Source organism: Sphaerodactylus townsendi, linkage group LG03, assembly GCF_021028975.2.
Source record: "Sphaerodactylus townsendi isolate TG3544 linkage group LG03, MPM_Stown_v2.3, whole genome shotgun sequence".
NCBI lineage: Eukaryota > Metazoa > Chordata > Lepidosauria > Squamata > Sphaerodactylidae > Sphaerodactylus > Sphaerodactylus townsendi.
Genome location: NC_059427.1, coordinates 53,743,060 through 53,972,654, shown reverse-complemented (window position 1 = coordinate 53,972,654; position 229,595 = coordinate 53,743,060). Strand labels below are relative to the sequence as shown.

Below are 229,595 nucleotides of genomic sequence, written 5' to 3'. Positions count from 1 at the left end.
CTAAACAGTGCTGGAGAGCATCAGAGGCAGAGGCTGGTCGGCCCTCCATCAGCATATTGATGACAACCCAGCCCAAAGCTCTGTACCAACTAGGCCAAGGACCACATATAGATATTAAACAGCATTGGGGAAAGGATGGCCACCTGTGGCACCCCTTATAAAATGGAACATAGCTCAAAAACCTCTCCCCCATATTACCTGCAAGCTATGGCCCTGAAGGTATGAGGTCATCCAACTTAAGGCTGTCCCTTGTACTCCAGCATCAGTGAGGTGGTGGACCAGCAGATCATGGTCCACCCTATCAAACACTGCAGTTAGATCTAATAACACCAACAGCGCCAACCCACTTTGATCCAGCTGAAGATGGAGCTCATCCATGATGGCGGCCAACACAGTCTCCGTCTCATGACCAGCACGAACGTTGGACTGGAAGGGATCCAACATTTTAGCTTCATCCAGGAAAGACTGAAGCTGCTTCCCAACTGCTCTCTCAATTACCTTACCCAGAAACGAAAGATTTGAGATTGGGCGGTAATTGGCCAGATCAAGTTGATCTAAGGATGGTCTTTTCAAGAGCGGGTGGACCACCGTCTCTTTCAGCTGCCCTGAATCATTATGTTGATAATCAAAGTAGTTGTTGTTACAGTACAAAGGAGGAGCTGTGGCTCAGTGGTAGACCACATGCTCAGTGTACTGAAAGTATTGGATTCTTTCTCTACCATCTGTAATGCAAGGAGCAGGTATTTAGAAAGGCTGTCTCAGACCCTAGAAACACGTTACCTGTCACAGTCGATTATACTGACCTTCATGGACAAATGGTCTGACTTGCTGATAAGGCAGCTAGTCACATTTTTCACTTCAGGAAGAGAAGGTCAGGAACATTCTGTCCTCCTTGTATGGTTCCATTAGAGACCTTTAGCTAGTCATTTGTGAAAATAATTCTCCAGGCTTCTATCACATTAGTGTTTGAGGAGTGGATTACTAAAAACATTAAGCATTTCTTCCAAATATATCAGGAGCAAGAAACTAGCAAGAGAGGCATTTGAGATTTTGGATGACAAAGAAACAAAAGAATTGATTAAAGAAGATAGGGAAATAGCAGAGATAGTGAGTGAATTACTTGTCTCTATTTTCACTGTAGAAAATGTGGACTGGAGCCACTGTGGGAAAGGTGGTCTGAATAACTGAGTCTAATAGAGTGTACAAGAGATGACGTTCAAAGGCTACTGGGCAAACTGAAAACCAGTGAGTCTCCCGGTCCCGATGGCGTACATGTAACTTGCTGCTAAAATTGGTATCTGTCCCAAGTAACTGGAAAATAGCAAATGTCACCCCAACTTTTTCTAAAAAGAGGGGATCCAGGAAATTAGAGGGTAGTTAGCCTAACAGGTAGAGGGTAGTTAGCCTAACAGGTAAAGTAATAGAATTATTTATTAAAGAGAATTATTAAGCATGTCAAGGAACAAAGTCTGGGTGAGGGAAGTCCTGATTCATCAACTTTCTGGAATTTTATGAGCAGGTTGACAAGCATAAAAAGATGATCCAGTGGACATCATATACTTGGATGTCCAAAAATCTTTTGACAAGGTGTCTCACCAAAGATTCCTGAGTAATCTTAGCAATAATGGGATAAGAGGACTGACTGGTCCTTGTATGAATTGAAAGTTGGTTAAATGGCAGGAAGCACAGAGTGGGAATAAATGGACAGTTATGACAGTGGAATAAAACGAGCAGCGGGGTTCCATAAGGATTGGTGGTAATTAATTTGTTTATAAGTGTTTTGGAATTGGGGCTGAGCAATGTAGTAGCCATGTTTGCTGGTGATAATAACTTATTCAGGATGGTGAAAACTAGGGGTTTTTTTAGGAACTACAGGAGGATCTCTTTATATTGGGTAAATGGGAATTACATAGTAAATGAGGCTCACCATGGGTAAGTGTAAAGGGATTCATACTGGAACAAAAAAGTCATAATTTTAAATATATGGTGATTGGGTCTGAACTAGCTGAGAATGAGATTGAAAGAGATCTTGGGGTTGTTCTGGAAAACTCAATGAAAAATTCTATCCAGTGTGTAACAGCAGTGAAAAATGCAAACCATGCTAGGAACTATTAAGAAAGGGATTGAAAATAAAGGTCAGTATTGTAATACCCTTGTATAAAGCTGTGGTGTGGCCTCATTTGGAAGAGTGTGTGGAATTCTGGTTGCCATATTTCAAAAAGGACACCTCAGAACTGGAGAAAGTACAAATAAAGACAACCAAGATGATTAAGGTTTGGAACACCTTTCTTAAGAATAGCTGAAGAGTCTGGGACTTTTCAGTCTAGAAAAAAGGCAGCTAACAGAAGACATGATAGAGGTTTTTAAATTATGCACATAGGGTTAAGAGAACAGATAGGAGCTTTCCCCCCTCGCCTATCATATGAAAATTTGAGGGGCACCCAGTGAAATTATTTAGAAATAGATTCAAAATAGATACAAGGAAATACCTATTTACTCCATGAGTAATTAAACTGTGGAATTCACTGCTGGAGAAGTAGTGGTAGCCACAGTCATAACTTTAAAAGGGGGGTCACAGGGGTTATATTAGATTCATGGAGAAGTTCATCAATGGCTAGTAGCCATTGTGAATGGAGACTGTTTTTGTGATCTTACTTACATCCACTTTAGCTCTCTCCCCTTCCTTTGGACCCACCGTTAGTTTTTTCTTGCTGTGAATTACAGGTGTGTAGAATTGTTGACATCAGGCACATGATAGGATTTCATTATTTGTGTAAGTCAGATAAATCTCTAGTTTGTTTACTTTGGATCACTGTTTTAGTATAGAACATATTGCACTAAGATAAAATGGCAGTGAGGATGACTGAGCAAAAATAGACTCGTAGTGGTGCTCTCTGGCTATTCTTGTTATAGGAAGCAGTTGCCAAATGGAGGAAAGGTTGCTAGTGAGCATCCTGCTATGAAAGCACAAGTCAGACATGTCACTTTGTCAGGTGTTTTTTTCTTCTCCTGCTGAACCCACGTGAAGGTTCTCATTAATACCGTTTAGTGTGTTGAATATGTTTACTTTGATGCAGTGCTTTATTTGATGTTTTAGAAAAATCAACAATCATTTAAAAATAGGTATTGTGTGTGTTGTCAACCACAGCAAATAGTAATGAAGATCTGGAGGGATGCCTGTGCTAGTTATTTATTGCAGGTATGCCAAGAATCCTGCTGATCCAAGCACATGCTATTACAATGCATGCAGAACTGTAGGTCTTTTTTTTAAAAAAATTAAAACATAGCCTGCACTGTTTGACTTTTTTTGCACACATTTCATACTTAATTAGAGCTATGAATCCTCTAACAGTATCCTCCTTCCTGGCTGTTGACCACTTTTGAACTGTTCCTTTAACTCGCACCTACCTCATTTTACCCATGTACCCATTTCTGACCACATGCAAGTTTACTAAAGCTTCTTTAATAGAAGGTACACCTAATTCATAAACCCAAAGTCCTGTTACTTATGATCCCGTTTTCCTTCCTCTCATAAAAGTCAATTTGGAAGATGTAAGAGTTCAATAACAGGAGGCTAAAGCATGTTTGACGAATGCACTAATCTCAGAACAGTGAATAGTAAAATTGAAGTGAAATGTGGTATGACTACTGATTTGGATGTACCCTTAAGCAAAACAATTAACACTCTCCTTGACCTTTAAACATAAGTGTCTCAATTTCCTTTAGGGTGGGGAAGTATATTTCTTCCTGGATGATGCTTTCACACAACTAACACTGACTGCTTGGGCACTGTTGCTTTCAGTGTGTGCAAATACATAGTCTTGCCTTAACAATATGGTGCTCAAATAAAGCAAGAGGGGTCAGGCTGAGTTAGGGAAGTGTTACCAGAATAGTGGCAGCTGCTCTGAAAATTAGCGCAAAGCTACTCAGGAATGTCTTAATGAATCCAATGGGGCCTTCTTCTATGTACCTGTGCACAAAATTTCAGCCACAGTGCCTTTTTCTTTTTGAGTAAATATTAAGCAAGAACAAACACCTGTAAAGGTACTGAACCCTTTAAAATATTCCTTTAGGGCTAATCTGTTGCCATTTATTCAACAACCACAAATAAAGCTTTTTCTGCAAAAGTGGTGTTTATTTTCTTTAAAAATACATCTTGAAAATAAGCTAATGTAGCCAGTTCCAACATACTATGTAATGCTTCAGTTAATGAAGATAATTGTGTTAGTGGCCATATTTAAAAATGCTACGTATCAGTTGTGCAAAACAAACTGTATGATAAATGAAATAAGTGGCATAATTGTCTAGCTGGATTTTACACAATCCAATGTCATCTTCTTGTTTGGAATTCCTACAAATGAATATTAAAATATATATCTTCTTACAGTACAGAGGGCAGTTTATACATAAAATGAAAGATTTGAAATAACAATACCAAAAAATCACACAAAGGAAGTTTTCAGTTACAGACTTGCTGTATCATGGCCTCTTCTTATCCAAACATATCACTACCCAATGCAATTTTGCCTTCACTTCCTAGCAGTGATGTACACACATCCATACTGCTGTAACATTCTTGGAAGAATTCCTCCCAGTCCCATTTCACACAGAGTGCTGCTGACATTTTTATGTTCTTAGGAAATTAATAGATTTATGTTTAGCAAAAATTTATTGCCAATCCGAAATGGCTCATTATGCATATTTATAGTATGCATGCTATTAGTTGTGGTTTACACTCTTTAGAAAAAGATAAGAAATACCAGTTAGGACTGCTTCCTCCTCCCTACTCTACTATTTATAAAAACAGTTCAGATCTATCCTGTCATGATACAAATCACCAAATAAGTGGACAGTGATTTGGTTTTTCCTACAGAAAATTTCTACCCAAGGACTATCAGTATGTCTCTGCATGAGTTTTTAGATCAGCCTAAAGTGCACAAAATGGTGACATGGAAGGGGGAAATCCCTTAGACCTACCACACAGGAGTGATGAGGTTAGCTTGATTTGAATATTATTGTGATACTCCTATTTGAGAGCAAGCTGTTTGCAAGTCACTCTTATTTTCCGCTCCCCAGCAACGGACTGATTAGAGGACACAGCCCCTAATCATCCACTTAGCAGGACATGTTTCACCACAGCAGTTTTTCTCTGTGTGTGATGATCTGGTATTGGGTATGGCATGCATTTTCTGAAAGGAACATCATATATAAGTTTGAGTTAATTTTTCACCTTTTAATTTTAGTACTGTTCGAAATTAGATACCACGATGGGAAATGTCTAAGACATTTAATGAGAAGTACCCTTTAATAAAACTCAATTAAAAAACATATAAATCATAGGGAAATTAAATGGATTACTTCATTCTTCAGCTGCTCCCCGTGCACTGCAGAACAGACTGTGATCAAATAAGGAAAACCTTAAATCACCACTTTAGTTCCAAGATCATGGACTCATTGCAATTGGAAGCACACCCAGGGTTTCATTCCCCATTTCAGGGTTTGAAGATAATCACAGTTTGTCATGTGGCTCAAATCAGTCAAACCACAGTTTGCTCTGAACCTGAGTCTGAAGCCTATTCCAACCCCTGATATGGAAGCAAGCTATGATTAGTAGTAATCATTCAGACTACATGAAAAAAACTGCCCTGTCTCCAGCCATGGGAGGAGGAGAGTGCACAAGCCCAGAGGAGGAGTGTGGACCGTGCTCTCAATTGCTGCTAAATTCAGAAGTCACAAAGCTGCTATGTTTTGGCAATGTTTTTGGCTGGTAATGGGAATTAAAAACAATCTAAGGAAAAGTGCTCAGTAAAGACTACCAGTTATCACTTTAAGCAAGATCGTTTTTGAAACCAAAATATTGCTTCCCCTGAGTTTTATGGGATTGGGCAGAGCAGCACCAACTCATAAGTTCAGCAATGCCTGTTCTTTACTTTAGTCCCACACGGTAGAAATGTAAGATGCAAGCTGATTTACCATTAAGAGCACTTAATTTTTACACATTAGTGACAATAAAATGTTTCACTTCCTTCAGTATTCAGGATGAATTTGTCAAGGTCTGCTTTAAAACTTTTTGAAGCAGCAAAGTTTGTTTTTATTACAAAACGTTCTGCACATCTGCAGTTCTCCAAACAAATCTTGTCTGCACCTTTGAAATGTGTGTCACGGGATATGCGGCTGCATAACATTCAGTTTGTCACGTTTTGCCAGTTTTGATCAGGATACCCTGCAAATCTTCTGGTAACGCCAGTATAATTGAATCAATGTGCATCTGTAACTTTTCCATTATCCCAGGTTTCACCGGTAAGTTTTCTCCATCAGTCTGTAATCGCATAAATTGCAATTAAAATCTATGTTAACACTAAAGATTCCATGAGAATTCAAGAAAGTAATCAAAGTTGAATGTTTTGGAAATTCAAGTCCAAGTTCAATATGCAATTATTTTACTTAAAACATTTTTATGTCGCCTTTCCGCCTGGAAAAGGCAATCCACAAGGCAACCAAACATGTAGCTTCTGGAGTGCTCCTGGCTCTTTTATCATTTTTATATTTTATTTCTCTTTTATCTTACTTATATATTTTATATTTCACCTGGGGTGCTCCGGACTCTTTTATCCTTCTTTTTCTTGAGCTTCAGGTCTTGATGGTGCATTATGCTCAGCTTTTATAATATTTAAAAAGCAGCACAATACAGTATTTTCTCAGTGTGTTCCTATGCGGAATTACTAGAGTCCAGGGCTCACTGAAATGGATCAGGTTTAGACTGAATTAACTCTGCACAGGATTTCACTGTTAATTACTCACCAGTTTATCCTTTAATTTTAAGACAAGGTCCACTGTTTCTACTTCAGTATGTTTTTGACTCCAGAACAGCAAGTCCTACCAAAGAGACATGGTTATTACATTAATACATTTTCACTAAAGGCAAGTTAGTAGAGAGGTGTTATTGGAGCTTTATAAAATTCCTTAAATGCCTTCCTTATTAAGTTCCTTTAAGCTAGAACTAGAAAAATGCAGTAAACTAAGTTTCATATGCAACAGGCATACTGACGTGGCTGTTATTTTTATTTATTTATATTTCAAACTTTTAGACTGCCCCCCCCAAGGGCTCAAAGTGGTGAACAATAATCATAAAACAATAAAATCACAATAAATATACAATATAAAAACAGATATACAATATATACAGATTATCTCAGATGGCGACATTTATCCACCCCCTTTCTGTACCCATGGGAGGCCTAGATGTTACACGGATCCACCAGTCAACCTGGCTGGCCAAACGCCTGGCAGAACAGGTCCTTTTACAGGCCCTGTGGAAACCTTGTAGGTTCCGCAGGGTCCTGGTCTCTCTAGGGAGCCTGTTCCACCACCTAGGGGCCAGGGCCGTAAAACCCCTGGCCCTCATAGAGGCCAGCCAGATATCCTTCTGGCTAGGGACTTCCAGTAGGTTCTCCTTCGAGGAGCGGAGGGACCTGATGAAGCAGTATGGGGAGATGCGGTCCCTCAGATATGTAGGTGCAAGGCCACTAATGGCCTTGAAGGTTAGAACCAACAATTTGAACATGACCCGGAACTCAATGGGCAGCCAGTGAAGTTGGCGCAGGACTGGTGTTATCCGGTCCCAACTAGATGTACCTGAAAGGAGCCTGGCTGCCACATGCTGAATGAGCTTATTTTTTGGATCACAGCCAAAGGCAGGCCAGCATAAAGTGTATGACAGTTGCCAGGTCAGAGTGGGAGAGATATGGGGCCAGTTGCCGTGCCTGTCGCAAATGGTAAAACGCTGTCCGAGCCATCTGAGGAGCAGCAATGGTGTAGTGGTTAAGAGCAGGTGTACTCTAATCTGGAGGATCCGGGTTTGATTCCTCACTCTGCTGCCTGAGCTGTGGAGGCTTATCTGGGGAATTCAGATTAGCCTGTACACTCCAACACACACCAGCTGGGTAATCTTGGGCTAGTCACAGTTCTTCAGAGCTCTCTCAGCCCCACCTACCTCACAGGGTGTTTGTTGTGAGCCCCTTTGAATCTCCTATAGGAGAGAAAGGGGAGATATAAATCCAACTCTTCTTCTTCTGAGTGACCTGGATCTGCAGCTATAGTGCCGGGTCCAGTGTTACTCCCAGGCTTCAGGCAGATGAGGCCAAATGTAGAGCCTCGCCATCTAGTGAAGGTGGGCAAAAGTCCACTGGTCACTCCCCCCAACCTAGCCACAGAACCTCCGTCTTCATAGGATTTTTCAGCCGACTCACTCTCAACCAACCAGCAACAGCCTCCAAACAGCACTGGAGAGTTCCAGGAGGCAAAGACGGGCCGCACGAGCTGGGTGTCATCAGCATATTGGTGACACCACAGTCCGAAACTCCGGACCAAACTTGCCAGGGGATGCATGTAGATGTTGAAAAGCATCAGGGAGAGGATCGCCCCCTGCAGCACCCCATAGACTATGGGGTAGTGCCTGGAGTTCCCTTCCTCTGATGTCACCTGCAGTCCCCGGTCTCGAAGAGACGAGGTCAGCCATTTCAAGGCTGATCCCTGAACTCTGATATCGGCAAGGGGGTGGAGCAAAAGGTCATGATCTACTATTCTGAACGCTGCAGTTAGATCTAGCAACACCAGCAGCGCTGAACCGCTTCTATTTAAATGAAGCTGGAGTTCGTGCACGACGGCGACCAGAACTGTCTCGGTTCCATGGCCAGCGTGGAAGCCGGACTGAAAGGGATCCAATACGTGTTCGTCATCCAGAAACCTCTGGAGCTGATCACTCAATTACCTTGCCCAGGAATGGCAAATGCAAAACCTGGTAGTAATTGGTCGGATCCCCTAGATCTAATTGCGATGTTTTTAGGAGCGGGCGGACCACTGCCTCTTTAAGCTGACACGGAAAAGCCTCTTGCTCAAGGGAGCTATTGATGACTTTCAACAGGTGGCGCCGAAGCTCCTCCCTGCTGACTTTCACCAGCCAGGAAGGGGATGGGTCAACAGGACAAGTGGTAGCTCGAACAGCTGCCAGTGTCCTGTCCACATCCGTCGAGTCGAGTAAGCTGAAGTGGTTCAAACCTGGACCCAAAGATGGCTAAGGGGCCTCCAGTTCATGTACTGTATCAACTGTTGCAGAGCATCCTGGAACCGCTCTGGGTCCATTAGTCTCCATGGGCGGGCTAAAATATGTTTGTTGCTAGACGGGGGAGCGGCAGCTTCTATCTGACCCTTAAGGATGTAGTGGTCAGACCCACATACACGCCTGCCGTCAAGATCAGGTCCAGAGTGTGGCAGTGCTAGTGCTTGGGACTCCTGGTGTTTACCAAGGAGAGACCTAGCGTCACCAGGGTTGACATTAGATCAATGGCTACCAAGGAGGAGGTTGAATCAACATAGATGTTGAAATCACCCAACACTAATAAGTTAGGGTATAGCAACGCCCACTCAGAGACGACCTCCAAAAGCTGTGACAGACTGTCTGCCGGTGTGCTAGGTGATCGGTACACCAGCAAGACAGCCAGTCTCTCCAGGGAGTCCCAGCAAAGGCCCAGACACTCCAATTCAATGATCGACGGGACAGGGGATGTCCAAAAGGAGATGGAATCTCGAACAAGCATTGCCACGCCACCTCCCCAGCCCTGTGTCCGAAGTTGCTGAACAAACGTGAAACCATCTGGGGTGAGGTCATTGAGGGTGACTATCTCCCCCTCCCTCACCCAGGTTTCCGCAAGGTCCAAGCCTTATGATTAACATAATCCTGAAGGACAGCAGATTTATTGTTTATGGACCTTGCATTCAACAACAGCAACCTTGGAGCAGAGTCTACACCCCTATCCACACAACCTGCATCTCTTGGGATAGGCCATAGGTCTGACAGAGAGTAAGCATAGCTCTGTCTTACAGGCCCTACATAATTCTGATAATTCCCACAGGGTCCTGATCTCATTTGACATATCTCCCTCGTTGTCTCTCATATGGCCTAGGTCTACCGCCATATCTCCCACGCATCAAAATCACTGGGATCCCTGGCCCTCCCTCCAGCCCCCCATGGACACAGACAAAAAATATAAGAGCAAAAAAATTTAGATCTCAGTAAGTTACAAACTTATAATTGATTGATGTTAGGAAAAAGATTTTACTCTAGTGAGTTGCTTTACTAGAATAATTTCTGATTTCTTGTGAATGACCTTCCAAGCCTTATATAACTATGGGTACTTTGAGGTCTAGTTCTTACAAGCAGCAGAAGCAGTAGTAATTTTGGTTCTGGATTGCAACTGTCAGTTGGTATTAGCCCTGCTAAAAAGAGAGAGGTGGCTGCTAGGTAAATTGTAATCATGTGGAGGGAGATTTCTCTGGGGAAACAACATGGGGGATTCAAAGGTTAACACCATCCTGGCACAGCACAATTGTCAGACAGAAATCCCATATACACACAGCTGCTTAAAAAAAACAAACCCTAAAAGCCACCTGGGGATCTAATAACGGATCTCCAGCATCCCATCTAGTTGCATGTTAAATTAAACCAATGGTTCTCAACCTTCCTAATGCCACAACCCTTTAATACAGTTCCTCATGTTGTGGTGACCCCCAACCATAAAATCGGTATATATAAAATATAAAAATACCGTTTCCTGATGGTCTTAGGTGATCCCTGTGAAAGGGTCACTCGACCCCCAGGTAGAGAACCACTTACAAACATTCTGAGAGTTTTAACTGTACTTTTTATTTTGACACCGCTAGAGAGGACAAGGAAGAAAAGTGTAATGGCAAATTGCTTTCCTAACCTCATTGCATAGTGCTTCTAAATGTAGCGCTTCCAACTTCTGGGTCATTTCCTTCCGTCGTGTCCTGAACCAACCATCAAAGTTAGGAGACTTCAAGAAATGTCTTTAAGCCAAAAAGAAAATTAATTTAATTAATGGGATAAAGTGGCATTCTGGAATCAATCCTATAGCAACTCTCCCTTTCAAGCCACAAACATTTGAAGTGTAAGAACTGGGCCAGTTCCAAAGTATTACAGAGCATCTTTTAGGCATAAATAAATGGGAGAAATCACATTTAATGTGGAGAATGCTGGACAACTTTCTTATCGATGATTCTCTCTTGGTAGAAACTGCTATACATCCTCATGGCAACAGTTTGTAAGAATCTATCATCCACAAAAAACAAACGGTGATTTCATTGTTTCCAACATTAAAATGACTTCTTTTGCCAGAGGAAGAATGGTGTGATCAATTTCAACTGGATAATCAGCTAGATTCTCTTCTGGGGGTTTTGGTCTTTTGCAAGATGAAGCATTCAAGGAGAATGGGAGCTTGATATGTGCCAACTGATGTAAAATGCATTTTGAAGTTGCAACTCCAGATGTCTCAATATGAAATTATGTACCAATATAGAGACTGTTGTGCTTGGATCTAAACATCTGTGTTTCAAATCCCAAGCCAGTTATGGACTCACTGGGCTTGTGCTCCCTTATATGCAGCATTTAAAAAAAATAAAATGGGAATAGTAATAACCTGCTTCAGAAGAACTACCTGGGTGAGGGGATTTCACTCAGCAGCAGTAAAGCATTTTATTGAACAATAAAAATAGTGTCATTGTCAATATATATTATTTGGCTTAGAAAACAAGCCTTTTGGTTTATATTCCAATGTACTATCAATCCCCTACATATTTATTTAGTGACAGAAGTATGCTAAGCATTATACAGAGCACAGAAATGAAGCAAATCATCTTTAAAGTAGCGGTGTCATTTCTAAAATTTTGTATATATGTGACTCACAAAGTTTTCCTCCCGAATATCTTCACTAGTTTTCCTATTTCATTTTCATGCGTTTCTCCCTTTACCTTATAGCATTTACTTTTGCATTGAATATTCCAATTTTACTAATTTTTGTTTCTTATCTGGAAAAAGACAACCTCAGTTTCATTCCAATCCTTCAAAATAATTTAAAAACTTCACCTTTCTAATTGAGTAACATTAGCGCCCTCCCCCCAAATTCTGTAACTTACAAAACAGAGTGAGAAAGATGTTTCTTCATATGCATAACTACACCTACAGAGGAATACACTGATTTTATACAGTAGAACCTAATGCAACTAATCCCTTTGGACACAATCCAGAAATAAATTCTGCTATGCAAGCTTCTTATGTATTTTCCATTAATTTCAAAGAGATTTGTGCATGGGAACCTCTTTCTAGAGGATGGATCTTTCAGAAAGTACCACTGATGGACAAATACAGAATAGAGATTTAGGAAAAGTACAGTATGCATAGCCTCTTTGCTGAAAGCAAAATTTTTATGCAGATCAAGAAATGAGGGAGAACATAGGTCATGCTACATTTTGTAATACTCTGAAGAGAGGTTAAACAAATTTGTGAACCTTTATAAGCTAAAAATGGGAGTCACCTGATGCAAAGTAACAGTACCAAAGTTTTATCTGCTTCAATTTTTTTAATGCAACACATTACTTGGTATTTATATGTAATCTATTTAGGCTGTAATCTATGTATATTTTAGCATTGGTAGATGAACAAAGTTACCTATACATTCCTATCCAGTCTCCTTTTAATCTAGAGGTAAGCTGTGGCCCTGCTTTCTCTAGAGTTTTCATAAATTCCTCTTGATTGAATGGTTTCAACTGCGGTGGACTCTACAAGGGAAACACAGCTGTAAACATACAGAATGAACTTGTGACAATTCACAGAACCTGTTCTTTGTTTATGAAAATATTCTCACCTTCCAAGGTGATATGCTCTTCTGAAGAGGCATCAAACTTGCTACATATCTTTCCTGAAAAAAAAAAACAAATATTCTGAAGAATATCCTGACATCTACATCACTATATTTTACAAGGGGTATTCTATTTTGCTCCCTGCATCCAAAATAAGCTGACTAGATAAGCAGTTTTGAAATTTGATACATTGCCATCATATTATTCTGATAACCGAATATCACACAAGACCTCACTGGTTTGGACAACAAGCAAAGATATCAGTAAATGAGAGTTCTCAGAATTCAGATCTTACCCCTTGATACTATGATCTAGACCAGGGGTAGGGAACCTGTGGCTCTCCAGATGTTCAGGAACTACAATTCCCATCAGCCTCTGTCAGAATGGCCAATTGGCCATGCTGGTAGGGGCTGATGGGAATTGTAGTTCCTGAACATCTGGAGAGCCGCAGGTTCCCTACCCCTGATCTAGACCAGTCGTCAGCAACCCGCGGCTCTGGAGCTGTATGTGGCTCTTTCAGCCTTATACTGCGACTCCGCATGGCCTGGAGGTTGGAGGGTAGCATGGGCATGTACCTCCAGAGCAGCTGCCATCCCCCCCCCCCACTTTCCCACAGAGCAGGCGGCTGCCTGCTCCGTCGGGCAGAGGGGGTTTCCCTGCCTGGTGCAGCTGCCTCCGGCAGAGTGAGAGGCGGTGGCACTGGGCAGACTACAGCCGTCATCCCCCTTCTTCCCCACGGAGCAAGCGACTGCCTGCTCCTTTGGGCAGAGGGGGTTTCTCTATAGAGAACAGAGGCAGCGTGAGAGGCAGCGGCACTGGGCAGGCCCTACAGAGCAGCACTGGACGGAAAGGTGTGGGGGGGCCGAACCGGAGGCGGCTCCATGCAGAGCTGCCTCTCCGGCTCTGTAGATCTTCGGGGTCGTAGAAAACGGGTCCAAATGGCTCTTTGGGTGGTAAAGGTTGCCGACCCCTGATCTAGACAGAACCAGGTATATACAGTGTGTGAGGTGTATATGTGTATGTCAGCCCCTCATGTATCATGGGCTGCTGCCTTGCAGGGAACCTGCTCTCCCAAAAAACTCCATGTTCATACGGACATTGCATTTGAACCCCATTCCATGTGTGTGGAGAGATGCATACGGTAACTTTTATCTTTCTCTACTTTGCAATCTGCATTGAGTCTCTGTGAGAAAGACATGGGGGGGGGGGGGGGGGGATTCATTGACAAACACACACCCTCCCTGCAAAAAACAAACTTTGGATTCAAACCATTGGGTTCATATCCACAGAGAAAGGTCAGCTTTATAATTTGTATGACATTTGGGAAATATTTAAAATAATTACTTTTTAAAAATTGGGAAATGTGTTTTTGCCTCAGTAGTATGTAAAATCCACGTTCAAATCAATAAGGGAATAATTCTTCACAGCGCTGGACTGAGAATGGACAAAGGCAGGCCTTTATTTGCGGGTGGCATTGTTGGCTGTGAAGAGGGGTTCCATCAAATTTCCCTTTAAAAAGAATTGCTATAACTTTTTCCAGAAAAATGTTAAATACGCTGAACCTTAATTAGTCTATATTCTGTCTCTGGGGTCTGTATACAGGGTGAGATCAGGTGTGAATGTTACTTGTTTTATGTCTTTATTTAGCTTATTTATAGTCCCCTTTTCTCACAGAGACTCAATGCAGATTGCAAAGTAGAGAAAGATAAAAGTTACCGTATGCATCTCTCCACACACATGGAATTATTCCCTTATTGATTTGAACGTGGATTTTACATACTACTGAGGCAAAAACACATTTCCCAATTTTTAAAAAGTAATTATTTTAAATATTTCCCAAATGTCATACAAATTATAAAGCTGACATTTCTCTGTGGATACGAACCCAATGGTTTGAATCCAAAGTTTGTTTTTTGCAGGGAGGTTGTGTGTTTGTCAATGAATTCCCCCCACCCCCTTGTCTTTCTCCATTGTACCCAGTGATGTTCCTGGAAGCTCCAGGATTGGGGGCTGCTGCAGGAATCTGGAGGCAAAGAAGTTCTGTTCTGAAAGCTCTGCTCATGGTACTTTGCATACAACCCATTGTGTCTGTCTTCACATTTAACAAATTTCAATTAAAATATTTGCCATTTTATTTGTCAGCTGATCTGTTCTATATGTATGATAGCTTACTAGAGGAATAATGAAGCTTTGGGTCAGTTCCAAGAAATAACGTCGAAGGATTACGCTTTGGGCTTCTGCAGGACGCTTCTGTTGCACTCCCTATAAAGGCAAGCACAGTAAGTTTTCGATAAGTTCAAAATTGTAAAGACTTCAGTCCATAATTGTACTCCATTACATTACACATTTGAAAATCATTTATAAACATAAAACTAATAAAAATCCACAACGTTTAAATCCATGTTAACTGGAGGTTCCAACACTTGAGAGAGAGATTGAAAATATATAACATGGTAAAAATACTGAACTACAATAATTATCTCAAGAATGACTAGAATAGAATTTAAACAGGTTTTATATAAACTATGTAAATATTTCCCTACTTATGAAGGTAAAAATTTCATCGAAAAGTTTTGGCTACCAAAAGGCTGTGACACTAACTTTATGGGTTTCAGATTCCCCCTCGCTCCTCTTATTTTCCCCCATAGCCTGTCTTTGCCACTTAAACTGTGCATAAATATAGGGAAAGTTTCAAATGAGATCTCCCTTGAACATGGAAGTCAAACGTCCTCAAGTCCCTTTTGTGGACGTAAAGGTCATCTTGGGATCATCACCCTTTCATTATATTGGTCCCCTTTCAAGGACCAAGAATATAATTCATGGATGTCAATAATGTCTGGGTCACTAGATTGCATTTTCCATTCTGAAAATGTCCATTGCAATCATTATTCTTAGTTAAAAATACCTATTCCAGGTTTAAGTTTCCAAGTGTGATTGGAAAGCACAGTGAAGATGTAAGGAAAAGGTAGACAAAAACATTTTCCCAAAAAGGGATATGTGGGGGGAGGGGCCCTCTGGGGGGAGGTTTTTATACCCCACTTTACCCTAAGGAGTCTCTGCACAAGACTCTTAAAAATGCTAATAGTTTAATTAACAAATATTACCTTTTGCAACTGTTTTATGATTTCTTCATCTCTGTTCAAGTATGGCTTATAAGATGTATAAACACCTGGGGAAAGAATAACAGGATTTTCCTCAGGTTTTGGTGTACAAGGTTATAAAATACTGCAATATTTCAGTTCACTGTGATGACACTTATTACCAGGTTTAGAATCCAAGGTCTTTAAGTTTTTCAGCTTTTTCACTTTCACTTGCTTCGGGACTTCACCTGCCAAAATGATGAAAGGTACAGCACATGATCAGTCAAATGCCAGGATCTGAAGAGGCCAAATACATGCTTCAAGAGTTTCCACACACAGACAGGTCTTGCACTGACTTTTTATTTCTGAATGTGACAGTTCACAGTAGCACCTGTCCTCAGCAGTAAGCAAACATTCCATGACTCTTGCTCCTCCTGTGATAGTGGCACCAGTGTCAAAATTTGACAAACTACCATTAAATTGCAGAAAAAGCAAAGGAAAAAGTGGCAGCTTTCGACACTGAGAAAATGGTGGATATTGCTGTGGAGATTCAACATATTTTGTTCATCTGCTCTGCACAGCCTTGACCATTTTGGATGTGATCAAGAAGATAACAGGCTTTTAAAGGATATGAATAAAGCAAATCAAGGTAGCTTTGCTCTAAATTGCTGAAAAGAGCAATCATTCTTTTCTGCTGGAGGAAGAACTTTGCAGGTTCTAAATATGCATTATTCTTAGTTAAAAAGAAGTTGATTCAACTGTTGACATCGCTTTTCACATAGTTTCATAGGGTACCCATGCTGGTCTGCAATGGAACACCTAGCTTCAAGTCCAGTAGCACCTTAGAGACCAACAAGATTTTGGAGTGTAAACATTCGAGGATCAAACTCCCTTCATCAGATAAATGACTCTCATCAGAAGCTTCTCATATTTTCCATTATTTTAATCTACTAATTTGTGTTCAGTTTTCTTTAGAATTCCTACTAAGCTCAAAACAAATAGCAACAAATGGATTACGCTGATTCAATCCATTACTTCAGTTTCAACCCTGGTTCAGTTCTTTTTTTTACTGTATATTTTCAGGGTAGTCCTATGCAGTGTTTTGCCAGTTGAATACCACTGAAATGGTTTAAGAAATGAGAACAGTAATTCTGTACAGGGCTACATTGTAAGTCTACATAGAAATTCAATTAAATTGCAGATGCTAAGTCAAGTTGTTGCTTTATGTTCCTGTATTAAAATTCAGTACCTGTTTTAGTTTAATCATTTTTTCCTATTGGTTCCTATTCTGTTGACATTTAATTAAAGAATGTAAAACAGTGTAATTCAGAACAAAACTACAGCCAACAATACTTTTACCTGACAATTTGATGTCTCCTATTCGGATGATGTGTGGCCAATGCTGCAGTGTTTTAGCAAAAAATGGATTTGTCACTCCTAATATGACAGAAGGCCTGAAAAATGGATGACATTTAAATGAGATCATTGCACTCTCTGTGGAATGAAAGTTTATATTCATCATGGAATTAAAATATATTAAAAGATTCTCTTCTGTCTTCTGAACTAAAACATATTCATTTTCCTTGTTTACCAGTACAGTTGATAATGTTATGAATATGAGAAACAAAGAACCAGAGAAGATGGAATTACAACATGAATCAAAAGAATCAAAAAAATACTGTCTGTATCTTATCTGAAAATCAGATTTAAAAAAGAATGCAAGCTAGAACAAGTGCAAAGAACATGCATTATATTTCTCTTCTTCAGTAAGTATAGGTTATCAAAACCAATCTCAAAAGAAGATGAAAGACCACATTTATGGTTATTGAACACTAACTGCTAAAAATGACTATTTGGCGATCTATGACGATGGTTTACTGTTTTGTAATTCTGAAATAAGCAAGCACACACATGCCACTGAACTACATTTGTACCAAAAGCTAAACTGCTCTTCATAAAACCATAGAAATGCTTCCACCCCCAGAGTTGCCCAGCTTCGGCTAGTGCATCAGCTATCCTGTTCCTGGATCCATGCCTTAGTGGCCAATAGATACTACACATTAAATAAATAAAAGCAACTGAAAAATGTCTGAGAACACCTGTGCATTTCTAAGCCAATTTATATGTATTTTAATTGTTATGTGACAAGCCAAACTGTTAAATGATCATATAATAAGTTAGTACTGGAATGTTAACAATATACTATCTATACACACATTATATAGCAAGACATAGCCTAATTCTATTTTTACCTAAGAATATTAAATTTAGTTACAGCAGTTAATTATGGTCTGCAGTTATATAATTGAATGAGTGTGATTTCTGTTAGGCTTCCTAACTGAGGCCTCAAGTCCACAGATATTCCTTTAAAATCAAAATTACAACCAAAAATTACAATTATATACCACAACTGTAAATCTGTTTTACTTACGGGGCCTGTGTACGGGTCGTATATTCTTTGAATTCACTGTCATGTATTGTAAAGTAAGGCCTGAAATCACTATAGTACTTCAAAGGCGAGATACAGCTGTGAAACAAACATATAGAAAATGAATATCAGTATTTTGTTGTTGCAACCAAGTGAGGTTGAAAATTAAAAGATACAAATGAGGAGTTTTTTAAAGATATTTTGATTTGGATGCATTAAAGGTGACAGGACATGCTAAGGCAATCTTTTTTTCTTTCCAATGACATATACAGTGTGATCAAATATACATGGAACCTAATTCATGCTACAATTCCTCAATTCTGTGACTAAATATTGGTCTTTAAAATATTTTCAGCCCACCTTATTCCACAAGAGACCCAAGTTGGGTTAAAAATAAAGAGTACAGATCTATGTAAACAGCCTAGCATACTTCTACAATTCCTAAATATTTGCTAAATTTTGCACAGTTTCTCATTTTCTTGTGATGAGGAAAAAGAAAAAGGACCTTTCCTTAGAATCCTGCAAGGCTACATGGCAGTGTAGAAATTTGAACTCTTGTCTCTTACATCCCAACATGATACTAGTGATTCACATGCTGGATCTGAATGCTTAAGCTTTTCTTCATGTGAAGAAATGTGTATATATCCAATGTAAGGTAATACAGCTTTCCCATTCTGTGACTCATCGTGAGATCACAGTTATGTAGATTTTTAGACTCCTCTATGTTTACCTTACAAGAGCCAACACAGTTTCTGAAGACTCAGATGGAGAGGGTGCCATGACAACAAGCGGTTCCCCTAACAACACTAGCTCCCACAGCATCTGGATGTGAAAGAACACTGGCGAGAAACATCTGAAACAAATTTACAAAAATAGGGTTTTTTTTTTTTAAAAATCTTCCTTTCTTTACATAGCAGAAGCAAAGAAAAGAAAAGCACAGCAGAAGGGGAAAAAACTGAAAACATGACCCTGACTCACACCAGCTTGAGATGTTAAGCGTTAAGTTGTCATGATGCTTAGGTCTTCCTGAAGAGTGAAAGGGCAGTGACATTAAGGCTTTGGAGATAAAATGGAGACTGGGCTGCACCCAGGGGCACAGTACCACACATCTATCAGTTTTGCTCAGGTCAGTGAATGCTAGCACCATGGTTCATTGTGTTGATGTCCACTTTGAGGAGAGTATAAATAATCAGGTCAGTAAGATTTCTGTGATTGTTCATGCCTCAACTAGAGGCAACCATATGCTCTGTGATTGCCTTTGTTCTCACAAATTCTGAACCTTTACATTATTTTTGCTCACTAAGGCAGCAACAGAACATAGAAACACAGAGCTGGAAGGGACCTCAAGGATACCCAACCCCTGCACAAAACAGGAAATTCACAACTTCCTCCCCCTCCTTCCCCCAGTGATTCTGCTCTATGACCAGAGAAAGGCAAAAATCGGCTGGCGTCCCTGGCTGATCTAGCCTGGAGGAAAAATTTCTTCCTGACCCCATAGCGGCGATCAGCTTTGCCCTGGGCATGTAAGAAAGGGCCATGAGAGCCAAGCACTGACTCATCCCTTCCTGCCCACCCACTCATGCTCTTCTTAAGTTCACAGAGTCAGCATTGCTGTCAGATGGCCATCTTGCCTCTGCTTAAAAACCTCCACAGAAGGAGAGATCACCACCTCCTAAGGAAGCCTGTTGAGGGTTAACATATACTTGGCTTACAGAGATGCTACTTTTCCAGTTCATTAGAATCAAATATACAGCTATTAAAAGGTTATATTCTGCTGCTCTTGGAGACATCTTTACCGTTCCAACTTGTTCAACAGTAAGGCTGATCCTCTTGCCTTAAAATAATATTTTGAGATGATTATTAAATTGTTGCCATAAGCAAAAATTTCATTGGATTAACTGTTAAATGTGAGTCTGTCTTATGTTCCTTACCAATTTGCTGCACTCACACGATTAAATCTTGGACCTGGTGTGTGATCGAGACCTGGGTGAAGGAGATCGAAACTGTCACCCTGAAAGAACTAGCCTTCCCAGGATTCTCGGTCCTTCATCAGTTGCAGACAAAGAGTTTGTGTGTGTGTCGTCGTCTTCTTCTTCCTCTTATTATTATTTAATCTTATATACCGTCCTCTCCCGGCAGTCTTCCTTGGCTGTCTTCTGGTCCAGTTTTAGTACGCTTCAGTCACTGCTCCCAGGCTGATGTTGATAGAACAGTGGCAGCTGCAAAGCCTACCATGCCCTCTGGATCCACATCCGTCATGGTTGGTGAAAGCCAGTGATGATGGCATGCAGGCTCCCCTGAGATATCTTATAAATCTATCCCTGCATACAGGGATCTTTCCAGTAGAGCTGAAAGAGGTGGTGGTATGTCCATTTTAGGGGGAAAAAAACCCCCACTAGATCTAGCCAAGTACTGCCCAGTCTTGCATTTGCTGTTTCTGGATAAGATGACTGAGAGAGCAGCAGCAGCGCAGTTCCAGGCATTCCTAGATGATTCATCAGCATTTGATTCATCAGACTTCAGTCTGCTTTTGACCTGGTCATGGGATGGAGATGGCATTGGTCGCTCTCACAGATGATCTCCAGATTCAGCTTGATCAGAATGGAGACTGCATTGGTCGCTCTTACAGATGATGTCCAGATACAGCTGGATCAGGGCAAGTCAGCGCTGCTGATTCTCCTTGATCTAACAGCAGCATCTGATTTGGTTGATTATAATCTTTTGGCCCACTGCCTTGCCAACACTGGAATAAGAAGAATTGCCTTGCAGCCTGGTTTCCCTCCTCCAAGGTTGGGGACAGAGGATGGCATTGGAAGAAAGGATCTTGTCATGACACTCATTGGGGTGCAGGGTCCCTCAAGAAACACCTTTCCCCAATGCTATTTAACATCTATATGCACCCTCCAGCCCAGCTGGTATGGAGTTTCAGACTGGGCTGTCATCAATAGGCTGATGACAGCTAGTTATATCTGTTGATGAGCAGTTGATCAACTGTCACTCAAGACAACTTGATCAGCTGTTTGGACACCATGATGAGGTGGATGAAACAGCTGGCTGAAGCTAAATCTAATGAAGACAGAGGTCCTGTGGCTGACACAGGGAGGGTCTGAGATTGGGTGCCAGTTCCCAACTCTTGATGGTGTGGAATTAACACCTAAGCCATATGTCAAGAATCTTAGTGTGCTTCTGGATATCTTCCTTTTAATTGAGGCCCAGGTCAGAAATGTGGCCCAACTGGCATTTTCCATCTTCATCAGGTTAGGCAACTGGTGCGTTATCTGGGCTGCCCTGAGTAGGCTACAGCAGGGGTCTGCAACCTGCAGCTCTCCAGATGTTCATGGACTACAAATCCCATCAGCCCCTGCCAGCATGGCCAATTGGCCATGCTGGCAGGGGCTGATGGGATTTGTAGTTCATGAACATTTGGAGAGCCACAGTGACCCACATAATAGTCACCTCCAGATGTGGCTACAGTGACCCACATAATAGTCACCTCCAGATTTGATTAATGTAACTTGCCCTATGCAGGGCTGCCATTGATCCTGATTTGGAAGCTCCAGCTGGCCCAAGATATGGCCGTGAGGGTCCTTACTGGGACACCTTGGGGAGTCCATATGTGACTGGTGCTCTGTGAGATGCACTGGCTCCAGGTGGAACACCGAATCCATTTCAAGGTCCCAGTTTTAGCATTTAAAGCCCTTCATGGTCATGGTTCAGTGTATCTATGGGACGACCTCTCCCAATATGTTACCCAGAGTTCTTCTCTCTGCCAGTAACAACTTGTTGGGGGTTCCTGGCCGAAGAAGTGTCTGGCTGTCCTCAACTAGGGACAGGGCTTTCTCGGCTCTGCCCTTGCCTTGTGGAACGCTCTGTCAAATGAGACCAGGGCCCTGCGGGAATTATCAGAATTATGTAGGGCCTGTAAGACAGAGCTATTCCTCCAGGTCTATAGTTGAGGACAGAAACTGAGTTGAGATGTCTAGCTGGTGGTCTCCCTCCCTCTTGCTGCCTTCCTTTTTCCATCTTTAAATTAGGTGGTGTTGTATTAGCCTACCCTGATTTGTTTTAGTACCATCTCTATACATGTTTTATAACTGTATTTTATGATTTTTATAATTGTATTTTATCTATATTGTTAGCCTCTCTGAGCCTGCTTTGGCAGGAAGAATGGGATATTATCATCATCACCCCCACCGCCACCATGTTGTTTTAAATGTTCTTACCTGAACAGATCCACTTCATGGACAGTAGGCAAAGCAATGGAGATCTGTGTGGCTGGCTAAAAGCAAGATCAGAAAAAAACAACAAGTTTTCAGTCAGAATAACTCATGCAGCAAAACAAAATCTGTGCTACCTTTCTAATAAATGATAACCATACATACTAAATGTACCACAGACACACAGACCAATACTCAGCTGGCCTCCTACAGCAAATGACTTTTGCATTTCTCATTCCCATTCATTTACTCTTTAAATGCTTGTTGAGATTCTACACAGAAGGTGCTGCTCTTTCTACCCTGCACATATCAGAGCATATGAGATTCCCTTCTCCTTTCCAACAGCCAAAGCCTGTTTATCCCAAGCGCAAATACCAACTGAGCGATTAACCAACGAATATGGACTTTAACTGCTAGAAAAACTGTCTAAGGTGGTGAAAGAACAACAGGAAAAGTCAGTTGTCGAGAGAGACAGAAAGAGAAAAGCAGGAACTTAAATTTTTAAAAAGTTAAAAAGGTAAAAGTAATAAGGTGCTGTATGTAACATGAGGAAAAGATTATTTGAGATCTCAGAAAGTCATAAAGAGAAACTCCTGAAAACAGAAGAACACATAAAGAAAACGCAGATGACAACATGGGGACAAAAGCAGTGGGAGCTATGTGAGTGGTGTGAGATGTTCACCAAGAAGCAGTGCTTTTCCTGGAAGAGTAACATATTCATACATTAACTGACTGGATAGCAAGTCTTACAAAATTTAATGGACTCTTGGGAATTTGTTAACTTTGGAGCCTTTAAAAATGTTTCTCACAGTGTTTTCTGTATTGTTTGTCATTGGAGGGGGGGATAGGGAAATTTTCCATTACGCTTGTGGCTGCTATTCTCGAAATATCTTGGGGAGCAATCTCAAGCAAGTCTAATCAGATGTAAGCCCTATTTTATTGAGTGAGTTTACTCTCAGGAAAGTGTTTTAAGGATTGCTGCTCAGTTACCAAATAAATCTAAAAAGTTGTTTTTGTTGATATTACGGCATTCACTATGATTTATTTAAGCACAAAGTGTTCATATGGGCTTCAACTTCTAGTTATCATAGTTTTGTACTTCAGTTACCTCTGTTTTCGTTTTCTTTTTACAAAACTCCATACATAACTACACATATGGAAATGAACCTTAGAAAATTAGTCCTTTGTTTTAAGGTGTTATCTAAATGTGAGTTATTCACTACCTTGTGTGCAGTCTGCAATGCTTCAGTTGTTCCAGGCTTGTCATGACATGTAGGAATCCGTACCTAGGAAAGAGATGGAATGTATTATTCATACTTTTCCCCAGAATACTGTCACCCAGAAAAATGAAAGGTCACTATTTACCTCTTCTTGAAAACTGTGAAAATACTACACCATTATTAAGCAATGGTGGATCATTTTTAAAAACTGTTTGTCACTGCTTACACCAATAAATCTAACAGTCCTCTGAGCAACGAATTCAACACAAAAGCCAACAAAAATCAAATACTGAGGAAGGCATACTGAAAGAGCTATAATTGTCCAGTGAAGAAGGCAATAGGCATACCTCCTTTTTAATTTGAGTGAAATAAAGGATTACTAGCTTACCATTATCTGAGTAACGGTGCCACTTGGTGTCACCACTAAAAGATGGAGAGAGCAAGAATGTACAAAAAATCCTTCCACTGAGATCAATAAGATTTAAAAAGGGTTCTCTCTAAGAGACAAAGGTAACATAGAGTAACAAAAAATAATACATTCAGCTGACCAGTATAAATATAATTTCACCAGCTGAATATGGCAGCTACTGAGAAGCTGATAATTTGAAACTGTTTAAGACCAAGGCTGTTGCAACTGGTAGAAAATTTATCTGACTAAAAAAAAAGGCTGGATCATGTCTACACCTTAAGAGGTGCTTTTTGATTCATACTTATATTGGGACATTCAGGTGGTATCTCTGAATTGTGATATCTTGGGAAGGAATTACTATATATTGGGAAGGAATTACTGTGCTATGGTTATTCATGTGCTGATCATGTTAAAAGTCAGATTGCCATACACCAGGGCAGCCTCAGAAAACTACTCAGAAATGACAACAGGTTTAAAATGCTGCAGCAAGATGGTCAGTTGAAACATGCTCAATGGACCTATTATACCTATTTTTCAATATCTACTTTAGCTCCCTCTTTATTTCTGAGAGCAATTAAAACAGCTAGTTTTAGCCTCTGAAGATCTAAGCCAGGGGTGGCCAAACTGTGGCTTGGGAACCGCAGTGTGGCTTTTCGTTACATAATGTGTGGCCGTTGGGTCTCCCCCTCTCAGCTTACTCCAAAGTCTGCATGCCTGTTTTCCAGTTCTTTCCCTTCTTTCTTTTCTTATTAAATACACATTTCTTTCTGGAGGGGACACCTTGACGAGCTTGACAGCCGAGGGACTGTCTGTGGAATGTGTGTCTATGTATAGGTCTCTTTTAGGGATGTGGTCCAGTTTCTTGAGGAGTGCAGCAGGCTCTAGTGGGGGGAGAAGGCAAAGAAAGGGAGAAGGGAAGAGTAGGAAAGTGGGATGCTGTCTGGGTGGGGAGTTCCAACCAAGCAGCTGTGGTGACAGCTCCAGGCCAGACTGCACAGGAAACTGATGTTCATACCTTGCCTCCCCGGCAAATGCTTCCAAGATGAACAAAGGGAAGGTGGCGAGGCAGCCCCGGCTGAGGCACTGGGAAGGTGATGGATCAGAATTGGTTCTGCTCGACCTCATTGGTCACTGCCACTCCAGTCTGTGAGGGTGGAGGAGGTGACCTCTCTTAGTGAACTCTTAGTGGCAAAAAGTGGGGGATAGTTTTAATGGATCCTTTGAGGGAGGCATAAGGAATTTCGCAGCAGTGTTCTTGAGAGAAGGCTTACAGGGGCAGCCACAGCCACTGTTTCTCTCTCTGCTCTTGCTGCTTCCCTCCTCAAGCCTGTTTTGGCCTGGAAAAGAAGTCTCCCTTGGCTCTTTGCCACACTAGGAACTGACTGCAGAATTCTCACAATATGTAAAATTGGGAAAGGGGTGCTGCTGTCCTTGCAGAGTCCCACATTCAGTTTTCAGCCTCCTAAATTTACTCAGAGTGACCCTTGATTTCCTTCTCCACGTTTTTTTCTTTCCGCATGGTCTACCAGATTTCCTCTCTGATGGTGGTGATGAAGAGTAGGGAGTGCCCTATGGAGGTAGCTGTTCTCTTCTTGTGATTGTGTCACTGGGTGTTTATCCCAGTTCAGGGATAAAATCTCAGAAACTGAAGGTCTTTAGAGACCTTCCTGAAACTTCTGTTTTTGCACAGCATGTGGGTTACAACATACTGCGGTGATAATGAAGTTTGTGAAATTGAAGTCAAAACATCACATAATCCTTACAAATCAGCACCTTACAAATCACAACATATTAGTCAGATTTTTAATGATTTACAGGAAAGATGGAGATTCACAATATTTCTACTAGCAGTAACAGCCAGGTACATTCACACATTTTTCTCCATGTTTGACAAGATATTTAGAGTCTCGGACAAATAAAAGTATCATTAGCAAAATCTGTTTTTACCCCTTTTGTTATTATTTTTGGCAGTCTCATTTAATGTTAATGGAAACTGAATACATGAATACTAATAATTATTATTATGTTTATTTCTTAATATTTATATAAAGGTCTGTAACAAAATGCGCATGTAACAATAAAACTGTGTAATATTGATTCATGTCTTGTGGCTCTCAAACATTGGAAGTTTATTCTATGTGGCTTTAGTTTGAGCAAGTGTGGCCATCTCTAAGAGGTAAGATTTATGAAGGCTTTATTTTCTCCGATATGAACCTCTCAATTCAGATTTTAGGTCATTCCGTCTTCAGAGAGCGGGTGAGTACTGAAAGGACTTCCACTGTTGGGAAACTATGCCTCTGGAACTCCATCCTTTCAACATCAACTTTGCATCTTCACTGACAGCATTCAGAGCACTAGGCAAAGACCTGTTCTTGTGCAACTTTCGCCAGCACCACTGTTTAGCTTTCATCCACTATCAACAGCTGTGTTGCTTTCTTTTAGCATGTTCATGATAATTCTCTTTTCTTTTGTGCTGCTACAAACATGAATTCCACGGAAACATGGAGGAGCTATGGCTTTTAAAAGATTCCAACAGCTTTTAGCTTTTAATAGTTACTTCTAGAATGTCTTGAGAGAATTATTTTTATCTGCGGTTCAATGAGTTCAATTTTCAGTACCATAGATGAATTACTGAAGGACTGACAAGCTCTGTATGCATATTTCTAAATTTTGCTCAGTATATCAGGACAACCCAAATTGACTTAATTGGCTAAAATATTCATTTTTAGTTTTTAATACAATATGCACTGTCACATTATGGCTAAGGACTGGCAGGCTGTTTTATCCTTTGCTCTTAACAGACACAAACACAAAACAGTCGGTTGAATTCACATGGCATACAAGAATAGATTATGCTTAAAATTACCTTAATTACAATACCCATAATAGGAAGATGTAGAGTTTTCCCTGGGACTGGTGATGGCCACCGATCAATATCACTACAAGCTGGAAAACATAAGTATGTAAATAAACACAGCCAACTCAATTATAATAATATTTCCCCAGATTTGTAACTAAGGAGCCCCACTAACCAAATTCAGCCTATTTAGGTTCTATCTGGTAGCAGTATTCATTATCTCTCTTTTGTGCCATATGAGTCTTCATTTGGCAAACTGGAATCCCAACACAAGCCCATTATAGTTTATGATATGCTTTAATAAACCCATTCAGAACTCACTAACCACATACTTTTATTTAACAGAGTTCCAAAGGTTCAATTAACACCTTGTTTTATCTTTGCTAAAGCTATACATTTTCCAGACTAGTATTACTAACCTGCTTCCAAGAAAGGGTCATTCTTCTCAAAATACTCCGGGGCAATGTGTCCAAGCACAATGTGGAAAAAGTGGATATAAGGCAGCTTGCTAACCAGAACCAAGGACTTGTGAAGGAATAACAACATAATTCATTGTTAAGTCTTTTCCAAAACCACTAGAGTATGTCAAGTAAATGACACATTAGTTCTTCATAATATGTATAAAAAAACAGTTTACAATGTCAACAGTTAGACATTTTAATGTGTTAGAAGAGATACATTCCTGACTCACTCCTATGCAGCTACATCACATGTAATTAAGGGGAAAGCTATAAGTTACACAGAAATGAACATTACCAATGCCTAGCTTCCTTTTTTTTTTTTTACAGAGTTTGGGGAGGCTGAGATCTTGGGTAGAGAAGCTTTAGGGGTGGGGTGGGAACCTAACCTTTTTCCCTTTCACCTTTTTCCAAATCATCCCTCTCCAACTGCTTCTCTCCTTGTGGCCTTCGAGATGCATTTTTGTGCTAATATACATCTGAAATCCATCTGACCATACATTTGGAGTAGGAAATAGTGTGTTTGAACATCATGCAGGCAAGTTGAATATACGGTGCTGCTTCTCCACTCAAAACTGCAGCCTCCAAAAGCTACTTTTGGAACAAAACAGGTTCCTTAGGCCACAATTACAATCTGTTTTCTCACATCATCAAATTCAGTCATCATGCATCACAGGTATTATTGTGGTTTATACATTTGGCCATAGCCTAAGAATTAAGAATCACCCTAATTTAATACACTTGTAAAACAGCATTCACAGGTCAATGCTAAGAATTAGATGAAATGCATCCCACTGATTTAAATGGCTAGATTCCTTCAGATTCAAAAAACTCAATTTTGTGTCACTGAGTTAATTGTACTAGGTTTTACAGGGTGTTATTTTTTAATTTGATAATATTGTATTGATGATATATGTGTTGTATGCCATTCCAGGAGCCTTACAGCTGAAAGGAAGCATGTAAATTTCCTAAAATGCAAAAACTCATATACTCACAACCAATAACTAGCTATGGTTGGTTATCATGGGCTTCAGAAATCATCAGGCTCATACATTCACCTTCTCTTTTCCTCCTGTAAAGTTCAGAAATTAGTGCTTCTGATAAAGTGTCGAAAAAACAAGCTATGACTTCCCACATCTTAATCACACATTATTGTTTGCTTTCTGCCCTCAAACTTTGGGCTTTGATGGAATAATCCATGGTTTGAATGGCAGAAGACAAACCAGTTTTTGAAACAACGAACTATGGATTGCTGAAGGAGATTTTAATTTCTTAGCCATGAACAAGAGGAGAATGAATGCAAAGAGAATGTTCAAGCCAAGCCTAAGGATTCCCCACTTTTGTAGCCTGATGATTTCCCATGCTTTTTCCCATGATGGCAATCTATGGTGTGTTGTTACCCATGAGGCATCCCTATGTAAAAACACTTACATACTAGACTTTTCTCTCTATGTAAGTACATTTTGCATTTGAACTTCAAATTCAATTACCTTCTGGAAGTAGCCTCTTTTTAACGTTTTGTCTTGGACTTGCCTAAAATATACATAACCATAATAATATGCAGGATCCTTCTGTAAAGAAAACAAAATTCACAATTTTCAACAGCAAAACTACATAACACTTCAAATTTTACAGACAAGGTAGAAAGTTTAAAGAATCACTGATTCATCCTTGGGATGACACAATTATATATAAAAATTAAGAAACATTAAAAACCTGTCTAGGGTCAGACCTCCTGCCTGCAAACATACAGGTGCCAAAGAAGCAGCTGGCAGCAGGGTCGGTGGCAACTCTTAGGCCTGACAGACCTCTGGGGCTGACAAAGGGGGTGCCATCAGCAGGCAGGCTTGGCAGTGGCTGCAGTTCTGAGAGGTGGGGTTGAGGAAGAGGCTGACAAGGAATACACAGCCAGTCCAGTCGGACCAGCAGTACAGTTTCCCCAGAGGACAGGGCTTGGCTAGCAAGCTGTTCACACACAACACCACATCATTCTTTCATAGCTCCCAGAAAATCAAGGAAGAGGCCCAGTAGGAAACTCCATGGGTAAGTGGGCCTTGCCACTCCCTAAAACTCTACCTCAGATACATGGGGATTGTAGGAGTCCAGAAACACCCCACCCACAGGGAGTCCTTTTACAGACCAGCTTCAGAAGGGCTGGGAAAAAAGAAAGGCATGAGCCAGGAAAGAGAGAGCCCCGGGTGAGAAAAACCCATCTTCTCTATGAACTGCAGTCTGACTAAAGCCTGGCTCAGAAAGGGAGCTGGACTTCAACCCATCAGAGAAGAAGTTTAACAAACCAAATTCCAAAGGTGCAACATTAAATTACAACTGTAATCATTTGAACATTTTGTAGTTTTGTTAGTTACATTATAGGCTACAATACAGCAATTTGGTAAGCAACACCTTCATTAAGAGCTGATTTTAGAGTGAAACTCATATTTTAATTATGAATACATCAGCCCAATAATAATTACTTGCTTAAATACAACATAAGCATACTGGAAATAGAAAAATGATGCCATGAGCACAAATAAGAGAAGACAGGCCTCTTTTCCAACCTTTAAATAAATAGGAAGATCTCTGTCAAACTGGTCCAGAAAACAATGCCATGAGAGCTTTCTGACAGAAGACTGTCGGAATCTAAAACAAAATTGTGTGTCTCCAAGGCAACCTAAACCAAAAAGGAAAAAAATATTGGTTTTTGAAAAATGTCTAATGAAATTCTGTAGGTAAGAACTTGTAAGCAAACAAGAATAGCCTGGCTGCCTCTAGCAAGTAAAAAATGCCTCTAAAAGACCAAGCACAGCTCTACGACTTCTGTGTTTGTGGCTGAGTGGTCCATCTGGGGAAAGACATGTGCACTATACTGCATCTGTGCTCTATTTTCTGCCAGAGGATAAGAGACAGAGCATCCATACTGGAGCAGCCATAGCCGATTTGTTTTCCTACCAGAAGAACATGGCAACACATTATGGCTGATGCAAATGAAATCCTTTCCTCTCTCTGAGCACAAACAGAAAATGCATGAACACAATATGTACAGAGAAAGAGAACGTGTATGTATGAGACACCGAATAATCCAGTCTATCTCAGCTTCTTCCCTGTCCCCTGCTTTAAATGTTAAAGCAAAATGGGAACAAGCAGCTGGTATCAGGGAATGGCAGGGGTAAGAGAGCTGCTATTCCTGGCTTAAAAGTGAGCCATGAGGGTGGCTGCCATAGTTTTGCCGCTTCAAAGGAACAGTGTTAATATAGCACGACTGTCTCTCGCATCTCCATACTTACCTTCTAGATTCAGGAAACGATCACCAAGAGCTATCACAGTTAGCGTTGCCTGTTAAATTTCAACTGCAATCTGTGTAACAAAAGCTTTCACACAAGTGATTTTGCAGCTATCATCATCTTTAATTTGCTGAGTTTCAGCTTAAATGGAGTGAGGGTGAGAGCAGGCAGCAGTAGCCGTTTTTTCAGGACAAGGGTCAAAAACATCAAATGTATGTCCGACAAGCCTTATTCTAGTATTCATTAGCTACAACAAATCAAACAGAAAAGCAGCCATGTGTATGTTTTTTACAAATGACAATATGAACAACCTGTCTATTTCTGCTGCGCCTTGCAAGCTGTTTAATTTAATAATCATGCCTATTCTACATTTTCCATTACTATTCAGAAGCAAAGCATATATTCAGCAAGTTCAATCATATGTAACAACTACACTTAGTAAAACAGTAAGCCTCTAGTTTTTTTACTTGCAATGGTATAAAGGAAAGCATGCAGGCATCTCATTTCTAAATGCTCACTAAGAATAAAACCTGTCCCAAGCTTTTGGTATTCTGATAAAAGAGTGCAAAGATGACTGCTAAGCATTTGGCACTTATTTAATTAAAATATTCATTTTATTAAACATGTTAAATATAAATGATTTAAAACTCTCCAGCTATATGCATATTATTCTATAAAAATGGAAACCGAAAGGCAAAGCAGTGAAGGTATATCAGGAGACAATGTGGAAAAAAATGTTGATTCCAAAAGAGTGAGAATTTTGGTAGCAGTGATTTGTAGATACTCAGTATCAATAAAGGAAATATATTTGTGACAGGTTGAAAATCTGCTACCAGTATGTGATGATAAAAATGGCCAGTGCATTTTTCAGCATAACCACTTTGAAACCTCCTAAAAACTTATACAGCATTATTTATTTTGGACAGTACTTTTTCTGACCAGCTAAAATACCCTGGTCAGAAGGCAATGCAACTGTCACGTCTGATAAAGCACCTATGCAGGCAACCTATTATATGGAAAATTTGCAGTTGCCCAGAAACAACCTTGACAACATTCAAGAAATACTGAAAATATTGCAGAGGTCTGTGAAATAACATGGTGAGGAAAATGCAGTTTTATGGAAATGCTGTGTTGCAAACAATCTACAAATTTTTCATTTTAATGGTGCTTTCAGTGATTTTTGCTCATGAGGTTTTTAAGAGTGATCAAGGGTTTAGTATACGTATGCAGATATATTGTATATAACATATATATTAAGTTTTTAACAGTGACCTAGGGCTAAAGATGTATCCATGAAAAGATCCATAGCTGGAAAGCACTTTAAAGCCTGCAAAGAAATATTGGTCACAATCCAGCCAAACACTTCAGTCTCATTAACTTCAATGAGATAGTTAAACATGTGCATAAATTGCATACATCAAAGCCCAAAGCCAATAGGAGCTGAAAGTGCTTAACTTATTATTGCTTCTGACAGCAATGGAGAAGTTAATGATGCTTTCTTAGAATTTCCAAATCCACAATCAGTAATTTCCAAATCCACAGTCAGAAGTAGGAAAACTACACGTTCATTAGATTTTGTCCGGCCATTTCCGCACGGGCAGAAAATGACGGCCTGGAGACGGTAAAAACACCGTCTCCAGGCCTCTGACCACGCACCGAGGGGCGCATAGCTGCAAGCTGCTTAGCCGGCGCCGCCCTCGACCTGGAGAGGCGTTTCCCCAGAGGCGCTTCTCCTAGCACTCTTTTTGGGGAAACGCCGCAGTGAAGCCGCTGCCGAGCGAACAGCAGCGGCTTCACTCCGACTCCCCCACCCGGCACTCACCTTGTCCCTGGGCCTCCGGCGCGTCGCGAGGAGCCTGGGACCAGGGCCCCCATGCCCTGTGCCGCTTTCCGAAAGTATGCGAAGGCGGCGCGCCCAGCAGAGATAAGGGGCGTGTCCAGACCTCGGCTGACGCCGGAGGCCCATCATTGGGACAAACGCCAGTTAGGTGCAAGCACCAGTGCTGCGAAAGCGCCGGCTGCCCACGCCTCTTCGGGAAGGACCCGTCCGATGCCGAGGGTTGATCCCAAGCGTCTTGAGTCGGCCGGTAGAGAAGCGCCGACTATTTATTGCTCAGCACCGTCGCGGAAAGCGGTACTCCTAACATCAGCCTTCAACAGATTTAAGGTATGTATTGTTGAAGACTTTCATTGGCCAGAATCATCTGAAGAGTTGTGGTTGTTGTGGGGACACTACAGATATTGTAGCCATGGTCTAATAGTTTATGCTCTGTACATTTCATCTGTATCTATGGCTGGCATCTTCAGAGGCATATCAGGAGAAAAACTCATATTACCATGACATGCCTCTGAAGATATCATAGATGCAGGCGAAACATTAGGAGAAAAACTACCAGACCGCAGCCACTTAGCCTAGAAAACCCACAACAGCCACATGTAAGTATCACTGCATATGTTTTCAGTGCATGTCTTCCCTTATTTCTGTACAAATGAGCGATAAAGAATTTGAATACCGGTATGTTCCTTATTATTTGATTCTCATGTTCAATTGACCTTTTACATCTACCCATGATTCAAGCACAATAAATTTAGTTTCATTTTATTCTGAAATTGGTCCTGTGTATGTTAATGGTATGCTGGTACAATTTTTCCAAAACAACAACAGAAAAATATGTGCTGCTTTTAAGTAGGCAGAGGCATCAGCATTTTAATTAACAATTGGGAATCCTATTCTGAAGATATCACAAAAGCGGTAGAAGCTTCCTTAACTCTCCAGAGTGCAGCAGTCATGGATTTCAATCGCCTACAAGTGTTCGGATAAAAACGTAGGCACATTTTTAGAAATACTTAACAGTTATTAATATTGATAATTAATTCTAAATCAAGTAATTAAAAGATTGCAGAAAATATTTTCTAACTTTTATATTAAAATAATATTTCTTATTCCAAATTGTTTTTTAAAATTCCTTCAGCGTCATGGATAATTAATGCAGATCCATCTTTTATATGTTGTATATTATTATTCTCTTTTCTATACTCTTTCTCTTTTTTCTGCTGTTTTGTTGTTATATTTTATAAAAAATAATAAATTATTTTTAAAGCATTTTAATTGACAGACTCCTGAACTGATGTGTTGGCAAAACATAACCAAGTCACATAAAAAGGAAAAAGTATGGACATGTGTTTTTCATCCATATAAGCAGTTGGGAGTAGGCTGGGGTTTGCATGATCAAGTCTTGAAGCCAACTCGAAGTAACAAAGGAAACTAGAGCATAAAGTTACCTGATGATAAATCCTGGTGTAAGACTGACCTAGAAAAGAGTTATTTGGTATTATTTGCCATGAAGTGGGTATTACTTAAGTTTACATCAAGGATGACAGATGGAATTAAAACTGAGGTAGTTGGAGGTGATCATCCCATTGAGTCAGAGTCAAGATCCAGTTTTGATTTTGTCTAAACAATGAAGGACACCATTATCAAGAGGGATACAATTATCACCACACACACACACACACACCAGTAACCCACAATAGTCTGGAAGTACATTCTTATTATTAGACATGAACTCAGTATGTATATCTGGGAAATAATTACCTGAATTGGAATCTGGGAAAGACAAATAGCAAATATTGGTTTTCTACGGGAGAAAAACAGAAGTTATATTTTAGTATGAAATGGGCACCTTTTAGAAAGGTTATTTAAAAATAGAGATTATTTAAAAATACATTTATAAATATCTACTCACCTCTTTATCTGTGAGCTTTGCATGTTGAGGGTATACTACCTGCAAAGGATAAAATTCCCAATTGTTATCCAAAAAATACCAATTTTACAAAGCAATCTGCTAGGATTTCAAGTAGCAAAAGAGTATGTTAATAGTGCTCCCAAACAACCGAGGGGTGTGTGTGTATGTGTATGAATTTTTAGTCAGTAACCCAAATCCAGGGAAGACTGGATTAATTTACAACAATTTTATGAGATCTGCCTGCCTGCAATAGTGCTTTTTTCCCTTGATCCACAACCTCACCTTACATCACAGGCAACTTTTTGAATAGAGTTCAAAATATAATGTGGTGCAGAGAGGCAGAAACCAGGTAATGTGAACACCAGGAACAAGCTCCATGGATCACTCTGTAAGCATATGGCTTCCATGACACCTTTTGTTTAGGATTGTTATTAATTCAAAGACTGATCAATCATAATATGCTGCCTTCAGCCATGTTATATTATTTTAGGAAATGTAAGGAACACTAGGGCCGTTATCTGCATTACCTGTTTATTGCGACCTGAAATGAAACGCCGGTCCTTCTGCACAGGCATACGTTGCATGCTGCAGCGCCCGCTGCTGCAGCAGCAGCAGCGGCTGACCTGGCATCTTCCCTCTAAGGCGTCAAGCCGCGCCCTAATAACAACCCTTTAAAGGGTTATTTGTTCGGAGGATGGGTAATGGTCTTCGAGGAGAGGCAGCTTTCTCCCTCCAACCCCTCTTTTCAATGTCTTCCTGCATTAAGCCTGTTGCCGAGCGTGTATTATACCTTTGTCCTCCAGACCTCCAGAGTCCGGAGGGGCGAAGCGATGAAGCCGAGGAACTCTGTTTCTCCATACCATAACGAAACACATTGGCGAGGAAACAGAAAGCGGCTCCGATCTTGAGGGCAACCATCTACCCGACTTACTACGTTGCTCCTACCCGGCGTGGGAAGCCCGAGGGAGCCAGTCTGAAGAAGCGGCATAGGAAACTATTTAAAGCCGTATCAATGAGTTTAATGTGTATTTGTCGAAGGGGCTTTCATGGCCAGTCCCACTGGGGTGTTGTGTGGTTTCCGGGCTGTATGGCTGTGTTCTAGTAGCATTTTCTCCTGATGTTTCACCTGCATCTGTGGCTGGCATTTTCAGAGGATCCTCAGAGCCCAGAAACCACACAACACCCCATATCAGTTTACATTTTGTTAATTATTTTAGTATGATAGTATGGCTCAGTTCGGATAATCTTCCAAACCACAATTGGTCAAGACATTAAAATCAGGTCATAATGATTATCTTGTCCTACAAACTATACTATCCAACTATGCAAAACACTCCCTGAAGCTATGGCTTGGAGTTAAGCCCTAGGTCGGAAGTACTGCCATGATATTGGTTTGGCAAAGTACAATTACAGGAATTTGCAGCGGTGAAAGAAATCAGCATACAAAATGGGAAGAGGAACAGATGTCCTCCATGCTACATCACCTCAAGGTGAAACTGCTGAGAGTTATTGTCCAGGAACATGAAGTGAATTTATTCAGGTGATACCCAGCTCTATTTGTCATCAATACTGTGTTCCACAGGTCTGGGGATGTCCTACACAAATGCATGGAGAAGTAATGGGATGGATGCAGGTCAATACACCATAACTGAATCCAGACAAGAATGAAATGTTACTGGTCAGAGACAAAACCACTTTAGGACTGGACACTCAGTGTGCCATGAGAGGGTTTTTTTCTGCAGGGGGACGTCTAAATGCTGATTCCTTCCTGTTCTTACCAAAATAACTTGGGGCTGGGTAGCTGAAGGACCAACTGTATTGCCCAGACCATCAGTTTAAATCTTCTCAAGCTCTGCTTTCAAATGCCTCACCACAGGAGGTGAGGCAGGTGGCAACCAGACAGGGCTTTTTCAGTAGTGGTACAATATCTTAGGAATACTCTCCCTTTGAGGCTTACCTACCGCCTACTATACTGCCTCTTAGAAGGCAGTCTAGAATTGATTCTTTTTTATCCTGCTTTTTAACCAATCAGTTCCATCTTTTCATTGCTGTTTTTGTAGCTAGTTTCTAACCTGAGGGCTGTTTCAGAAATATTATTTGTGCAGTGCACAGGGATCATCTGACTCAACCTGAGAGCTCAGAGTAGCAGATGTCAAGTTACCTTATTATACCTCCACAATAAGTCATAAAGATAAGCCATGTTACTATCTAAAATTTATTATTTCAAGATTTATTACTTTAATAAATGATAATAGTATTGTGAGCCTGCTACAGGGACACTTTACATTTAAGGCCGAGCAGAAATTTTAATCCTACTTTCAAATGCAACACTTTAACCACCACACCACACTGGTTCTCTTAAGAAGAGGTAAACAGCTGCTATTTGAGATTTTAAAACCAAACATACAGACATCTAGAATCAATCATTATCATTTTGAAAAGGAAAAAACAACAATGTGCTTCCTTCCCTATAGGAGCCTACAGAAAAACACCTGTTGCATGGATACATTCAGCACTCTGAACTCCAGTCTCATTAATCACTGCTTTATCATATTTAGCACAGTTGCAACAGAATCATATCTACTAGCAATAACATTTAAGAACCCTGAAATATTGTTTATAGTTTCTTTTTCTAGATATTTTCTCCCCTGACTTAAGTGCTTGGGCTAATTAAGAATGTCCTACGGTGCAGTTCTAGGAATTTTGTACGCAGAAACAAAATCAAAGTGCGGTGCTATTATAGCTTGGAAAGCTCTGTACACTAGCATGATAGACCAAGTTATAAAGATCGTATGTTCCACAACTGCCCATATGAATAGAGGCCAGAAAATTCTGAAGATCTAGATACATACTTATGGATGTACACTGGTTATGAATTTAACAGTACCACCTTCAGCAGAGTCTCGTTATACTAATTACATCCTCTGAAATCATGAGCATAGAGGGGTCTAGCTTTGCTCAAGATTGCACTATAACGCCATAAAAAAATTCTGGGCAGAAGAGACTTCACCTTGGTCTCTGTTTATTGATAAACAGAGACCATGGATTGAGATTACCATGGATTGAGATGACCACAACTAGCCTTAGGTCTAGTTCAAGCCTTGCTTTCTCCTGATTCACACTGCTTAGTACTTTCTCATTTGACCTACACAGGACAGGTACAAGAGAACCACAACCAGCTGCAGGCTATTTTTCAGTGAGTGTCCATTGCCTTTAGCCTGTCCAGTTGTTTGGGAGGCATGCATTTTCCATTCACTCTTTTAATGCTTACTGCAGTAAACACTACTCAAATGCTGGCGACTCCACAATGCTATATAAATTGGGGAATGGAGCTCAACACTGAATCGCACTGAGTGACCTTAGTGGTTTAACCTATCTTGCAGGAATGTTGTAAAGATAAAATCAGATAATTTGAAGCAAGCTCTTCCTCAAAGGAAGAATGAGAAAAGTAGTAAATGATAAATGAGTAAATGATAAATGAAATATGATGCATTTTGAAATCCTTTACTAGTCACTTATAACGGTGGATAAAAAGATGAGGGGTGGACGGAACTGCTACGTGCCCTTGAACAATAAAACATTTTCATAACTAGTAAATGGCTACTTTTACAATGAAGTGCCTCCCATTGTTACTATCCCCCTTCCGTTTCCAAAGCAGCAAACACTCTTTTAAGTAGCAACACAGTCGCCTTGAAGCACTAGGAAAAGCTCCAATAAGCCCTTGCTATCATGTAAGATTCATCGCTTTTGTTTACATGCGGAGAGGTCAGTCCTTCTCCTAAAACAATGTCAGCAGGGGCAGTACAATGGAGCACAAATGAGAATGCAGCATCTACTAAGGAACAGAAGTCCGGCTGTGTCTGAGCAGCTCGGTCCGGCTATTAATCTGTGTGTTTCAATAGGAAAAAAACTGGAGAGATAACATTTCTTCGGGACATTTCCCAAGCCCTGTCTACTTCGCGCCACTTACGCCCTCCAAAGAAATGTGATGTTGCTCGCAAGGAGATCTCGGGTGCAAAGCCAGCTCAAGGAGCTGCAGCTCATCCCACCCACTCACCTCCACGGCTTAGCCAAGCTCAGGTCAGAAACCACCCACACCCCTGCACTGCAGTGTGTGGGCCGAGCGGTCCCAAGGCAGCAGGGACAAGCAGCCACCCGGCCCTTGCCTTGCTCCTCCGGAGGCACGCCCTCCCTGCTGGGAACCCAGCCCTCGCGCTTCCCGCCCGCACCGTCCCTTCCCTCGTCCCGCTTCCCGCAGGACCATGGTGGGGGGGCAATGCAACCCCCGGCAAATGCACCTCCCTCCTTGAGTCGCTCGAGAGCCGGGTTGCTCTCCCCTAACCCGAAAGGAAGGAGAACCTCATGACGCACGTCTCAGGGGCCGCTCCTGCCGCTTCCCGCCCCCTCTCCTTTCTGTATGGGAGAGTCCACAGCAGCCCTGGAGGAGGGAGATGGGAGAATCCAAATGGTCAATGTAGGGGGTGGGGGAAAGTCAGGGCATGAAAATCATGACTTTTGGTCCTGAGGCGTGCTTTTCTCCCTCGACTCGGTTCTAATACTTTTTTATAAAGGCAAATACCCTCCATTTTAAATAATCCCGAATAACTATTGTCGTTTTATTTAGTTTTGTATTTCAAGCTACTAATATTAATCATATTTAATTTAGGTTTGTCAACTTGGTGTGTTAAAAATTTCTGGAAATTTTGGAGGTTGGGCTATGGGAGGGATTAGAGTTTGGGGGGGGCAGGTGTGTCTCCAGCCGATGTATAGAAACTGAGGTGGAGCCAACCTCCAAGTAAACCAAAAATTAATGTTAACTTAACAGAACTCAATTGCTGTGGAAAGGTTCAGTGCAAAGGAGCTCTGATCCCCCTCATGAAGATTATAGGAGCTTTGCATGACACCTGCCATCATGTGTCCTCGTTTTGTTTCCTGGCAGGTTGCATCCGTTATTTTCCTGGCAGGTTGCATCCGTTATTTTCACCCTCCAAAGGGGCCATTTTCTCCAGAGAACTGATTTTTGTTGTCTGGAAATCAGCTGTATGTCTAGGAGATCTTCAGGCTTGGCAGCCCTAAATATTTTAATCCACTATTTTTCCAGGATCAGCCCTCCAAGAGGCTTACAATGAAATATCAAATGGAAAATATTTTTAAAACACCAGTGGACATCAATGTATTAAACCACTCATAAAGGATTAATCATAAAAATGCAGAATAAAAAATTCAGCCAGCAACAACAATCAATATTTCAGAATTCAGATGCCTACTAAAACAGTATTGTTTTGAATAATGTCTCGAATGAAGAATGAAACAAGTTGAGTCTCATATGTAAATCAAAGTTGGGCAGCCCAATTGGTGGGGGGAAGGAGTGATGGGAGATACATGGACTTTGTGCTGGCATGCTTGCCCACCCTGCTGGTGTAAGTTACAAACCAGGAGAGAGACCAAAGATGCCAGTCGGTGGGCACTACAAAGCTCCATGGTGTCCAAATCCAGAAGAGCCTGCTGCTCTGAAGCTATGCTGGCACAGGAGAACTCACTGGTACAGCAGGGGATGTGCTGGGGGTGGGGGAAATGGAGCCAACTTTAGTCATCTTCCACTGGGTTTCCAGCTGGGGAACACCCCCCTCCCCAGCTGCAGACTTAAACCACTGGAAAGTGTAGTGTAAGCCTTTTTGGTCTATGGGGCTATTTGGGCAGCAGGAGGGTTTTTAAATTTCCCTCCTTTCTGCACCATTCAAACCCCTGTGGAGGGGGTTACACTTTCTTCACTGTACAATCCCTGACTGCTACAGAGCTCCTCCCCACCTCCTGTCTGGATTAGGCTGATAACCTTGGGGCCACTTCCACACTTTTCTTGCTAGATTTAGGAACTGCCACCGTTAATGTTCAATACATATTAGTTGCAGTCTAAACATAATTAGCTAGATAATAGATGTGTTGTACGTTCAACTTTCATTGTTACGTACTTTCAACCACCCTTACAGTGCAAACCTATGCAGAGTTACTCCAGTCTAAGCTCATTTATTTCAGTGTACTTAGATTGGAGTAACTTCGTATAGAACCGTGGCGGTGAACCTTTGGCACTCCAGATGTTATGGACTACAATTCCCATCAGCCCCTGCCCGAATTGTACTGGCGGGCGGTGGGGTGCGTCCTGTATCTGGAGTCTCAAGAGTTACTGCCACCACTGGTATAGAATATACTGTCAGAGAGACAGGCAGCCTTTGACTTGCTCAGGACAGCCCTGGATCCACTGGACATGGCCAGGCCAAAGGGGAGTATCTGGGGTCAGCATCCCTGCAGTCACTTCAGAAGGGTGGGGATCCTAAGGAGAAGCAGCCCTAACAGGCCCCAACACCATGGGAGCAGCAAACTCAATCACTTCAAGCTGCACCAACAGGGACCGCCAGCCAGGAGACTCTCATCTGGCTGGTAGGGACAAATTGTCCTGCAGGACCCATGGCAAAGTCTGTGTGATGGCTTGGCCTAGGGGGAAGAGGATCCAAAGGCAGGCTGACTCATGTTGTGCCACAGCAGTAGCCACCTCAAGAAGTGAGAATGACGGGAGAAAAAGTCATCACCAGAGCTGACACAGGTAATGGAGACTCAAAGAGGCCCTAATGGATGGGGAAGCAGCTGGCTTTAGACCTCTTAGGGTGGCCTGTGCCAGACTGCTGACCCTTTAAGGAAGGTTAGGGGAATGGAAGGTCAGACATTGGCTAGGAAATGTATCACTATCCAGGCTCTCGTATAGGGGGAGGAAGAAATGGTGGAGTCCATGATTGTCCCTCCACCTGGGAATCATTTAAATGGCTCACCCTGAAGCAATCAGGGAAGAAGGGCCTGACCTGTTCCCAAGCAGTAGGGAATAGGTAGAGTGAGGGAAGCCCAGGAAGAGTGAGGGAACTGTGACTCTCAAGTTTCCTTCCTAAGTTCCTGTAACTAGATACATGAAGCCCATATCTTAGTGACAGAACACTTATTACGCAGGTATAAAAATCCAAAATCCAATCCCAAGCATGACACTTGCATTCTAATCTGGAGGAACCGGTTTGATTCCCAGCTCTGCCGCTTGAGCTGTAGAGGCTTATCTGGGGAATTCAGATTAGCCTGTGCACTCCCACACACGCCAGCTGGGTGACCTTGGGCTAGTCACAGCTTTTCGGAGCTCTCTCAGCCCCACCCAACTCTCAGGGTGTTTGTTGTGAGGAGGGAAGGGCAAGGAGATTATAAACCCCTTTGAGTCTCCTACAGGAGAGAAAGGGGGGATATAAATCCAAACTCTTCTTCTTCTTCTCTTCTTATTCAAAAGTGGGGTTATACTATCATCCACCTGATCAAACTTCTGAGGCTGATCTTGAGATGCAGGAAGAAATAAGGAAGGTAACTAAACCAGATAATGTTCTGACATAGGGTAACTTCAACTCCCTTCAAACTGACGGGGATTGTGGATTGAGTAGCAGCCATAATCCTGTCAATATCAGTGTGGTCAAGCAGTCCGAATGGGTCTAAACAAGGACCAGAAGATGGGCAAGGGGGACTCTCATGAGCGCGGGGGGGTGGGGGGAGGGTTTTGCGCCATCTGTTGTAGAAATGCTCCTATTTTATGATATTTCTGAGTATTGTTTTTATCCTGAACTGGTTTTAACATTGTTGATTTTATTACTGAATTGCTGCTTATTTGTTGTTCACCTCCCTGAACCCTCCATGGGAGGGTGGTTTCTAAATCTAATTTATAAATAGATGATAGATGAATGGATGGATGGATGGATAGATGGATAAAGTCTATCTAACAAAGGGAAAAACCAAAACAGTCTGTGGCCACACCTGAAGCAGAAGTTTGAATTCCAGCCAATATGGAGATCTTGGCATTTTGCACAAACAGAATATTTTAAAATAAACAACCTAGGAAATAAATATTCCTATAATGTAGTTAAGGAACAACAATAAATTTGGATTTAAGCTTTATAATAACTACCAAATTATTCAGTAGTAAATCTTCATTATAATAATTCATCTGTAGTAAATTCAAATACTGTGCACTGATTAAGCCTGCATTTTATTGGTCTGCATCATAAAATCTTGCTCATTTTACCTTTTTCAGTCTGCTAATTACTTCAAATATTCATATTCATTTAATAAAACTTAAACTCTGCCTTTCTGCCTTCATAAGAGCCACTAATGTGACAAATTAAAGCATGCACAATGAAATCATATCTTATTAGCCTCTAAAGCCAACAAAACACATTGATTATGTACAAAGTGTTTGTTGTATGGTGGACGCTAATGTCCTCCACAGCAAGATTTCTTGTATTTCCACTAGTCCCACTTTCACTTTCCTCTTTCTCCGCAAGTGAATCCACTTATAGCACAATTTTAAGTTTGCTTTGCCACCAGAGTGAGACGGATTTGTCAGTGGGCACAGCTTTGCCCAGACCCTTCCTTTACACCTCAGCCAGCCAGCCTAGTCTCACCCTCCTTCCTGTTGCTGACTCCTTCCCATGTCCTGCTGTATCATTTCTATTGCCCGTGGCCTCCCTGCTGCTGCATATCTTTAGATTTTTAAAGTTGTTAATAACCATATTGATAGATCGAAGAATCAATAATAACCCTAAAAAAAGTAAAGATAATAAGAATAGTCAATCACTCCAAACACGCGATTTGCCCGTGCACTTGATCAACAAACTAGGATGCCTGCATACACAAGCAATCAGTGATTCCAAACAACACTGGAAAAATCCAATCAGTCTTGACACTTTGGCTTACAGCACATTGGAAGATGGATGATCACGAACCTGGGGAGCTTAGCAAATGGCGGTTCATGTTGTCCTTTTGTGGTTTTGCACTTTGCACCATTAGTCCCCCCTCACCTCTCTCCATAAAAGACAATCAGTGTTTGGGCAAAATGTACAGATGTCGTATTCAATAGTTTTCTTTAATAGTTCACCCTTTCTATATTGATATATCACTATATCAATAAAGAGAATTTAAAAATTAAAAATTAAAGCATGAAAAATCCCCGCCCCCCCAGACACAAATGAAAAACCAGCCGATAGTAATGCCTGCCTCGCTGCAAACAGAGTGGTGGGGAATAATGCCGAACATGCCCTGAAACAAAGACTCGAAAGCCAATTCTCCTGAAAGTCGTAGGCACCTCGCTGTGCATAACTGGCCATTAAGACCAGTGCTAAAATACATACAAAAACATAAAACCAGCAGTTAGTTATATAACTTCCTATTAAATCTTTGTAATTTCATCAAGTATAAAGTTTTACATTTTGCCTAACAATCATTGGGAGTGTCTCACACCTACGCAAGCGAGCTGACTAATTTTAAGATTAGATCTTGTTTTGCATGCGCCTGTCTTTGCAACTTCCTCACCTTCTATAGTATCTACAAACTGGCCTGATGGGCTTATATCCCAGTGCATCTGATGAAGTTTGCTGTGATTCACAACAGTTTATGGTGGAGTAAATGTGTTAGTCCTTAAGGTACTAATGAACTGTTTTATTTCATAATCCACACTGTAAATCTAAAATTATTTATGTCTACTCAGTAACTAATATTTTGTTAAAAATATCAGCATTACACCTATTTATGTCTCTCATCTGAATCTGTCTCAGAGATCCATGTATTCCAAATTTTGAATTTTGACTTATGGCTTCATAAATTTGAGAAAATTTAAAAGTTTGCACAAATTGCAACAGATTTCGCAACTCTTTAAAAAGTTAGTTTGCTCTTTGATTATGTGTGTTTTCAAATAAGTTTATCATTTAGTACGAAAGAATCTGAGGTAAGTGAGCAAGAAGAGGCATCACAGTCAAAATGCTTTTTAGATTCCCAGATCAGACCAAATATCTTTAGGTATTCTGTAGTGTTTGAAAGAGTTGCTCATATCATAATAATTCATTTTATAACTACACTTATACTATAATTATAAACATTGCTGCTTTCAATATTGGTAATTATAACCAATTATAAACATTGCTACTTTCAATATTGGTAATTATAACCAAACTACATATGACATGGAAAAAGGTTTCCATATTTTGCCTGTCTTTTACTGTATCTAAACTAAAGGAAACTCAGGTGAATTCCACATGGGCCAAAAAACAGTGGTGTGAAAACGGTGTAAACCCTTTAAAATCATTTTACCCTGTTTTCACATGGCTGTTTTTGGCCCATTGGAATCCGCCCCAGATGTAACCCCCTCCCCCCTCTCCCTGCCGCACTGTATCCCTGATCTAGATTGGGGACCCCTGCAGCAGTTTTATGCAGCAAAATTACACATCAAGGAATTAGAGATCCATAGCATCTCATGTGGTTTGGCTCTAAGACATCTCCAGAAGAGTGAGCTGTAACACACTGGTGCTGTGGATTTGCTTTTTGATTACTGTAAATGCATTTGTTTGCATATTATTTGGCTTGTAGTGACACATGCATCTGATGAATTCAGGGGCTGTGACGAAAGCATATTTATGTTCGTTATGTTACATTCCAGTTTTAAGTTGAACTGATCTTTCCTGGTTATCATAAATTTGATTTTTATCAGTGCTTTTAAAATTACCTTACCCTTTCTGTGTGCCAGTGTAACATGACATCTGCTCACATTTTGTAAGTCTGAATGGCTTTGACTCCTTGCTAAAGTATTTCTAAGCATGCCTTTCTGCTAGTGTTTTTAATGAAAGGCTGACGGGAGGCTTGACTGGCAAAAAATGCTGATAATCAGGGGCAACATGCCAGGCAGCAGCAAAGTCTAAGTAGATTAGTTCAGTCAGAATCAGTTGTCTGTATTGCGTAACTTTCCATGAATTATTGCCTAAATTCAGCATTCCATTCTGGGTTATTGATTTGCCTCAAGTCATATGCAAGATAATTCTGCATCTCAAACAACATGATTTATAACTATTCATATGTAGGCTTTTAAAATATTCCCACAACTTTATAATGGGAGCACTACTCTATGCAAATAATGGATTCATGTTCCAAGTGTTTTTAAACTGACACTATGAGCAAAAGCATGTTTCTGTGCAATTTCCATTCTTTGCCATTCCATTCTTAGATCTACCAGGAGATTAATTTTATATTCTCAAGTGTATTTGCAAATCTTTGTTGTTGTTTAGGAATATGGTTGCCAGCTATGGGTTGGGAAATACCTGGAGGTTTGGGGGGTGGAGCCCAGTGAGAATGGGATTTGGAGAGGGGAGGGCCCTCAGCAAGGTGTAATGCAATGGAATCCATCCTCCAAAGCAGCCATTTTCTCCAGGGAAACTGGCACTGGCAAACTGCAGATCTGATGTAATAGCGGGAGATCTACATGATCCTTACTAGTTAGCCCCTCCACCCCTCTCTTCCAAAAATTCCAGTCTTTTAAAAGAAAGATTGGCAATATCTGTTTTGAATTTCCATCAATCACTCTAGCCCATTCCTTCCTCCAACCAGCATCTCTTTCCCTCTCTCTCCCCTCCATCTGCAATCCTAAAACCTCCTCCCCGATCGTAACACATCCTATCTTTTAGTCTCTATCTCCTTCCTCATCTGTTTTCTTTTTCTAATCCTCGCTCTTAGTCTTCCAAGCACTTTCAGACCTCTCCCTGAAACAAACTAACTCCTCGCCCCTCAGCAAGTATCACACTTTTTTCAACTCTTAAGTTCTATCTTCTTCATTTCCTTCACCTCTGAGCTTCCAGATATATCCCTTACGAACGGGAACCTGCAAGGACTTCTGGGAGGCATTTCATTTCCCCCTTTCCTGCTATTCTTCCCTTCCTTTCTTGAAAGCACCCAAAACGTCTCCCATTTTCCTGCTTCTTTCTCTCCTTCTATGGCTGCCAACCTCCAGGGTGGAGCTTGGATAAGGTGACCAGATGGTCACCTTTGTGACCCAGGATGGGGAAGCAGCCATGCGTCTCGATCTTGACCGCTTGGAGCCTTGCACGGGCTTCTGGCTGCTTACCGTTTTGCCACCCTTGGACAGGGCGACGGGAACAGCAAGCCCCAGAAACCGTTTCATGCGTCCGACAGGAGCACTGAAGCTTCTAGGGCCTACCCGTTTGCAGCCCTGTGACAGAGCGGCAAACGGCAAGCCCCAGAAGGCCATGCGCTCCTGCGGCCACGCGCACGGGAGGCTGCCACACTGCCTTGCACCCCCAAGGCAGTGCAGCAGCCTCCCAAAAATTGGGACAATTTGTAGAACCCGCGGGACGCGGGACAAATTGTCCAAAGGCATGACGGTCCTGCCAAAAGTGGGACGGCTGGTCAGCCTAAGCTTGGAGAGTTTCTGGAATTACAATGGATTTCCCAACTACAGTGGTCAGTTGCCCTTAGGGTTGTCAGCTCCAGGTTGGGAAATTTCTGGAGATTTGAAAGTGAGGCATTGGGAGGACAAAGTTTGGGAAGGGAAGCAACCTCAGCAGGGTACAGTGCCACAGAGTCGACCCTCCAAACAGCCACTTTCTCTAGGGAAATTGTGCTCTGTCATTTGGAGATCAATTGTAATTCTGTATGATCTGCAGCTCTCATCTAGAAGTTGGCAACCCTAGTTCCACTGGAAGAAATGACTGCTTTCAAGGGTGGAGTCTGTAACATTGTACCCCTCTGAGGCACCTCTTCTCAAACCCCACCCTTTCCAATCTTCACTTCCCAAATATCTAGGAATTTTCTAATCTGAAGTTGGCAACTCTGACCGATTTCATGCAACACGAACAAATCATCTTGAGCCTGGAATATAAAATGTTTCCTGCAGGAATTCTGCACAACTTTTTGCTCAGAACACTGGATAACATTTTATCTTTCCACAAAACATTTCATTTTGAAAATGCTAAACCAGCGTCCCCCCTGAAATGTTTTCAAAACGTTTCCTACTTGCCTTGCGGAGAACAGAAAACATTTTATTTTTCCAAGCTCTCATTTTCATTTCGTTGCGCCCACCATTTTGTGCCACTTGTGATTTTCCACGCCGCCTGTAGTTTGCAGTTTTTCCCAGGGACGTTTAGTCTATTGGCATCGCTGCTGGGCAACGTTTCGCTGATTTAAGTACATGAATCAACTCAGCTTTGCTGTCAATGTGTTGCTTCCCTCCCCCCCCCCTTTTTGTTTTCACTTGAGGCAACTTCGAAGCTGAGGAGACTCAAAATATACGCATATTGCCCATTCTCATATCGTGTCTGTAGCTTCGAAGCTGCCTCACAGAAAACAAAAAAAGTGTGTGTTGGGAGGATGGAAGTGACACATTACTGAGTTGATTCAGGCACTTAAATCAGTGAAACGTTGCCCAGCAGCAATGCCAGCAGAAAAAAAGTCCCTGGGAAAAACTCTGCAAATGGTGGGTGACATGGAGAATTACAAGTGACACAAGATGGCGGGCGCAACAAAATGAAGTGACAAGCTTTGCAATTGGGCAGCAGGTGGGAAAAAATAATTGTTTTCACCTGAAATGCTTTATTTTTCCACACTGTACAGGATAAAAAGCCAAAACTGTTCTTTGTAAAACATTTGCAAGACATTTTAAACATTCTGCACAGAATCAGCCTCTATCTCCTTCCCTCCCAACAGCCAACCTACCTTTATCTGCCCCGCTATCATAAGCTTTCACTCTTTTCCCTCACAGGCAGCCTCTGCCAAGGGAAACTATGGCCTCATTGTACGGTGCTGGCCACTTTCCCCTCCTCATATTATTATAGCCTCTTTCCCTCGCCCAGTAACTCCCATATCATCTCCCTTCCCTTTCAAACTGTTTTCAATTGGAATTTTTTAAGCCTTTGATACTATTGATCACATCACATTCAGCAATCCCAAGGTACAATTCAGATGGAGAGCTTGCCATTACTGAAGTCACATAAATTAATCTGCTGGATGTATCAGTGTTCCTAGATTTATGTAAAAAACGGAGGTACTGAGACGATACATTTTTAGAACAAAGTCAAATTAATTTCAAACTAGCAAGGCCCGACCACGCGTTGCTGTGGCAATTGTCCTTCTCATCACAGTCCACAACCCACACAGATGTCCGTGAAGGTCCAATGAACCGCAGCACAGCCTTTTGGGATGGTCAAACGGAATCCCTCTTTCCCTTTTCAATTCACATTGTTATATGGTGGTGTCTTTTTTTTAGTATAAGGTAACCCTTTCCATTCCACAACGGAACTGTCCAGAGTGCGATTCCCGCTGTCCATGAGGCTGGTTGACACGCACAGTCCCGGCTTGGGTAAGGCAGAACTGGGGCAAGGAGGCTATCCCAGTCAGGCAGCAGAGGCAGGGTGGTGAGGCACTCAGATCGAGGCCAGCTCCCTGGGTTCTTAAAGGGCCATGTGCAAAAGAAGCGGATCCAGTAGTGCTGGTTTGCCCCCACCCCACAGATTTTCTTAGAAGAAAAAGGCAAACTCCAGCTCGCTTTTAGTAAAAGAGAGCTGTGGTGAACATGGGTGAGGAAGTGGGTAAGTGGTGGTTATATGTGAGGGAGGGCAGAATGAGGTGTGTGAGGATGAGCTGGATGTGTATGAGAGTATGTTAGTGTTTATTGTGGTGAGTGTAGTGTGGGTGAGGACACAGAGAGTGAAAGTTACCTGTGGTGTGGGGGGGGGACCCCACCTGACGACTCACACGGCAAAGTGTGTATGCGTTTCACTTCCACTCGTATTACCTAACAGTGTTACCTATTCACTGCTCATCTCTGGCCATCTGCGCGAACATTCTAAGGGCATACCAACCCCTCAGGCCACAGACATGCTGCACGAACATTCTAAGGGTGACAGTTAAACACAGCCAGCTTCATGGCCTAGTGCGCCAGGAAAAAGATGTTTTACCTGGCTCAGATATGGACTTTCGGCGATTTGAAGGTCCGATTACCTGCCCGCAACTGGGAGGGACGTCATGTGAAAATTTGGGGGTGATCCGTCCAGCCGTTTCAGCGTTAGGGCATGACTAACAAAGTCACTGTTAGATTTTTATATGTATAGATTAAAATCTTCCCTATTTTGAAAACAGAACCTGTAGCAAGGGAGTTGCAAGTACAGACAGAAGAGTTTGCAGCATGCCTTAAAAGTGTAGGTAGGCTTTGCTGTGGTATACTCCTGCTTATATGTGGCTGCTTGCTACCAGCTCAGCAAACAGATGGCAAAACTACCTCTAGGGTATTTATTATACTTCAGGGCACATTATAAAGGCACTTCATAATTCATTAGCTTTGACCTGTTGTGGCATGCATGGCTCAAATAATTGGTCAATACTGCTCTGGATGGAGAACATACAGAGAGCCAGCACAGTGTAGTAGATTATTGCTCTAGGATCTTGGAAATTTAGATTTGAATCTACATCCTGCCATGGAAGCTCTTTGTATGTCGTTGAGCCTAACCTGATGGGAGGATACAAGAACAATGTTGTAAGCTGCTTTGAGTACCCATTGGGGACTTAACAGGGAATAAATATTTAAGTGAATAAATATTTCCAAGACAAGTAAAGTAGTACTCATTGAGACCTACAACATGACTACAACTCAAGAGTACATTTGTATAGCGATAAGGTTCCTTGCACTCCTCATTGGGTGGAATTTCACTGTCCACTTAAAAGATTAATTTATCAAAGAGGCAAATGATTCTGACTTTGAGGAACACTTTCTACCATCAAGTCTTCTGCTATTCTCAATACTGAGCAGAGCTCTCTAATTTTGCAATGCTGTGTATAGCGTTCTCAAATAATAAAAATAACAGAAGAAAAAATATTTCTCTCACCTTCTCTTCCAAATTTGTTTAAAACATCTCTAGCATGCCTTTTACATGGTTTTGCAATGCTTGTTTATTAGTGTGGAATGTCTTCCCAAACCAAAATGTTCAATTAAAAGCCTTCTGATCTTGCAAATATGATTACTTATGGAGATGTGTGACAACTTCCCCTAAGCTCCCACCAGCCATCTAACCATGGAAAGCAACTATGGGTGATGCAAAAGATAACATCTGTTAAACAATATTCACCTCTTTCCTTCCCAAGAACAAAAACAGACATTTTCCATGAATGGAATCCTATATATGGATACTTACATAGATACATAGTAATGTACATAAATCAATCTTTGATATTTTTCCTTAAATATACAATATAGACATAGTGGTAAAGGTAGTCCCCCGCGCAAGCACTGGATCATTAGTGATCCATGGGATGATGTCACATCACATTTACTAGGCAAACTATGTTTATAGGGTAGTTTGCTATTCTCTTCCCCAGTCATCTACATTGTACCCCAGCAAGCCGGGTACTCAGTGTACTGACCTTGAAAGGCTGATTCAACCTTGAGCTGACTACCTGAAAGTGACTTCAGTCAGGATCAAATCCAGATCATGGGCAGAGTTTTGTCTGGAGTACTACAGCTTTCCACTCTGTGCCGCTTGGCTCAATGGATAGACACAGAATGTAGACATCCCAATTCTTTTGAATTCCCTGATTTTTCATAAAGCTATAATGATGTTCTGTCTGTTTTAGTTTGCTTAAAATAATGACATTAGTAAATTTCTACTTAAATAATGATGGTTGCAATCCTAAATCTATTTAATAGGGAGTGAGTCTCATTGAGCTCAAAAAGATTTCCTTCTGAGTATACATATTTAGGGAAACGTTTGAGTAGCTTTACTTTTGAACATTAATCAGGGGGATTGACTTGCAGGAATAGTTACGCAATTAACACACAAACAGTCACAGGACAGGACTCTCTGTTTCTCACAAATGCAAGCACACCTATGTTTACTTGTGATAGCATCTCTAACCAAGCCAGAAATGTTTGCATAATGAGAAAAATGTATAATACAAAATATACCACTACAATGTCTCTAGTAAATGGATGAGATGAATGACAAATCCTGATCATTATGTAAATATTAGGAAATTGCAACCAATATGCATACAATAAACTTGATTGGAAATGTTTTATTAAAAGGCAGAGTTGCTGCTTGGTAATTTTTCACCTTAGAGCCACAGCTATGTGTACTGGATAGCTAAGCTCATATCAGAATACAGAAGGAGTAGAATGGTGATCCTAAATAAGTCTGTAAGGAAACATTTTCATGGCTGACCTTGGGAAACACCTCATTGCCTCTCCACCTATGAACACCTCTCCTGGACTAGAGATTTATCGATGAGCTTCCTGTGAAGTATGTTAGGCTGAGTGTCTGGCTCAAACTTCTGTGGAAGAGTGGGAATTTGATCCTGGGTCTCCTGCATCATGGTCTGAATCCAACTAGTATATTTCTTTGGCCATGCCTAGACTAGGCTTGCAACCTCCAGGTGGGGCCTGGAGATCTTCCAAAAATACAAGTTATCTCCAGATTACAGAAAGCAGTTTCCCTGGAGGAAATAGCATCTTCAGAGGGTGGACTTTATGGCATCACATCAAGTCTTTAAAGCCCCTGGTGGGGGTAGGGGATTATCTTGTAGTGTTGCCAGCAGCCTGTCTCACACAGTGGCCAACCAGTTGTCCTGGAGGTCCAACAACAAGGAATAGAAACTTTGCAGTTGGCTCTGGCATTTGTACACTGGTATGGGTACTCAGAAAGGTACTGCCTCTGATACTGGTGCTGTTTACTGCCTCCGAATGTGAAGACTCTCTTTAGTCACCATGGCTAGTAGCCATTGATAAGACCTCATCTCTTTTAAACCCTGTGGCCATTACTATATCCTCTGGCAGGGAATTCCTCATTTGAAGTATTCTGCATTTAAAGAAGTATTTAAATTACTACTTAATTATTATTTTAAAACATTTTTATGCTGCCTTTTCATCTTAAAAGGTCTACAAGGTCTATACAAAAGGCAACTCATATTGGCAACTACTCGCTTTTTAATGAGTTTTTAAAAGAGCTGCACAAGCATGCAAGCAGAGGGGATAGGCTGAAATGACACAAGCACGCCTGTGCAGCTCTTTCAAAGGTGAGTAGGCATATTGGCAATGACTCACTTTTAAAGAACTACGCAGGTGTACAAGTGGAACGGTTACAATTTTGTAGAGCCCGTTGTATTTTTTCACACAACAGTCTTTATTGCTAGTTAGTTACAATACAATATAACACATTATTATTTTTCAATCATGAATCTACTGTTCATCAACTTAATTGGGACCCCATGAGTTCTAGTATTTTGGAAGAAGAGAAAAAGTTCCCTCTATCCATTCTATCCCATGCATAATTTCACAAATCACTATCATGTACCGCCTCAATCATTTCTCAAGTGAAAAGTCCCAGATTCTCTAATCCCATAATTTTTTTGGTTGCCCATTTCTGTACTTTTCCCCCCAGCATTGCAATGTCCCCTTTGAAATGCAATGACAAGAACTGCACAGTATTCCAAATGAGGCCACACCACAGATCTATACAGGGGCATTATAATAGTAGCTATACAGTATATAAGTGCCTCAAGATTGTCTTTCAATGTCTCTGCTGTTTTGGGTAAGCAAAATTTCTCAGCCCCATACCAATCTGTTCGGTCAGAGGCTGCAATCCTAGGTACATTTACTATGTGAGTGTTTCTTTCTTAAATTAGATTCTGGGGACCCCTGGAATTCCACAAGGATACTCCAAATAAGTCCTTTGGACAAGGACAGAGGGCAAGCTCTTCTGGTTAAAGTGACAACCAGAAGCTCTTCTGGTTAAAGAGACAACTTTCATTGTCTCTAAATGAGGACAGGCAGATTGAGCCTCAGGGTGAATGGGGCTGTATCAATTTCACCCTCTCACAAATGGTGAGAGCTCACAGAGCTGTCAACATTCACCTAGATTCCAAATCATTAACCAGAAAATCATTAACCAGAAAATTTTCTTACTGATCTGTAGGAATCAAAAACTAAAACAAAGTGGAATTATAGTCTTAATGCAGCCATTTTAGTTACTTCAGAATAAAATTGAAATGGGTAATCCACTCTACTTTCCAGTTTAATGGGTTTCACCATGGAGAAATGCCATTCTGCATTCAGATACAATAGCCAACTGTGATTTTAGTTAACTATAAGAAGTTCCAATTTTCTATGAAGCTGACATTTCCATGAGCAGCTCCACATTTTCCCCACAGCCCTTCCTACCACCTCTTCAGTTAGAAGTGATTAACCTGCTATCTTCTGTGCATCATGTACCAGAAGAAGAAGAAGAAGAAGAGTTTGGATTTATATCCCCCCTTTCTCTCCTGTAGGAGACTCAAAGGGGCTTACAATCTCCTTGCCCTTCCCCCCTCACAACAAATACCCTCTGAGGTGGGTGGGGCTGAGAGAGCTCCGAGAAGCTGTGACTAGCCCAAGGTCACCCAGCTGGCGTGTGTGGGAGTGTACAGGCTAATCTGAATTCCCCAGATAAGCCTCCACAGCTCAAGCGGCAGAGTTGGGAATCAAACCTGGTTCCTCCAGATCAGAGTGCACCTGCTCTTAGCCACTGCTCTTAGCCACTACGCCACTGCTACCTGAGAACTTGGGAAGAGCCGCTGCTAGTCTGAATAGACAGTACTGACTTGATGGACCAATGGTTTCATTCAGTGTAAGGCAGCTTTATATGTCCCCATTTCTGCTGTCAAGTCACAGCTCTGTAGGATTTTCCAGGCAAGAGACATTAGGAGGTGGTTTGCAATTGCCTTCCTCCATGTTATAACCTTGTATTTCTTGGAAGTCTCCCATCCAAATCCTAGCCAGGACCAACTCTGCTTAGCTTCTGAGATCTGATGAGATCAGGCTAGCCTGGGGCTATCCATGTCAGGGCATGTGTTCCTTAAGTCCCTTCAAATCAAGGGGTGATAATGATGAGAATTTGGGTCTTTTGAGTTGCAGCCCTGTAGAACAACTACCTTCTGAGGCCTGACCTCATAGGCTAGGTATAGATATAAATGTAAATACTTATAGTCACAAGCCTTGACAACATAACATAAAGTTAACTAAAGAAAAGAGATACAGTAAAATAAAAATATACAATACATACAACAATCAATTCCATAGACAAAAACAGGATTGACAGATCTATTTTTGAGGGTTGGCAAGAACAAATTAATTAAATTGATAAATACATAAAAAGGCAACCCTATATGTAATCGGGTTTACATCCACCAAAAGAAAACAGATGTGATCCTCATCTGACTCCATAGACTGTGGAATAACTTGGCTTGGTCTAGATTGAATACTGTTGTATAATGGACAATAGAAAAAAATAGTGGGCAAGGTCTACACAGTTAGAGGTACATGGGCAGAAATGAAGATCAGGAAAGATTTTACTATATTTGCCAGGAATGTAAGCCAAGATTGCAATTTTAATGCATTTATACATACAGGGTCTGAAAACGCATTATTTTGCGTGTGCGGAAGGGGCCTTTGAATTTTGAGCAAATTGACATGCTTCCTTATCATTTACCCATTCCTGAATTTTCTTATAGTCCCAGATTTTATTAGTCTTGAGGAGAGGTAAATCAATAAAAGAATGATGGCAAAGGAAGGTCTTTGCTTGGCATATCAAATCTCCAGTGAGAGAGGATGATAATACAGAAGTCCTGCTCCTAATGAATGCCAATTTGGCAACTGCATGATGGTATTCTAGAAACAGGCCACATTTCCAGGGATTAAACAGCAGGAGCTTCTGAATGGGAGTCCATTTGTTTGGGTACTTTGGGCAAAGACTCCTTAGGGTTTTAACAGTTAAGACTCACTAGCACCCTGAGTATTACCAAGAAACAAACTGGTACCCAACAGAATTGTTTGAGCACAGGTGCAACGTGCTTTCTTGTGTCTACAGTGTCATCATACGAACAACAGCAGTTCAACTAATTGAAATTTAAGTATTTATGGGCAGACCCCAAACAGTGCATTAAAAAAGTCTAATTTGGAAGCTCCCAAGGCCCAGATAACAGTAGCCATGTTTCCCTGTTCCAGTAGCTAACTGAACAGGCCAATCAATAGAAGGCAGTCCCAATCTTGGGTTCAGGTTCTGGAAGCAGATGCAAGAGCTGTCTGGAACCTCTGGGGACTATTCTCTGGGAAAGGTCAAAATCACTTTAAAACGACACACTCCAGACTTAATTCTGAATGTCCCAGAAGGACACCAAAGTCAAGGATAAATGTCAAGAAAAGATCTAAGAGAACTGGCAGGGTCCCACTCCCTCTACCCTTGTTCCATTAGGCAATCAAGAGTGTTCAGTCTCAAAGGCAGACCTGATCCTGGATTGATCTAGAATGAAATGTGTGTTCCTGCATGGCAGAGGGTTGGACTTGATGGCCCTTGTGGTCTCTTCCAACTCTATGATTCTATAAGTGTTGCTTTCTAGGCACTAACCCTCCATCCTTGGATATCTGTAGTTTTTTGTAACTGCCTGCATTTGGTCTTGCTATTTTTTTTGTTCTTCTAGGGGTACTTTAAAATTTTAGTCTAGTCTGTAGAATGTTTTCTTTTAAGTTTCAATTTCAGAGCATTTGAAAACAAGGTGCAGTTTTGCATTGACCTTCAAATGGCTAAAACAAGGACTGTATTCTTACCCACACTTTACTTGGGAGCAAGTGCCATGGAACTAGGTATGCCTTACTTCTAAGTAAACACATGCTGGTTGGGGTGGCCGTTCTACAGCTATGACGATATGAAATAAGGTTTTCCCAAACGTTCTACGCGACAATTCCCCCCCCCCCCCCCCCGAGATATTCTTTTTCGTATTAATGACTTCGGATACTCTTTTCGGGAAAGTTTAATTTCATCCCAGATCACCACTCCTGGTCAGGGTTAATCCCCACTCTCTTACTCCTTTTCCTTTTCCCTGGAGAACTTCTCCCCTGGAGAAACTCTTTAGGTCAACGGGCACCACTTTCAGTACCGGAAGGAGAGCCACCAGGCCAGACTCACGTTAAGGACGGCACCTACAGCCAAGCAAAGGAAAAAAACCCCTCACTCCTTTTTCTGCGCATGTCCCACCTTTGCGTGTTATGGAAGCGGCCGGGCAGGCGCCTGCGCAGAAGCGGATGGGCGGCCTTCTGCCTTTCTCTTGGTCAGGCCCATCGCGAGGCGGCTCCTCCCCCCATTCCCTTCCCTTCCCCCCCTCCCCGGCAGCACGGCTGCTGCCGCCGCAGCTACACCGGGTAGGTTAGCAGGCGCTACTATGGCGGCTCCTGCTGGGAAGGTAAGAGAGAGAGTGGGTGGGTGGGTGGCGCGGGGGGGGGGGGGGACGGTGGTTGGTCCCGCCCGGCTTCCCTTTCGCCCTACGCGCTTCTGCTCAAGCGAGGAGCCCCGCCGCCGCTGCCGGGAAGGGTCGACGCGGGGCCCCGCCTGAGCCAGGAGACTGACCGGGTTTGTTTTGATTTCACAGGTCGGGGGAAAGTTTTCGTTGTCGGCGACCCATTGAGAGGTGGGAGACCCGGTCGGAAAGCGCCCGGCCTCCAGGCCTCTCCCTCGGCGGGAACTGGGCTAAGCTTCTGCAGACGGCTGTGCTAAAGAGAGGAAGGAGGGAGCGAGGTCCTCGGTCGCGGCCACCTGCAGAGTCACGGAGCCTGCGGCGCCGGAGCCTTCATCGGGCAGCCCTCTTGTACTTCCCCGGCATTGCAGGGGAGAGAGAGCCCCCCAGTCCCTGCGCCAAGACCCTCCTCAACGGATCCTGCCAGACAGACTCCCAGCCTCCGACAAGAAGTCATCTGCAGCGCCTGAGACCATCAGTAGAGACACCGCAGCACCTCAACTTCCCTCGGCAGTCCTCATCTGGCCCAACTTGCTGTCAGTTCGTCTGAGAAAACCGCCTTTTATTCCATGACTTGGATATGTTTTCGGGTTGATTCAGGTCTTGGGGACGACGACAAGACAGTTCTGTTCCCTTCATGATCGGATTGGTTATTCAGTTGACTCCTTTGACAATTCTAGGCAGACCGAGTTTGCATTGATGTCTGATGAAGATGAACCCTGGATTTACTGGTGGATCAGCTAGACTGTCCTTGTGGCAAAAGCTTCCTGGTCATTCTTCAGTTTGTACTTCGCTCTTGTAAATCTCCTGCCTTTGGTTTCCCGTTCCCTGAATCTTTCATTGTTTTTCGTTATTAAGGAAGAATCTTGGGCAGTGTTTACGGAACAGAACAGAATCAATTATGTCCCAAACAAGTATTTGCGCGTGAGTCACCCTCTTGGATTTATAGCTGTTCCCACCCCACCTTAATTTAACAAATTCTCTTTCTCCTGTGAGGCGTCCGATGCGTGTTCATATTCTTGAGAAATATGGATTAAAGTGGAGCTTCTTAGATTTACTACAGGCCTTATTAAAGGAAACAATGGAGCTTTTTTACTGGATTATTGCCAAGATTAGTTCATATACTGCAGCTATAAGTTGTTAGATCTCACGTACAGGTAATACTTGGCCTGTTTTAATGTGAAGCGTTGTGGGATTTTTGCTGATCAACTGTGGAGGGTGGCTTGGATCAAGAAGAGCTTCTCTTCTTTCCTGATTGGTGTGGCATCACATATATGTCCTCAATGCCTTCAGCCTTGGCTATCTTTACTTGCCGCCCGAACTCTCACCCATTTCAAGAACGCCATGTCTACCTGGATGAGCCTGTCAAAATTGGCCGATCAGTGGCTCGATGTCGACCAGCTCAGAACAATGCTACCTTTGATTGTAAGGTTCTGTCTAGGAACCATGCTCTTGTCTGGTTTGACCACAAGACAGGAAAGGTAAGGCATTTTACATTTCCCCGAAGAGGTGCATGTTATATGTGTTCTGTATCAATTCGATCAGTGCTTGCTTTTGTGTTCAGTCTTTGTAAAGTAGAACTAGTGTGAGGGTGCCCAGTAAAATTATGCTTGTGATTGCCTAGGAAGTATACTAGTCTTTGCTTTTAATTCAGTTGATAGAATTTTGCAAAGGAGGTTGGATCTTTAGAGCTATTTATCAGCTTGTGATGCTTTTATGAGAAAATTGTATTATAATAATTGCATTTATCCAGCTTCCTTTTGAATGCCAGTGTGGCATAGTGCCTAGAATGGGTGGGAATGTCAAGATCTATGTTCCAGACCCCACTTATCTGTGAAACTAAACTGGATAAACTTGTGACCAGTCTTAGCCTAACCAGCCTCAGAAGGTTGTAGTATGGTTAAAGGAAGAAAGAATTACATATATTACCATAAGCTGATGGTAAAAGTGAGGCATGTATGTCACTGTTTCCATGTTACTGACTGGCAGCCAAAACTGGTGGGTGTCTTTAATAAGGGGGCCCACAATCTGATCCCAACTATTAGCTCTGCCAGCACTGCTCTAACATCATGCTTAGTTCACAAGCCTTATTGCACCATCCAAATATTTGGGATATGACACAACCCAGGTAGAAATCACCTCTAAGTCCAAACTGCCCAGTTGGTAATAATAGTCTGAAACTGGATACTGTTCTAGTTGTGCAAAATAAAATGTTGAAGTAGTCTGCGATTGCTAGGTGTTGGTTGTTAAACCAAGAAATGCAGCACTTAAAGTGAATAGGTTTTCTAAGCAACTGAAACAACAATAATTTAAGCCTTATTTTTGTGTGGCAAAACTAATGGTTTACAGACAATTGTTCAACCCAGCATGAATGCAGCTAAATAGTCTCCTCCCCACCCGGTTTCCTCTGAGATATAGTTAACTGGATCTAAAGTAATGTGCCTGTCTTTGGTTCATGTGGCTTATTTGGTATTTATATATTCTGGCAAAAATATTTCAGCTTTGACAACAGAACACTTAATTTTAAGCAGCTGACACATACATATGGATAAAACTGTCTGATCTGTTACGGTTTATTTTGGTAAAGTGTTGAATGGAGTAAAATATTTTATGAAAGATAGTTAAAATATAAGATGGAATGAGATTTTTTACATACACTTTTTTTTTACAAGTGGGATAGAGTTAGTACATAATATATGCCTTCCTAGCCTGCACTGGGCCTCTCAAGTTAGAACAGCTGTTGTTGAATGTTGAGAGGCTTTGTAGTGCTGTCCAGTAGGGTCTGAATTGGTGCAGTCAAATCAGTTTTGCCTGAGCAATCCAAATTTTCCTGATAAATAAAACATTTGAATTAAATGTCTGAGTTAAATGTTTCAGTAACCACATTAAAGCAATGAGCTTCCTTATGCCTACTTCAGAAGCCTTTATCACCTGTTGATTGTTTTCTGTACTTGATTGGTAAATATTTTCTGTTCTGGTAAGTGCTACTCTGAAGTATTAGCAAAACTACTATGTGGTTCTCATGCTGTGTCAGATTAATTTTGAAGTCCTGCAGTATGTTGTGGAACAACTAACCACAATGGGACAAGCGGAAAAGTATTCCCTCAACAGTGTAAAGGTTTTGTTTGGTTCTCAATAGAAATTTCTATAAATGTAGAAAGCATACATTTTAATTTGACCTGGCTGGCTGAAGTAGTTAATGTTCAATCTAGTATTCGATCTAGTACATGGTACATGTCATATCAATATTGGCATGCCTGTTGTCATTTCTCCATATTTTAAAGAATAATTATAGGTGAAGACTTTGTAAGTTGTCCGTTCAGATTTACTCATATGTTAGGCTACCTAGATGACAGAATTTTAAAATCAAGGCCACAACTTGTTTTTATAATTATTAGCTTTCAGCAACAGGTTTTAAAAATAGGTTTGCTGTGTTTGGGTATGAATGATTACTTGTACCTTTCAATACAGGTTTAAGATAGTGACTATTAAGAAAGTGTTCATCCACTTGATCTGCTTGCCTGAGCTAGTGTTTCCTTTACTTCATTCCTCTACAGTGGCTGTCACTCAAGCTGCTTTCCTCTGCTGGCTTTCCCAGGTGCCTGTTCTAGCATAACTTTTATTAGTTGGGGTAGTACTGCACATGGATTCTCCACAGTTCTTCCCTGTTTTAACACAGTGTAATGTAATGGTACTTATATACCTTTCAGCCTAAGAACCAGTAGCTTTTTAAGGTTAGAAGGGAGAGCCAGAGAGCCATGTGTACGGGATGTGTTAAAACGGAGCTGGCAGGCTGGAGGCGAACTGGTAGGTAAACCAGGAGGCAGACAGGTAGTCAATCCGGTATGTGGAGATGGGCAGTGAGGGAGCAGCTCAGCCTGTGCAACAGGCTTGTCAGCCTGAAGAGCTAGGCCAATAGCAGGAGTTTCATATGACCAATTAAAATTCTATTGGCTCCTTCTGCCACATGACCCTTGCTGAGCTGGTGGATTTAGATCTGGCTGGCATGGCCTGAGCACTTTCAATGACAGCACTGAAGAGCAATAAAGCATTTTCTTTTTCTAGGAAGCTGCCATGATAGCATAAGGTGCCTGGTTTCCATTGCCAGAATAGTCAGTTAATGACCCTGGCAATTTACAAGTGGAGAAAACAAAATTTTTGAATTTTTAAAAAATCAGTGTTTAAAAATTAAAAATTCAGTTTGAAAAATAAGCTGGGTTAAAATGAGTTCTGAAGTCATACACGCATGTGAAATGTCTTCAAAATGGATTTTCCACCCTCTTATGAATTTAGCAAAATGTGCTTTTCTTTGTAAAGGACTGTGGAGAAAATATCTTTGTCAATCATCAAGTAAGTGCATGTGATATGGTTCTCTGGGCTTGCAAACTGTCACAAGTGTCACCCACTGATAACATCTTGGTGCCATTACTCCAGATTCACTCAGTAACTACTAGCAGTCTGTCCTTCTAGCTGAGATTATGTTTGAGGAGTGGGGTGAAGTAGGACAGGACAGCTACATGCTGAAATAGAAGAAGCAAACTAAAGCTGAATGAAAGTCTGAAAAGAAGCATCCTGTGTTAATGCCAGTGAGCACGTATTTACCTGCAATGGTGGCACAGTATGGAAGGTCTGCAGTAAATATATATATTCTATGCATATAATTTTCTTAAAACAATAAGGTAAATATTGATTGATTGAATACATTTATAGTGTATCCTCTGAGGATGTATGAAAATTATATTAAATTTTAAATCAGTATATCAAAATGTTTGATTTTAGCTTGCTGAAGGACAGCTGCAAAGGTGTGAGTCTTTCTATTTTTGCAGCCACACTTGCAGGTTAGAAAATGCCCAAGCAGCAGTTTCTTACCTCTGAGAGGTGCTGCAACTGAGAGAAACAATCCAAACTTTGCATCTGCGCTTGTGGCTAAGTTCTGGAAGCCTCACTGCCAGCAATGGCTTCCTCATGGGAACTTGGGGAAGGGAGAAGTCATTCCCTGTCTTCATCTTTTCTTCCTCGGGCTCTGTTCCCCTCCCATTCTGGTTCCCTAGCCCCTTCGCACAGTGTTTCTTCTCTGTGGCACCCAACTCCCGCTCACTTATGCTTTCCCCCTTCAACCCTGACTATTTCCCTTTCCTATTGGCTGGCTGTTCATCCCACCTGCTCTTTTCCCCTCTTACACCTACCATTTTGATAGCAACCTCAAATTCTTCCCAAAGTTTTTTTTTTACAACATCTGCACAGGTGTAGAGATCATGTGTGTGTGGAGGGAGGGAGTTTGCGTATGTGTCTGAAAGGGTATTTCCCACTTCTTGCGTTTCTCACCATCCAATCAGGGAAGCAGGAAATGACTTTTTTCACCTTCCAGTTGTGATGAGACTGACCATTTTCTTCAGTTCTTTTCCTGCCTAGCCAGGGGAGAGCAGTTCTTAGGTTGTCTTCAATTCTCTTGTTCCTTTTTTATGGGAGATTTCTCCATCTTTTTGCCTTCTTTCAACTATTCTTTGCCTTCTATCCACAGTTTCCTCTTCTTCAGACCTTTCTGTCTTTTGACATCCCCCTCACCTTTCTTTTCCTTTCCTCTCCCTTGGGGCGAGAAGTTGAAGAGATCAAAGACTTGCTCATTTACCACTCATTTATCGCTTGTAAGACCCTCTCAGCGGGCACCTGTCCATGCAGAGCTCTGACAGTGAAATATTCCTGTCTGAAATGACATGCATGCGCCTTTAATGGCTGAAGAAGGTTATGACCCAAAGAGCAAGTCTTCATAGACTGCTCTATTTACGGTCTCTTCAAAGCGTGACATGAGGACTCAGGGTTGTGGAGCCAGCTGAAAAGTGCTCCCCAACTTTGTGTGCTGAGAAAATGGCTGCTGCTGAATTCAGAACTCAATTGGAATTCGCCATGGACTTCAGCAACAGCTGGGCAGCTACTTCCCTGTTCGGTGTCAGCATGAGAGCCCCCAGTTTCTTGGGAGTAAATGCAGCTGATAACGGAGGGGAGCAGAACAGAGCTCCTTCCCCTGTGGTCCCCAGGGATCCTGATCCTAACATAGGGGGGAACAGACAATGGCTGACTAAGGCTGTCCTTAAAAGATCCCTTCCTAGCCCTGATAGATGTGCACCCAGGAAACCTAATAGCAACTCAAGACTCTATGGAGGACGGCTAATTCCTATCTGAGGACAAGGAGGAGGGTGAAGAGGTGCAGGTACCTGAGCAGGCATGTGCTTCTTCAAATCAGAGGATTATGAATACCCCCTCAACAAGACCCTAGCAGCTCTAACGATTAAAAGCACAGAAGGAGAAGGGGGAAAGCCCAATGCTGACTTACAATCCACTCATACTGGTTGCAAGGAATTCCTCCTCGACATAGGGTCAGGCAAGAAGGTCTTTCCTCTTCCTCAATCTTTTGAACTCCACATGAACGTTGAGTGGAAGAAACATATGTCTAAGAGAGAAATCCCAACTCAGAAATTCAGAAATATACAACTTACCTGCTTATGCCAATAATATCATAAAGGTGCCATTGGTAGATGCTCTACTGGCAGCTCTCCAGTCTTCAAGCCTCTTCTCTGAGGATGATGAGGGCAACATCAGAAACAGCCTGGACCGGAGAATGGACTTGATCTTGCACAAGGCTCATGAACCCACGGCAATGTTAATCTGCATTACTGTCACAGCTTCTCTGTTGTCCAGAGCAGCTATAGTGTAATCCTGCAAAATGCTTGAATTGCTTTGCAAGAGAAATTGTTGCCTCCATGAAGGGGCATCTTGATACGTAAAGGCCTCAGTCTTTTTTTCAGATGCCACCTTAGATGCAGTCACTTTCTTCTAGATGACATTGGTAGCTGCTGCCTGCCGCTTTCTGTGGCTCAGAGCCTGGCCTGCAGATTATTGCTCAAAAACTGTAGTGGCAGCCTATCCCGTCAAGGGGAACAAGCTGTTTGGTGACCCTCTCAACAAAATCCTCATAGAGGGGAAAAACAAGGTCTAGCCACTACCCCACGATCTTAGATGAGAAGACAAGCACTCCAGTTCATCATTGTCCACACACTTTCCAGGTTTAAACAGGAACCTCGATGTGGAAGATGAAGCAACAAGGGACAGTTTTGCAAGGGCCCTTTTGGAAGAAAGCCCCCCACCCCAGTAATGTTAGGAACAACCAGGACGGCAAGTCTAAGCAAGCTTGATTAAGCCCCCCCAGTACTGAGGCAGAAGGAGATCCCGGTAGGGGAGAAATGGTTTGATTTCCAGGAAGCTTGGATTCAGGCTAATCACTGGCCCATAGAAATAGACTCTACACACTACACCATAGAGTTCACCAACCTGCCTCCATATTGACTAATCTTTTCTCCACTGTCCTCAAACCGGAGAAGAGAGACAGGACTCTGACATCTATCCAACACCTGATGGACATCCATGTGATAGAATCAGTTTCAGAGTCAGAAATAGACTCCAGTGTCTATTTAATATTCTGCACTGTGCTCAAGAGAAATGGGGATTGAAGGCCATCCTTGATTTGAAGTTCATCAGTCGGTTCGTAAAATTGTGGCATTTCTGCATGGAGACTCTGAGAATGATCATGGAGTCTCTGCAACTAGATGAATTCCTAATATTGATAGGCTTGACTGAAGCCTACCTCCACATCCCCATCTTTCAAGGGCACAGGAAGTTCCTCCGTTTTTGTGTGAATTGAGCTCATTACTGATTCAGAGTCCTGCCATTCGCTCTATCTTCTGCCCCAAGGATCTTTTCCTAATGGAGGAGAACATTCGCATTTACCCATATCTGGATGACCTGTTAGTGAGGTCCCGGTCATTCCATCAGGCTCAGAGGAACATTCAGCGAGTACTTCAGTGCCTTCAATCCCACAGATTCCGAGTGAACACCAAAAAGAGCTCACTGACACTAGTTCAAAGGCTAGAGCACCTAAGTGCCATCAGACATCAAGCTGAACAAATTATTCATTCCTGATCAGAAGGTCTCAAAGATCAAGAGACAGGTCATAGCAGTCATTCCCACAAGGTCCTCCCAGCTGATGGAACTCTCATCCCTCCTGGACCTATTGATGTCCAGTGAAGAAACCATTAAGTGAGGGAGACGTCATTGCAGACCTCTGCAACTGTTCCTAAGACCCACTAGGAAGAGATTTCTCAAAAACACACCATGTCACTAATTGTACCACTTCATGTCAAGCGGAGCCTGTCATGGTGGACCAAGTCATCAGATGTCCTTCAGGGCAAATCCTAGTGGACATCGATCTCCTATGAGATATTCACAGATGCCGCCCTGGGGAGGCTGGGGAGCGATGTTGGAAAGGACTCCAGCACGGGGACGATGCCCTCCCCCCCAGAGTCCACTCTGCCCATCAACTGGAGATGAAAGCTGTTCATTGAGCCCTGCTAGCATTCAGTCAATCCACCCTGCTTGCAACAGTAGTGAATGTGCCTCATCACTGCTGCTGAATTGATAAGGTGGAGGAGGAGGGGGAGGATGGTGATGATGACGATGACAGCATTGTAGTTTTTATGAGAACCTGCTTGCTTGGAAGCAGTTGCAGCTTACTTTGGGTGAGTGCCAAATTGTAAAGCAAGATTGGTAGGCCTAATGTGTGAGAAATCTGTTTTGGTTCAGTTGTTCAGAAAAGTTGCATGCATTGATAATGCAGGAATCAGTGTACAGAAGCCAGCTGACTTTAAGTGTAAAATTTATGCAAGATATAAGTGTGATTTCTAGATCAAAGTCTTTAAAAGGCCTGCCCAGACTAATCTCATTTCATGGTTGGTGTTTCAGCCCACATTCTTTTCTGTCAGCTTTTTGTGGCTGGTGGACCTAGTATGAGCTATGCGCTGCGGTCAGCTGGTGACTGTGGAGTGGTGGCAGCTGGGGAGATCCTTGCTTCTGTTGCTTTTGCTGTGCCTCTATTTGCATGTTAGACTGCCCATCAAGAAATGGAGCGGGTGAGGCTGCTTTATCAGCGTGCTGTGCTGTGCGCTTAATCACACCTCTACAGTTAATTATGTGATTGAAATGATGTTGTAATACCACTGATAAACTGTTATACTTTATACTCTCCATTTTTGGTAACCGCAGTAAATCTGGGTCACTTTTTTTGTAATAATATATATGAAGGCTGTGAAGTTAATACCTTTGTAATCAAAAGTTATATGGTATAGACATTTATAACTTTAAAAAGTAAGAGACATTGAAGATTTCACTTGAGTGTTCAGTGTTAAAGGAATCAGTTAGCATGTAATGTAGTAAAAGCATGAACAGCAATAGATGACTTTATAGCCTGTTACTTTTTTTTTTGGGGGGGGGGGGATAATGAAGCAACTTGGAGCAAAAAGTTAGAAAATCATGAGTTATTGTACTTCAGTTAGTAATTCTTTGGGAGGGGGAGGGAGGGAGAAAGCGGTTAAGCAGCAGCATTTAAAGCTGATACAGTTTTGTATGTAATAAAGTTCAGAGGTCTGATAATATCAGTTCCATCAATTGAGGCACTATAAGGCAATTCCCTCTCCAGATGGTGAACGTGTTGAACACTGAAGCAGAAAACAAGGATCTTGTTCATAATTCATTGAGGCCAGTCAACTTGGAAGAATGCAACCTGACTTTTCTCACTTGCCCAGTTTCTTTCTGTGAGGCTCGTGTTTATGATGATGCATTCAAATATACTTTACTGCTTATTGTAACCTTGTTTTATTTTGGAATTTAGAAGGATGGGATACCAGCCATTAGCAGCTAAAATATTATTTCCTACTGATGAGGAAGATTTTCCTGCAGGGTGACCAAATGTGGCCATCTCTGCAGAGCTAATACTGTAATTGTTGGAGCTGATCCAACATAATTTTTTAAATAGGATTGCTTTGGTACTTACTGTGCAGTTTAACAAAAATCTTAAAAGTGTACCTTGCCACAGTTGTTTCATTCTGCTTCCAGTGAACAAAAAGAACATATTTCATTGAATTAAGCTGAATAAATATTTACATTTAAATAGTTTATAATTGTTTTAAAACAATGTGGTACCAATGTGTCACAGTTTGAGCATTCAAGACAGCTTACTTGACATAAAAACACAAAATATATTATAGCGTGGCAATACAGAGCATCAGAAGTAAAAAGCAACAGCAGCAAAATGAAGACTGAAAAATGCTGTAGTGCCAAGAAAAAGAAAGTCTTGGAAACAGGACAGATTTTGACCAGCACCTAAACAATGTCAACACTACTAGTTGAACAACTGTTGCAAGTCAGTAAATAAACACGGAAAAAGCCCCTTTCTGATAGACAAAACACCAAGCTTCTGAAGATTAGAGCGCTCTTGTAAGGGCCCCAAAAAAACTGTTGGGGACCTATAGTGATGGGCAAGGTCAGATAGGAAAAAATAGCTCTTAAGACCTGAGAAAATCTTCAGGAATTACAGCAATACCTGGAGTAGTACCTGAAAATAAACAAAGCAGGTCTGAGTACATGTAAAATGTGCTTTCTTTGATGAAATGTTGTTAACACCTTGCTGTTTTCTGGACATTTGAAATTTCTCCCAGACTGTTGAAAAAAGGCCTAGAGTAAAGGCAAATGTAAGAAATTTTATTCACATATTGCTTACCAGGTATCTCACTGTGGATAACCCTGAGTTCACAATGATAGTTTTGAGAGACTACCACCTTTTTCTCACAACCAAGAGAACATCTCTGGAAGGTACTGCACAAATGCAGTGCTGGCAGAAAATCAATTTTCCTTTAACTTTTCCAGCAGAAAGTAGGCTTTCATATGGGCTGAGGCCTGTGCTTTAATCTTATCTAAGATTCCCTACTCTTGTAGTCTATGTGCTGACCAAATTATTTTGTCATCTCCAGATTTCACTGTAATCAGTAGGAACAGGTGTTGGGGAACAATTGTGGCTATTGCTGAGGATATTTCTGTATTTTGGAGAGCAATCAAAGTGTTGGCAGAACTGATGGCCACATCATCCAGAAACTCCCCCAGATTCTCTGAAAACCATGTGGATTTACGTGCCTTGAATGGATCAACTAGTCTCCCAACCCTGCACTGATTCAGAGTTATTGATTGTGCTAAAAGTATATTGCTGACATCTCTTCCACTATCTGATCACTACCTACCAGTCCAACCTAGAAGTCTAAATCCACAGTGTGATTGTTTGCGCCATCCCTGGGGAAGTGTTCGCACAGGAGGACATCCTGGCTGCCCCGGAGTGGCGTGAAGCCGATGAGCAAGGTTTTTGGAAAGCGTTGTCTTTCCACTGGCGTGGTGCGAACCGCACTGCTGGGAAGACGCCGTTTTCCCCCTTCCTTCCACTCACCTTCCCATCCAGCATCGCTCTGGAAGGCTGGGGAACATGCCCAAGCTGCCCTCCGACCTCCAGGGGTCAGAGGCAGCGTGGGCATATCCCTCCAGCCCTTCAGAGCAGCGCTGGATGGGACAGTGAGTGGAGGAGGCCAACGGAGAGGCAGCTCCATGTGGAGCCACTCTCCGTCTGGGGAGAAAGTCGGGGCTGCTTGCACCTTCTGTGCGAGCAGTCCTTGAGCCTCCACCGGCACAATTCATGTCGGTGGAGGGGCATTTCCATGTGTATGCGGAAACAGCCGAAGTTTACAGTAGTATTTGAAAGCAATCATTTGGAGGTCATCACACTGACTCATGAAGCTATAGTAACCATAGTACCTATGTTCTTTTGCTGAAATCTTCTGTTTTGAATGCTAGTGTTTGGTTGTCTTCATTTAATTGTAGAAAAAGTCAAGTTTCAAGATATGATTGCAATTCAAACATCTTTAATCAGGGCAGGTGGCTAAATTGTGACTTTTTAAAATATGTCTACAGTTCGAGCTAATCAAGCCTGAAGAAGCTGAGATATTCTTAGAGGTGTAGCAAATAGCACCTAGCAATAACTACTGAAATTCACTGTAATAGTAACAATAATTGTTTAGAGGGAAAGTTCCAGCACTGATAAGTTGTTGGATGTATTGATTCACTTTTCAGTAAGGAAGTTGGATTCCACAACCAGATGCTGAATCTTACAATACTGCCTGCTGATACCTTATTTTTCAACCTGGTTAATTCTGTTGACTTCATTTGCATGACCACTTCTTCCGATATAACCCCCAGCGGACATTTAGATCAGGAGCAAATGGGCTCTTAGTAATTCCTGGCTGTCATGAGGTCCGTTTGGCCTCAATGTGGACAGGGCCTTTTCAGCCTTGGCCCCTACCGGGTGGAACAGCTTCCCAGAGGAGATCAGGTCCCTGTGGGACTTCATGGAGTTTCGCCAGGCCCTTTGCTGGGGCCCGGCCATTTTCCATCTATTCCCATGTATGTGTGCTGCTGCACTGCAGTTGTGAAGTTCTGTGGTTGTCACCATCTTTTATTTGGTCTGCCTTCTGAGTCAGTCACAGTGGTTGGTTCAGTTTTGAGTATTTATTAAATTTTTAAAAAATTAATTAGATTAATTATAATTTGAATGAGCTATATCATGAATTTTAGATCTCTTCTCAGCTTTTAATTTTACGGGTTTTTAAGCACTCCGGGATAGTTTTATTATATTTCTGTTCATTCTGTAAATCGCCCCAAGCCAGTTCTGGGAGGAGTGATTAAGAAATTTGAGAAAATAAATACATAAATAATAACATTTATATTTATACAGGGTTTTTGATGTACAGACTACTTTACAGTCTTTTTATGTTGCCTATTCTTACAACCATCCAATGGGGATTTCTAGTTTATCATTGGATTCAGTTAAGTTTTCACACTGAATCAAGGTTCGTGCTTCTAAACATCAGGTAAACCACAGTTAATAGCTATTTGTCTGACTTCATTTTCTGCTTGTCCAGTGCTCCTTCTCTGTAGGTGCATACGTCTCTAAATGCAGTTAAACTATGTCATCTAACAATAGTTAGCAACAAACCATAGTTTGAAAGCCCACTTTAGGCTACATTGCCCAAGGTAATAATTATATTTTTCATATTGACTGGCTAACTTCTTTGATAAAACAACCGCCAAACCTTTCAACAGAACAAATGTATAACTGAGGAAAAACTGTAAAAGCTGTAACTAGTGGAGTCCTTTGGAGTAAAGTATTTCCATTTATTAATTTTATGAGCAGAGTTCTTAGAAGGAAAAGTGTTTGATCCAACGGAGTGTAAGAAGCAGCTATGTAATTACATAGAGACTGATTTTTAAAAACTAAAATCTTGTTGATTGGCATTTTGAGGAAGGAGGAGACTGAATGCTGTCCTCCTTTGGAAGGTGGATTTCTGAGATTTTAATTTTTAAAGAGCTTTGTACTTTCAGCCCTAGATGTTGGGCTGGAGAAGGGAATTGCATGTGTAGTGTTTTGTTGAACATCTGGTTCCAGCTATTGTTATGTACATGGAAACCTGAATCTGTGTGTATTGTGTTTCTAATGGTCTTGAGGCATTTGTGTGATATTACAAACACTCAGATGCAAGACTTTTGGGATCATAGTCAGAAACGGCATAAGAGAAATATCAATCCACCCTATAGACAAAAAGTGCTCTAGAACAAGAAGCCAAAATAAGATGCAGAAGTTAAAGGAGAAAAATAAATTAAACATTTATTTGCGTAGGTACACACAGGCAGCAATTTCACATGCAGCTCACTTAACATAGTATTTATTATTATGGTCAACTAGTACCAGGAGTTCTAGTTCAAACTGTACTTGTCTACTAACATTACAGTAACAGTTCATTTAAATTTTCAAATACCATGTTATACATTACTAATTATAATTGTACATAGGCTTATATGATGTGAAAAGACATGGTCAGATTTCCAACTGCAGACTTCCTGGTTGTTATGTGTGGATTCCCTGTTTAATGTTGCACTGAAAATACTTCAGGATAATGTTTATTTGCAGTCATTGTCAGGCCACCCACATTGGGCAAGAATTGCCCAAGTATCTCAGTTAGCAGAAGGAGAATGAAATGGACCAACGGTTGTCTCCTAGCAGCTCCCTGTGCGGCTGTAATTCCATAGCAGAGAAAACTCATTATTTAACAACGTATTTGGAAAATTATATACAGCACCTGGTGAGTACCTGGCAGAGAGATAATAAACTATTTACAGAAAACAGAAATACTTTTGTGAGGTAGCACCCCAACTTTGCTAAATCCAGGTTGCCTTCTTTTAATTTTTGACACAGGTAAGCTAAACGGTTTAGGGTGCAAAGAGATTTCATTTTACTTCCTGCCCATTTTATTTCCTGCCCTTGTAAATATGGGTATCCTTGTGCTGGGGTGTTGTGTGGTTTCTGGACTGCAGGCGAAACATCAGGAGAAAATGCTACTAGAACATGTCCATACAGCCCAGAAACCACACAACATCTCAGTGATTTCAGCTGTGAACACCTTCGACAATATATTATCCTTGTGCTGTTTGTATCGGCAAGACTGTCATGTTTGTTTGTCCACTTGTACATTCAAAATTCTTTTCAGATCACTATAACAGATGAGATTCCTTACTATGCCCTTCCTTAGTCTGGTCATGGACTGGAGATTCAAGTGACAAAGGAAAGTATAGCCATAAAGTGAAATGTTAAAAAGCAGGTTGAGCTTGCCAGGTTGAGCTGTGGTCCCATCTGTTGAATATCATCAATCATTCCCTTGAGCAAGGAGTGTTTCCGGATGGGTTGGAGGAGGCGGTGGTCCACCCACTCTTAAAAAGACCATCTTTAGATCTTTGTGATCTGGCTAATTACTGCCCATTTCGAATCTTTCGTTCCTGGGGAACGTAATTGAGAGAGTGGTGTTGGAGCAGCTTCAGGATTTTCTGGAGGATGCAGTGGCTTTCAATTCCTTCTAGTCTGGCTTCCATGCTGGGCACAGGACAGAGACCGTCCTGACTGCCCTCACAGACATACTCCGCATGCAGCTTGACCTGGGCGGATCGGTTTCTGGTATTGTTAGATCTCACTGCAGCATTTGATATGGTCGATCACAATCTTTTGACCCACCACCTGGCTGTTTCTGGGGTCTAAGGCATGGCCTTGCAATGGATTGCCTCAGTAAGTTTTAATGTATTGTGTACACCGCCCAGAGCCCTTCGGGGGTTGGCGGTATAATAAATTTAAATACTAACTAGATAGATATTTGGATACAATTAGTATAAGCAGGGAGATTCATGGGAGCCAGGAATCCCATCCTTCTCTTCCAACCCCTTGTTGGTCCTCCCATCCTCCTACTGTGAGATTGTCTCCCATGTCTGCAGAAGAATATCCCCCAATCTGAACCTGGCCTCATTCTCTGGTTCTAGTGATCCACTTGGGGGCCAGGCTCAGAATTAAATATAGGCTATGCTCTAAGGTCTTATGACCAAATTCTGATGATTGAATTTGCTTGCTTGAAGAAACATGCATGCATGCACACCCTCACACAACATTGGGATTTAATTACAGGATGGCTAAACTGTCACATTGCCCCATCATGTTATTAGACATTGGAATTTTATGAATGTTTACAGGTTGATTGCTATGGTACAGTAGGGTAATCACAGAATATAAAAGAGACATAATTAATAAGATTTGAAACTCAGTGCAGTATATGTAGGAGTGGTGTTTCGGGAGCAGCAGTTTACAAACTAGGTCAGATAGGGCACAACTTTGTAGGAAACATGGGATGGGCCAAGGGGTCATTCAGTGCTAAAAATAAATCTTTGGGTTGAGTAATAAGATTGTGGCTTGAAAATGGTCTTTTTGAATTATTTTTTCATTCATTTTATTTATAGACCTCCTTTCTCACAGACACTCAAAGTGGCTGAAACAGTGTAAGTCAGTGCAATCAATCTATTGGGACCATTGAAATTAAATTATTGGGAATTTTAAAGCTAAAAATATTTTGCTACAAATCTATTTCTGGTAATGTGAGTAACAGATGTGAAGAGTAAATCATGGCTTATGTTCAGAAAGCCTGTTTTGTTTATGCCATGCTTACTTAGGTGCCTTTAAGGTTTTTTCTGAAATACCAGTGGGCTGTGGTGGGTTAGACATCCTGGAATAGTGAGGTGGGAATGAAAGGAAGGATACACACTTCTAACTAAGAAGGAATACCTGGATTGCATTCACCTGAGGGAACTGCAACAACTTGCCCCTTCTTCTGTGACTCTTCATCCCTCTTAACTTGCTTTGAAAGCAAAATTAACAAAAATAAAATTTACCTAGGAATGACAATTAAAATGCAGTACAGTTGTTCCTAGGGGAAGACTTGGATCCTGGCATGATAGAGGGCTACCAGGTCAAAATTAATGACTCCCCTGACAGCAGCTGGAGGCCAGAGAGAGGGAAGGAGTCCTCAGCTGTTGCTGGGTCAAAACTTCTTCCTTCCCGTCTGAGGCGCTTGGAACCTAGAGGCCGAGTGTTCCAGCTGGATCCAGGCGTCCTGGACTAGCTGCTGCCTCCTCTTGCTCCAATGGTCTGGTCAGTGGACCTTTCCTGAGTTTTCAGCTTTCATTTAAATAATGAGAAGAATTTCTTGCCCTGTTACTTGTAGCCATATAAGGATACATAAATATTGGGCAAGATTTATTTATCCTTATAAATAAACTGGTCACTCACTTGTTCATATGCAGAGTCTTAAAGATTTCTCAACTGTCTTACCAAAATAACATATTAAAACTTCCAGATCCAGGAGTTCTTCCTATTTGGATCTGTGCAAGGTATCTAAGATAGTAGCATATGGCATTGGCTTGAAGTTATTTATTTTTATTAAAATTAATCAGCTCTATTAACACCAAGTAATTCTGAAGATGCTCAGTATTCAGTAAAAATTAGAGGGAACCCATGTGGGCTCATGTTTTTTGGGGGGGTGGGGGCAGGATAATCCTATCCATTGCCAGTTCCTCCCCAGATATTCACCCTCCAATCTTCTTGCCACAATGTTCTCTTCTCACTCCAAATCTCCCCTCTGCTCGTTCTGCCCTATACTCCATCTCACCAAAAGGAAAAAACCAATTGTAACTTAATTCGCCACATGCTGGACTGCCTTTGTTTTAGAATGCTCCATTTGACCCAAATGAATCATTTTAAAACATAGGTGGTCCTGCATATGGCGAATTAAGTTACAATTTTGGTTTTTTTTCTTTTGATGAGACGGAGTATATCAGTGTCATTTTCTCCCCTATGCTGTTCCTTATGTTTTCGAGGGCGGGGAATTCCTTATGTGTGAGATTCGTAGGCACCTCCAGAATTCTGATCTTGCATGACCTCAGTTGGTATATTTCTTGAAGTTGCAATGTGCCAGGGTGGATTTGATTTAAATCAAGTAAGACTTAATTTTAAATCTACATAAAAACTCATTCTTGCTGGTATAATTTTAATATTTACTACCAGATAAAAATTTCATTTTTAGAATAATAACTTCAGATTAGTTTTACAGTTATATACAAAATTACTGTTTTGGTTATTCTTTTAGAAATTTAGTTCACCTCACAATAATTTCATAATTATGTATCTACAATTTCATTCAGGCTACCAGTCCTTTCATTTCTTTATTACAGTGTTTGTGTTTTGCATTCATGTCTGCCTTACCCATAGGTAGAGGAACTTCATTAAAAATGTTCTCAAACTGAATCTGTTTTACATTATAGATTACACCTCCAGGGAGAGAATAATATAATCAACCTCAGGCTATACATACAAAGATCCTAAGAGTTGTGGAGTCAAAAGGTACCCGCAGATAGGAGCCACATGTTTCTAGACTGTTGTCAACAACCTACCAAAAAGGCTACTGAAAGGGCATTTGTTTCTTTTTCTTGTGTTTCTTTTTATATTTATATTTTATATTGGCAGAGTGGGGCCATTTTGTCCCTCCTTTCTCCTTCTCAAAAGCAGTACCCTCTCTGTGTGGCTTTTAATCCATGCTGGTTCCATGATCACAGGAGTCAAACTCCCCAGCATTTGGAAGGGTCTGCTGGGAAGAGGGGAACATGGGGACGATCCACAGTCACAGCTGTCTTTTGCTGGCAGATCAGTGGATCCAACCCACTGCCTTTTCCTTAAATTTTACACTTAGATAAATATTACTTCATCCAAACCATTTGCTGGCAGATAAGTGAAAGACAAGCCTTCTCAAGAGACAGTAGATTTACTAAATAGATTTTGTTGGCACTTCAACAAATGCTGATACTTTAAAAAGCTTTGAAGCTCTGTCTGTTGACATTTGTAGCTTGCCTTCATAGATTCTAGTTTTCATTTTGTAGCGCTGTAAGCTAGCTACTTTGAACAGATTATTGATGCTAAAGAAAATAGCACACCAAGCCTTTACCAGTTTTCTTTTGCTGTTGGAGTCAGCTCAAAAATTTAGGCACCAAACTGACTTTTTAAGCCTTCGGGGTTTTGTATATTAAAGCCATTTTGCAGTCATTGCCATCACAAAACCTACTCTTAGAAACTTCACAGTTTCTCAACAATGTTGAGGTATAGGTGCTGCAAATGAAATTGCTAGATACCATGACTACCTGGCTCCTGGGATTTGTTGAGCCCTGCAGTACACTATACTTAAGGGTTTTTAGTTTTAATTTGTTTCGCAAGCTAGCCAGCACAGTAGTGAAGAGAGGGTTATTATCTAAAATAATTGATTGCAAAGTGTAAAAATTTGAATATGTGCGTTTGGTGTGGGGAGAGAAGTAGTGGTGATAAATCATCAGGGGATAGAGAGGGGAAGAGAATTTGATTATTTTTTGACATCATTATAGATTGGTTTGTTAAGCCACTGAGGTTTCAGTTAGACATTATTCTCTCCAATACAGCAGAGTTTGCTTCAAACTGGGAATCGTTAATCATGCCCTATAAAATGGGGCGTAATTAGGCTGTTCATGCTCATTACAGCAAATTGTTAACTTAACATGATGTCTGAATGCAGCCTATTTATTGCACATACCATGGTTAGTCTTGCAGATGTAAGCAGTAGACTTTCCTGCCCCTAAGCAGCCTTCTTGGATGCTATCCTGGATTTGCTGGAATTGTTTTTTTTTTTTGCATCCCACTCAGTGTGGGTCATCTGCAATAACTGGAAGGAGAACTCGGATTGGGAAGCTTAAGGCAAGGGAGGTCACTGCCTCCTCCTTGATTTAATTAAGAATCATCATTCCTCATTTCTACAGAGATTCTTCATTAAATTCCTAACTTTTTATAAGTTTAAAACAATGTGTTTTTACAGACTTTGTGGTCTTTTTTTCTTGCTGATTGTAAAGCCACCTTTCTCTTTTTTGATCTCCCCCTAAATATACTCTGAAACAAAACAGATTTTATAGCCCTTAATCATCTTCCCCCTCCCTCTTTGTTGTTGCCTTTTAGCCATATTTGCCAACCTTGTTTCTTTGAAAAGAGAAGATAGAAGTTTGAGGGGGGAAAAACACATTATTATGTTGACCAAGACCCCCCAAACATTTTGAGCCTGGAGGCACATTTGGAATTCTGACATGGCATGGTGGGTGCAGCAATGCAGTGGCTGTCAAAAAATGGCTGCCACAGAAGGCTGAGCCAGCCACAAAGTGATCACACAGCTTAACTTCAGTAACACAGTGTAGGTCCTTGTACTGTGGTGGCAGCTGCTGCTGGAGCAACATTTTAAAAAAATCTGCACAGCCAATCATACCTCTGATAGTCACTCAGAAATCTTCTGGGCTCTATGTGACTCCACCCACTGCCTAAAAACACTTGGTGGACACCATATTGGGAACCTGTGATGTTGACAGTTGCATGTGGTTTTCTATAGTCAAAATTATGGAATACAGCGGAACCCGCCCCCCCGCCCCCCAATCTGGACATTTATTTTCTCAACAAGCTCTATAGTACCAATACCATTTTCTTAACAGTAGCTCTATTTTATTTAGTTTTTTTTAATTTTTACTTGATTTGATTTATACCCTACCCTTTCAGGACAGCTAAAAATAAAATAATTATACACAGTAATCAATACAAACCAAGTATAAAATGTTATGTATTCAATTTTAAAAACTACAGCAGTGGTGCCCTAACTACAATTCCCGCTCAACATACAACTTAAAATCAACACAAAGTAGGGTATAATAATACCCTAATTTACCATTAATATACAGTGACATTGGTCTCAGGATGCAATGCAGGAGAGACCCAAACATAGAAGAGAGATGTAAGGATCTGATCAGGTCTAGCAGGAAGCAGAAAATTTTTTCAGTATTTCATTCTGCTGTATGCTTCATCTTCTTCACTGCCATATAACTGACTTTCTTCTGAATATGGAAAATGTAAAATCACTTTGAGAAAGGTGTGTGAGGGGGAGGCGGCACCAAAGAGTTGTAGGTGGGGATTTGGGCTGCTTCCTGACCCCTTCCCCATTGTGTGCCTTGGGAATGACTTAGCAAGCAGAGCTTCTACTATCAGAAATTCTTGTAATAATGAGGGTCAGCCCTCATTTTCTTTTATTCTTACCTCTCTGCTCTCCTGTTCACATGAAAGAATTTTATGAAAACTTGGAGCTCTGTTTCCTTTCTTTTTTCTTTTTATTTGCTTGACAGATATTGGCTATGAGTGCTACCAAGGGAACTTCAGTTTGGGCTTGCCTTAAAAAGGGTTCAGTGGTGTTTAACTTTTGTTTACAGAAGCCCTGTACTGGGAATCTGCTTTACACAAGCAAGTGGTTGCACATTCTAGATTGCAGAGCTTTTAAAAAAGTGCGCCATCACTTCCTTATTTCATCGAAGACATTTACAAATCTCTTACAGAAATGAGGTATCCAAATAGCAGAGTTGGTTGGTTTGGAGAATAGGAGCAAAAAATTAAATTTGGAGTGCCAGTATTCTGAAGCAGAACATTTAGAAGATATGTATATGTGCTGGGGAAGGAATTCTTTGTTGTATGATTCAGAGGTGAGTGATAACGCAGGAGGTCAAAGTACTATTTGTAAGAACCATTGGGAGAGATTGGACTAAGTGACTCTGGGTGAGTAGTATAGATGCCAGGTTGGATCTGCGTTAAACTAGCAAATTTCTACAGATTCCTCCTCCCCCCACTTCCAATTTGATCATGCCTCAGCATCCCTTGTCCTTCAGGAGCAACATTTTGTGGAGATCAATGGATTGCAATGGAAAGGGGCGGAGAGGAAAGTACCATTCTCCTGTTGAAAATTTTAGTCTGGATCCAACCTTGTGTCTCAATATGGGGCCAGAAACATGCAGTATCCTACAATGTTTATTCTTGGGGATTTCTGACATGCATTTTTATTTTCTCTGTGTGTGGCTTAGTTCAGTAGTACTAATACTGTTTTCAGTAAAAATGTTAAAAATTATGTGTTTGTGAAAGGAATATGAACAGTGGGCTCTAGACTAGTTCTATAATGTAATCAACTTTTCAGTTACAATCAAGTTTGAATCAAATTGCATATTTTAAATAGCATTTCTGACTGCTTTGTTTGTTTCACTTATGAATTCTGTAACTATCTCCACTTTGGTGCCAGGTGTAGTTTGCATACATTTTAAGAATTTGCTTGAAACATGTATACTATATAGCATTGGAAAAGTAGTAGCATGATCTAGTGTAGTGAACCTAGAAAGAGAAAGCTTGAGGATGCTTGTATTATGAAGGCTAGTCTTGATGAAGATCGTGTGAATTGTATAATGTACTAATACAGCTACCTGATGAGGAGCGACATTGGAAAGAAATTCTGCTGGACTGAAGTCTTCCAATTTATTACCACTTTTACTTTTTAAAGGGTTTTACTAAGTCTTTCACTAAAATGTATCACAGAATCATGTTCCATGATGTAGAGATCTTTTTGGTAACATTTGGATCCTGAAAGCTGAAATTATATTTTGAAGTCCTCAGTTTGTAAGATGTTTGTAGTTATTAGTTTCTAGAGATTACATGTATATTCAGGAACTTTTTAGTTTACCTTTCAGTGGTGTCTCCATATGAAACCTAAGGGGCTGTTATCAGAAGGAAAATGCAGCACCCAGGCCCTGTCTTCATCTGCTTGTGGGCCTGAAATATGCTTGGCATGCTCAAATAGGCCTCGCTAAATCTCAGATCTTTTTAAAGTGTAGCCTTTGTGTTGCAGCATATATATACCACTTGGAATCCTGGGTAGAAATTATATTTTTGAGTTTAAAATTTAGCATATAATGTCAGACTGTGTTGGCTACAGTCAAGTCTAAGTTAAGCATGTGGAGAAAATTTAGTAGAGTTCCACTGTTTAAAAGGTAAAGGTAGCCCTTTGAACAGGCACGAAGTGATGACTGATCCATGGGATGACATCACATCACGGCATTCACAAGGCAGACTATGTTTATGGGGTGGTTTGCTGTTGCCTTCCCCAGCGACTACAGTTCACGCCTAGAAAGCTGGGTACTCATTTTACCAACCTTGGAAGGTTGGAAGACTGAGTCAACCTTGGGTTGGCTACCTGAAACCAACTTCTGTTGAGATCGAGTTCAGGTTGTGAGCAGAGCTTTGACTGCAGCACTGGAGCTTACCACTTTGTACCGTAGGGCTCTCCATTATTTAAGATAATGTTTAATGTGCTCCAGTTTAAAATCTGGGATTTAAAAATGTTTAATTTTGGATAACTCACTCTCATTATGCAATGGATGGGTACCCTTTTTACTAATGATGAGCTATAATGTGCTATATAGTTATGTCTGGACCAGGCCAGGGCTTTAATGTTAGCTGCATGATTGTATTGAACAAATTCAGGCTGGCAGCATATAAACTAGTTGCATATTGCAAATTTCTGACGGATTTTCTTAAGAGCTTAGATATCAAATAAATTAGAATAATGTCATTGTTAATTTTTGAAGCATTTTATAACGTTTCTACTAAGTTGTATACTATAATAGTCAACCAGGCAAGGGTGCTATATGGGGTACTGTGACTAGCCCAAAGTCACCCAGCAGACCTCATGTGGAGGAGTGGGGAAACAAATCTAGTTCACCATATAAGACTCTGCTGCTCATGTGGAGGAATAAAGAATCAAGCCTGGTTCTCTGGATTAGAGTCCACCTGCTCTTAACCACAACACCATACTGGCTCTCAGCTCAGAAAGGTTGAGGGTCTTGATGTAATATAAAGTCTGGTGGTAACCTTAGTTTTTTTAGGTTAGAAAATTTCCAAACTGGGGGTAATGCTAACCATACTTAGTCCTGCTCTAAGAACGAATATCTCACAATAGTTAGACTAGGGAAGGAATAGGAAATTCTGCACAGGTGAGGGAAGGAGGAACAGAAAGGAACTGTACCATACTCTTGATCTTCTTACTCTGATTAGGAAATCACTAAAGGGCGCATCTGCAGGCAGACCCATCATCTATTGATGTAAGTCCAGATAAAGCAATATTTTTTATTATTATTTGTACAACACTTACAGTGCAAGCCTAAGGACAGCTTCAGCCTCCTAAATCCATTGAAGTCTGGATTTAATAGGGGTACAACTCTGTATAGGATTGCACATTGGAAATTTATGCTGCTTTGCAGAAAATAGCCGCCTCAGACGCTGATATAGGCTAGGGAAATGAAACATACATTCTCATATCCCTGTGATATATTTGCATCCTCGGCATCTGGATACATAGATTGATGGAATTCATTTGATTTTGACTAGGTTATAGGATTTTTATAGCAGGGACCAAGAAATATGTCACAGTGAACTGTACATCCAAATAAATGGGCTAAAGGAGCCCATTTGTTAGATATTAAAATGTGTTCATTTTCAGAATATCTAACTCCATTAAAAAGGAATATGGAATAATAGCTTATATTGTGGATGAAGGAAATGAGAGGAAATATGATGATTATGTCAATCTTGCATTCTGTGCAGATTAATTATAGTGAATTTGATGTACTTTCTAAACAGCAAAACACAGATTAAGCCAACTTGTCTACTTACCTATGGTGGCCTGAAAATACCTGGATTTCCAGTGCAGAACAAGACATTCAAATGTGACTGTGGAAATACTTAATTGTTCCTGCTATTATAAATTTAACTTCAAAAAGAAGCTGTAGCCAGAAATTATATCCAAGTGTAAGGAAAATGTGAAGCAAAATTATTAAAAGATGTTACATTTTAAAAGGACAGATAAACATAAAGCTGCTTATTTAAAGACTACTGGGGATGGCATTAACAGATTATATACTGAGCTGGGTAAAGTACAAGCAGATGAGATGCTATACTGCATTTGGTTCATAAGAGCAGATAGTTAAGTCAGCCACCTAGTTACCTGGCATAACATAGTTGTTGTCTTTTGGCATTGATCTGGGAGGCATATGCCTCTTGCTTTTTGCTTTTCAAAGAAATCATTACTTGTGCTTTCTTGCTCTGGCTTAAAACCCCAGTGCCAGGCAGATCCTTAGCCTGTTCATCAGATCTAATTGCTGATCTAGGAAGAGGTGAATCAAGTAGCACCATAAAATAAGTGCAGAAATCCTTTCAGCTCCTCATGCATGATGTCATTGTAATAGCTGGGGTTACTTAATAGCATTTTGATAGTTCTTGGTATTGGAAATGTTCTTGAATAGTCTCTGCGTTAAATTAGGAACTAAAACAAAAACATAGTTGCTTGTCTTTACTCCACTGTGTGCTGATTTGTCTATTTATAGCAAAGCCTTGGTGAAATAAAGAACTATTTTTAAGAGCTATACTTTCTGTGGCAAAGGTTACTTGCTGCCATTCTATTTATAAACCTATCAGCTTCTCAAACATTTGCTGTATTTTTTTGAGAAAATTTTGAATATTTCATGAAGTGTTGATAGCTGACCTCGTTAAAAGCAGTTAACCATCTATATAGTGTTGAATGTTTCACTAAGAGACAAATGTTAGCCTATATGATAGCCATATAATTATGTAACAGCAAACTACACCAGCTAGCAACACATTTCCAGATTTACCTGCTTCAAGCAAAATAAGATTTTTTTAAAAAACAGCCTTTTTTGTATGAATGTAAGGCAAAACATGGTGGTGTGGAACAGTATGGTTTTGAATATTCAAATTTGTGTGATGACATTCAAAATCTGCAGTTCCCAAACTGGCTATCCCAGGAAGAGCTGAAGGTGTGCTTTATACAATTAAGTTCAGATTGGAAACATTGGTTTTGTTCCTGTTGGACTGTAGAAGGTCTTCTGTCCATTGCCTTTATATTGGTAGTCAGTTGATTACTTAGTGCAGCCCCTGATACTGAAGAGGAGTAGTAGTAGTAGTAGTAGTAGTAGTAGTAGTAGTAGTAGTAGTAGTAGTAGTAGTAGTAGAAGAAGAAGAAGACGAAGAAGAAGAAGACGAAGAAGATGAAGAAGATGAAGAAGAAGAGTTGGATTTATATCCCCCCTTTCTCTCCTATAGGAGATTCAAAGGGGCTTACAATCTCCTTGACCTTCCCCGCTCACAACAAACACCCTGTGAGGTAGGTGGGGCTGAGAGAGCTCAGAAGAACTGTGACTAGCCCAAGATCACCCAGCTGGCGTGTGTTGGAGTGTACAGGCTAATCTGAATTCCCCAGATAAGCCTTCACAGTTTAGGCAGTAGAGCTGGGAATCAAACCCAGTTCCTCCTCCTGCTCTTAACCACTACACCACTGCTGCTCTTTAGTGGGGAACTTTACTGCCAACTGTAGTGGGGAAATCCCAGAAGTATCACTGTTAGCCAGACAGCAGAGTAATCAAGGAGGTTAGTTATAGCATCTTGGTAGTATTTGCTTTGTTTACAGATATATGAGGAAATGTGCTTCTATAAGAAGGCAGTACAGCTACTGATCCTGGATCATGTCACCAAAGAGAGCAGCAGCATCTCAAGGATTCTTCAGCCAACACTGAGCCCTCTGACTTTTCCATTTCCCCCCTCTAAACTTACTTCAGACACTTTCTTTGTTGCCTTTCATTCGCTAGAAGTGTGTTACTCTTCAAACTCTGATGGATATTTCAAATGATAGAGATTTCCACTTATCTAGAGAACTTTTTCTGCCATTAGCTCCTGTTTCTAAAGTATCGACCAGTCATCTGGTCTACCATCTGAGAAAAACCTTCTGAAGGTGCCATGCTGCAAATGGGTAAAACCAGCAACAACTTGTTTGTGCACATTCTCTGTGGTAACTTCTACCTTGTGGAACAGCTTGCCTCAGGTGGTGAGGAAGGTCCCGCACTTTTGTTATTTTGCAGAAATGTTCGCAGTCTGCAAAACAGCAAGGAGGGCATTTTTACTAAGGGATTTGTACAGTAGTATAATGGAACGTCATAGAAGTCTGCTTCTATAAGGTAGTGCATTGTAGTCCATCACTGTTTGTTTTATATATCACCTCTCCTCTTAACTGCAGTGTCTTCTACTTTTGTAATCCCCGTTCTTCATTATGGTATGTCATGCCTTAGACTAGTTTTTGTTGAATTGTTTTCATGTTCTGTAAGCCTAGTTTTACTGCATCGTTTGTTGGGGATGTTTTACTGTCTGATTGAGTTGCTTTTCATATTTTGTAATCTATTGTGAGTCTCTGGGAGAAAGGCACGCGATAAATGAAGATGTTATTTGTTGTCGTTGCCTCCATTTCCTCTAGGCCAGTACTGTTTACTCTGGCTGGCAGAAGCTATCCAAGGTCACAAGCAGAATCTGTTTCCCAGACACCCTAATTTGAATATCTTTTTAAAATGAAGATATCAGGAATAGACCGGACATTCTGCCTTCAGTACATGTGCTCGGCTACTGACATATGGATGCTCCTCTGAAGCTTGCCTTGAAAATAAATGTGCCGTGCAAAAGGATGCCTGCCTCTCTTGGGAGCTGATTGGGAAAAATCTTACACATGAAGAATGCCTACAGTTTCAAACTGTAAAAATCTCTCAGATGTGAAAATTTGGAAACCTGTCATATGATCCGATCATAAACTTTTGGGTTGATTTACGGTTCCTATAATGGTACACACTCAGTCTAAATACTACTTTAAATCCTTCTCTATTTTCAAGGAGTTACAAGTGGGCATATAATTAACACAGAGCATTCTAACTAATGCCCATGTTCATATAGTTAATAATTTGAGAATAATTTAAGAAGTTCTTCCCACAATTATACTATTCCCTTCCCAATAATGGACTCTTCTTCTTCCATATTCCCTATTTCCCCGCTACCCATTTACCATGTATCACTGTGGTTGTTGACAGAGGCCAGTAGCCTTTGTTGGAAATCCAGTGTTCTTTTTTGGGAGTGGGGGATTATACTGACCAGCCATCTTCTAGACCAGCGGTTCTCAACCTGTGGGTCGCGACCCCTTTAGGGGTCGAACAACCCTTTCACAGGGGTCGCTTAAGACTCTCTGCATCAGTGTTCTCCACCTGTAAAATGGATAAATGTTAGGGTTGGGGGTCACCACAACACGAGGACCTCTGTTAAAGGGTTGCGGCATTAGGAAGGTTGAGAACCACTGTTCTGGACCATTTCTATGGTACTGTTAAGCTTCAGGTGTGGGCTTCTTTTCAGAGTTTGAGATTGAGGTATTATTGTGCAGGAGAGAAGTCTTCCGGGACCCAGCCCCCCATCCATTTTGGTTGCAGGCTGCAGGGAAGCTGGTAACAGTCTGCTTCTTCCATTTTAATTTTAAGCTCTGCATCAGTTGATGGCTAATGACTGCATACTACGTTCACTTGCCAGGAGTCCAGGTGAACACCGGGGAGTTGCATGAGTTGCACTGTCTGAGTTGCTCTGGAGTTTGGCATTTTTCCGTGGCTGCTTTTAAACCCAGTTGTGACAGACAAATTAATTTCTGCCTCTCTCTAAGAGTGACCAGTGGGAGCTGAAGGAATGTTAAGTGAGCCACACAGTTAAAAACAGCAGTTCAGATAGGGGTAGACAACAGTTGAGCAGTTAGACAGTTGGGGAGTTGACCGAGTGCCTGGCTGAGCGAAACTGTGGGGCAGAGCTGCTTAAAACTTACTCACCAGAAAGTCAGTTTTTAACAAAAAAATCCCGAATGTTGGAATAGGGGAACAGGTCAAAAGTTCAGTGGAAAAGAAACTTACTTTTTTCAGTGTTGTGCTCAAACCATAAGTAAAAGTTAGCTTGTTCGTCTAACCTTGTGGATTGGTTGTCTCAGGCAAAGAAGCATGCACATTCCCATATATTTTAGGATATGAATAAATGGTAGCAGCAGGCAAATGAAACTGTTTGAATCCCTAACCCCAATAACTCCGTGTAGTGTTTGAGTGAGGGGCAATTATTAAAGGGGGCTGGGCTACCCAATCTACTTATGTCATGAGTGAGAGAGCACCTGAATTGGTTCTGGCTTCTGTAGATTTTAAAAGGCAAGAAGGGTAATGATGTGTGACGCCCAAACCTACTGAGAACCCTGAACCTGGGTGGGCAGGGTTGTGGAGTGTGGTATGCATGCTATGTGAGTGACAAGGAGGCATCACACCAACATTTTCATCAATAATTCAGAGGAGCAAAAATGACGAATACATCTTGTGTTTGAGTGAGGGGCAATTATTAAAGGGGGCTGGGCTACCCAATCTACTTATGTCATGAGTGAGAGAGCACCTGAATTGGTTCTGGCTTCTGTAGATTTTAAAAGGCAAGAAGGGTAATGATGTGTGACGCCCTAACCTACTGAGAACCCTGAACCTGGGTGGGCAGGGTTGTGGAGTGTAGTATGCATGCTATGTGAGTGACAAGGAGGCATCACACCAACATTTTCATCAATAATTCAGAGGAGCAAAAATGAAGAATACATCTTGTGTTTTCTTCTTAGTCTTGTTTTGGTTCATGCCCAGTTTTCAGAGTACACCCACTTTCCTATTATAAAGTATGACAAATTATTAAACCAGTTTATTTGAATATAAGATATAAATGGAATACTGGCTTTAGAACTCACCAAACATATAGTTGAAAGTGAGGCAGAGGATGGGGAGACTTTAAGTTCCAGATTTTTGCTTAGTTTATTAAGCATCAAAATCCCAGTCGTATTTCCTTGGATACAGAAGATACATAGGCTTAGGTAAAGTGGAAATTTGTAAGATTTGGCTTAGGGTATTTATCTTTGTACAGGGATAGATTTCCAAATACTTATTTGCATATTGCTGTTGTCCAAATCTGGAAGTGTGGAACTATTGCAATCACCTTTTTCATAAGTATCTATACAAGAGAGATTGGGCAGCCAATGTGAATGTTGGGCTTTATTTTGATTTGGTTGATTTTTTAAAAAAATTGGTGACTCTCCTCTGTCCTGTGACCTGATACAGTAACGAATGGCCAGCACCTTTTCGCTGTTTTCAAATCTCAAGTTTGATAATATGGAGAAAAAAATTGAAAATTATTAGGCACAGAAACAAACCTATACTTTTGAAAGTGTATCTGTTGTTAGGTTGGATGTTTGAAAAAGAAAGCAGGAGATGACGAAATAGAGTTTTGGGCACTTGATTGACTGGATATTGTTACTTTTTTAAAAAAAATACAAATTAACAGATTATTGGATTGAATGGGCCAAATTTTCTGGGATTTCTCATCACTAGAAAGATGTAAACAGACCATCTAATTTATTTTTAAGAGCTTAGTGGTTGAGCAACTGCGTTACACATCGAAGGCCCTGGTTTCAATCTAGCATCTCCTGCTAAAAGGTAGCAACTGATGTAAAAGACTTTTGCTTAGGGTACTAGAAAGCTACTGTCAGTCAAGAGTGTACAGTACTGACCATTATAGACTAAGCTTCTGACTCAGTATAAGGTAGCTTCTTGTCTTCAACCCTTTTTGGTAATTTTGATTTTCTTCTTATAAATACACGATAGATCAAATTTTCTCTCTCTCTCCACATTAAAAAAATACTTATATGACAAATACGTTAGAAGTGTTCCAATTTGTAGTATTCAAGAAATTCTACAAGAAAAATGATTTAAATGTACCTTTAACAGTGTTTTATTGCTGACTCCCAGGAGTCACCATAAGTCAACTTATGTTTTATTGTGGGTTTGTTGATTTGTTGTTATTGATTTGTACACCGCCCAGAGCCCCTAGGGGATGTGGCGGTATATTAAGTATGAGAAATAAATAAATAAATAAATAAATATTATGTGACTTGATGGCATGTGCACACGCATACACACACAGAGTAGCCTAGTGGTTGGATATTGTGTGGATTCTTGGAGCCTGTGGACAGTCTAGATGGACTGTGCTACATTTTGTAATGTAAACCACTTTGGGCCCTGTCTTCAGAGAAAAGGTATAAATATTTATGTGTATAAACATTTTAAATAAATAAAATCTGCAAAGAATGCTTTACACATTCTCTAAGACAAAATACGATTTTCAGAAAACTTTGCTGGAACATAGTTTATCTTAATTATACAAGAATCTCTTCTACATTGGACCTCTGTTTTCAGTCTCAATAATTCAGATAGTTTTTAATTTTGAAGGCCGTTCTGTTTCTTAAAATGAATCCAAATCTGTATCTGTTCAGTCTACAGCTAGTAGGAGTAATTCTAGCTGGAAAATTCTGGATATTCTTTGCATTTGGAAAGGCTTAAAAAACTCTCGTCTTCTCTTTTGCTTTAAAGATTGATCCTTGGTAGTTTCAGCCTTCATACTTTCTCTGTATTGCTTGTTTCCTGTCTTTTTTCTTTGGATGCTGTGCAAATCAGATGACAAGTCATAGCAAAGCACTATCTGTCAAACAAAGTTCATCTGGAGAAAGCAAAGGAAAAGCTGATGGTATTGTATGTGGTGTCAGCTAGAGGGATGGAATACTGATGACTTATGTATTCATTTGCTACTATCTGGGGAAGATTGTTTCCTTTTTGGTTTTAATTTCATTTTTGGTTTTCTTTGATAATAACTTTTTGGGAGCTTTTACAAAAGTTCTGTGAGCACTTCCGGGCATTTGTTGTAGGATACTCTCCTATATATAATTATTTTTATAATTAAAAATATGGGCCCCAGGAGCAGGGAACATGTTAATGCAGACGTTGTATGGCTTGGAGGTTTAAAACTGTATTTGCTTATCAGTAAGGCCTTGCTACATAATAATTAGTTCCATTGGTCAATGCCTGCTCACTTTTAACTGGGCAGAAGATAATATCATGCTACAAGAAGTGTAGAAAATGAAATCCAGAGGTGAATGTCTAGTATCTTTCATGGGCACTGATCAGGGTTTTAAAGTTTCCCAGAAGTTATTTTTTAACTCTTAGGTCATGTGTTGCCCTCTGAAAATATAGTACATTCTTCTACTAGAAACAAGTTACCTTGGAAACAAAAAGTATAAACCAAAACCTTGGCAGCTGCTCCACTTTTCATTTTATAAACCAAGTTGCTAAATAGGAAATTGATGGGGGCATGCAGAGGTCAAAAAGATGAAAGGTTTTTGTTTATAGCATGAATTTCTCACCAGAACTTCATCCTCATTTAAAATGAATGTTAGGGAAACAATTCAGGTTTCCCATAGTACGTAGTACAACTGATTTCTTGGTTAATGCATTGTTAGCGCTGCCCAAGCAATAGAGTCTTGGGGCAGGGAGACATTTTTTTCTGATGTTTTTCCATTAGCTGAAACATCAGAAAGTGCCAGTATGTGAGGTGGGATAGATGATGATAGTAGAAGAATTTTCTCATAAAGGTCATGTTGGAGTGCTGTCGGATGTAATGGAATTTTCTTCCAAGTATGCTGACACTGTACAAAGACAGAACAACTTTAAATTCTTCTGCCTGCCCAATGCCCATTATTATAATCAAGGGAAATCTCTAGACCCAGCATGGTGTAGTATGAGCGATGAACTCTAATTTGGAGAACTGGATTTGATTCCCCACTCCTCCACATGAGTGGTAAACTCTTATCTGGTGAACTATATTTCCTCCCCATCTACACTTGAAGCCTGCTTGGTGACTTTGGGCTAGTTACAGTTCTCTGAGAACTTTCTCAACTCTACCTACCTCACAAGGTATCTGTTGTGGGCAGAGGAAGGGAAGGAGTTTGTGAGCCACTTTGAGACTCCTTTCAGAAGAGAAAGATGGAGTAGAATTCCAAAATAATCTTCTTCTAGATCAGGGGTCTGCAACCTGCAGCTCTCCAGATGTTCATGGACTACAAATCCCATCAGCCCATGCTGGCAGGGACTGATGGGAATTGTAGTCCATTGACATCTGGAGAGCCATAGGTTGCAGACCCCTGTTCTAGATAACCCTCTGCTAAATATGATCCCTGTCTTGAAGAATTACAGCACGTCCCTCCATATGTAGAATTAAAAAGCAACCATTCTAGGGCAAATGACATCTTCCTAAATGGAAATGCACTTCAGTGGTACAACTTCCTAAATTTAAACACTACCATTTTGTTTTCCTATTTGTTCATGTGGCAGAAGCTGCTTATCCTCGCCTGCTGGCACTGTGTGTAGACTATGGATGCTTGTTAGAGGTTTTTGGGGTAGTTTTCAGTTACTGAGGAAATATATTGTTTGAGGTTACAATTGTTGTTATTTAAGATGGTGGACCACTCTTGGGACTAAGAAATTTAAACCATTTGAAACTAGTAAATGAGGGTAATATCTGTCTGGTAGCAAAGATTTTGATTTAGTATCTGCTGCCAGTTGTCCCAGTCCTGATCAGGGCATGGAAGCCACCAAACTTGAAGGCAGCCACACAGTTGCTAAAGAATTCATTGCAGTGGAATCCCTGGCCTTGATAAAGTTCAGCATCTTCTTCCTTAGAGAAGGGAAGGAGATAGCCCAGAGCCAGGGCAGATTCAGCCTTCCTTAGTAAGCCAAATGGGTACAGAGAGATCCCAGAATTCTATAGTGGAAAAGACCAGAAGAACACTATGACCTTGAGGAAAGGAGGGAGAACCCCATCTTAAAAATGATAATTGGAGGGTTCCTGCAAGCAGTTCCATCCCTGAAGGGAACTTACTGCAGTTACGGACAATTGGGCTACTTCATTTGTGAGTATTCTCTTATGGAGTGTGATTTGGTTGAGGAAGCTCAATGAGGAGGGAATGGTCTCCTTATAATTAAATTTATTGATTAGGGCAGGGATGAATTTTAACCATTTTATTAGATTCGGAGTGTGCCGTGTCCACTGACTTCAATTTGGCCAATGAAATGGGCAGTGTCAAGTCTTTCCAAAGGCCAGCAGGCCTTTTTCTGATTTTTTAGATATGATTAAGAAGTATTTTATTTATGTAACAAGATTTGTACCCCACCTTTCTGCCTACATAAGCCTCCAAGGAAGCTATCAAATTAAAACCAATAAGCTCACATCTTCAACACCATTAAAACTAACAAAAGCATAGCATTAAACAATTAAAATTAGAGCTAAAAAACGTACAAAACATTAACTTTGGGCAAGAAGGAGGGATGGGGAATGCCAAATGAAATCTGAGGCAAGATGTCAAATGAAGGAAACAGACCAAGTCTTCATGGAGAGACCGTTCTCGATGTCTTGTGTCATGACCATGGAAGCTCTCTTTGAGGTTACCACCTGCCTAATCTCAGAAGGCAGGGGCACCCTTTAAAGATGACCATGGTTATCAGGTAGATTCATACGGAAGTGGTTCATCTTTCATGTATGTCCAAACCATATAGGGCTTTAAAGTTCAGCACCAGCATCTTGAATTGCATTTGGAAACTGATTGGACTCCAGATGGGCCTAGACTGGAGTGATATGGTGCCTACTACAGGTTATGCATACTCAGAATTTGTAAAATGTAGATCTGTTTTATTGACTAAGGGTGTATTTGAAGATTCTACATGTTAATGCCGTTTAATTGCTGTGATGGTTAGGAGAATCATGACTCAAAATGGTGATCAGAGGGAATGGAGGAAGAGCAGAAACCCTGTGGATAATCACTGGCAGGAAGGATCAGCAGGAAGTGGCGCATCAAAGACACTTGCTGTTGGAGATGGGGTAGGGGACTAAGAGTGTGTTTGAGTTTACTTCTGGCACATGAAAAGGTAGTGGATAATTCGTGGCAGGTAGTGTTGGTAAAATATGGTGTAATGCAAGCAGGTCAAGATGGGTAAATAATAAATTCTTAGCAGTTATTATGAAAACTCTGCATCTTGACCTGGAGTACACCTGCATTCCACCAGTGGTACCTGTGCATTGTGTTTAGATGGGGGTCAGGTACCATTAGAGTCCCAGAGGACAAGTTTTCAGCATGGGAAACCATGATCTAACCAAAGGCAAATAAGCTATTGGTCGGTTGTGGAACTGTCTAGGTACTACCATTAATTCCTCGTTCATTTTACTAATGTCAGACCTCCAGATAGATTTGTTGAAGAAAACAAGACTGTACCCAATACAGTGGCCACTTTGCTGCAGTAATGGTTTCCAGTGGGTTATGTGGGCATTGACTACAGCCATGGAATCTCCCAGGAGTTTGAGAGTCTTTGTTTCAGACACATGCCTTGGGATTTATCCTGAAGGTCGTTCTGTCCTGAGAGTATGAAGTGGTCAAAGGAACTCAGGAAATGGCGAAGTCTACCTCAGAAAAATGAACTATTGGCCATATAGTAGATATGGGAGCCCTATAATTTTTTCTGGTCAGTGATCTGCTCATTCTAGTGACCAGCTACACCCCCTTGAAATGAATACAGTCAGTAAAAATTTGTGATGATTGTTTATTATGATGGTAGCTCACTTCATTACATTACAGCTTCAAAGTCTGTCATTGCAACAGCCTCATGAATGTCAGTACCAATTTCTTGCCTAACTCACCAAAGACCCTCTGATAGGCTGGCTCTTAAACCCAAATGAAATATGACACTTGGATTATGGTTTCCTGCACTTATCTGACATATTCCTGTGGTCTAATGCAGCCTACTTCGTTCCCATCTGGGCTTGTATCACACTTTGGATATGACCAATTAGGTTACTGTATTAAGAGTTTCATGTGCAGAGCTTTCTTGATTCAAGGGCATTTGGTGCAAGGGTAGTATCCCTAAGGCTCTACAGGCCATACAGTCCTATTAATATCTGATTTATTGTATACTGAGGAACCCGTTCTTTTTTGCTTCCTCCTCCTTCCCCTGATATATATTTAACCTTTCTCTAGTGATTGTGCCATTTTTAGACTTGCAGAGCAAGCAAGGTGATACCTCATTTAATCTTTGCCAGTTAATCTTCAGAGTGCTGGAAGCGACCTTTTGAGTTAGAGAACTCTTCAAATAAAGTTCTTTTAAGCAATTTCATTTAAAAATAGATAATAGGCTAATATTAACTGGGTATAGTTGAATATTCTTAAATGAGCAGCAAGAGCTATAACAGTCTTGTTGCATGATGCATTTTGATTTAGCTACCATAAGGAAAGGGTTTTGAGGCTTTGTAGAACTACTGTAAGAAACCATCTGTATTTTCTATTGCTGATAGTTTAGAAGGCAGGAATCAAATGGCAATTTAGAAACTGACAATTTATTTGAGCATGAGGTTCCATGAGTCAAACTTAGTCAGATGCACGGAGTGTACATTCTTTAGGCTGATGCTTTACATTAACAAAAGAAAGGGGGGAAGTAATGTTTTTTAACAACCTCCAAGGTGAAGCATTGGAGAATAAGGCAACCTGAAAGAAACTGATGAAAGCCATAGCTTGCACAAACTTCTCTCCATGGAGTGATACAGTGAATTAACTTGATAAAAGTAGTACAGTTCTGTGAAGATGGAACGTTCTTGTGTTTACCACAGGTTTGCCTGCATGGAACATTACATGGCAGTCTTAGAACATACATACAATAAGAAGGTACTACCCATTTTTTTTCTTTTGAAGCTGAACAGAAAAAAATACGCTGGGGAAATTGCAGTACAGTGACCAGCTTAACCCAATAATTGTTCAGTTTATAACAAATAGGTATCTATTTGCATTGCTGTACTGGTTTGGCGTGTTGTTAGTTTTGGAAGAGATCGGTAGGCAGACAGTGAATTCTAAAGGTGTAATGTGACAAAGCTGAAAGTTAATTGGAATGTTTAAAATTAGTTACCTCACCTATCTATGTTGGGTGTGTACATTACGGAACATCCTCCTTGGTTTCACAATAGTCAACCATATGTTTAGCCTAAATTTGTTGATTCCAAGGGAAGCATAATAGTATCTTGCCTGAGTATCAAGGAAATGTAAATGCTGTTGTTTGACGCGTGAAGAGAGGCTTGTAGAAGATTTACCAGACTGTTTTGCTCTTGGTTATTACATGAGTTATTCTGCCAAGGCAGAAAGTCATACTTTCAGGATCAGGAGAAAACTGTATATTTGCCTTGAAAACTGAAGTATGTGTAGCTAGGGAAGCCGCACCCTTCTTTTGGCTCTGTTTCCAATTAATTACTCATATGCTCAATGGAATGCTCAAGTTTAAAACACAGGCTGGGAAGAGATCATCTAAAAGGTGCAGTTTTACAGAATATTTTCTTCAAAAAAAGTGACCATTTATAACAAAACAAGACAGAAATGTAATCTGAAAGATTTGGCTCTGGATTTGCCACTGCAGTTTAATGGCTTGCTAAAGACTGTTAAGAAACATTTGTATTAGGTTTATCATGTGTAGAGAAACGTTCCAAAGGAAAAATATAAGTTAAAGATAGATAAATAATCTAAGAATATCCCCCTGATTACTGGTATTATACTTATGTTCCATGTGGTTAGAGACTGGATCTATCAGTAAGATTGAACTGGTGATGTTTTTTTTCTTTCTTTAAAAAAAAAAGAAAGAAAAATAACAAGTGGAAAATTTTTAAAAGGCCATCAACTGAATAGAATGTTTGAAAGAAGAAAGACAAAACTATAACAGCAGCTGTGGCAGGTCTACATATAAATTTCTATAAAAAGGTTTCCGAATATTTAATATAAATCCTTATGTAGATGTCACTGTATGCCCTTTCTAATATTGATTGAGTTCTAAGTTCCTCAATTCATTGATTTACTGGAGGAAAGCATTTATCTTTCCAGTGTTTTTATGCAAGTCTTTTAGTTGTAGTAAGGACATGGAGGGTCCATTTTCATTGATCATCAGCCTGCAAGAGATGGGCAGATAGTTTAAAAGTTATGGTTATTTAAGAAAAAGTGAACTGTACTTAGTGAACTTTTGGCACCAAAAATGTGTTTGTTTTTAACAAGCTGGTTCTTAGAAAACTTGTCAGTCCTTTTCATTTTTGTAATTTCTTTTGAGTAGGAATGTGAACATTGTGATGGCCCTTTTCACAGCAAAACCAGACTGTTAAGCAACTTCTTAAAACTACTTTCTTATATATTTTGCCCTAAATTTATACCTAATATCTAGGAGTATTCACTGTACAATATAGCCGTTGATGTTGAAAGTTGCTCTGCTCAAAATATTATCAGTAGTAGTGTGGAACAGGTGGGATAACTCACAGCGTGACTGTTCTCTGTGACATGGCCAATACTCCCAGGATGAAAGAGAAATCACTTCAGAGATGCCAATTTGTGTGTCATCTCCATGGTGGGTAGAATGCACATATGCCCATCTTTTGTAATATGAATAGGGCCAACTATCCACATGTAGAGGTCCTGTATCCATATGCAAAGGTATTAGTAGACCATACAGTAAGTTTCATTCTCAGGAATTACAGTAGCTTGTACTCAACAACTACTTTTGTTTAATTGTGGGATTTTGATTCCAAATAGTGAACAGGTTCAGTGCATACTAACAGAATCAAGAATTACTTTCACAAAATCTGAAACCAAAAGGTTGGTTCATCAAAAAAGACCTCTCCCACTGGTTGATTGGTTAATGGTTTTTGGAGCTAAAGTTTTTGGAGCTGAAACAAATAACTGACCCTGTGCCTACCAGATACCTCATGTGCCTCACTTTTTATGTTTCATGCAAATGATTAAGGATTAAGGCTGGAGGAGGGGACATCTATCTGGGTATTTCCCAACCGGATCTCAGGGAGGCAGAACTTAACAAACTTGTCACTTCCTGTGGTGTGCGTGGGCATCACCCTTAATCTCCAATATTTTTCCTGCTCAGGGCAGCTTACAAACATTTAAAATCAATAAATAATACTACAATACAAAATCTCTATGATAAAAATTAATAACAGTACTAAAACGTAAATATATCTACAAATATATTTATATCTATAATTATAAAGTACCAGTATTCCAACAACAAATATCAGTGGTCAATCAAATGTCCTTCTATCACCAGGCAGAATACATAGCCTCCTTTGAAGGCTGGCAGCAGCCAAAAACAAACACACACCAACCTGCAAAAAATTTCAGTAGTCAATGGATTAATACTGGAGATTAATTTCAGGGGGTGTGCAACATAGAAGGACAAAAGTATCTACAATGGTCCCATTATGTACTTTGAGTACTGTTGCAGTCATTCAATGGAACTATCCTACAACCCTTTCTAATTGCAGCTTACTGAACTCTCTAAAATCCAGGGAGCCCCATGAATAAGGTAGATGATCTGTAGAGGACCAGACAGGGTACAAGAGAATAAGTTAAATTTTCATCCAAGACAGCAATCAGAACAAACTGTAGCATCCAGCCGGAGGGATTATTTGCTTCAGGTAGTAAATTAATCTTTGTTGTCACAAGCCCACCCCTCTACATCACCACTAAGTGTTAGAGATTGTCTCCATCTAAATTTTTCCAAAATTGCTGATGAGTTGCAGTAGGTTTTCTACTATATATGAATAGAAATCAAAATATAGACTATAAGAAACGATGGATTTTAATACCATCAAGTTGCAATATATTAGTATTTCAACTACAATTTAAATTCTCCTTTTACAAATGCAGTAATTTTTCTATCATCTATTTCTTTGGGGAAAAATAACCAATTAGCTTCTTCTACAAGAAGTGAATGTTATAGTCATTATCAGATGAGTCATTGTGAACAAGTCTTTAAGGCACATTTGTTCTACCCGTACTTACCTTAAGGATCTTTACTTACTTTTTACTTTTATTGGATTTATATCTTGCCCTACCCAGAATTTTAAGGGGAGGGAGTGCAAAAGATCCCTGCAGGACAGCTCCCCCCCACACGAGAGGTCAAAGCTTGGGAAAAAGAATGCAGTGCAAGGCCAGGCAGCCCCAGCCCCAATCTCTCCCTCCCTTCTCACCCTTCAGCAGATTCTTCATGAGGAGTAGGAGCAGCCAGCCACAGAAGCAGAAGTGACTCAGCGGAAGAGGATGATAGACAAGTAGCCACCCCTGCACAGCCTCTCCACCCTTCTCCTCCTGTACGTTCTGGCCTCGCCTGGTGTTCCCCATCCACCTGCAGGCTCCCAACTGATCTCATGCTTTCCCCACAGCTGCTGCTTGAAGCTGTCTGCTGCATCTGTACCCACTGTCCTCTCCTCTGCACCTGCTCCCAACAGAAGCCCAAGCAGAGAGCAGGCAACTGGTAATGGAAGAGGCAGGCAGTCGGCTAGCCCGAGCGATGAGTGGTGTAGGTGGGGTGCAAGAGGAGGTAGTGGGTGGGCTTTGGCAGCAGAGCGAGTGACAGGAAAGGCAGAGACTAGTGAGCTTCCAGGGAGAGAGGGGGGAGCTGCCAGATGTGCCTCCATGTGATCAGTTTGAGTGATGCCCAGGTCTTAAGCCCCCTTGTGCCCCAGGGTAGTGACACCCATGAAAGCAGAGGCAAGCTTTCCTCGCTGCAGTTGTTAACTGATCCAAAATTGTCTCACTCTTGTTTAAGATATTCATCTTCTCAAGTGAGATCAGGTTCATCATTGCATGTTGCTCTGATTCTGCAAGGCTTTTCTTAGGTTCTCATGCTCCCCAAAAAAATCCAAGCTGCTTCTAATAATTTGACAAGATCCTCCCCCAATTAACTGGGACTTCTTGACATTCAGCAGTATGGAGAGCAGTGCAGTTGGAGACTTTGAAAACAGCTTGTTCTGTTTGAGGAGAATGTCCAGTTCAATGCAAATGGGAGGATTTTGGAATGTGCTTCTTTTTGAAGATGTAAATAACATTTCCTGCAGATAGTTAATTTGAAGGGGTGATTTAATTCTAAAGTTTCATGCTAACTGCACTAATGATATTATTGCAAGAAACCATTGATGTCAAAAATCCTTGTGAAGCCCCATTGTAAAAATTCTTCCTTTGTGTGACTGTTTTGTTTCCTAAAGCCATTATATTTATGTCTGTGGCTATAACTGTTTTATCTCCCTCTCCCCAGTTTAAGGCTGTATCTTGTGCCTCTGAGGTCGCAGTTAAATTCAGAGCAGGCCAAAGCCTGTCCAGAGATCATTAAAGAACAAGTAATGAGTATCAGAGCTTTAGCGGTAGCCCTGCTGGCCACCTCACCACTCTGCAGTGAAGAAGGAACCTTCTGCCTGTTAAACCATCTTTTGCTGGGTCTTTTCCCCTCCTGTTTTCTGGTAGTCCTGTTATAGGGGCATTCCTATTCTCACTTTAGTATGGTAGCACGGTGGGAAAAAATTTCATCCAATAGGGACATCCACAGTATGAGGGAGATGGGGAATCTTGAATGTTCATTGCCACATAAACCCTCAGTACTGATGATGATAATGATACTAATAACAGATGTAGTGAATAACTTAATTTATTAGAACTGTTACCATTCTTCCCCAAGGCACAATTATTCCTCTGGGTGCAATAGCTTCCAGGGTAAAAACCCAGGTTATATACAAAGGGGACAGTCTGAAAAATGAGCAAGGGGAGAACTTGTAGAGTGACTAGAAGCTGAGGGGGGAGCTTCATGTAATAGGCTTGTAACCATAGTAAAGAAGCCAAGGAGGATTAATCTTGGGCTGATCTTTAGACCCAGATTTCTGATGTTTGATTCTAACATATTTCTGACTTGCTAAAAAGTCATTTGCTGCATTAACTGTTTGTTGACTTTGCCATTTAATTGTAAGCCTCAAGAATTCTTTGGCCGTGTGGTCATTCAGTTGGTGTCCTTGTTTTGCTAGTAAAACACTACATGGTTTGATATGTTTACCTGCACTATCAAGATGGGCTGGGCTATGGCTCAATGGCAGAGCAACTGCTGCTCATGCTAAAGGTCCTGTATTCAATGCCCGGCATCTCCAGTAAGGACCAGGTGGTAGGTGATGTGAAAAATCTCTGCCTGAGACCCCGAGGAGCCACTCTGAGTAGATCATATTCATTCTGATGGACCAGGGATCTGTTTCTGTGTAAGGCAGCTTCATGTGTTCAGGATGATTGAAAATTAAAAAAAAAACATATTATCCATTTTCAATGACTGTTTCTGTAGTGTTGATACAAGTAAATGAGACTTGTGTGTCTCAGTTTAGGTTTCTTGAATGCACAATTAGCTGTGTATATGTCTTTAATGTGAGTCCTTTAATGTGAGTCCTTTAATGTGAGTTCCCCTCCATTCTTTGTTGCTCTTTGATGGAATTATAGCCATCATTTAAGTCTGTTTGAGCTATGTGGGTATTCTTTCATTACTGCTGTTACTTTTAATTTATAAATAAAACTGTGACATATTTGAAGTGAGAGATATTGTCTATTTGAAGTGAGAGATATTATCTGTTTGAAGTGAGAGATGTTGTCTTTAAAATGCCATGCAGAAAATTCTACAAGTTATAATACTACTATGCTGTTTCAGAATTCATAGCATAAGAGTGCTTGCCAGTTTGATGAAGACAATAGTGACAAACTTTAGAAACAGAAAAGTGCCTAAGTGGTAGTTAGTAGCTATGGTGACATATCTTGCAGCAAGTCTGTCAGCTATATATAAAGTACATGATTTGAAAATTAGAACTTTTATCTGATTTTTTTTTGAAAAATCAGTATTCTGTAGCAAAATTAGTGACAGTAATAGAATCTATTTTTGTGTAGTCTTCATGTGTCATAAGGAAAAATGCTCTGCTCTTTCAAAGCTGCCTTTCATATTGTTCTTTTTATGACTAGTTGTAGTAGTGCACTGCCGACCCAGCAGTGCCGTAGTAGAACGTATTGAGATTTGATTACGAACTGACCACTCCGATCTTGCCGCCCATAACGCACTCCCCACTCCTCATCCCCCCATGAGTCACGGGTCATGAACTGTCTGGCTCAATCACCGGGCGCAGGGACAATGGTCTTGCCCCCAGGTGATTAGCTCAGACGCCGCACGCCCTTCCTCAAGACGAGCTGTGATGAGATCATGCATCACATGATGATCTCTCGCCTCCCGCCTCTGAACTCCCCGCAGTCCTCCTCCCTCCTACACCATAGAGTAACAATAAAAGGTGCCAGGAACCGCAGACGGAGACTCGCTTAGGAACATCGGACCTCCGTCTCCCCGCTTGCTGGCGATCTCCACCAGATGTTATCTGCCTCGCTCTTCGCTTCCTTTACGCTTGACCGCTGCGGTCGACTACGTTGGTGCCGTAAAACCCGGAATCCGAACCTCCACCCTGCTCGCTCACCGTCGCTTCGGGGAAGGGTCAAAGGTACCGGTCTGGATCGGGCGCGATCCAGGGACCACCGCTTTCGTATCGGCCTTCGTCCCTTCTGATCGGGCGCGATTCAGAGACACGCTGGCCCTAGGACACTCTCTCGTCCGGACGGAACACCGGTGAGTATGGGAGCTTGCAAAAGCAGGGCTTTATGACAAGCACGCTGGGATCTAACTGGAAAGCTGCTAACGGAAACGCTGTAGGTCCCCTGTAGCAGGCTGGGAGCCGCGCAAATTGGTTGAGGAGATTGAAGCCCAGTGTCCATGGTACCCAGAGGGGGGGACATTGGAACGCAAGGACTGGGAAAACATCACGCATCTCCCTTCGCGACAGAGCCTCGCTGGCCGATGCTCGCCATACTGACGTGGAGAGACAATGTTTATCGCCATCAGCCTGTGTAGACCCAGTTTTGGCTCCCCTTTGCTGTAGGTCACTCTCCTTTCGATCTTTCACCTTCAATTTCAACCCCGAATTTTTTCTCTATCCACTAAATTGGACGCTTCTGTCCTCCTTCTGCCCCCTCGCCCTTCACCCAATTCAAGCAAATCCTCCGCTGCTCGCCTCCCCTTGTTCGCCTTCATTTTCCGGAAGCCACTCGGCAGACCTCCGGCCAGCTTGGGCCACGTGAATCGGCGCTGTTTCGAAAACTCTTGCAGAACGATAGCCACGACCAGTAGAAGAAAGAAACCCTGACGGAAGACGCATCGGTTCGACATTCTTGGGCATTGTGCCCCATCCACTTCACAGATACCTCGAGGGGGAGGATGATGGCGCTATCCGCTGGTTGTCGAAAGCATCGCCCCTTAAGCTATAACATCCTTACCGTATTCCGCAAAAGAAAGTACGGACGATCGGAGTCACTAGCCCCACGCGGAGAGAGGCATGCTGGAAGCCATCGCAAGGGAACCAACCTAATGGTTCCAGATGACTGGAAGACCACTTCCTTCGCATGCTCCTGAGCCCCAGCTAACTTGTGGTCTGGGAAAGTGAGTTCCGCCAGCAATGCTTCAACAGAGCAGCTGACTCACTGGCGGCGCCTACAATCACTGGGCCAGCTTTACGGCTTCGATGCTTTTGCCAATCCCAACGCATCAGATTGTCCTGCCTGAGGCTACCCCTTACGGTCAGCTTCTGAGTGCTCTCTATAAGGCATTTGTCAAAAGTCCCCAATGCCGCCAGCTAACCCAGAAGTTTTCCCTCCATCCCGCAAAACCCTAAGAGCCCTATGTCAATTTGTGAACAGGCTCCAGGAAGCCAAGAGGCAGGTAGATAGCTAGGGAGGCTCAAACGAAGCTCAGCCTCATGCTACTTAAAGAGAGAACGCTTCATCGGAGTGCCGCAGAGCACCACCGGGCCTGGGCAAAAATCCTGAACTGGCCGACATGCTTAAGGCTTGCCAGGACATCGGGTCCTCCGGGCTTCCACCAAGCTGGGGCCTTCCTCGGGCCAAGCAGCACTCCTCCACCGGGGTGGGAGACAGTCCTTGTGGATGACTGTTTTAATCCGCGTGCAGACCCGACATCTTCCGCCAAGGGGAGTGTAGGCAGCCCGTGGGGGGGCTTCTCTACAACCCCCGATGGAGGAGGGTCCTCCCCCAGGAGGAGAAGGCCACCTAAAACCCGGTGCCCACGCTAAGCTGTGAAGGGCTTCCATTGGAGAAACGACCGCCTCGGCCGGGAAACTCCCCGCCTCGGCTGCCTCCCCAGCCCAGGACCAAGTGAGGAGAGTACTAGAGCAGACCCAAAACGCCAAGGCTCCCCTACCAAAACCACCCCCCTCTCGTGGGTATCTCGGCCGCGATGCACCTGTAGCCCATTTCCTCTTTAAGTTCCCCTAACGCAGGTTCTTGTCACCCCAACTCAGTATGATTTGTGCCCATCCCTACCGGGACAATTGGGCTAGTGTTGCCAGTTGCCTTCTGCCGCTGAACAGGGACTGTTCATCGCCCCGGAGTGATCGACTCCACGCACTGTAAGCGACCCATCCACTTCCAGGTCTGGACAAACATCCCACAGGAGCTGCTCCCCGCTGAGCCAGCTATGCCAGTTGATTCTCTTGCCCCATGCGCTGCCCGCTGCCGCACTCCAATAAAGTGCTACGAGCTCCCAGTAGCCAACATGGCGCAGCTTACACCACCGCCGCAGAGCATGGTGGAGACGCTCTCATCGGGAGCTCCCGGCCCATATCTGGAGCTCGCCATAGAAGGGATGTAAGTTCAAGGGCTCTGGTGGACACCGGGCGCTGATGTTACTGCCATCAGAGTAGCCGAAAGTGGGTCTCACTCAGTGGGTCAATCGGTGTTTGCCCGCGACATCTGGGTGGGGATAAAACCGCTGCAGACGGAGCATCCGCCTGGGCCACGTCAACAGCCCAGGGACTCGAAGGGTAGCTGCAGCTCACAGTCCCACTTCCCATCATTTTGGACATCCAAGGTCAATCTCTGGGGAAGGGACCTCATGAGTCAGGTCAAACGACTCTGGTTTGGGACGGTAGAGCCGGCCACAGGTCGTGCTGGATCCCAATCTGCCCCTCTGAAATTATTTTCTAATTCCGCAGGAAATCTGTTTCCTCTCCCTCCTCTCTTTTCCCCTTCTGTTTTTTCGCCACTAAAGGTATGGAGCGGGCCACTGGCTGACTGGACTATTCTCCTCTGGATTAGGTCTGGGCACCGCCCTGATAATACCGTAGAGGCACTGCTCTGTGACAGGCCCTGCTTAAAAGGCTGCCCATTATGCCCCTAATACCCCACAAGGGGTTGCTGCAAACACAGATCCTCACAGATTTTGGTGTGGTGGTGTTTAAGCACGCCAGTCGGCCGTCACTTTAAGTGAGCGGTCTCATGGGCTGCAACCCCCCCAGGATAATTCGGATCACAAAATTTAGCACCATCCAGCTTCCTGCATTAGCCACCAAGGTCACGGTAAGTGCAACTCCTTTGCAAAGAACCCCCCCCCTTTCTCCTTTTTCCCTTTGTGTGTGCGAGGAATTTTGCCTCTAATTGCTGGATTGCTTCATCCCCCTCGATGCACCCATCCCCCCAAAAGGCAAGCTTCCAAAGCCCCCCTTTGTGTTGGGCTGATTACATGCATACCCACAATCCCCCCCCAGGACCCGCTTCAGCCCCTTCCTCTCCTCAAGGCTCGACCCCGCCTGACGCGACCCCTGATGACGCCTGAAGCCAATTCCCACCAGTGGGTCAGCCTACCTCCTGCCCCTCCCTGTCAAACAACTACCAAAGAAAGAGGAGTGTAGGCGGCCCCCAGTGAGGGCCAGGGGCATTGCGCAACCTTCACAGGCTTGCAAAACAAGCCTTCTTCCCTTCCATATTTAAATCTTAAACACTAACTCTCGATCCCACCTCCCACCCGCTTTATCCGGGCTTAGAACTGAGCTTCTCTGGCGGGACCTCTGCCCCCCCCTCAGAACCTGCTGGGAAAGGTGTGTGTTTCAGTCCCTCTTCCTACAGGTTCCTGCGTGGACTCGAGCCTCATTCGCCATGACAGGTGGCCAACCCATGGAATGGCGCCAGGAGGAAACCAACCCCATCCCGGAGATGGAACGCGATCTCTCTAGAGGATCCCGCCCAGCGATCCCAACAGGAACGCTGCCAGCCAACGCCCAAAGACCCGAATGACCTGGGAGACGCCAAGGCACCACACCAGCCAGGCTCCCTTAGCGCTGCTGGGCGCCAGCAAGACCACCCCGAGACACCCGGGAGAACCCTCTGTGCCAGCTTCTCTTGGCGTATCATCACCACCAACTCAGCTGGAAGGACTCACCATCCTTTGCCTGCTCTGTTGCCTCCCAACGATGGCGACCGGGCCACCCCTGGCGAAGCCACCAGACCAACATCTGGGAGCAGTTTGCTGTCATGCCAACGCCTTCATCTTTTTCTGCCTGGGCCAGTACCTAGGGAGTCGGAGCCTGCTAAGCTCCTGGCTCGCTCCCCCCCGCCTGCAAGCACTCCGGAGACTTCCTTAGCGGAGTTCAAGCCTGAGCCTCCTTCATGAATGCCTCCTCTATCCATCAGATACCTATGAGCCGACTGGGGACCTCGCTTCGTCCAAACCCCGGCTGGCGCCTTCCTTTGTCATCACCACAAGACTGTCGCTAACCACGAAAGTCTAACACCTGCGCCAGACCACCGGGCGCGAGTCGAACGGGGAACCACTCCGCCCATTCGTCTGCTCGGCCAGTTGGAACTGCACACACATGGGAGGACATTCCCCGCACGTGTTCGAAACATCCTGCTCCCCCCCTAGGCTGGTTCTGGACCTGCGGGAGAGGGACGCGGACCACATTCCCCGCCTCGGACTTCCCCTGCCGGAACTCTTTGCTGCCTCAGTCAGCCTCACCATTAGCGTCCTACTCCCAGGCTCCACCCCGGGAGCTCCTCGACGCTGGCCGGCCGGGCTGCCTCCGGCTTCTGCCTCAACCCTCCTGTCGGAGCTAATGCTGTCGCTCTCTCCCAAGCCGGGAGTTCGCCTCCCTCGCAACTTCCTAGTGGGGAGTCCCCGGACTCGGGCTCCTACAATGCTAAGACCATTGGCCGGCTGGCCTGTGCCCCTTGCCAAGTCCATCAACTCTCTACCTCCACCAGCTTCTGGATGCCCTGGCCTCCCGAAAGCAGCAGGAACTGGCACAAGCGACCCTAGACACCCGTGTCGCTTATTGATTACTTGTTGTTGTTACACTACCAAGTTGTGAGAGAATGTACATACATGTGTTGTTTTAATCTTTCTGATAATTCCCAGCTGATTCACAATGGCGAAAGCGTGGAGCTGCAAGAAGTTGTATCTAATCTGAAGTATGATACTTTGCCCTGATTGGTGGTCAGCCCTCTGAGCTGGCTGTCGGGAGGATGGTTGAGTGCTATTGTACAGCTCTGCATTGGTTTAATTGTGTGCCTTATTATCGGATCTGTTTCGCTCAATGCGGTTCTATCATTGCCTGTAACGTGTGTAAGAAGCCCCCTCGAATTTCCTTTACCCCAAGCAACCAAGTTCTCCTAATGTTACACAAGCAGCTTGGTTAACCTGACCAAACGGGCGGAGGAGAGACAAGCGCCCCTTTAAATCGCCCCTTAGCGCTTCGCCCCTTTCGCTTTCAAAATGTAAAAAGTGAGGAGATGTAGGTGCACCACCGCACTCCAGCAGTGCCGTAGGTAGAACGCTAGACGACTAACGGATCTAAGGGCCTTGCCGTCGCGACGCACTTCTACTCCTCATCCCCCCCCATGAGTCACGGGTCATGAACTGAGCTGGTGCTCAATCATCAAGGCGCAGGGACAATGGTCTTGCCCTAGGTGAGGATTAGGCTCAGACGCCAGACGCCTCTCTCCTCAAGACGTAGGGCCAGATGAGAGATCATGCATCACATGATGATCTCTCCCTGCCTCCCCGCCTCCGAACTCCCCGCAGTTCTCCCTCCTCTACACCATAGAGTAACAATAAAAGGTGCCAGGAACTGCAGACGGGAGACTCATGAAACACCGGACCTCCGGTCTCCCCGGGCTGCTGGGCGCATCTCCACCAGATGTTATCTCCTCCTCCTCTCGTCTTCGTTTCTTTACGCTTGGACCGGGCAGGTCGACTACACTAGTTTATTAGTTTTATTTTCTGAATGATTGCTGAAAAGTTCAGTGACTATATGTCTATACTTATTCTAGTTCAGCACTGCTTAATAATGAAAGAAGCAAAGGTGTTCAGTGTGCAAAATGAATAAATCTGTGCCTCATATCTATTTATTTCTTGTTCTCCTTCCATGAACATGATTGCAAAACTAGTGGGGAACTTCCCCTCCATTTCTGTCACCTGTTTTTCATGAAGAAAAAAGTGATGCTTTTTCTCCTGGAAAGCAGGGTTCTTATTGAGGCTCCTGATGAATCACCAAGGGAATTTAGGGAGCTCTGATTCCCAACCTTTCTAATTAAGAGGACTTTGTCGGAGGCTGGTTCTTTAGATACGCAGTACAGGGTTGGATGGACCAGTGGTCTCACAGTGCAAGGCTATTGAATATGTTCTTCCTTCTCGGTTTGGAGGATGATAGTGCTAATTGAAGGAACAGCAAAGCTAAGGGAAGGATTAGGAGCAGCATAATCAAGTAAAGCAAAGGATTGGTAGTTTTTTAATACTGTAATCAGAATATCTTATTTCATAAGCTTTTGTGATACAGAGCCCTCTTTGTCAGATGCTTGAAATGGCTAAAATCACTATATGGGACTGCAACTAATCTAATCCCAGGATGACTGGATTGTTTAGTCTTTTGACTGTTTTTTAAATCATCTGTGCTCTTCATAATAAGTTAGTACCCCTAACTTATTTGTTTGTTTAAAGTATTTAGTAGCCACTTTTCTTCCTTGTAGAACTCAAGGTGGCTTACAATTTAAATAAAACAATTATAGAAACACAATAAAAACACTTAGTAAAATAAATTATAAAAACACATCAGTCACAATTTAAAAACATCAGTAAGGACTGCCAATAGATAAAAACTAAATCAGTCAAATGTCTTTAGCTTCCCCTGATGATCGAAAGTGAGGGGTTCAGCACACCTTCCTGAGGGGGTTGCTCCAACATTGTGGGGCTGCCAATGAAAAGGACTTATCTTCTGTGCCCACTAGATGATCATATTTGATTGGTGGGACAGTCAGGAGGACCTCTCCCTGTAATTTTAATTCCCGGGCAGGAGCATATTGGAGTGTTTTGGGCACATTCTGTGTTGGTGTCCCTAAGGCTGCTCCAGTGTCTTCTATGTCAGCCATTTCCCTGAGAAGGTTCAAGCGTTTATGCAGTTCCAAGGCAAAGGTGGTGGCAATGGCAGGGTCCTTGAGCTTCTCTATTGCAAATGGTTTCTTCGGTATAGTCTTTCTTATGTTTCGAAGCTTGCACTTGATTTCTTCTCTGACTAGATAATGGTCTGATCCAACATCTGCCTTTCTATACCCCTTGCATCCTGCATTTCTAACCTCCACTTCTGGCTGATACAGATGAAGTCGATTTCATTTAAGGTTTGCCCATCTGGCTTGCATTTCTACCAACTCAGAGATCTCTTTCTCAACAGGATTTTCAGCTTGTTCACCCTCATCCAGCCCATTACAGACTCCTAGCACAGGTTCAGATAATCAACAGCATCCTAAATTGGAATTTGGTGTAAAAGAGAGATAGAGCTAGGTATCATTGGCTCATAGCTGACATTTCATCCCATACCACCTGATAACCTCTCCCATGGGGAAAAAGTTGGAACACTCAGGCACCCCATGGGCCAGAGCAGGAATCCCCCAACTCTACCTCCTGAGACTGACTCCCCAGATAGCATTCAAACCACCATAATCCCAGTGCTGAAAGGACACTCAGTATGATATTGTAGCTGATAGTATTAAAAGCTGCTGAGAGATCTAGCAAAAGTATCAGGGCCATATTTCCCTCGGTAGTTCATCATAGAGATTATCACTCAAAGTGATTACTGGGTTCTTTTGGTCTTACTTGTAATGTCTGTTCTCCTAGTCTGATATTTCTTCTTTTGATACTGGTGTGTGTGTTTGGGGTGGCAGTGGTGATGTATTTGCCAGCTAACACTTCATGTTTCTGACAAAGGGAGATTTGGCTCACAAATGTTTATGGTGCAGCAAGTGTGTTAATCTTTTAAGATGCTGCAAAACTTTTCTTCTGTTATTGGAAATTTACAGTACTACCCCTTTGGTGTTTGTCTCTAAATAATAAAGTTAGTACTAGCAGTTGTTTTGATAGATGAGAATACCCCATAAAGCTGTGTTGCTGAATAACCTTGAGTAGGATAAAACTTTTAAGAGCTTTATCTGCTTGACCTCAGCATTTCACAACACGTCTGTCATGAGCGAGCGTCATTTTATAAATGTGTTAGTCATTCAAAAACATGTGTGTCTGCTTCTAAGCTGTTGAATGAGTTTAATGTAATGAGCTGAAAATCAGTTCCTGATAAGCCTTCATATGAGTTGAATGAGCAAATACAAAGTTTAATGCAGATATGAATTTGCCAGAAGCGTCATTCACTTGCAGTGTTGATTGTGCTTAATGAAATAGGAATTTTTAATTTTAGATGGATGACATGTTGCTCCACCCACATACAAAGATCTAATTGAGTACAAAGAATAGAATTCTGATAGTGCTTCAGATTTTCAGATTGAGGTAGCTACTGTGGCGATTGATGTGGCTAAAATTCGTGTTGCTCAAGCCAAACAGGATTTTAATTCTGTGTTCCAAAACATGTTTTATGTTTCAGTGGCATGACGCATCGTTGGTACACCAATTGTCACAGTGGAGTGATGACTTTCAAGGCTTTCTACTTATATACAGTAGAAAACATGTATTTGTTATACCTCATGGCAAATGATCAATTATATAATGATGCTTTATTTTCCCTCCTTTTTTTGTTGTGAAGTTGCAGCCAACTTATGGTGACCCTGTAGGGTTTCCAAGAGATGTAAGAGATGGTCGGAGGTGGTTTGTCGTTACCTGCCTTTGCATAGCAACCCTGATAGTCCTTGGTGGTCTTCCATCCAAATACTGACCTGAATCTACCCTGCTTAGCTACCAAGATCTGATGGAATTTGTCTATCACAGGCTATCCAGACTTCTTTATACTCAGGATTCTCAGAGTTCAATATAGCAGCCACAGGGCTTGGTTTTTTGGGGAGACCTGAGAGTTTTTGGAGATATTTGTCTGCTTGGCACAACAGTATATTCTGGTTCCTTTCTACTGGCGGCGGGGGGTATCTTGATTGGGTGTCTTCTTCATTACTTGCAAGGAGGCAGGAACCACTTAATAGAGTTGAAACTCCCCTTCCTGTGACGTGCTCCGGGGTTATTCCCCTCAGTATTCTTTCCTGCCTGCAAGGACTGCAAGGCTTCGCGCGCAGCTCCCCAGGAAAAAGTTTCTAAAGTGTATTTTGTGTGTGCCTGTGTCTCCCGTCTGTCTCCCCCCTGACTTATGTAAGTAAGTGGGAAGGGGGAGGATTAGCCATATTGAGGGGGAAGCTAGGAGAGAGCTCTCGCTCGACGATTAGAGGCTTCCCGCCATTTTTACCGGACCCCGCCTCAAGATGGCGACCGGGTCCTTCACTCCTCCCAGGGAGGACTTCGCTCGTTCCGCAGCCGAGGGAACGAGAGCCGCCAGGAGTAAAACAGCGGAGATTCAACCTCCCGCTCAGAAAGCACCGTCCAAAAAGAAAGGAAAAAAGACGGCCGGCGAAACAGCTGACGGCGCGCCCGCGCAAAAGCGCCCGCGCCAAAATGAAGCGGCTGGGAGCTCGGCGCCTTCCGAGGGCGCTGCCTTTGCAGGCGGCTCCACGGCCGGGTCCTCCTACCCCATGCGGGATTCGGAGTCCCCGGCTTCCCCCAGTAACGAGGAACAGGGAATCCAGGGGGAGGGGGCGGAGTCGCGCGAAAGCGCAAACCTCCAGCCAGACCCCGCGGCAGCAGCCGTTGCGGCCTGGCAAGCAGCCCCACCAGCAGCATTCGCCCGCTTCCTGTCGGATCAGATCGAAAAGGCCCTAGATGCCAGAGAGGCCCGCCAGACTTCTTCGCGCAGAGCAGCCAACAGCGCGCCTGGAGCTCCTCATAGAGAAGGGGTAGACCTGGCCTACAGGAACCCCATAGAGTTCCCAGATGAGGAGGAGGACTCCTCCCCAGAGGAGGAGGGGGCGGAGGGGGCCAGATTCTCTGACACAGAGGAACCCCTGGTAGAGACCACAGAACAAGCCCCCAAGTTCTTTAAGCTAGAGAATCTGCAAATGCTGATCACGAAGGCAATATCAGCCCTGGACCTACAGGACCAGGAGGGGGCAGAAGACCCCCCACCAGACCCAGACCTCCCCCCCACACCAGGAAAGCCTGTTAAGGGGTACCCCAAGGGAAATATGGACTATTTCCCGAAGGATCAGGAGGGAGAGAAATTCTTCCCCGTTCCTGAGTACTTCGTCACTAGGATTAGGAAGGAGTGGATAAAACTGGCTGCCCACAAGACCCTCCCCCCCTCCTTCAAGAAAACATATCTTATGCCACCACAATTCCACACCTTGCTACAGGCGCCCCCAGTCGACGCCCCGGTTGCCGCTCTTCACTCAGCAGACCTGGTAGTTAAGGAAGGGGAGGGCAACATCAGGGACCCCCTAGACAGAAGGTCCGAAGCAGCGCTGAGGAAGACACACGAATGGTTAGCGGCCGCGACCAAGACCCTCACCCCGGCCTCTACGATCGCAAGGGCGAGTATGGTGTGGCTCAAAAGGGTACTGGAGCGCATTCCGGAGCTTGACACCGCCACCAGAGAAGGAGTGGAGCGCGTCCTCATGGCCAGCGCATTCATGGCGGATGCCACCCTAGACGCCATCGCCCTGGTGGCTAGAGCCATGGCGACCAGCATGATTGCCAGACGAAATGCATGGCTACGTCCCTGGCAGGCCGATGCTCGTTCCAAAAATGTAGTTGCTGCGTACTCATACCATGGGACAGCCCTATTCGGCACCGAACTAGACAGAGTCCTAGTTGAAACTAAGGACAAAAAGAAAACCTTGCCCAAAGTGATCAAACATGAAAAGGGCAACACCTCCACCAGCAGACCCACTTTTAGGTCCAACAGAACACTCCCCAGGTTCTCCAGAGAGCCCGCCAAACAGGGATGGCAACAGCGGAACTCCTTTCGTGACAAACCATTCGCCAAGACCAACAACAAGCAGGGAAAGCCCTTCAAGCCAGACTTTAAGAAACAGTGACTATGCGGACCTACCAGTGGGGGGACGCCTAACCAGGTTCACAGCGGCTTGGCAGGGTACCCACGTGGACAGATGGTCCAGAGAGGTCATTCAGGAGGGCTACGTAATAGAATTCCTACAGTTTCCAAGGCTGACGAATTCCGTCCCATCACCAATTCGCGGCAAACTCTCTCCCAAAACAAAGCGAAGACTCCTTCAGGCAGTGGCCCACCTGCTGGAAATGCAAGCCATAGAGCGGGTCCCGACGCTTGGGGAGAGGAGTTCTGGGAACGATATTAGCGACTTCTTTACAGTCCCCAAAGCGCCAGCAGGGGACTGCAGGGCAGTGCTGGAATCTTCGAGCAGGTCAACAAATGCAGCTCTGCGCCTGCCAAAGAGTTTCGGCAGATGGAAACTCTAAGAACTATATCCCGGTAGCCCTTGAAAGGGCCCAGCGATTTCCCTCACCTCTTTAGACCCTAAAGGGAGGCCTACCTCCCACATCATGATCCACCGGCCCACCAGAAAGTTCCTAAGGTTCCCAGTGGGGCAGCAGCATTTTCAGTACAGAGGCGTTACCCTTGACCCTGTGGCCACACGCCTCCAAGAACGTTCCTCAAAGAGATCCTGCTGGGACCCATCATCCAGCTGAGGGAACAGGGGATCCCACATACATCCCTACCTAGGCGACCTACTCATCAGAGTCTCCGGTCCAAAGCACTGCAGGCAAGGGAGGGATGTGGCCCAAGGTCCAGGAGGTGCTGCTGGCCCACGGATTCCTGGTCAACCTAGAAAAAAGCTGCTTGTCCCCAAGCAAGAGAACTGGAACACCTCGGAGCAATAGTGGACACGACAAAAAACGCGTTATTCATCCCTCCAGAAAAGGCACTAAAAAATCCCAGCTCGCTACCAAGGCACTACTGTCGGCTCAGCGCTACTTCATCACTGCTCAAGGCAGCCAGCTTGCTGGGACTCTTTATCTCAGTCATGGACCTGAACCAGTGAAGTGGCGCGGTTCCATCGCGAGGCCTCTGCAACAGTTCTCTACGCGAGATTTCAATGGGATATCATCCGGAAGAGGGACAAACCCATCTCCATCCCCACCTCGGTACGAGCCAGCCTCAGGTGGTGGCTAAGCAAGCTCAATCTAGCACAAGGCAAATGCTTCCTCCATGCAGCCAGACCGCAGTTTTTTACAGATTCCAGCCTGCAGGGCTGGGGAGCAACCCTCAACCAACAATTCACACAGGGTCCAATGGTCAGAGGAGGAGTCCCTCCTCCAAATCAATGTGCTGGAGACAAGGGCCATACTCCTAGCACTAGAAGCATTTTCGCCCCTCAGATACAAGGGCAACAGCATACTAGATGCTTGCACGGACAACGTGGCAGCAAAGATCTATATAAACAATCAGGGATCAAGATCCCCGAACCTTCACAAAGAGGCGGCCAAGATCCTCGCTTGGGCAGAAAAACACCTACAGTCTCTGGAAGCCCAATACATCAAGGGCAAGCTAAACAGCCAGGCAGACTGGCTCAGCAGGAAGCAAATCATGGAGAGCGAATGGCAGCTCAATCCAAGAGAGTTCCGCAGAATCTGCAAAACCCTTGGCACGCCTCTCATAGACCTATTTGCAACGCAGGGCAATGCCCAATTGTCAACATTCATGACAAGACATTTTCACAAGGCGGCGTTAGCAACAGACGCCCTAGCGGCAGAATGGCCAAAAGCCCTACTCTACGCCTTCCCGCCGTTTCCGATGATTCCGCGACTCCTGAGAAGGATCCAATCGGACAGGGCGGAGGTGATCCTAGTGGCCCCCAGGTGGCCGAGGAGGCCGTGGTTTTCAGCCATCCAGGAGATGGCCATCAGAGAACCAGTGGCCCTAACCCCATCGGCGGACCTCCTCTTACAGGGCCCCATATACCACCCGGATCCCAGCTGGTTAAACTTGACCGCGTGGCGTGTGAAAGGAGGAGATTAGCAGCCAAAGGTTACTCACCCAAGGTCACCAGCACTATTCTGTCCGCACGCAAGAACTCCACAATCAATATTTACAATGCGTCATGGAGGACTTTCGTGCGCTGGGCCCAAACCAAGCACATCAACCCAGAAAAGCCAAGAGTCAGAGACATCCTAGACTTCCTACAGAGAGGGTTCGAGATGGGCCTATGAGTTTCTACACTTAAAAGACAGCTCTCGGCATTGATCACTGTTTGCCCCGCCATCAAGGGCAGGCCACTCTCCAGACATCCCGACATAGTAGGGTTTCTCCGAGGGGTCAGACTGTCCCAGCCACCGAGAGTCCACAGATTCCCGTCGTGGCGACTCCACGCGGTCCTGACGGCTCTCACCTTACCACCGTTTGAACCTATTCAATCAATCCCGTTAAGGTGGGTTCGCATGAAAACCCTGTTCTTAGTTGCCTTAACATCGGCAAGGCGAGTTTCGGAACTACAGGCCCTCTCGGCAGACAGAAAATTCTGCACCTTCCATCCGGATAGAGTGACCCTGCGGCTGGACCCCACCTTCAGCCCCAAGATCCACTCCGCGTTCCACATGAAGCAAGAAATAGTGATACCTAACTTCATGCCTAACCCTGCACACCCCAAAGAGAGACTCTGGCACAACCTTGATGTGCGCAGGGCGCTCAAGGCGTTCTTAATAAGATCGGAATCCATAAGAAGATCGGTGTCGATCTTTATTAACGTCTCCCCACCCAATGTGGGGATGCCCATGTCAAAAGCAGCCATTAGTACGACTCTCAAGGCTACCATATTAGAGGCCTACAAGGCTCAAGCTTTGCCGATACCCACGGGAGTGACGGCTCACTCCATCAGAAGTGCAGCGACCAACGCGGCCTTTAGGAACTGCGCCTCAGTGGAGGACATATGCAAGGCTGCGACGTGGGCATCGGCCTCTTCGTTTGTAAGACACTACAGACTAAACTCCCTCGCCGCCTCTGAGGCAGCGTTTGGAAAGAGAGTCCTGGAAAATATCATTGGGGACTGATACAACCCACCCATTTTTGTGGGGACCGCTCTGGGAGGCCCCAATCAAGATACCCCCCGCCGCCAGTAGAAGGGTCCATTGAATACTTACTGTGAAGGGCCTTTCTACTGGACGGCTAGGGAAGTATCTTAACCCTCTGGTTGTCATCAAATCCCAATGTTAGTTCTTTAGCCAGTTTCTTAGTTCAGTTAGTTCACGGGGAGCAGTTAGTTTACTGTTAGCGTGTGTTATCCTTCCTGTGTCCAGTTTGTTTGTGAGCACTACTTTGTCAGTCGAATACTGAGGGGAATAACCCCGGAGCACGTCACAGGAAGGGGAGTTTCAACTCTATTAAGTGGTTCCTGCCTCCTTGCAAGTAATGAAGAAGACACCCAATCAAGATACCCCCCTAGCCGTCCAGTAGAAAGGCCCTTCACAGTAAGTATTCAATGGACCCTTTCCAGTGATCACAAGACCTTCCTGTCTTTGGGAATCAAGAGTTGCTTATTTTCCCAAGGGTAGAGTAGGAATGTTTTACAGTCTCTCAGCCTGTTTTTGCTGTAACTGAAATATTAAGCTTTAGTGTTTTGGGTATGTCTACATTCTTAAAATTAAGTTTCTTCCTTCACCTAGAACTACCAAAGGATTCTATTGGGCAAGATTAATATGCCTAGTTTGGAGTGAGGGTATGTTATCTTCAGCTGTGTCTTTTCAGAATGGATTATTCAATTTATAACTTCAATTTCCAGAAATCTAATAAAAATAAAGCATACTGCCTGTCAACTAGAATAGAAAGTGGGAGAATGTAAAATAAAATCTGAATGTCATCTAAAGTGACATTGAATTCATTCTTTGTTCATTTCAAGGGAGATTCTGCATAGTGTGTAGTTTAAAAATAAAATATCTACAGAAGGGAACTGGAAATTCTGTACAACAAATGCTGAATTGTGTGTTTGAACCAATTGTGCATATGTATGTTTTGTTTTGTGTTCTTTATTCTGCTCATGATGGTATGTTTTTGGAGTTTGGCCTCTATAAATTAGGAGTTAATGGTTTCATCAGACTTTATCCACATATTTTCAGGCCTGTATCTACATATGTCAGTAAAATGAAATATACACAATCCTGGTCAATGGCTTCTCATAAGGTTAGAACTACCAGTTATTTTTCTTAAAGCTATATTGGGGAGAAAGGAAGTTTTGCATGGGATAGGTTAATACATCAAATCCTGAAAATATCTAGGAATACTCAGCTGAGATGGAATTTGCTATCTAGCCAAGTCTCAATAAGAAGGGGTGCTGACTGTTACTGACCTGGCATTCAGGGACAGCCATGAGACCAACATGTCCTGTTATGGCTTTTAAAGAAGAAAATGGAGTGCATGTAGTCTTCTGTTGTGAACCCTAGAGAGCTCATCCAGTTGTTTAGGGGAAAAAAATCTCTCTTGTTTGTAGGTAAAATGTATATTGAAAGTACATAACTTTTAGAAAGCTGTCATTTGACAAATTTAGCGTTTGATGGCCAATCGATCGATCGATTAATTAATGCTTTGCATAGCACAAGTCTGCTCATAAAACTTCCAAATAGATAGACAATGAGTAGCTAATATACATTTTTGAAAAAATGATTTTCATAGAGTACAAATAGCCATTTGTAGTCATTTTAGCCATTTTAACACTGGTGAATTTATATGAAAGAATGCTTTGCTATCAGGAGTTGTTGGATTGTAGGAGAAGAGTTGATTTTTATACCCTGCTTTTTTCTACTGTAAGATGTCTCAAAGCTGCTTACAATCACCTTCCCTTTGCTCTCCCAACAACAGGCACCTTGTGTAGCAGGTGGGGCTGAGAGAGTTCTGAGAGAACTGTGACTAGCCCAAGGTCACCCAGTAGGCTTCGTGTGGAGGAGGGTAGAAACAAATCCGACTCTTTAGATTAGAGTCCACCACTGTTAACCACTTCACCATGCTGGCTCTCAGCTATTGGAGATTAATTGTAAGTGCTGAAGGTTGTAAAGGAGGTTAACTATGCAGCTGTATGTGTGAAGAGAGGCACATGGATGTTGAAAGATAGGAAGCTGGTTGGATGGTTCTTCATATAGGACTACAGAGGTTCACTTAAATGTTGTTGTCTCTGTTGCAGTTTATTCTTGTTGTGAAATCCAGCCTTGGCTCATATGCTGTGGGAATGTTCAACTGCAATGCTAAACATAGACAAGTTAAATTCAGAATACTTGGCTTACAGTTTGCAGCAGACTGAGGATTGGTTAGAAGACTTAAAAAGGCAAGGAGCCCAAAATATGTGGATTTAATTGAATGGAAACTTGAAATATTAGTATATTAGAGTGAAACTCAGTTCACTCCTATTGTTAGAATTACCACAGTCTGAGCCCATTCATGTGAATAAGCTTAGACAAGAGTAACTGCATAGCAGTTTAAGTGGTACAGTGTAGAGCACCTGATTGTCTTAAAACCATATTAGATGAAATATATAGCTGTATAATAATAACTGTAGGAATTAGTTGCTGAGACTGCTGGATCTAATTTAATATGAACTGGGAGAAACTTCCGAAGGGGTAGTTGTATTGTACAGGAAAGTACAATGGAAACCAAGAAAGCAGCTTTAAAACTAAAAAAGTTTACTCTGACATAAGTTTTCATGAGTCAAACCTCATATCTTCAGATGCCTAGGAAGTTGATAGTAATTTTATAGACTTTTCTGACCTGAATAAGGGGTGAAGGGAGAAGGAATTGGATCAGGAAGAGACTTGTAATAAATATTTCGGGTGTGAGTCCACATGTAAGGGACTGAAACAAATGTGGTTGATATTCTCAGTGAACGAGAGAAGTCAGAAGTTGGCCCAACAGGGCTGTTGCATTGATCGTGCCCCCAAGAGGATTAGTGATGGGTAGAAATAGCAGTTTCCACTGCTTCCAGCCTTCTTCCCTCAGTTACCACAACAAGCAGGTTAAAGAAGGAGGTGACAGCAGTTGGGCTGTCAACTGCATTTGTTGTCTTCAGCTTGTGCTATGCCAAGACCCGAGGACTAAAGTTGTGGCCTGATTCTTCCCAGCACAGTGTCGGTGTTGTGCTTGTTCCTTTCCTCTTGCCGTAGGCTAGTCCCCACCACTCAGCAGAGGAGTGTTCCGTACTTTTATGGAAATTCACAGTACAATATAAAACGGCCTTTGGTCTCAAAACATTTTCTTAGGTTCTGTCAGAGGGAAAACGTTGAGAAAGCTTCTGTTCATTACAGCCTTATATAATCCGCTCACCATCTCTTGTGATTCACTGTTTTGGAAAGAATGAAGGAACTAGGTTTGCCTTGGAATTGGCCAGCTAAAGGCTTTCTGTCAGCCTTACTGAAATCACCCCTTTATCTTTGTGATCTTTGCTTTTCTGTATTTGCCTCAACCTTTTAATGTACAAGTAGACATGATAAATGTTACGCATTGGTAATTTTAACTCTCAGGCCTCTTGTCGTTATCTTTGGGACTCCAGGACCAAACAAGGCCTGATTCTGGACCTTTTGGGAACGGAGCTTTCAGTCTTTTTTGTTAAAGGCAGGAAAGAGGCGTGAGGAAGGGCAGGTTTGCTTCTCCCTATAATCCTAATCTGCCTCCCTCCCAAGCCATTATTTGGTTTGCTTGGGTCAAAAATTATAGGTACCTCTACCTGTAGCTGTAGATTTCCCAAGTAAGACAAAAAATAGCTCAGCTATCCCAGAGTTTCCTTTCCTCTCCAATTAAATTGCCTGTTTTCCTTGATTCCTCTATACCAGGAAGCCCCATCACATCCTTGATTCCTCTATACCAGGAAGCCCCATCACCTTCCTCTTTCTCCATTTCTTTCATAAACCCTTTGGCTTTACTCCCTGAAGTACATGTCACAATAAACAGGGATTATTTACGTTTATTTCTGTTTGTTCTTGCATTGCTTTATCCTTTGCTCTCTTCCCTTCTTTTCTCTTTTCCCTCCTTGTATTTCCTCCCACTGGTTAATTCAGGGATTGGGGGTAGGGATGGAAAATTACTACGACATTCTGTCAGTATTTGAACTGTAAGCTCCTTGAAGGAGAATTGTATCAATTCATGGTGCTGTATTTAAAACCCACAATAGAATCAATCTACTTGAGTAATAGATTGTATACTCAAGAAAAAAGGGGTTTCTCTTGCACATTTTGTGGACTGGGTGCCATTTTTATGTACTAGGTTAGAATTTAACTTCCAACCTTCATTGTAATTTCCCCGCCTTGCATATAACTGACAGTGTTGTATTTGTCTCTTACAGTTTTATCTTCAAGACACTAAGAGTAGTAATGGTACCTTTATAAATAGTCAGAGATTGAGCAGAGGATCTGAGGAAAGCCCACCATGTGAGATTCTGTCCGGTGATATCATCCAGTTTGGCGTAGATGTGACTGAGAACACGCGGAAAGGTAGGGGTACGGATCAGTTTTTCCCACTATTAATAGATTCTTAAAGTAGAGCTCCAAGAAATACAAACATGTAGTTTGAATTTGACATTGTTATCTGCTTTAAAATATTTATTAATGGAATCTGGTAGAAACACCTTTCTGTCTTTAAACAGTGCATATTGCTTTACCATCTGGGAATATGTCTGTTTTTTCTAGGTAATAGCACACTAGTACTACTCTGCTGGAGGCAGAACCAGCCACATAAGGATGCTTCCGATATGCTAAAGTTTAAATGCTTTGTTATGAGTTAGAATGCAAGATGGAGGCCTTTTCGGCTCTGGCCCCGGCCTGGTGGAACACCCTTCCTCCGGCTGTTCGGGCCCTGCGGGACCTTAATGAGTTCCGCAGGGCCTGTAAAACGGAGTTGTTCCGCCGGGCCTTTGGAGGGACCAGCCGCTGTGTGCCCCCCACCCCCAGCTGGCTTCTCATCATGGCCTATCATCCAACGGGACTCTGCCTTCCCTCTCTCCCGGGGAGAAATATTTTTAAAAAGTGGGGTGGCGGACGCCTCTTTTACTGTTATCGCTGTTTTAAAGGTTTTTAGTAATTTATTTATAATTATGTTTTATGTTGTACACAGCCCAGAGCCCTTAGGGGATTGGGCGGTATAAAAGTTCAAATAATAAATAAATAAATAAAATAAAAATGGATGCTGTCAGTCAAGTTTTGTTCAAAAACCATCTGTTATTTTTTTTTTCATTTTCCATCCTGTATTCTTATAGCATAACTGTAGTAGGCTGCTATGCTGATGATGACAAGTTAGTTGTCGTTATTGTACTGAGTTGGCTTTGCTATTGCTAAATGTGCCTTATGTTTTTCTGCATGCTCATATGACTACTTTTTCAGTTATTTTTTTACATTCACAGTGGTGCCAAAGCATTGCTAAATCCTTCCATGTGAGAAAAATAAAAAACACAGTAAAATATACAAGTATTTACATAATTCTTGCGTTTAATCTAATATTAAAGAAAGCAGTACACTAGGAACTTAGTCCCCCCCCCCTTTTTAAAAAGTGTTCAACTATCTAAACATGATGGGTACTGGTGGTAAAATGGTTTAATGAGCATGTTCATTAAAAGCCATTCATGCAGAGATAGAATACTTGTCTCTAAATCGCTTTTCTTGTTTGTTTACTTTGAAGGAAACATTGTGTGCAAGAAAGAGTGAATGCAATAGATCAGCTTCACAATATTTCATTTACTACTCCTTGCACTGTATATTCCATTCCCTTTTCCAAAGAGGATTACAGTAGTAATTGAGCCTTACAGCAGCCGTGAAAATTAGAAAATGGTGCTTGTCCCAGGCAACTTTCTTGGCTTCCACGAAGAAGCTCATGTTCTCCCTTTTCTTTATCTGACCCTTACAACAGCCCCTATGAAGTAGGTTAGACTGATGAGTTACCCAGCGAGAATCATGGCTGAACCCCCATCTCTGTCAGCACATTGACAAAAAAGTGTTGATACTATTCAACACTTTTTCTTTTATATTATTAACTCATTTTTACTCCCCAGTGGAGACCCAAAGTAGATTACAAAAGCGAGTTGAAATAAGCAAATAGGACAAACAGAGCACAATAACGTAATCATCAGTTGGTCCTGGAACCACTGGGCCAGGTAACTTAAGGCCACAGATTGTGTGCTCTGGGCTTAAAAGTAAATGGCCAAGAGCCCTTTGGCTTCTGCCAAAAAGGTTCATACTTTTTGGCATGCCCACACTTAAATACTTGTACCAGGAAGGGAAACAGAAGCTCAGCCTCAATATTATGTGTTTTATACCAACTGCAGCTTCCAAGTACACTTCAGAGGCAGCCTCACGTAGAGTGCATTACAATAATCCATATGGGATTAAGAGCAGTCCTTATGTGATACTAAACTGTTCATCTCTTGTTAACCATCTTTGTGAAAGATCCTCAGTAGCACCTGTTTGTGCATGAAGTGTTTCTGTGCATGCTTTCATGGGCATGTGTTCCCCTCCACCCTTTATTGATTTACTTCTCAGGTTGTTTCTGCTAGAAAAGGGGAACTGCTAGGTCCTGCTTTCACAGAACAGTGCATGGGGCATTTTGGATCCCAGATTATTTGAAAGGATGTCTTACAAAGCAGTCCTTGTAAGATCTCTTTCAGTTAAACCTAGAAAGCTAACACTTTGTACTATCTACTCACTCATTGCAAAAGGTTTATTTTTCCCCCAGATTTGATGAAAAGTAATAATTGGTTTGGATCCCAACTAGCGTTTCTGAGGGCGAAAAAAATCTGCACTTTCAGAGTGTGATTTCCCTTCTCTCTCCCCTAACCTTTCCTGCCCCAGCACCCAAAAATGCAGGGAGTGTTTTGGGCTGTCCTGAGGAGGAGGCAGAGAAATTATACTTCATGAGTGGAAATCCTTGTTTCCCTCAGAGATCCAAGCCACTATTTACAGCCTTGTTGATGACTGGATTACTAGAGTAATATTAAACCCTTCAAGCTGTTTTCATTTTTCACAGATTCTTATTGAATAATTACTTAACACTTACATTGTTAATATTGTTTCCAGTCACCCATGGATGCATCGTTTCCACAATCAAACTATTTCTTCCAGATGGTATGGAAGCTAGGCTACGATCAGAGTAAGTGTAGCTTTGTCTGGTTTTCCAATGACCAGTGGGATTCACATGGGAAAGGGTTATATGATCAGATATGGTAGCAAAATTTATTTCATACTGCAGCTATAGTAAGGAAAGGTCATGGATGTTTTCTCTTCATGAACAGATATTGTTACAGAACATGAAAACAGTGATGTGGGGTGGGAATTTTTCCAGTGCTTAAATTTTCTGTGGAGGTTTTTTTTCTTTTCTAAAGATTTACAGTTTCATAAAATTAATAACAGTGAATTAAGACCATTGTTAGTGTAATATTGCCAGTTCAAGCTTGGCAGTTGCAGACTTGCGATTATTATTCAGGTGATTATTTCTGGGAATTGTGCAAGAGAGTTCATGTATGTTTTATTGATTTTTCAATTCAGGCAGGGTGAGGGCAAGACTAAAGCAACAAGAATATGTAGTAATCCAAGCAAAAAATGTGCTGAATCAGATCATTCCATATTTAGAGTTTTTAAATTTGTCTGGAAAACTGACATCAGTGATGAAAATTAATTGTTTTTTGAGGAATCTTTTAAATACTGATTGATTGTATGGCCATTTCATCTCATTGTGATATAGAAAAATATTTTTTTGCTCAAGCCTTTTATTTGACTTTATCTGAAACATGTCCATTATTGTAACCCCCCTACTTTGTAGAAATTGTAACTTTTTGCAATTCTATTGGTACATAGGCGAAAGGAGAATTTTAAAGTCAAGTTACTTTTTTTTAAACAGTGTCATCCATGCTCCATTACCCAGTCCTGTTGATAAGGTAAGCATTAAGGCATTTGTTTCTATTTTCAGAGATGAGTAAGTAGCATTAAGAGCAAACACTTTAACAGTGATAACATTCTCATAGGTTTCCCCATAGGCCACTCTTAAATTCCATCTTATTTGAAGGTGTGAAGTATAAAAGAATGCTGCCACTAATCTGTGACAAGGGTTGTATATTCCATCATTTGTATGAACACAGATCTTCTTAACGATTATGTAATTGGTCGCATAATCGGTCTCATAATTATCAACTGGTGTGTGTGTCTTAAATGTCTAGGTCCGTTAACTGTGAGATAAATTATAGTGTATGTGAGCCATCAACAGTGAATGTCAGAAGCTGGGAAATAAGATAGCTGACTTTGTTACTGTTAAGAACAAGGGTCTGTTTTGCGTAATTTCTCGCTCATCTTCACAGCTGTTAGAAGCCAGTCAATCACAGTGAACAAATATATGCCCAGATTCTTAATTTGCATAACTTTAAAAAGTCACAGAATTCAGCTGTTGGAATGTTGTGTGATCCCAGAGTTCTTGAGTTTGCATTCTGCTGATGTAGGCTATAAAATCTGGCTGCTTGGGGGCAGTTTACAATTTTATTATCAATCAAGGCTGCCATAGTAGGAAGATCAGTTTGACTAATGGAAACAGAGGAAGCATTTGAAAACATCATTGATGAAATGAAATCCAATCTGTCACATATTGCAAATAGAAGAACTCAGCTTTCTCACATAACACTCATACGCAAATAAAAAACTGATTTAAATTAAATTTGTTTGGATCCCAATTCTAATGCTAAGTTTTATAAGAGTGCCCAATTTCACAGTATTTTTAAAAATTTGCTGCCATTTCACCAAATATAACATAAGCATTAGATCAGGCATCTAAAGGCTGCAAGGAACTGCGCAGGGATGAAAGGAAGGGTGTCCTGGCAAGCATGAATATAGACTGAAACTTGGTAGGTTCAATGGAAGACAATGTGAGTCCAACTGTTGTGTCACTACTCTGCAGCTTTACTGGAAATGATTACCAATTATTGGGTTGCACCCAAAATACTTTGAGCAGAAGACAATCACTGAATGGAAGATTCCTATCCACCCATCCTGCATCTTCCAAAATTCTGCCTTTGGGTTTAGGGGACCACAGGAATAATGCTGGGCACAATGTAAAGGTCTGCTATGGAAGGGAAGAATTGTCAAAAACCACTTTTCCACTGGTGAATGTTCTTTTTTGATCAATAGAAAACAAGCATTGAATCCAATCCATTTCCAGCCTTGAAATGAAATACCCAACACTCTTCTTGTAGCTTAGAAGTCTCAGTGGAGGATTTTTTTTTTTTTAAAAAAATCATTTTGGGAGTCATCTTTACCTTTGGTAATACTCTGCTTTTAGAAAATAGGATTTTGTTTTATGCTGTTCTTGCTTCCTTCCAAGTGTTTTTTTCAGACACATGGATGTTTATTTTGTGACAAAGTTCTTGTGGGACAATACATTACTTTTCAATAATTCTTAAGATGAATATGCACTTCTTTGTTTGCCACAATCATTTTGCTTGATACTGAGCTCTAACAAAGGTTTGATCTTATATGATCAGAATGGAAGAAGCAATCCACTTACCAGTCTCCAGTCCTGTTAAAAGTTTGTTTCAAAACCTTCCACAAGAAAGCAGTAAATAACCTCCTAGCCCCATAACATTATAACACTAAAGCAACTTAGTGAAAATGACTACTGCTTGGAGAACAGACAAGAATGCAACATAGAAATAGGCAGACAGTAATTCAGAGGCATGTTTACTGAAAATGTAAAAATTAGGGCCCCATTCAAGGGGGCAGAGCTAATTTGCTTCAGGGAGTGATATGCTGCTGCGCTGGCAGATTTGCCCTCTTTAGGGCATTTACCCCAGCGTGCTGCCACTGTGGCTCCCACCCTACCCCAAGAACTGGAATCTGGTGCAAAAACATCTTTGTATTAGAATTCTCCTTTTGGGTCCTAGTTCCTACCTAGTTCTGTTAGGTAGGCCTGGAACCCGAACGGAGCATTCTAAAAACAAAGGTGGTGCAGCATATGGTGAATGAAGTTACAATTTTGTTTTTTTTCTTTGGGTGGTTATGTTTCTTGATGTAAGTGAAGGTCATGTTAGAGACCAGTGCTAATTTAAACATTGCCTATTGCAGTACAGGTATATTCATGTAATCTGTTGCACCTGGTTGAGTATCTTGCGCCTGGAACATTCCAGCACAATGACTAATACTGTGTTAAAGTACTACACCAAGATATTCATATTTTCCATATGCGGAAGAAGACAGAGAAATAACTCAAAGTGTCATAAATAAATGTGTTGAGTTTGTAATACTGCTTGTCCTGTGAACTCCCTTCAAGTTGTATGAAGTAAACATGCCTGAACAATACTGTTGAAAGTTTGTACTAGAATCACAAAAAGGTCTAGGTTTAGGTGACATAAGCTGCTTCATGTATCTGGACAAGTTCTGTCAGAAACCTTCCTGTAACTATTAGGCCCAAAAAGTAAAATATCACAAGCTGGTCTCTCAAGCTATCGTGGATGAGGAGCAGTCATTTTGCTATATCCTCCACCAAAAAATCATCCTCTTTTAGATTCTTTGAGCTCTCAACTTTCTTCTTCTCTCCCCCTGCCCGTATTTAACTGGTGCCCAACTGCTGTCAACATTCCATGCCTCCAGGAGCATGTTTAATGCTCATCAGTCTGTTGTGTGTGTGTGAGTGTGTGTCTGTGTGGGAGTCTGTTTCTTAATTTGGGCTTATCGGAGGAGTCATGGGGAGTGGCCCAGTTACGTGGATGACCCACTTATGCTGCTTTCTTGCTCATAACTGAGGTCAATCAGCTTACTATTATAAGGAGTAGCATGTTGTGGGGAAGGGGGACTGTAACGTTTTAAAATGGTGTGTGTATGTTTAAATTGAGAGGTACATTGTAAAAGGATGGGGGATGAGAGAGTGAGGTGATTGGTTGACATTGGAGAGTGACTATGGAGAGTCTGTGCTGAACTCTGAGAGAGTCAGAGTGTGTGCAAAATTTGAAAGCAAGACAGCAGTCTGTGTTGAGATTGACAGGGAGTCAGTCTGAGGTAAACCGAGACAGAGTGTGTAGAAACATTGAGAGACTTGAAATGAAGTCAAATCCTAATGGGATCTCATATATGTATAGAAGTGGGAGAGGGGATTAATGGAGAGTGAAAGTCACCTCTGCAGATGTAACTGCCTTTGTTTTATTCTAAATTATTTTTTAAATCTTTAAGCTACAGAACTTTTTTTTAAACTTTAAACTACAACATATAAGAAATCCCCCACACTGGAATCCCATACTAGTAATTTCCTCAGGACCATATAGTCCTTTGAAACTGCTTTAAAATTTGGACACTCTATTTTAGGAGAAAGTGTAAAGGGGCTGCAATTATATTCCTGGTGGCAGTGAAAAATAGATAGAGGAATAAATACACAAACATTATTTTACACCTATATATTTTTATTTGTAAAGAAATAAGAGAGGGCATTGCAGGGACAAACTATTAACTGTGCTGGATAAAAAAAAGTTGCAATCCCTGCCTAAGAGTTTACCAACTGCTGATAGCTTGTATAAATACACAGTTAGAAAATACACTTTTTGAGTTTGGTTCACAATAAGGGTGCTCTTAGCTGTAAAGTTTTTTTTAATATACCACTTGCATTTATGTTTGTATTATCAAAAAAAGCTAAGAAACATAAAGAGAACCTTGTTTTAGAAAGCCATTTTTAAAGTTATAATGCTGATTAAATACTTTTGAGTAATTAGTACTGGTAATGTGGCTACAGTCTGAATACTGTCAATTGACCAAGTAGAAGGGCTTGGAAGAAATTTCACTGAAATCTGACTTAACATGGCTTACTGTTTACCCATTTTACAGGTTGCTGCTAACACTCCCAGTATGTACTCTCAGGAACTGTTTCAGCTTTCACAGTATCTACAGGTAATTTTGATTTCTGAGCTTTCTGGACTGGCTTGTCATTGTTATCCTTAAAACAATCCCGTGAGGTGGGTTAGACTGAAACAAAGTGATTGACCCAAGCCACCCAGTGAACTTCATGGTTGGCTGAAAGTTTTAAATCCATCTCTTACCAGTCTTCCTCCAACATGGCAACTACTACACTGTTCTGGTATTTAAGGTGCATGAGTAATTCTTTTGTCCGTTGATATCAGGTGGATTTGATATAGTGGTCTTAGGTATCGACTGTTAAGAGCTTGGTGCAGTAGATGGGTTAGGACCACTCATGACCCGAATTGGATCCTTATGGAAGTTGCGTTTGGGTAGCCAGTTCAAGGTTGACTGAGCCTTCCATCCTTTCTAGGTTGGTAAAATGAGTACTCAGCTTGCTGGGATAAAGTGTAGATGACTGGGGAAGGCAATGGCAAACTAACCTGTAAACAGTCTGCCTAGTAAATGTTGTGATATGATGTCACCCCATGGGTCAGTAATTACCCATTGCTTGCACAGGGCACTACCTCTACCACTATATAAAATCAATTAAGAACATTTACTTTTGTGTATCTTGGACAGGTCCCTGGAGAAGCAGCATAGAAATTCTCTAATTAATAAATATTCTCTAAATAAAGGCATGGCAAAAATGATCTTAACAGTCCTGTTATGCAAGCAAGAAGGAATAATTCATTCCTCAGTTTTAGAAGGTGACTGGTTTGCCTGTCTCAGAGCTGGATCTGTAAAGGCTATGATACAAGTGACAGAAATTCATTGTTGGTGAAGAGATGGTAACTGAATCAAGGTCAAACCGGGCAAATGAAGATAGTTGACAGAGTTGAAAGAATATCCTAGACTGTGGAGAATGTTCAGCCTTGCCACAGCATTCTGTAGCTCTGTCCCAATCAATATCTCAAACATCGTCAATTTGGGAGTTAGACTGGAATATCTGTTGGAAAGAATGAATGTTTGCTATCAGTCTTCTGAAGCCCATATTTGTCGGAATTTTCCTGCACGTTCAATTAAGATGAAACTTAAGTTTGTCCTAAAAGAGTAAAATTGAGAGCACTGCAGGCTGATGTAGCTTTGTCCCATGTGTTCATTGCTTTGACCCATATCTTTCTGAGAGCTTGGCAAGAATAAGCTTTGCAAGGCCGTGTCCTCATGCATGGACCGTGGAGGTTTACATTTTATAGTTTGATTTCTAGAAGCCCAGTGACAGTTTGCAAGTTTCTGGTTCTAGTGTTAAGCTGTGCAGAATTACTTTTGCAAACTGTTTTGGGGTAATTATTTACTGAACTGCTTAACGGTAAGATGCTGATGAACAGGCATGGTAAATAAGAAGGCTAAAATACTCCACCTAGTGGCTTGTCAATAAAGAGAATTTTAAATATTTTGGTTGGAATTTTTTTTAAAGTTTCCTTTGATATGAAACATGATCTCATATTTACATCTAAAACACATGTTTACATCTAAAAATGTGACAAATGCATTTGCAAAATACCAAAAAATTTTTTTCCTGGAGTGGGGATTGGCTGCATGAAAACCCAAGTGGAATGCTTTGCAATACATGAAACAGCCCTCAGTTAACTAATTATTTGAGGTTGTTTAATGAATAAATGTAATTAAATCCTTGAAGAGAAGGTTGGTAATTGAAGCATTCCGCAAGATACATGCTACACTTCCCCTCTCATCAAATTTTAAATTTCAATTTGCTGTTGTTAAGACTTTCCATCAGCAAACTGTCCTTTCCATCAGCAAACTGAGTATTTGTCTGGACTTTCTGTCTCCAGCAATGGCCAGATTTAGATGCCTCAGGAATTTTTAAATGCAGAGTTATATTCGTGTGCTCTGTTCCACATAGACAGGGGCACTGCCTCCCACAGCTGTGCCTTCCCCTCAAACTCCACATGGAGTTCTGGATGGGGTGCAGTTGAATGCCAGCTAGCAAGACTCACCCCACCTCCGAACTCCATGAGGCTATCACCAAATGGACCCACACCACTCTCAGACTCCATGTGAAGTTTGGGGGTGGGCCAGTGCTCAACTGTGGCCCCACTGGCCAGTGCTCAACTGTGGCCCTGCCCTGAACTCCATGGGGAGTTTGGGGGGTAGTTGTGGGCCTCCCCTCCACATGATCTCCAGGAAGTGGCACCTAAGGCTCTAGCCCCCCTCTATCCCCTGCCACTACGCCACTGCACTTAGACTTTTGGGGTGTTTGAAGGCATTCAGGATACTTTTATGATTGGCCTTCCCCTTCATAATGTTGGTGTGTTACATACAAAGGTTTTGTACCTGTACAGAAGTTATAATGGAACATTTCATAGTTTTAGCCAAAGAATTGATGGTGAAATTGTAAAAGAGTTTTGCCTTTTGAGCATATCTAGAGGGGAAGAACAAACACTTTTCCACTTGGCCACCAAAGGCACAGCTTCCAGAACATTCCTTCTCAGGCTGCTTCTTCTCCACACTATCCTTTTTTCTCCACTTCCGCCACTGCTTTTCTTCTAGTGTCAGGGGACTGTATCCATGTCTCTGCAGGTGCAAGGTCCCTACTAGGTACTTGGAAGTTATCATGTCAACAAGGAAAAGGAAGTAAATGTATCCATCCAGGACTTGTTATTGCAGTCTGTATTTTGAAGAGAAGGAATATTGGGTGGATTTATCAGCAATTACTTTTCTTACTAACCATCAGTACTTGTATAGACACTGGGGCCCTGAACCTCAAAAATTGTAAATGTACATTTGAAACTTTTCACTGCAGCAGCTCCCACTATTGACAAAAGAAGGTGTGGCATAGGTTGGCAGAAAGGTGGGTGCTTGCTTGGAGTGTCCACATCTGTATGTCTGAGCCAGGCTGCAAACGTTTAAGATTTAAACACAAAAATTGAAGCACAGAGGGCAACATAGTCACATCTCCCTTAGGTACTTGCTTAGATTAATTTTTTTCTGAACGTGTGAGAGAAACTGTTCAACCAGTTGAGTGTTACATGGCTGATGCTATGAAATATTAGATTGCTGTAGCTTGTTACTTTGATACTGTTGGAACTCACTTGACATTTGTGTTGTATTTGTTCTTAATGAAGGAGGCCTTACATAGGGAACAAATGTTGGAACAGAAGCTGGCCACCTTACAGCGATTGCTTGCTATCACCCAAGAGGCATCTGATACCAGCTGGCAGGTATTTTGTGTATTTTCATTTTAATCTGCTTTCCGGGGTTCATTTATTCATCAGTATTGTTAATTCAATCAATCAAAGATTTTATTGTATAGCCGTAGATTTTCACAACATAAAATATAAAAAGAAAAAACAGATACAGAAACTCTATTTCAATGGTTTTTGAGAACAGTGTCCAACTAAGTGCTCCGTCAGCATTGTTTGGAAGCATGAAAAGAGGCTCTGAGGTGATCTTTTTAAATTATTTCATACTAGGGAGAGAAGTTGGATTGCATGATTATGTTTTTATAAATTAAGGTACCACCCTTGAAGACTCAATCACACAGATCAGAATAGTTTGTGATGTGTATTAGATTGTCTGGAATGGCATAAATATATAAAATGTTATGAAAAATCTTATTGGCTTATTGACGACTTGATCCTGTAGTCTAGAAGAGGACCCTGCTCTGCTGCCTAAGCATTGGGATGTCCTGATCCTATTTTTTGCATTGAAGTCTCTACATAGATTGCCTGGGATACTGGGATGGTAGGCTTTCTAGGGCAAGACACAAATGATTTCAAATTTTACCCTTATCCCAAATCTAGAAGGCTGTCTCCTGTCTCCAGGTTTTCTGCATTAATAATAAATCAAAATTACACAAAAAGTTTAAAAATTCAAGGTTATATAACTTGTTGGACCAGCCTCTCAGATTCCACAATAAGATCTTTAGTAGTCATTGGGAATTTGAGATTTTATCCAGTTCTCCCCATGGATCATGAAAGATGCAGCCATTTCTAATCAAGTCTGTATGATCTCAGGCATTTGATTCTTGTAACTGTAGCTGATGAATTTCCTATTCCGGCTTCATCTGTTAGGAGCTTGAATTTTTCCTGCCGTTTCTAACTACTGTCTTGGTTCACCTTATTTTGTGGTACTAGTGTTGGTGTAGTTGAGTTTAACATCAAAAGATCCGGTTCTAAAAATAAAGGTGTCACTTCAGTTGAGAGAGTTTCCTTTAACTTCAAAAGTTTTGATCTTAGATACTCTAATCTGTAGTATTGTTAATTGTTGCTAATTAATCTGAAACTGGTGGAGTTAACAGTCCAATAATATGTTGCATATGCTGCTTCAGATAAAGAATTCGCTTATGAAATTCTTCTCTCTCTGTGTGTGTTTGTGCTATCTCTCACATGTTGTTAATTTAAGAATGTGTTGCTTTTCTTTCTAACAGGCTTTGATAGATGAAGATAGGCTACTATCAAGGTTAGAGGTTATGGGAAACCAATTACAAGCATGTTCAAAAGTAGGTAGCTTGCTTGGATGAGATGTCTAACATTTAGGATTAGCATAATTTTAAAAACATTTGCATAGTGCTTATATCAATCACTGTCTAAAACGTATTGGTGAAACCATTGGCGTGCCTGAAGTCACTAGAGTCTCTACAGTGTATTTTTCACTGCAAGCTTGGAAACAGAGCTATTGAAATCATTAGGAGACCAGTGCTATCATGTAAAAAAATTAATTAAATTGATTGAAATGTTAAACCATGTTATAATTTTGAGCGTATGCTGTATGAGCCTTCATCTCACACCTGGTTGACTTGCTTCCTGAGGAATGTGCTCAGTTGATATAAGTTGTCTCTTCATCTGATATAATTCTACCAAATTCTTCTTCTGGGCAGCAACCAGAACTACACACGGTATTTTAAGTATTAATAGCATGCCTCTAATGTTAAGAATTCTCAAGTGCACTCTGAATTGTTAAAATGGTGGCATGTCAAGAACCCATCTATTTGTGCTGGCCAACTACCCATGTAGTTTATATGAAATTACTTCCATGTGGATCAGGCAGATTTTAACTATGCCTGTAAAGCACATACTCCTGAAGAGAGGTTTATTGATATGATTAAATTATGAGCCATATCATTTGATCCTGCATGATCTGTGTTGGTGAGAATAGCATTTTGGTCAGACCAAAACTGGAAACAATAAGGAATATTTTGGTTGAAGTCCTGAGAGGGGATTTTGGGGAAGTTGGGTGATAGAAATGATGAAGCTATTGTGGGAAGTATATTACTGAAACAGATTTTGCTGCCATTAATTTCTCCTGTTCTGTCAGTGTACTCCTGGTTATTACATCCCACCCTACAGGTTCTTAATTCTAGCATATAGATCTCTGGATCTTCAGTTACTGCTTGCTGCAAAGCAGCTATACTTGGTGTGCACTGCTTACACACACTTACTAATGCAGGAGTCCTCAGGCTGAAACTCATTTTGAAAAAATTCAGAGCACATGTTGATCTGAAAGCCTTTAGAGGACTTGGGCAATTATATCTCCTTTACTTCAGATGATATTAACATAGATAACAAAAACTTGTGTGATTGCAGAAATTGGACTTTGTATTATTAATTTGAACTTAATTAAGATTATTTCAGTTCTGAAATTGAACTTGACATAAGGCAAGGGTATTTTTTAATTTATTTTTCCTTTCTGAAATCCATACCAAGAGGGAAGATGGAACACTTTGGCTCCAACCGTAGAAAAAATGTTGTTGTGGAGGACTTTCAGTGTTTTCTTAGAATCATTAGAACAGAGCAATGTTATGAGAGTCCAAGATAATCAAAAATGTTAATGTGTTGTGATTGTTCTGTCAGTAAGAGAACCAGATATTACTTCATGGGCAAAGTTATGACTGTAACTGCTCAATGTTTTTTCATAACACTATTGTAGTATCAGTAAATATAATTTTGTTGTTTTTAAATCCGCTATTTTACATTTCTGATTACAGAATCAAACTGAAGACAGTTCTTCACCGAGAGAAAAGGAACTTATAAGGCGTTACAGGGGCCGATAAGCATAATTATAGAGACAACTTTGCCAGGTTAGAGGTCCCTTGAGCAGAGGTCAGCTTCCAGGAGGGAAAGAAAAAATTGAAGTGGTCAGAAAACTCTCTGAAGTGGAGGTACCTAATTATGTGGTTGCTGAATTTCTAAAACATAAATATCATGTTGCTGTAATACCATATGCAAATACAGCAATGTGTTAACTTAATGACAATTTTAGTTTTTGTGTTTCGTGGGATCTGATGTTACTCCCCTCCCCTCCCCACCCACAGTTGTGTCCAAGAAAGAACAAAAGTGGGCGTTGGCCTCTTGCATCCACTCTCTTGTTCTGTTCCTGAGGGGACAGGTGTGAAACTAGGAGATTTCACAGATTTTAGTATGTGAACCTTCACTGGCTATGTGACTTAGGGTTTTTTTTTCCACACTGAGTTTTCAGTTTTCATTTGCTGTCTTTCCTTGGCTTCCTCATTATTTTTCTCTGCTTGCTTGGATCAACGGCTATTTGAGAAAGCAAGGAGAAATGACAAGGAAAGCACAAAAGACAACAAACAGAGAACAACTTCATGAGGAAGCGCAGAGGGAAGCCAGTGCAGTTGGGCACCCTAGCCCCAGGACAACCTCCATGTGAAAAACCCATTTCTGCTGCCATGAATGAGCCTTAAGTTTGCATGCTTCCTCCTCTCCTTGCAGACTAATCCTCTTCTTCCCATCACATTCATCTACTGTGCATGAGCCATACTGTTTGTGAATTAGATGGTTTTCGCGGGCATAGTTTGCCCAGTTCACATTTAACTGCAAACTGTAGATTGCCAATAAATATGAAGTGCCAGCGGGAACCTGTGTACAGGAAAAGGATGGAGTACTACAAGAATCTGAGGCTGGTTCACCAAGTCCCACACTATGGTTTGGCATTGTACTTGACCCTTAGCATGTGAGGTTAAACTCTCTTTATCTGTTAATCTTTTTTTGAAAATTCTGCAACCAACCTATTTTTCTGAGATCTGTCATATTTTTGTTGGTCCATGAGCTTGACTACAGCTTGAAAGTAGAGTTACTTTGAATAGACCTGATGGCCTGTAATCTGAACCTTTGTTACCCACCATTCCTTGTAATCCAAATTAATTGTTCCTCATATTTGTTCAGTTAAAACTTCGTGTTTTCATAATGTTGCAACAGTTGATCTTGCTTGCACTAATATAAGGAGACTGTTTATGTAGTAATGTGCTCAAAATGGCAGTGCTTTCTGCAGTTGCTCAAGTAAAGATGCTACTGCTTTTATTCTCTGGTTGTGAACTGTGTATGTGGAGGTGATAATGTCACTCTTCTTTTTGTAAACTGTTCTTGTTTGTGGTTCTTAGAGCATTATGTTTATTATGTTTGTGTCCTGTGCTTCCTATTTGGTAGGTTAGACTGAGGACCCAGGCAGGTGTGTGTTCCAAGTTCCACGTTCAGAACTCTTGGTTATTTTTAACAAATATTTTAGCTGAGGACCTGTGTATTGGGACTAGAGTGAACAGAAAAGCAGAATTAAGCCTTCCTCCAGTTCTGTTTCCATTATCAGAACCTGTTCTGTTCAGCTGTTATTTGCCCCATTGTGGCATTGTCCTCTCTATTTTTTTGCTATCAAGTCACAGTTGACTTATGGAGACCTCTGGTGTGTTGTCAAGGCAAGAGGCATTCGAAGTTTGCCATTGCCTGCCTCTGCATCATTACCTTGGTATTCCTTGGAGGTCTCCCATTCAAATGCTAGCCAGGGTCAGGACTAAGAGTGTGTGACTGGCCCACTCAGCAAGCATCCGTGGCGCAAGCAGGGATTTGAACCTGGCTTTCCCAAATCCTAGTCTGACACCTTAAATAGTACACCAAGCTAGCTCTTAATTGTCTGTATACCTTAACATTAAGTTGGAAACTCCCCGCACTTGTGTGGCTTGGCCCTCAGGAGCAGTGAATTGCCCAGAGCCACAGATTGAGCTTTGTAGCTGAATGAGGATTTTAAATCCAGCACAGTAGCTGTTGCAACATACCAGAAGGTACTTCTACCCCAAAAGAAGCAGCGGTGCCCTGTCAGCATTGTGTTTCTTTCTTGGATGAGATGCTTCCACTACAGAATGTGCCTGCTGCTTGTCCCTTCTCTGACAGCCTACTAGCCCTGGCCATGCAAAGTTGTTTCTCCTAATGCTATTTGATAGATGTTACACAGTTAAATGGCAAGGCAGATGTTCCCTGGAATGAGGGCAGCAACCAAAGAGGGATTCTTCTGGCATTTGCTTTAATGTCAAACCATGATAGTTTGTGTTTGGTCTGACACGTGTGTCAGGCTGCTTCCCTATGGGTCTTTAATTCTGTACTCTTCCCCGAAACCTCAGTATTAAAAAATTTCTGCATGGCAGAATTGGGAATCATTCATGCTTCCTCACAGCCCCCCCCCCCCCCTTTTGTACAGTTCCTTTTTAGGAAAATCCTACTCTGAGTGAGTTTGCTCATAGGTTTGATGGGAAAATGTTAATTTTCTGATACTCCCCCTCCCCGCCGCCCCCTGTCCACAGACAGTGCCATTTTCTCATAATTTTGCATACTACCCTTGGTGGCCTTTAAAAAAAAATAGAACCTTTATTGAGAGGTAGAGACAAAGTCCCAGGAAAGTTGGCACAGATACTCAAATAACAATCCAGACAAGGGATTTTATACCAATAATTGTTACCAATAGTTCCAATTTATATAGGCAGTAGGAAACATTTAACATTTTTCTAGCATTGCCTTCAAGGAAGGTGTATTGGGGAAGGTACTGAACAGAAACACATGTGATTCTTTGGTGCCCTATATACTTTGTCAGTTAAACTGAGACTACTGCAAACCTGCTATGGCCCAGTCTGGTCTAAACAGATTTACATTAATGGTTAGCTAATGCAGATGTACCCCTAGTTATTATCAGTATCAATCGACCCTTCTGGAAGATTAACCCCAGGATTGTACAATACATTAGATTAAAGAGATGTCTGCAAGGGCATTATCACCATTCATTGTTTCCCATACTGCAAGGGCTGATAATGTCTTTTTTCAGTTAAACAAAAATTGGTAGAAGGTGTACTGCTATAGCATAGCACAGTGGTGGCGAACCTTTGGCCAGTTGGCCATGATGGCAGGGGCTGATGGGAATTGTAGTCCATAACATCTGGAGTGCCAAAGGTTCGCCACCGCTGGCATAGCACTATCTGTACTACTGTTTAGGGGTTGTTGTTTTGAAAGAAAACAAAGATGTCAGAAAATACTGAAGGATGGTGGTGGTTGCATGAGGAAGTGTATGTAGAATATCCCCATATGGAGGCTCTGTTGCCTCTGCAAACAGCTCTGCACTTGCAGTAGCATTTTGTTAATGTAAGACTTAACAGAAATGTTGCTGTTTAAAGTAAATTTTCAAAATTCTTTACAGCGAAGCTTAAGCAACACTGAAGATGAATGTACTCACTTGAAAGAAATGAACGAACGGACTCAGGAAGAACTGCAAGAATTGGCTAACAAATATAATGGAGCTGTAAATGAAATCAAAGATCTCTCTGACAAACTAAAGGTATGGATGGTCTTTGTGAACTCTTAATTCCAAGTGCTATAAAGCACTAAACAGAGGAACAGCCATATGGGCAGTTCTAGCAACATAAATAAGTCATGCAGACTGAGTTGCAGCAATAGTTTGCTCAGCAGGGTTCCAAGTAAAACAGCCCGGGGTTTGTGGCACAGTATAGAGAAGGAGTGAAAGAACGGTTGTGTGAATGCCAAACCAGAATCTGGCACCTCATCAGCCAGCTTTAGGCTTCCATACTCACTCTCCTTCCCCAAAACCGTCATTTGCCTGACTCAAATGTAATGGCAGACTCTAATTTTTTGAGCAAAAAGTAGTGGAGGGAATTGGACTGGACAAAGGAAGCAGCAGGGGCAGCTGTTGGTTTTGGGAAGCCCAAGCGATTCATGTTTCACTGCCTTTATTGCACCTGGAGGCAGCACAGTGTGTCTCCGATGCTCCTTGATAGTTCTGGGCAGCAAGCAGTGGGAAAGGGCTTCTTTGTGCTCCCCCTTCCACTGAAAATGAGAAATTGCTCCAGGGGCCTTTGCAGTGCCAGAGGAGGTGGTTCTCTTCAAGTTCTTGCATGCCCTCTTGGTGTCTGTATGAAGAAGCCATTCTCTGTCACTTCATCCCATCTGTCTGGAGAGAGGCAACTGGAAGCAGCAGGGTTGTGTAACTCTTCCAGGCCCCATCAGTAAGGCACGTGAGATGCCTTAATTAAAGCAGATGAATAACAATTCTCTGCCTCTGAAGGCAGCTGTCACAGTCAAAGAAAGTACTGGTCCAAGTCCTGTTGGTGCAATCTGTTCTCCAACTCCCTGGAACAGGTACCTGTGGGGACCATGCACCCCTTTACAAGCCCTGCTGACACTGACGGGGCTTAGATGAGGTCAAACCATGTTCCATTCTTTCCACATGTTTCTCTCCCAGCAGGAAATGGGAGAGCACCCCGTTTCCTGTTCAGAAGAAATGAGTCAATCCAAGGTTGTCAAGCTGTGAGCCCCAGCAACCACCTTTGATGGAAGGAATGAGCTCATAAGCTTGAGGTTCATTCATCCAACAGCTAAACTCAGCTTTAGTGTTTATGGTCGTATTTCATTTTTCCACTCCGATGGCTTTGGATAACCTCCTGCAGCATAAAGAACCCCACAGGATATATTGTGTGGCTGACAAGCTCCAGCTACGGTCAGCTATGCAGAAGCCAAGCTTTCCTTCAAATCAGTAAAAAAGCTCCTGTCACCTTTTTGATGCCCTTTAAAATCTGGCGCTCTTGGGAATCACTGAATTTTTCTAATTGTCAGGCCAGACCTGTATTTATGGAATAGATACCTAGTTCAATTTCTATTTGAGGAAGTATCTTAACTTGCAGGACCACCTGATTTGTGGTATGGCAGCATGAACATACATATGCTCCCACCACACATCCAGTTGACCGTGATGAAGGCATAATATCTGAACTTGTGTAAATTTCCCCCTTAAAGATGCTTAAAGTAAGAAAAAATGCTCATCTGTAATGCATAATATTTGTAACATATGCTACAAGAAATAGCAACGAGTTCCTAAGCTTGAACACTCTCCCACTAGTGGGGTGAAAGGTTGGTTAGTGAAATAAATGTTGTCTGAATGTTTCTCTTGTGCAGTTTTGATTTGTGTGTTGGTTTTTGCTTTTTGGATTTGAGTAGGTAGCTGAGGGAAAACAAGAAGAAATTCAACAAAAGGGACAAGTTGAGAAGAAGGAATTGCAGCATAAAATAGAAGAGATGGAAGAAAGAGAGCAAGAGCTTCAGGCAAAAATCGAAGCTTTGCAAGCAGATAATGACTTCACCAATGAAAGGCTAACTGCTTTACAAGGTCAGTTTACTAGTCCAAAAATGCTTTTTTCCCATATGCTTTTCTTTTAAACTATGAAATATCTTTTTCTTTTGGAATTCTGTTTGCAGTCCGGTTAGAACATCTTCAGGAGAAAGCTCTTAAAGAACACAGCAGTTTAGGTAGGTCTGACATTAAAGTACTTTGCTTAATGCTGGATTTTAGTCACTAAATTTTATCCCTTTCACATGATACCAGGACAGTTCCATGAGCTGTGGATGATCAGAAGTAAGGATTCTTTAAAATCATGCCCTTTAGTAATTTGTTACAAATCGAAGATAAATTGGGGTCTTGTGGGGTTAATGGGCTGCATGGCCGTGTTCCAGTAGCATTTTCTCCTGATGTTTCGCCTGCATCTGTGGCATCTTCAGAGAATCCCTCTGAAGATGATCCTCTGAAGATGCCAGCCACAGCTGCAGGCAAAACATCAGGAGCAAATACTACTGGAACACAGCCATACAGCCCGGAAACCCCACAACACCCCAGTGATTCCAGCCGTGAAAGCCTTTGACATACATTGAGGATAAATTATTTGAATACCCAAACTTAACTGCCTGGCCTGGATGCCCTAAGCTAACCTGATCTCATTAGATGTTGGAAGCTGAGCAAGCTCAGCCTGATTCGCACTTGGATGTGAGATCACCAAGGTTGCTCTGCAGAGGAAGGCCGTGGAAAAACACACCAACTAGGGCACCATAAGTTGGCTGTGACTTGATGGCTAAGAAACCAAAATACTTTGCCTAAATAATTTAGGAAATACTGGGCTTTAATACATTGATACATCAATGCTTATAATACATTGGTGCAGTGAGTTGGTTCTACAATCCTTATATTACATTACCAGCAGAGGGCGCTGCTTTTAACATGTTCAAGCACACCAGACTAGCTTGACCATTGCATTTTTTAGATAGTGGTGCTGTTAAAGGAGAAACCTTTGACAAAATTCAGTGGTTTGGATTTTATATTAACTTGGGCATATCTGATGGATTTGTTATGGAAGGAAAGGAAATCAGATGTCATTTTTTCAGGTGGAATTTGTGTTGGTATAAGAAGACAATATGAAAAGCCTTCTGTCAAGCATGTAGACTATTTTGCTTATTCAGAATTAATACTATGTGTTAATCCTAGGCATACAAGTTGATGACTTCATTCCTAAAATTAATGGGAGTGCAGAAAAAGGTAAAGAATCTTGACAGACTTCCTTTTTCTTGTTTTAATTTTAAGCGTATTTGATTTAATATTTCTTCTTAAAATTAGAAAGAGACGAGAAGCGTTATTAAAGTATCTGTCCTCTTGCTGTCATTACGTTGGAGCCTACAGACTCTTCACTGGTACAAGCAGAGGATAGGTCCTTCGGTGGCTATTAGGCATGGTGACTAAAGGGGACATTCACATTCACAGGCAGTAAAATTCTTGAATATCAGTGCTAGGAGCTAACACTGGAGGAATGCCTTGGCCTCTGGGTCCTATTGTTGGGCCTCCAGAGGAATTGATTGACCACTGTGTGTGACAGGATGCTGGACTAAATGGAGCACTCGTCTGGTCCAGCCGTTTCTTCTTTACCTGTGAAAAGGTTTAAAGTATCCAAAGTCTTGCCATAAGAGATACCAAAATAACAGGAACTTCAGCTGTGCTACCCAGTGTAGGTTACTTGAGATTGACAGGCAGTTCTATTCATGGAGTACTGTTGTAAATGATTAAGGAAGTCATCCCTTAAATAATTGACAAACCTTTTGTTATGCTTGGCTATCATCACTAATGTGGTTACTGACATGAAAATTTGCCCTTTGCATTAAAATCTCTGACTTTCAAGTTTTTGAGCATGAACTCTTCCTAGCTATGCTTAGTCCTTCAGCATTTGTCAAGACATTGTTCTAATTGCAAGCTTAGCAATAATAATCCACAGTGCTGATCCTGGGTCAAACAAAGTGGTAGAATTTGCATGCAAGGATCAGTGCAATCCTGTGGTACACTTCTGGTATGTTTCTGATGCTTGATATATCTGAACTAAGCCCAAGTAGCAGCTTCAAGCAGAGGTTCAATTGTGAGCATGTCTACTTGCCTGTTAATTGGTGGAGCTTAGTCCTGGGAAAGCGTTCTTAAGATTTCAACCTTAGAACATTCCCATAAACTTGAATGGCCTCCACAGAGATAGGTGCCATGAAGAATTAGAAAGCAGTAGCATTTATGAGGGTTTCTCCCACATAGTTCTGTGACTGTCCAAAACCAAAATCTGAGATGGTGGCATGTGTAATATAGAATATATTTCTGCATAAAAAGAGCAGATCTTCCTGCTTGAAGCATCTAACACAACAGTCAATTCACCACTAACTCATGTATTGTTGAGTTCATCTACAAATCGTTTTCTTAGATTAATTTTAACAGCATTCAAAAGGAGACAAACAGCTCAGTTTCAAAACAGAAAGGTTCACTGCTTACTTTTTGATCGCTAAGTTCTGTCAACGAGTTTTTCTCATTCTTTCAATTATGCATAATAGTTAGTGTTCTCTCCCCCACCCCCGAATACTTTCTAACTTTCCTATTGCTCGACTTATGATTTCCCTTTTTGTTGAACTCAACACTGTGGACAAATTATTCTGCTCTTTATCATATTTTATTCCTCCCCTGTGGTTTGATTTGTGCCGCTTTTACCCGATTAAACATGAGTCCACATCAGCTCAGACTAGCTAGAGTAAGCACTGTTACGTCTTGCTTAATGGAGGTGGGGGCATGTCCAATATTTCTGTTGCCTCTCAAAACCCTCCTACCCTTCTTGTTGCGTTATATGCTAGTTTTACTGTTTTACTGTGTACCGGCTTCCGCAGTTCTTCAAGACCATAGTTTTTCTTCCACAGTTTCTCCTGCTCCCCTTAGATAATCATAACATTCTTTCTCCACATAAGGTCTTTTCCTGATGTTGTCACAGAGGTTTCGATTAGTTTTGTAGCCCTAACACAGAGAAAGAGGGCAAATCCCAACATCAGTCATTTCTGTATTCTTCGGACACAACTTTTGTTTTCCAAGTTTGATATAGTGAGATTTGTTGAAGTCTTGTAAAATGGCAAATGAAATTCCACTTAAATAGAGATAGAAAAATGGGAGGGGAATACAAATATTAAGAAGCACCCTTGAGGACTGAAAATATCCTGAGATATGCTGTGAAATACTGCATCAAAAGATGGAAATTCTGTTAAATTTACAAAGTAAAAGTAAACTCTTCTTTTAAAAGTTTTTTAACTGTTAATTCATGGATGCTTTACAAAGTTTAACCGTTGATAGACACAATCCTTTCCAGCTAGTTATTTTAACCAGGACTGTCTCCCAATCTGAACAATCATAAAAGCAGTCAGGTAACTCAAAAATTGCAAGCAGTCTAAACTTTTAATTCGAAGAATGATCCTACAGAAAGTGTCCTGTTGACACCAGCTAAATTTGGCTGTGGGTGAACTTGTCAACCAGTCCTCATGTGCGTTAATAAGAGGTTTATAAGTTTTAAGAAGAGTTCTATAAGTTTTGAAGATGCATGTAAGTGGCAAGTGACAGACAAGTCATACAACCAATATTGGCTTAAGATGTATCATTTGAGTTGTATGCAATATAGTAGGCTACTGTTGTTGGGTGGGGGTTCCTCCCTTTTGGGGTATCTCTGTGAGGCATACCTTGAACCCTAAAAGATGAAGATTTGAACTTATAGGTGTTTCTTTCTTTACTAGAGCACTTTCTTTCAAAGAGTGGAGGGGACTGCACTTTTATCCATCAGTTCATAGAGTGCCAGAGTGAGTACAGAGCATTCATCACATTCACTAAAAAGCCTATAAAAAGCCATTTTAAATATATTTATATGCACACACACATATATATACTCACACATATAGATATATAAATAATATACATTACTAGTAAGAACAGTGATATTTCTGCAGACCTGTGATCAGAAAATCATTTAAAAATGAGCTATGTGCAAGTTATCCATCACTTTAACAAAGATTACTGCTTAATATGTTTTTTTATATCAGCAACTATTGTAGTTATCATTGCATTATGGGGAAATGGTCTGCAATCACAAATAGAACATGGACATGCAGAATGGGCCCCTGGGGAGAAACTTACCCAAAATTTAATACATATAACCTTTTTTTTGGTATGGTAGGATGAGGATTTCTTGGTTTCCAGCTTAGCTGGCCTCCCTATCTTACCTGCCCACCTTTTCCCATATTTTCTGATTTTTATTCCCTATTTCTTCCCTTGTCTAGGGTACCCTGTCTATTCCGTTATCTTCCCATTTTCTCTCTCTCCTCCCCGCCCACCGTTTGACTAGTTCTCTGTTGCTATCATAAGGTTTTGAGGGAGCCATTGGTATTTTAACAGAAACTGAGGTTTCAATTTTTTATGACATAATGTGTGATTTTAATATTGTTGGAACTTGGTGTTAGCCATCCTGAGCCTGACTTAGGAATTGTGGGATAGAAATTAAACAAATAAAAATACGTCAGTCTGTGAATCTGTATAAAGCTATTGGCCATCGTTACTGTATGGACCTGAAATGAATCTTGTTGCTCAGCTTATCAAGGGATATTCTGATGCAGCTGAACGGTCTTCTTGAGCTGCAGTCAAAGCTGACTGTGCTCATAGTAACCACATTTTGCTACAGAATGCCTGTGTTTGTAGATTCTGTATTCAGATCCTGACACATTACTGCCAACGAGATCATTTGTTTACTTCCACTGTCAGGTTGCCAATAACCTGGAAGGAAAAAAAAAGCCCTTTCCCTTTAAGGTATGGAAATAGGCAAGTGAAGCTTTTCATAACATGAAACAGGAATAGCTCTGGTATAGCTCTCTAGAGAAGCTCACTATGGGAGCAGCTCACTAGAGAAGAGCTGTATAGGTGTCCCCTGTTATATTATTCCAGAAGTGTAAAATTGAATCTGTGCGCCTGTGGTGGATACATATTCAACTTCTCACTATGAGGCTTAGAATCCAGAGGCACCTCCATTCATGAAATTGTGGGGTGGGCAGTCCCCACCTTCCAGCATTTTCCCACTCCTCCAGCTGTAGCTCTTCGTCCTGCACATCCCAATGCTTTTCTAGAGGGTACGCTAGTCTTCAGAAGCAGTGTTTCAGAGTGCAAAAGGAGCTGCAGTGGAAAGTTGAAGAATTCCACTCATGCATCTCTGGTTCAACTTCTGAAGCTGGCATAGATATTTGTGGGGCAATGTGCTGCACCTCAGTTTAACTTAAGAGACTGATAATGTAACATGATCAAGAGAGAGAAGGCTTTTGTTGCACATAGTTCAGTATTCTCCAAGGAAACAATAGTTTGATAGGGCATGTTGTACATATCTTTCTTGTCTTCCTTTGTGTTGTATCTTTTTGCATTAACCCCTTCCCTTATTCACATAATTATATGTTCCATTAAGTCATGTTAAAAAAACTCAAAGTGCTTGCTAGTAATAGAAAAAGGCAAAAGCTTGTGGGAGGGGTATTGGGAGTTACTTTCCCCAGTGAACAGTGTTAAATTTTTCCCTCTCAAATGTCAATGTTTGCTTTCCATTCTGTGCATCTGCCTCTTTTTGTATGTGTCAACTAATTCTTCTAATATCACATCTGGACACACCGTTATTTAAAATGAAAGTTTTAATTGTTTGTAATAATTCTATGCTAGTACAGTCACACACTGCACATTTTATTGAAACAAAATGGGCAAAGAATTGAAATGAGATGAAATTAAATCAGCAAATGAGATAAAATGCTTGGTATAGAATAAGGTGAAAATATTGCTGAATGAAATTCTTAGTTACATGCAAGAAACACTACTGGTCTGGGTTGTACCTATGGGAAACTTGTAGGGAACCCTCCGCCCCGCTAGTCCTTTCTTCTTCCAACTGTTTTTTGCCATGCAAAGACACTTCCCTACATCCTCTTCTTTGTTGATTCCACTTGATTCCACTTTGTTGATTCCACTTGTTGATTCCACTTCCTCTTCCTCCTTTTGTCTCTTTGCTTTTCTGCTCATCTGCCGACACTGCTTCTCTTTTCCCTTCCTGCCACTGTCTTACCTTCTCTTCTGGTGTTAATTAAAGTGATTAATTAGAATGACCTAATTCAGTAAGTGGCAGCAGCTGCCACCACCTTTGCCTCCCCATCTTTTACCTCGGCATCTTTATTTCTCCCTAACTCTCCTGCTGTCACCTTCTTTCTCTGCAGTTTTCGCCATGCTCATTGCTTTGCCGTTGTTTACAGAGTTGCTAGGTAACCACTCTCCCAAATTGCAGCCGAGGTCTTGCTTTTCAGCAGTTTAGGCCCATACCATTATTTTTACTTTGGGAATTTTTCTACAAACATGGCTGTTTACCTTGGTTTCTGGAAAAAATCTTTTTTTTGGTACAGATTTTTGATGTGCTCGCTGGGGGCATGTTCATGATTAGATTCTAATTCTGCAGAAGGATGCTTTAAGCTCTGTGTTGTTAAAAATGATTTCAGTAACCTCATGAAATAAAAATTAGAACATGAACAGTGGTGATAAATATAGATCTTTAAATTTTCAGAATGAGATTCTGTAAATCTATACCAAAACTGTAGGTTCTCATATACATAGAAAATCAAATAGATGCTTGAAAATCACCAGTAAATAGATGTTTGCCCTTGCTGGTATTTCTGTTGCCATTTCACAAAGTTCAGGCATGATGATGTCCTAATTAATTTCCATTCTCCCAACCCCCACTGATTAGGGCCATGAATTAGGGTGGAGGAGGCCATTTTCTATCATGGATCTTCAGGCATCTCTTCCAGTTTAGCCTTTAAAATATATTTGTCTCTGAGGCTATTTCTGTACGGCCAGAGGCAGCGGCTTCCCACCGGCTTTGACGAATCCGGTGGAGCGTTGGGACAGTTCGCATGGTCCCATGCAGGCAGTCCCGATGCTGCCGCTGCGCAGGGTGTCTGCAAGGGAGTTACTTTGCATTCCTCTGCAGCTCCAGGCAGCTGGAAAGACACAGGTCAGGGTGGGCATGTCATTCCAGCTGCCAGGTAAGTCCCTCGCAGACACTGGAGGGGCCAAAAGCTGCGCCCTCACGGCAGTGCGGTTCATACTGTGCCGGCGGGAAGACACCGCTTTTAAAAACCCTTGCTTAACAAGCAAGGTTTAAAAGCAGCATGTTTGCGCCGCTTGTGAACAGCACCCTAGGGACGGTGTTTTTCCGTCCCTAGGGTGCTGTTATTTGGCCATGCGGAAACGGCCTGAGTGACCACCATTACAAAATAAATACTTTACTGTAGTGTCATTTGATAGCTACTACTAAGGAATGTAATTTGCCGTTAGTTTTGGACAGCTGGTTCCTGTAAGCCCCGTAATACTTGTTTGTTAGCCTTATCCTTGTCTGCATGGTAGGATAAAAGATTAAATGGATGTAGGAAATTTTTGCTACAGAAGACTTACACTTGTCGTCCTTAGACTAGTTACTAGTAAACTGAATGTGAAGAGATGTCATTACTTCAGTTTACTGTTGTAACTAACTTTATTCTACACCAAATAGACTAGATCTCAATTGGGATCGGTTATAGAAAATCTGGAAACATGAGACTGTTAACATTATGTCTTCCTCAGTATGAGGAAACTGTTGAGCACTTACTTTGACCTGGGCCAAATCTGCATATTCAATACATCTACTGAATCAGAAAGGAATTTGTACCTGCTAGTCACTGAGCAAACAAAACATTCACTTTTATGCTCACTGTTCAAGCATTAGACAATAGATGAAGCTGATATTTCACCCTTCCCTTGAGATTTGCAAATCAACACTTCTCTCAGGGAAGATCTTGAAAAGTGTTTTCTTGAAAGTTTGCCTCTTGGACATTGTCAGTGACGAACATGGAATGATTAAGAAAGCATTCCATATTAATGTAATGGTTGTTACATATTGGGCACAGAAAATCAAATATCCACCCACATTTTCATGATACCAAAATGTAATACAGAATGTACATTATTATATGTACATTCTTTCTGTGATGTGGGGGGAAACCTTGGCTTTATGTTTACTGTCCATTTCTTTTATTCATACAGGTTCTGTTTATTCATTACCTCACCTACTCAGAGCAGACTTCTATGGAAAAGCCTTGTCAATACCTAATGTAATAGCTCATACATCAGTCTGCTTCTATAAGCTGAAATTTGTTCTTGCCCTCTTGAGTCCATTTGCTTATCTTAGTACCGTTTGCCAAATGCTTTTTGCTGGCATTAGTCTTATCCCTGAGGAACAGCTTTGTCTCCTGTCAAATATAGCTGCTCTTTAGCCATCCTTTATTCCTTTCTCAAGTGAATGTGCAGCTGGAGCAACTTGAGGGATTCATTCATATATGCTTTTATAGTGTTTAATATTTTTTGTGACTTGATTACTCAGCTGTCGATTCTCAACTGAACCTGTGAACTTAAGTTTCCATTTTGAGAGTGTTTTGGTTGAATTGACCTGAAGTATAATATTAAACACTCTTCTGTTTGATTTGGGAAGGCTGTTTCTGTGCAAATCATGACATATTTGTGATGCACATGCACTGAATTTATTCATCAGAAAACTGTTCATTTGAAATCTGATGGGATTATTTCTACAGATCTCCTGTCTGAAGCACTTTCCTGCATCATTTCTTATGTTACCTTTGTGTATCTTCAGGATAGCACAGAATGTGTGATCTCTCTCATCTGTCTTGTGCTTCCTCGTGTTCTTATCTGACCTCTCAGCTTGCCACTTTTCTGCTATATTTGTATCCTCCACTGAACCTCTCTGAGTCTGATTCTTTTTCACTCATTGTCACATTAACAGTTTTCTTTTCCTATCTGTTGTTGTTGATGTATTTTTCCCCTGTCTCAGTATTTTGTTAACAAAGTATGAGGCCTCCAGGCATAAGCAGCCTGGTGAAACCTTGGTATTTCCACATACTGATCTTATTGGGGATCATTCTGAGAAATACAGTGGAAAGTAGCAATTAAAACCTAATTAATTTTCTTGCTAGTGTTGAAAATGACCTAGGGTCAGAGTTGTATGCCAGAAAGGTGGGATTAAAATAGTTGAATAGTACAGTTGTGAACTAATAGTTTAATAGTAGTGTTGTAAACCCTTAATAAATAAGTAAGTAAGTAAATAAATAAATAAATAAATAAATAAATAATACCCTCAGTTGTGTAAGGTAGTGGTTGAGTAGTGGGAGATCTGCATTAGAAGAGGAGAGCACAATCGAGGTTGGAGACTCGGATGTTCAAAATATTGCATGGGCAGTTTAGTGCCCATGAGAACTAGGCAAACTTTTAGCTTTCTAATCATCCTCTCCAAAACTGGCCATCTTGTTCCTCACTTCTAAACCCTAGCCTCACAAATTCACAAGGTTTCCAAATACTACTTAGCATTGCTCTCAGTATCCAATACATAGATGAAGTTTGGTTATGTGGAATGCACATAGTGCTCTGAGGTCAACAGTTCAGCTACAACAGTTACATTCTATGTGTAAGGTCATTGTTGAGCTACCTGGGATTTTTATTACCCCCCAATTATATGAATATATTTTCTCTTTTCACTCAATACAGGGTTTACAATTTTTGTTACTGAGAAAAACATTTTAAATGCAAAAGTGTCTTAATTAAATTACTTCTTGTATGGCTTGACACTTGGCTCATGAAGGACGTCTCATATTTCTGATCAAAAGCTTTGTTTCCCTGAAAACTGACTATTTCACATTTAATTTCCCATTTTGCTTGTGCACAGCTGGTTAAAATCACCTTTTATATACTTCATTGTCATGTTAAAAGAACAGAGAAGTATGAGGTAATTATGTCCTGTTTAAATTTGGTCATGGAATGTAGATTACAGAGACGTGTACAAATAAATGCTTGCTCAATTTGAGCTAGGATAGTAACCCCTATTTTGTTCAGCAGACAAGCTCATAGACGAAGGACATCTTTCTAGAGTGGATGAAACAAAGATTCTGAAAGGTTAGACATTATTTTATTTGTTTTTGAGAAATGTTACAAATCTTGGAAACTGAGCCATTGATCTTCCTTTTAAAAATCCAAATATTTTGATTAATGGTTGCAGCAATATGATATGCCAAATTTTAAACTCCATTATAAGAAAACACAATAGGTATTTTTTGAGGGATGGCTATGTATGTAATGTAATAGATCTGCAAATATCTCCTACTGGATATAAGAATTTTAAAAATAACTGCTATATATCCAGTATCATCCTCTCCTAAAATCTGCTTGAAAGTAAATTTGCTCAGGGGAGGTAACTTGCTTCTTGTGAAGAGAGCATTGTTCAGTTGTATTTTTACAATTGCTTTTGAAGTTTCATCTGTTTTTGAAGTTTTTATTTTAAACCTGAAATATAGAAACTTTGCTTCATGGACACTTGCAGTTCAAAGGTTTCCTGCCATAAATTTAACAATTTAACAATTAAGTTCATATCATTAATGTTTGAAGATGTTGTTTTAGTAAATAGGAACTTACAATGTTTATATTTAACTGAACATTAATATTGTTGAATTTCCTCAAACTTTGTATGGATCTTAAGTTACTATTGGTATTCTTTGATTTTAGTACAGTCTTTGCAGGGAAAAAAATATCATTTTCATTTTGTGTCTGCAGTGAATCTCCTGCATGTTCTTGTTTGTGCAAAGTGCAGACAGCATGCCATATTTGGAAAAGAATGCAGACAAATAAACGCTAGTGTAATTTAATGCTTGCATGTCAGTATAATCTTGTTGAACAGTGAGTTATTTTTTGTGTTGGCGTAATACATTCCATATAACCTTTAAAAAGATTCTGTCATGAACTTTTAAGCACTTCATGCAGCATAAGAATGGGAGAGAGCTAGGCAACAAAATGTATAAAATAAAGTTGCACACTTCTCTTGAACTCGCTCACTTTCAGGAGGGCTTGTCTGCAGTATGAGGGGTCGTTCAAGAAACACATACAGACACTTTTTGGGCATGCAATACTAGTTGAACAGAATGGAATTTTTAATTTGTATACCACCCTCCCCCAAAGGGCTCATATCATAGCAATAATACATAGCAGTAATACATAACAATACAATACATCATAACAATACATGCAGCAATAACTAATCATAGCATCAGCAATAATATACAATCTCAATAACTCTTAACAGTTTCCAATATCAGATTAACAAATACTAAATATTCACATATCAGTTAACAAACTCAAACATTGTTTCATAGTAATGAATTCAAACATCATTACATAATAACAAAACATAATAACATTCATAATATGGAATATCAAATGCATCTACATTTGCATGGAATAACTAGTTCCTTTGTCATGGGGTAACTGTGTTAGTCTGTTGTAGCAAAATTAAAAAAGAGTTAACAACTTACCTTGACAACTAACATTTTTTCTGCAGTATAAGCTTTTGTGAGTCAACACTCCACCCAGTGTCTTTCTTTTCCAGCCTTTTTCTGACTTGCAGTTAATACTGTCATTATAATAAATACTATTCTGTATAATAAAATCTGAAATCAGAATGGGAAATCAGGAAAGAGAATGGGAAAAGAGGAATGAAATCTAGTGGTGGCGAACTGCTTTTTTAAAATGCTGGTTCTCTTCATAAGTTTGCTCAAAGGGAACAACTGTGCCTTCTGTGTCCATATAGGGAAGTAAGAGTTACAAGGCTACAGCAAATTAAAAAAAATTCTAAGATATTGAGCCCCAGTAAATCTAACAGCATTGTTATAAAATTTGTTATAACAATTTTTATTGTTATAAAAATAAGTTACTTAGTCTTTTGTTATTTATTGTACATTACTGAATGGTTATATTACAGCAACTTTACTGTGTATAGTGATTTATAGAGTAGCCTCATCAAAAGAGATTCCTTAATGTTAGCAGAACACGATGGAAAAAAGACAACAAAGGGAAAAGGTGGCACAATTATAGAGCTGCCATTTCCAGGTCATGAAATTCCTGGAGATATGTGGGAGGTAGAACCTAGGGAGGAGAGGGACCCCAGTGGAGTATAATACCATAGAGTCCCCCCTTCAAAGCAGCCATTTTTTGCCAGGGGATCAGATCTCTGTAGTCTGGCAATCAGTTGTAATTCCAGGCCCTACCTGGAGGTTGGGAATTGTACACAAGTGGGAGGGGATATATGTAAGCAAATGCAGTTTCATGCACCTATACTTGATTTCAGTTGGAGATAAGATTTATGGGGGATCTGTAAGGAAGCACTAATGTATTTAATAATGGGTAAGGTTGATACTTGGTTTGATCATTTTGTCCTTTATCAAACACAGAATCTGTGGCCAAGCCAAGAATGCTCTCTGTGTTTTCTGAGTAGCATTTCTGACTGAGAGACCACCTCTCCCCTCTTTAAAGATAAAGTCTTCGCTGACTGATTTCCACCTTTTGAAAGAAGGAACACATTTATTTTGGCTTATTACAGTCAGATGTTTGTGTTCTTTCTTAACAAGTGCTTGTACACTTTGCTCCACTCAGTGTTAGTGGATTATTTTCCCAGGATCAACATCTTTCCCTTTCAACACTGACCTATTTCTACAGCAAGCATACTTCATCCTCTCTTGAATTTCCCTCTTGTATTTCAGTTTGATTGGGTACCTGTTAGCATTCTAAGTACATAACATTTAGATGCTTATTTTTTAAATATTGGTATTTTAATGCAGTTCTCCATGTAACATTTTCATAACATTCTATTAGGAAACAATATCAACTACTGTAAAAAAGCTGAATGAAAATTTTGAACCTAATTTTGATCATTTGTTAGGAATGTCACAGCTGTTTTGCTACATTGTGTCCAAACGGAAGCATTAATCCAATTGTAGGCAAGTAGCTGCAGCCTCCCAAAACTGGAATGAGTTTCAGTTTCATTTAGAAACCTTTTTTAATGGTGGATGGATTTTGCCTGATGGAAAGAAATTTGCCCCTTTTTGTTTACTTGGGAGACTCAGAACAGATTACAAAATTTAGCAATGCCTTCGGAACAGTATCAGACATTCAATAAACATTGTAATGAGATTGGAATACATGCAGCAAAGACAGTGTAAGACATGACTGGAAATATGCAAAAACTGGACTATTGTAATGTAGAAAATAAAGCAGAAATAACAAAAAGATCATTCAATAAACAAAACTTATTCCTTTGTAAACGCATTCTCCCTTTTACACATCCTCTATTTTCCTTATAAAAAGCCCTCCAGAACAACTCTGTTCTACCCATTCTGCAGAATGTCGAAACTGATCTTCCTGACCTCCTCAGGCACGTCGTCTGCAGACTAGAAGAGCCAACAGAGAATGCAGGCAGCTGCTGTTCTTACCCATTTTCAGGGTGGTGCCTTCAGCAGACTTTGTTTCAGATGAGTGCACCTGTCACAGTGGAGCATATTGGGAGAGATCGTCCTTTAGATATGTGGGTCTAATGCCTTAAAGGGCTTTGTAGATGATTGCCAATACCTTGAATTGAGCCCAGGAATTATTCGGTAACCAACAGACCAACTGTAGAATTTATTCTCTGATTAGTTCTTGATAATAATTGAGCTGTTGGGCTCTGTACCAGCTGGTGTGTCTGAGTTCTTTACAACTAGCATCCAGAATATATCTGAGAGACTTTGTCAACAAAGAACTTTGCAGAAGTGTCCAAATTAATCATGTAGTCCTGAGAATTTAAGAAGTCCTCTACGGACTTAGCAAGTGTTGAACTATCTGAAACAACTGAGCTGGTCTTGAACTAGCTGCTGCAGTAGTAGTTAGGAAATAAGAGTTCTTTGCCACTGTAATTGCCACCTCTTAGTCTTTCCAGTTTGCTCTACAAATGCTCTGTCAGATTCACTCTGAGTTTTCCACCAGTACTTCTCTAGATATGTCCTCACTGCACTCTTCAAATCATCCAACTCTGTGGTAAACCAAGGGGGCAGTGTCTACCTCAGGGGTGGAAAAGGATGGGGGCAATCTTGTCAGCAGCTTCCAGGAGCTTTGCACCCAGGTTATACCATGGCTTTGGCAGAACTAACACCTGGGTTTCTAAATTCTCGCAGAGAATTCTGGAGCCAATTGGATCCACAAATCTCTTTGGGTAGACTATTTTAGAAGAGGGTCGGTGCCACATTGGCTTGTGCCTGGAGTTGTTTAGATCATGGTATAGGCTGGTATAGGTCCCAAATTAGACCTTCCTCACATGGATCAGTGCAAAAAATGTAACTCCAAAGTATGTCCTTTTTCATGGATTGGACTCTCTGCAATCTTAGCGAGACCCATGGTGGCCAAAAAGGCTATGAAATCCTGAGCTGGCCCAAACAAAACGTCCTCAGCTTGAATGTTGAAGTCTCCCAGAACAATGTCAAGGGGACTTCATCACCAAACTCAGTATCACCTTTGCCACCTCAGTCAGATCATCCACTTTAGATGGCCTGTCTTTCAGTTTGCCTCTGCAATGAGCCAACATTGTACGTATGTGTTATAAAAATGTTCTTTTCCCTAGATTAAATTTCTATTAACAGAAGTAACCTTTAATAACCTAAACTGAATCTTTTAATTTCTTGAATCCAGTTCTAGAACAGAGAAATGAAATATTTCACTGTATTGGTTTAGCTTTTGGGCAGAGCTGAGGACCTTGGACAACTTTTGAGGCTTTATCATAGTATACAGAAAAAAATTGAGGATGAAGCACAGAAGGTTGTTGGTGGTTTATCAGGATTTCTTGATTGTTGGGGAAAATGTGCATTTCCCACAAACACAACTTTTAAGAAATTACTAGTATTCCTCAGCTGACTTTAATGACTGGGTTCTCTTAAATTTCATACTAATATCTTCTATGTATTATTTTCTTAAAGGGTTTTTCTTTTCTGTTAACCAGTGTTGTACAAAGCAGTGTTTATTCCTAAAAGCACTTTTCTGTCTAGCATGTTACAATATCTCTATTGTTAAATGGTTTTCTGTGTGTCTCTCTCCTGATTTGCTCCCAGAATTAGTGAACAAAACAACTAACTTTACACAAGGTGCCAGCTGGCCAGAATACAATTTTCAACAAAAGACTAAACTGTGCATGAGGCAACTACATCCTGTGTTGGATTGTTCAGTATTAAATATGTGACCTGAGGATATTTAATCCAGTTGGGACCAGGATTGCAAATAAGACATAGGAAAACATTGATTTTTAACAAGTGTGATTTCAGTCTCATCCTCTGTTCTTTAACAAGGCACAATTGAACTGATGCTGTAAGTACATTAACAAAACAATTTGTATTTTACAGAAAATCAGGCAAAAGCAAAAGAAGCTGAACTATCTGATACTCTTAGTCCAAGCAAGGAGAAAAGTAGTGACGACACTACAGGTATGTTCGGAGTCCTAATTTCATTAAAGCTTATTGGGATATCAAAGCACATATAGGAAGTCTTTTAAAGAAAAATCTATTTACTTTTAACTCGATATAAAACTGATATAAGTTATATTGTTGCTCATGTGAGCGGATATAGTGTGCAGGTTTGCTGCTGCACTATGCTGAATTTATGTTTGTCTAATAAATTCAAATAAATTTCGAAAATAATTTGATTTTCTCCTTTAGATGCTCAGATGGATGACCATGAACTAAATGAACCTATTGCTAAAGTAGCTCTCTTAAAAGGTAAATTGTTTCCGTTAACTTTTAGTAAGGTGGTTTTTGTCAGTGCTTTTAGATCAATGAGAAAAGATTTCCCATTTCATATATTTCTTGCTAGCTTATTGCTTGATAAATTAGAGCATATTGGGTTTTTTTCCCCTAAATAGTCCTTTGTACTATCTGGAAACAAATTCCAAAACCTTTAATCGTGCAGCCTGGGTGCCTACAGAATTATTTACCTGAAGATTAGGCAACAAATGAAATGAATGGATATCTGTTTGATTTTCTCAGAAAACATATAACAACACGAAGCAAACCTCTTACTTGAAAGCTAAGGACAGAATCCAGAGAATTATGAAACCAATCCCTTATCAAGGTTTTTTTCTGAAATAACAATGGTCCTTACTTCACAGGAAATGTATATTTGCAATTTTGTGGAGCATCAACAGTAGTTTGTTCACAATTAAGTCTTCTATGTACACATATGTACCTGACAATGAAGCCTAGGCAAGCATGAGAGTAACTTTTTTTTTACCAATACTATCTCTCTCATGGCAGAGGAGGGGAAGGACAGTGAGAAGTACCAGTTCGATTATTTTCTTACCAGTACTCAATTTCTCTTCATACTAGTTTACTCTACCCCTGGTCCTGGCAAGTCTTGGAACTGAGTAAACATTCATATGAACAAGCTATATGATTCCCTGTATAATTTAATTTCTTCCAGTTTCCCCTTTACTGCATAAGACTTTATCTTGGCTGCTGTGAAGCCTCTGGCATGCTGAATTTTCGTTTTTGAATATCATAATGTGGAATAAAAAAATAAAGTCTGAAAAGAAACATTTAGTATGATCAAACTGTTTGACCAAATATATGAAGTTTGGCTAGTATCTGAAATGTTAACAGTACAAAATATGTTGTGATTTGAATTACTGACCTACATGATTCCCATTGAGTTTATACTTTATTTCTGTATGCTGGATTTCAATGTGTGATTTTACTTTCTAACAATGTTCGGATTTATCTCATAACTTTTGTCTAATTCAGTAACACATAGATTATTAACTTTGCATGATTCTCAAATTCCTGTCTTCATAAAGTAGTAGAAACTTAGGCAATTGCTAAAAACTCATTTAAAAGAAAAATGTTCTTTTAGCAGATGAATTGCAGGGTGCACAATCAGAAACTGAGGCAAAACAAGAAATTCAGCAGCTGCGCAAGGAACTGGTTGAAGCCCAAGAGCTAGCTAGAACAAGTAAACAAAAATGCTTTGAACTGCAAGGTGAGATCAAGTTCACTTTGAATCTGCAGCATACTGGGGAAGACTAAGCGCTTCAAAAGTGATCAGCTTATTCTTAATAAAATGTGTTCAGAGTACCTTCTATATAATGAAGGCAAAAAGTCAAAATATCAATGAATTTAAGGACAGGAAATGGGTTTACAGTCAGTTTTATTTCTTGCTACCAGCCTATAGTATAATTGTGTCAAGGTACTGAAGAAAGACTGAGAGAATTTTCAGCAAAAAAAAAAATTAAATTAAACCATTAACTACTAGCAGTACAATTTAATCAATTAAATATGTTGATTTACTTATATTGACAAATGTTTACTAATGATGGAAATAAAATTTTGAAAAACTAGTTTCTCATTATTTTACCTACATAATGATAAACAATATACATTTAAATTTTACTGACAGCTCTGTTGGAAGAAGAGAGAAAAGCTTATAGAGTGCAAGTTGAAGAGTCCACCAAGCAAATCCAGATTCTCCAAGGTATAAACCTTTTCAAATACTTGTACAAAGATGTAGATAATGTAATAGTAGAAGTGAAGAAATGGATTTTTAATAGAATTGTAATTTTCCATACTTCCTGAGGTAGCATTCTGAAACTGAATTCTTAATATTGAAGAATAGCTGTGCAAATTATGACTGCCACAGTTTCAAAATTGAGAGGTTATATGTGACAAACCCAGCTTCTTGAGGCCAGATACCACTTAGCAGACTCTGCCGTTACTAGGTCAACCTATAAATACACTGTCTGAATTTAGTCTGTATTCATGTTTTAGGGAAGGGAAAAGATCCTGATCTTCCTTTCTTCTCCTGATTTGGTAGAGTGTGCTTGGGCAGCTTGCTTGTGAGGAAAAATAATTTAGGGTGTCTCAGAAACAGAACAAATAGAAAAACCGTTTTATTCTGTTCTTACACAATTGAAGTTAATGGGGAAATCTAAGAAATGAAAATTCAGAGTACAGAAAGTAAAAGCAATTTTTGCTATCTAAGCAAGACTTCATATATCTTTGCTCTTGGATGTCCATGAAAATCTATGTTGGAATAAGATGGTGTTAGTCTTTAAGGTGCCACAAAACTCCCATTTATTTTTGTTGTGACAAAATAACATGACTTTCAGATGGGAAGTCATGTTACTTTGTCACAACAAAAATAAATTCCTGATTTCTTCTATGGTTTAAGATTTTCCATATTTGATAGTAAATATAATATCAAGCTCCTTGTAACGTTACCACCTACCCTCTCTCCTAACATACTGCATCAACCAGAAAGCAAAGTAAAAGCTGTACATAACTGAGGCAGCTAAGAGTCAAGAATTAGAAAAAAATATTAAAAGCAGAGTGTAGGAATGGGTTGGAGGAGCTGATAAAGAAGATAATTTGTGTATTTATTATGACATTTTGCAATCTGCCTTTGTGCCCAACTTAAACATTCTTGTATTGCAAACAGTATTTTAATACTGAAAACAAAACAACTTCAGCGTGTAAAAATTACCATTGTTGTACTTAAAATTTATGTTGGGTTTCATTGGACTGAAAAGCTAAGAACATAGAATTCTCAGAAAACAATGCCAACTCTTTGTCTAGCTTTAAGTATTTGGTGATGTCTGCAGGTGAAATCTAGCCTATTGTTAAGCTTTCCATGAATCTAGTCTGTCTTACCTCCCTCTGAAATCTATCCTGGCTTTCTTGCATTTTGTCATGTTTATGGCTGTGCTTTGGACCTCTTTCAGTCTCCATGTCTTTATGACTACACATTGAGTCCAGTTTCCTTTCTATAATTCTTAATCAGTTCCAGTGGCATAAGTGTTCACGCATTGCTCTTCTGATGAGAAGCATATGGAGTCCTCTAAGTGTTGTGTGTGTGGGGGGGAGGAGGGGGACTCATCCACTAATGTTCAGAATAGTGTGACGTAATGGAAAGATCCTTTGTGGCATGCTCTTAGCCCTCATTTTCCCTCATTAAAAAGACACAGGAGATGCCACCACGAATGCCCCATTGTAGAGGACTGAGGCTGTCCTTTTTAATCAGTAGTTTTATTGAAGAGTAATATAAATTAAATAGCAACTTGGAAGCTTCTGTAGTAATAATGGAGTGACCAGCCTAACAACAAATTGGATTATGAATATATGCATCCCCCCTTCTCCTGCAGAAGCATCAGTTTTTAATTTGCTCTGGCAGCAATTGCTTTGGATTAGTTGTGCAAGATCAGTTATCACTGTATCACTGTGGCAAAGAAGGAACTACTGCTTTAAAAAGTTAGTTGCAGCTGTTTGGGAAGTGGGTTGGTATGATACAATAGCATTGGTGATTCCTGCTCCGTTTTGAGAGGGTAGTGTGAGGTAATGGTACCCGTATTGTTGAAATCCTCCTGCTGCCAGCTGTTCTCACTGCTTTCCCACTTCCTCATAATTTTAAACAGGCAGATGATGCTTCTTACCCATGTGCTTATTTTTATTTCCAACATTCTGCCCGCATCACGCCCACCAATACAACTAGCAGGTAAAATAGCCGTTATAAAAATGTACTTTAGAAACCATTAAAACCAAACAAAAATGCATCCTAAAAACTAAAGTTAACCTATGCATATAAAAACATCAGTTAAAACATAAGGCAGAAAGACGGTATATGCCATTTGCTGGGGTAGCAAGACTTTTAACAACTTCTAAGGAGCTAGAAAGTCTTGTAATTTTACTCATGATATTGAATGCTTTGCTGAAACAGAGTCTTGGAATTAAGCAACTTTTCAATATTCAGCTAGGAGTATTTGTATAACAGAACCATTTAGAGTATGAAATTAGGATAACAAACTTGCCTCTTGACAAAATTACATGTACAACAAGCATTAGAACAAATGTTTACATTGGAATATGATTCCAATGTAACTGAAAGCTTAGCTCCCTGAATCAGTGCCCAGCTGGAGCTCATAGTGGCTACTTTCCATACCTGTAGATTGCATATATAGTCTTGATGGAAAGGTATAACCTGGAACAAGTAGATCATACAAAAGTATCAAAGTGGCAGTGATAGGTAGTAGCAATTTTCCAATCCTGAGAAAGGTCTTCAGTGTAGTTTTGGGGTTTGAAAGACTTGTACATGTAAGAAGGATATGAGAGAGGTAATTAATGTTGATTTTCGGTGTTGATTTTCCTTGAATGTACTTATTCATTGGCTATTGCGAGTTTTCTGGGCTATGTGGTCTGGTACTTTTTGCTCCTAATATTTTGTCTGCATAGTGGCATTGCATCTTCAGAGGTATGTCATGATGAGTTTTTTTCTGTGGAATAATGTGGATTGATTGTGTTGTGGGGTACGTTTTCTCCACCTCACAGGGGGCTGAGGCACATTTGCCTGTGTCTTGGTGGTATTCATTTGCTGTTGCGTTTGCAATCACTTTTGCATTTGCATTCGCACGTTCAACTGCACTTGCAGTTGCATTAACATGTGTCTAGATGGAGTTCATTTTCAGTTGCTTTAGAATGTTTTTGGTTTGGGTGCTTTTTTAGTACTGGTAACCAGATTTTGTTTATTTTCAGACTCTCTTCCTTTTTGTTGTAACTAACCCAGGGTTTGTGGATTTCAGTGGTTTCCCTGTGTAGTTTGACATAGTAGCTATCAGAGTTATCAAGAATTTCTGTGTGTTCAAATGAGATCCTACGTCTAGCTTGGTTTAGAGAATGTTCAGCTACTGCAGATTTCTAGGTTGAATTAGTCAGCAGCGCCTTTCATATTCTTTAATTCTTGTTGGAATGCTGCATTTGTAGTCCCTATGTACACTTGACCACAGTGACATGGCATGCGATAGACTTCTGCATAGGTCAAGGGGTCACTCTTGCCCTTTGCTGACTATATATTGTATTTTTCTGGTGGATTTGAAGACTGTTTAAAGGTTATATTTTCCCATCAATTGTCTTATTTGATCGGTGATCCCCTTGTTGTACAATAGAAATACCTTCTGGGGAAGGGGGGGGGGGCTGTTTTTCCTCAGCCCAGCATTTTTTCTCTCAGTTTTATAGCTCTTCTCGTTTGTGTAGTAAAGTAGCCATTTGACTCTGGAACCCAGTCTAGGTGATTCAGTTAATCAGTGAGAAGGTGACGTTTGGAGGTCTGTTTTGCAGAGTTTTGATATGTCCCCGATTGATTGATTGATACATTTATGTCCCTTCTTTTCTCATGGGTCAAGGTGGCTTACGATTATAGTAAAAAAATTCCCAGCTAAAACCAAAAATAGTTAATAGCAAACTGCAAATCCCCAAAAAGCCTGCCATTCAAGCCCTCTCAAAAGTCCTGGCAAGTAGTAATATTTTCCTTGTAAGCTTCAGTTAGCTGAAAAAAACATAACCTACTAATTTTATGACCACAAATAATTCTCACATGTATTACTGAGCAAATAAAATGATATGGAGTATTGAAACATTGTTTCTTGCGGTCATTACTACTTGATTGCATTTATATTCTTAGTTTAAAGTAGATGGTCCTCTCTAAGTGGCTAACAATCAAAGCAGTACTAGTTTAAAAGTGTTAAAGTCAGCAATAGTAGTTTAAAAGAGAATAGATGTGTTCCTGCAAATTCTGCCCTTTCAGAAGAGATTTCTACAGAACAGAATCCACTGTTAAAAGACTTTTTTGCTGGTAAATTACAATTTTTGCTATGATAATGACAGCCCCCATAGTAGGGCTTCCAAGCTGGATGTTAACAGCAGGAGCATTTGGCAACCTCAAAGAATCATTTTGTATATTGGTATTTGTTTTGTAGTTCACTCCTGTTTAAAAGACCGCCACAAAGAGTGGATTACTTTGGAAAGGCCATATGTCACACAAAGGTGAACATTCATAATTAATGTTGTGTATAGAGACACTTTTCACATTTATATGTGGATGATAACAATCCATTGGTGCAATGTCTTTTGATCAGTGCTGTGATGACACAATACTTGTGATGACAAACATTACAACAATAAAGAGATGCTGAGAGAAATGTCTTCCAATTTTATTCCAATTGGTATCTGTGCCAAAAATTGTTGAATTTTATTTTCTAGTTTGTTTTATTCAGAACACAAAACTGAATCTAGGAGTGATAAAGCAAAGGCAGTGTTCGCATTAAATCATTGTGTTGCAATAGAGACTTTTAAAGTGTAAGCTTAAAAGTTCAAGCAGTGTCTCCTTTATAGAGCTATACCTGATTAACATGAATTTATCTGCTTTGCAACTTGAGAAAATCTAATTTTCTGTTAATATTTACAGCTCAGTTACGCAAGCTTCAAGAAGATATTGATCATCTTCGAGAGGAAAAGGAGAATGAAATTTCCAGCACTCGTAATGATTTGCTTAGTGCTCAGAGTGAAATTCTGTTATTGCAACAAGTGGCTGAAAAGGCTGCATCCGAGAGGGACGCAGACGTGGCTGCTTTACAAGAAGAGCTTCAGACGGTGAAGGCTGAGCTTGAACGGTGGCGCAGTGAAGCTTCGGAATATGAAAAAGAGATTGTTAATCTACAAGCCAGTTTTCAGCTGCGATGTCAGCAGTGTGAGGATCAGCAGAAAGAAGAGGCGGCTCGTTTACAAGGTTTGGCTCATATCTTTCATTATTTTATTAGGTTTTTAAATGTTCGTGTAATCCAAGCCAAGGAGGAGGTACCATAATAAATTTGTTTTAGATGGAGGAGCCAGAAATACTAATCACTCATCTCACTGCATTGACGTTGAAGATAGGGAACTTTAATGAACCCCTGATACAGCATCATAGGTTGCTGAAATGTATTTGTTTGCAATGAAAGCTGATCCCTGCTAGGCATTGTGCAGCGATGGTCACTGATTGCTGTTAATATGACAGGGTCATCCCGTAACACAGCAGGGTAAGTAAATGCTGGGAAAGAGGGAACCGTTTAGTTTTGAGGATAGAACATGTCATAGGAAAGGCCTATATAGAGTTAGGGATTCTTACCTCGTGGCAGACCCATTCCCAGTTGGTACTCTGTCAGCTGCACTGGCTCCAGGTAGAGTACAAATTCAGGGTTTCACTCTGACATACAAAGCCCTAAATGGTCTGGGGCCTGCATACCTGTAGGAACACCTCTCCTGGTATGTCCTCCAGAGATTGCTGCATTCAGTGAATGGGCATCTGCTGGAAGTCCCTGGCCCTAGAGAGATCTAGCTGGCTTTTTCAACCCTGGCTCCGATCTGGTGGAGTTCTCTGTCCAATGAGACTTGAGTCCCGCGGGATCTGCAGGGCCGGTAAGACAGAGCTGTTCTACCGGGCATAAGATTGATGCAGCTACAGTTGCTCCATCTAACCTTCCCCACCTTATTTCTACCACATTCCACTCTGTTTCTGTCCCATTTTATGGGTTATCTTAGTTATCTCCTTAGAAATGTGTTACTGTCATCTTGGGTTGTATTTAAGGTAGTTTTATGTTTTAAATTAAGTAAATTTTATCTTTGGCTGTTCTGTATTGGAAGCTGCTCTGATCAATCCAGACACTTAGCTGTACCAAAGACTAAGCAAGGGGCTTCCACCAATGGGGGAAGGGAGGACTACTATTTGTCTTGTGTTTGTGAAAACACCACAGGGACCTCTCTAAATCTTTGTGAAGGCATGTCCAAAGCTCCCCTGAGGGACAGAGTTTTTAAAAAATAGAGGGGTTTTTTTACAAATAAAATAAAGATTATAAAATTTCCAACAAAACAAATATTTAAAAATACACAACATATATTGTATCTTGTTTAGTTCTTAAATTGAATCAGTATAAATCAGTTGCCATAGTTATTGCATCACTATTTTCTCTTCTTAATGTCCCCCTCTTCCAGAGTTCTCTTATTTACTTACAACTATTCTTACCTGTGAAAACATCTAGATTGTTATAAATAATCAGATTACTGAATTGCTTAACAATAATTCTAATAATCAATTTTATAATCTATATTAACTATCTTAATCAGAACTAAACATATAAACCCGCCCTGCCCCAGATTTGCAGATGATCCTACAATTTCACTCTTCTTGTTATTGTAGATACACAGTCAGAGGTCTCTAGTCATTGTTAGATTTGTCCATATCTTAATTTTTCAGAAGTCCTATTAGTTTATTCATATTTGTTAGTTCTAATGCTTTGTCTAATAACATTTCTTTAGCAGGATTTTATTAAACCTTCCAGAGTTTTGCAAAGATTATTCTTGTCACTGAAATTATATGAAACAGAATTTTTCCATATTTTCTGAATTTCCTTGATAATAAAATGTCTAACAATGTAAAAGCATAGTTTTTTTGAAAAGCTTATAGCCCATTAAGAACCTAGTTATGCCATGCTATCAGTATATACAAACTTGACATTCCATAATGCCTTAAATTAAAAATAAAGTAAAAATTCATTCTGTTGAAATTCTAACTAGAGATATCTACTTTGAGGAAAATTGGTATATTTCAGATCCAGGTATTAAGGAACCAAAAATATTGATATTCCCAGATATCTAGATGTCAACTACTCTGGCACCCTGAACAAGGTGCCCCCAGCCATGGTTTCCTGGGCCTAGGGAATTATGTGCTTTTTCCAGGGCAAAGATTAGACAAAGACGTAACAAGCAAAGCATTCCCTAGCCCAGGGATCTGCAACCTGTGGCTCTCCAGATGTTCATGGACTACAATTCCCATCAGCCCCTGCCAGTATGGCCAATTGGCCATGGTGGCAGGGGCTGATGGGAATTGTAGTCCATGAACATCTGGGGAGCCACAGGTTGCAGACCCCTGCCCTAGCCAAAAGCCTCTCAAACTGTTGTGAACCCAACAAATGCAAAATCAGTGAGTCTGAGCCAATGCACAACATGAGAATCAAAGACAATTTCAAACCTAAGAATCCACCTTAACCTACAAATCTAAAGTGAAGTAACTTAAGCAAGAACAAATTACAAGATCAACAAAACCAATTTTAAAGGACAGATTCCAAGCCAAACCAATCTAGCAACCTGATACCTAGTCCTGGAAGTCACAGACATGCAGAAAAAATAAAGAGGGGAAAAAAGCAGTCCTTGGAGTCATAAGATGTTGGCTCCCAGCAATCTGTTACTGCCAAATTTTTTCAGGAATTTTGGGATTCATTTTCCAGTATCCCAAAAAATCCCAAATACCATCCAGAGATCAAAAATATATCCAGAAAATACTGATAGGGTATTTTTCGGGCATATACATTTTGTGTGTGTGTGTACACACATACATACACACATATATATATTTGGACTGGATATATGCAAATACACATCCATATTTCTGATGTCGGCTGTTGCTGATTCAGTTAAACTTTTCTTTGAAGAAATTGCTGGAATTTAGCATGACTTTTGAGAACTGCACAGTAGTGCTAATTAACAATAAAATGCACAGTTAACTGTTTTTTGTTATTGTTCTAATACAATTATTGCATCAATAGCATAGGACTTGATATTGTATATTGTGTATGTAGGCATACAGCAGTGCCTATTCTGTGCTAATTACTCCTGAATGTCTATGATTCTTTGTTGATGTTTGTCTGACATATTGTCACTGTATCTCCAAGTCTGAATTACTTCATTTGGACTCAGTTGAATTGATTAGTGTTTTCTAAAACATGTTCAGGTTATTTGGCTCTACAATACACATGGTATCTATCAACTCAATAGCTCTTGTTGATTTTATTTTTCTTGATAGTAACAAGTTACAAGAGTTTGGAAGAAACCATGGGGGAAGGACATGCAAACTGTTAAGAAATTTCCCCTTCCATAACCACTACTTCTGAACTCTGGAATAAGATTAATAGCTTCCTGTTAGTTTAGTCTGGACCCTCAGAAGCATAACATTGTGGTTCAGTTGCACACATCGTTGGGGTTCAGGGCTAGTCACACAGGAAGCTGCTTATCAGGACCACTACCTAAGTGGTACAATACCAGGCATTGATATATCTACCACTCTTCATCCAGTATCAGACCATTTTGGGGCATGAAAACTGGCACAACACTTTCAATTTTAATTTCACCCTTGTATTCTGGGGGAAAGGGTGCACATTAATTCAGATTACTTTTCTTCCAATCCTGTGTCCTAACCTGGCTCTGACCTCTTCTTGCTTTGGATGCTTGTTGTATTCTAGGCTGACTGGAGTATGTATGTAAAGTATGTAAAGCCTTCTCTTCAGGGAGGTTATTAGAGGGTTCAACCAAACCACTTTCTCTTCCTTCTGTCTGTATGAAAATAATACAGATGTGCAACTGTTTCCCCCAATCCATGGCTCACAGCCCATGCTTAGTGCTCATTTTGGGTAGTGGAATACTTCTTTTTAGATTATTTACTTTAATCTTTATGAAGCCTGACTTCAGGTTTCTTTAAAAAAACTATAACCCATGCAGAACTATCAACGAGATTTCATATAATTTAAAGACCTACTTCATGGATTGTTTGAATATGTTCAAATGTAGCTATTTCTTTGTTGGCTTTAGTTCATTTTTCCCTTGCTTGTAGATGAACTTGAGAAGTTGAGAAGGAAGTGGACTGCTCTAGAAGCTGAATGTGTTTCATTAAAGAAGGAAAATTCTTTGCTTGAATGTGAACTTCAGCGACGAGAGAAGGAGCTTCATAAGTAAGTGTTGGTTGATGTTATGGGGGAACTCCCATCAGCACTGAACTGGTGAATCAGGGCCTTACCATAATATTAGGTGCTAATTTAAAAATTTAATATAAAAAACGGTTTTCCTTTAATGAACTGGAAGAATTTCCACCTTTGAAACTTTTTTCCTAGCAGGATGGACCCTACCTATTTAGTACATCAGACATTTAAACTCAGTGGTTCTCAACCTTCCTAATGCCACGACCCTTTAATACAGTTCCTCATGTTGTGGTGACCCCAACCATAAAATTGGTATATATAAAATATAAAAAGACCGTTTTCTGATGATCCTAGGCGACCCCTGTGAAAGGGTCGTTTGACCCCCAAAGGAGTCGCGACCCACAGGTTGAGAACCACTGTTTTAACTGCACTGTCCTATAGTTCCCTGTATTTGTTTACTTCCTTTGAAAAGCATGATGCTCACAATATTTACACAGCAGTTCAAAGCTAGAAAGAAGGAAAGAGAACACAGAGATTTCTCTCTTCCCTGTTTGTTGAGGCCTTGGCTGGGGCATTTCTTTTCAAATTGCCATTGTCAGGGGCATTTGGTTCAGAGGTCAAAGTTCCTCCGTTGGTCAGGGGATGTCTTGTTTCCAGGAGATCGCAGTCATTTGTCACACAGCCATCATTCCTTCTCTTCTCAGAGTCAGTCACAGGCATGCTTGGAAGATTGACACCTTTCTCATGAGGACATCAATGGAGATAGCTCTTAGGTCTCCTTCAGTGACAAAAGTGAGGGAGATAGTGTCACCATCTTCAGTGCCTCCAAAGCATCACTCCTCCCCATGCCATCACCAGTCTAGGGAGTCCTTCCTGTGTAGATCGGAGTTCAGAGATAATCAATGCCATGTGGATCATCAGGACGCCTGGTCGGAGTCATGGGGACTTTATCATCCTTGGGCTTTTTCTAGCTCCTATTGTACATTTCATTACTATCAGAATTGAAGTAGGAGCCAGTCCCCTTGTTCTGCCTTTTGTTCTGTCCTCACTCATTGCTGGACAAGTCATGGGTCTCTTAGCCCTCAACACCAGAATTGGGTCAGCCCTCAGTGAGGCAAATCGCCTTGACGACAGACTCCCCTCAACACTGAGATTCTCTTTGGGCCAGAGTCTCAACACTGTGACTCTCCTTAATGCCAGAATTCGTCTTGATGCCATGATCTCTGCAGTTTGTCCGGCAACTGCTATGTTTTGGCAGATCATATCTCTGATAATCCACGAGGATTGTTTGAAGAGGGTTCTGACAGGATATCAGATCTGTCCCTGGAGGATGAATTTGGACAGGCCATGAATGTTTCCCCACTGGATTACCTTACTATGTATTCAGAACATATGAATTTGTATGGCAAATGCTTTGAATTTTACTCTAGTGCCTTCCTCTGACTCTGTGGTTGGAGTTCTTTACTGTTCAGGAGAGAACCTGTCCATACTATCTATGTCCAAGACTGCAAAATCAGACACAGCATAAACTGATTGGACCTAAGAGCCATCCAGCTGGCACTCCAAACTTTTCAGCTACTGACAGGAGGAGGTCACCTTCCAATCTTCACAGGCAGCATTACAACCAAGGCTCATATCAATTGGCAAGGAGGGACCAGCTCCTGCTCTCTGCAGAAAGAATCCCTCCTTCACTTGGCAGAGACCCACATGGCCTCTCTGCAAGACTGGCTTGGGTGCCAAGATATTAAACCAGCAAGTATTTTTTAGGCAGCGACGTAACAACTGGGCACTCCAATCCTGGATCCCTGTACCTCTTCAACGAATCACAAGGGATCCAAATTCCTTTCAAGATTCAAGACTGAGAGAGCAGAAGGACAGGAAAACAAGGGGCCTGTTTCATCGCATACTCACATCAAACAATTTCTGAGAGGAGTGGCTTTCCAGTCTCATGGCAGGTGACACCACTGCCTCTGTTGGGTTGTACGCAAAATACGTTGGGCATTTCACCAGGCCCTATTTGAGCCACTCAAATCAGTACCTCTCTATATACAATTATTCAGGTTAGCCTTCCTGGTGGCCATCACATCAGCGAGATGATTTATAAAACTTTATGTCCTCTCGATAAGGCATGAGTTATTCTGTTTCCAAAAAGACTCTGGTATCCACAGGACTGATCCCTCCTTTGTATCCAGAGTGAACTCATTATCTCATATGGAGACCCACCTACTATCCTTCTACCCATCACAGGTAAAATCCAACAAGAAGAAATGGTACAAACTGGAGAGCACTAAGGACTATTCTAGTCATGAAGATAGCACAGATTTAGAGTATAAGTGTTACACAGTTTTGGGTGGGAGGTGAGGGTGGAATCCATCATGCTGAATAAATTAAAAAAATGTTTTGACCATGCAGCATTCTTTAGGTGTTTGACTTCCTTTTGTTTGTCTTGCAGCTCTCAGCAGCAGAGTTTAGCACTTACCAGTGATCTGAGTGTTCTGGAGCTGACCCGAAAAGAGCTGGAAAATAAAATGGGATCTCTGAAAGAACAACATCAGCGAGATGCAGCTGGCCTAAAAACTCTTCTTAATGATGCAGAAAACCAAGCCAAGGATGTTCAGAAAGAGGTATCACCTACATGGCTATTTGGATCCCTAAAAGCTTTTCTAGGCCAAAGGCATGATATAGAGAACTAGACCATTCGTTCTGGACATCCAGTGGGATTTTTTTACTCCTTTCGGATAGGTCCCAACCAGTGTTCTTACATTGTGAAGCAAAGCGGTGTGAGAACGCAAGGGAGCTGCATAAGCTTATGGGGGTGGGGTGGGCCGGGCTGGGCTAGAAATCTGCTATTGCTGAGATACCACAGAGAGTAATTCTCACATCTCAGTTGGAGATTTTTTTTGTTCCTATATTTATTTATTTATGGTAAATAACTAAACATATGAGCAAAAAATCCCAGCTGAGATAATGCAAAGTGAAAATTTTCTTTTAGTACAGTTTTTTTTAAAAAAAACACAACCTGTTACTTAAGAAGATTTTTTTTCTGATTTTGACCTTTCCCTCTTTTCTCGTCTTGGTTTCCTCCTTGTGTTGTCCATTATGAATGGGCATCCTTAAATATAAGGGAGAATTCAGTAATAAATACTTGATTACCATTTTCATTCACTTAATAAGAAGGAGGCTTTCATGTGGGAAAGAGTGCTTTTGCGTGTTATTCTACTCCTAGTTACAGCTGGTTCTCACCTGAGGTTAAAGGGCTTGAGAATGCTTCATTATTAGCTGTCACCATAAGCAGTAACATTCATAAGAAATATTCTCCACTTAAAAATGATGCAAAATTTATATCATGTGGCAAAGATGAAACATGGAAATGAGGCCTCGAGCTCTTAAGCGCAATATTAAAATAATGGAGAAGAGTGACTGAGCACCATTCCGTCCTTTCTATTTCTTTCTACGCATGGAAGACAAATTTTAAATGCATTGGTTCCTGAAACAGACTTTGAGCTTCTTCGTTTTTTTAAACTAAGCTGTATATCACATTTACAAGCAGAGATGAACCATTGTTCAGATTGCTATGCATGCAAGCAAAATTACTGTCTTGATTTTGCAACCAATCAGACTGAGTGGTTATAGTTTTACTCAAAGCTTTTTGGCATTGTAGACTGATAGCCAGTGCCGAAGTTTGAAGCCTTCCAGAATTGTCTGATCCATATAATACCAAGGGCAAAGAAAGAACACTCAGCAGTTGTCGCATTTTTTTTCATTTACATTACAAGAGAAACAGTACCTGTCCATTTCCACTGCACCTTTCAGTCTTTTCCATTGTTATCATTTCAGCTGCTATGTGAATATTGTTTGGGAGTCTGTTTTCCATGCAGTATTGGTATGACTAGCTTTAGCAAAGAAATCATTGCTTTATATCAGGAATTCAAAACATGGGGTGGGGGGGTTTGTTCTTTTTTTCATAGTTTAGTTTACATATATACTGTGGGTGAAAAAGCATGCCTAGGTTAAGTTCATGTCACTTTGACTCCTTGGATTTTTTTTCTAGCTGTAGTGGTTAGAATAGCCACAACCATGTGATATATAGTACAACTTGAATGTTTGCAGTAAACTTTCTACAAAATGGGAATGTAATATTCCAGTAAGGCTCATGTTTGTCCTTCTTTGATTAACAAATTACGTTGGCAAATTTGGAGATGTTTGGAAGTGATATGAGTTGCTCCACTTAACCTGGCTTTGAGTGATAAACACACACACACACACACACACACACACACACAAATGTATCCGATGCATGATCCATCTCTTCATCGTATTTTTGCTAGTTTGATTACACTTAATCTAACGGTAGGTAGACACACTGAGCCCTGACCTGGATAGGCCAGACTGGCCGGATCTCATTAGATCTTGGAAGCTCAGAGATGACCCTGGTTAATATGTGGGTAGGAGACCGCCAAAGAAGACCAGGGTTGGGATGCAGAGGCAGGCAGTAGCAAACCGCCTTGGAACTTCTGTGGTCTTGAAAACCCCATTAGGAGAAGTTGCCGTCATTCAGATGTGACTTGACAGCACTTTCCACCGCCACCAGTTATATTAAATGGACTGATATGTCAGCTTTCTTTTATTTTTGAAAAGTGCTAGCATGGAAGTGTTACAGGCACTGGGGACCACAATTGGCAAAAGGGAGGGGATTACTGTTACTGCACTCATGAGTTTTCAGTGCAGTCAGTTCCCGTAAGGTCCATATCCTTGAGTACAGTTTGTGCTCATCTCCAGCCCATCTGTATGAAAGTAGTAGTCCAAGGATACATTGGCCAAATGATCTAACATTGATCTGCTATCCCATACTTTTTTGTGGAAGTCCTCTTGAGAATGATTTCAACAAAGATCCTAACTAAAATTGTTAAACAGTGTTGTGTCTGGTCTGTTGGTGGCCTTCCAGTAAAGGATTAAATAGTTCTTGGTTCTTGCAGTGTAACAGTGTAGGTATAAATCTCCTCAAGCAGGCTGTTAGTTTCTTAGGAAGACCTTGGCTGTCTTTCTGCTAGTCCCTAGTTCTTTTTTTTTTTAATTTAAGAAATCAGGATTTTTTTCTATATTTATTTTATCATATTAAGTACAGTGTTTTCTCTCTTTGATAGTATTGTTGGTAATGCATGGAGTTAAGATGAGCTTTCTGTAGGTCTTGATAGAATCAAAGAAAACAGCTTTTGAACTGGAAAAAAAACATTTTTCGTTGTAATGTCACTAAAGTTAAATCCCAAAAGGAAATAATTCTGAATCAAATAACATATGGTATAGTTTTGTAATTTCAGCAGAGAAGCCTCATGGGCAGTTAGATTTATTTTCAATACTAATTTCACTTCAGGGAATTTGAATAGATACCATTTCACATCTTGAACAGATGTTCTTATAAGGATGAGCGGATTTCCTCAGTTCCGCTCCATTGTTGTTCAGCAGCTTCATTATGAATTTGGGTTTTGCTTCAGTTGTCTTCCAGGAAAAGAACAGGATTTGGGGAAGTTGGTGAATTGTTTTCTTATGTGGAATCAGTTATTCGTTTCAGATTAAAATACATATATATTTTTAAATGTAATGAACTGCCTTTGAAAAGAATTTTTAATCTTTTGTTGCTCTTTCACTGAAGTGCAATAGAACAGCAAATGCTCATGTGCAACAAAACCCCCACATACTTCCTTCGAGTATTATCCTGTGTAAAATAAAGCATATATTTATTTGTTTTTTTCATAAAAGAGGTTAATTTTGCAGAGGTTTTTTATTATAGGAGGATAATGGTGCAAAATAGGGCTGCCTCTAAATCTCGTTGCGTACAGCCATTAGAGGTGGCAGCAGGATAAAAATTAGGGGAGAAAATAAGGCCTCATCTACGTCCAGCGTATTCTTACTATAGAGGTCCTAAAGAGCTACCTGAAGCGAAAAGTATAGCTCTAGGAATAGTTAGATATTATAGCAAGAACTTCTGGTTATACCATAGAGTTTCCAACAATTCCTAAAGCTACCCTTTTCACTTACAGGTAGCTCTAGGAATCACCAGGAATTCCATAAGAACTTCTTGGAATTGGGCAAGGCCTTATTTTTCTTTTTAAATTTTCCTCCTAGGACATTGTCCCCCCAGAACTTTTCTGCCTCCACTGCCTGGCAACCCTAGTGAAGGAGCATGGTTGTAAGCAACTTTGAGATACCTCAAATGTAATGAAATAAAAACACCTTCAAAACTAGCCTGTTTTCTCCCCCTCAGAAAAATTCTGGAACACAAGGGATTAATTCTAAAAAAACCTCTTGGTTGTATGATGCTGTTTCTTCTATGGTGGAAGGTACCGTACATACTCGTGTATAAGTCGAGTTTTTCAGCACATTTTTTGTGCTGAAAAAGCCCCCCACGACTTATACACAAGTGAGGTGTATTTTAAAAAATATTTTAGGGTTTTTATTTTGTCGGCCGCCAGGGGGCACAGTTTTTAAGCTAGCAGCACCAAAATTTCAGGGTATCATCAGGTGACACTTCTAATGATACCAGCCAAGTTTGGTAAAGTTTGGTTCAGGGGGTCCAAAGTTATGGACCCCCCAAAGGGGATGCCCCATCCCCCATTGTTTTTCTGGCCCATGAAATAATTGTTTTTAAATTGGCACACATATTAGTTTTACTACTTTTAATGTGCCCATTTTGGATATAAACTTCCAGAAGAATATCTCATTTTGATAATGATTTTCATTGCAGTAAATATTACCATTGCTATGTAACCCAAAAAGCATCACTATTTCTTACTGGTTTAAAATATGTTAGAATTCTCTCTTCTAGATAAATATATGATTTCTCCCATGGAATGATTCCTATAACATGGAAACTACAACATTAAATGTGATAAAAAAGTTTATCCAGATAATTATAAATGCTTTTATTAAAACAGTTACAGCTGACGTTTTACCCCCAAAACTGGATCCAAGACAGCCCCTCTGGTTATCTACTAGAAAGTTAGTGTAATACAGGTAATTTAAATGGAATACATTGTCTTAGAGAATTGTTTTAGAGAATTGAAGTCAGCACTGGATTTTACTGCATACTCACATTCAGGCTCTTCTCCTTTTCTCCTAATAGCTGAAATCGTATAAAGTGATATCATTGCACTCCCCTTTTACAAGGCAGGAGTTGGGTTACTAACCAGCAGGTGGGGGCTCTGGAATTCTGCTTCAGTTACATCTGCTTTCTAGAGATAAGTTCCCCTGAAGGAAGGGCCAGATTCTTTAGCACCATGCCCAAATCTCCAAGACTTTTACAAACTGGAGGTGCATCCCTCTATGGGTGAGGAGCAAGGGACAAGTAGTCTGGTTCTAGCTTAAGAGAATTTCATGGACCTTGACATTCCGTTTACCTTAAATAAACCATTGCAATAAATAGTAATAATAATTACTAAATCTTATTCAAAAATCATTAACTAAGCTGTTTAAGTGCTAAGGAAATCAACGTGCATGCAAGCATTTTCTTCTATTCTGACTTGAGTGACACTGCACCAAAAACTTAAGTTGTTACCCTAAAACATCAGTATTAAAACTGTATGTAAGCTATTTTCTGACAGTCTTAATATAACCTAAAGTGACTTTATCTTCTATTTAGTGTAAATGGGTCTGTAGATATTCTTTTTCTTTGTCTTCAGTATGAAAAAACACAGAACATACTCACAGAACTGAAGCGGAAATTTGAGATCACTGAGCAGGAAAAGCAATCAATCACAGATGAACTCAAACAGTGTAAAGACAGCCTGAAGCTGCTACAAGAAAAAGGAGACCATGTAAGTTGGTTAAAGGTGTGCTTCAGTTTTTGGCTATTTCATTTTGTTATGAGGTTATATGTTTGTTAGACATACAGGAGAAGGTTTTGTAGGAGGCTGCATGCACACCCACAAAGCACTAGTGTGGTCCATATATTTCTGGGATATCTGACTCTTGCCAGAGACATTATATTACACATAATCATGGAGGCATCGTGCTAAAGAATGGATGTGCCAGTGTTCTGTTCAGCAGGCAAACTATCATTTTTTTGTATTTTATTTTTAAAAATGTCCAAGCATAATTCAGTCAACAATAACAGCTTTTAGTCCCAGTGATGTCTCAATTCTAATATTTGGGTGATTTTATAATTACCATATCCTGCTTTGCGGCTGTGTACATAAAGTGGAACTTAGGCCCCACAAACCTCGATTTTGAAGAGCTTTTCTTAATACTGAAGTATTTATTTTATACAAGTTGTATATTCTCCCACCACAATAAATTCTTAAGTCAAACATAAAAGAAAATACACCAGGAAACATAATATCTGTTAGAAAATAAAGGGGCAATAGCACAAGCCAGTAGCCATTCTCATCTACTGCTTTTCTCTTGGAACATATTTCAGTACATTTTATATGCAATCCCAGAAAAGTTAATTATGATAAAGCTATTCACCTATAGGAGAATACTCACGGAGAAATACATGTGAAAAATATTCTATTGGAAAGTATAATATGCTTATTAACTATAGTGTTCATGGATTTTCCCCACAGAATTCACATGAGTTTTGCATTCAGCCAGTTCAGTTCAAGTGGGTCTCAAAGTTCAAAGTAATGACCTGTTGCAGGGAACACCCAGAACAGTTTGGTAATAATTTTGCCACACTTTTTGATCAGAAAGGTTTTCTCCAAAGTAATAATATTCAAAGAGTTGAATGGGTAGCTTAGTTTCTTCAATGTCATTCCTTAATCAGAAGCTGATTAGAAATGACGTGAGATGTAGGCAAGACATACAATAGGTTTCACTGCCAGCTGAAGCCATGTTTCATAAAGGAAAGGTAGCAGATCAGTGAAAACTGAGAATAAGGTAGCTGGTTCCCGAAGTTTTACTTTGCTGATAAGTATTCCATCTGAATGGATTTAGACTATGCCCACCTAGTGTAGTGGTCTTTTAAGGGTGCTGGGCTGTAATCTGGAGAACTGGATTTGATACCCACATGAAGCCTGCTGGGTGATCTTGGGGCGGTCACAGTTATTTCAGAACTCCCTCAGCCCCACCTACCTCACAAAGTAGGTGTTGTGGGGAGAGGAGGGAATGTGATTGTAAACCACCTTGAGGCTCCTTAAGGTAGAGAAAAGCAGATATAAAAACTAACTCTTCTTCTACTTTTTAATACAATTCCTATTACAAAAGCCCTAAAGAAAGCAGTAGCTGAAAAGAATGCCTTCTGCATCTTTTCAGTTAAGATGTAAAGGTATGGTAACAGGCTCCCCAATATGACTTGAATAAACTTTGCCGTTTAAAAAAATATTTGAGAAAATACATAGTAAAGAGAGTGGGTTGTTCTTTATGATGGTTAATTCGGGTTGAATTCAGATAATTAAGGAGTAACTTCTAAGGAGTAACAATAAGGAAAGAAATAAGATGTATGCTTTTTTGGTTTTTCCATTTATTGATATCCACGCATGTCAATGCTGGTAACTACTTGTGGGCTACAAATCAAGTTGACAAAGATAACTACTCATGTTCTAATAACAGGTAGTATCAGATGCTAGCTTCTGTTTCAAGTTCTTGGTAGACACCTGGTTTTATTTTAACTTTTTATATGAAAGAAATTTGGCCTGCAAAAAGAAATAATTTTTTTTCAAACGAATAGAACAAGGAATGAAAAACTAAAGATATGCCTGACCGTGGCTTCAATCCAATATTCAGTGAGTTATATCCAGTGGAAACAAGGACTTCTGCCTGAGGAACATATTTTTGTGGCCGCCCCCTGCAGTGTGAAATACCCCCAACCTGCTGTTCCTGGAGGTCCCTGCTCTCCTAGGAGCAGGATATTAAGGAAGAGGTCATTTGGGTTGAGGGAGGGGTGCAAGTCATCCTACCCGGGTGGAAGTCTTTGCCGCTAAGGAGACACTGGGCTGGATCCAGTCCACTTCATACATCCTTTTGAGTCCATGAAAATCATGCATTTAACTCAATTCTGACTTCTACTTACCATCATAAGCTAACCAAATAATATGCAAACTAGCCACAAAGCAAACTGCAATGATAAAGTGTTAAAAGCCGGACTGTTCTGGGTGTGACATGACATGAACATGGAAAAAAACAGTTATCATAGCATCAAAGGATCATGTGAATTATCTTAAGAAAGCTTAACATAATGGTTTCTTCTGCAAAGATTTGTTATACATTGATGGAAGAATTGTTCAAGACATTCATAGAGTATGATAGAGTATATATAAATACCTGAAAAGCAATTAAGTCTCAGCATGTCGTGACCTGTAAAGTCTTGATCAGGAATGTACAATTTGAACTCTTACGAATTTTTGCAAGATGTAAGCCATCATTGCTACACAGTTAAATCAGCATGGGTCATAAAATATTTTGTTTAAACATATTACATATTCTGTGTTAAAAACATCTTGTTGATGAAAGTTTCTTGGTATTTGTTTTGCTGGCACCTTTTTTTCTCAGTCATCCTTGTAACCTTAGTTCTGGGCATCTGGATATTGCATTTCTATGTGTTTATCACTGTGAACATCTACTTAGTGTGACTGCTGTTCTGATAAGAAATGTAAATTAAGGGATTATTAATATGAGGATGCTATTATAGGAGCAGGTGAGCCTATTTTAACAGCATGGGATTGTTTTCCCATGTGTTATGTCAGCAGGATCTAGCACAGGAGGAGATGAGGATTGACTAATCCCTGCTGAATTGTAAGCACTATCATTAAGGGCATGGAGTTGAAATAATAGGGTTCTCATCCCTTCCCCCCCCCCCCTCAGATTTGGATGGACATTCACAAAGACATAGCCAGGTGTTTGTGGTGGGTTTTCCGGGCTGTGTGGCCGTAGTCTGGTGGATCTTGTTCCTAACGTTTTGCCTGCATCTGTGGCTGGCATCTTCAGAGGTGTATCACAGAAGGAAGTGATACACCAGACCACAGCCACACAGATCCACCAGACCACGGCCACAGAGCCCGGAAAACCCACCACAACCAGTTGAATCCAGCCGTGAAAGCCTTTGACAATACATAGCCGGATGTTCCCCATTCAGTATGGTGTAGACCACTTTGCATTCATGCTATGCTGATACTCCCATAGTAAAGGGCCTCAACTACACCTTTAACACAAACTGTTACCTGTAACTGTTTACTTAAGTGCTTCCCTTTCCCTTTCTTGAGAAGAAACACCCCATTGTGCTGAGTATTTTTCTCATAGAAGAGAATGTAAACATCAGGAATTGCTGGATGATAGACAAAAAAACTGGGTCCTTTGAGGGTGTGACCAGGACAGCTTTCCTCATGACTACAGGCCCAAGAAATCTTGTGTAGCATTAGCTTTGGTTTTAAAAAAGTATCCTTGAAGTACTAAATGGTCTGAGCTTGTGTTCATATTTATGAAGAACAAATGGACACAGCACTGCTTTGGTGATCTTTGTGTAGGAAGTACTTTAGGAGAACTGACTCAAAAATTACGATAGGGATTACATCTGATCACATTTTACTTGATACATGAGTGTAAATGTACCAAATGTACCCAAATGTATCCAACCATTCAGCTTGGAAATGTTCCTGCGCTCCTCTCTATTCATGCATCCCCTTCTAGGCATTCCTGGGGTCACACATTGTGTGTGGAAAAATACCTGTGAGATTCCGGGTGAATGAAATTGAACCTTCTTTTCTGTAACTGTAAGAAGTAGTGATTTCAGCTCTTTGTTTTTCATCACTTCAGTCCCATCAACCCATTCAGCTATTCTTCTGTGTGGGTTCCTTGCCTCTAGAAATTATTTCTCTAGGTTCTAAAAGGGCTGCACAAATGGAGAGGAATGAAGAAGAACCCCGGTTTCCAGGCACAAAATGGATACTTCTAAATCCTTTTGAGGAAGAGTGTTGTTACGTTTTTAGATTAATGAAATGATTTATTATCTGAATATCCTGAATCTCTCAAATAAGGATAAAACCTTCACAGCTCGTTGTGCATATTGTACATTACAACTCCTATCATCAGAGGAGTTATTTTGAAATGCAGAATGAGTTTAAGTCTTGTTTTGCCCACAAATACTAAGCTGCATATGACAAGCAAGAGTGTCCTTAGGAATAGTTCTTTGCTTTATTTTCAATTTCTGTGTTCCCTTAGTACAATGATGTACTAACTTTGTATACCAGATTAGCTGTGTTGTGTTAGATGTCTTTAGTGTTTCAGTTGAAACAAAACTCTCTTTGAAGTCTCCCCATCTAAATCATCTTTATCTGGTTGATTCTTGTAGCACAAAATGATTTTAATATCCCTTCCCTTCCCTTTAGCCTTCCATATTTCCACCCGTCCCAGCCGTATTCATCGGCCTAATCCTGGCTTTCCTGTTTTGGTGTTACAACCCATTGTGGTAGAGAAAGGTACTATAAGCACTGTTCAGTCCATGTTATGTTCGTCCCTCTCACCTGTTTGTACCATCTTTGTAAAATAGTGCATGGTGAAAAGCAGGCATTTATTTACCTGGCACAAACCTTTCATGTAATGAGCCATTATTTGTTATATTGACAAGCCAAGCCAACAACTAATCATTTAACATCTGTCTGTTTTTCTTGTGCTAGTGCTAACTGTGTCCTATCGTAACATAATAATTGTTTGACTGTGCCTTTTCTAACAAATGTTTGTCTTTAGCAAAATGGGTCATATGATGCTGCAGGATGAGGGCCTGAAAGACAACCTAACTGCTTAATTAAACTTAAACCGAACAGCTGGCCTATTTGAATTTGGCCCTTTATTTTCTTTTTACCCTCAACTAATTCAGTAATTCCTCCCTGAATATTAATTCTTTTATTTTTAACTACTGTGGTGGACCAGAACAGGTGGTGGTTTTTGTATTTCCAGCTTCAAGTTTGCAGTGGTCTCTGGTACTTTTGCAAAACTGCATTCAAGAAGATGGTGACCCTGTGTCTGAAATTATATATTACACAGTTGTGAAAAGTGGAATGGAAACAATGTGCAAAGTTAACACTGCTATATATCAGATCAGGATTCAGCCTAGGCAAGAAAAGCTTATCACACATTGTTAAACTTGATCAAGTGAGCAGGTGTATTTGACCTCATTGATCTCAGGTACTGGAGGATGGGGAAGAATAGTTCCAAATTCAGCATGGCATGCATCTGAGCTGTACTTTGGCACAAACAACAAATACTGTCAGCAGATCAAAGATATGCAACTATGAAAGGCAGTCCTGATAAAGATGCGTTATGGAGACTTGTAGAATTCATTCAGATAGATGATCTTAACCCCTTTGGTGCCCAGAGTCTATTTCTCAAAAGCAAAAACAGATAGGAAATATTCTGGAGATGAGAGGAATCAAAGGGGTTAAGCAATTGGTGTCCTCTGCAACAAATGAGATGTTGATTCTTGTCTTTTTCTCCACACAGAGACAATGGCCTTGGATGCCTGTGATGGCAGCTTTGGTAGCTGTGACAGCCATGGTGCTGTACCCAGGCCTAACCAGAGCTTCTTCGTGAGAACTGTTGTTGAATCCATACACCGTCCTCTCTTTAGAAGCTGGCATCATTCACATACTGGGGGAAAACCAGATTCATTCTCTTCCTTTTACCTCTTTAACACCACAGAGTTTGGCTTCCGAACAGCAGTAGGGTCGTTTGCTTTAAACTGTACAATACGTATCTGTCTATAAAGAGGGAATAAAATTATTACTTCATTCTATCGTGAGCAATATTGTTGCTTACAATTTCATGTAATTCTTTAAGATAGTATGTTGGAATTCTAAATACTGTTATGGTGGCCTAAAGTAGGCTTCTTGGTACCAAATTATTTATAATGGTTAGGTGTGTGGATATTTTACTTTAGAATCTGATTGCCAGATTGAAAGCAGTGCTTTTTTTTTTCTGATTGGGACACCCATGCCAAATATCCTTTAAATACTTGGAAGCAGATGCAGTGTGCTCAGTGCCTTTCAGTCTGACTTTATTTGTACATTAACATACCATTTTTTACTTGCTGTGAGTCACTGAGCTATGGGGAACAATTTCTTTTTCCAAGTTTTTGGACGGAAACAAATATTTTTCTTCAGTAAAGATCCTATTTTATTGATGACTTGGGAATGAGTATAATTCATTGCCAGCCTTAAAGAGCTCAAGAAGCAATGGAATTGGAAGCATCCATCTAGACCGCTTTTGTGTGCAGGTGTGTGCATGTGTGTGCCTGAGTGAATTAAGGGTTTTCTGGGAGCAAAATCTTGATTTTTCTGATGGATATCTAGTGCAGTGATCCAACTTTTAGTTTGAATGTAATTTATTAAATTTCATGTATATAGACACTATAAAACACGACATATTTTTAACATATCACATTATAGAAATGATTTTTTCCAGTCACTTACTATCAGAATTGAACTGGGGAAATAATATTTGTCTCATTAATCGTACTTTCATTGGCATAACTTCATTATGTGAAGTGCTTGAGTGCTTCTATTTTTAGGGGAAGGAAAATGGAAAAAAATCCAAAAAGTCCAAGTTTTCAGGAAGGTTAGAATAACCTAATTGGTCCTCTATGCAACAACTTAAGCTGAGAGAATGTGCTGTGTACAATTAGAAGCTTTACATCACAGTTTAAATGGCCTTAACATTACTGTCTCCTGTAAACTCCAGAATGGAGGCACCTATAATTAAAACCTGAATCAAGCATTGACTTGCACAGCAAAACAGCTCTGTTCATTAAGGTCTGTACTGACATAAAAATAATTACTGATCATAATTGAGATGTTTCAGGTGATGAGTAAATCAAAGGAAGGTTTTCTCAGCAAAGATTCCAGTGGTTTAGAGGGTTTAATGGCAATCAACAAATCTAGCAGAATATTTAAATAGATTTTTTTTAGTTTATGATTTGTCTTGGAGGTTTTGAGGGTCATTTTCCTTTATTGGTTCTATCTTAATCTATTTGGGATTTGTTAATGGGAAGATCATTAGATTTAAGGGAATCTTAGACCACAGACTCATAGAAAATATCATTTTTGTTCATTTCATTCTTTTCAGTTGCAGGAAGCTGCCACCTATCCACAAAACACACACATGCCAGTGGTACACAGTACCTCTTGTATATAGGTTATTGCAAATATTATTCTGAAAATGCTTAACTTCAGAATTACATTTTTAAAAGTAAATAATTGTTTTAAATCTATTTTGTAAAGATATAAAAACCAATAGAATTTCTGGAGTATAGATTGAACTATTTGCACTAACACACGTGATGTGCATGATTTAATAAAATAACTTTACTCTCCCTATGAATGTTTGAGTTGAATCTCATTTGCAATCATAGACTTGTAGCGTGCTGCATTCTCGTGAATTATAAAAATCACATTCTGAGCAATGTTTGCGTTATGTCTGATAAAAATGAGAATGACCAATGTTTTTCTTTCCTTTGCTTTGTGTATAGATTAGCTTACTAACGGACTCCGAGACTTACTGTATCATTAATTATTGCAAATATGCTGGTACAACACAAGGGTATGTGGAGATTGCAAGAGGGTTTTGCTAGCACTGTACATTAGTGCAGGTGTTAAGGAGCATGCTAAGCATCACACGATATTACTTTCTTTGTCTTTTTCTGGATTTAAGAAACCGAAACAAAGCAACTGTGCGCGCTTGAAAATAACACAGGACTTCAACTGCATTATCCCAGTTAGGGGTGTGCACCAATTTTTTTCCAGCATTTTTCAGACTTAATAGACCTGATTTTTCAGAAATTCCAACAAAAGCCATATCCCAATGCCCTATGGGAAATGTTTGTGGGGCTCTGGGGGCAATTTTTAAAGGTTGATCCTGAAAATTTGTTGCTCAGCTTGAGGTGATTTTCCTTAGAGAAATTCTTAAGTTTCGTAAAGATTTGGTAGCGTGTCCAATTTATGGGCCCCCAAAGAGGGTGGCCCCATTCATTCTCTGTTTTTTCCAATGGAGAAAACTGGACCTCAACCCAGTCTTTACCAAACTTGCATGTTCTTGTTAGGAGAGTCATAAGCAGCTACACTGCAAATTTGGTGTTTTACCTCAAACACCCCCCCCCCCCCGCAAGTGTTGCAAAGATTGCTCAATAGTTCCCTTATGATGGGAAAATTTTATCTCCATGACTTTCAACTCTGACATAGCTTAATGTTATTGCAGTCTTTGCAGAGTTCTGGGGGCATGTTTTTCAAAGATAGAGGCCCCAAATTTGCAGCATATCTTCTGGCAACTGTCCTTACATGAACCTCCAAGTTTAGTGAAGATTAAATCAGGGGATTGAATTTTGTGGACTTGCACTTTTTCTCCATTTGGGGACCCATAAAATTGGACCCCCGACCCAATCTTCACCATACTCAGGGGTTCATGTAAGGAGATGATTGCCAGCATGTCGGCTGCAAATTTGGTGCCTCTGTCTGTTTGCTGACAGCATATTTGTGTGAATCTCTTCCAACCCCCCAACCCCCAAAATCCACGTAGCAGCCAATAATGTAAGGATATGAAAATATGTTAAATTAAACATTATCAGTTGGGTGGAAGGAGAAATCAACACAGGCAGTTCCATCCTAAGGAGAGCTACTCCAGTCTAAGCCCATTCATTTCACCGCTCTAAGAGTGGAGTAGCTCTCTTTAGGATTGCACTGGGAGTTGGTGTTTTTGGGTAGCAGTTCTTGTTTTCATCATTATTCTTCCCAAAGAAAGTATTCCAGCAAATTAGATTCATAGATAAATAATTCACTATCACCTGGTGAATTAACGCTAATCTAGAATTCACAGTACTTATTTGCCATTTCACTGCAGTGAAAATCATTAATTTTTCTTGAATATTGTAAGAAGGGGAAAGGTGTCTTGAAAAACGAAGGATGGATTGCAAGGCAAAAAACAAAGGAATGGCTGACAGTTCTAGACATGGGAGACTATCTGCACCTTGTTTCTGCAGGCAAATTTGTTTAAAGATTGACATGGTAGTATTGTCTGTGCACTCAGTGTATAAATGCAGTTTTTATATCTGGTGTTGTTTTTAATCCTAGATTGTACTTTAAAATACAAAGGTTTCTGGTCCTACAAAGAAGAACTAAGTTATGACTGGGGTCAGGAGAGAGACTTAGACCAATTTCTCTGATTTAGTGGCCCATATATCCCTAAGTATAATGCCATTTCCTCCTTCCATTCTTTTTTTTTACCAATCTGTCCTGGCCAGGAAACAAGCTGAATTATTTAAAAACCAGAATTTTGAAAGCAGAATATATTATGCAGAATACATATGAAAACATACACATGAAAATACACATGAAAAAAATGTATTCGGTACCTAAGAAGGCTATATTTGAGATGTTATTCTGAACTCAGAATTCTTCAAATGCATTTACTTGGAAGTAAGTTATTTTAGGTGAATCTTCCATGTACATATTTATGAGTACATTGCTGTGCAACTCTTTAAATACCTCTGTGTTTTCTCTTTCAGCAATGGTGAAAGAAAATATTGAAGTTCTTAAAAACAAACTTCAAGCTGAAAGTTTGAGAATAGTACGGAGCTCCTTGTGTTCTGTAGTAGTGTGACAGGTTTCAGCCCTGATGCAGAAGACCGTAACCACTGTCATTACTCATGTAAAAAAATTATCTTCTCCTCCATTGGTGCTTTAGCTGTAACTGAAGAAGAGCTTGCCTTAGGCTACAAGAGACAAGCCTTAGAGCAGGTGTGGTAGAGGGATGCATCTGAGCTGTGGGCTGGAAAGCAAGTGTGTAAGACTCGACCCACAGTCTCAGCATAGATTTTAATAGTAACTTATATATCAATGTGTTGAAAGTTTTTGTATATATTATCTCAAATCCAGAAAGGCAAAGCTTGATGTTAGGTGGGAAATAGCTACTTGCACAAGACCACCAAATGAATTCATAAAATAAGACCTGAACCAAGGGCCTCCATTTGCACTATTAGTTATTGCATCAGCTTTAGACCCTAATCAATCTACTTTGCAATTGCACATGTGACTAACGACTCATCTCTACTCCCAACTGGTCCTGTGAATAGTGCTGAGAAGTTCAGATACTGCTTTACTATGCTCTCTTGTTTATTACTGAACACTGGCTTTACAATGAAGTGGTCACTTAAACCAACCAGATATGGGGTTGATGTTGATATGTCTGTGTGTGTGTGTGTACAGAGAGAGAGGAGAGATATAAAATCTTTCTCTGTCTATATACATATATATACACACACACACATATCTATATGGCGGGGGGAGGGTTGGGCTATGTAAAAAGTTGGTACACTACTGGAGAAAAATAATTCAGGTTGGTAAGTCTGATAGAAGGAAAGTGCCCTGAACATATAACGTTGCTCAGTGAGTTACGGCAGATGTATCTACATGGTTAAATACACATTTTGGGTGGACATTCCAAGAAATCAATTGAACAAATATCAAAGTTGTAATGTGTCATCTCAAGAAAAGACTATATAAGTCTATAGACATTATTTGGATCTGTTTGAACATTCACATATAAAGCATTATCTGTTTGTTTCTGAGCACAGATTCTTGATGTTTTCCACTGTGGGGGAAGTGGGCAAGAATTTTGTTTGCTTGTTGCTGTACAGTTTGGATATGCTGTAGCCAGTTCTGAATTTCTGCTATGGTTTGCTGAGGGGACCAGATCACACTGCAACTGACTATGTATGAGGGTGACCCCTCTCCGTGGTTTATTTCAGATTTCTTTGTAGCTAAGCCAAGAGACTGCACTTCATATTGTGGAATCACTGCCTCAGCAGATATGCAAGTGGAAGCCTGGTACATATCATGTAATATCAATCTTTTTTATCTTATCTTTCATTCAACCTGGTCCCTCAATAGCCTGTATACTTATCATTTCCTAAACTAAGATGGCCACAGTCTGTTCTGTAGGAAGGATCAGTTGAAATGTAACATCTTACAAGGTCTCAACAGGATTGTGACATTGAAATAAATGTTTTGTTCTTGAGAGCAATTGAAGGGGAACCACATGATGTAGTGATTAGAATGCTGGACTCAAAAACCCATGTTTCAATCCCATGCTGCCGTGGATATTGTGATCTATTCTATCAAAAGCTGCAGATAGATCCAATAAGAACAGCAAAGAAGGTGCCATGAGTCAATGAATGATTTATGATGTACATCAAGGGCTCATTAATGTTGTCCTTACATAATTTTAGCAGCCAGCATGGCCGAGGATTCAATGCACAAGTGGTGGCTTTCCCAGATCCTGGATCCTGTCAACATCCATCATGATAATTGGGTCAAAATGGTCTAAGCAAACCAGGTAAAGTATAGGCATTTCTTCTGCTTGGCCAATATACCTGGCACACAGATCAGAATGTATTTATGTTATTTGGTCAGCAAAAGACATCACAGCTAATTGTTCTTGAGGCAATACAAGCTCAATCTTTGCAACACAGTGGAAGAAATGAAAGGTATGATTATCTTTGGTTTGCAATGAGAAGAGTCAGTGCTAAGCAGTGGTACAGAGTGAACTCACAGTGTGGCTTGGATAGAAGAGGAACTGTACTAACTACACATCTGAAAGGCATTTCAATGAAATGTTTCCCCCTTTTTGATTTTGTGTGCTTAACTTCATATAATTACAGAGGTACAGTCCTGACTGCATGGATTCCTTATTTAGTAAAGGTATTCAGATACCAACGTCTTCTATTTGGTATCTTCTCATTTGATATCTAAAGCCAGAAGAAACCAAAACAGTTCACAGATGCTCACTCTTGTTAATTCTGATAGGAAAAAATAGGGAACAGTCAAACATTACTGGAATGTGCTTCTGGTGGTTGCTAATGAATTCTTGACATCTACACAGAATGAGCGGGAATGAGCGTTCTTGATCATTTATCAGCACAACATGATACTTGGCAAAGCTGCCAGCCAAAACGTTAAAAGAAATAGATGCCTGTAAGGCAGAGGTGTCCAGCTCTGGCACTTCAGATGTTCATGAACTACAATTCCCATCAGCCCCTGCTGGCATGGCCAATTGGCCATGCCAGCAGGATCTGATGGGAGTTGTAGTCCATGAACATCTGAAGTGCCCGAGTTGGACACCCCTGCTGTAAGAAAAGCTAGATAAGACTTGGATGAAGGTGGAGTGAAAACTGTGGGGAGGAACAGTAGCAATTTGAGATACGCCAACGATACCACATTATTAGACTTGAAATGACTACTGCTAAAAGTTAAAAGAGAAAGTGCCAAAGCAGGACTACAGCTGAACATCAAGAAGACAAAAGCAATGACTACTGGAAAATTACTTAGCTTTTAAGGTGGAGAATGCAACCAAGAAAGCAGAAGGAGAGTGAGTTCAGAAAGAGCAGCAACAAAGAAACTAGAGAAGATTCTTAAGTGAGTTGCTGGCAACTAAAATCAAGTTAATTCATGCCATCGTATTGTGTATTGCTATGTATGCGTTGAAAGCTGGACAATGAAGAAAGCCGACAGGAAGAAAGCAGATTCCTTTGAAATGTGGCATTGAAAGAGAATGTTTTGAATGCTGAGGAGTGCTTTAAAAAAACACCTACCAACCATTGGTAGGTTTTAGATCAAATCAAGCCTGATGTCACTGGCAGGCCACAAAGGAGGCACAAGGCACGGTGTAGTGAACACTCACAGCTTTGTATTGTCGAAGGCTTTCACGGCCAGAATCACTTGGGTGCTGTGAGGTTTCTGGGCTGTATGGCCGTGTTCTAGCAGCATTCTCTCCTGACGTTTCGCCTGCGTCTGTGGCTGGCATCTTCAGAGGATCTGAAGATGCCAGCCACAGATGCAGGCGAAACGTCAGGAGAGAATGCTGCTAGAACACGGCCATACAGCCCAGAAACCACACAGCACCCAACTCACAGCTTTACTGGATAGGCAAAGAAATTCACAGCTTTACTTGATACAAGTTAGGCAAAGAAACTCACAGAAGCTCACCGGTCCGTTGGTGCAGCAAGGTCCACTCAAACTCAGTCCTCAAGGACAGTTCAGCAAAGTCCACACAAAGTAAGTCCACAAGTTCAGCAAAAGCAAGTCCACAAACAGAGTTGTAATCCGAAAGGCAGATCTAACACAAGGTTCAGAGCAGTGCAGACATCAACGTGAGCTGTTGTCATCTGCAAAGGCACGAAGCAGCAACCAGCCCTTTTTATCCATGTGGGAATAATTGCTATGCTTTAGGGAGCCAAGTCTGTGAGCACTCACATTTTGCAAGCAGCCAGTCTGGCTGATCGCCGTCGCTTTGTCAGGTCTTGCCACAGCCGTTGCCGGCACTGCTCTAGCAGGGTAGGGGAACTAAGAGGACTGCAAGCTGGGGGGCTGGAGGTGAGTGCTGGGACTGTTCTGGGGGCGCTTGCTGAGCTGGCCCTGGTTTTGTAAGGCCATCAGAGGCCGGTGTTGCCGCAGCTGGTTCCTCATCCTCCAATGAGTCACTGCTGCCAGGTCTGGCTTTGGGGGGTCTCACCTCCATTGGAGTCAAAAGACTGGCATAACAGGCCATCATCCTCACTGTCAGACACAGTGGGGAACAGACCCTGACACCTGAACTGTCCCTAGAAGCTAAAATGACTAAACATCACATTATGAGAAGACAAGAGTCACTGGAAAAGACAGTGGTTCTAGAAAAAGTTGAAGGCAGCAGGCAAAGTGGAAGGCCCAAGATGAGACGGATTGACTCTATACGTGAAGCCACGGTCCTTGGTTTGCAAGACCTGAGCAAGGCTGTTCATGATAGGATGCTTTAGAGGTTATTAATTCATAGAGTCGTCATGAGTCAGAAGTGACTTGATGGCACTTAACGCACGCAAGTATCTGTCAGTGAGCCAGTGTGATGTAGTGGCTACGCTGTCAGATTCAGACCTGAGAAAGCCACATTCGAATTCTCATTTGTGCCATGGAAGCTTGCAGAGTGACCTTGGGCCAGCCACACACTCTCAGTCCCGACGCTGGCTAGTATTTGTATGGGAGACCTCCAAGGAATCTGTGGGGCATGACACAGAGGCAGGCAATGGTAAGCCACCTCCGAAGGTCTCTTGCCTTGAAAACCCTAGGGAGTTGCCATAAGCCAGCTGTGACTTGATGGCAAAAAATGGTATCTATCTATGAATCCAACTTCTAGCTTTCTTTCTGCATTTTAAAATGTATTTTTAAAACATGATACTTTTAAAAAAGACATTTGGGAGGTTTGGACATGATTTTTCAAAGACGCTTTACAAAGTTTCCTGCATGATTAAATTTGGTCTCAGTCGCACCTTATGTGCAGACTTTCAGAGTACAATGGCATACTAGTATCCATATCCACAAAGAATGGACTGAGGTGAAGACATGTGCTGCTGTTTGACTTTTTTTTCTTTTTTCCTTTTTTTGGTAAGAGGTACATTCTAACCCAGGGTTAGGAGGTTGAAGTGTCTGGATATTTTTATAGGAAAGATTCAAAATAGGGTGGGACATTGCACGGTTTAGGCAGACTTTGCTGCTGCGTGATGGATGTGCACGCCTGCATGGGTGACAGAATAACACAACAGCTAAGAAAAAGATTCGCAACAGTGCAGACACTTGTGGGGAGAGTGATTCAGGTCACTCCTTGGTAGCTGTGGGACAGTTTTGTCATAAAGTAATCATTTAATCAAGATTATATTGAAGAGGAGACATTGCATATTCCCAGGACCAAATCTTGCCATTTAAATGCAGAATTCCTACATCCTAAGATGTGGTGTGTTGGTACACAATACAGCAACTTGCTAAGCAAGTCTGGGTCCAGCTGGTGCCAAGGACCTCTTTGTATGCCAATTTAGAAATTCCATAATAAAAAAGGAGGATAGAAAAGAAACAACTCTGCAGGTGGAGGATATGATGATATATGTGAAGGCAGCACAATAGCTGAATATGTATGAAATATGTTTGTGACATTAATGATGTTGTCATGCCAGAATACTCAGCTAGGTACACAATTTCACAGGTAAAAGATACTCCCTCATTAATGGAATTACATTTTGTAATTGATTTTAAAAATCCAATTCAGATTCAAAATGGAAGATGTGAAGTAGAGTATCATCTCATCTTTATTATAACGAAAGTGGGGTTTGCTGCTCCACCATGTTAAATATATTTTGTATAGTTAGACGTCTGGTGGGTGGTCATCTGCCTAGCAGGATATAGAAATTGCCCTGTAGAGATTTCTGCCCTCTGCTTGAATTTCTTCCATGTGCAATTGCAGTATATTTCTTTTTTATGTGGCTGCTTATGTTATTCAGTTCAGTTTCTAGCACAAAATAGGTGTGATGTAGCAATTAAATAATCATGATGCATAGTACAGATTTTCAGATGGATCCATGAGTGAATTTTTTCTCCTATATATTTGTGGATCAAAAACTACAGTAAAAATCCAATGGGCAACTAAGATATAATACTACATCAACCTTGACTGCTGAGTTATTGAGATAAAGGAAAATAATCTCCAGAAACGCTACAATTTGTTGCTAAAGTTTATGTTGGTTGGACTCATCTTATGTTACAATGACCATCATAGTCACCTCATTGTTCATACTCATCTGTTTGTTTTGTTAAACTTTTCTTGTGTGTGGATTTGGAAGCAAAAATGTTTCTGGAAAGAAGCACTACTTTAACGAGAGATCCTGAAATACTGATTTTCTAATTGTATGTATCAACGCCATAGTAACATTAAAATACCATACGGCTTCTACAAATTATTAACTGATAAAAGGTTTCACCCACCCCCCCCAAAAAAACTTTAAAGTTGAGTCAGTCATCATCAAGTGACATGTCTCACATGGCTAAACCAGCAGGATGGGAAATCCATCAATAGCAGTACTTCAAAGTCAAGACCCATCCCTATTTAACAAAGTCTACAGCATATGAAACTATATAGGAATAGAGGTCTTATTTTTTCCCACCCTCTGAGACCTACAATGGTGGTATACTTTTTTTTAAAAAAAGATATTCTTATGAAGGAAATGCAAATACAGACTAAACAAGAGCAACGTTATCTTCATTCACTTATGTCAGCAGAATGGTCTGTTATTCTCTGTTAATACCCTGCACAGTCTGAGCTATAAACCACACATTAGCAGATGAGATCATTACTTCCCAACCTGAAGGATTTATTTATAATCCTCTTTCCCCTGTTGTCATGGTCCCTGAGATGCATTTTAACTTTTCAGAAGAAGCTGAGAATCCACACATTATTCTTAATTGAGCAAATGGTTTGCCCTATGATACTGGGATGTGCTTTTTACCTCGGGAGTCTTCAGTCCTTATAGAATCATACAATCCTAGGGTTGGAACAGACCACAAGGGCTATCAAGACAAACCCCCTGCCGTGCAGGAGCAGACAATCAAAGCACCCCTGACAGATGGTCATCCAGCCTCTGTTGAAAAACCTCCAAAAAAGGAGACTGCACTACACTCTGAGGAAGTGTATTCCTCTGTCGAACAGCCCTAACTGTCAGGAAGTTCCTCCTAATGTTTAGATGGAATCTCTTTTCCTGCACCTTGAACCTATTACTCCTTGTCCTTGTTTCTGGAGCAGCAGAAAACAAGCTTGCTCTCTCACCAACATGACATCCCTTCAAATATTTAAACATGGCTATCATGTCACCCCTTAACCTTCTCTTTGCCAAACTAAACATACCCAGCTCCTTAAGTCTCTCCTAATAGGGCATGGATTCCAAACAGTTTACCGTTTTGATTGCCCTCCTATAGACCTATTCCAGCTTGTCAATATCTTTTTTGAATTGCGATGCCCAGACCTGAACACAGTATTCTAAGTGAGGTCTGACCAATGCAGAATAGAGAGGTACTATTACATCCCTTGATCTAGACACTATACTCCTATTGATGCATCCCAGAATTGCATTGGCTTTCTTGGCTGCCACATCACACTGCTGACTCATGTTCAGCTTGTGGTCTACTAAGACTCCCAGATCCCTTTCACATGTAGTGTTGTCAAACCAGGTGTCACCTATCCTATGTCTGTGCATTTCATTTTTTCTGCCTAAGTGGAGATTCTTACATTTATCCCTGTTGAAGTTCATTTTGTTAGCTTTGGCCCATGTCTCTGACTTGTCCAGGTCATTTTTAATTCTGATTCTGTCCTCTGGGGTATTAGCTACTCCTCCTAATTTGGTGTCACCTGCAAATGTAATCAGCATGCCCTCTATTTCATCATCCAAGTCATTGATAAAAAAAATTGAATAGCAGACAGACCCCTGTGGCACCCCACTAGTCACTTCTCTCAAGGATGAAGATGAACCATTGATGAACACTCTTTGGGTTCAGTCAGTCAACCAATTGCAAATCCATCTAACCGTAGCATTATCCAGTCCACATTTTACTAGCTTACTTGCAAAAATGTCATGGGGCACCTTATCAAAGGCTTTACTAAATTTAGATATACTACATCAACAGCATTCCCTTTGTCTACCAAGTGTGTCACTCTATCGAAAAAAGAGATGAGATTAGCCTGGCATGATTTGGTTTTGAGAACCCATGTTGACTTTTACCGATCACACTGTTTCACTCTAGGTGCTTAATCACTGTCAATCTAATGATCTGCTCCAGAATCTTTCCTTTGATGTCAAGCTGACTGGGTGGTAGTTGTTTGGGTTATCTTTTTCCCTTTTTTGAAGATGGGAATAACATTAGCCCTCCTCTAGTCCACTGGGATGTCTCCTGTTCTCCAGGAGTTCTCAAAGATTATAGCAAATGGTTCTGAGATTACTTCTGCCCTGTGATGTAGCTCATCAGGGCCTGGAGATTTGGATTTTTTTAATGTAGTCAGATATTCCTGTACCACCTCTTTATTCTGTGCTGAGTTCCCTCTGCTATATCCTCTATTCCATTTTTCCCTGGATGAACAATGTTTTCTTTTTGAGAAAAGACCGAGGCAAAGAACGTGTTAAGTTGTTCTGTCTTTTCTCCATCCCCTGTTAACATTTTGCCATCTTCTCCATTCAGTGACTCTATCCTATCTTTTTTCTTCCCTTTTCTGTAGACATTCCCAAAAAACCTTTTTTGTTATTTTTAACCTCTCTGGCAAGCCTGAGCTCATTGTGAGCTTTAGCTTTTCTGACATTCTCCCTACACGTCCTCACTATTTGTTTGAGTTCTTCTTTGGTGATTTCACCCCTTTTCCATTTCTTGGCATGTCCTTTTAAAATCTTAGCTCAGTTGAAAGTTCTTTAGACAGCCATGTTGGTTTCCTTAGACGCCTCCCATTTTTCCTCCTCACTGGAACTGTTTGAAATTGTGCCCTCAAGATCTCACTTTTAAGGAACTCCCAGCCATCAAGCACTCCCTTTTCTCTTAGTATTTTTTACTACGGGATCACACCCAGTAGTTTCCTAAGCTTACTGAAGTCTGCTTTCTTAAAGTCTAGAATGTGTGTCTGACTACACTTAGTATCACCTTCCACTGTATAACAAACTCCAGGAGAGCATGATCACTCCAACCCAAGGACCTTACCACTTCCACTCCACTAATCAGGCTGCTGTTGAGCCTGAGGCATGTTTGAAATTTTGAGAGAGGGTAATGGATGCCATAGCAAGGTATCTGCCATGAAAGTCAGATTCAATCCCAAAATAGCTGTCGTGGGGGTGAATTAGAAGGTTGGGGGTGTTCAAGCCAATCATCCTACTCTAGGATGATTCTCCTTTTCGACCGAGAAGTTGTGTCTCCGGTCTTCTGAAGCACTCCTACCAGGACTGGCTTTTTGTGGTGGAAAAGAAGCAAGAGGGCATCAGCTCAGTAGATAACATGCCAAGTCTGTGGGCACTATGTTGAGAATCACTGCCCTAGCCGAACCTCTGGAAGATTTCTTTAACCACTAGTTGCTTGATCTACTGTATGGTACTGCTTTCCTTTTATCCACAGCATCACTTGAAAGTGATTATGGAAGATGACTTGGGATGCAGTGCCAGGAGGCTGCAAGTTTAGCTTGCTTTGTCAGGTTAGGATACTTGGTTCTGAGGCTCAAGAGTGCACGCTCCCTTCCCTGAACACCAAATGCAACGTAAGAATTAGGGTAAGACAGAGAGATGACGTATGCACGTGTCATAGGGGATAGTGTTAGTTCCTCCCCTGTTTTTATGCTTTCTAATCACCAGTAACCGATAGCATATGGAAGTTGAATTTTGCACAAAGAAGAGAGCTGACTTCCTCCTTCTGTGTATAATTTCATCTGCCTCATTACCAGGCAGTCAGAAGGGTCTCTCCTGGGTCTGTGGCGCAGCTGATGAAGGCTTTTCTACTAGCCTGACAATCCACCCACAAGAGGGACTAAAAGTGGGCCATTCTCAAAAACAAAAAGCAGCCATCCACATAAGCAACGTTTGTTTTCTCAAAGTATTTCCATGGGGAACTATTAGCCCCAAACACCAGTCCCAGTGAAAATTGGACAGGTGGCAAAAATTCACAATCAAAGCTTTGTGCATATTTCTCGTCACTTTGGGTTTTCCACCATCATTTATTGGACAGCATAAATTACAGTTCCGAATCGAGCAAGTTTGAAGGCTGAATTATGCTTGTCTTTGTACAGTTGAAGTTTTTGATAGTTTTGCTGCTAATGTTTCACCTGCATCTATGACTGACATCTTCAGAGGCCTGTTACTGTGAGATGTGCTTCTCTCCATAATGTAACATGGAGAGAACGTGGCCACACAGACCTCAGACTACCAGACTACGGCCACACAGCCCAGAAAACCCACAACAGCCTGTATACTTGTCATTTAATGTCATTCTATGTCAGATTCACATAATTTAGACCACTCTGCAAATAGCCACTTGAGAACTCTAGAGTTCTTTTTCTTTGATGTATTCATGTCTGTTTCTTACTATTTCTTTTACTTCTTTCTTCTTGTGTGTTTAATAAATGTTGAAAAACAATAAAAATATTTTTTAAAAACAGACACTTGAGGACCACAGTGCTCCAGAAAGACTCCAAAGAGTCTTTCTTTGCTCTTTTTGCCCATTTAGTGGGGCACCTCCATATTGGAGCAAATCCAGGTGGTTGAGAGGCATAGTGGCAGTGTGAGGAACAAGAATTTCACTCCAGGATCCTGCAGAATTAATTTCTGCTTTATAAAAAACCTATGCCAGCTGGTTCTTGTAAAACTAAGGAGATTAGCAGGTTGGTTTAAATTGGAGCAAACTCTCCATGGTCATGTGATCAATGTTTCATACTGTATTGGAACTCATATTCTTCCAGTTTTCAGCTACTAAAGTATAACATGACTTGGACCTATTCTGGCAATTTTAGATGTTGAATTTAATTAAGCATTACACACAAATGTACATAACATCTCCCAGATGGTTGTTTCTTTGGAGAGATGAAGACCTACTCTGAGATTGTAAACATACATTCAGAACCCCTCAAGCACAAAAGTGGTTTGGAGGGGGAATTTGAAACAGATCAGGAGGAGAAAGGAAAAGGCTTAATATTGCTCCCAATTCTTTCTATTCCAAATCGTTCCATCCTTTATTTGAGGTTTCTTACATACCTCTTTCCGAAAGGCTTATTTTATTCATCGAATAAAAAAGCCACTCCGAGTTTACTGAAAGGGTATTGCTCCCAATTCAGAATGTGGCCAGTAGTACATGGCGACCAGACTTCTTTTATAAAATACCTTTAGGGAAGACTGATCATGGTACAAAACCCATGCTAACTTCCTTTAAAGACTGGTGTTCGTGTGTCTGTAATATAAGCAACTCTGCATTGTAATACATTGTGTTCAGATATTGATTTTATTGCTATATTGGCAGGAAGAACCCAAAGGTACAACTCCTTTCTGGTCTCTCCTGAACAGAATAGCTGATGTAAAGCAGAATTAAACCAAGGTAGTTGTCTCAGTTACTGGAATCCTCAATGGAACATCTTCACACATGGCAGGAACAACCCGCTCACTCCTGCTCAGTTAATCCCATTTTAAGACATAACTTGTGTTGTGCGGGGTGGGGGAAATGTTATTTCTTCTAGGATTTCATCTTGAACGTATGATCAGAGAGGCACCTGTCCAATGCTGAAATAAATAAGAATAAGACTACCAGGCACATGCCTAACGTTTAGTGATATTTGGCAGCAATCTTGCAGTTGTTTTAGTAACTCTCCCTTTTGAACTTATTATCACAGTGCTGTAAGTAAGATTTGGGAGTGTGCAAATTCAAAGAATCTGAATCATGTTTGTATGTACACTAGGAAACTTAAGGCCGACTGCAACTAAGTGGGAAGCAAGTCCCATTGAATTCAATAGGACTGACATCGGAATAAAACGTAAAGAGTTGGGCTGTAAGAGAGACATGTGCATTAATATATTAAACAACTGCTCTTCTAAAATCCAGCATGCCTCCTCACTTTTCTCGGTTACTGATGCCATCTTGTTCTTCTGCCTGTTTTGTCTGTTTTCAGTTATGAACTGCACATGCCAATAAGCCATATTACTTACTTTTATTACAAGCAAATAAAATGCTAAACAAGCCAGATCAAGAACCAACCATGGATGTGTAAAAAGTATGCTTCTGTTGAAGGGAGCGCGTCTTCTGAATTATCTTGCCACAAGAAATCTCACTGTGGAATTACTATGACCCTTTTTAAAGTTGCGGTTTATTAATTTGTATATTTATGTATCTGCCAGGTCATATTCCAGAAAAAAATAAAGCAAGAAATACATTTTCTAGACCTCTTTCTTTTGAGTCTGTCTCCACAGGTTATTTGCTTAGGGTTAATCATTTATCTACAGAACTACAACCTCAGAACCCTTATAAGGAAATATGAGCTTCAGTGAGGACTCATATCTGAGGACTGAGACGTTTACGCAATACTCATTGCTGTCTTATTGATTAATGTACTGAGCCAGTGAAAGTGTGGATAGCCATCAATGAAAAGTATGAAACAATGTTTGTTCAGAACCAGTTCCATAAGGGTGACACAAGTTGGACGCTCCCTGTTCCAACACTTTCTGAGTGCTAGATCCCAGAGTGCAAGGTTTATGACGCATAATAAGGGTTTGACTCATAGCCATACACCAAATAGAAAGATAGAGTGGGAAGAGACCTCCAAGGTCATCTGGTCCAACCCATTGCACAATGCAGGAAATTCACAACTCCACACACCCCACAGACAACCTGATGATTCCTGCTTTATGCCCAGAGGAAGACAAAAAACCTGCAGCTGTACATAGTTGTACCCATCTGAAGCACTCAAGTTCAGGGAAATGGGGTATTGTGAACTGCATTAATGGTTCACACATGTGAGATTGTCACAGAGAGTGATCTACGCACACTAGCTTATTATTTTCTTCATGGTTATGTGTTCTGTAGTGACCAGTTTGCATTCTACTTTTCACAGTTTGTTCAGTTATGGGTAGCCAAGTACAAAACAGGGGCTGTTACTGGGGAAAGGAGCCTTTCTCAAAGCTCTGTTTTTTACCCAAATACTAACAAAATATGGGAACCTGCTGTCATTTCAGAATGACAAACTGCACAGGTGTGACAACTCAAGAAGGGAGCCCCAGTGTCTCTGTGTATTGCAAAGAAAAGTGTTGATTTAAATCCATATATGTGTGATAAATATATCTGTACTTGTAAGAAGCATATTCCAGACTTCTTACAATTATTAACAAGTATTTCTTTCCTTTTCTCCTGCCCTGTACACAAGGCCTAATGACTATCTATGTCAAACTCTTATTGATCCACCTTCCGTGGTTTACTTTTCATCCGTTGTGGTCTTCCACTCAATTGAGCAAGCCAGGCGGGAATCTGAAGGAGGAAGGCATGAAAAACCAAAAGCTGGGTATAGATAACTTTGTGCCAAATCTCCATATGGTCTGATACAGTAGTCTTGTACATATTGGGAGGCCAGATTAGGGCTTCATTCAGCTCAGCAGTAAGATCATGCCACTCCTTGCCTCATGACTCACCACCACCATTTCCTTCAACACTTACGTGTTCCCTGGAACACTCCCAAACAGTCAACCTAGCCCAGCTCTGCTAAGGTCAGTTAGATGACGGGTACTTTAGCATTATATCCAAGATGGGGAGAGATGCCATGTAGGATTAGACAGCTGAAGCCGATGTTCAGGATCAGCAGATTTAAAGCACAGCTGGATGCAGGAATGCCAGGACCTAGTCTGGAGACGATGCTTTTTATTTTATTACTTTATTTAAACAAACAAAAACTTCTTCTCTTGCCCAACTTTACCTCCTTGTTGTGGTCAGCAGAACTATAAGTTTATCTCATAGCAGGCAAGGAAAGAAGATGGGCAAAAAAGTAGAGCTGGAATGGGATGAGAAATGGCTTCAGCCATGTCACGTGCCTTCCTTGTACAAGCACTACCTCCAAGTGTGGGTCTGGCAAGAATGGACCAGTATGGCATAGTGGTTAGAATGTCAGACTCTAAAGAGCCCCGGCTTCAAATATCTGCTCAACTATGAACCTTATTATGGGACCATAGGGCCATTATTTGTCACTAGGGCCCCTTCCACACATGCAGAATAATGCACATTCAATCTACTTTCACAATTGTTTGCAAGTGAATTTTGCTATTCCACACAGTGAAATCCAGCTGCAAAGTGCATTGAAAGTGGATTGAAGGTGCATTATTCTGCATGTGCAGAAGGGATCTCTGCCAAGCCTAGCTGATAAGGTTACTTTGACAGTACTGACGAGAATGGTGTAAATCACCCTAAACCCCTTCAATGAAGTGGGAGATAAAATGGGATTAATGCATATAATGTGATAGAATCATAGCAGCACCAACTACCTGAGTCATTCTCTATATAAAATAATATGTTTTCAAAGAGCTTACATCTAACCAAGCTTACATCTTACATCAGAGACACTCAAGAAGTGATGATTCTCATTCACTGTTTAAAAGCTCCACAATCTTCCTTAGTGTTGGTCATCTATACCTGGAGTCTGACTTTTTTCTTGATAGACTTCAGAATAATATTTGATATAGTTCAGTCAGTTCAGTCAGAAATACTGTTCAGTCGCTTGCTTGCTAAGGTCTTGCCTAACTGGTCATACTCATAAAGTGGAAATGGTGAGTATTCGTTGCTTTCATGGGGAAAGTTTGTGGACTCCCTCTTGTCACCATCTTATGTAATAGTTACATGGAAGTGGTGACAGTAATGGCCTGAAGATTCGGAGTGAAATGTGACTCTGCTTGCAGTTACTCATTTGGCAATTACTGACAAGACAAGGGGGGAAATCCCAGTTTCTGGTGAAATGACAGATCACTCTAATTCCATTTGTGAATAAGAGTCAGGGCTGCAGCCTAAGTGTTTTGAATGCAATTCAATCCCAGTTAAATTACCTTTGTAGTGAAATTATCTCAGGTAATAGCTTCTGAGACCTTCTGAGAGAGGTGCTGCTGTAAATAATAGCAGATAATATGGATACATGGATCTTCTGATGTTTCTTTGTCCTTAGAAGTATGTAGAGGGAGACTCTTCACACTCTAACTGCAGTACTTGAAAGGGTGTGCGTGTGTGCTAACTTTCCCTTTGATTTTTTTCAACTGAAATTGGGGTATCGTAGCTTTAATTAGTACAATAAGTACCCTGTGTAAGACTTAACTCTCATCCTTCGATGAGCATAACATGTTCCAATCCAAATCTTCCCATCACTAAAAAGAAAAATATATATTGGTAGATCTGCTCAGAGATCTTTTATGTAATGTGTGTTTTGATTCTCTGTATAAGACAATTTCATGTATCACCACATAAGACCATAGATGTGTCTGATAAAAACAGATGGCAAAATATAAGCACATATAAGCACATTCTTCTATACAGAAAAGCTAGATTCAAGTCCAGTAGTACCTTAGGGACCAACATTTTGGGGATATGAACTTTAAAGAGTCTATTGCAAACCAATGTGGCTACCTTCCTAAACTATTCTTCCATATATAATTTTAATGTGTATCTGTTTCATGTGTCTCATTGTATTCTCAGAAGAATGCTATTGGACTCCCTAGTGGAGGGGGGGAGGGGAGAGAGGGGGAGGGGTGGCATGCAAGGGAAGGGGAGGGAGGCTTATTTTGTTTTCCCACTCCTACACATGAAGCCTGCTGGCTGAGTTCTCTCAGAACTCTCTCAACTCCCACCCTTGCCCCCAGAAGCAAAGTGCAGGTGCTTCTGTTTTATAGGGAGTTTTATGGGGAGGGAGGGGGAGGGCCCCCGGTTTTCTGGACATGGCCCACCCACCCTAGCGGAGGGAGGGGGAGGGAAGGGAGGGGTGGAATGCAAGGGAAGGGGAGGGAGGGAGGGGTGGCATGCAAGGGTGGGGAGGGGGGGACTAACACTTTAAATTTAAAGCAGCCCAGCCTACTTCGTAGTGACCTAACTGTATGATTGCCTTACTGGCAGCATGCTAACATCAGGAGTTTGAAATGATGTGTACATGGGGTGGAAAAGGAAACCATTCTTAAATGAAGCACCAGGCATATGTTTCTGTGCATTGAAGATAAACAGGATACATTGGGCACAATTTTTGTTTTGCCTCCAGTGCTCTAAAGCAAACTTTCCCACAGAGCATTTGATAGTCAGAATCTGCACTCCAGCTTTTCTGGTGAATTCACACTGACAAGTTTCTTGAATGAATCTTAATACAAGATTCATTTACAATGGAGGTTTCAAATCTCAATGAAAGGGCAATGAAGACAGCAAGAAGATAGCCATAGATCTATCTCTTTAGGGGATTTTTCCTTTGTAAGGTTTAACAGATGGACTGGTCTATTTAACAATTTACTGTTTGGGAGGAAGATAAATATATTTATCACTATTAATTAAACTGGTGTACATTAGCCTTTGCAAGGAGCAGAGCTTACTAAGAGATCTTTAGTCCTTGGGATAACTTCATAATAGCTCAAAGACCTTTCCAAATTAAACTGGCACATGGGGTGCTTGTGTTGGTTCCTGGGAAATCTTATCACCCCACATTTCTTGCTCTGTGAAATAAAGCAACAAACACAGTTGTCTCAAAATGCAGGAGACTGTGCCAGCGCTCACTCGTCTGGATTGTACATGGCGGGGAATATCCTTGAGTTGCAAGGGGAAGAAGGCAATGACTATTATCGGGACAAGACATTGCAAAACAGATAGGCACATTCAAAACATCTGATTACAGCATGGTAAAGAAAGACAATTTAAAGTTCTGTCTTGAAACTGAACGTTCCTAAATATGCTGTTTAATATTGACATGAAACTGCTGGGGCACACTGTCCAGCTATTTAGAGTGAGGTATAACTGACATGCAGCAACGCTCAGCTGTATTTCTCCTTAACAAATGAGCCTGGAGGATCTGTGCATGTCCTTCATAGGCACCTGGAAAAGATAATGGGATGAATGCAGGCCAATAAACTGAATTTCAGTCCAGATAAGACTGAGATACTGTTGGCCAATAGAGAAGCTACTTGGGCACTGTGAAGTCAGCCTGTACTGCAGGGATTACATACCTCCTGAAGGAGGACGTTTGCAGCTTATGGATGCTCATGAAGGACGAAATGTCCTCTTTAGCACATAGTGCCTTTTATCAACTCCGGATGGTTCACCAACTTTGACCAGTCCTAGAAAAGTGTTATCTGGCCAGAATGCTTTGATAACACCCAACTTAGACTGGTGTAATGTGCTATAAGTGAGGTTGTCTTTGAAAATGGTTTAAAAATTTCACTTGGTCCAAAATGTGGCAGCCAGGTTACTGTCAGAGTTTGATTACAAGGATCATATTATCCCTGTGCTGAAAGATCTGCATTGGTAACCCATCTGTTTGCAGGCACAATTCAAAGTGCTGACTCTTACCTTTAAGGCCCGAAACAGCTTGAGGTCTGGGTAACCTGAAGGAGTCTCTCCTCCTGCATTTTCCAGCCCACCATTTATGATTTGCCTCTCAAGCCCCACTGTCTGCATCCCTATCTTCAAAAGTGAGGAGGGTCATGATTAGAGACAGGGCATTTTCTGAGGGGGTACCTTGCCTCTGGAAGCACCCCCACCCCCCCACCCCTTCTGAGACTCTCCCAGCACCTACTTTCTGTTAGGCACCAAGTCAAATCATATATTTTTACTCAAACTGTAAATTAGTGTTGGGAGTTTAGCCCATCAGTCTCTGCTTGGTTCTGTAACTGAAACAGACTCCCTCTGTGCAGTTATTTGCACTGTAAAGAGAAAGTGTCTTTTAAAAACAGAAATTTCCCCTTTAAGTTGCTATATCAAAAGCCAGTGCCAATTAAATTCAATTAGCAAAATCAAACAGAGGCTGAAGAGACTTAAACTTCCTCCTTCAACACTCATTCCAGTGAAAACTGGGGAAGTGCGAGTTTGTATTTTTTACAGAGCTATGCAAACTTCTAGTTTTGCCCTTAGATGGGAATGAGATGCTAGATGGCTGAAGGGTGGAATAGACTGCTGTACTGGTTTTCTATTTTCAGGAAGTACTGAATATACGTGAATATTCAAAATTGTATTCCTCACCCCCCCCCCCATCCCCCCATAGGAATCTGACATGACGCAGTCCATTTTGTTACCTCATTCATCTGCAGGTGTCAACCAGGTTTCCATCTAGGTTAACCTCTGTGAGATTCAGGGATTAATATGAGTATGGCAGAAGTTGCAAATGGAAATAAACATGCAGGTGCAATTTTTGGTCAGCTGAAATACATTCCATGAACAGTTTCACGACATCTTTGTTGATAAAGAGGCTGTGCCGTAGTGTTTCATTTCCAGTTCAGTCACAGTCATCTGACAGGTTTTCTGTTGTTTTCCCCTGTAGCATTAATGTAGAACTTCTAAGAATGAGTCATGCTTTGTGCACACTGTGGGGCATCAGTGGGAACAGATTGGCTTTGTTTGCTCTCACACCACAAATAACTAGTTATAATAACCCACAGTGGTTTTTCTTTTAAACTAATTTCCCCAGCTCCAGTTGCAGAAGTTTTGGTTGTTTCAGTTTCTCTCAGTGGTGTGTGTGGTCAACAATTGTAAGGAGGCGAAAGCAACATCTTGAGGTAGAGTCTCTTGCCCTTTGCCATTTTCTTCAGGCAGCATTTCTGTATAAATACCTACCAACAAAAATGAAAGATCAGTATTCGTTCGTTGCTTTAATTTTCTCTTTTTCATTCACCCCTTGCCAAATTCAGAGAGAGAGAAATTATAGGAAGTTCCAAGGTGTTCCATGTTAAAGCTGAAAAGAATCAGAAGCAAACTGAACAAAGGTTCTTTCTCTTTTTTTGGGGAGGGGGGGGGAGGTTCTAAAATGCTACATACTACAGACAAAAGCAAAGATAATTTATTTCTTATAAGAGCACAATTTATTTTACTGTGAAACACCCACACAAAATCTACCCAGTGTTTTCTAATTTATTTTAGCACACATGTACAGATCCATGACAACCTCAAATTTCCCCATTCCCTTCCATTTCACTTCTCTGCCTATGGGCAAGGATGTGCTTTTGGCAGCGGTGGAGGCGGGGGGGGGGGGGATCTTAAAAAACCCAGAAACAAAATGAAAACACTGTAGCAATTTTATTGAGTGGCCTGAAATGGTAAAAGCTATCAACCTGATGTTCTCTTGAGAGAAATATTTCACAGGTTAGTTTCTGCGTTTCAAAGAGATGCTTCCATTATTTGTTTCTTCTTCCCCACTTGCCAGGGGTATAATCTGTTACCAACTTACTAGCCCATTAAGTCAACCCATATCCTATGGGGTACAGACAAAGAGGCTTTAATATCATGACCCGAAAATTTTTCCCCCTCCCCCACACTTTTTGCTTTTAATATCCAGCCTGATTAAGAGTTAGCTTTGTGTCATTTTGGCTGGTCCTCATAAAAGGCATTATGTGGTTTTTATTTTTGGAATGAAGTATCACAGAACATGAAAACAACAAAATAATAAAAAAAAATGGCGCTTTTTAAAGGCATGTTTTCAATACAAACTAAACTAAGGCTGTTACTTTTCATTTCTGACTGGACTGCCCTTCCTTTAATAGGAGTATGACCAGAAGGCGTTCAGTAGGCACCAGTAACCCCTGGCATGAAGTTACTGCAACTGAAAAATCCCTATTGATCTGTGGTTGGTAAATAGCCCAAGAGGAGCCTGCCAGGAAAATGTGGGAACTTCTAAATATAGCAGTAATTCCAAAATATATATTTCATAAAAGAAAGGGGAAGAAGAAGAATCCTTTGGGCCTAAAACCCATGAGAAGCAACCTGAGAAAATAATTGAATAACCTTTGGCAATAATCTGAATATCCTTTTCCAAACTAGCCCAGCTCTTCCACTGGATTAAAAGTTAATAAATGGTTTCTGGACTATAGCAGATTATTTGGCATGCTAGTCAAATCCCAGATGTGCAACTTTTCAGTTATTCATGTGCTGCCTTCTAAAATAGATTTTAAAGATGTCCTGCCGGAGAGAGACATCTAATGCAATAGAGGTATTTTCTGTATCTACTGGTACATGTTTTAAAGTTCATAAATTTATCATCTGGTTCTAATCAGTAAATATAAGCCTTTTAAAAGCCTTGTTTTCTTATGACTTGATGCTAAAGTCATTTTTCTCACATGGAGAATACAGGTGTGTATAGCTTGAGCAGTGAACCTAAAATGGATCAGTACTTACCCTTGTTTGGAGGGAAAGTACAATACCTCAGACTGACCTGAACCTAGGAACAACTGGTTCTTCCCGTTTTTGGTAGAAAGAAGCTGGACAGAGTCTTGATCCTGATTTTATTTCTACATTTATATGCTGTCTTTCCATGAGATATTACCCAAGGCAGCTAACAAAAAAAATGTAAAATACAATAATTGGGGAAAAAATTAAAAACCAAGACCATTAAAAATTAAGGAAATCACCGTCTGGAATTTGTCAAAAGTCTTCATTGATTCTGGAATGCCTGTGCAAGGGGTGCTGAAAGCAATTCTTGGGGGAGGGGGGTCCAAAGTCTATGAGTGGCTGATGATAATGCCCTTTTATGGGTCCTCACCAAATCTACTGCAGATAACCTAGGTTCCCATAACAATTTCCCCCTCAGTTTATCTCAGAATCAGGCTGCAGGAGGTTCTTCAAGTTTGACCGAAACTAATTCGGCTTTAGTGATCCAAACTATCACATTATATTCATCCAAGAAACAAGGGGAAAGTCAAAATAGTTGGTGCAGGGTTTATACCATGTTCACAGTGCATATAATTACTATTTTCGCAAAAACATAAGTACCGTATATATTCGTGCATAAGCTGAGTTTTTCATCCCATTTTCCGGGTTGAAAAATGCCCCCCTTGGCTTATACATGAGTCACGGAGGCTGCCCAGCTGGCTGGGGAGGAGGGGAGATCTTCCCCTCTTCCCTAGCCAGCCCAGCAACCAGCTCAGCAACCTCCGTGCAAGAGAGGAGCCCAAGCCAGCAGCCCCAGTCGAGGGCTGCTGACTTGGGCACCCCTCGTTTCCACGGAGGCTGCCCAGCTGGCGGGGAAGAGAAGAGATCTTCCCCTCTTCCCCAGCCAGCCCAGTGACCTCCGTGCAAGAGAGGAGCCCAAGCCAGCAGCCCCAGTCGAGGGCTGCTGACTTGGGCACTCCTCGTTTCCACGGAGGCTGCCCAGCTGGCTGGGGAAGAGGGGAGATCTTCCCCTCTTCCCCAGCCAGCTGAGAGACCTCCGTACAAGAGAGGAGCCCAAGCCAGCAGCCCCAGTCTGTTCATGCCTTGAGCCCTTGGGGGGGGGGGGAGGGCAGTATCAAAATCCAATAAACTAAACTAACTAAGCTGCTGCATTTTCCACCCTCAGCTAATACGCGAGTCAATAAGTTTCCCCAGGTTTTGCTGGTAAATATAGGTGCCTCGGATTATACATGGCTCGGCTTATACACAAGTATATACGGTAAGGGTTAGGGTTAAGGCTAGAGGAAGAACTCATGCTTCGGCTGGGGTTAGGTTTAGTTCTGGGGCCCATACTAGAACTAGGACTGTGGTCAGTTTCATATTTTGGTTTAGCATTAGTGTCAAGATTTATCACAGAATGATTTTTTTAAAAAATTAGGGTTAGCATTAAATCTAGGGCAGGGGATCGGATTTGGGTTAGGGTTTCATTGCGTTCTAGGGGGCAGACTAGGACTACTGCTATGGTCTGTGTCAGGTCTTGGGTCAGAGATAGGATTCGGGTGACAATTTATGACTGAATATTTTTTCTAAAAACATATGTTAGGGTTAGTGTTAAGGCTAGGGCAGAAACATGGGCTCTGGCTCGGCTTAGTTTGAGCTCTGGGGCCCACAGACTAGGGTTGTGGTCAGTTTCAGATGTCGGTTTAGCGTTAATCTCACAATTTAACACAGAATGATTTTTTGAAAAACAAAGTTAGGGTTAGGGTGAAGTCTAGGGCAGGGGATCGGATTTGGACTAGGGTTAAATTGTGTTCTATGGCAAATACTACGACTAGGGCTATTGTCCATGTCAGGTTTTGGGTCATAGTTTGGGTTTGGGTGACAATTTATGCCTGAATAAATTCTTTTTATTACTGTTACTCAACTGGCCTAAACTTGTACACACCCCAACTATAGGAGAACCCTACTTTAATGTGTCAGAAAATGATATATGCATCTACTCAGGGCAATTCATCCTAGGACCACTTTACTATGATGTAAGATTTGATCTAACTCCTCACAAGGGTACGTTGATTCCTCGAAATAGACAAGCATGGATTGAAATTGAGAATGTATTGAGAAAAAGAATAATAGCAAAGGGGACTGGTGATGTGAACACAAAGTTAGAAATATACACACTAACTAAATGTATTACAAATTCTACTAAATCCTAACCCAAGCAAATATTACAAATTACAATATTACAAATGTTACAAGAAAGGTGGGAGAGGAGAAGAAAGAGGAACAAAGATAGGCAAGTCTGTCCTGGAGAGTGAAGTCCAAGAGTACCAGGTGGATTCCACGCAGGACAAATATAAAGGGGGTAGGACATTATGTAAACCATTGAGGGGGGGCTTCCCAAAATGAATTTGACCTGTTTTATTTCCCTCAACCTGGGGTTTTCGAAAATCGCTAAACCGACAATTCTTTTGCACAATCCCGGGTTGACACAACAGGCAGGAGATGCTTTATTTCCCTCCCTTCCACCTGTTAACTTTAGGTGCCATCCGTTGTCAGGGAGAATCCACCTGCCTGCCATTCTGTGCAGGTCACACAGCACCTTGTGAGCAGATTCTCTGAGTGCCCAACAAAGTACAAAGTTCCCCAAGCACATTTTCTCCCCATGTGGCAGTGAGTATGACTGATCTACAGCAACACATTCATTATTGCCTGGCTGTTGCAGGGGGGACCTTTTTTCTTTTTTCTTTTCCATGTTGTACATGCACCGATCCCATTTGCTATTCAACATTTCCTGTTGAATGATGACAGATATTTGAAATCTGTTAGTAAGAGGAAAGGCTTCATAGATCAGTGTTCATGGCACAGATGAACCAGAATAAATAGGGCCTGAATACTGCTTTTATTGAAAACACTCTGGCAACTATGACTTGCTCCAAATGTTCTGCATTCAGCTGAGTTTCTCAGTGTCCCACTGAGAGAGATAAATATGATCCCTGTTATGGAGCTGAGGAAATCATGATACAATAGAGATGCCTGGCTAAACTGAAATCAGCTGTTAATTATTGGGCCAATGCGGGGAGTTGGAGTGTGTTTTTGTGAAGAAAGGGCAGACAGTTTAAGGATGTTACTTTCTCAGGCACAGAACTCTGCATTTTTAAACTCCATATAGACAGTGGTGCTGGATTCTTCCCAAATCTTAAAATATACTAGTGTGCATATGTACAGGAAGTGTTTATGCTAACCTAGACTTGTTTATTTATCTATTTAATTAATTTATAGTCAGCCTTTTTCACTCAAGACAAAGTGTATAAAGTGCTGCAAGGTTGCAGTCGACTTATGGCAGCCCCAGCAATGAGCTTTCAAGGCAAGTGAGAAGCAGAGATGGTTTGCCTCATTCCAAGCACTGATCTGCTACACTTCCAAGATTGGATTATACTATGCTGCCTTTCCTCCCAATGTAGTCTGCCCAGTGTAAATCAATGCAATCAACTGGATTAGACATCTAATAAGCAATGTGATAGGACTAGGATTATAGAAATCTGAAACAACACATAAGGTATTAGACTGCTTACTTCCAAGTTAGCCTATAAAATCTTTCTAAAAGAAACCAAGGGATTTTTTTTCACTCAAGCTATATTAAAGGTTCTGCTGGTTACTCCAGAAAAATTCAGTGTCAAAAGACGACTTCAAGCCTCCTCACTTAGTAGAAAGGAATTACAGGTTCCTATGTCACAGGGTCACTAAGAGAAGGAGACAGCATTCTGGAACTCTGGTCATCTGAGGGAGCTAAATTAATAAAGTAATTTGTTTTTGTGTAATGTTTTGGTTGGTTCTGGGTTGTTTGAAGGTGTTACCAGAAATGGCAGGGTCTGTTCCTTTGGGAATTAGTGAGACCGACCTTGCTTTTTGAGAGGGGATAATCATGGATCTTTTCCACCAGAGTTTACACAGATGAATTTCTGCAAGAAATCCATAGGAGTCAGAGAAGTAAAAGATTAACAATTTTTATTGGGAAAATAAAATAATAAACTTACAAGCACACAAATGATAAAACCAACCACACAGTGTATTCAGACAGTCCTAGGATATAAATAGAGTTGAGGGGATAGGTTGTGGGAAGGATAATAATTACCTTTGCTTGAAAAAGGGACTCCAGACAGAATGCCCACGTTGGATTCTGAAGAGGCCAGGTAAAGCAGCGGACACAGAGTCCAACAATCACACTGGGTAAAGACTGAAGTGGGGGCAGCTTAGTCATAGGAAAATTTGGCTCTCTAGCAATGTTAGCATAGTTAACCTTCCTTAAACAATAAAAGTTTTTGTCCTTCAGGAGGGGACAAAACAGTGGATGTTTGGCTTAATGACTTAGATGATTTGATTTAGGGTGGAACTGATGAAATCATAGTTCTGAAGTGATTCTAATTCAAAATGAGATGGCAGTTCTCAGAAGAAAGGCAGGAAAGGAGTGATAGAATTCATGGGGCAAAGAATAGCTGGCAGATAGATTTGACTGAATTAGGATCGGCTGATTTTAGCATATCTTTTGTGAACAGGAAATCGGGTGCTCTTGGGTCTTAAGAAGGTGGCCCTTTCTCAGGCAAAATCCATGTTTTCCTAATAGCTCAGTTCAGTTTATTATTACAGCCTTTAGGCCAGCCAATAATTTAAAGTCAGAATACATATAAATACATAGCATTCCATTTGTACAAAAATTGAAAGTATAAAATACAATATAAAATCTATTCATTAATAACATTGACTTCAAGTATTATTGCAACAACAGACTAATTCAGGTGCTCCTCTGGAATCTGTGTAATGGATATTATTAGGAAAGCACAGCTAGAGTCGGTAGCTTATTTTCCATGGCAGCCCCCCCCCCCCATATGGAAAGACCTTCCCAGGAAGGTGCATTTTCAGTTTTCAGGAGCCAGTTGAAGAATACTTTATTTGACTGATTTAGAGCCCCATCGAAGGGCTTGAGGGAGTGCTGTGGACTTGTGGTGGCACATTTGGCCTCCCTGAGGCACTTGCCCTGGCAGAGGAGGTAGACACGTTGGTAGCTGCTCACCTCCCAGCCCGGCCACAGTGAAAACCAGGCCACAGTGGGACTGTGCTAGCATCACAATAATGATTAGGAGTAGAATACTAGATATCAATAATAAATGTGGAAAACACCGCCAGTCCTACTGCTACTACAATTGATACCCATACATCAACACCTGTGTTGAACAAAACCATACTTTGTGAGGTGAAAAAGTAATTAAGGTGCCTTAATAATCTAGAACAATATAAACACAAAACCTTCCACAAAAGTACACAACACATATAAATCAAAACAGTTCCCTTAGTAACAGACTTAACTGTCTTGTAGGCAACTAAAATGATGCTGTACTTCTTCTTAGGAATGCAAAGTGTTCAGCAGAAGGCCATTCTATCTATAACACCGTTGGCGATAGCAAAGCGTTTTCACAGGTTACTTCCTCAGTACATGTAAACAATCTTCTGCGCAGGACCAATAAGACAGTGGCATGCCTTGTGCAATCTCTGGGGGGCAGGTGCATTGCCCACCTAGACATTTCATTTCACCTTCTGGTGTTGTATCGGAATGTCGGCATCCATCTGTTGGAATGGGGTATGGACCTTTGGCTGCACAGGATCATACAGCTTTGTGTGATTAGTTGTTGGCATAGGAAGCTCTGGTGGGAGCAAGGTGGCCTCGCTCTTCGGTGGGTTGCACATGGGGACTGATCCATTCAGGGGAGGAGGAGCCTGTGTGCTGGCCCTCCCCATTTGGTGGGGGCCTTCACTAAGTAAATGGTTTTGTTCAACACAGGTGTTGATGTATGGATATCTATTGTTTATTGAGACAAGTTTAGAAGAGGAAGACAAATTGATCAATGACATTAAGGAAGTGGAATCGACCCTTCAAGGATTTTCCCCCCAATTTGAAGTTAAAATGGAATAGGCGTTGCCACTGATGAAGTTGCAATAATTTGCCATAGCCTGGTGTTGTTGCTGTTTGCTCATTGGTTACGTTACACACATTCTTTTTGCCAAGCCTTTGAACCACATGCCCAGGTGGGGGCTGCTAATGGCTTGAGCCCCCTGGCAGCAAGGGGAGTTCATCCAGAGGCCACCGCCCAGATGGCTCCCACTATCTTGCTGCTCTGGGCTTTGCATTGGGCTGGGTGAAAGTTATTATTGGGGGACAGCAGACATGCTACCCAATGCTGAATCCATCCCCTATGCTGCGCCTCTGCTTCCTTTTGCCAGCAGGCCAATAAAGCAACTGTGGCCAAATTTTACCCACACCGCTTCCTCGTTGGCAATTATCCTCTCCTCTACTGTGTCCACACAACAACCTGTAAGGTGGGTTAGATTGAGGGAGAGTGACTGGCCCAAGGTAGTCCAGGGAACATCATGGCTGAGTTGGGATTTGAACGCTGATCTCCCCAATCCAGCATGCTAAGCACTCCACACCAAATTGGTTCTCTGGCTATGTGGTCCATTCTGTGACAATATCTCGCAGCGTCATATGTTCATATAGACAAAATATAGCATAGCGGAACTGCTCAGGTGCTGAAGGGACATCAAAGGGCATCAAATTAGGAGAGGGCAATTGGGAAAGTATATTTAGGAGGGAAATGAAATGAAATTATTAGCAAAACTGGGCAGGAGAACAATTGATTACACAATCTGTCTCAGATATCTGGACGTAAGTCTAGTCTATTGCAGATCCTAGTAACATTACTACACTATTTATACATTTAAATATGAGTAACAGTCCTAGGTGGAAACACTCTCCAGTATTTGTCCTTTCTGTAAGTTTGCGGTGGTTACTACTGCGGTCCTCCTCCACCATGTGTCACAGGAAAAGGAGATGAATTCATGTAGTTTCAAAACAAGCGCTTACTTTTATGTCAGAATCAGAGATTAAAGGGTTAAGCTTTTTCTTTCTAGCTATAAAATGAATTCATGCTAAAAAATAGCAAGCTCAAAAACGCCTGCTGTTAACACAGGAGTAATTCAGCAGCTAAAGATCAGGATATACGATTGCAGGACCTACTTCCAAGAAAACGCAATACTGAGCAGCATAAGGATGGGAAATGCATAAAATCTGTAAGAAGACTGTCTTGGGACTCAACAGAGGCTTCTGGCTATTTCCTTTTCTCTGGTAGGTTAAAAGACGCTAAGATTAAGGACAGGCACTGAAAATAATGTTCGTAAGGCCCCTCCTAGTCATTTTGTGCTTTGTACAGGATTTATGCATCACTCCTTTAAACTGTTTGATGAATCTCACCTTCAGAATGCAAGGAGTGTCATTTACAGCAAACTCAATTTTTGTGTGTGTTTTAAAGTCCTCTAGAAACTGTGTGTGTGCAAAAGAAAACAGCTTCTGCTCACTGCTGTGAAACCAAAGTTTTACCTAGACAGAATGTTTGTTTTACAACCACATACTCATGATGAATTCTTTCAGAATTTCCCAGTTTAGAAAGAGAACTCTATACAGGCTACAGCTACAGTGAACAATGCAGTGGTTTGATTCTTATGTCCTTTCAGAAATATATATTTTTCTTTCATCTTTGCCTAGAAATCAGTTGAAGTTTAAAGCCAAACAGCTAATGACATAAAATGTTTGTTTCTATGTTTGTTTCTGTGGTCTAAACAAAAGAAGACTTCCCCCTTATGACTGTAGAAACCTTCCTTTGGTCACGCTGAAAATATCGCATTCCAATTCTGTTGTGTAAGATATACAATGTAACCTGGCTTACATGTTTTACTCATCTATTTAATGTCTGTCTGTCTGTCTGTCTGTCTGTCTGTCTTAGTTGCTTGTTTTGTTAATCTGCTGCAGACAGCCAAAAATATATTAAAGTAATCTCATTTGACATTTTAGGCAGATCAGAAAAAAACATGACTGTAATTTTTTTTTTAAAAAATCATGCACATAATTTAATCTCACAGGAAACAGGGCAGAACACTGTCCAATTATTTCTAATCAGTGAGCACTATCCATTTATTAGTAATGGGCACATCTTATTTATGACAGTAAGTGTAATTTGAATCTCCCAACTGCAATAAGTATAAAAAATAAAAATAAACATAGTATGCTATCCCCCCTCAATTGTCTAGTTAAAATTAGGGAGTGTCTCAGTTCCTGTGATTTATTTGACTGAGGTAATTTATGAATACAATACTCTAACTGCCATTTAAGAAGAGAAAAGACAGCCAAAAATGAAAACTGCTAAACATTAGCACCTGAGAAGTATGAATGGGGCTGAAAGTGACTCATTGTTCTGTTAGAAAAGAGTATTTTCCTTTTATTACTATGTCAGCTTGTGGAAGCAGATAGTCAGTCAACAATTGTGGATTAGAAAGAATCTCCTGGTTTTTTGTTTAAAGTGTTGAATATATTTTGACCTTTCAGCGCCATCCTAACCAGACTTCAACAGAAGGGTGTAAATATGCTTAGGACTGCACTGCTCATTTTCAAACAAAGCAATGAAGCATTAGTGGAACATGGTCACTGGCCAGCAAAATAATAATATTTTTTCTGGATAATACATCTTTCTACCAATTACTATCAATTATTCTGAAATGGAACATTAACTTTTCGAGTAGGTTCAGATAAAGCTAAGCAAAACAAATGTTTATGTGGTAGTAATGTCCATATGACTGATGTTTCCTATTTTTGTAAAGAGGGTTTCCTATGGCAAAAAGCAGGAAATACAAATGTATGGGAAAACAATTGGAAAATGCTTGTTCTGCTTCCAGAAGGATATGAGGACACACACAACATACACTCTTTTCTTTTTTTTAAGGATGGGAATGTGTTAACAAAGAGAGAAACCCAATACAGTCATCAAGGCAATGTGAGCCTAGCAAACACATGCACTAAGGCAATTTGCTTTCTGGACATTTGCTGCTGCATTAAGTATTGTAAGAAAGCTGAACACATGTTACCAGTCACTTAACTTGCGCCAATAGTATAAATCTGCTATTGGGAACAAAAATAGTGATAATGTATGGCATGAAGAGATGTGAGTGGTTGTTAGAAGCATGTGCTGAAACTTCAGCCTATAAGGACAGTGCATAACCTTGGCTAATTCCGGGCATTTAAACATTCCCAAATAGACTCCTGCATAATATGTACCTGGCCTGAGCACAAAATCTGTTACACTTTTATTCCACCCTTTCACCAGGATCAAAGGTTGGTATGTAGCCCCCTTCTCTAATGTATCCTTTGAACAGCCCTAATACAAGGGCCCCTTCCCCACATGCAGAATAATGCACTTTCAATCCACTTTCACAAGTGGATTTGGCTATTCTGCACAGCCGGAAAGTGTATTGAGGTTGGTTTAAAAGTGCATTATTCTGCATGTGTGGAAGGGGCCAAAGTCACCCAGTGATCTTCCTGGCATACCTGTTTTTTTTCTAGTCCAATATTCTTACTGCCTCATCACACCAGCTTTTACAATATCTCCTGGAAAATAGCCTTTAGACTTGATAAAATTGTGATACAAGCCGATTGCCCTGTATCATGAGACACAAACTCCACTCCCAGTAGTAATCTTCAACAGAGGATAGAAAACTCAGCAACAGCAAAGCACAAGAGCAGTCCTATTCCTCATCAGTGACCGTGATGAACTGGTGCCTTATGATTATTTTGACTCCACCATAGCAGAGAGTGTGTGGCCATTTCTGTCTTTTCCCCACAGAATAATTCAGTCATAGACACATCATGTCATACAAACTGTTCTGTTTTCAAAACCATTTTATCTCCAAGCAGCCAAACATTCATAATAAACAAAAGATATCTATCCTGGTCTTTGCTTTCCGTGTGATTGTAGGAATTGCTGAAGCCCTTTTCACAAGCAAAGTCAAAACTCTCTATGAAGCATCATTTTAATGTTTTCTCAAGTAATTACAATAAATAGGGTTGGATCATATTAACTTCGCTGTTCAGTACCGCCCAGTTCTTCTCTTCATTGTAGCTCTTGTCTACCCCATCCTCACTAGCAGATAATTCTGATGAGATCAAATCCATAAACTTATAATTAAATGCATAGTTAATGATGAAGGCTGCCTCACTTTTGAAGAGATGGATTCCCAGCCACCAGGCAAATAAAATTCAGATACAATAGATTTGTCAGGCACATTATAATTTATTGCTGTAGAGAAACTATCAGAAACCAGAAACTATGTAACTGTAGCCAAAAGAAAAAACAGGCCAATGTAGTGGTGTACATATGAAATTGTGTCACTGTTGGTAAGGGAACAATTACTGGAACATGACAACAACTCAGATGAAGATATCAACAACAGTAACTGTGATGAGGAAATTCATGAGATGGATTTATATGATGTAAGGTGTTGCTGGAGTCAAGTCTAACTGTTCAACTGCAAACCAACATGGCTATCCTCTGAAACTGTTAGTAGCTAGTAGGAAGTTTGGAACACTGTAACTCCCGTTTTTTAAAAATCTGTCAGAAGAACCTCCCAAATGAAGGTACTTCCTTCAACATAGATCAGATCAACTGGAAGAAGCATTCCTGAACTTTAACAAAAACTCAGTCACAATCCTATGGATTGTCATTGGCTTTCTGCTGATTAGGCAAGCGCAGGATTAGGCTGCAATGCCCAAGTATTCCACTGCTCTGGATGGAACATGTTAGTTTTTATACTTTGAGTAATGCTTCAGAAGTAATAATTGGCCGATTATGCACAAGGTGTTTCTTGCGTGGTGGAGGCAAATGTCTCCTGCAGCAACATTTCTTGTACGAACATATTTCCTCTAGCCCTGCTTTCACTTTCCACTCTCTCCACAGCAAGTGAATCCACTTATAGCATGTATACACTTGCACTAGCTGTAGAATAAGAGCCGCAACAAAAGGACCGCTCACAGAAAATATCATCACAACCAGAGGGGTCAAACAAGGCTGTACATTGGCCCCCACTTTGTTCAATATATTCCTTAGTGATCTAGTGCCAACCCTCCAGAAGGCCAATGGGCATGTTCCCAAACTAAAGGTGCTAAGCAAAGCTGCGATCCCCGGCTACTTTATGCCCCAGCTGACACCGTTTATTTCTTTCCCACACTAAAGTTGGTCTCACTCGTCTCTTAAATTGCTGTGCTGAATATTGTAAGAGGAACAAACTGGTAATTAACTATGAAAAAGCCAAAATAATGGTCTTGCTACTAGAAGACCCCCCCTAGTCATTCCCCATGGACCATCAATATTAACAGACCCATAGAACAAGTTAACCAGTTCAAATATTTGGGCATAACTCTTACCAGCCCAACCCTTAATTAGGGCGGTACATAGCCGAAATTAGCACTTCGCTGCAGCTAACAACAGTGCCCTAGCAATTCAAGCGTTTTCTTTTTTTCACTGCTGGGCCACTTGGTTATATACCATCCGCATTGAAGGTGTTCAATGCTACATGCGACATCTCTAAAAGCTCCTCTATGGAGCACCAATTTGGATCGAGAGCTATAAACAAAGAAATATAAACACAGCCCAGTCCGGTTTCTTCCATAAGGTTGTAGGGCTTACCAAATTGTGCTTCGCCATATGCAGCCCTATGTCTAGAACTTCGGGCGAAATATCATATGCCACAATGGCCTGGCTGAGAACTGTCAGATTACTGGCTATGCCCGTATCCACTATTTTGCAGGATCACTCCCAGTTTGCTACACCTCATGCTTTCCGACTATGCAAATTCTAGGTGGCTGAAACTGGTTGAGGGAAAAATCAAGCGGCTCTTCCGTGGCTTTTCATTAGAGTCGTTGAGGCCCTCTTTTCCCCTATCAGAAGCATACCAGCTGGCGAAAACTAAGCTAATTAGAACAAAAGATATCGGGATATAGCGGTAGGCTGCGAGGAAAAGCGTGTTCCCCCCTGACCCTGCTTATTCCAATTGAGCAAGGACACATGGCCAATTATTTACATTGGATCCTGGCCCTAAATTAAGAAGAGCCTTAACACTGGCCAGATTCAATCTAAATGCCTTCTATGCTTGCTCATATGGCAGATATCAACAAATTGATAAACAGAGGAGGCTGCTTGTCCATGCAACATGGGTCAGGTGGAGACACTTTCGATCGCATACCCTCTTTCATTGTGTAAGGTTTGCAAAAATCAGAATGTCGCAATCTGCACTTATCCCATTTCTGTATAACAATCTAACCGATGCTCTTAAGTTACCTATGCTTTTGAACAACATGGATCCCACAGTGTGCGAGAATGTAGCAAAATTTCTGCTAATGATAATAGACGTAAGTCTAGATGAATACCAATCAATGTCTATGTATTATGACCACATATAGCCAGCAGTAATTTTTCTAGCTTCTGTCAGTATCCAATGACGTTTAAGTTGAGTCCAACAGCTATGAAAGAATGTCCTATAGTTACAGAAGGACCATGTATATATTTTAGTACCAGTGTCTATGACTGTGAGCAATGGTGGGCAGGTTTTGTATGCTTGTTTTGTATGTTTATTTTATGCCAATAAAGGCTTGTTACTATTACACTTATAGCATGATTTTACTTTGCTGCTAGAGCAAGACAGATTTGCCAGTGGGTACAACTTTGCCCTGGACTTCTTCCCTCCTCCAGCCTGCTTAGTCTTACCCCCCTACTCCCTCATGCTGCTATGCATACTTCCCCTCACTCTTCTTCCTGTTGCTGACTCCTTCCCACTTCTTGTCCTGCCATATCATTTCTATTGCCCATGGCCTCCCTGCTCCTGCATATCTTTAGATCTTTAGATTTTTTAAATGTTTAAATAGCCATATTGATAGATCAAAAAATAGATAATGACACTAAAAACATGTTAAAATAATAAGACTAGTTGATCAATCCAAACACCCAATTTGCCCATGCATTTGATCAACAAACTGTGACATCTGCAGCCTTGTACTTTTAAACATAAGCAATCAGTGATTGCAAACCACACCAGAAAAAGCCTGTTGGTCTTGACACTTGGGTTTACAGCACATCAGAGGACAAAGGATGGTGAACCTGGGGAGCTTAGCAAATGTCAGTTCATGGTGCCCTTTTGTGGTTTTGCACTTTGCACGCAACTATTACTCCTCCCTCACGTCCTGTCATAAAAGACAATCAGTGTTCAGGCGAAGTGTACAGGTGCCATATTCAAGACTTTTCTTCAATAGTTCACCCTTTTATACTGATATATCACTACATCAATAACATAATTAAAAAATTAAATATTATATTAAAAATTAAAACATGCATGCATGATAGAGAACCCGCAAAACATCCCTCCCAATGCAAGCAGAAAACCACATGATGGGTAACGCCCACCACACTGCAAAAAGGGTGGTGGGTGATAATGCTGAACATGCCCTGAAACAAAGACTCCATGGCCAATTCTCTTTGAAGTCATGGAAACCTTGCTGCATGATCAGCCATTGAGACTTTTACTAAATAACAACACAACACTTTCCATTCCTAGTGCATATACTTATCAGTGAGAACCATTTTAGATTGTTGCTAAAATTGTAATACCGTAGTCAGTCACAAATCAGAATGACTGAGGGGAACTCCAGACAGGGTATTGTGTCAAGTGCTTTAATTTGTGTCCCTGACACCCATAGACCACAAGTACCATGCCAGTTCCTATGAAGATTGTGACTTACTACACCTGTTAGTAAATTCTGAATAAATGACAAGGATCTGAAGGACCACCTCCTCCCAGATGACCTTGTTTGTTCACTATTACTATTAAGAGAGTTTGTTCAGGACCAGTTTCAGTTTCCGGATCAGCCTCAAGGGTAGGCCCGCGTAGAGCGAGTTGCAATAGTCTAATCTGGAGGTGACCGTTGCATGAATCACTGTGGCCAGATCCGCCTGGGAGAGGAAGGGGGCCAGCAGCCGGGCCTGGCAAAGATGGAAAAACGCAACCCGGGTTACATGGGCCACCTGGGTCTCCATAGAAAGAGACGAATCCAGGTGGACCCCCAGGCTGCGGACCGAGGGGGCCGGTGCCAATGAGACCACCTCCCACACCGGCGGCTGGAAACCCTCCGCCCCCCCCGGCGACCTAACCAAAGGATTTCCGTCTTTGCTGGATTCAGTTTTAACCTGCTCTGCATCAACTAACCAGCAACCGCCTCCAAACAATGCTGTAGAGCTGCAGGGGTGGTTTCTGCTCCCCCCTCCATCGACAGAATGAGCTGGGTATCATCAGCATACTGATGGCACTCCAGCCCAAAGCTCCGTACCAGCTGAGCAAGGGGTCGCATATAGATGTTAAATAACAGCGGGGACAATAGCGCTCCCTGAGGCACACCGCAATAAAGCGGGCACCAGCCCGGGGAAGCTTAGTCCCCGCGCACACCCACACTTGCTGACTCCGGTCCCGGAGGAACGAGGCAATCCATTGAAGGACAGTACCCCGCACCCCGGAGACGGCCAGGTGGTGGGTTAAAAGATGCGTGTAATTAGAGCCACATCAAAGAAAGCGCCAAGTCGCGGTGAGATCCAACAACACTCAGCAAGGCGCCGATCCGGGCTTCCTTTCGGGTCAACAAGCTGCATATGGAGCGTATCTGTGATGGCGACGAGAACAGTCTCCGTCCCATGCCCAGCACGGAAGCCGGACTGGAAGGGATCAAAGGCATATAGCATAATTTTATAAACTTTCAAATTTTATTAAGCCATTCCTCTTTTTATCAGAATCGGAAATGTATTATGAGGCTAGCAGGTTGCCCTGACATCCTTGGATGAGGAGATGAAATTACAAAACAGCAATAACAAATCAAATCATCATTATCCCACATTATTTAATTTTGATTATAATCACAGCTACCAGTTCTTTACCTGATTGTTGGCCTTCCATTATAATTCAAGCTCTACCCAGAGGCCTAGGACGTTGTAATGTGTTGAGGTAGTATTTGTGCATATCCCAGCAGGGCTGCCTTTTGAATTTGGCAGATGTTGATTTTGTCAATTTGAAGGTGTTTCAAGTGCAGCCATAGTGTTTTCAGAATGGTGCATAGGGTATCAATTACCACTGGGATGACCTCAGCTAGTTTGTGCCACAGTTGCTGAATCTCGATCTCCAAATCATGTTATTTAGTGACCTTCTCATATTCTTTTTCAATGACCCTGCTGTCACCAGGTATTTCTATAATGATGATGGTCACTCTCTTGTCCTCCATCACCATATTATTATTGTTATTTTTATTATTATTAATATTGTTATTCCCCACCTTTTCCTCATGGGCTCAGGGTGACTATATCAACTGTTTTAAAGCAATTGTTTCCTTCTTCGCCTTTTGTATTTAAACAAGGACTATTTTTGTTCAGAGTAGAACAGTCTTCCCTACCCTGTTTTCTGGGTCATGTGAGATGTCACTGAAACGTAGTTTCAAAGGCTTATTGTGGTGATCATACAGATCTTCATGGTGAAAAGGCTCCTCAGTTTTCTTTATCTCATTTTCAACAGTACACATCCCACTTCACTCACTGTGAAGTCTTTACAGTGTTTTCTCACAGATGAAGGGCAACAAGACAGTTATGAAGGGTACAGGTTAAAAAAGACTCTGTCACATTCTGAAGCATTAGAGGTTGCTCACTAATCCTCTGGCATGATTTTGTAGGTTAGACTAATTAACCAATATACAATCTTGACTCCCTTGAAGTTTAATTGCCTGATCCAGTGAATTAGGTGCTGTCGGGATGCTGGTTTCCTGAGTGACATCTATTTTGGCTCTTCCACAATCTATAACCTGAACACAAAACAAGCACAGGGTAGAATTCATATTTAATTGAAAAACCTCTCTCTTCCAAATGCTCTCTCCTACACAAACTGTTCCATGGGGGGAGGGGGGAAGGATAGTGTATGCAGTCCCTGTTCCCAACATATTTATTTGAATGCCTATTCCCATTCAGAAGCCTTGGAGCCCACTCCCAGTGGATATAGAAGGAGGCCTGTGCAGCTACAATGGTATGCTCATAAGCTCTGTTCTGATGTTCAGATCAAAGCACAGAGTTCAGGAGCAGGTCAATATGTGCAACTTCACTTCTTTCCCAAGCACTGAACAGATCTCTGTACGGGGCTAGTGACTTATGTGTATAAGCCTTACTGCAAGAAGACATTTTTATGTTTCTTCCCTGTTAGAATCATTTGCCTCTCTGTAATTTTAAGTGGGATTTTAATAATGCAAAAAAGAGACAAAAGCAAAAAGACAAAAAACAAATAAAACATAAGAATATTTATAGTAAAGATTGAAGGCATTCATTCATTAATTAGTATGATTCATTACATAATACTCAGCCAATTCACTAGAAGCCGGGATTGGATTTTAGTCCATTGGTCTTTTAGAATAATGGATCATAGCTGAGGAAGTTCTTGTAGCTAATCTAATGTTCCCTGGAGACTCTGAGATGCAGGGTAGAGATCTGCCTGTGTAAAAACAGCGTATTATTGCAGTGTTGGGAAAATCTTCATGTCTGGGTCTCCACTGCTGGGTATGTTGTGACCAGTGGTGGGATCCAAACATTTTAATAACAAGTTCCAATGGTGGTGGGGTTCAAACAGTGCCACCGGCACACACACACACCTCCAGTCCCCATTGGGCAGGGAGGTTGCTTTAGTAACCCCTTCTCGGCACTCAGAAAAAAATTAGTAACCACTTCTAGAGAAGTGATGAGAACTGGTTGGATCCCACCTCTGGTTGTGACCCTTAAAAAACAGGTCAGCCTGTATTCATGTAGTATTTTCTCGGAAGGATCCAACACAGTTCTTCCATGGGCACAAGAAACTTCTGTCTTTGTAGCTCCTCCCTCAAGTAGCAGCTTGACCCCTACCACAATTCCATTTCCAGTCATTGTTTCTGTAGAAATGCTATGTTAGATTCATCACTCTGTCTGCATATTAGTCAAAATCCCCGTTACGTACTCTGGAAAGAAAGATTGTCCATGTATGACGCTTGATCTGTGAATCTATTTGGGAAACGATTATACTGAATTTTGGTACTCCGGTATCCTTGCCTAAGAACAAAATGCTCACCCACAAAAAGTATAAATACAAAAATGAACCCTGTTAAGCATTAAAGGTATGTGTGTGACAATGCATGTGTCAATGCTTCTTTCAATGGCTCATTCTGCACATGCAGAATAATGCACTTTCAAACTGCTTTCAGTGCTCTTTGAAGCTGTGCGGAATAGCAAAATCCACTTGCAAACAGTTGTGAAAGTGGTTTTAAAATGCATTATTTTGCGTGTGCAGAAGGGGCCAAAGGTTGAGACCTGATTGTGTCTTCAATTCCTGCTTTCTACTGCAGTATTTTCAAATGAGAAACATGCTCTGTTCTGTATCTGGGCACTTACTTGTATTTCATTAATCTCATTAAGTCTTAATAAAAATAGTGGCTTCCTATCATACTATGGGAATTAAATTTGTTTAGCAAGTTTTGAAAGATTATGTTATCACCGTTTTCTGCTGTTGTGAATTGTTACTATGCTTATTTTCTTTGCAATTGAGACTTGCATAGAAATGTCATAGACTGAATCTCTTGCATTGCTTTGCTGGGGACAGAGTTAGATGGAATGGACTCTAGAAATCTTATTCCACAATGAATTAGTGTTCAAAAAGCACCTGGTAGCTGCGCTGAATCAAAGCATAACCAAAAATTCAAAGTCATGTAATGCCTTGTATTAGAACTCACAAAACCAACAGAAAACAGAAGGCAGCTTGGACTCCTGGGTCTGCTGGGGGAGGGAGTTGCTTGAAGTCCTGATCTTAAGACTACTGGTCTCCCTCTTGTGTAGAATTCTTCACAGATTTGGCAGATTGCATCCTCAACCTTCTGAGAAGCAGGAAAATGCTGGAACCGCCAGCTGACAATATAAAGAACTGTGGAGAACTCCAAAGCTTGTCCAATGGGTTGTGTTCTTTTGGCTGTTCCTAATAAAATGCCCTATGTGGCTTTTGTTTTTGAAATTTGTTCTTAAGTTACGACAAGACTTCTTTTTTATTTTAGCTAGTTTTTAAACTGTAGTACTCCCTTTGCTGATTTTATCTGCAGGCAGTAGATGGCACCAATGTTGTATTTGTTACCCTTTACGGGGATTTTTAGATTTTTTTTTTAACACCCTCTGCATAGAAGGGATATTGATGTCTTTAGAAATTAACAGTGCTTTTTGAATTCACCTATAGGGGTTTTTCCTATTCTGGAATTGAAATCCATAATTTATTTTTGCACATGCTATGACAGTTCTTAATGATGAAAAATATAGTTATATAAGAGGATAATTCTGTTTCTTCCTTTCTTATTATGGAAGCAGGTTTTATCGTTTTTATGATTCAGTTTCATGTATGAATTTTTTCCTGTACAAAATCTTTCATAAACTTCAATTTATACAAATAAGGCAGCTCGCTGTCATTCTTATTTTGAAGATGCAGGACTGAGGCACAGACAGGACCGTTTTAACAGCATTATAGGCCCACGAGCAAAGCAGTGCACTGAGGGCCCTCCTATACAACCACTCACAGGAATAAAAATGGAAATGGTTGACAAAATTAAACATATATTTACTGGCAAAATCAGTTTTTAAAGATTCATACACATTCATGCATAGGTGGTTGCAGAGATGACTGTGATACTAAATTAGAGGTGAATGCAAATCTCTGCTTGTTATAAAAATTAGCATTAATATTGTTCATTATCTTTAGTAAAACACATGCTAAATATGCATACATGGATTAACATGGGGCCCTCTGCTCATGAGGCCTCCAGGCAGCTGTCCAGCCTGTCCATGAATGAAAATGACCCTGGGCAGTGAGAGTATTTTGCCAAGGGCAGTGAGCACATAGCCTTTTGAGACCAGTCTAAAACAGCCAATTGAAATACTATGCCAAGTAGAGATCTTAGCAGCTCACTGAATTTAGGGTTACCGATTTCCAGGTAGGGTCTGGATTTCTCTAGGAATTACACCTTCTCTCCAGATTACAGCAGTCTATTTCCTTGGCAGCTTTGAAGGGTGGACTCATTGGCACTGCATCTCAACTGAGCTCCCTCCTCTCCACAAAGTCTGCTTTCCCCAAAGTCCCCTGCAAATCCCCAATAATTTCCCATTCTGGAGCTGGAAACCTTATCGCTGATAGTGATGAATGCAGCTTGTGTCTGGACTCCCTTCAAGTTTCGGCAGTTGTCCCTTAGTCAAAATCAAGTGAACTTTCACATGTATATTGTAATGCTTGTCAGTTCATGTTCATGTATCAAGGCCTGGTTCACACATTGCATATCATATTCAGTTTCTGTTTATCTTTTAAATGTATTGTAATGCTGATGATTACTGCTGGATGTATGAGCTGATTCCATTGAAAAACATTCTGTCTCCATGGAGAAAGGGCAAAATTGAAGTCTTGTTTGTACTGCTAGCACAGATTATGCACGGTACTGAAATGCACAGATGTCAATTGGTGAACATGCATGCATGAATGAGCTCTTTAATGCTAGCCTTGATTGTGCGTGAAATGTCTTTACTGATACTCCATATGTTTCTGATCACTTTCCTTTTTGATTGATAGCTGAGTTAGAGCAAGCACCCTGCATTTTGTCTGTTGGGAGTCAATTTGCTCATCGTGACAACGCTACAAGATTTCAGTCTGTTTTGTAGAAGTGAGTAGACAAAGAATGCATAATCACATATAGAAAACCATACTTTTCTCCTCCATGTCATGGCTGTCAGATGCTTGTACAGGTATCGTAAGCTGAGGGCAGGAACAAAGGGCACTTCATAAGATTGCAAAGGAAAGCAATTACCTTGGGCACATGCTTATTAGACCAAGCTAATAGATAATACAGATTCATCTATGACTTGACAGGTGGGGTGGGAAGGAATTTGCGTATGAGGGAACTGGAATGACATCAAACAGTTTGCAATGGCTTTTTTCCCTCATGGTGATCATACAGCTTGGTGAGTTGGAGGAACCAGTGTGCTAATCCAAGTGACGCCAGTCTGATACTGGTAATTTGTTAAGACAGAGCATCCATCTTTAAAAATTCAGCTACAGTATCATATATCTTTGAACCAGCCACCGTATTTGTGACTAATGAACACGTACATAGAAGTATTGAGTGATTGAGTTTGATTGGGCTTACTACCAACGTAAGCATGCGTATGATGCAATTACAATATATAACAATGAAACTTATTTAAAATTTAAAAAAAATTAATAAAACTAGCAGTGTTTGTACTTGTTCCCCTCCAAGGAGCAGCAGGAGGGAAAGGTACCCTCCACCACACACACTTACACTGCCCAGTACTGCAGACCTGATCCAGGGAGCCTTCCCCACAGTTTTTCATCACTGCATGACGAACATTGCCAGCCAGAACTCCCTTTGCTACAGAACTTGGTTGTGAAGGAGGGCAACTTCTATTTCCACTGAGAAAACTGCTTGGTCCCCTCCGCAGACTCAGATTTCTGCACAGAACCCTGGGGAGTCTAGGATGTTTCTGTTACGAAAGCAGTTGTCTGGCTTGCCAAGATGACTCGTCCCTGTTGTTGCTGTGTTCTTGTAGGATCATTAACTGCAATCGTAGGACTCCCCCAACCTGCAAGGCTTGCCCTGTCCAGCAAGTACTTCAAGTTATTACTAAAGTTTGGTCTTTGTTTTCCAGACACAGGATTAGTGTTGTTTCTCCCCCCCCCCCCCGCCACACACACTTTGGTGTATCCACATGATACAGGCAGAAGATAGTGTAATGCAGGGATGAAGATAAATGGGACCCTTGTACCTGTGCTCTGAAATATGTCCGAGCACCTTCCTGTAGCCATCCTCGATGCCATACATGATTATCTCATCAGCCTGAACAGCGTGTAGTTCTCTATTACAGTTGCATTCTTTTTGTTGGGAATTGCTCCTGTACCTTAACACCAGACATATAGAGATATAGAGATTCAGCCAATTAAATTTTTGTCACCACATATATCCTTGCCAAAAAATCCACCATCACAGTTGCCACCTTTGGGAGCGAAGGGCAAAGTTCCTTTAGCAGTTGCATGACACTACGATGTTTAGCAGACAGTGCAACTTTTCCCAGAATGGAAATTGCGGGAACAGGCACTTTATGCCATCCAATTTCTTGCTCCTAGGGATGGCACCTGAAGGGTACCAAAATGTACCCCAGCATAAGCTTCCATTAATCAGAGCTCTCTCCATCATATGCCTTGATAATCCTTTAGGTCGATGCTTTATTTTGCCCATACAGACCAACATAGCTACCCGTGTGTAATTATCAGCATTCCAAAATGTTTGCAGCTCTATTCGGTGACCCCTGGACCTGCCTCACTGGTCTGACTCCTATTTTTAGTCTCTCCCCGTGGCTCACCCTGGATTTCATGTTGTTCAAGGGAACACATACTGACCTACAAAGTAATCCTGCTGCATAAATATATTGGCTTTTTCGCCCTACCCTGTGTCTCCATAGTTTATGGTAATGCCTTTTATCCACTGAGCGTAAAGCAATCCACCCAGGTGACTGTGATTCATTTTATAGATGGAAATAAAAAGCCATCTCTTTCCTCTTATGTCATATAGTGGTCGAAGTAGAACAGGGGTCTTCCCATTTTTAATAATCAGAGATGTTATCCATTATTACGGTGGATTTCTCACTCTTTCATTCATGCTTTCAGTGATATGCTTATGTTTTGTGACGTAGGGTCACACATTAGTTGTGGAGGGTTTAGTCCTGCCAGCTGCTAGCTTTTGTGAGAAAAAAAATCAGGGAGATGTTTGTTTATAGCCTGCTGCTGCAGAAGTAAAGTCAGAAGAAAACCTTTGGTTTGGTGTGACGCAGAGGATAGCTCTATGTAGTGATTTTCCAGGCCACATTGTTTTTATTTGACATCTTCAGAAAATTACAGTGGATATGGGAGTTATATATGCATAGTATACAGATGGTATGTGCTCCAATAAACTCTGCGTGCGCAACTTGTGACTCACCACATTGAATGTAGTCCACTAAGAATTCAGATCTTTTTGCTGCCAGCCTAGGACTGCTAAAAAAGATGGTTTTGTCAGACTACTTCTCCTAGTCAGAACTGGGCTTGGTGGGTCATATGCAGGCCTACAGCACGCACTCTCCCATCATTCCTTTCATCTGACTAGATTTTTTCCACAATAATCCAAGCTGTTCAACATAAACTGATATCTCATCATCATACAAAACATTTAATGCATATTTGATCTGTGGAATCTGCAACACATTAAATACATATTGTAATTCAATCTATACTTCATTCAAGTGTCTTAATATGAATTGGAGAATTTACATGCAAACAGGTATCATTTTTCCCATAATAGTTCTTCACACTTCCAGTTGTATACCATGGGTAGGGCTGTCACTAAGGGGATAAAGGCCCCGGAATAAGAATAGCCCATCTTCTTACAGCCTTAGAAGACTGCTGAGTCTTGTGACATTTCCCTTTCCAATATACTATTCCTTTCCCAAGTCGTCTGGGCTTCAAAATCCTCAGCAACGGCTTGAATCTGAAAGTGCACGGTGGCACTTTAAGTCCTAACTCACTGCTGATCACTTGGGTTATCGGCTTTTCACTGTTTGTTTGAGACTGAAAATGCATTCAGCTCCAAGCCACTAACAATCACTTGGGCCCTTTATTTACATGTGGCCTTCTTTACATTGACTGCACATTCCCTTTGGCTTTGATTCTTGATTATGCACATGTTTTTTGCTGTTCAATCATCATCCTACCTTCAGATCAGAGAATTCTAGCACAGTGGTTCTCAACCTGGAGGTCGGGACCCCTTTAGGGGTCGAACAACCCTTTCACAGGGGTCGCCTAAGACTCTCTGCATCAGTGTTCTCCATCTGTAAAATGGAAACATGTTAGGGTTGGGGGTCACCACAACATGAGGAACTGTATTAAAGGGTCGCGGCATTAGGAAGGTTGAGAACCACTGGTCTATAGCCTAGTTCTCATTGAAGCCTGTGTATACAGTTTAGGGTTACCAAAATCAAGATGGGGTTGGAATTCTCCCAGAATTACAACTGATCTCCAGATTGCAGATATCAGTTTCTCTACAGAGAATGCTAGGTGCAGGGGGTAGATTCTGGGCCATCACACACACAGAGCACCCAAATCTCTACTTTCACAAATAATATACCCTGTCCATCTTGACCATCCAGAGTAAAATGTGATAAGATGAGGGATTTCTATTCCACTTGTCATATTTTTTTCCTATTCTCCTTTACCTTTCCAGGAGACAGAAAAAGAAGCTGAGCTACAAACTGCTAAAGATTTATGTGTGGATCACAACTTGATGTTTAGTCACATTTAGGAAAGGTAATGTTTTAGTAAGTTTCAACATGTCTTCCATGGCCATGCCTACACTGGAGGCACTGATTCCCATAGACTGAGCAGTCCTTCGGGCACAGTGAATCAGGGTAACTGCTTCAGGCCCCACCCCTTGGGACACCATATACTTCATGGAAATAACTGCTGATCACCTACATAGCAGGGTTCATGGTGGCTCACCACTCAGATGATCAGTGGTGGCTTGGGGCTGAAAGCATATATATATAACACACTTTCTACACCAAACCAGTGCTGAAGAATCAGCAGACCAGGGCCATTTCCCAAATTTTTTTTTTACACAGGAATTCTCCTCCTGCGATGTGTCCCTATAATTGAGACTATCTGCCATTTGGCTCACCCACTTCCTTGTTTCTGTGCAACCTCCATTTGGTGAGGTTGCCTGCACCTTTTTCTTCTTTCTTTCTTTCTTTCTTTCTTTCTTTCTTTCTTTCTTTCTTTCTTTCTTTCTTTCTTTCTTTCTTTCTTTCTTTCTTTCTTTCTTTCTTTCTTTCTTTCTTTCTTTCATTTGCTATCTTTGCTCTAGCATTACTTTACTAGGCCATGTCAATTTTACAAGGTCTATCGCCTCAACGATAGACCTTCAGCATTAAAACAATTTTTAAAGCTCTTCTGATTGTTTTGAAATGGTGGCTGAAAAAGTGGGAGGAATTGCTGGGATGTGGACTGGGGATGGCAAGGAGGAGCAAGAAAACCTGAAGAAAAAAAAGCTTAGCACACAGTGATCTCCTTAGCTTTTCCTGTGAAGGAAGATAAAAAGTCACACTTTCAGAGGTTTTGGAAACTGCTAGAATAGTGGTTCTCAACCTTCCTAATGCCGCGAGCCTTTAATACAGTTCCTCATGTTGTGGTGACCCCCAATCCTAACATTTATCCATTTTACAGATGGAGAACACTGATGCAGAGAGTCTTAGGTGACCCCTGTGAAAGGGTCGTTCGACCCCCGAAGGGGTCCCAACTCCCAGGTTGAGAACCACTGCTATAGACTATTATGGTACACAGCAAAATCTGCAGCAGTTTCTTTGACTCCGGCAGTTGGAAAAAGTATGATCAAATAAATGGCTACTGGTAGCTGCATCCTTGCACGATCTGAGACAGGTTACACCATGAGATCCCATTGTAGGAAGGACTGCATGGAGAAAATAGGCCGTCTGATCACTTTCAGAAAACCTGAAAGAATACGAATGCATGTGTTTTGGTATGTCGACTTGTAAACAGTTGCCCACTGGCCACCCATACTTATTTTGAATGAAAGATCTTCCCCTGCAAAGCCTCCCCTGCTGTCTCAAAGAAGACCTGGCCAATATTCAATGTTTGCTTTTGTCTCCAAGTTTGAAAAATGACAAAGAAAAACAAACTTTGAAGTTCAGGTATTTTATTTGAATTTTCACAGACTGGAAGAAATTATTTATGTTCGTCAGAGGCTGCAAGACTGTCAGTGTAGTACAAGAGTTCGAGTGTCAGGCTAGGACCCGGGAGAGCAAAGTTCACATTGCTACCCTACCATGAAGCTCACTAAGTGCCTTGTGTTAGTTCCTCTCTGGCTAATCTACCACACAGAGTTGTTGAAAGGAGAAAACAGGGATGGGAGAACTATATGGGTCACCATAAGGTCCTTCCTAAGCTCCTTGGAGGAAGGGTGGCAAAATGCAATACATGGTATATAAACGCTATTATACACCAAGTGCCCACTCATTAATTGATTTTTTTCAGATCCCTGGATTTATGGAAAGATTACAAAGTGCAGACTGCGGTGCCAAAATAAAGTTCAATGAATGCCATTTAATGCATGCAGTGGAAGCTTTTCTTTAAAAGCACTGTGGCAGATTCACAGAAATTCTAGGCTGATCAGTGTTATGCTCTTATGCCCTGACCTGGATAGCTCAAAGCTAAGCAGCCAAAAGCTAAGCAGGACTGACCCTGGTCAGTATTTGCATGGAAGACCTGGAAAGTTCAGAGTCACCATGCAGAGGTGAGCAATGGCAAACCCACAATTTTAATATTCTGAACATCTCTTGCCTTGAAAACCCTACCTACAGGGTCACCTTAAGTTGGCTATGATTGGATGGCAAAAAAGCGCTTATATTCTCCTGTGACTTAAACTTAATTTACCATTAAGTGGCAAATCCAGTGGAGTCCTAGGCCTAAGATCTGAATGTGTATGCATGTTTGTGCTTTGTCATAGAAAGATAACAAATGAGGGAGCTATGGTATGGTGAAGTTTAAGCTACAGCCCTATGTATATTTACATGACATTAAGTCCCACTGAATTGCGTTGACTTCTGACTAAATGTGCCTATACTGGGTGTCTATGGCCTCCGATACCGTATCCTTAAGTGTCTTTCATTTTCAGGCTCTGAAAATGTGTGCATGAAACTATCCTCCTAGAAACATAAATGCAAAGTTTAATTAGTTAAAAGTGTATAGTAAAACACCAAACTTATTAATTCCTTGAACTCTGTTTTGTAAATGTTGTAGGTATGCTTTTATTGAACCAGACAAAGAGACCCTTTGTATAAGATATAGAGAGTAAAAACACATACACATTTTTAACCAACAGTTCATTTTCTAAAGATATCTGGTTGCAACAGTTCTTATCCCAGTTCTTTCAAGTTCCATTCCGAGGCTGCAAGAAAAAAGAAGAAAAAAAGGAGTGGGGATGGACCTTACTTTGCATGCTCCATCTGTCAGGGAGGTCTTTTTGAAAGAATCGAGTATAGAATGTCACCTCTTCTTCTCTACATATTATTGCTTTTGACATCAGCTGCCTCTTCAAAGCAGCATGCCTTCGTATAAACTAATTCTTTACTCCTGCTGTGTGAAGCATGGTAGAATTTTTCAAGTGTATGTCTTGGGCTGCTATAAACGACAAGACATTTACAAACGTTGTTACCATAGCGTAAAAAATTTAGCAATAAGGAAAGTGAGGGTTTGCCAATATGACGAAAATAATATCTTTAGCTGCAATCCTCCAAGGTCTGGTCTTCTAAAACTTCGCAGATGTTAGATGAACATTTTAATATTCATTTAGATTCCTTGTTCTCCAAAGAATTCTGCTATTTCTGCAAAATCCAAACTGGTTTGAGGCTGAAAAGTATATTCTGGATTCAACATGCCCGAGGGTTACTCTACAAGCAGCATATGCTATGGAGGCCTTCATATGTATAATCACATAAGGAATATATAATCACATAAAACAATGATAAAAGTTGGTTAGTGTGAAGCAAACCTCAGAATGTATTAGTCAGCCAGAGTCCTGGGTTGACGTTTTACTAGCATCAGTGAATGTTTGCAATAGTTGTCTCTCCCACACCCTTCTGCCGTTGGAAACAAAGATATAAAAAAAATTGAAAGAAATGAAAACCACTCCTTAGCAAAATAAAGGCAATGAAGCAATTATCATCTCTTATCCCCAGGGGAAAAAAATTAATATTGGCCCCCAGTATACAGTATACAGGGGTTCTTATTTGCCCCCTGCAGCCTTATCGTGCCAAAACAGCCAAGGATCGGGCACTTGCAGTATTTTAAAATCACAGTTAAATGGCAATGATATCCTCATGGCCACCATGAGGTCACTGCCACCTCTGGTTTCGCCCTAAGAACATGATTTCAGTCATCAATGGTCGATTCCCCACTTCTTGGGGAATCGGGGTGACTGCGTTGTCGCTGCGTTGTTGCTGCTGGTGTAGTGGGGAGTGCTGCAGGACCCCGGGGTATTTGCTGTGAGGAGCGCGAATCTAATGGTGGGTGGGGAATCGACCAATGACAACCAGAAATAAGCTCTGTTCTTCCAGCTGTAACTGTGCAATGTTATTTGCCAGTTTGGTCCAGAAGTCCAATTTCTTTCATCCTTATCCTATGCATAATCCAGGATTGATTTCAATAAGACATTGGCAATAATGTCAAGTATCAATCTCTGCAGCTGGTAGTTGCTCATAGAAGAACCAACGACCTCATACGTAACCATTAGGTTCACTAGGGTAGATTATACAGTCAATATAATTGATTGTACTAGCCCTGCAGGTAGACAGATAAGTAAAAGTCCCAAATGAAGAATCAAAATGAGTGCTGTGTAGTGTGTGTGAATCAGTCAATGAAAAAGCAGTTCCAGAAATTTTAAACTGAATTTATTTACTGCAGCATCCTTTGCAAAATGATCTAAAAATGTGCATGAACAGATGCCTGTGCATTGAGACCAACTCCTTTTCATCCTTATCCTGTACCCAACAAATACTCAGAACCCAAAATGGAGACAAAACTCACACCCTCTTTTTAGTTAGATAAAAGATGGTTCTCCAACCCTGTAATGAGGACACAGGGCTGACGGCAGGGATTGGGCAATCACTGAGGTCTAAGAGCCTTGAGATGACCCACTGCTCAGTTCTGACAGACTGTGGTCCAGCAGCCGCCACCACCATCTCTGCTTGCTTTCTGGTGCATTTCCACCCCAGTCAAGCTCCTTCCAAGCTAGGTGAGCAAGTCATGGCAGCTGAGATGAATGATTACAATTGCTGCCATCTCTTGCCTGCTCCCTCTGTTTGCCACTCATTGGCTGAGTGGTTGAGCAGCTGTGGCAGTGCCAAACAGCAACACCCTCTACTATCTACTTTCTATCTGTCTGAATGAGGAGGGGGCAGACAGGGTGGATGAGGACAAGGTGATGGGAGCAGGTGGACTTAGTGGTGACTAACTGCCATCCGCGACGGATGCTTGTAATAGAGCTCCGTTTTAAATGCTTTTTAATATCCCACCCTCTGGATTTTAGCCTACCAGGAATTTTTAGCCTAAGCCTGTGAGTTTAAGATAACTCCAGAGAGACTTTTTACCCACCTGAATGTGCTTGTGGGGGAGAGCAGCAACAATAACACTATCGGACCGGAGAAGCCTGGAGGAGGCCCGAGGTGCCGGGGATTACCGGGAGTTGTAAATCCGGGCGGTGCCGGAATGCAAGAGCAACGAGGGGCTGAGGGGGCGATGCGAAGTGGAGAGCTGGAGAGCCAGTGAAATAACTTTACAGCAGCATAACGAAGTACTGGTATGAGACTCACAGCGCCCGCAACCCCCCTGAACTTTATTACTTTCACTTTCTCCCTCACTTGTATTTTCGGCTGCCTTTATCTCTCGACGGCAGCTTGGAGCCCTATGTTGGATTGGGGCTCCATTGCCGCGCTGGTTTCCTCTGAGTTGCCTTGGCAGGCCGTGGCACCGGCGAATACAGCAAGGAGGGGATGGAGCAATTGGGAGCAGAGACGGCAACAGAGCAGCTCGGAAGACCTTGGTGAGAGCGGGATTGGGGTTGGTGGCAGGAACCCCATTTCCCCCACCCCAGCGGATCCAATCAGTCCGGGGTGCTCCAGTGGAAACGGGGCTAGGACCAGTGGCAGAGGTCCTTCCCCCCCCCCCCCCCATATACGGAAGCGGAGATCTTTGCTTGCACCTCGCTGGGATGAGTCAGCAGCTCTGTAAACAAACGCCGAGTTCCCTACGCATGATCTGGAGAAGAGGCGGAGGAAACCGGGACATTCTAACAGGGCAGGTGGGGTTGACCGGTGGCAGACTCCACACCCCCCCCACTCCTTCGGTTTCGCCTCAAATCCAGCTGAATCTACAGTGGTGGAGCCGGGAGTTTTGCAATCGGAGACGTGGCAGTGAGAGAGCCAGACAGACTATGCTTAGGGACATTTTCTATTTTAATCAATGAGCATCTGAGCCCAGACCTGCCAGGGACAACTGGCCGGGCAGGAATATTTCATCAGCTATCTCATTAATTGAGCTACAGATCTGGGAACTGGTGGCAGCAGCTCCTACTTTGGGCTAAGGATTCTGATCTTAGCCCTCTCCTGCCCCCCCCTCCCCGGTGAATGATGATCGGACAATGACGCCGTACTCTGGAGATACCTCATTAACCCTCCTAAATTTTAAAGCTATTCTTGTGGTGTGGCCGCTATATCGGATACCGTACTGCATTCCACTGGTGAGAGCTCTAGGCAACTATATAGCTGCAGCACAGACATCCTGTTGGCTCCCATATGTATTTCGTCACCCGCACTTGCTACCTGTAATCCCATGCCGCTATCTCTTTACCATTAGCATTTGTAACCGTAGTAGATTAGCTTGTGAATAAGAGGGTGTTAATGTTAGTATTTTGTAAAGTTTCTAGGATGATTTTTTAGTTTTTAGTCAGTTTATATTGTAATATTGTATTAATATTGTAGTAAGACTGA

The 229,595-nt window shown here is 41.1% G+C and overlaps 2 protein-coding genes across 24 annotated transcripts; one reads left to right on the top strand and one right to left on the bottom strand.

Annotated features, from left to right (window-relative positions):
* Nucleotides 1-4,114: 4,114 nt before the first annotated feature.
* On the bottom strand, nucleotides 4,115-57,412 carry DENND6A (DENN domain containing 6A). Its single transcript, XM_048487331.1, has 21 exons — nucleotides 57,361-57,412; nucleotides 56,685-56,788; nucleotides 34,411-34,449; nucleotides 34,260-34,302; nucleotides 29,942-30,054; nucleotides 28,874-28,954; nucleotides 27,345-27,450; nucleotides 26,935-27,014; nucleotides 23,663-23,725; nucleotides 22,446-22,501; nucleotides 18,953-19,075; nucleotides 18,226-18,321; nucleotides 17,154-17,248; nucleotides 15,977-16,042; nucleotides 15,819-15,883; nucleotides 14,887-14,976; nucleotides 12,720-12,773; nucleotides 12,524-12,633; nucleotides 10,764-10,866; nucleotides 6,802-6,876; nucleotides 4,115-6,319 (listed from the first exon to the last, which is right to left on the bottom strand). The coding sequence occupies exons 1-21, from the start codon at nucleotides 57,410-57,412 to the stop codon at nucleotides 6,194-6,196; spliced, it is 1,740 nt and encodes a 579-aa protein (XP_048343288.1). The 3' UTR covers nucleotides 4,115-6,193.
* Nucleotides 56,398-177,678, top strand: LOC125429523 (sarcolemma associated protein). 23 transcript variants are annotated; one of them, XM_048490711.1, is made up of 25 exons: nucleotides 56,398-56,520; nucleotides 56,707-58,052; nucleotides 116,919-117,066; nucleotides 119,638-119,710; nucleotides 120,458-120,494; nucleotides 124,411-124,473; nucleotides 127,566-127,661; nucleotides 128,870-128,941; nucleotides 130,427-130,475; nucleotides 130,542-130,600; nucleotides 133,912-134,049; nucleotides 135,723-135,891; nucleotides 135,981-136,031; nucleotides 137,038-137,088; nucleotides 139,623-139,685; nucleotides 145,834-145,890; nucleotides 151,185-151,265; nucleotides 151,497-151,556; nucleotides 152,689-152,811; nucleotides 153,229-153,303; nucleotides 158,062-158,382; nucleotides 162,295-162,412; nucleotides 164,832-165,003; nucleotides 170,056-170,190; nucleotides 175,808-177,678. In XM_048490711.1, exons 2-25 carry the CDS (start codon nucleotides 57,846-57,848, stop codon nucleotides 175,895-175,897), a joined length of 2,508 nt encoding a protein of 835 aa, XP_048346668.1. In that variant the 5' UTR covers nucleotides 56,398-56,520; nucleotides 56,707-57,845; the 3' UTR covers nucleotides 175,898-177,678. The 23 variants fall into 23 exon arrangements, with proteins under 23 accessions (XP_048346668.1, XP_048346652.1, XP_048346651.1 ...); XM_048490695.1 differs by lacking the exons at nucleotides 56,398-56,520; nucleotides 56,707-58,052; nucleotides 116,919-117,066; ... (3 more) ...; nucleotides 127,566-127,661; nucleotides 128,870-128,941 and adding an exon at nucleotides 174,697-174,786 and having other exon boundaries at nucleotides 130,459-130,600; XM_048490694.1 differs by lacking the exons at nucleotides 56,398-56,520; nucleotides 56,707-58,052; nucleotides 116,919-117,066; ... (3 more) ...; nucleotides 127,566-127,661; nucleotides 128,870-128,941 and adding an exon at nucleotides 174,697-174,786 and having other exon boundaries at nucleotides 130,459-130,600; nucleotides 145,831-145,890.
* Nucleotides 177,679-229,595: the final 51,917 nt, after the last annotated feature.

What these genes read in the sequence shown, in the direction of transcription:
- LOC125429523 (XM_048490711.1), top strand. Translation starts at nt 57,846, where the DNA reads ATGTCCTCAATGCCTTCAGCCTTGGCTATCTTTACTTGCCGCCCGAAC. An exon ending in TTGACCACAAGACAGGAAAG is followed by an intron (nt 58,053 to 116,918) that starts GTAAGGCATTTT and finishes TGTCTCTTACAG; the next exon opens with TTTTATCTTCAAGACACTAA. An exon ending in TAAAGTAGCTCTCTTAAAAG is followed by an intron (nt 151,557 to 152,688) that starts GTAAATTGTTTC and finishes TTCTTTTAGCAG; the next exon opens with ATGAATTGCAGGGTGCACAA.
- DENND6A (XM_048487331.1), bottom strand. Translation starts at nt 57,412, where the DNA reads ATGAAAGATTCAGGGAACGGGAAACCAAAGGCAGGAGATTTACAAGAG. An exon ending in TTTCCCAGATTCCAATTCAG is followed by an intron (nt 30,055 to 34,259) that starts GTAATTATTTCC and finishes TTTTTGGTTTAG; the next exon opens with GTTGCCTTGGAGACACACAA. An exon ending in CATTGCAGACTGCACACAAG is followed by an intron (nt 22,502 to 23,662) that starts GTAGTGAATAAC and finishes TCTTGCTTTTAG; the next exon opens with CCAGCCACACAGATCTCCAT.